At 45.8% G+C, this 288,358-nt stretch overlaps 3 protein-coding genes across 23 annotated transcripts in view; 2 read left to right on the top strand and 1 right to left on the bottom strand.

Moving 5' to 3' along the window:
* The window catches only part of LOC106609835 (ninjurin-2), a 90,199-nt gene extending 70,705 nt beyond the window's left edge, over positions 1 to 19,494 (bottom strand). The window contains exon 1 of the mRNA XM_082964200.1: positions 19,241 to 19,494. Within this exon, the coding sequence (XP_082820326.1) occupies positions 19,241 to 19,276 (36 nt within the window). The 5' untranslated portion in view covers positions 19,277 to 19,494. The remainder of the gene's footprint in view (positions 1 to 19,240) is intronic.
* A 31,639-nt stretch (positions 19,495 to 51,133) lies between these two features.
* On the top strand, positions 51,134 to 224,497 carry LOC106595753 (serine/threonine-protein kinase WNK1). Of its 16 annotated transcripts, none has more exons than XM_082964186.1 (33): positions 51,134 to 51,587; positions 53,680 to 55,151; positions 137,896 to 138,074; positions 142,897 to 143,117; positions 145,061 to 145,218; positions 160,060 to 160,148; positions 165,698 to 165,917; positions 166,099 to 166,378; positions 168,246 to 168,439; positions 172,630 to 172,908; positions 175,018 to 176,439; positions 178,259 to 178,345; positions 178,654 to 178,689; positions 180,887 to 181,018; positions 184,879 to 185,217; positions 185,681 to 185,760; positions 185,921 to 186,068; positions 187,120 to 187,236; positions 187,591 to 187,701; positions 187,864 to 187,930; positions 188,148 to 188,300; positions 188,699 to 189,963; positions 193,387 to 193,476; positions 195,306 to 195,392; positions 195,679 to 195,715; positions 195,848 to 195,918; positions 196,136 to 196,632; positions 200,428 to 200,633; positions 202,198 to 202,413; positions 203,128 to 203,223; positions 212,561 to 212,602; positions 217,851 to 218,086; positions 218,405 to 224,497. In XM_082964186.1, the coding sequence occupies exons 2-33, from the start codon at positions 54,339 to 54,341 to the stop codon at positions 218,786 to 218,788; spliced, it is 8,352 nt and encodes a 2,783-aa protein (XP_082820312.1). In that variant the 5' UTR covers positions 51,134 to 51,587; positions 53,680 to 54,338; the 3' UTR covers positions 218,789 to 224,497. The 16 variants fall into 16 exon arrangements, with proteins under 16 accessions (XP_082820312.1, XP_082820313.1, XP_082820310.1 ...); XM_082964187.1 differs by having other exon boundaries at positions 51,134 to 51,797; positions 203,128 to 203,202; XM_082964184.1 differs by having other exon boundaries at positions 51,134 to 51,797.
* A 45,731-nt stretch (positions 224,498 to 270,228) lies between these two features.
* The window catches only part of LOC106594897 (proline-rich protein 5), a 73,190-nt gene continuing 55,060 nt past the window's right edge, over positions 270,229 to 288,358 (top strand). The window contains exons 1-2 of one of the 6 annotated variants that reach the window (XM_082964169.1): positions 270,229 to 270,384; positions 278,447 to 278,551. In XM_082964169.1, coding sequence (XP_082820295.1) covers positions 278,523 to 278,551 — 29 coding nt within the window. In that variant the 5' untranslated portion in view covers positions 270,229 to 270,384; positions 278,447 to 278,522. Of the gene's footprint in view, positions 270,385 to 270,795; positions 271,295 to 271,349; positions 271,530 to 278,446; positions 278,552 to 278,925; positions 279,022 to 286,993; positions 287,393 to 288,358 lie in introns of those variants that run through there. The other 5 variants (XM_082964168.1, XM_082964170.1, XM_082964172.1 and 2 more) reach the window with 5 other exon arrangements.

Genomic DNA, 288,358 nt, shown 5'->3' with positions numbered 1-288,358 from the left:
GAATGATAGTAGAAGGTACATGTTTGCATTAGGCCCAGACCTGGGTTCAAATACTATAAGAAATCTTTCAAATACTTTAAAGCATTTACTTGAGCCTGCCTGGAGTTGCAGGTGGGCGGGGGGGTTTGCACTTTCGTGACTTTTCTATTGGTTCCATTGCAACAAGCGAGCTCAATCGAGCACAGATAAAGCCTTTGAAATGATTTCAAATAGTGTTTGAACCCATGTGTGGTGCCTTTGGGAAAGGGGGGAGAAATATAAGCAAAATGTTCTCCCCATGAATATTACATTTAACCTCATGCATGGCCTTATAGTTAGAGAGCTCTCTCCTTCACGGCCTTATAGTTAGAGAGCTCTCTCCTTCACGGCCTTATAGTTAGAGAGCTCTCTCCTTCACGGCCTTATAGTTAGAGAGCTCTCTCCTTCACGGCCTTATAGTTAGAGAGCTCTCTCCTTCACGGCCTTATAGTTAGAGAGCTCTCTCCTTCACGGCCTTATAGTTAGAGAGCTCTCTCCTTCACGGCCTTATAGTTAGAGAGCTCTCTCCTTCACGGCCTTATAGTTAGAGAGCTCTCTCCTTCACGGCCTTATAGTTAGAGAGCTCTGTCCTTCACGGCCTTATAGTTAGAGAGCTCTCTCCTTCACGGCCTTATAGTTAGAGAGCTCTGTCCTTCACGGCCTTATAGTTAGAGAGCTCTCTCCTTCACGGCCTTATAGTTAGAGAGCTCTCTCCTTCACGGCCTTATAGTTAGAGAGCTCTCTCCTTCACGGCCTTATAGTTAGAGAGCTCTCTCCTTCACGGCCTTATAGTTAGAGAGCTCTCTCCTTCACGGCCTTATAGTTAGAGAGCTCTCTCCTTCACGGCCTTATAGTTAGAGAGCTCTCTCCTTCACGGCCTTATAGTTAGAGAGCTCTCTCCTTCACGGCCTTATAGTTAGAGAGCTCTCTCCTTCACGGCCTTATAGTTAGAGAGCTCTCTCCTTCACGGCCTTATAGTTAGAGAGCTCTCTCCTTCACGGCCTTATAGTTAGAGAGCTCTCTCCTTCACGGCCTTATAGTTAGAGAGCTCTCTCCTTTATGAACAGTGTAATTGTATACATTTTGTTTTCAGTGAACATCTGGAAGCAGTTACATCCTCAGCCATTTCAACCCCCCTTAGTTTGATGCTAAATATTATTGGCCCTTCCGTACAAACACACACACACCAAACACACACACACACACACACACACACACACACACACACACACACACACACACACACACACACACACACACACACACACACACACACACACACACACACACACACACACAAACACACACACACACACTGTGTTTTTGGGAGATTTCAGCCCGACCTGCAGAACAGCTCCATACAGTACTTCATAGAAATTTCCCCGAAAATGAAATGAAAACAAAGCGTGGCCCCTGGAGCAGCCTGAAACCATAACAACAGAGAACGACAGAACACAACACAGCAGAACCAGAGAAAAAAGACAGCAGGAATGAAGGAAGGAAAGAAGTTCAGATGGCAGCCCGACAGTAAGACATATACAGATGGACAGAAATAAATAAGACAGACAAATGGGTAGACTAGTCCAACTAGACTGGTAAACTGGACCAAATGGGTAGAATAGTCCAACTAGACTGGTAAACTGGACCAAATGGGTAGAATAGTCCAACTAGACTGGTAAACTGGACCAAATGGGTAGAATAGTCCAACTAGACTGGTAAACTGGACCAAATGGACAGAATAGTCCAACTAGACTGGTAAACTCGACCAAATGGACAGAATAGTCCAACTAGACTCGTAAACTGGACCAAATGGACAGAATAGACTAACTAGACTGGTAAACTGGACCAAATGGTCAGAAGAATAGTCTAACTAGACTGGTAAACTGGACCAAATGGGTAGAATAGTCCAACTAGACTGGTAAACTGGACCAAATGGGTAGAATAGTCCAACTAGACTGGTAAACTGGACCAAATGGACAGAAGAATAGTCTAACTAGACTGGTAAACTGGACCAAATGGGTAGAATAGTCCAACTAGACTGGTAAACTGGACCAAATGGACAGAAGAATAGTCTAACTAGACTGGTAAACTGGACCAAATGGGTAGAATAGTCCAACTAGACTGGTAAACTGGACCAAATGGGTAGAATAGTCCAACTAGACTGGTAAACTGGACCAAATGGGTAGAATAGTCCAACTAGACTGGTAAACTGGACCAAATGGACAGAATAGTCCAACTAGACTGGTTAACTGGACCAAATGGGTAGAATAGTCCAACTAGACTGGTAAACTGGACCAAATGGACAGAATAGTCCAACTAGACTGGTAAACTGGACCAAATGGACAGAATAGACTAACTAGACTGGTAAACTGGACCAAATGGTCAGAAGAATAGTCTAACTAGACTGGTAAACTGGACCAAATGGGTAGAATAGTCCAACTAGACTGGTAAACTGGACCAAATGGACAGAATAGTCCAACTAGACTGGTAAACTGGACCAAATGGACAGAATAGTCCAACTAGACTGGTAAACTGGACCAAATGGACAGATTTTTTTTTTTTACATGTATTTATTTATTTTTGTTGTCATTTACTACTGTAAGTCCAGAGCGACTTACAGTAGTGAATGCATACATTTCATAAATGTTTTTTTCTTCCGTACTGGTCCCCCATGGGAATCGAACCCACAACCCTGGCGTTGCAAACACCATGCTCTACCAACTGAGCCACACGGGACCGGTAAAGTGGACCAATTGGGTGGTATAGAACCAGAGACTGGTAAACTGGACCAAATGGGTTGGTATAGAACCAGAGACTGGTAAACTGGACCAAATGGGTTGGTATAGAACCAGAGACTGGTAAACTGGACCAAATGGGTTGTATAGAACCAGAGACTGGTAAACTGGACCAAATGGGTTGGTATAGAACCAGAGACTGGTAAACTGGACCAAATGGGTTGTATAGAACCAGAGACTGGTAAACTGGACCAAATGGGTTGGTATAGAACCAGAGACTGGTAAACTGGACCAAATGGGTTGTATAGAACCAGAGACTGGTAAACTGGACCAAATGGGTTGGTATAGAACCAGAGACTGGTAAACTGGACCAAATGGGTTGGTATAGAACCAGAGACTGGTAAACTGGACCAAATGGGTTGGTATAGAACCAGAGACTTGTTAGGTTAACACCACAGGAGGCTGCTGAAGGGAGGACGGCTCATAATAATGGAATGGCTTGGAAACCATGGAAACCATGTGTTTGATGTATTTGACACCATTCCATTAACTCCACTCCAGCCTTTATCACCAGCCCGTCCTCCCCAGTTAAGGTGTCACCAACCTCCTGTGGATAACACATATTTAGACTAAGTAACATTAGACTGACCACCTGGATCCTGGGTTGATTTCCTAGAATAGAGTGTCTGGCACCACAAGGCTAGATTGATATAGGACAGATCTAGATCATCTGATAGGTAGGATAGTACATCAGCATAGCCTACAACTCACATGTCCTATATTGTTAATGACTAACATTGTAGTAGAGGTATGTGTTCTGCTGTGGCAGGCTTTCCTGCTCAGTGTGTCAGTAGTGGGCCACAGTGGCACTAGACTGCCAGTAGGGTTGGGTCTCGTAGAATACGCTGTCTATCAATGTGAGACTATATTGATCATGGATTGTATAGATTACATAGAACTGTGGACAGTGTATACAATAATACGCATCTCAGATTTCCAGAATTGAGAGTGACGAACATCGTTCGAAGTATCGCAGTGTGTCAGTGCTGGGTCACAGTGTCACCACAGTGCCAGTAGGGCTGGGTCTGAATGGGGACTGGGTGTGTTTGGCCGGGTCGTTCTGAGAAACGCTGAGCATCTCTCTATACTTCCCAGGGACACTCAGAATGTGTCAACTGCCCAGGACAAGCCAGGGGAGGCTAGGAGCTATTTCTGGAGGTGCTAGAAGTAGGGGACGCATGGCAGAGACAAGGGGCAGGGTACTGGTTATGGGGGGACATTAAGACAGAGACAAGGGGCAGGGTACTGGTTATGGGGGGACATTAAGACAGAGACAAGGGGCAGGGTACTGGTTATGGGGGGACATTAAGACAGAGACAAGGGGCAGGGTACTGGTTATGGGGGGACATTAAGACAGAGACAAGGGGCAGGGTACTGGTTATGGGGGGACATTAAGACAGAGACAAGGGGCAGGGTACTGGTTATGGGGGACATTAAGACAGAGACAAGGGGCAGGGTACTGGTTATGGGGGGACATTAAGACAGAGACAAGGGGCAGGGTACTGGTTATGGGGGGACATTAAGACAGAGACAAGGGGCAGGGTACTGGTTATGGGGGACATTAAAACAGAGACAAGGGGCAGGGTACTGGTTATGGGGGACATTAAGACAGAGACAAGGGGCAGGGTACTGGTTATGGGGGGACATTAAGACAGAGACAAGGGGCAGGGTACTGGTTATGGGGGGACATTAAAACAGAGACAAGGGGCAGGGTACTGGTTATGGGGGACATTAAAACAGAGACAAGGGGCAGGGTACTGGTTATGGGGGACATTAAGACAGAGACAAGGGGCAGGGTACTGGTTATGGGGGACATTAAAACAGAGACAAGGGGCAGGGTACTGGTTATGGGGGGACATTCAGACAGAGACAAGGGGCAGGGTACTGGTTATGGGGGGACATTAAGACAGAGATAAGGGGCAGGGTACTGGTTATGGGGGGACATTAAGACAGAGACAAGGGGCAGGGTACTGGTTATGGGGGACATTAAAACAGAGACAAGGGGCAGGGTACTGGTTATGGGGGACATTAAGACAGAGACAAGGGGCAGGGTACTGGTTATGGGGGGACATTAAGACAGAGACAAGGGGCAGGGTACTGGTTATGGGGGGACATTAAGACAGAGACAAGGGGCAGGGTACTGGTTATGGGGGGACATTAAAACAGAGACAAGGGGCAGGGTACTGGTTATGGGGGACATTAAGACAGAGACAAGGGGCAGGGTACTGGTTATGGGGGGACATTAAGACAGAGACAAGGGGCAGGGTACTGGTTATGGGGGACATTAAGACAGAGACAAGGGGCAGGGTACTGGTTATGGGGGGACATTAAGACAGAGACAAGGGGCAGGGTACTGGTTATGGGGGACATTAAGACAGAGACAAGGGGCAGGGTACTGGTTATGGGGGACATTAAGACAGAGACAAGGGGCAGGGTACTGGTTATGGGGGGACATTAAGACAGAGACAAGGGGCAGGGTACTGGTTATGGGGGGACATTAAAACAGAGACAAGGGGCAGGGTACTGGTTATGGGGGGACATTAAGACAGAGACAAGGGGCAGGGTACTGGTTATGGGGGACATTAAGACAGAGACAAGGGGCAGGGTACTGGTTATGGGGGACATTAAGGCAGAGACAAGGGGCAGGGTACTGGTTATGGGGGGACATTAAGACAGAGACAAGGGGCAGGGTACTGGTTATGGGGGACATTAAGACAGAGACAAGGGGCAGGGTACTGGTTATGGGGGGACATTAAGACAGAGACAAGGGGCAGGGTACTGGTTATGGGGGACATTAAGACAGAGACAAGGGGCAGGGTACTGGTTATGGGGGACATTAAGACAGAGACAAGGGGCAGGGTACTGGTTATGGGGGGACATTAAGACAGAGACAAGGGGCAGGGTACTGGTTATGGGGGGACATTAAGGCAGAGACAAGGGGCAGGGTACTGGTTATGGGGGGACATTAAGACAGAGACAAGGGGCAGGGTACTGGTTATGGGGGACATTAAGACAGAGACAAGGGGCAGGGTACTGGTTATGGGGGACATTAAGACAGAGACAAGGGGCAGGGTACTGGTTATGGGGGACATTAAGACAGAGACAAGGGGCAGGGTACTGGTTATGGGGGGACATTAAGACAGAGACAAGGGGCAGGGTACTGGTTATGGGGGGACATTAAAACAGAGACAAGGGGCAGGGTACTGGTTATGGGGGACATTAAGACAGAGACAAGGGGCAGGGTACTGGTTATGGGGGACATTAAGGCAGAGATAAGGGGCAGGGTACTGGTTATGGGGGACATTAAAACAGAGACAAGGGGCAGGGTACTGGTTATGGGGGACATTAAGACAGAGACAAGGGGCAGGGTACTGGTTATGGGGGACATTCAGACAGAGACAAGGGGCAGGGTACTGGTTATGGGGGGACATTCAGACAGAGACAAGGGGCAGGGTACTGGTTATGGGGGACATTCAGACAGAGACAAGGGGCAGGGTACTGGTTATGGGGGACATTAAAACAGAGACAAGGGGCAGGGTACTGGTTATGGGGGACATTAAAACAGAGACAAGGGGCAGGGTACTGGTTATGGGGGACATTAAGACAGAGACAAGGGGCAGGGTACTGGTTATGGGGGACATTAAGACAGAGACAAGGGGCAGGGTACTGGTTATGGGGGACATTAAAACAGAGACAAGGGGCAGGGTACTGGTTATGGGGGACATTAAAACAGAGACAAGGGGCAGGGTACTGGTTATGGGGGACATTAAGACAGAGACAAGGGGCAGGGTACTGGTTATGGGGGACATTAAAACAGAGACAAGGGGCAGGGTACTGGTTATGGGGGACATTAAGACAGAGACAAGGGGCAGGGTACTGGTTATGGGGGACATTAAGACAGAGACAAGGGGCAGGGTACTGGTTATGGGGGACATTCAGACAGAGACAAGGGGCAGGGTACTGGTTATGGTGGGACATTAAAACAGAGACAAGGGGCAGGGTACTGGTTATGGGGGACATTAAGACAGAGACAAGGGGCAGGGTACTGGTTATGGGGGACATTAAGACAGAGACAAGGGGCAGGGTACTGGTTATGGGGGACATTCAGACAGAGACAAGGGGCAGGGTACTGGTTATGGGGGACATTAAGACAGAGACAAGGGGCAGGGTACTGGTTATGGGGGGACATTAAGACAGAGACAAGGGGCAGGGTACTGGTTATGGGGGGACATTCAGACAGAGACAAGGGGCAGGGTACTGGTTATGGGGGACATTAAAACAGAGACAAGGGGCAGGGTACTGGTTATGGGGGACATTAAGACAGAGACAAGGGGCAGGGTACTGGTTATGGGGGACATTAAGACAGAGACAAGGGGCAGGGTACTGGTTATGGGGGACATTAAGACAGAGACAAGGGGCAGGGTACTGGTTATGGGGGACATTAAGACAGAGACAAGGGGCAGGGTACTGGTTATGGGGGACATTAAGACAGAGACAAGGGGCAGGGTACTGGTTATGGGGGACATTAAGACAGAGACAAGGGGCAGGGTACTGGTTATGGGGGGACATTAAGACAGAGACAAGGGGCAGGGTACTGGTTATGGGGGACATTAAGACAGAGACAAGGGGCAGGGTACTGGTTATGGGGGGACATTAAGACAGAGACAAGGGGCAGGGTACTGGTTATGGGGGACATTAAGACAGAGACAAGGGGCAGGGTACTGGTTATGGGGGGACATTAAGACAGAGACAAGGGGCAGGGTACTGGTTATGGGGGACATTAAGACAGAGACAAGGGGCAGGGTACTGGTTATGGGGGGACATTAAGACAGAGACAAGGGGGCAGGGTACTGGTTATGGGGGGACATTAAGACAGAGACAAGGGGCAGGGTACTGGTTATGGGGGGACATTAAGACAGAGACAAGGGGCAGGGTACTGGTTATGGGGGACATTAAGACAGAGACAAGGGGCAGGGTACTGGTTATGGGGGGACATTAAGACAGAGACAAGGGGCAGGGTACTGGTTATGGGGGACATTAAAACAGAGACAAGGGGCAGGGTACTGGTTATGGGGGGACATTAAGACAGAGACAAGGGGCAGGGTACTGGTTATGGGGGGACATTAAGACAGAGACAAGGGGCAGGGTACTGGTTATGGGGGGACATTAAGGCAGAGACAAGGGGCAGGGTACTGGTTATGGGGGACATTAAGACAGAGACAAGGGGCAGGGTACTGGTTATGGGGGGACATTAAGGCAGAGACAAGGGGCAGGGTACTGGTTATGGGGGGACATTCAGACAGAGACAAGGGGCAGGGTACTGGTTATGGGGGACATTAAGACAGAGACAAGGGGCAGGGTACTGGTTATGGGGGACATTAAAACAGAGACAAGGGGCAGGGTACTGGTTATGGGGGACATTAAGACAGAGACAAGGGGCAGGGTACTGGTTATGGGGGGACATTAAGACAGAGACAAGGGGCAGGGTACTGGTTATGGGGGGACATTAAGACAGAGACAAGGGGCAGGGTACTGGTTATGGGGGGACATTAAGACAGAGACAAGGGGCAGGGTACTGGTTATGGGGGGACATTAAGACAGAGACAAGGGGCAGGGTACTGGTTATGGGGGGACATTAAGACAGAGACAAGGGGCAGGGTACTGGTTATGGGGGACATTAAGACAGAGACAAGGGGCAGGGTACTGGTTATGGGGGACATTAAGGCAGAGACAAGGGGCAGGGTACTGGTTATGGGGGGACATTAAGACAGAGACAAGGGGCAGGGTACTGGTTATGGGGGGGACATTAAAACAGAGACAAGGGGCAGGGTACTGGTTATGGGGGACATTAAGGCAGAGACAAGGGGCAGGGTACTGGTTATGGGGGGACATTAAGACAGAGACAAGGGGCAGGGTACTGGTTATGGGGGGACATTAAGACAGAGACAAGGGGCAGGGTACTGGTTATGGGGGGACATTAAGACAGAGACAAGGGGCAGGGTACTGGTTATGGGGGACATTAAAACAGAGACAAGGGGCAGGGTACTGGTTATGGGGGACATTAAGACAGAGACAAGGGGCAGGGTACTGGTTATGGGGGACATTAAGACAGAGACAAGGGGCAGGGTACTGGTTATGGGGGACATTAAGACAGAGACAAGGGGCAGGGTACTGGTTATGGGGGGACATTCAGACAGAGACAAGGGGCAGGGTACTGGTTATGGGGGGACATTCAGACAGAGACAAGGGGCAGGGTACTGGTTATGGGGGGACATTCAGACAGAGACAAGGGGCAGGGTACTGGTTATGGGGGGACATTCAGACAGAGACAAGGGGCAGGGTACTGGTTATGGGGGACATTAAGACAGAGACAAGGGGCAGGGTACTGGTTATGGGGGGACATTAAGACAGAGACAAGGGGCAGGGTACTGGTTATGGGGGACATTAAGACAGAGACAAGGGGCAGGGTACTGGTTATGGGGGGACATTCAGACAGAGACAAGGGGCAGGGTACTGGTTATGGGGGGACATTAAGACAGAGACAAGGGGCAGGGTACTGGTTATGGGGGACATTAAAACAGAGACAAGGGGCAGGGTACTGGTTATGGGGGACATTCAGACAGAGACAAGGGGCAGGGTACTGGTTATGGGGGGACATTAAGACAGAGACAAGGGGCAGGGTACTGGTTATGGGGGGACATTAAGACAGAGACAAGGGGCAGGGTACTGGTTATGGGGGACATTAAGACAGAGACAAGGGGCAGGGTACTGGTTATGGGGGGACATTAAGACAGAGACAAGGGGCAGGGTACTGGTTATGGGGGGACATTACAGACAGAGACTAAGGGGCAGGGTACTGGTTATGGGGGGACATTAAGGCAGAGACAAGGGGCAGGGTACTGGTTATGGGGGGACATTAAGACAGAGACAAGGGGCAGGGTACTGGTTATGGGGGGACATTAAGGCAGAGACAAGGGGCAGGGTACTGGTTATGGGGGGACATTCAGACAGAGACAAGGGGCAGGGTACTGGTTATGGGGGACATTAAGACACTAACAAAAGACGTTTGGCCAAAAGAGCTAATTAACTCAACTCAACCTGAACCTAAACTCAAGCCTTGAATCAGGGACAGTAGGACAGGGGTTAGTGGTCGTGGGGACACCAAGAAAGCAAAACACTAAGTCAACCATTCAGCCTAAACATAAGCCAGTAGTTAGCTACACTCAACCTATCCTGAACTCAACCTATCCTGAACTCAGCCTATCCTGAACTCAACCTATCCTGAACTCAACCTATGCTGAACTCAAACATCAATACAATCAGCCAATCTCTTCTGACAGTTGGTGTCTTCTCTTTTGTTGTCATGGGGAGACACCAAGTCAACCAACACAACTAGTTAGCTACCCTCAACCTAAACTCAACTAAACCCTACAGGAGATATAAACTCAGGCTCAACCCCTGCAGTCTCCTGACAGGTGACAGGATCGTATGACTGGAAGCCGTATATAATGTTACATTATGTACTCAACCTGTTCAGGAACCAACTGAAGAATTACCTCAGGATCAAAGGTCAAAGTTACCTTACAGTAATACTCTGTCAGCGTGAAGAACACAACTTTACTGTCTGTTCAAAATAAACGACCTTAGGGTGACCTTAAAGTCTCCAACTGTTTAAAAACATCTCCTTGTGGATTACTGGTAAATCCCTTAAGGCCCCTCCTGGAATGTCCTGGCCAACAGAATTACACAAGATGACACAGCACATGCTGTCATTTACACTAAACTGTGATTCTCCCGGGTCATCACACAGACTATACTGAGCGGTAATAAGCAGAGGATAATCAAGTTCAGACTTGACACTGTCTCTCAGAGAGACATGACACTAGGCTGGTGGTGCTGAGATGTTCTGGCCTTTCTTCGAATTATAACAGAGTGGTGCTAGCAAATTATCCTGGGCCTGTATTCACGAAGCATCTCAGAGTGGTTCTAGTCCAGGATGGAGCAATGAGAGGGTCTCTGGTTCTAGTCCAGGATGGAGCAACGAGAGGATCTCTGGTTCTAGTCCAGGATGGAGCAACGAGAGGGTCTCTGGTTCTAGTCTAGGATGGAGCAACGAGAGGGACTCTGGTTCTAGTCCAGGATGGAGCAACGAGAGGACCTCTGGTTCTAGTCCAGGATGGAGCAACGAGAGGGTCTCTGGTTCTAGTCCAGGATGGAGCAACGAGAGGACCTCTGGTTCTAGTCCAGGATGGAGCAACGAGAGGACCTCTGGTTCTAGTCCAGGATGGAGCAACGAGAGGACCTCTGGTTCTAGTCCAGGATGGAGCAACGAGAGGATCTCTGGTTCTAGTCTAGGATGGAGCAACGAGAGGGACTCTGGTTCTAGTCCAGGATGGAGCAACGAGAGGACCTCTGGTTCTAGTCCAGGATGGAGCAACGAGAGGACCTCTGGTTCTAGTCCAGGATGGAGCAATGAGAGGATCTCTGGTTCTAGTCCAGGATGGAGCAACGAGAGGACCTCTGGTTCTAGTCCAGGATGGAGCAATGAGAGGATCTCTGGTTCTAGTCTAGGATGGAGCAATGAGAGGATCTCTGGTTCTAGTCCAGGATGGAGCAACGAGATGGTCTCTGGTTCTAGTCCAGGATGGAGCAACGAGATGGACTCTGGTTCTAGTCCAGGATGGAGCAATGAGAGGACCTCTGGTTCTAGTCCAGGATGGAGCAACGAGAGGGTCTCTGGTTCTAGTCCAGGATGGAGCAACGAGAGGACCTCTGGTTCTAGTCCAGGATGGAGCAACGAGAGGATCTCTGGTTCTAGTCTAGGATGGAGCAACGAGAGGGTCTCTGGTTCTAGTCCAGGATGGAGCAACGAGAGGACCTCTGGTTCTAGTCCAGGATGGAGCAACGAGAGGATCTCTGGTTCTAGTCCAGGATGGAGCAACGAGAGGACCTCTGGTTCTAGTCCAGGATGGAGCAACGAGAGGACCTCTGGTTCTAGTCCAGGATGGAGCAACGAGAGGGTCTCTGGTTCTAGTCTAGGATGGAGCAACGAGAGGACCTCTGGTTCTAGTCTAGGATGGAGCAACGAGAGGGTCTCTGGTTCTAGTCCAGGATGGAGCAACGAGAGGACCTCTGGTTCTAGTCCAGGATGGAGCAACGAGAGGACCTCTGGTTGTAGTCTAGGATGGAGCAACGAGAGGACCTCTGGTTCTAGTCCAGGATGGAGCAACGAGAGGACCTCTGGTTCTAGTCCAGGATGGAGCAACGAGAGGGTCTCTGGTTCTAGTCCAGGATGGAGCAACGAGAGGGTCTCTGGTTCTAGTCCAGGATGGAGCAACGAGAGGGTCTCTGGTTCTAGTCTAGGATGGAGCAACGAGAGGACCTCTGGTTCTAGTCTAGGATGGAGCAACGAGAGGACCTCTGGTTCTAGTCTAGGATGGAGCAACGAGAGGGTCTCTGGTTGTAGTCTAGGATGGAGCAACGAGAGGGTCTCTGGTTCTAGTCCAGGATGGAGCAACGAGAGGACCTCTGGTTGTAGTCTAGGATGGAGCAACGAGAGGGTCTCTGGTTCTAGTCCAGGATGGAGCAACGAGAGGGTCTCTGGTTCTAGTCCAGGATGGAGCAACGAGAGGACCTCTGGTTCTAGTCTAGGATGGAGCAACGAGAGGGTCTCTGGTTCTAGTCCAGGATGGAGCAACGAGAGGACCTCTGGTTCTAGTCTAGGATGGAGCAACGAGAGGGTCTCTGGTTGTAGTCTAGGATGGAGCAACGAGAGGACCTCTGGTTCTAGTCCAGGATGGAGCAACGAGAGGACCTCTGGTTCTAGTCCAGGATGGAGCAACGAGAGGACCTCTGGTTCTAGTCTAGGATGGAGCAACGAGAGGACCTCTGGTTCTAGTCCAGGATGGAGCAACGAGAGGATCTCTGGTTCTAGTCCAGGATGGAGCAACGAGAGGACCTCTGGTTCTAGTCTAGGATGGAGCAATGAGAGGACCTCTGGTTCTAGTCCAGGATGGAGCAACGAGAGGACCTCTGGTTCTAGTCCAGGATGGAGCAACGAGAGGACCTCTGGTTCTAGTCCAGGATGGAGCAACGAGAGGGCCTCTGGTTCTAGTCCAGGATGGAGCAATGAGAGGATCTCTGGTTCTAGTCTAGGATGGAGCAATGAGAGGATCTCTGGTTCTAGTCCAGGATGGAGCAACGAGAGGACCTCTGGTTCTAGTCCAGGATGGAGCAACGAGAGGACCTCTGGTTCTAGTCCAGGATGGAGCAACGAGAGGGTCTCTGGTTCTAGTCCAGGATGGAGCAACGAGAGGACCTCTGGTTCTAGTCTAGGATGGAGCAACGAGAGGGTCTCTGGTTGTAGTCCAGGATGGAGCAACGAGAAGACCTCTGGTTCTAGTCTAGGATGGAGCAACGAGAGGACCTCTGGTTCTAGTCCAGGATGGAGCAACGAGAGGACCTCTGGTTCTAGTCTAGGATGGAGCAACGAGAGGGTCTCTGGTTGTAGTCTAGGATGGAGCAATGAGAGGACCTCTGGTTCTAGTCCAGGATGGAGCAACGAGAAGACCTCTGGTTCTAGTCTAGGATGGAGCAACGAGAGGACCTCTGGTTCTAGTCCAGGATGGAGCAACGAGAGGACCTCTGGTTCTAGTCTAGGATGGAGCAACGAGAGGGTCTCTGGTTGTAGTCTAGGATGGAGCAATGAGAGGACCTCTGGTTCTAGTCCAGGATGGAGCAACGAGAGGGTCTCTGGTTCTAGTCCAGGATGGAGCAACGAGAGGACCTCTGGTTCTAGTCCAGGATGGAGCAACGAGAGGACCTCTGGTTCTAGTCCAGGATGGAGCAATGAGAGGACCTCTGGTTCTAGTCCAGGATGGAGCAATGAGAGGATCTCTGGTTCTAGTCTAGGATGGAGCAACGAGATGGTCCCTGGTTCTAGTCCAGGATGGAGCAACGAGATGGTCCCTGGTTCTAGTCCAGGATGGAGCAACGAGAGGACCTCTGGTTCTAGTCCAGGATGGAGCAACGAGAGGGTCTCTGGTTCTAGTCCAGGATGGAGCAACGAGAGGACCTCTGGTTCTAGTCCAGGATGGAGCAACGAGATGGTCCCTGGTTCTAGTCCAGGATGGAGCAACGAGAGGACCTCTGGTTCTAGTCCAGGATGGAGCAACGAGAGGACCTCTGGTTGTAGTCTAGGATGGAGCAACGAGAGGACCTCTGGTTCTAGTCCAGGATGGAGCAACGAGAGGGCCTCTGGTTCTAGTCCAGGATGGAGCAACGAGAGGGTCTCTGGTTGTAGTCTAGGATGGAGCAACGAGAGGGTCTCTGGTTCACCATCCACACTGCACCATAGACAGCTGCACTCCTCCTCAGCCTCCACACTGCACCATAGACAGCTGCACTCCTCCTCAGCCTCCACACTGCACCATAGACAGCTGCACTCCTCCTCAGCCTCCACACTGCACCATAGACAGCTGCACTCCTCCTCAGCCTCCACACTGCACCATAGACAGCTGCACTCCTCCTCAGGCTCCACACTGCACCATAGACAGCTGCACTCCTCCTCAGCCTCCACACTGCACCATAGACAGCTGCACTCCTCCTTCACCCTCCACACTGCACCATAGACAGCTGCACTCCTCCTCAGCCTCCACACTGCACCATAGACAGCTGCACTCCTCCTTCACCCTCCACACTGCACAATAGACAGTTGCACTCCTCCTTCACCCTCCACACTGCACCATAGACAGCTGCACTTCTCCTCAGCCTCCACACTGCACCATAGACAGCTGCACTCCTCCTCAGCCTCCACACTGCACCATAGACAGCTGCACTCCTCCTCAGCCTCCACACTGCACCATAGACAGCTGCACTTCTCCTCAGCCTCCACACTGCACCATAGACAGCTGCACTCCTCCTCACCCTCCACACTGCACCATAGACAGTTGCACTCCTCCTTCACCCTCCACACTGCACCATAGACAGCTGCACTTCTCCTCAGCCTCCACACTGCACCATAGACAGCTGCACTCCTCCTCAGCCTCCACACTGCACCATAGACAGCTGCACTCCTCCTCAGCCTCCACACTGCACCATAGACAGCTGCACTTCTCCTTCAGCCTCCACACTGCACCATAGACAGCTGCACTCCTCCTCACCCTCCACACTGCACCATAGACAGTTGCACTCCTCCTTCACCCTCCACACTGCACCATAGACAGCTGCACTTCTCCTCAGCCTCCACACTGCACCATAGACAGCTGCACTCCTCCTCAGCCTCCACACTGCACCATAGACAGCTGCACTTCTCCTCAGCCTCCACACTGCACCATAGACAGCTGCACTCCTCCTCAGCCTCCACACTGCACCATAGACAGTTGCACTCCTCCTCACCCTCCACACTGCACCATAGACAGCTGCACTCCTCCTCAGCCTCCACACTGCACCATAGACAGCTGCACTCCTCCTCAGCCTCCACACTGCACCATAGACAGCTGCACTCCTCCTCAGCCTCCACACTGCACCATAGACAGCTGCACTCCTCCTCAGCCTCCACACTGCACCATAGACAGCTGCACTCCTCCTCAGCCTCTACACTGCACCATAGACAGTTGCACTCCTCCTCAGCCTCCACACTGCACCATAGACAGCTGCACTCCTCCTCAGCCTCTACACTGCACCATAGACAGTTGCACTCCTCCTCAGCCTCTACACTGCACCATAGACAGCTGCACTCCTCTACACCCCTCTGCACCCCTCTACATTCTGCTAACATAGCTAGGCTAGGCAAGGCTAACAGCTAATCATAGCTAGGGGTCAGAAAGGGCTAACAGCTGATCATAGCTAGGGGTCAGAAAGGGCTAACAGCTAATCATAGCTTGGGGTCAGAAAGGGCTAACAGCTAATCATAGCTAGGGGTCAGAAAGGGCTAACAGCTAATCATAGCTAGGGGTCAGAAAGGGCTAACAGCTGATCATAGCTAGGGGTCAGAAAGGGCTAATGGCTAATTGTTGCTTACTACGCATGTACCGGTCAAATGTTTGCAGATCGCTGTCATCAAGTGATTTGACGAGCTTCAACAAGCCCTTGGACTATCATGACAAATAATGGTTGAATCCCAAATAGCACCTCATCTCCCATAGGGCCCTGGTCTAAAGTAGTGCACTATATAGGGAATAGGGCTCTGGTCTAAAGTAGTGCACTATATAGGGAATAGGGCCCTGGTCAAAGTAGTGCACTATATAGGGAATAGGGCCCTGGTTTATAGTAGTGCACTATATAGGGAATAGGGTGTCATTTGAGATGCAGCCGAGTGTAAAACCAATAATGTCTCCACCAACCAAACCACACATGAAAACCAGATGGTGGCAGAGCATTAAGAAAAGACAGAACGTCAGAGGACCGTGTTGTTGAGATAAATCCCTCTGGAATCTGTCCCCTGCAGAGGAACAGCAGATAACACAGGAAGAACAGCTGCATTGTGGGGTGAGAGAGACGTGTACATTAGATATTAATTATTATATATTTTTATTTATTTAACCAGAACAAGTTCTTATTTACAATGACGGCCTACACCGGCCAAACCCGGACAACGCTGGGCCAATTGTGCGCCGCCCTATGGGACTCCCAATCACGGATGGTTGTGATACAGCCTGGAATCTAGCCAGGGTGTCTGTAGTGACGCCTCTAGCATTGAGATGCAGTGCCTTAGACCGCTGCACCACTTGGGATGTCGAAATATGAAGGCAGGATATAGATAATTACTGTACACTGTAGTGTAGCTCCCACTTGGAGAGAGAGAAAACAATACCATACAAACTGAAACTCCTTAACAAAAGCTCTTTCATTATCTCACGTACGCACACACTTGAGTTTCACACACCCTCCTCTTGAGTTCTGTCCCCGCCTGGCTCAGTCAGCCACGGACTAAATCTGCACCCTATAGTTACATAAAGATAACTGACGCTACCCTGCACCTTAGAGACTGCTGCCCTATGTACATAAAGTCATTAAACACTGGTCACTTTAATCATGTTTACATACTGTTTTACCCACTTTTATATATACACTGCTCAAAAAAATAAAGGGAACACTTAAACAACACATCCTAGATCTCAATGAAATAAATAATCTTATTAAATACTTTTTTCTTTACATAGTTGAATGTGCTGACAACAAAATCACACAAAAATAATCAATGGAAATCCAATTTATCAACCCATGGAGGTCTGGATTTGGAGTCACACTCAAAATTAAAGTGGAAAATCACACTACAGGCTGATCCAACTTTGATGTAATGTCCTTAAAACAAGTCAAAATGAGGCTCAGTAGTGTGTGTGGCCTCCACGTGCCTGTATGACCTCCCTACAACGCCTGGGCATGCTCCTGATGAGGTGGCGGATGGTCTCCTGAGTGATCTCCTCCCAGACCTGGACTAAAGCATCCGCCAACTCCTGGACAGTCTGTGGTGCAACGTGGCGTTGGTGGATGGAGCGAGACATGATGTCCCAGATGTGCTCAATTGGATTCAGGTCTGGGGAACGGGCGGGCCAGTCCATAGCATCAATGCCTTCCTCTTGCAGGAACTGCTGACACACTCCAGCCACATGAGGTCTAGCATTGTCTTGCATTAGGAGGAACCCAGGGCCAACCGCACCAGCATATGGTCTCACAAGGGGTCTGAGGATCTCATCTCGGTACCTAATGGCAGTCAGGCTACCTCTGGCGAGCACATGGAGGGCTGTGCGGCCCCCCAAAGAAATGCCATCCCACACCATGACTGACCCACCACCAAACCGGTCATGCTGGAGGATGTTGCAGGCAGCAGAACATTCTCCACGGCGTCTCCAGACTCTGTCACGTCTGTCACGTGCTCAGTGTGAACCTGCTTTCATCTGTGAAGAGCACAGGGCGCCAGTGGCGAATTTGCCAATCTTGGTGTTCTCTGGCAAATGCCAAACGTCCTGCACGGTGTTGGGCTGTAAGCACAACCCCCACCTGTGGACGTCGGGCCCTCATACCACCCTCATGGAGTCTGTTTCTGACCGTTTGAGCAGACACATGCACATTTGTGGCCTGCTGGAGGTCATTTTGCAGGGCTCTGGCAGTGCTCCTCCTGCTCCTCCTTGCACAAAGGCGGAGGTAACGGTCCTGCTGCTGGGTTGTTGCCCTCCTATGGCCTCCTCCACGTCTCCTGATGTACTGGCCTGTCTCCTGGTAGCGCCTCCATGCTCTGGACACTACGCTGACAGACACAGCAAACCTTCTTGCCACAGCTCGCATTGATGTGCCATCCTGGATGAGCTGCACTACCTGAGCCACTTGTGTGGGTTGTAGACTCCGTCTCATGCTACCACTAGAGTGAAAGCACCGCCAGCATTCAAAAGTGACCAAAACATCAGCCAGGAAGCATAGGAACTGAGAAGTGGTCTGTGGTCACCACCTGCAGAAGCACTCCTTTATTGGGGGTGTCTTGCTAATTGCCTATAATTTCCACCTGTTGTCTATTCCATTTGCACAACAGCATGTGAAATGTATTGTCAATCAGTGTTGCTTCCTAAGTGGACAGTTTGATTTCACAGAAGTGTGATTGACGTGGAGTTACATTGTGTTGTTCAAGTGTTCCCTTTATTTTTTTGAGCAGTATATATATGCTGTATTCTAGTCAAGAGCACAGAGAGAGAGAGGCAGAAGGAGAGGGGGAGAGAAATAGAGATTCAACTTCTCAAGATGTGGAAAGAGAGAAAAAAGACAGAGAGAAAGAAAGAGAAGCAGAAGATAGAAGAGAGAGTGTGAGAAAAGGATAAAGAACTCTCCCTCTCCCCCTCCCTCTCCCTCTCCCCCTCCCTCTCCCTCTCCCCCTCCCTCTCCCCCTCCCTCTCCCTCTCCCCCTCCCTCTCCCCCTCCCTCTCCCTCTCCCCCTCCCTCTCCCCCTCCCTCTCCCTCTCCTGGAGGAATGCTGTGATAATTCCCGGAGTCCCGTCCCAGTGGATTGTTAAGCACAGTCTCTGTTGATCCAGAGGTACATTAAAGCCCCTGCAGCCCTGTCTTAGCAGCCAGGTCCTAATGGATATTTGGTGGATGTCATGACCATGACATGTCACTACCTTAGAGTAGAGAGAGACAGAGAGAGGAAAGGAAACACGCTCTGATCCCTGTCTCTCCCAAATACCTGGAACATACCACACCACTGTGTCACAGCAATGAACAAGAGAGAGAGAGAGAGAGAGAGAGAGAGAGAGAGAGAGAGAGAGAGACAGAGAGAGAGGGAGAGACAGCGAGAGAGAGACAGAGAGAGAGAGAGAGAGAGAGAGAGAGAGAGAGGGGGAGAGACAGCCAGAGAGAGAGAGTATACGGAGGACAGAGAGCTCCTCTGAACTGACCACCATCACATCATTATCAGGCCAGTGAAGTTTAGTACTAACCTGCCGTTCTGCACGTCCTCTTGTTGTTGACATCATGGAAGTCAAGACAGCTGCCAGATCTTTAAGGGCCCTGTGATTGTGGCAAAGAAATCTACCAGTTTAAGTGTCTGACAGCTCTTTTATCCCTTTTTCTATCTCTCTCTGTCTGTGTGCCTTCCCTGTGCCTCCCCTGTGCCTTCCCTGATGGCCAAGCAGAAACTGTGCCTTGTGTGGAACTCAAACTAAAAACGCTGAAAAGCTGGCAGAGCCTTTTGACGAAATTCAGGGCACCAGGCAGGGCAAGGACAGGCAGACAAACAAGTGTGTTATTCAGGGTTTTTTCAGTCAATTCACCCATCCCCCCCCCATCCCACCTCACAACAGTACTGGGAGTGGAATGCGACTGGCAACTGAAAAGGCAACAAAACCCTGTCTCTTTCAGCCAAATGATGGACCAGCCAATAAAACCCTTTTGGGTCTCTAAACCAGAGTAACAAAACCCTGTCTCTTTCAGCCAAATGATGAACCAGTCAATAAAACCCTAGTGGGTCTCTAAACCAGAGTAACAAAACCCTGTCTATTTCAGCCAAATGATGAACCAGCCAATAAAACCCTAGTGGGTCTCTAAACCAGAGTAACAAAACCCTGTCTCTTTCAGCCAAATGATGGACCAGCCAATAAAACCCTAGTGGGTCTCTAAACCAGAGTAACAAAACCCTGTCTCTTTCAGCCAAATGATGGACCAGCCAATAAAACCCTAGTGGGTCTCTAAACCAGAGTAACAAAACCCTGTCTCTTTCAGCCAAATGATGGACCAGCCAATAAAACCCTAGTGGGTCTCTAAACCAGAGTAACAAAACCCTGTCTCTTTCAGCCAAATGATGGACCAGCCAATAAAACCCTAGTGGGTCTCTAAACCAGAGTAACAAAACCCTGTCTCTTTCAGCCAAATGATGAACCAGCCAATAAAACCCTAGTGGGTCTCTAAACCAGAGTAACAAAACCCTGTCTCTTTCAGCCAAATGATGAACCAGCCAATAAAACCCTAGTGGGTCTCTAAACCAGAGTAACAAAACCCTGTCTCTTTCAGCCAAATGATGGACCAGCCAATAAAACCCTAGTGGGTCTCTAAACCAGAGTAACAAAACCCTGTCTCTTTCAGCCAAATGATGAACCAGTCAATAAAACCCTAGTGGGTCTCTAAACCAGAGTAACAAAACCCTGTCTCTTTCAGCCAAATGATGAACCAGCCAATAAAACCCTAGTGGGTCTCTAAACCAGAGTATAGTAGGTACATTATCTCTCCCGCCCAGTCAATATTATTAGGTTGTTGAACCTCTATGGTCTCCCAGTGTTCATTCAACAAACCATCCTCGTGTGGTTTCATGCCGTATTTGCGTCTATTTGGTCAACAAATACAGATCTGCTATTTCAGTGTTTTGTCTACTAAACCACGCTAGGTTAGACAGAAGGCCCACTGTTGTATATAAACAACTAAGGCCACAAACCCAGAATGGAGATTCCTATTGAGATCTACCACAGAAGGATCTTACACTTAGAACAATCTGCTAAGTGAAGGCAATGCTGGTATGTGGTTTATATAGGGTCATGACCATGGGTGGGTTTAGGTTAAATAACTACCTGTTCTCAGAAGGGATTTATGTTCAAAACGTACATAGAACATATACAAACATCAACAACAAACAGCTCTCAGACACAGGATCTGGAATGCTTTCTCACAATTCTTCTCCCTTTACGTTCTAGGAACGTTCTAGGAGTTTTTGGAAACTAACTTTTTGAAACTTAAAATAATGAACATAATGAGTTGTTGGTCAGCTGGACCTTGGCCATCAGTTATCCTGAGGAATCATACAGTAGTCGGGTCACGGTAAGGTCAGCATCGTCAGGTTCTAGTCTGAGAGGTGCTGATAATAGTCAATGATGAATTTATGCATTTCAAAGTTCCATTTCTCCAACCCATCCCTCTGTTTTATACCAAACTAAGTGGCAGGGCTGCTGCTTTGTTTTCTAATGAAGGAGTGGGCCTTTCACCAGTTAGCTCACAGTCAGGTCATAGTCAGGTCATAGACAGGTTATAGGCAGGTCAGGGTCAGGTCATAGACAGGTTATAGGCAGGTCAGGGTCAGGTCATAGACAGGTTATAGGCAGGTCATAGACAGGTTATAGGCAGGTCAGGTCATAGACAGGTTATAGGCAGGTCAGGGTCAGGTCATAGAAAGGTTATCGGCAGGTCAGGGTCAGGTCATAGACAGGTTATAGGCAGGTCATAGACAGGTTATAGGCAGGTCAGGGTCAGGTCATAGACAGGTTATAGGCAGGTCAGGGTCAGGTCATAGACAGGTTATAGGCAGGTCAGGGTCAGGTCATAGACAGGTTATAAGCAGGTCAGGGTCAGGTTATAGACAGGTCATAGACAGGTTATAGGCAGGTCAGGGTCAGGTCAGGGTCAGGTCAGGGTCAGGTCATAGGCAGGTCAGGGTCAGGTCAGGGTCAGGTCAGGGTCAGGTCATAGACAGGTTATAGGCAGGTCAGGGTCAGGTCATAGACAGGTTATAGGCAAGTCATAGACAGGTTATAGGCAGGTCAGGGTCAGGTCATAGACAGGTTATAGGCAGGTCAGGGTCAGGTCATAGACAGGTTATAGGCAGGTCAGGGTCAGGTCATAGACAGGTTATAGGCAGGTCATAGTCAGGACATAGACAGGTTATAAGCAGGTCAGGGTCAGGTCATAGACAGGTCATAGACAGGTTATAGGCAGGTCAGGGTCAGGTCATAGACAGGTTATAGGCAGGTCAGGGTCAGGTCATAGACAGGTTATAGGCAGGTCAGGGTCAGGTCAGGGTCAGGTCATAGACAGGTCATAGACAGGTTATAGGCAGGTCAGGGTCAGGTCATAGACAGGTTATAAGCAGGTCAGGGTCAGGTCATAGACAGGTTATAGGCAGGTCAGGGTCAGGTCATAGTCAGGTCATAGACAGGTTATAGGCAGGTCATAGTCAGGTCATAGACAGGTTATAGGCAGGTCATAGTCAGGTCATAGACAGGTTATAGGCAGGTCATAGTCAGGTCATAGACAGGTTATAGGCAGGTCATAGTCAGGTCATAGACAGGTTATAAGCAGGTCAGGGTCAGGTCATAGACAGGTTATAGGCAGGTCAGTGTCAGGTCATAGTCAGGTCATAGACAGGTTATAGGCAGGTCATAGTCAGGTCATAGACAGGTTATAGGCAGGTCAGGGTCAGAGGCGTTGATAATTGTAGATGATAAATCTGTGTGTTGAAGCTACCTGTTGGAACAGTCACAGGGCTGCCGAACAGACATGGCACCCTATGCCCTGCATAGTGCACTACTTTTGACCAGGGCCCACAGTGCACTATGTAAGGAATAGCATGCCATCTGGAACGTAGGGAGACTGACTTTGAGTTGCCCTGTCAGCCCGAGGGAACATCCAGATATCAACTATTATCAAACAGCGCAAGCCGCAGGGTCAAGGTAGAGGGGCGCCAACCTCGTCCTCGCCTCCGCAATCCTCAAACTGATTGTTACCTCAAAAAAATATTTAAAAAATACGGACTTCACCAAAGTACACATGTGAAGTGAATTTTTGTTAGTTTGTTCCTGTTTTCAATACATAAACACACAGAAGCTCACCCTGAGCCCCTAAGTTATGCAGAAACTAAAAGATACTCGTTTCTTTCATACTCAGCAAAAACAGGAAAACCAACCAGAGCTATAATTATCAGCACTGAGACAGAGACAGAAAAGATTCCCCACAACACAATGGATTAGAATATCTCCAGAGCCTGGTGGAATGTTCCAGTAGTTCTGGAAGGCAGAAGGCAGAGAGGGAACGGGGAGGGCTTCGAGTTGACAGTAAAGGCTTTTCAATAATCAGAGGCCACGACCAACCCAGGTATGCCAAACAACTGTCTGTTTGTACAGGTCTAAAAGCTGTGCTGCAAAGTTAAGCTTCAACAGAGAGCCTCACTACATCCTGCTTTGAAAAACACCAACATTAAGCTTTTTGAGGGAAGAAAAATTATACTCCTTCGCCTTTTCTGGGAAAAGGCAAAGCGGAAAACTTTCCAGGGATCCAGTCAATATGTCTAGTTGTCAAGCCTAATATCCTCGGTGACGGACTGAAAGACTGGGGCTTCTTACAGCTTTATGGGTCTTTGTAGTTCAAATCAAATCACATTCTATTGCTCACATACGCGTGTTTAGCAGATGTTATTGAGAGTGTAGCGGAATGCTTGTTGTAACAGTTATAAAGATAATCTGACTGAAAAAATACTTCTCATGTTTCTTTTGTGTGGAGACAGTAGCATCCCTACTACAGTATTGACCAATTACATGCCAGGGTCATATTCAGTGGGGAATAACGTAGCAAAACAGCACACAAATGTGCATTCTTATTGGACTAGTCCAGATAAAACCTCCCCAGTTTCAAAATGTTCTCCTGTTTTGTGCCTACTGAACACGACCCTGTTTTGTCACGGCCAGGCGTCAGACTCAATCGTTTGACATAGAGAGGTCAAAGGTCGGGTGCTAGTCTGTGCTTGTCTCCCATTCACTCACACACACACACACACACACACACACACACACACACACACACACACACACACACACACACACACACACTCGTCCATAAAGAGCCTTTATATGCCAGCCAGCCGTAGCCAAGGCGACTGGGACCAACCAGGGAGATGAGGGGTTGACTGGGTGCCACTAAGGCTGTACGGTGTGTGTGTGTGTGTGTGTGTGTGTGTGTGTGTGTGTGTGTGTGTGTGTAGTTGTGATGGTGGACACGTGGCATAGTGTGGTGCTGTCTCTCGGTTTACTTCCTGTGTATGGCTACGTCCCAGTTTTCCACCCTTGCACACACCCATCATAGATTTAAAGGGATAGGCCTGGTATACGCATTTGCAGGAGGGAGTTTCCATCGTTGATAAATCCATGCAAGAAAGTGTACAAGTTCACACTTCAGGAGAATGGGGATGTAACCCATGTCTCCTCATCCTGGTACTAAGACCTCACAGCCAGGGAGGTGCTGTCTCCTCATCCTGGTACTAAGACCTCACAGCCAGGGAGGTGCTGTCTCCTCATCCTGGTACTAAGACCTCACAGCCAGGGAGGTGCTTCATGTCTCCTCATCCTGGTACTAAGACCTCACAGCCAGGGAGGTGCTGTCTCCTCATCCTGGTACTAAGACCTCACAGCCAGGGAGGTGCTGTCTCCTCATCCTGGTACTAAGACCTCACAGCCAGGGAGGTGCTTCATGTCTCCTCATCCTGGTACTAAGACCTCACAGCCAGGGAGGTGCTTCATGTCTCCTCATCCTGGTACTAAGACCTCACAGCCAGGGAGGTGCTGTCTCCTCATCCTGGTACTAAGACCTCACAGCCAGGGAGGTGCTTCATGTCTCCTCATCCTGGTACTAAGACCTCACAGCCAGGGAGGTGCTCGTCTCCTCATCCTGGTACTAAGACCTCACAGCCAGGGAGGTGCTGTCTCCTCATCCTGGTACTAAGACCTCACAGCCAGGGAGGTGCTTCATGTCTCCTCATCCTGGTACTAAGACCTCACAGCCAGGGAGGTGCTTCATGTCTCCTCATCCTGGTACTAAGACCTCACAGCCAGGGAGGTGCTGTCTCCTCATCCTGGTACTAAGACCTCACAGCCAGGGAGGTGCTGTCTCCTCATCCTGGTACTAAGACCTCACAGCCAGGGAGGTGCTTCATGTCTCCTCATCCTGGTACTAAGACCTCACAGCCAGGGAGGTGCTTCATGTCTCCTCATCCTGGTACTAAGACCTCACAGCCAGGGAGGTGCTTCATGTCTCCTCATCCTGGTACTAAGACCTCACAGCCAGGGAGGTGCTGTCTCCTCATCCTGGTACTAAGACCTCACAGCCAGGGAGGTGCTTCATGTCTCCTCATCCTGGTACTAAGACCTCACAGCCAGGGAGGTGCTGTCTCCTCATCCTGGTACTAAGACCTCACAGCCAGGGAGGTGCTGTCTCCTCATCCTGGTACTAAGACCTCACAGCCAGGGAGGTGCTTCATGTCTCCTCATCCTGGTACTAAGACCTCACAGCCAGGGAGGTGCTTCATGTCTCCTCATCCTGGTACTAAGACCTCACAGCCAGGGAGGTGCTGTCTCCTCATCCTGGTACTAAGACCTCACAGCCAGGGAGGTGCTTCATGTCTCCTCATCCTGGTACTAAGACCTCACAGCCAGGGAGGTGCTGTCTCCTCATCCTGGTACTAAGACCTCACAGCCAGGGAGGTGCTGTCTCCTCATCCTGGTACTAAGAGTTCAGAGGTCAGATATAGTATATGAGGAGGAAATCCCACTGTAGCTTTGGCAGAATAACATAATGTATATACACACCTTATGTAAAGTGCTTTGTGCACTGGAAAAATATCTATATCAATCCAATCTATTATTATTGTTATTAAACTGTTCAGAGAGAGTATAAGCCTACTGTACTATGGATGATTATATGTCCTGTGTGGCTCTTGGTTATGCTAGGATCAGGAATATATTTTCTATAGACTGACCACCTCCTTTCAGCAAAAATACACACGCTTCAATGGGCTTTAGTGAATTTGTGATGGTAACTGAGGAGCATAAATGTAATTTAGCCAAGACCCCTGTCCTGTGCAGGGAGTGTGTTCATGTTCATCTACCGCATTCGTCTGCTACAGGGCTAACTACAACACAGGTCTGATAGAAGTCTGCTACAGGGCTAACTACAACACAGGTCTGATAGAAGTCTGCTACAGAGCTAACTACAACACAGGTCTGATAGAAGTCTGCTACAGAGCTAACTACAACACAGGTCTGATAGAAGTCTGCTACAGGGCTAACTACAACACAGGTCTGATAGAAGTCTGCTACAGGGCTAACTACAACACAGGTCTGATAGAAGTCTGCTACAGGGCTAACTACAACACAGGTCTGATAGAAGTCTGCTACAGAGCTAACTACAACACAGGTCTGATAGAAGTCTGCTACAGAGCTAACTACAACACAGGTCTGATAGAAGTCTGCTACAGGGCTAACTACAACACAGGTCTGATAGAAGTCTGCTACAGAGCTAACTACAACACAGGTCTGATAGAAGTCTGCTACAGGGCTAACTACAACACAGGTCTGATAAAATTCTGCTACAGGGCTAACTACAACACAGGTCTGATAGAAGGTTCTGTATGTGAAGAAGGACATTGTACGGGCTGTGCGTTTCCTAAATAGCACCCTATTCCCTAGTGCACTACTTTTGACCAGGGCCCCCAAAAGTAGTGCACTATATTAGGGAATAGGGTGCCATTTGTGACATAAGCCATATATCCATTAATGTTCTCTGTTCTGCAGCACACAGACAATAACAACACGTGTGTTAGGGAGGAGAACATCTACTGTTCAGCATCTGTTCTCTCCACAGTTTGCAGCACACAGATAATACAATACATGTGTATGTGTTAGGGAGGGAGGACGACACTGTACTGTATAGCAAATGTTTCATGCGTCCCTGATCTCACAGACAACACATCATAACTAGAATGAACGGTAACCAAATAGTATATCTAACCACACAGCATAACCTGGAAGGTATGTGTGAGGTTAGGTAGAAGAACACTGTACTGTCTGGTGTATGTACTATTCAGGCCCTGGATCTCATAGACAATACCAATCAACTCCAAGACAGATTCTGCATGGAAGGTATGTGTGTGTGAAGGTGTAGGACACTGTTCATATGTTCTCTGTTCTCACAGCATCAAGTACACAGACAATAGAATATAAACACATATGTTCTCTGTTCTCAACCAGACAGTCACGACTCCCGCCGAAGTCAGTCCCTCTCCTTGTTCGGGCGGCGTTCGGCGGTCGACGTCACCGCTCTTCTAGCCATCGCCGCTCAACCTTTTCATTTTCCATTTGTTTTGTCTTGTTTTCCTGCACACCTGGTTTACATCCCCTCATTACTCTACGTGTATATTATCCTCTGTTCCCCCCATGTCTGTGTGTGGTATTGTTCTGTCGTTACGTGTGTGACGCTTTAGGCTGGTTTTGCGTCGGGTATTATTGTAACCTGTGGTTTTGTATTTTGTACCAGTTTGTGTAATTTGTGCGCTATCGCTTTTTCCTTGGGTCGGAGTGTTGTGACGCAGTTACGTCCGGCTGTTTTCCTATGCCTGATTAAAGTGTGCCTGTTCACTCATCTCTGCTCTCCTGCACCTGACTTCTATCGACCAGTTGCGCACACGCTGACACAGACAGACAATACAATATAACCACATGTTCTCTGTTCTCAACCACACAGACAATACAATATAACCACATGTTCTCTGTTCTCAACCACACAGACAATACAATATAACCACATGTTCTCTGTTCTCAACCAGACACACAATACATTATATATTTTTTATTTATTTCACCTTTATTTAACCAGGTAGGCAAGTTGAGAACAAGTTCTCATTTACAATTGCGACCTGGCCAAGATAAAGCAAAGCAGTTTGACACATACAACAACACAGAGTTACACATGGAGTAAAACAAACATATAGTCAATAATACAGTAGAAAAATAAGTCTATATACAAAGTGAGCAAATAAGGTGAGATAAGGGAGGTAAAGGCAAAAAAAGGCCATGATGGCGAAGTACATACAATATAGCAAGTAAAACACTGGAATGGTAGATTTGCAGTGGAAGGAAGTGCAAAGTAGAAATAGAAATAATGGGGTGCAAAGGGGCAAAATAAATAAATAAATAAATACAGTAGGGGAAGAGGTAGTTGTTTGGGCTAAATTATAGATGGGCTATGTACAGGTGCAGTAATCTGTGAGCTGCTCTGACAGCTGGTGCTTAAAGCTAGTGAGGGAGATAAGTGTTTCCAGTTTTAGTGATTTTTGTAGATCGTTCCAGTCATTGGCAGCAGAGAACTGGAAGGAGAGGCGGCCGAAGGAGGAATTGGCTTTGGGGGTGATCAGAGAGATATACCTGCTGGAGCGCGTGCTACAGGTGGGTGCTGCTATGGTGACCAGCGAGCTGAGATAAGGGGGAACTTTACCTAGCAGGGTCTGGTAGATGACCTGGAGCCAGGGGGTTTGGCGACGAGTATGAAGCGAGGGCCAGCCAACGAGAGCGTACAGGTCGCAGTGGTGGGTAGTATATGGGGCTTTGGTGGCAAAACGGATGGCACTGTGATAGACTGCATCCAATTTATTGAGTAGGGTATTGGAGGCTATTTTGTAAATGACATCGCCGAAGTTGAGGATCGGTAGGATGGTCAGTTTTACGAGGGTATGTTTGGCAGCATAAGTGAAAGATGCTTTGTTGCAAAATAGGAAGCCAATTCTAGAATTAACTTTGGATTGGAGATGCTTGATGTGAGTCTGGAAGGAGAGTTTACAGTCTAACCAAACACCTAGGTATTTGTAGTTGTCCACATATTGTAAGTCAGAACCATCCAGAGTAGTGATGCTGGACGGGCGAGCAGGTGCAGGCAGCGATAGGTTGAAGAGCATGCATTTAGTTTTACTTGTATTTAAGAGCAGTTGGAGGCCACGGAAGGAGAGTTGTATGGCATTGAAGCTCGTCTGGAGGGTAGTTAACACAGTGTCCAAAGAAGGGCCAGAAGTATACAGAATGGTGTCATCTGCGTAGAGGTGGATCAGAGAATCACCAGTAGCAAGAGCGACATCATTGATGTATACAGAAAAAAGAGTCGGCCCAAGAATTGAACCCTGTGGCACCCCCATAGAGACTGCCAGAGGCCCGGACAACAGGCCCTCCGATTTGACACACTGAACTCTATCAGAGAAGTAGTTGGTGAACCAGGCGAGGCAATCATTTGAGAAACCAAGGTTGTCGAGTCTGCCAATAAGAATGTGGTGATTGACAGAGTCGAAAGCCTTGGCCAGGTCAATGAATACGGCTGCACAGTATTGTTTCTTATCGATGGCGGTTAAGATATCGTTTAGGACCTTGAGCGTGGCTGAGGTGCACCCATGACCAGCTCTGAAACCAGATTGCATAGCGGAGAAGGTGCGGTGGGATTCGAAATGGTCAGTAAACTGTTTGTTGACTTGGCATTCGAAGACTTTTCGAGAGGCAGGGTAGGATAGATATAGGTCTGTAGCAGTTTGGGTCAAGAGTGTCCCCCCTTTTGAAGAGGGGGATGACCGCAGCTGCTTTCCAATCTTTGGGAATCTCAGACGACACGAAAGAGAGGTTGAACAGCTAGTAATAGGGGTTGCAACAATTACGACAGATAATTTTCGAAAGAAAGGGTCCAGATTGTCTAGCCCGGCTGATTTGTAGGGGTCCAGATTTTACAGCTCTTTCAGAACATCAGCTGACTGGATTTGGGAGAAGGAGAAATGGGGAAGGCTTGGGCGAGCATGCTGTGGGGGGTGCAGTGCTGTTGACCGGGGTAGGGGTAGCCAGGTGGAAAGCATGGCCAGCCTTAGAAAAATGCTTATTGAAATTCTCAATTATAGTGGATTTATCAGTGGTGACAGAGTTTCCTATCCTCAGTGCAGTGGGCAGCTGGGAGGAGGTGCTCTTATTCTCCAAGGACTTTACAGTGTCCCAGAACTTTTTTTGAGTTTGTGTTGCAGGAAGCAAATATCTGCTTGAAAAAGCTAGCCTTGGCTTTTCTAACTGCCTGTGTATATTGGTTTCTAACTTCCCTGAAAAGTTGCATATCACGGGGGCTGTTCGATGCTAATGCAGAACGCCACAGGATGTTTTTGTGTTGGTTAAGGGCAGTCAGGTCTGGAGAGAACCAAGGGCTATATCTGTTCCTGGTTCTAAATTTCTTGAATGGGGCATGCTTATTTAAGATGGTGAGGAAGGCATTTTTTTTAAATAACCAGGCATCCTCTACTGAAGGGATGAGGTCAATATCCTTCCAGGATACCCGGGCCAGGTCGATTAGAAAGGCCTGCTCGCTGAAGTGTTTCAGGGAGCGTTTGACAGTGATGAGTTGAGGTCGTTTGACCGCTGACCCATTACAGATGCAGGCAATGAGGCAGTGATCGCTGAGATCTTGGTTGAAAACAGCAGTGGTGTATTTAGAGGGCAAGTTGGTTAGGATGATATCTATGAGGGTGCCTGTGTTTACGGCTTTGGGGTGCTACCTGGTAGGTTCATTGATAAATTGTGTGAGATTGAGGGCATCAAGTTTAGATTGTAGGAAGGCTGGGGTGTTAAGCATGTCCCAGTTTAGGTCACCTAGCAGCACGAGCTCTGAAGATAGATCAGGGGCAATCAGTTCACATATGGTGTCCAGAGCACAGCTGGGGGCAGAGGGTGGTCTATAGCAGGCGGCAATGGTGAGAGACTTGTTTTTAGAGAGGTGGATTTTTAAAAGTAGAAGTTCAAATTGTTTGGGTACAGACCTGGATAGTAGGACAGAACTCTGCAGGCTATCTCTGCAGTAGATTGCAATACCGCCCCCTTTGGCCGTTCAATCTTGTCTGAAAATGTTGTAGTTAGGGATGGAGATTTCAGAGTTTTTGGTGGTCTTCCTAAGCCAGGATTCAGACACGGCTAGGACATCCGGGTTGGCAGAGTGTGCTAAAGCAGTGAATAAAACTAACTTAGGGAGGAGGCTTCTAATGTTAACATGCATGAAACCAAGGCTATTACTGTTACAGAAGTCATCAAAAGAGAGCGCCTGGGGAATAGGAGTGGAGCTAGGCACTGCAGGGCCTGGATTCACCTCGACATCGCCAGAGGAAAAGAGGAGGAGTAGGATAAGGGTACGGCTAAACGCTATGAGAATTGGTCGTCTAGGACGTCCAGAACAGAGAGTAAAAGGAGCAGGTTTCTGGGGGCGATAAAATAGCTTCAAGGTATAATGTACAGACAAAGGTATGGTATGCTGTGAATACAGTGGAGGTAAACCTAGGCATTGAGTGATGATGAGAGAGGTATCGTCTCTAGAAACATCACTGAAACCAGGTGATGTCATCGCATGTGTGGGTGGTGGAACTGAGAGGTTGGATAAGGTATAATGAGCAGGGCTAGAGGCTGTACAGTGAAATAAGCCAATAAACACTAACCAGAACAGCAATGGACAAGGCATATTGACATTAAGGAGAGGCATGCTTAGCCAAGTGATCAAAAGGGTCCAGTGAGTAGTGAGGTCGGTTGCGGTCACGGCGATTCAGACAGCTAGCCGGGCCATGGGTAGCAAGTTGGCAGAAGATGGTCTGTTTTTAGCCACCTCGTGCGTGTCCGTCGGTAGATTAGTGGGGTTCCGTGTGGTAGGGGGGACCAGTCCAATTGCAAAATAGTTATAGTTATAGTGGCCCAAGAAAATTGGCCGATAGACCTATTCAGATAGCAACCAATAAGACAGCTAACGATGAGCAGGCCGCATATGGGTGATCAGGTTACGTCGCGACGGAGGGGCCAGTTGGATAACTCCCTCGGGCAGATAACATCGGTAGTCCAGTCGTGAAGGCCCGATGGGGCTCCGCATCGGCAGTAAAACGGGTCCGGATAGGTGATTGTAGCCCAGGAGTGGCTGATGGAACTCTTCAGCTGGCTAGCTCCGGAATAATTGATGTTAGCTCCGGGACCGACGTTAGCCAATAGTCACTCAGGTAGCAGCTAGCTAGCTGCAAGATCCAGGTGTAAATGTCCAGAGCTTGCGGTAGAAATCCGGGGATATGGAGAGAAAATAGGTCCGGTATGCTCTGGTCTGAGTCGCGTTGTACAAAACTGGCGATAGCTTTTCGAGCTAAAGGATAGCTGATGACTGCCAACCGTGGTTAGCTGAATACTAACGTTAGCTTGTGAACTGGCTAACTTCTGGCTAACTTCTGGCTAGCTTCTCGAGGTAAATAATACTTTTTTTATTTTTTATTGGTGAGGCGGGTTGCAGGAGTGTTTTGAAGTTGAGTTTTTAGAACAATATATATAAAAAGATATGCCAAGAAAATATGTAAATATATATATACACGGGACACGACAAGGCGAGGACAAAGGACGTCTGACTGCTATGCCATCTTGAATTTGACAATATAACCACATGTTCTCTGTTCCCAACCACACACACAATACAATATAACCACATGTTCTCTGTTCTCAACCACACACACAATACAATATAACCACATGTTCTCTGTTCTCAACCACACACACAATACAATATAACCACATGTTCTCTGTTCTCAACCACACACACAATACAATATAACCACATGTTCTCTGTTCTCAACCACACACACAATACAATATAACCACATGTTCTCTGTTCTCAACCACACACACAGTACAATATAACCACATGTTCTCTGTTCTCAACCACACACACACAATACAATATAACCACATGTTCTCTGTTCTCAACCACACAGACAATACAATACATAGATGGGCCCTGGTCAAAGTAGTGCACTATATAGGTAACAGGGTTCCATTTTGGGATGCAGCCACATCCCCAAGTCTGTTCCCAGGGAGGAGATGAGCTGAACCCCAAGTCTGTTCCCAGGGAGGAGATGAGCTGAACCCCAAGTCTGTTCCCAGGGAGGAGATGAGCTGAACCCCAAGTCTGTTCCCAGGGAGGAGATGAGCTGAACCCCAAGTCTAATCCCAGGGAGGAGATGAGCTGAACCCCAAGTCTGTTCCCAGGGAGGAGATGAGCTGAACCCCAAGTCTGTTCCCAGGGAGGAGATGAGCTGAACCCCAAGTCTGTTCCCAGGGAGGAGATGAGCTGAACCCCAAGTCTGTTCCCAGGGAGGAGATGAGCTGAACCCCAAGTCTGTTCCCAGGGAGGAGATGAGCTGAACCCCAAGTCTGTTCCCAGGGAGGAGATGAGCTGAACCCCAAGTCTGTTCCCAGGGAGGAGATGAGCTGTTTCTTTGTAAAGGTTCTGTACACAACATAATCCCACAGCCCACACTCTAAAGGTGATGTATCTGTCAGTTACTGATAATGACATTAATAGTGCCCATCAATGTGTCAGTACAGTTGCCTTTGAGACGGAGGCGCACACGCACACACACACACACACGCACGCACACACGCACTCACACACACTCACACGCACGCACACACGCACACACACACACGCACACTCAATAGCTTTGATGTGGGGACTTTGTAACAAGTTGCTACACTTCCCTGTTCAACGGATGGGGAACCTCCTTCCCTTGTCAGGCAAACCAAGCTCCCTCTACATTACTGGTAGTTGAGTCTTTCTTTGCACAAATGTTTTGTTTCTGCGTTGTGACAAATGAGCAGTGTGTGTGATAGTGTGTGTGACAGTGTGTGTGACAGTGTGTGTGACAGTGTGTGTGGCAGCGTGTGTGGCAGCGTGTGTGGCAGTGTGTGTGGCAGTGTGTGTGGCAGTGTGTGTGGCAGTGTGTGTGACAGTGTGTGTGGCAGTGTGTGTGGCAGTGTGTGAGACAGTGTGTGTGACAGTGTGTGTGACAGTGTGTGTGGCAGTGTGTGTGGCAGTGTGTGTGGCAGTGTGTGAGACAGTGTGTGTGACAGTGTGTGAGACAGTGTGTGTGACAGTGTGTGAGACAGTGTGTGTGACAGTGTGTGTGACAGTGTGTGTGACAGTGTGTGAGGCAGTGTGTGAGACAGTGTGTGTGACAGTGTGTGTGACAGTGTGTGTGGCAGTGTGTGTGACAGTGTGTGTGGCAGTGTGTGAGACAGTGTGTGTGGCAGTGTGTGTGGCAGTGTGTGTGACAGTGTGTGAGACAGTGTGTGAGACAGTGTGTGTGACAGTGTGTGTGACAGTGTGTGTGGCAGTGTGTGTGACAGTGTGTGTGACAGTGTGTGTGGCAGTGTGTGTGGCAGTGTGTGAGACAGTGTGTGTGGCAGTGTGTGTGACAGTGTGTGTGGCAGTGTGTGTGGCAGTGTGTGTGGCAGTGTGTGTGGCAGTGTGTGAGACAGTGTGTGTGACAGTGTGTGAGACAGTGTGTGAGACAGTGTGTGAGACAGTGTGTGTGGCAGTGTGTGTGGCAGTGTGTGTGGCAGTGTGTGAGACAGTGTGTGTGACAGTGTGTGAGACAGTGTGTGTGACAGTGTGTGAGACAGTGTGTGAGACAGTGTGTGTGGCAGTGTGTGAGACAGTGTGTGAGACAGTGTGTGTGACAGTGTGTGAGACAGTGTGTGAGACAGTGTGTGTGACAGTGTGTGTGACAGTGTGTGAGACAGTGTGTAGGTCCCGTTGATGAATGATGGTAACTGATGAGTTTGAACTAGTGACTCCAACTTGTGGTGCTGTCAGGCCCACTTTCAGGAATAAACATAAACTGAAGTGTATTATCCACAGGGAGCGTAGAGGGAAGGTACAGGTTACATCATGATCACATTGCATATCATAGCAGGCAGTGAGTCACAGGGCTGGATCAGTGTCACTGGGTTTGACTATGACCTGAGGAGCCTGCAGGTCGACAGGAAGACAAACACACACACACACACACACACACACACACACACACACACACACACACACACACACACACACACCACACACACACACACACACACACACACACACACACACACACACACACACACACACACACACACACACACACACACACACACACACACACACACTTCCAGGGAAAATGCAGCATTGTGTTTGGGAGAGAAACCCACAATTACTAAGAAGCTTCAACTATCATGTAAATGTATTGCTCCCAAAGTTAATGCAGAATACTATAAATTACTGTCGTCATTGATGAACTTTTTTTTTAAAGATATTTGTGCAAAACAAAATCAAGGCTATTTAATATTTTCAAAGAGGCCAAATGTAATCCTCTGAATGATGTTGCTGCTCTTCTGGACACCTGCTGAATGTAAAGCCACAGGTGAACCTGCATCCTGTGTGTTGGATCTGTGAGGGCAATTTATAGCAGATGCTGCAACCACACGGCACAAGATAACAGTTGTGGGTCGTGAGAAAATATATATCCTAACGTAAAGATGAGACAACAACCTGGTTTAGATAATATTAGGGTCCCATTGTCCCCCTCAGATATTACATATCTCTTCCATAGCTAATGCAGTCACAGACCTCTCAGTCAGGCATTCCTGACTTGTGCAATTACTGTTTTCAAAGCAATTACCTTTTCAAAGCTACTCCAACCACAGGGAAAACTATAATTTCTTAAAATGTTGCAACCACAGAGAACATGTAGACGTGCAGCTAATTTTCCCCATGCGTTTAAAATAATGGCACCCCGTGGGGGAAACATAAAGCTCAGTGCGTTTTGTCTTTGGACTCTCTTCTGCCCCCAGCTGGTGAGAAGAGTCACTGCAGTCGTTTTAAATAAATATACCATTAACCAGACACTTTTAACCAAAGCAAGTTAGTATTTTGTTAATAGATAGAGTAATAACTAAGACAGTAATACAGATCCAAGCAGCTGACTAAGGATATCTTTAACTTTAACTAAAATTCCTCCGTTACATCCTCATCCTCTCTTGTAATACCACTAACCAAGAGGAAGTGACACGTCCATCACTGCAACATGATCGCTGCAGCAATACATCCTCCTTACACCCACAAGGGAAAGTGAAGTTGATATCATAAGGCTTTACTGAGAATTTTCTTACATCCGTCTGTGTCAACATATCAAACTGCTTATTCGCGATTCTAAATTGTTTCCCGGTTCTCCAAGATGCTGAACAATTTGTTGCATAAGCTTAATGTTCATCACTTCCCTTTCCATCACTTAAATTTAGCCCCCTCATTTCCTGGTATAGCTTGTGGTTTGTAACATACAGTCATCATGTTAGCTACCTATCTCCTTCAACCCAGTCCATACAGAAAAAAATGCAGGGCAAATCAGTTGCCCACAGTAGACAGGAAACAACATGCTGTTGCCCAAAGTAGACAGGAAACAACATGCTGTTGCCCACAGTAGACAGGAAACAACATGCTGTTGCCCAAAGTAGACAGGAAACAACATGCTGTTGCCCACAGTAGACAGGAAACAACATGCTGTTGCCCAAAGTAGACAGGAAACAACATGCTGTTGCCCACAGTAGACAGGAAACAACATGCTGTTGCCCACAGTAGACAGGAAACAACATGCTGTTGCCCACAGTAGACAGGAAACAACATGCTGTTGCCCAAAGTAGACAGGAAACAACATGCTGTTGCCCACAGTAGACAGGAAACAACATGCTGTTGCCCACAGTAGACAGGAAACAACATGCTGTTGCCCACAGTAGACAGGAAACAACATGCTGTTGCCCACAGTAGACAGGAAACAACATGCTGTTGCCCACAGTAGACAGGAAACAACATGCTGTTGCCCACAGTAGACAGGAAACAACATGCTGTTGCCCAAAGTAGACAGGAAACAACATGCTGTTGCCCACAGTAGACAGGAAACAACATGCTGTTGCCCACAGTAGACAGGAAACAACATGCTGTTGCCCAAAGTAGACAGGAAACAACATGCTGTTGCCCACAGTAGACAGGAAACAACATGCTGTTGCCCACAGTAGACAGGAAACAACATGCTGTTGCCCACAGTAGACAGGAAACAACCAAGTCAAAGACATGCACTTAGGAAGGGAACACCACTGAGGTCCTATACCATGTCTGAAACAGACCACTGGGGGGGTCCTATACCATGTCTGAAACAGACCACTGGGGGGGTCCTATACCATGTCTAAAACAGACCACTGGGGGGGTCCTATACCATGTCTGAAACAGACCACTGGGGTCCTATACCATGTCTAAAACAGACCACTGGGGTCCTATACCATGTCTAAAACAGACCACTGGGGTCCTATACCATGTCTGAAACAGACCACTGGGGTCCTATACCATGTCTGAAACAGACCACTGGGGTCCTATACCATGTCTAAGACAGACCACTGGGGGGGTCCTATACCATGTCTGAAACAGACCACTGGGGTCCTATACCATGTCTGAAACAGACCACTGGGGTCCTATACCATGTCTAAGACAGACCACTGGGGGGGTCCTATACCATGTCTGAAACAGACCACTGGGGGGGTCCTATACCATGTCTGAAACAGACCACTGGGGTCCTATACCATGTCTAAGACAGACCACTGGGGGGGTCCTATACCATGTCTAAGACAGACCACTGGGGGGGAAAGGGGGGGGGGGGGTCCTATACCATGTCTGAAACAGACCACTGGGGGGGTCCTATACCATGTCTAAAAACAGATATCCCATGTATTGTCACTTTCCACATCTTCATCATTTGGCAGGGTTAAGGGGGTGCTGGAGGCTTCATAGCCCTCACAATGTGCATAGTGAGAGAAAGACCACAGAACGAACACGTGTGTCACGCATGATAAGAAAGAGAGAACAGGGTGTGAGGAGGAGGGAGGGAGGGAGGGAGGGAGGGAGGGAGGGAGGGAGGGAGGGAGGGAGGGAGGGCATGTGTGAAAGAAAAATAAATGAGGTGGTTACTGTGTTTTATAATGTTTTCAGAGTGTTGCTAACCTCTGTGTGCAGTGAAAATAAAACATGTACAAAACCCCACGTCACCATGGGCACATCCCAAATAGCAGTGAACTACTTTTCACCAGAGCCTTATGGGTCCACATAAGGAATATTCACTACATAAGGAAGAGGGTGACATTTGGGACGCAAACGCCAATAACCACCAACCAGCCCTAATGTATTGACTGACGTGAGAGGCCCTCAAGCACATTCTAAAAGACAAAGAGTCATTGAGAAACAGAGGGGTTGTGAAAAGGAAGGGGAAATGGGTACAAATGACCAGTGACAGTTCATTTACTTAATGCTTTCTGAGTTTTAGTTTAAATGAGTTTCTCATGTCCTCGCAGAATAGGAAAATCATGTGCTGTTTGACTCTGCCTCACCAGAGCTCAGTGCTCAATGCAGCAGCCTTGCCTAGTTCCTCAACTGCAGTGCTGTTCATTATTGCACTTGAAAACAATGGGCATTTAACCATTGCATCACAAAAGGAAATGTACTATGCATTAAAGGAAAATTCCACCCAAAAACTATCTTTTGGTATTTGTTTCATTAGTCCATTGTTGATATGGTCCCAAAAATGTTTTGCATGTCAGCAATTATGTTTTCAAGATATATAACTGTATCTGTCTGGAGCGAGCAGTCGCACTACGCTTCGCTCCACAGGTAATATTACACTTCACTACATTACAACGGTTTGATTTGTTTGATCTGAGCAATTTTTCTTAGCTAGCTACATAGCCGTCTTTGTATCAAAGATAATTGTGTAGTTTAGAGTAATTAGAGTAATTATCGAGGTTAGCTATCTTCGTCCTCCTAACGTAGTCTACACTGCTAGCTAGCTAGTCAACACTGCTAGCTAGCCAACCAGCCAACTTCTACCGACTAGCAGCACTGTAGAAACTATTACATTACAACGGAACGACTTGATTAGTGTAGTGTTAGTGTTAGTTAGCCAGCTACATAGTTGTCTTTGCTGTCCTTGTATCTAAGATAATTGTGTACTTTAGAGTAACTATCGAGGTTAGCTAGCCAGCCGCGACGTTTCCAAACCCAGCCAACTATTACCGACGAGCAGCATTGTAGAAACTAAATACATTACAAAGGAACGTCTTGATTAGTGTTATGTTAGCTAGCTACAAAGTTGCTTTTGTATCATGACAAGGTGTAGTACTGAAACTATCGAGGTTACCTAGCCAGCTACACGTTCAAAGTCAACAACGCAGCCACTGCTAGCTAGCCTACTCCACCAGCCAGCAGTACTGTATCATTTTCGTCATTTTAGTCTATAAGATTTTTGCAACGTAAGCTTAACTTTCTGAACATTCGAGACGTGTAGTCCACTTGTCATTCCAATCTCCTTTGCATTAGCGTAGCCTCTTCTGTAGCTTGTCAACTATGTGTCTGTCTATCCCTGTTCTCTCCCCTCTGCACAGGCCATACAAACGCTTCACACCGCGTGGCCGCTGCCACTCTAACCTGGTGGTCCCAGCGCGCACGACCCACGTGGAGTTCCAGGTCTCCGGCAGCCTCTGGAACTGCCGGTCTGCGGCCAACAAGGCTGAGTTCATCTCAGCCTATGCTACCCTCCAGTCCCTAGACTTCCTGGTGCAGACGGAAACATGGATTACCACAGATAACACTGCTACTCCTACTGCTCTCTCCTCGTCTGCCCACGTGTTTTCGCATACCCCTAGAGCATCGAGCCAGCGGGGTGGTGGCACTGGAATCATCATCTCTCCCAAGTGGACATTCTCTCTTTCTCCCCTGACCCATCTGTCTATCTCCTCATTTGAATTCCATGCTGTCACAGTTACCAGCCCTTTCAAGCTTAACATCCTTATCATTTATCGCCCTCCAGGTTCCCTTGGAGAGTTCATCAATGAGCTTGACGCCTTGATAAGTTCCTTTCCTGAGGATGGCTTACCTCTCACAGTTCTGGGTGACTTTAACCTCCCCACGTCTACCTTTGACTCATTCCTCTCTGCCTCCTTCTTTCCACTCCTCTCCTCTTTTGACCTCACCCTCTCACCTTCCCCCCCTACTCACAAGGCAGGCAATACGCTTGACCTCATCTTTACTAGATGCTGTTCTTCCACTAATCTCATTGCAACTCCCCTCCAAGTCTCCGACCACTACCTTGTATCCTTTTCCCTCTCGCTCTCATCCAACACTTCTCACTCTGCCCCTACTCGGATGGTATTGCGCCGTCCCAACCTTCGCTCTCTCTCTCCCGCTACTCTCTCCTCTTCCATCCTATCATCTCTTCCCTCTGCTCAAACCTTCTCCAACCTATCTCCTGATTCTGCCTCCTCAACCCTCCTCTCCTCCCTCTCTGCATCCTTTAATTTTCTCTGTCCCCTATCCTCCAGGCCGGCTCGGTCCTCCCCTCCTGCTCCGTGGCTCGACGACTCACTGCGAGCTCACAGAACAGGGCTCCGGGCAGCCGAGCGGAAATGGAGGAAAACTCGCCTCCCTGCGGACCTGGCATCCTTTCACTCCCTCCTCTCTACATTTTCCTCTTCTGTCTCTGCTGCTAAAGCCACTTTCTACCACTCTAAATTCCAAGCATCTGCCTCTAACCCTAGGAAGCTCTTTGCTACCTTCTCCTCCCTCCTGAATCCTCCTCCCCCCCCCCCCTCCTCCCTCTCTGAGGATGACTTCGTCAACCATTTTGAAAAGAAGGTTGACGACATCCGATCCTCGTTTGCTAAGTCAAACGACACCGCTGGTCCTGCTCACACTGCCCTACCCTGTGCTTTGACCTCTTTCTCCCCTCTCTCTCCAGATGAAATCTCGCGTCTTGTGACGGCCGGCCGCCCAACAACCTGCCCACTTGACCCTATCCCCTCCTCTCTTCTCCAGACCATTTCCGGAGACCTTCTCCCCTACCTCACCTCGCTCATCAACTCATCCTTGACCGCTGGCTACGTCCCTTCCGTCTTCAAGAGAGCGAGAGTAGCACCCCTTCTGAAAAAACCTACACTCGATCCCTCCGATGTCAACAACTACAGACCAGTATCCCTTCTTTCTTTTCTCTCCAAAACTCTTGAACGTGCCGTCCTTGGCCAGCTCTCTTGCTATCTCTCTCAGAATGACCTTCTTGATCCTAATCAGTCAGGCTTCAAGACTGGGCATTCAACTGAGACTGCTCTTCTCTGTGTCACGGAGGCTCTCCGCACTGCTAAAGCTAACTCTCTCTCCTCTGCTCTCATCCTTCTAGACCTATCTGCTGCCTTTGATACTGTGAACCATCAGATCCTCCTCTCCACCCTCTCCGAGCTGGGCATCTCCGGCGCGGCCCACGCTTGGATTGCGTCCTACCTGACAGGTCGCTCCTACCAGGTGGCGTGGCGAGATAGGTACCACACGGCAAGCGGTACCGGAGCACCAAGTCTAGGACCAAAAGGCTCCTCAACAGCTTCTACCCCAAGCCATTAGACTGCTGAACAATTCATAAAAATCGCCACCGGACAATTTACATTGACCCCCCCTCTTGTACACTGCTGCTACTCGCTGTTTGTGTGTTACCTACGCATAGTCACTTCGCCCCCACGTACATGTACAGATTACCTCAACTAGCCTGTACCCCTGCACACTGACTCGGTACCGGTGCCCCCAGTATATAGCCTCGTTATTGTTATTCTCATTGTGTTACTTTTTATTATTACTTTTTATTTTAGTCTACTTGGTAAATATTTTCTTCTTCTTGAACTGCACTGTTGGTTAAGGGCTTGTTAGTAAGCATTTCACGGTAAAGTCTACACTTGTTGTATTTGACGCATGTGGCAAATAAAGTTTGATTTGATATTTCTATACCAGCTTGCTTCCTGGGCACATGTAGTCGCATATCTACACTGAGTAGACAAAACATTAGGAACACCTGCGCTTTTCGTGATATAGACTGACCAGGTAAATCCAGGTAAAAGCTATGATGGATTTAAGCCTTGAGGCAATTGAGACATGGATTGTGTATGTGTGTCATTCAGAGACTGAATGGGCAAGACAAAAAATGTAAGTGCCTTTGAACGGGGTTTGGTAGTAGTTGTCAGGCGCACCGGTTTGTGTCAAGAACTGCAACGCTGCTGAGTTTTTCACACTCAACAGTTTCCGGTGGTTATCAAGAATGCAACACCACCCAAAGGGCATCCAGCCAACCTAACAACTGTGGGAAGCATTGGAGTCAACATGGGTCAGCATCCCTGTGGAACGCTTTCCACACCTTGTAGAGTCCATGACCTGACGAGTTGAGGCTGTTCTGAGGGCAAAGAGTGCAACTCAATATCAGGAAGGTGTTCTTAATGTTTTGTAGACTCAGTGTCTATTTGACACATTTCTTATCACTGCATTTTCTTCTGCAGAAGCCTTCTGGTTCCCTTTGTTCCCTTGGTCTATTTCAGTGAGTGTGTTATCCTGTGAACAGTTAGGGCTGCACTACAGGCCCTGGTCAAAAGTAGTGCACTATATAGGGAATAGGGCTCTGGTCTAAAGTAGTGCACTATATAGGGAATAGGGCTCTGGTCTAAAGTAGTGCACTATATAGGGAATAGGGCTCTGGTCTAAAGTAGTGCACTATATAGGGAATAGGGCTCTGGTCTAAAGTAGTGCACTATATAGGGAATAGGGCTCTGGTCTAAAGTAGTGCACTATATAGGGAATAGGGCTCTGGTCTAAAGTAGTGCACTATATAGGGAATAGGGCTCTGGTCTAAAGTAGTGCACTATATAGGGAATAGGGCTCTGGTCTAAAGTAGTGCACTATATAGGGAATAGGGCTCTGGTCTAAAGAAGTGCACTATATAGGGAATAGGACTCTGGTCTAAAGTAGTGCACTATATAGGGAATAGGGCTCTGGTCTAAAGTAGTGCACTATATAGGGAATAGGGCTCTGGTCTAAAGTAGTGCACTATATAGGGAATAGGGCTCTGGTCTAAAGTAGTGCACTATATAGGGAATAGGGCTCTGGTCTAAAGTAGTGCATTATATAGGGAATAGGGCTCTGGTCTAAAGTAGTGCACTATATAGGGAATAGGGCTCTGGTCTAAAGTAGTGCACTATATAGGCAATAGGGCTCTGGTCTAAAGTAGTGCACTATATAGGCAATAGGGCTCTGGTCTAAAGTACTGCACTATATAGGGAATAGGGCTCTGGTCTAAAGTAGTGCACTATATAGGCAATAGGTTGCCATTTGGGACGTAACGCGGTGACAGACATAAGACAAAAACACTAGTCGACCCCTGAGCAGAATCGCTCCACAGAGGTAATCAATCTAAAATACATGACAACGCTAACACACTCTATAACATCATCTGTTAAATAAAGGAATAGGGTAATTGGTGTAAGTTTTTAGAAAATTTCAGCAGGAAAATATGTTTGTGTTTATTTCCCAAAGTGTATTGAGACTTGAGAAAAGACTGAATGTACACTATAGAGCTGGGGTGGGCAAGACGCTAGTCATCCCTATTGATGGACAATGTTGGTTTTTCAAACATTATCTGACCTGGTTGCTTGACAGAACACATCTGATATGCAAGGAATCCACACTACACTAATCCTACAATACACTAAACCCACACTACACTAACCATACACTACACTAACCATACACTACACTAATCCTACCATACACTAACCCACACTAAACTAACCATACACTACACTAACCATACACTACACTAAACCCACACTACACTAATCATACACTACACTTAACCCACACTAATCCTACCATACTCTAACCATACACTACACTTAACCCACACTACACTAATCCTACAATACACTAACCATACACTACACTAAACCCACACTACACTAAACCCACACTACACTAAACCCACACTACACTAACCATACATTACACTAAACCCACACTACACTAATCCTACCATACTCTAACCATACACTACACTAAACCCACACTACACTAATCCTACCATACACTACACTAAACCCACACTACACTAATCCTACCATACACTACACTAAACCCACACTACACTACACTAAACCCACACTACACTAAACCCACACTACACTAATCCTACCATACACTAACCATACACTACACTAAACCCACACTACACTAATCCTACCATACTCTAACCATACACTACACTAAACCCACACTACACTAATCCTACCATACACTACACTAAACCCACACTACACTAATCCTACCATACACTATACTAAACCCACACTACACTACACTAAACCCACACTACACTAAACCCACACTACACTAATCCTACCATACACTAACCATACACTACACTAAACCCACACTACACTAAACCCACACTACACTAATCCTACCATACACTAACCATACACTACACTAAACCCACACTACACTAAACCCACACTACACTAACCATACACTACACTAAACCCACACTACACTAAACCCACACTACACTAATCCTACCATACACTACACTTAACCCACATTACACTAAACCCACACTACACTAATTCTACCATACACTAACCATACACTACACTAATCCTACCATACACTACACTAAATACACACTACACTAACCATACACTACACTAAACCCACATTACACTAAACCCACACTACACTAATCCTACCAGACACTAACCATACACTACACTAAACCCACACTACACTAAATCCACACTACACTAAACCCACACTACACTAACCATACACTACACTAAACCCACACTACACTAATCCTACCATACACTACACTAAACATACACTACACTAAACCCACACTACACTAACCATACACTACATTAACCATACACTACACTAAACCCACACTACACTAACTAGGCAAGTCAGTTAAGAACAAATTCTTATTTACAGTGACGGCCTACCCCCGCCAAACCCTAACCCGGACGACGCTGGGCCAATTATGCACCGCCCTATGGGACTCCCAATCATCAATCAATCAAATGTATTTATAAAGCCCTTCTTACATCAGCTGATGTCACAAAGTGCTGTACAGAAACCCAGCCTAAAACCCCAAAAAGCAAGCAATGCAGGTGTAGAAGCACGGTGGCTAGGAAAAACTCCCTAGAAAGGCCAGAACCTAGGAAGAAACATAGAGAGGAACCAGGCTATGAGGGATGGCCAGTCCTCTTCTGGCTGTGCCTGGTGGAGATTATAACAGCACATGGCCAAGATGTTCAAATGTTCATAGATGACTAGCATGGTCAAATAATAATAATCACAGTGGTTGTCGAGGGTGCAACAGGTCAGCACCTCAGGAGTAAATGTCAGTTGGCTTTTCATGGCCGATCATTCAGAGTATCTCTACCGCTCCTGCTGTCTCTAGAGAGTTGAAAACAGCAGGTCTGGGACAGGTAGCACGTCCAGTGAGCAGGTCAGGGTTCCATAGCTGCAGGTAGAACAGTTGAAACTGGAGCAGCAGCACGGCCAGGTGGACTGGGGACAGCAAGGAGTCATCAAGCCAGGTAGTCCTGAGGCATGGTTCTAGGGCTCAGGTCCTCCGAGAGAGAGAAAGAAAGTAAGAAAGAAAGAGAATTAGAGAGAGCATACTTAAATTCACACAGGACACTGGATAAGACAGAAGAAATACTCCAGATATAACAGACTGACCCTAGCCCCCCGACACATTAACTACTGCAGCATAACTACTGGAGGCTGAGACAGGAGGGGTCGGGAGAAACTGTGGCCCCATCCGACGATACCCCCGGACAAGGCCAAACAGGCAGGATATAACCCCACCCACTTTGCTAAAGCACAGGCCCCACACCACTAGAGGGATATCTTCAACCACCAACTTACCATCCTGAGACAAGGCCGAGTATAGCCCACAAAGATCTCCGCCACAGCACAACCTAAGGGGGGGCGCCAACCAGGACAGGAAGACCACGTCAGTGACTCAACCCACTCAAGTGAGGCACCCCTCCTAGGGACGGCATGGAAGAGCACCAGTAAGCCAGTGACTCAGCCCCTGTAATAGGGTTAGACGCAGAAAATCCCAGTGGAGAGAGGGGAACCGGCCAGGTAGAGACAGCAAGGGCGGTTCGTTGCTCCAGTGCCTTTCCGTTCACCTTCACACTCCTGGGCCAGACCACATTCAAACATAGGACCTACTGAAGAGATGAGTCTTCAATAAAGACTTAAAGGTTGAGACCGAGTCTGCGTCTCTCACATGGGTAGGAAGACAATTCCATAAAAATGGAGCACTATAGGAGAAAGCCCTGCCTCCAGCTGTTTGCTTAGAGATTTTAGGGACAATAAGGAGGCCTGCTTCTTGTGACTGTAGCGTACGTGTAGGTATGTACGGCAGGACCAAATCAGAAAGATAGGTAGCAGCAAGCCCATGTCATGCTTTCTAGGTTAAAGGTAAAACCTTGAAATCAGCCCTTGCCTTAACAGGAAGCCAGTGTAGTTGTGATACAGCCTGGAATCAAACCAGGGTCTGTAGTGACGCCTCTTGCACTGAGATGCAGTGCCTTAGACCGCTGCGCCACTACACTACCCATACACTACACTAACCCCACACTACACTAACCTTACACTACCCATACACTACACTAACCCCACACTACACAACCCCACACTACATTAACCTTACACTACACTAACCCCACACAACCCTAACCCCACACTACACTAACCCTACATTACATTAACACCACACTAACCCCACACTCCACTAACCCCACACTACACTAACCCCACACTACACTAACCCTACATTACATTAACACCACACTAACCCCACACTACACTAATCCCACACTACACTAACCCCACACTACACTAACCCTACATTACATTAACACTACACTAACCCCACACTACACTAACCCCACCCTACACTAATCTCACACTACACTAGCCCTACACTACCCACACACAACACTAATCCCACACTACACTCACACTACACTAATCCCACCCTACACTAACACTTCACTAACCCCACACTACACTAACCCCACACTTCACTAACCCCACACTAACCTTACACTTCACTAACCCCACCCTACACTAACCCTTCACTAACCTAATACTAACCCCACAGTTAACCCACTGTTCCCTGGGCGCCGAAGACGTGGATGTTGATTAAGGCAGCCCCCTTCTCTGTTTCAGAGGGGTTGGGTTAAACGCAAAAGACACATTTCAGGCATTCAGTTGTACAACTGACTAGGTATCCCCCTTTCCCACAGTCACTACGCTAATCCTACACTACACTAACCCTACACTTGAAAAAATGATCAAAAGATAGTCACAAATATTGCAGAACATTAGATTGTATTAAAACTGCAGTCCAAAATATTGCGTAACTTTATTGGAATTTACAGTGTTGACTTCAGTGACATTTCTTTTTTGCAACTAGAGTTGGTTTGAGTACAGTATGTGTGTGTGTGTGCATGCATAAATGTGTGTGACTGTATGTGTGTGTGTCTCCCTGTGTGTGTGTACTGTATGTGTGTGCCACCGTTTTGACCTTCAAAGGCTATTGACTTCCTGCTCAACTCTGCACCAACAGGAAATATGTGTTAGGACAAGGGTTTAAATATGACAGGGTTTCTCTATTGAGAAAAACTCCAACATTACCATATCCAGTACATCATCTATTACATCATCTATCTTCTATTAAGGGTTCATCTATGACTTACAACCAAGTTGTTTTCGCCTGAATTAATGCCATGTTTCACACACTTGTCTATTATACATTTAACAGTAATAAAAACAAAAACAATATTTCATTTAAAAAGACAAAGTTCCCTCCTTATAGACAACAATACAGATATTGTTATTACTATATCAACCAAAACATGTTACATTGTTAATTATTGTAGCGATAGCTTCTGTCTTCATATTTCCGACTCCTTCCTGTCTGCGTTAGGAGAGATCCCATTCAGGCAGAGCTTCTATTTCTCAGGCCACTTGGACACCTGTTGGACACTGGAGCCCGGCACCGGAGTCCGGCATCGGAGCCCAGCGTTGGTCAAAGAGCAGGGGAGCCAACTGCACCGTCTGCACCTCTCAGTCAGCAGCACTACCCAGACAAGGTGCTGAGGCTTGGTAAGAGAGCAACTCTGGTCCCAGAGGAATGGCTGCGGAGAGCACACCCACACAGACTGAAGCTACATTCAAAATGACACCCTATTCCCTATATAACCCTATGGGCTCTGGTCAAAAGATGTGCACTATATAGGAAATAGAGTGCAATTTGGCATACACAATGAGGGCTGTCTACATCGATCTACATTGAACTGTCAGCTGAATAGAAGAGCTGCTGAAGAGACTGTGTGAGTGTGAGAGAGAAAGAAAGAAAGAGACTGGTTTGGATCTTACACAGGAAGTTACAAAAGAGGGCTATCCCATTGTTAGAGGCTGCATATGGGACAACATGAAGAGAATAAATCAACCCAGTTGACATGGTAATTTTCTGTTGAGAAGCTACTTTATGGCTGTCTCAGGGAGAAGCTAGAGGCTTTCTCAGGCCAAAGCTGGTTCTCATCATTAAACTCTCATGATCAGGTCTGGAGTTACGACAAATGTCATGTCAGAGTGGTTGTAAATTGTACTGGACTTCTGGTAGTCTATGGAAGTCAGTGTATGTCTTTTAAAACTATGTGAAAAATGCAGGAAATTGTACCACCCTATAAATACACATTTTCAAACTAGCCTACTTCTGAAAGAGGCTGAAAGATTTGCACGTTATTGACAATAGTGATGTAATACAATGATTTTCACAAACAATAAGACAAACATGTAAACGTTTCCAATTGCTTATTCAACCAACAACTTTCAGACAAAGACAATCCATTATAATGAAAGAATGGGGCCAAACGCATTAGGCTGGTTTACACATCATTATCCGATGAAAACTAAAATCCCCTTGTGGATCTCGCGCGGTGTGTCAATGTTGTGCTTGGGAATTGTAGTGCAATACATTTACATTACATTTTTACATTTTAGTCATTTAGCAGACGCTCTTATCCAGAGCGACTTACAATTTGGTGCATTCACCTATAATATCCAGTGGAACAACCACTTTACAATAGTGCATCTAAATCTTTTAAGGGGGGGGTTAGAAGGATTACTTTATCCTATCCCAGGTATTCCTTGAAGAGGTGGGGTTTCAGGTGTCTCCGGAAGGTGGTGATTGACTCCGCTGTCCTGGCGTCGTGAGGGAGCTTGTTCCACCATTGGGGTGCCAGAGCAGCGAACAGTTTTGACTGGGCTGAGCGGGAACTGTGCTTCCTCAGAGGTAGGGAGGCGAGCAGGCCAGAGGTGGATGAACGGAGTGCCCTTGTTTGGGTGTAGGGCCTGATCAGAGCCTGAAGGTACGGAGGTGCCGTTCCCCTCACAGCTCCGTAGGCAAGCACCATGGTCTTGTAGCGGATGCGAGCTTCGACTGGAAGCCAGTGGAGAGAGCGGAGGAGCGGGGTGACGTGAGAGAACTTGGGAAGGTTGAACACCAGACGGGCTGCGGCGTTCTGGATGAGTTGTAGGGGTTTAATGGCACAGGCAGGGAGCCCAGCCAACAGCGAGTTGCAGTAATCCAGACGGGAGATGACAAGTGCCTGGATTAGGACCTGCGCCGCTTCCTGTGTGAGGCAGGGTCGTACTCTGCGAATGTTGTAGAGCATGAACCTACAGGATCGGGTCACCGCCTTGATGTTGGTGGAGAACGACAGGGTGTTGTCCAGGGTCACGCCAAGGCTCTTAGCACTCTGGGAGGAGGACACAAGGGAGTTGTCAACCGTGATGGCGAGATCATGGAACGGGCAGTCCTTCCCCGGGAGGAAGAGCAGCTCCGTCTTGCCGAGGTTCAGCTTGAGGTGGTGATCCGTCATCCACACTGATATGTCTGCCAGACATGCAGAGATGCGATTCGCCACCTGGTTGTCAGAAGGGGGAAAGGAGAAGATTAATTGTGTGTCGTCTGCATAGCAATGATATGAGAGACCATGTGAGGATATGACAGAGCCAAGTGACTTGGTGTATAGCGAGAATAGGAGTGGGCCAAGAACAGAGCCCTGGGGGACACCAGTGGTGAGAGCACGTGGTGCGGAGACAGATTCTCGCCACGCCACCTGGTAGGAGCGACCTGTCAGGTAGGACGCAATCCAAGCGTGCGCGGTGCCGGAGATGCCCAGCTCGGAGAGGGTGGAGAGGAGGATCTGATGGTTCACGGTATCAAAGGCAGCAGATAGGTCTAGAAGGATGAGAGCAGAGGAGAGAGAGTTAGCTTTAGCAGTGCGGAGAGCCTCCGTGACACAGAGAAGAGCAGTCTCAGTTGAATGCCCAGTCTTGAAACCTGACTGATTAGGATCAAGAAGGTCATTCTGAGAGAGATAGCAAGAGAGCTGGCCAAGCACGGCGCGTTCAAGAGTTTTGGAGAGAAAGGAAAGAAGGGATACTGGCCTGTAGTTGTTGACATCGGAGGGATCGAGTGTAGGTTTTTTCAGAAGGGGTGCAACTCTCGCTCTCTTGAAGACGGAAGGGACGTTGCCAGCGGTCAAGGATGCGTTGATGAGCGAGGTGAGGTAGGGGAGAAGGTCTCCGGAAATGGTCTGGAGAAGAGAGGAGGGGATAGGGTCAAGTGGGCAGGTTGTTGGGCGGCCGGCCGTCACAAGACGCGAGAGTTCATCTGGAGAGAGAGGGGAGAAAGAGGTCAAAGCACAGGGTAGGGCAGTGCTTTGACCTCTTTGCAGTGACCAAACGAATAGCTTTTAATGATGAACCTGGACTTTAAATTTGACAGCCACACAACCCGAACAACACACAAGGTAATCTACAGTATATAATTGAAATGGATTTCAAAACATCATGAATGTCAATATACTCGGATTATACTTCCTCCTTCATTGACTACAAATTCGATAAGATCCACTTCTGCGCAGGCTCTCCATCCCAACATCTGGAAACAAGCACTTTTCGCAGGTGCTATATCAGATGTATTTAGTTGTAATGTTATTTCAATAGAAGTACTCTGATTGACATTTACAAATAAGTATATTATTCTCATTAAGAAAAGCTAAAATGAATGGTGTTCATTGTCCACATGAAAAAGTGGTATTTTCAACAAAAAACACACTCACAAAATGATAACGCATCACTGTGAGACAGTACCGTTAAGAGCTCTTCTTAGCCTACTATGTTATAGCTGAATCATTTTAGGGGGCAGGGAAGTTGACAGTCAGTCTACTCTCCCCCGGATAAAAAGTGACATGTCCCCATACTCCATGGTCTTTTTGGACTGTGTATCCGTATAAAATGTTGAATCCAGTCTGCTATCGCTGGCTTCGGTCTCGCCACAGTGTGGAAGCAGGCGCGATCCCCCAGGTCTTTGATTTAAAAAAAGAAAAAAAGCGACTGGCTGACGAGGGCCCCACGTCAACACGCAGTTTGGAAGCTCATAGCTTGGCTAGAGCAGTTAGCAACCAGATACACAGTCGGCGCTCCATCAAACCTTACATGCCTGACATCTGTGAATGAAGCGAACGAAGGGGAAACAGCTGTATGTAGGCTATGTTAGCGACCTGAAACGGCAACATCTGACTGTGGACACGTAGGAGAGAGTCTTTGCCTACATACATTGTGTTGTCATTTTCTGTCTGCTGTTTTGTGGATAACAAAAGCGCATTCGATTCGAACGGAGTCATTGGAACAGACGAGTGAACGAGAATTGAACCGCAGTGGATGTCTTGCTCTTTCTGTGTTCACATCGTAATACAACTGTAGCGGAGTAATCGCATGGAGATGGAGTAAAATTGAGGTCATCTGGAATTGCGGCTGAGAGATGAGGAATTTGTTTTGTCCGCTCTGATCTAATAGGAGGGAGAGAAGAACTGCTGGATACAACCCCGATATGAACGTGGCTTTCTCGCTCTGCTTGAGGTAGCTGCTAAAGCCAATGAAAGACGCGGTCTTGAGAACGCATACGGTCGCTTTGGAATGTAGATATGCGCGTTTATTCTTGCACATTTAACAAAAAAACGAATGTGATCTAATACTAGTAACTCGGACTATCGTTACATATTTTTGTTGTTGTTGAATTACTCAAGTATCAACCAGCCGATCTACGGGAGAATGGCCATGATACAAAAGGTAATGCATTTACCAATCATGTTGTTGATGTAGCTGGAAAGTGCATGCATATTGACACACAGGCTAATGACATCCAGGTATACTAGCTTGATTCTTGGCTGTTTCACTACGAAATAGCTTTTTAGCTAACTTCTACGGCTCGCGAAAGCGCGTGCTGTGGAAAACCTACCGTATCGGCGTTGTGTTGCGTCGGCTGGGTTTGCTTAACATGCCTGGCATTGGACACTTGCAATTACTGCTAGTTTGTTGTAACAACGCTAACTATTTATCTGCATCGTGCGCTCTGTCTGGAAGTCATTTTATGCGCGAGACTATCCATATTCAGCGCGAGCGTAAAGTAACCAGGACTACCTTGCTTCGTTTTCATGTTCCTCACGAGCTTTTTTACTTGACTAAGTTAGCTAGCTAGTTGTCCAAGTTGACGATAAATAACATAAATATTTCGCTGTACACTCGCTTTGGTACAGACCCCTTGACAGTCGATAGATGTGTCTGTTCGTTGTAGAATTCATTATAGCTACGGCAAGACAGCACTGTAGAAGTGTAGCTAGCGAACTATTCCACCATGGTTAGCCAGTTATGCTAGCTAGCTATAAAGACGAGTGGGAAGGGAAAGGCCACAGAGCGTACTCTTCAATAAAGGTAAATGAATAACGTAACATTTATGATCGGAAGAAAATATAATACAAAATCGAGTCACCGTTATCAGATACTATTGACAGCGTCAATGTTTTTCGGTATAAAATAAATAATATTATCTTGCTCACGGTATCGATTCGACCCACGAAGTTAATGAGATCATTCATTCTCAGATTGGCGACCCGTCAATGTCATTCATGTGTGTCTTGTTTAACCAGGTTCAAATGTTTTTTTCTTTGTAATTACATTTCAGTCACTTCGGATTTATCTTCATTTTGGGATTTCTAAGAAAATCTCTCTCAGTTAATAAATTATCTGCGCATGGTCAGGAATCTGGTAAACGAGATTATACATTACCAGTGGAAATTACTCGTGGAAAAATATTAATAGTACAATTATGGGGAATGACTTTTTTTGGTGCTTTAATTAATATTCAGACATGTCCATACATTTCTGAACTAGAGTAATGGAATGGGTAGCGAGCTAATTCGTTTTTAGATGCCACACTGTTTTGCGTCCCAAATTGCACACTTCCATATCAGTGGTTCTCAAACCACTCATCGGGGACACTTCTTCCTTCCACAATGGAAAAGTTTAAACTGAATCCTTGGGACATCTCAACTCTGACGCTACTCCTAAAAGGTTAATGCATGGCTCTCCAACCCTGTTCCTGGAGCGCACCAACCCTAATCTAGCGCACCTGATTCTAATACTTAGCTGGTTGATAAACTGAAGCGGGTTAGTTACAACTGGTGTTGAAACGAAAACCTACAGGAGGTTTAGGGTAGGGATGTCCCAAGGATCCCGGATAGCACTAACCTTTTCATAATTTTTTGTAGCTCTGAACTAGCTCACCTGATTCACCTATTCAAGGGATTGATGATTTGTTGAATCAGGTGTGCTAGTTCTGGAATAGATCAAATACATGGAACGGCTAGGGTTCTCCTGAGGAGAGGTTTGATAACCACTGCCATATAGTAAACTATATGTAGGGAATAGCTCTGGTCAAAAGTAGTGTACTATGTAGGGAATAGAGTGCAATTTGGGATGTGCAAAACCAAGTCTCCTGTTCTGCAGCTGCGGTAGTGCATGCCAAACCAAGCTACTCTCTGAATTGTTTTACGCTGTAACCCTGAGGTCAAGCAGAGTCAGGGTTGAGGTTTACAGTTACTTTAAATTTGGATATGCAATTAAACCAAACTTCTCTGCCTCATTCCTTCACTCTCCCTCTGTTCTCTTTTAGTGAATCTGGACCTGGCTTTGGAGGCAGTGGAGTTACTGGTGTGAGTGAGATTTCTCCCTCCCCCACCATCACTACAGAGACACGCCAGAGGCTGTCCACTGTCCAGGCCCAAGCAGTCAGCCTGAGCCTGCTAGTACAGACTATCTGGCCTCCTCTTCTTGTGGTCCCTTATGCTCAATGAAGGCTATCTCTGGGTCGCTACAGGATGGATGGTGTGGATTTGACGGTCCTTGTGTGTCATCATCAGCGCTTGCTCCTCTGTGACTGTTTCCTGTTCTTTTCCATTTATAAAAGAACGCCCCCTCTTCTGGGCCCAACCACCCCTGAGCGCTGTAAAAGTTATAGTAACTGTTGTTGTTAAGTGACACTTACAGAGGAGGTTAAGTTAACTCTCCCCCCATCCAAACTCCACAGAGGGTTTTCTCCAGAGGTTTTATTTTATATACCCATGTTATATATTTCCCCCCTCTCAGGAGTTTGTTTGGAAGACACACAGGTGTTCGGTTCTTCACAACAAAAGTTTTGGTTTATTGTTGGTTGAGGTTTACAGTTACTTTTTCTCAAGTTTTGGTTCTTCCTTGTAATTTATTTATACTTTATATTTTGGAGTTTTTTTTGTTGCTCATTGCTCACTCACGCCCTGGAATAAAAAAAACAAGATGTCGGAAACAGACAAGTTCCTTGCCCCTTTCCCTCCGCCGCCCAAGAATGTGAATGGTTCCAGCTCGGACACGTACCTTGGTGAGAATTTGGGAACCGACGGTGTCCGCCGACGCCGCCACACCATGGACCGCGACCCCAAACAGGCCGAGCATCGCTTCTTCCGGCGCAGCGTCATCTGTGACTCGAACGCCACCGCATTAGACCTCCCCAGCAAGGCCGTCATCCTCACCTCCCCGCCTGACTGTGAGCCCCCCAGCCTGGGCTGGCTCTCCCTGGCTGTCCCCTCTGTGGTGGTACCTGAGCCGTGTCTGGCGGTGGCCGAGGTGGAGGCAGATGAGGAAGGAGGGGATGGGCCTTGTAGTGCGGTATTAGGGCCCAGTGTTGGTGGTGGTACTAGAGTGGATGGTATGGTAGTGCAGATAAAGCCAAGCACGGCAGTATTGGATGTTTGCGGCGGAGAGAAAGTAAAGAAGCTGTTGTCGTTAGCCGCCGCAGAGGCTCCTGGAATCGAGGAGGTGGTGCCCAGTAAAGCGGGGGAGCCCGCGGAGGAGGAGAGCGGTAGTGTTACAGAGGAGATGCGAGAGGAGAAGGAGAAGGGGGCCGCTAAGGCCCTATTAGAGGAGCAGAAGAGGGAAGCAGAGAAGAAGGTTCAGGACGACATAGAGGAAGTAGAGACCAAGGCCATAGGGACCTCGCTGGATGGACGCTTCCTAAAGTTTGACATCGAGATTGGACGCGGATCCTTCAAGACGGTCTACAAGGGCCTGGATACGGAGACTACAGTGGAGGTGGCGTGGTGCGAACTGCAGGTAAGACACAACCCAATCATTTACTATCCTTCTCTACTTCCTTACTCACTGCTCTGAGTAACATGTTAAGCAATGTTTTATTATACTCTCTCAATTCTTCCTCTGCTGCCTATTGTAGTGGCAAACTAAAGTACCTAAATAGATTGGCGTACACAAAATATCCCAGGTATGAAGATACAGATAAGGTGCAGAAGGAAGGATGTAGCTTGCTATACCTCGTCTGATAAAGATCACACAGGGTTGGTAGATGGATGATGTCAGAGCAGCGCTGAGGTAAAGATGATGCCCAGCAAGGGTGCAACTTGCGGGTGCCGATGCAACAGCCCAGACAGACAGAATGGCACACAGGATGTTGTTGCTAGTTTCTACATTCTTAATCTGTACAAGAAGTTGTTTTTGTGGTCATGATTCCCATAGTGCTTAATGAGGGGGGCTCACGTGGTGGAAGGAGCAGTTGGTTGCTTGGCTCTGTGATACGGTCACTGATAACTAAATCCCTCCACGAAGGAGCCTCAGTTTGGTGTCAGGTAAGCAGGGGCGGAGGTTCGTTTTAAAATAACACCTTGGGGCTAAACAGCTGTAACTCAGGGGGTATGTCTCTAATGGCACCCTATACCCTGTATAATCGACCACTTTGACCAGAGCCTCAGGGGCACAGTAAAGGGAAAAGGGCACCATTTGGAATGCATTACAGGGGGTCCGTGTTAACCATGTTGTTAATGAAACTCAGTAGGTTCTCATTTAGAGAGCGTGGTCGGGTCACTCACTGCAATAAAGCTGTTTTCCTCCTGTGTAGAAGTCACAAGATGCTGTTTCTCCCTCTCTGCTGAAATTCACTTATTCTGCCGCCTTTTCTTTCAAAGAGATGTTTGTGAGTTGTGACTGAGCCCTCGTCCCAGCTCTGTGGACTAGATGGTTCTTCCAACTGTTGTTGTCACTATGACTTATGCTACAATTTGTTAGTCATACAGTCAGTTGGGCTCAGATACTAGAAAACTGTCCAATCACAGTCCACCCTATAATCCACAACCATGGAATTGAATCACATCACTCAGTCGCCTGGTTGCAGCTGATTGCATGTGGACGTGACAATGCCCCTTCAAGCATCATCCAGGCAGCTCATCCAATAGTGAATTCTTAATGTCTATAAAGAGCTCCTGGTCTGTAGATTAAGGTTATGTAAATGTGTGTATCCACTCTAACCACAGGTAGCATAATGTACATTGCATGTAGGGTTAAGACCTCTATTGGCCCTGCTGGCTGGGTAATCCTATGGATGGATGACTGTTTGTCAGACAGTTTTGTAAGACAGACTATGCACTTCTACTGACATGGGATGAAGTAGTGGGAGTGGGGTTACACACACCACACACTCTCACACGCTGCCTGGGTGGGCGTGGCGTCATGAGAGCATCCAATTGGTCGATGACTGTTTGTGACGTGTGTGTGAAGAGTTGTGGGGGGGTGGTGGTGGGCATCCCTCAATAGCTGATCCAAAGCAGTCCCATCCCAGAGGGAATGAAAGAAGGATGGAGGGAATGAAAGAAAGGAGGGAGGGGTAGTGGGGTCGTAGGTCATGAGTAGGCGCAGCCAGGGGTTGGTGACAATGTTTGCTTTTGACAAAGAGAGGGAGCAGAATGAAAAGGGGAAGTGGACACACACACACACACACACACACACACACACACACACACACACACACACACACACACACACACACACACACACACACACACAGAGGAGTGCCTGGCCTTGTATGCTGCAGTGGCCCTCTGTCCTTTTGTAGGCCAGGGCTGAGAGTTGGTTGTTGGGAGTTGGGAACTCTAGAAGGAAACCACATTTTAATTGGTCAATGTTTTCTGGGCTTGAGGGACAGTGGGGGAAAATGAGGAAGAATAATCTAGTATGCGTTCCAAATGGCTCCCTATTTATTGCACTACTGTTGACGAAGTCGGCAAGGCCCATAGGGCTCTGGTCAGAAGTAGTGCACTCTATAGGGAATAGGGTGCCATTTGGGATGTTGCCATTGTCGGCGGTCGTGTTTTAGAAGGAATTTCAAGGTTTTTGAGCACCAAGCCAGGCTAAGTAGAGGGGGAGGGACCGAGCACCTCTGAGTGTTATTCTAATGCCATTCATGCTGGACTTGAGAGACAGAATTTCTGTGGTCTGTTTCTCAATGTAGATTGTCTGTTTGAGGCCAGAATTTTTTAAAATCTATTAATAGTTTTTAAAAAATTGGGGGGGGGGGGGGGGGGGCAAGTTAGTCTTGTCCCATTGCTGCAACTCCCGTACGGACTCGGGTCAAGAGAGCCATGCCTCCTCCGAAACATGACCCCGCCAAGCCGCACTGCTTCTTGACACACAGCTCACTTACCCCAGAAACCAGCCTCACCAATGTGTCGGAGGAAACACTGTACTACTGGCGACCGATGTCAGCGTGCATGAGCCGGCCGCCACAAGGAGTCGCTAGAGCACGATGGGACAAGGCCATCCCATCTGGCCAAACATCCACCTAACCCGGATGACTCTGGGCCAATTGTGCGCCGCCGGCTGCGACACAACCCGGGATCGAACCCGAATCTGCAGTGACGCCTCAAACACTGCAATGCAGTGCCTTAAACCGCTGTTCCACTCGGCAGGTCCGTGTTTGGGGCCAGATTTAACCTAGCGTTACTTTGAAATGTCTTTCTCTTACCTTTAGGTTTTTGTATGACTTTCTATGCTGATAATTTTTTTAAGTGATAGAATCTTAAAGAGCCAATGAACACGCCGATTGATACGTGTGTTTTTCTGTTGCTCATTAGAAAAACTAGATTTCAGTCTTCGAGGTGTGTCTCCTGACCGATTTCCACTTTTTGTTAATGGTGTTTGTCCCTCATGAGACACTGTAGGAAGCCTATTTCACTTCCTCAACGTCCCGAGAAATCTGTAATACATTTTTACATTTTGGCCGAGGATTTTTCAGATGCACAGTTTTTCATCCATCAAAGGTGTTTGATGCAGTGTTTCTCAAGTAAAAAAAAAAAATAGTGCTACGTGTTATCTTCTGTAAACAGTCAGAGCTGCTGGGCAGGTCTGTCTCACTGTCTATGCTATTTGGTAGAGGGCAACCTCCGCAGCTGTTCACCCTATGTTAGTGGGCAAGTGGACACCTCAACCTTCATTTACCCGGTGTGACGCGCAGATGTTCCAAACTCCGTTTTAGACCAGACTGACTTCATCCTATTTACACTTTGTAGTAAATTTGGACACTAGAATAACTGTTTTTGACTCATATCGATTCCACATAGGCTGTTTTCAAAGGGATTTGTTGCTTTTTAAAGGCAGTCACTCTTTTTAATTACTTAGCCTACCCCGCTTTATACTTGACTGATATTTGCAATTTAAATCCTTCGTCGCCGCGGGGACACTTCTTTATTTCATCTTCCTTGTATGGAATTAGGGCACAGGGATATGACTGTGAGCTATGAGACTGCAGTCAGCTAAGCTTTGTGGAACGTTAAGTTATTTATGAGAAGTTCTGGAGATAAGCTAAACTCTGTTTTGTTTCTTTTGTGGGAAGTGAGGGAGAAAGAGAGACTAAGAGGGGGTTTGACTTCAGTACTGCAGCATCACTTGGTCTCCTTCGCAAACTCTCAAACTTAGCGGGATGGTTGACGGGTTCTGAAATTACATCATAATGGTTTGTTTACATTCCTGTTAGTAGTGAGCATTTCTCCTTTGCCTTGATAATCCATCCACCTGACAGTTGTGGCATATCAAGAAGCTGATGAAACAGCATGATCATTACACAGGTGAACTTATGCTGGGGACAATAAAAGGCCACTCTAAAATGTGAAGTTTTGTCACACAAGACAATGCCATAGATGACTCGAGTTTTGAGGGAGTGTGCAATTGACATGCAGACTGAAGGAATGTCCACCAGAGCTGTTGCCAGAGAATTTAATGTTAATTTCTCTACCATAAGCCGCCTCCAACTTCGTTTTAGAGAATTTGGTAGTATGTCCCACCGGCCTCACAATCATAGACCACTTGTATGGCGTCGTGTGGGCGAGCGGTTTGCTTATGTCAATGTTGTGAACAGACGTTGGGGTTATGGTATGGGCAGGCATAAGCTACAGACCCTGAACACAATTACATTTTATTGATGACAATTTCAATGTACAAAAATACAGCAACGAGTTCCTGAGGCCTATTGTGAGGCCATTTTTTTTAAGGTATCTGTTAGTGATGCACCGATATGATACACCTGTAAAAAACGATACCGATATTTACAATTTTAGTGGCCTTTTAAGCATTCTAGTACAGTTAAATAGTTAACACACACACACATGAACGCAGCGGTCTAAGGCACTACTGTCCCTGGTTTGAATCCAGGCTGTATCACATCCAGCCCATAGGGAGTCCCATAGGGCGGCGCACAATTGGCCCAGCATCGTCCGGGTTTGGCCGAGGTAGGCCATCACTGTAAATAAGAATTTGTTCTTAACTGACTTGCCTAGTTAAATAAAGGTTACACACACACCACACTGACCAAAAAGTAATTTTGTTGGCATTTACGTCTGTACCCATTACTCGTAAAACATAATCACAACCTATTTATTTCACTTGCTGTGCTGTTTGGTTGTTCAGTCGTTTCATTCTCAACCTGGATTTCTATGGAACGCCGTTTGGCTGTTTGCGTGTCAAAAAAGATGCACGTCGAATATCACTATTTGACCAATCAGGACCTGAATATAACTGCACGTCACATAATAATTTAACGCGTTCATACATTTTTTTACGTAATTATTACACATTGATTACACTCACACTTATTTCATGTCACAACGATTCATTGATACGTATGCTATGATGCTGGTGAAGTTGTCTCGCGCACCTACAGTGCTGGTCATAAAAAAACACATCAAAATGACAATCTGTTTCAGTAGCTATAGTTAGCTAGCTAACTATATAGCTAGGTGTCATTATCTAAAATAACCCTAATTTATAAGGCAGTTCTTATTTGATTGATGGTGGTCGGACCCATCTATGTGAAGCTAGCCACAATAAGGATTAGCCACAATAGTGGACTTTGTGGTTTGCCTTCAAAATACAAATACTATTTGTATTAATTTGCGTCACTGTCAATGAAATACTTTTATTTTGAAGGCAAACCTCAAATTGCACTATTGTGGCTAATCCTTAGTGTGGCTAGCTTCACAACACATACATAACCCAGTCCGGTCAAGCCTCACTAGTCAGATGAAGCTAACTGGCTGTTTATAATGTTAGCTTTGGACAACAGGGTTAAGTAGCTGGCTAGCTATTTATTTTCATGAACTGAAGTTCAATTTGAATAGGCGAACAACAAATGGCAACCTAGCTAATACTTACTCACAAGGATTCTGAAATCATTGCTAAGAATAATGAAAATAACTGCAGTTTCTACTGGTCATGGTGTTCAGGCTGGTTGTATTGGTGCTAGCTAGGTACCAAGCTAAAGCTAGCTACCCCAGAAGTTGCAGTCGGACAAATGATGCCTTATTACCAACGCGGTATTGTAAACACATTGTTCGTGGCCGGTGTTTGCTTGTTTGCAGACTTTCTTGTACAGCTTTGACAGAGCTACTGTATATTTTTTGACACGCAAAGACCCAAACGGTGTTCCATAGTATGTCGTGAAGCTAATAGCAGTGACGCTATTACTGTGTAACTCCTGTAGGGCAACATTTGAAAAATAGTGCACTTGGTAGTGTGTACCGGTGCTCGACCAGTCGGCGAAAGCCAACATCACCCACGACAGAGAACGGTTGATTGTCAAGGGCAATGAATTCCTTTATCTTGGCTTTAATGGATTTTGCCTTTGAGTTGTCTCGCTGAAATTGTCTTACTCTTTCAAATGACTGCTGGACTTGTTGACTGCTCCCCACAGCAGACAGTGGGCTAGGTTGGGAATGCTGTGTTGCACGTGTAGCGCAACATTTTACGTGGCATCATGTACCTACGTTATATAGGTATGCACGTCAGCTTTGACATCGGTTTTGCACATCGCTGTTAAACTAGACATCGGCCGATACCAATGTTGGCATTTTTAGCTAATATCGTCCGATTCCGATATGTTCCCCGATATATCGTGCATCCCTAGTATCTTTGACCATCTGTATTCCCAGTTGTGAAATCCATAGGTTAGGGCTCAGGACCTCGGTCTGGGGTGAAGGTTCACCTTCCAAGAGGACAACGACCCTAAGCACACAGCCATGACAACGCAGGAGTGGCTTCGGGACAAGTCTCTGAATGTCCTTTAGTGGCCCAGGCAGAGCCGGGACTTGAACCTGATCGAACATCTCTGGAGAGACCTGAAAATAGCTGTGCAGCAACGCTCCCCATCTAACCTGACATAGCTTGAGAGGATCTGCAGAGAAGAGTGGGAGAAACTCCCCAAATTCAGGTGTGCCAAGCTTGTAGCGTCATACCCAAGAAGACTCGAGGCTGTAATCGCTGCCAAAGGTGCTTCAACAAAGTACTTAGTAAAGGGTCTGAATACAGGTAAATGTGATATTTCATTAAAAAAAAAAAGAATTCTGCAAGCATTTCTAAAAACCTGTTTGTTTTGTCATTATGGGGTATTGTGCATAGATTGAGGGGGGGATCTATTGAATCCATTTTAGATTGAGACTGTAACGTACCAAAATGTGGAAAAAGTCAAGGGGTCTGAATACTTTCTGAATGCACTGTTGTATATGCTCTGAGTACTCGCTCTTGTAGCTCTTTTCTTTCAGTGCTTTCTCTCACTTTCACCATGTATCGCATGAGTCTCATTCATATATATATATATATATATATATATATATATATATCTATATATATATATATATATATCTATCTATCTATCGCTCATGTCTCATTCTCGCTTTGGTTTTCCTTTCACAGGAATTATAATGTTGCAAGTAGGCAGAGAAGAGATTGCTGCTAGCTAAAACAGGGCCACTAAAGATTATTCTCTGGGCTTTTTATTCTTTTTGTGCTTTCTCTCGCTTTCACGTCATGAGTCTCATCGCTCTTTCTTTTACCTCATCTCTCTCTCTCTCGTGTCCTAAGATGTCAGAGAGAGGACAAGACAGTGGAAACAAAGCAGTGTTATTGTAACTCAGTGGAGGAGACCTGTAAACTCTCATTTTAGGAGACACGTTCTTCATTCTGCTTTCGCAGAGTGAAAGAAACAGAACCTGACTCAGTTTGCGCAACACCCCATTCCTCTAGCCATCCGTCTCTCTTTTCTCTCTCCCCCTCTCTCCCCCTCGCTGACGTGTTTCCTGTGGTTCCTGTCGGGTCTGTGTGACCTTGTGTTGTAGCGGAGAGTAGACAGCAGAGTTTTGCTGCCCAAACAGCAACCTATTCCCTATATAGTGCACTACTTTTCACCACGTAGACCCAGAGTGCTGCTCTAATGGCCCTTAAACTGGTTGTCATGTAGACTCTTCACTTACACTTGGCTCTCCTTCCTTCTTCCATTATGCTACAGGTCCAGGACCTGCACCAAGGAAAGTCTAGGCCTACACACACACACACACACACACACACACACACACACACACACACACACACACACACACACACACACACACACACACACACGTTTTTTGGGGGGAGAAAACTGCTATAATGAATGTAGAAGATGGAAATTGACACGGTTATTCTATATTACAACACAGTAATGGACTAAGAGGTCATACTGGAGGTCTTTCTCTCCCTCTCTCTCTGCTCTGACGTAATCCTTCAGTCGGCCCTGAGCTCTGGGGCTTATCACAGAGATGTTAGTAATCAGAGTAAAGGAATTTGTGAGGGAGGTGACTCTGCCTTGTCTGCCCTGCAGCTAAGAGAGACACACACACACACTGAGATCTCAGAGGCAATGGCTAAGTGAGCAGGGGAGAGAGCGAGAGCTTGCGTCCCAAATTACACACTATTCCCTATTTAGGCTGGTGCACTGGCTCAAAAGTAGTGCACTATGTAGGGAGTTCTGGGACACAGCCATCGTGTCGTCATCAGTGAATAATGCAGAGGATGTGAACAGGGAGGAGATGAGTGCCAAATGGCAACCTATTCTCTTTATAGTGCACTACTTTTAACCAGAGCCCTGATCAAAGGTAGTGCACTATAAAGGGAATAGGGTGCCATTTTTGACAGCCAGAGAGAGAGGAGGAAGAAACCCAATCGCATGGATCTGAGCCACAGCCATTTCCCTTCTCTTCCCTTGATTCATTGTTGAAGTACTTTGTGTGTGTTGGGTCAGAGGAAGACAGAGCAGAGGCGAAGGGGCTGCTCTTCCTTCATTTACAATCTCTGTCCTCCTTCCTTGTGGTGTGTGTATCTTGAGTGTGTGCGTTTACAGGTTTTGAGTGTGAGCTATAGGAACATAAGTCTGTAATGGAAATCTACTGAGTGTGTTTGCCTTGTCTCTGAAAGATATGATTGACAGTTATATATTTTTTAAATTCTTTCTCATTCGCTCTCTCTTCTGCTTTGCATTTTATCACTCAGCTAGTACATTTGTCTGTCTGGTTTTGTCTTTGGGCTCTGTGTCTGCTGGAAGCATTTGTCTCTCTCTTACCTCCCCCTCTCTGTATCAGAGCCTTGTGGGTGGGATAAGGTTTTTGAGTGGCGCAGTGTGGTGTAGAGGATTTGCGTGGTTTAAGTTGCCGCAGCAGTCAGACTAGGCTACACTAGAGTGACAGTGGGGTTGTTCTGTAACAGGGCCGTGAACAAGGCTGGGGGAATTGGGGACAAGTGAAGCCCCTGTGTGACAGTGGGGTTGTTCTGTAACAGGGCCGTGAACAAGGCTGGGGGAATTGGGGACAAGTGAAGCCCCTGTGTGACAGTGGGGTTGTTCTGTAACAGGGCCGTGAACAAGGCTGGGGGAATTGGGGACAAGTGAAGCCCCTGCATCAGACATGCTGTATGATTTACCTCTGAAGAAGCATGACCCAGCTGAGCTTTCTTGCTCGCTCTCTCTCTGTCTGTGTGTGTGTGTGTGTGTGTGTGTGTGTGTGTGTGTGTGTGTGTGTGTGTGTGTGTGTCGCTCTCTCTGTGTCTGTGTGTGTGTGTGTGTGTGTGTCTCTGTGTGTGTGTGTCTCTGTGTGTGTGTGTCTCTGTGTGTGTGTGTGTGTGTGTGCGTCTCTGTGTGTGTGTGTGTGTGTGTGTGTGTCTCTCTCTCTGTGTCTCTCTTTCCATCTCGCTGTCTTCCTCTCATTTTTAGTTTTTCTGTCTTTCTCGTTTTCGTCAGAGACTCATGTCTGTTCTCAGATCTTAAGCTAACTGTCTGCTCTTTATTTTTACAGCCTGTCTCTCCTCAGTAGCACAGAGCGCTAGGCTAAATGCTAAAAGTCCCAACTGCAGTAGACTAAAAGCTAGATACCCAACAGCAATAGGCTAAATGCTAGGCTAATAGCCTGGCCTGCTCTGAAAGAAAGGGATACCTAGTCAGTTGATACCTAGTCAGTTGCGCAACTGAATGCATTCAACCAAAATGTGTCTTCTGCATGTAACCCAACCCCTCTGAATCAGAGACGTGCGAGGGGCTGCTTTAATCGCCATCGGCACCCGGGGAGCAGTTGTTGTTGGGGGTTAACTGCCTTGTTCAAAGGCAGAACGGCATCTTGCTGGTTCGGGGATTTGAACCAGTGACCGTTCGGTTACTGACCCAACGCTCTTAACGGCTAGGCTACCTAGAGCACTGACTTTGTGATCTCCTGAAGGTTTCAATGCCTGTCTTTTAAAGGGAGCGAAAGAAGGGGAGAGAGATGGTGGCATGCCAAGGCTTGTTCTTTCTCTCCGCTCCTCCTGAGATGGGGATCTAAACTATGTGAAGATGTTTGCTGTAATTCCCCAGATATCCTCAGGGCCAACCAAGACTGAGTTTATGAAGAAAACATTTTTGTCTCTTCCCTTGGGAAGGCAGTGAACTGCTCACGTTTTCACTGCTCACCCCTACACCTTCTGCCTGCTCACCCCTACACCTCCTGCCTGCTCACCCCTACACCTCCTGCCTGCTCACCCCTACACCTCCTGCCTGCTCACCCACTTCCACCTCTGTTTTACCTCCCATTATAAGCAATGCAAGTGACTCGTCATACTTCTGTGTTAACGCCCTTGGTCTTTTGAATGGACTCGATGATTAAATCATCAAATTCATGAAAATGTGGTTACATCAGATATAAAATACTATATTTGTGTGTTTGGATGAATTTACTTCTGCCAGAAGCTTTTCAGTTTTAGCGCTGAAGACCATATTTCGCCAGGTTTTTCCCTATTGAATACCAGCCTACAGAAGATCAAAAATGACGAGGCTACTAGCATAGCGTATTGGCTCCATTACTAACCTCTTCTCTCTGGCCCGTGATCAATTTCTGTCATGCTGATTGTCTCTAAATCATTTTCTGGAAAGAGTTTTTTTTTAAAGCCCATGCTGTTTGTGGAACGACAGACACAAAGACAGTCTGGAGTGAGGGCCCGGCCGAAGTGTGTTTCGGATTTAGAAAATTGAGGGGTTGTTTTTTATGAGCCAGTTAAACAATAGTGACATTGTCAAGATATTTAAACTAATCAGTTCACATTCTTAACTACAAAACCCCATATTGACAGATGGCTGCAAGTATAAAATCAGTGGAGTTGGATTCCTATTTTGTATTCCCTTGAGTGAGTCTCCAATGAACTTTCCCTCCAACTCCCCTGCACCTCCTCTTTCCTGGCCAACTCCCCTGCACCTCCTCTTTCCTGGCCAACTCCCCTGCACCTCCTCTTTCCTGGCCAACTCCCCTGCACCTCCTCTTTCCTGGCCAACTCCCCTGCACCTCCTCTTTCCTGGCCAACTCCCCTGCACCTCCTCTTTCCTGGCCAACTCCCCTGCACCTCCTCTTTCCTGGCCAACTCCCCTGCACCTCCTCTTTCCTGGCCAACTCCCCTGCACCTCCTCTTTCCTGGCCAACTCCCCTGCACCTCCTCTTTCCTGGCCAACTCCCCTGCACCTCCTCTTTCCTGGCCAACTCGCCTGCACCTCCTCTTTCCCGGCCAACTCTCCCTGCACCTCCTCTTTCCCGGCCAACTCTGCAGAAAACAGGCTTGCTGCAATGCGATCTACAGTAGGAACATATGTCTATTCACTAACAATGCGTTACGATGACACAAGTTGGCCTACTTGTGACTTACATATCATGTCCTTAAAGAACTGGTGCTGTGGTTTTGACTTTCAATGGCACTACCCTGCCACAATGAATCCAGAGCGAGAACAAACCTATTGATCAACAGGCCTTATGTGAGCCTCGGTGGCTAAAACTGGGATAAACTAGACTGCTTGTGCACTTCACTGCATCAGCGTAAGCTGAGCTGCACTGCAGTGACTGTGCTGCCTGCTGCGCTGTAATTGTGTTTGTGTGAGAGAGACAGTCTGTTGTGGTTGATGATGGGTTCTCTGTTGTCCACTGCTCCCTGGTTGGTTGGTTTTCTGTTTGCTCTCGCATTCCCTGGATTCTTGTGGCAGGACGTCAGTCATTTGTAAGAGCGGGCAGCTCACTGGACAAAAAAACTGGTTAGGGAGGGGTGTGTGTGACCCACCTCTCCTCTCCTTTCTACACCGTCCCCACTCCATTGTTCCCTTTCAGAATAACCCAAACCAAGCAGAAAGACCCAATCATGAGCATTGTATCCATCTGTCTTGATGCATAGAATTTAGTCAAGCCCTCCATTATGGCTCCTGAGTGGCGCAGTGGTCTAAGGCACTGCATCTCAGTGCAAGAGGCATCACTACAGTCCCTGGTCCGAATCCAGGCTGTATCACATCCGGCCGTGTTTGGGAGTCCCATAGGGGGGCGCACAATTGGCCCAGCGTCGTCCGGGTTTGGCCGGGGTAGGCCGTCATTGTAAATAAGAATTTGTTCATTAACTGACTTACCTAGTTAAATAAAACGTGTATTATCCTTCCTTCAGCCATCCTCTCTAGCCGAGCTCTGCTGTGTCGGGCTCTGCTGTGTCGGGCTGACGTGTGAGCTGTGGCTGTGTGGAGAATTGGGCCTCATCTGCTAACCAACATATTATACCAGTTTCTAAAATTGGAGAGTTCATATTCGTATTTAAAAAAAAAAAATTCAAGTCTAAATCTGTGGTCTAAAAACAAACACATTTTCTCATTTACCGTAAAGGAGGAAGAGCTCATGGTGTCTGTGATCAGAAGGGGAGAGAGAGGCCTACGTTGCAGACTGAGAAGAGAACTGCTGACTCACTGAAGCTTTGGGCTTATTTGACCGTTTTGATTTTAATTTGGTCGTTTTCGCTTCGCCTTCTACAATGCCCCCAGGCTCTGAGAGGCCTTAAGACACTGTGGAGGAACAGGGTCACTCTTCTGTCTTACTTTCTTTTCCCGTCTCTTTCTCTGCCCCTCCAATCTTATCCTTCTCTCTTTATCTGCCCCCTCCCATCTTCTCCTCTCTCCCTCTGCCCCCTCCCATCTTCTCCTCTCTCCCTCTGCCCCCTCCCATCTTCTCCTCTCTCTCTCTGCCCCGTCTCTCTCTTCTCCCTCTCTGCCCACCCTTATTCACCCCTCTCAATTCAAATGGCTTTATTGGTATGGGAAACGTGTTTACATTGCCAAAGCAAGTGAAATAGATAATAAACAAAAGTGAAATAAAAAATGTACAGTAAACATTACACTCACAAAAATGTCAAAATAGAAGTTTCAAATGTCATAGTATGACTATGTTCAGTGTTGTAACAATGTGCAAATAGTAAAGTACAATAGGGGAAATAAATAGACTCTCTCTCTTGCTCCCTCTCCTTCCCTATCAGAGATTGATGGAGGCAAAAGGCTCCACAGTTCTCCACGTGCATGCAGCAGGGCTAAACCATATCACATGGTGTCTGTTGAAAGTGGAGCAAGCTGGGATAGGATGTAGAGGTCTTGGCCTATAGAAGAGGGCTAGACCTGAGCTTTGATCACAGCAATATGAATGGAGTGGTTCCCAAGCAAGAAAACGCAGGAATGTGATGAATGTGACTGCTGCTGTTATAACTGTACTACTATATTGTATGATTTGTCCTAACCCAAGTCAGGCTATCCATTATTCAACTGCTCCACTTGGAAAAACCACTGAACTTGAAGGAATGTCGATTTTTACAGTAGCTTTTGGGTCAAATGTCACGTTTGGTGCGCCTTTCCGCAAACACTATTGGGCTGGAATTCTTACTCTGTCTTTTACTTCTCCTGGAGCGTAGGCCATGAGGAAAAAGGCTGTGAGGGTTGAGGGAAGGTGTTTAACTCTCCAACTCTGAGGCTGCTGTGCTGTCACAGACTATTACATCACATGAAGGTCTGTGTTCACCCCCTACCGCAAGGGGAAAGTAGGGCACCCTGCTTTCTGAAAACAACCTTTTGCAGCCCCAGAAATTGAGTGTGATAATAAAGCAATATAAACGGCCATTTTAAACTCTCAGGGCTTTGCCAGAGGAGTAGTGCCTGTCTTAAGGGTATACGGCTGCTGGCCAGTAACAGATTGGTGTGTTTGTGTGGCTATCGGACCTCACCTCGGTGTCCTCTGTCTCTCTGTGTGTGGATGACGAGGCAGGCTGTATTGTACAGAGAAGGAGAGGGGGAGATTACGACGACGGGGCGATGACTTATCACTTTTTATCGAGACCTTACCAAAACACAAATGCCCTGTGGGAATATTCTAACCCGGCGCAGGGGAGAGAAAGAAAAATATACAAATATTTTTTCCTGCTCTTTTTTTTTTGTTGATCTATAAATAGCAGCACCTCATCTGCCGGGGCTGTTCTGCTGCATGGTCAGAACTGGAGCAGAGCAGCACCTCATCTGCCGGGGCTGTTCTGCTGCATGGTCAGAACTGGAGCAGAGCAGCACCTCATCTGCCGGGGCTGTTCTGCTGCATGGTCAGAACTGGAGCAGAGCAGCACCTCATCTGCCGGGGCTGTTCTGCTGCATGGTCAGAACTGGAGCAGACGCCATCGAGAGCCTAATGACATTTACATTTAAGTCATTTAGCAGATGCTCTTATCCAGAGCGACTTACAAATTGGTGCATTCACCTTATAATATCCAGTGAAACAACCACTTTACAATAGTGCATCTAAATCTTTTAGGGGGGGGTTAGAAGGATAACTTGACATGACACACTCGTGACAAGGATTGGAACAGACTAGAAACTGGGACAGAGACTGAGTTTAGAGTGTAGGGACGGGGACAGAGACTGACAGACGGACAGGGTTAGAGGTGGGGACAGAGACTGAGGGACAGACAGGGTTAGAGATGGGGACAGAGACTGAGGGACAGACAGGGTTAGAGGTGGGGACGGGGACAGAGACTGAGGGACAGGGTTAGAGATGGGGATGGGGACTGAGGGATAGGGTTAGAGACAGTGACTGAGTAGGGATGGGTATGCGTAATCGAATACTCAAACAGAAGTCAAAAGTCGATCTTTAACCAGAGATCACCATTATTTCAAATACAGTTAAACTTTTTGGTGGAATGTGCTTTGTGGCTTGTTGTCTTGATGACCACGTCAATTTCCTTTGACTCTAGTGTTCCATTTGTACATTTGCGGGGCACTATTTGCTTTAAACCAAGGCAAGCATCACACAATTCTAGTCCCTAAATTCCATTTCCCCTCCATGTCTCACTCACTCAATTGCGTTCGGACACAGGCGCCTGTTTAGAAATAAATGCCTTTAAAAACGGTGGGCATAAAAAATGGTTCTGATGGGATACACGCGCTGCATTCCGTGCCAAACGACGACCGTTTTCACATTCAAAATGCACTGGTTGAAATATGTGTCCCGTCTACTTTCCTCTTAGGCTACTTTGCGAACTGCTAGTGCCATTTAGAATTGATTAGCCTAGGCCTGAAAGGCTCTCCCATCTCCACAGAGGAACTCTGGAGCTCTGTCAGAGTGACCAAGGCCCTTCTCCCCCGATTGCTCAGTTTGGCCCGGCGGCCAGCTTTAGGAAGAGTCTTGGTGGTTGCAAACTTCTTCCATTTAAGAATGATGGAGGCCGCTGTGTTCTTGGGGACCTTCAATGCTGCAGACCTTTTGGTACCCTTCCCCAGATCTGTGCCTTGACACAATCCTGTCTCGGAGCTCTACGGACAATTCCTTTGACCTCATTGCTTGGTTTTTGCTCTGACCTTATATAGACGTGTGTGTGTGTGTGTGTGTGTGTGTGTGTGCCTTTCCAAATAATTTCCAATCAATTGAATTGACCACCGGTGGACTCAAGTCAAGTTGAAGAAACAACACAAGGATGATCAATGGAAACAGGATGCACCTGAGCTCAATTTCCAGTCTCATAGCAAAGGGTTTTAATACATTTACAAACATTTCTAAAAACCTGTTTGCTTTCTCATTATGGGGTATTTTGTGTAGTTTGATGAGGAAAAAATTGTATTTACCCCGTTTTAGAATAAGGCTGTAAGGTAACAAAATGTGGACAAAGTCAATACTTTACAAATGCACTCATCTATATTATATATATTTTTCAAAGTACCCCCCCCCCCCCCCCCCCCCCCCCCCCAAAAAAAGCATGCAAGTACTGGAATAGTAAAATGCCCGTCCTCCTGACTGAGGCAGTGCCAGAGACACAGCCCAGTGACAGTGGAAGCACGCTGTGTCCTGTAGCCCATGCCACTGTGCCTGCTGTCACCGCAGTTCAGGTGACCTGTCAATGTCAACACATTCCCATGTCATCTACAGGGCATTGTGTGTGTGTGTGTGTGTGTGTGTGTGTGTGTGTGTGTGTTACAAACCCTCATATGTGGAACTCATAATTGAGCTCATGTTTCTCTGTGGTTATTCCATCATCATGTCACCAGTTGGTGTGCAACTGTCTGCATTTTCCATTATCATCTCTCCCACATTCTCTCTGCACTGGTATGTCATTTCACTTCATTCCCTGTGATGTGTTGGTTGGCTCAGTGCGTACATGTCACCCCTCGCCTTGGAAGTTTGAGAGAGACGGGAGGGAGGGAGGGAATAAAGGTGGGGAAGAGGGATGAGTGTTGGCCTGCCTGCTTGTCAGAGCGAGGTGGGAGAGAAGGGGTGTGTGGGACTGCCTGCTTCAGCTGACTGGTGCTCTCATGTCTCTCCTCTCAGCCTCAGAGCTCCAGATAACTAGTGGAAGAATGTTAATGCCTCTGCTATGTGGTGAACTGAACTCTACAGTGCAAGGCCAGGCCATGACGCAGTGTTCCTGTACTGCTGCCTTTAGAGGTTCCCTTCTCCCTCCCTCTCATGGATTTATCAATGGTGGAAGGTAACGCCCTCCAGCCAATGCTATCACCAATCCAATGCTGTGTGCTATTCTCTCTTTTCAGGTAATTATCTTTAAGTGTCCTAATTATCTTTAAGTGTCCTACAGCTGCTTTCGGTCCCTTTACTACAGCAGGGATGACCAATCCTGAAGAGATATTTGCTATGCACTGCTGGGTTTGTTCCATACCTGCTCTAATAGGGGATCACTACTCTCTAGTGTCAGGAAGGACCAATATGATTGGTTGTCATTCTCTTAGTCAGGAAATGAGCTCCATCACCAGTGTACAGTAGATCTGTTAAGATGACTCCTCCCTCACAAGCCCCGTGTCTTGTTGTCAATAAGCTGACAGTGAGGCTGCTGGGGCTTCTGAGAAACCATAGCTGTGTTTAAATACTCATACTAACCACACTAACTGTACTATTTGTGATGTGAATTGAGTATATAGTATGCTTATTGGTCATAGTGTGGATATAGTTAGTATGCCAAATGTTCCCGGATGTCGTACTAAACTCGCCAAAATATGATGTGTACACTCTCTTTCCGTGCTTTTAGGGCCCATAATGCAATTCTTCAGAAAATGGGCACGGCTTCACAACGTAATTATCTTGTGTTAGGTAACTAGCTAACATTTGTTGGCTGCTAATCCAACTTGCCAGGCAGTATATTAACTAACTACCCAACGTTTATTGACTTGATTATTCACATCATTCTTAGCTAAGTGGTATAGTTGTTGTGCGTTTCAGTGGACATTGGTAATTCTGGCTATCTACTCCAATGTCAGAGAAATCTCATCTGAGTGTGCCAGAGCGCAGAATAGCTGATGAATTTACAAATGCTCAACACCTGTTGAATATGGCCGGTGACGGTAATCGTCTGCAAAAAATATGGATAACATGAAAACAGCCAAACCAGCTCTGCTAGGGTGAGTAAAATGGTTAGAGAGGTGTTCTCTCATTTATGTCTGGAAGTAGCTTGCCAATGTTAGCCAGTTATTTTGGGTCCTTGACTGCCGTTGAACGCTCAAATCAACCCTACTCCTCGGCCAGAGTGTCCAGTGTGCATTCTGAACGAAACGGACAATCTGATAACGCTCTGGATTTACCAACACCCAGAGCGCACTCTGGCACTCCAGATTGAATTTACGAACACACCCGAAATCATAAAATGTCTAGCTAGCCATTTGTTATGCTAGCAAGAGGTTGCATAGCAACAGCATCACCTTCCGGTAGACAGGCGACGCGTACGCTCAATTGAAACGTTACCGTTCATTTACAGTATACTAAAATGAATTTATAGTATATAGTGTGTGTACTCATTAAGTAGGTAGTATACAGTACGTTAGTACGGGTATTCGAACACCGCTCATGACTTTTATATTGGCGGTTGTGTTTAGAAACATGGAACCAAAGGTATGCAAATTATGTCTTGCCATGGCTTGATATGCATGTGTCACTCTCACCCTTCCCTCCCTCCAGCTCTGTTATACAGCTTGTTTTACAGTATGCACCAACCTGCAGTCTGTGTAATGCCATCTCATTCCCTGCCTGGCCCTGCATCAGCCAGACAGCCAGTCACATGGTTTGCAGGCAGGCAGGGATAAATCTGGAGGCTGCAAAGTATTCAGACTGTGTTTGTGTGCACGTGGGTCTGTGGCAGTGCAGGGCTGCAACCGGCCGACTCATCTGTTTTATATGGAGAGTCTCAGGCCGAGTCCTAGACACCATTCCTGCTCTGGCTGCATCTGTTTTATATGGAGAGTCTCAGGCCGGGTCCTAGACACCATTCCTGCTCTGGCTGCATCTGTTTTATATGGAGAGTCTCAGGCCGGGTCCTAGACACCATTCCTGCTCTGGCTGCATCTGTTTTATATGGAGAGTCTCAGGCCGGGTCCTAGACACCATTCCTGCTCTGGCTGCATCTGTTTTATATGGAGAGTCTCAGGCCGGGTCCTAGACAACATTCCTGCTCTGGCTGCATCTGTTTTATATGGAGAGTCTCAGGCCGGGTCCTAGACACCATTCCTGCTCTGGCTGCATCTGTTTTATATGGAGAGTCTCAGGCCGGGTCCTAGACAACATTCCTGCTCTGGCAGCATCTGTTTTATATGGAGAGTCTCAGGCCGGGTCCTAGACACCATTCCTGCTCTGGCTGCATCTGTTTTATATGGAGAGTCTCAGGCCGGGTCCTAGACACCATTCCTGCTCTGGCTGCATCTGTTTTATATGGAGAGTCTCAGGCCGGGTCCTAGACAACATTCCTGCTCTGGCTGCATCTGTTTTATATGGAGAGTCTCAGGCCGGGTCCTAGACACCATTCCTGCTCTGGCTGCATCTGTTTTATATGGAGAGTCTCAGGCCGGGTCCTAGACAACATTCCTGCTCTGGCTGCATCTGTTTTATATGGAGAGTCTCAGGCCGGGTCCTAGACACCATTCCTGCTCTGGCTGCATCTGTTTTATATGGAGAGTCTCAGGCCGGGTCCTAGACAACATTCCTGCTCTGGCTGCGTCTGTTTTATATGGAGAGTCTCAGGCCGGGTCCTAGACAACATTCCTGCTCTGGCTGCATCTGTTTTATATGGAGAGTCTCAGGCCGGGTCCTAGACAACATTCCTGCTCTGGCTGCATCTGTTTTATATGGAGAGTCTCAGGCCGGGTCCTAGACAACATTCCTGCTCTGGCTGCATCTGTTTTATATGGAGAGTCTCAGGCCGGGTCCTAGACAACATTCCTGCTCTGGCTGCATCTGTTTTATATGGAGAGTCTCAGGCCGGGTCCTAGACAACATTCCTGCTCTGGCTGCATCTGTTTTATATGGAGAGTCTCAGGCCGGGTCCTAGACAACATTCCTGCTCTGGCTGCCTCTGTTTTATATGGAGAGTCTCAGGCCGAGTCCTAGACACCATTCCTGCTCTGGCTGCATCTGTTTTATATGGAGAGTCTCAGGCCGGGTCCTAGACACCATTCCTGCTCTGGCTGCATCTGTTTTATATGGAGAGTCTCAGGCCGGGTCCTAGACACCATTCCTGCTCTGGCTGCATCTGTTTTATATGGAGAGTCTCAGGCCGGGTCCTAGACAACATTCCTGCTCTGGCAGCATCTGTTTTATATGGAGAGTCTCAGGCCGGGTCCTAGACAACATTCCTGCTCTGGCAGCATCTGTTTTATATGGAGAGTCTCAGGCCGGGTCCTAGACAACATTCCTGCTCTGGCTGCATCTGTTTTATATGGAGAGTCTCAGGCCGGGTCCTAGACAACATTCCTGCTCTGGCTGCCTCTGTTTTATATGGAGAGTCTCAGGCCGGGTCCTAGACACCATTCCTGCTCTGGCTGCATCTGTTTTATATGGAGAGTCTCAGGCCGGGTCCTAGACACCATTCCTGCTCTGGCTGCATCTGTTTTATATGGAGAGTCTCAGGCCGGGTCCTAGACACCATTCCTGCTCTGGCTGCATCTGTTTTATATGGAGAGTCTCAGGCCGGGTCCTAGACAACATTCCTGCTCTGGCTGCATCTGTTTTATATGGAGAGTCTCAGGCCGGGTCCTAGACACCATTCCTGCTCTGGCTGCTTATTAAATCTTTCTGTGTCCTTATCTCTGAGTCACTGGCTCAGGCTCAAGTCACCAGAACGGACCTTTAGTGCTTATTTCTAGGGGGAACACTGCAGGCTGTCTTGCTTTCCCTCTGCTCCTGCCCAACTAGGTCAGGGATCATCAACTAGATTCAGCCTGCGGGCCGCCAGTTGGGGAGCCCTGCACTAAGCAGTTCTGTGCCTGAATTACTAAACTAGGCTGCCTGTAGCATAATTATTACCCTGCGGCCCTGTTGAGGTAGGATGTGACAAATAAAAGTTGATTTGGGTTTGACCAGACACACCCAAGGGAAGGGGCCGTTAAACAATTGTTACCTGAGCAGCCCTATTGTTCCTCCCTGTTGTAGCGTCTTCTGGCCCAAGTCAATATTTGACCAAGACCCTGGTGGTAGTAGTGAGAGAGCAGTCACAATTGGAAGACGGGTCATTAGGCCTAAAACAGCTTGCGAGGCCACCACACAGCTATTTGTCTTCTTGGAACAGGAAGACAAATATGTTTGTTGTTCTGCTAAAGTTGTACGTTTGTGAGTCGCGACGTACCTCCCTCTCGTGTCTCTGTCGGGTCTCCCTCCGTCTCTCGCTCTCTCTCGCGGTCGGTTACGTTCCCCAGCAAGAAAACCAAATAATGTCGCTCAAACAAGGGGAAACTAACCAAGAGTCACTGACAACCACCAACACGAAACAGGTGGGGTTAGGAGGGCTTCTGAAAGACGCTCATGGGGGTGTCCACTGAAAGTTGACTAGCAACAACAACTGGAACTTAAGACCCCCACCATGAAACCCACTACATTTGCCCCAGAACAGGCAAACAAAATAAAAACCCACACCAAACTTAAAGGTAGGAAGCAAACCAAAAAGTGGAGCAAAACCAAAACAGGAAAGATCAGATAAAGGATTGTTTGTCTGTTCCACGTCTCTCGAGCACTGGGCCAGCCACTCTTAAATAGCACCTGGGCCAGAACAGGTGAAACACCTTCCCACTAATGAGATGGCAACCAGTACAGCTGTAACACATACTGACTAATGAGAAGACACCAATCAGTGTGCCCTACGTGGTAATATTCCATTTTCAAAACATAAATGGAAAAAACAACCTGTAACAGTCTCTGTGTGTCTGGTAACCCACTGCAACTCAGTCCAGTCTGCCAGGGAGGGCAGGTTCTCCTCTATCTCAATCTGTCTGACTCTTGCCAGGGAGCTGGACTGAAACTCCGATCGGACATACGAAATCTAACCTGCATACAGTATAGCACATTACGTGAGTGAGCAAGCAGCAGTGAATGTCCCTGATGACTGGGACTGGTCTGAAAAGCTTCTATCCCCTCTTGGCCCTATAAATATTTGAGAGTAAACTGTCTCGCTCTCTTGTCTGTCAGCTGTGTGTGCAATATGCGTTGGAGCCCTGTTTGTTTGTGTGTGTGTGTGTGTGTGTGTGTGTGTGTGTGTATGGGCTGTGAGATTCCATCCATCAGACAGGAAGTGGTCTGCTGTTGTGTATAAGATGCTGATGGAGACAGACATCCCTGATAAAGGAAGAGGGAAGGGAAGAGAGCAATGCAGAGAGAGGGAGAGAGTTAATGATGCATGAATCCCTAGTGTCTGGCTACAGCACTGTGTGGTCTGGAACATGGGTGAGAGAGACTGGCAGCCCATCCGTAGCCTCTACTTAGCCAGTACCTATCCCAACCCTAGCCCATACCCAGCCTGTACCCGTCACTAGCCTCTACCCAGCCAGTGCCCATACCCAGCTTGTACCCGTCACTAGCCTCTACCCAGACAGTGCCCATACCCAGCTTGTACCCGTCACTGGCCTCTACCCAGCCAGTGCCCATACCCAGCTTGTACCCATCCCTAGCCTCTACCCAGCCAGTCCCCATCCCATACCCAGCCAGTCCCCATCCCATACCCAGCCAGTCCCCATCCCATACCCAGCCAGTCCCCATCCCATGCCCAGCCTGTACCCATCCCTAGCCCATATCCAGCATGTACCCATCCCATGCCCAGCCTGTACCCAGGACCCAGCCTCTACCCTTCCCTAGCCTCTACCCATCCCTTCCCTAGCCCATACCCAGCCTGTTCCCAGACCCCAGTAGCGCATTTACTTCCCTGGCAGACCTTCTCCTCAGGGGTGTTGTTTACTTATCCCTGCCTAGACGGAGGGGATCAGATGGGTCTAGGCAGCACCCTGTACCATGTGCTCCTGGAGCTGCAGGAATCCTGGTGGGCCTGACTAATGCTGTCCTAATCTAGTCTGGGACCATTAGGACATAGATGAAACTTCTATCACAGACACACACCAGCAGCTTCGAGGGTTTGACTCTCAAGCCTCGGGGGGCTTCCCCTCAGGAGCAGATGATCACTGGATGAACGACCGCACTGAACCCAGTGGTAGTAAAGCCTGTTACTTCAACAACCTAAAAACACTCACCTACTCACTCCAAGGCCTGTCATGTCTGCTGTCAGTCTGGCTCTCTGTTTTTCTGAGTGGCTAATGGTGCATGTTGGAGCAGTGTTTTCATGTGTTTGTGACTGTGAGTACAGGTGGTGCTAGCCGTATGTTGGTGTGTTTGTGACTGTGAGTACAGGTGGTGCTAGCCGTATGTCGGTGTGACTGTGAGTACAGGTGGTGCTAGCTGTATGTCGGTGTGACTGTGAGTACAGGTGGTGCTAGCTGTATGTCGGTGTGACTGTGAGTACAGGTGGTGCTAGCTGTATGTCGGTGTGACTGTGAGTACAGGTGGTGCTAGCTGTATGTCGGTGTGTGTTCTCCTCTGTTTGAATAGGAGTCAAACAATAGTGTATGTGTTTTGAGTTGTGGTTGGACCATGTGCGTGCGTGCACATACGGAGTATACCAAACATCAGGAACACCTTCCTAATATTGAGTTGCACCAGCCCCCTTTTTCCCTCAGAACAGTTTCAACTCGTCAGGTCATGAACTCTACAAGGTGTTGAAAGCGTTCCACAGGGATGCTGACCCATGTTGACTCCAATGCTTCCCACAGTTGTTAAGTTGGCTGGATGCCCTTTGGGTGGTGTTGCATTCTTGATACCCACGGGAAACTGTTGAGTGTGGAAAAACCCAGCAGCGTTGCAGTTCTTGACACAAACTGGTGCGCCTGACAACTACTACCAAACCCTGTTCAAAGGCACTTATATATTTTGTGTCAGTTATCACAAGGCTTAAAACTCCCTTCTTTAACCTGTCTCCTTCCCTTCATCTACACTGGTTGAAGTGGATTTAACAAGTGACGTCAATAAGGGATCATATCTTTCACCTGGATTCACATAGTCAGTCTGTTATGGAAAGAGCATTCTCAGTGTATGTGTCATGCCTGAGTAAACAACACGTGTGTGTGTGTGTTTGACACTGTGTGTGAGTGTGCCGTTCAAGCAGGACATGGTATGTTTTCTCTCTCACCCTGCCGTGGATGTGTACACTGCGTCTCTCTGCAAGATTTCAGTTTTGTCAGTGAGCAGTGTGAGTTCTGCAACACCGGTCAAAGCAGGTTATTTATAGACCTGCAGTATTCATTTGAGCAGAGGAGCAACAATTACACCTCGATAGACTGTATGTACATATCGCCATGTTCTCTCTTAAACATACACACACCCCCTCACCCTCTTGCATGCCATCTCTCACATTGCGTGTACATTTTGTGTAAGGGAAGGGGAAATGTATAGTTTCCTGTCAGTGGTTTGGCCTTTAACACAGATAACTATAGTGTGCTACATCCTCTGTGTGCTGCAGCCTCTGTGTGCTACAGTCTCGGTACGCTACAGACTCTACAGCCTCTGTGTGCTACAGCCTCTGTGTGCTACAGCCTCTGTGTGCTACAGCCTCTGTGTGCTACAGCCTCTGTGTGCTACAGCCTCGGTACGCTACAGCCTCGGTACGCTACAGACTCTACAGTCTCTGTGTGCTACAGACTCTACAGCCTCTGTGTGCTACAGCCTCTGTGTGCATGTGTCAGCTCAGTATCATCCTGACACCAGCTAGTAGCCTGCCCTACATGGAGCAGAGTCTCTCTCTGTCTCACCCTCTGTCTCTTTTTTCTAGTAAATATGACCTGTAATACAATAGGTTTAATTATGTTAGGAAGCAGCTTTTCTGTATTTGAATGGTGTGGGCGTATACTGGTCATTAAAGTAGACCGCTGATTGGCCAGCTCGGCCAGAATCCACAGCATTATTTGGGTTAACAGAATATGAACTTTTAAAAGTGAGATTTTCAATAGGAAAGATGCTTTAAATTGGTGCCCTGGAATCCACATGGCTATGCTCCGTTTCACCATAGTAAATCTGTTTGGAGTCGAGGCTATTAAGTTGGAGTCCTATGCTGTGGATAACATCAAAGATCCCAACTCCTTCCATCTCTCATTAGTATGTCAGAGAGACTGGGCAAAGGTCTATTCTTTTTGGGGAAATGGTATTAAAGTATTTGTTAGATTTATGTAAAGATTTAGGCTATAGATTACCACAAAATCTGCCCCAAAAGCATCTTGGTGTAAAATTGTAAGATTATATACTTTCCTCAACAGTCTGGTGAAAAACAATAAAACACAACTTGACATCAGTCTGCGACACAAACCGGCTCCTTTTATACTTAATGTAGTTCTACTTCTATGAAATACACTGTCCATGTAATATCTACTTATATTCTTACAATGATGTTTATTTAAGTGCTTCAAAGAGTCCTGGATGTTGTAATATGTTGCCAATGTAGTTAAGGTGAGAGGTGTGCCAAGGTAGTGACTGAGAGGACCTGTGCCAGGTATTTCAAGTCAGTTTAAACAGAACGAGTTCCATCCCAGCCGTAGTGACTCTGGAGCCTTGCTCATTCCTGTTGATTCAGCAGTGAGTCAGGTTAGATTCAGGTTGGCTGTCTCCTGACTGCCGGAACATTTTAATGTAACTCAGCGGTGTATCGGGTAGGGTCAGGTAAATTCAGGTGAGTTCAGATCGATACCTGACAGCAGTGCATCAGGATCAGGTAGATCCAGAAACATGTCTCAGTCTCTCAGGATGTTGGTGGCATAATGACTTGACTAACTGGGTCCTACAGGTGGTCGTTCACTGAGCAGGTAGATTGAGGTGAGTTCAGTTAAATAGAAACAGACCTGACTCTCTTTTTCTCTCAGGATGTGAGTAGAGATTTAATAATGACTAACAGGGATATACAGGCGTTTGAGTTGGAGGAACCAGAGAATGTTCTAACAGATAAGAGACCAATTCAGCAGTGAGTCAGGCCAGGTACAAGTAGATCTATATGGACCTGACTGTTTCAGGATGTGGGTAGATTGCTTGCATATTGAGTAGACTAAATAGGATCTACAGGTGGTTGAGCACAAAGGACGAGGGATCAGTCACAACAGATAGAAAGGGACAGGTGTGTCAGTGATGCTAGCTGTGAGATAAGGGCTGAAGGTAAGGCTGGATCCTAGGAGTTTGTCTGACTAATCATTCCTCCACATGCTCAGGCCTGAATATGTTTGTGTTGAAAGTAAGGAGTAGGTTATATTGGAACAGTTATTTGGGTCTACAGTGAACAGACTAGCCTAGTGCTGTTTTTCTGCTAAAGAAATGGTTAAAAGGAGCACCAGTGAAAACTCTTTGAATAAGTAAGACACAATTTTGTCTCAAATTAGGGCTGATGAAAACAACCTCTAAACCTGCTATCCATTTAGCCTAACCCAGGGATGTCTTTGTAAAGGTAGTTGTTACCTCTCCGTTCCCGTGTGCCCAATCTCTCACTGGCCTCATTCAGGGCTGTATTAAAACCAAACCATTGTACAGCAGCACAGCATCAGACTGTGTGTGTGTCTACAGTAAATAGGCCACTAAAGTGCAGTTTTCATACAAGGCTGGTCTCCAAGTAGATGAATCACTGTCTCCTCCCTCCCTCCCTCTCACTCATTCTCTCCCTCTCTACTCTGTGCCCATTCTCTGCTCTCATCCCCCTCTTCTCTGAGGCTGAGTTGGTTGAATTAAGGAAACAGATAGAAAGCTCTCTGTCCTCGTCCATGTCTCCCAGTGTCAATTACTGAATTAGCTGCACCGTGTCCCCTCCCCTCTCACTTTCTCTTGGTCTCTCTCTCACTCTTTCCCTCACGCATCTCTCCATTCAGCTGTCTTTCTTGCGCTCTCTCTTCTCTTTCTCGCTCTCTCGCTTAGTCCCTATCTCTCGATCATGCTCTATCCATCTATAAATAGTTCTCATGTGGGATGGAGGTGTTTGCAGCCATCTCGTGATTTACATTTCATTTTCACCTCTGGATTATTTATTTACCTCCCATGAACCCGGCTCCCGCTCTCCTCGCTCTCTTTCTCTGCCCCCTCCGCTCCTCTCTCTCTTTTCTCCAAATAAAGGGGATAAAGAGATGAAGAGGGGCTTAATGAACACACTGGGTGGAGGGGAGTGGAGGGGGCTGGATGGAGGGGGGATGGCTGAATCTGTTAGGGCCTGTGTCATGCTGGGCCATTGTCTGGTTTGAGGATAGTCTGCCTCTTTCTCTCTCTCTGCCACCTTTGCTCACAATTCGGTTGAATTCAGTGTACTTCATTGGCCTTGGGAAGTTTAGGGGCTTACATTGCCAAAGCAGACAGGCCTATAGGAAGGAACATATCATATCAAAGGTGATATGGAAATAATAATAATAATGACAGCTCTCTCTTCTCCCTCTAAATTTCTCTCTCTGGTTCGCTCTGGCCTACGGCCCAAGCACAGGCAGGTTCGCTGTCTCAGGCTGGGCTCTTTAGAGATGCAGCCTATCCACTGGGCACACACTGGTTGAATCAATGTTTCCACATCATTTTAATGAAATTACATTGAACCAACGTGGAATAGATGTTGACGTCTGTGCCCAGTGGGTAGTGCTGACTACCTCGCTTGAGTGCCTCTCAAAGGGGTTAGAACACCCCCCCCCCCCCACACACACACACTCTCATCCTTCCTCTCTAAAATACAATTGGACGTGGCATTTCCCTTGTCTTACCGAGTCCCCTCTCTCTGAAAGGCTAAGCGGAGACGTGGTCTGTTTCCTTAAACGGATGTGAGCTGAGACTAAGAGTGTTAGAATACAGGGGGACAATTCCTCTTATTTTAGTGTTATTAGCTTTGCTACTTTTTTATCACCTTTTTGAGCTTTGTCCAAATGTTTAATTTTATTTTAGTGCTTTAAGGCGAACATGCGTCTTATCCTGTGTTTTGAAAGTTGAGTGGTTTTGTTCTGAGTCACTGGTCGTTAATTGCTGTGTGTGTGTCTGACTGTGACTGACTGTTCACTCATTGTGACACTTGTGCAGCTGGCCTGTCATTATGTGAAACAGGATGTTAGCAGAGAGACACAGTCACAGGACGGTGTAGGTGGTGGCAGGCAGTCACTCTGCACCTCTATTGGTGTGTCTTCTGACTTGTCCTTGAATTTTTCTGACTGTTGCATGAAACAGGATGCTCACAGTGATACAGAGACCCAGTCACAGGATGGTGATGGTGTTGGTGGTCACGAAGCACTCAGCAGCACATCTATTGGTGTGACTTCTGGGTTTGTATTCAAACAGTGTCTTAGAGTGTTAGTGCTGATCTAGGATCAGGTCTCCCTGTCCGTATAATATTATTCATGATCTAAAAGGCAAAACTGAACCTATAGCAGGCACGGCACTGCGGCCCTATAGCAGGCACGGCACTGCGGCCCTATAGCAGGCACGGCACTGCGGCCCTATAGCAGGCACTGCACTGCGGCCCTATAGCAGGCACGGCACTGCCGCCCTATAGCAGGCACGGCACTGCCGCCCTATAGCAGGCACGGCACTGCCGCCCTATAGCAGGCACGGCACTGCCGCCCTATAGCAGGCACGGCACTGCGGCCCTATAGCAGGCACGGCACTGCCGCCCTATAGCAGGCACGGCACTGCCGCCCTATAGCAGGCACGGCACTGCTGCTCTAAGGCTCTTGGTGAATACAGGCCTGGACTTCTTACTAGTGATGGGCCAAACAATCCATACAGTTACATACGTCCATATTATTTTGAATGATGAAATATCAATACTTTGACTCCAAGGAGGGAAACTCTGGTATTTTTCATGCTATAGCTTGTTCTCTATCTTCTTTTATAATAGTGAGCCAAAAGGTTTTCAGTACTTTTATATCCCTGACTGATCAAAACAAATGTTCTCATGCTCTGTCTTCTTTCTGCAGCAGACACACATAGTGAGCAATATGTTTGGAACATCAAATCACAATAAAATCTCAGTATCGTCAATTCATATAGAATCATGAGAATCGCATTACATATCGTATCTCTAAGGTACCTGGTAATTCCCAGCACTACTTCTTACTGTTGAATATGATTATATCCTGAGTGGTGAGTAAGACGGAAAGTGTATTGTCTTGGTGAGATTAGAGATGGAGATGGAGGCTGTTATCTTAGACAAGCACTTTCCTGTAAAATGACTTTGTCACCTGGGTCGGCAGGCTGTGTGGTACCGGTCCTGACCTAGCTGAGGGGAAATTTCACCTGTTTTTAATGTCTGCTTCCCAAATGGCACCCTTGTATTCTCTATATAGTGAACTACTTTTGACCAGGACCCATAGAAACCTCTCAGACAAATACTCTCCTTCCTTGACGCCTCTCAGCTTAGACAGATTAGACTACTGTTTGTCTCCAAGCAAGCATACTTCTGCTCTCTGCGTCAGCCACTCAGCCAGTCACAGACACAGCTTTTTTTAATCATCGCAACTGAATGCACACTCGCAAAACTGAATGCAGTTTCCTTGCTTGCCCTCTATCCATTCATTGGAAACACATTGCCATTTGTCTGTCAGTGGAGAGGTGAGAGGTCAGCCCAGTAACATGATCTCTCCCAGGTCTTATGTTTGACTGGACAGACAGGCGGTCGGACATAGATCATTTATTTAAAGGAATAATATGGTGAAAAATTTGAGAAGGGCAGTAACAGCTGTCAAATCCATGGAGAATGACACTTGACAGAGGGTAGCAGACAGACAGATCATTGATTTAAAGGGAGTGGCTGGTGGCAGCATTGAGAGCCTGTATGTATAGTTGAGGACAGGACCGAGGACTTGGGGCTAAACTGTGACTGGGAAGAGGATCTGTGTGGCCTGGGCAGCTGAAATAGTGTGTGGCAGACACAGCCCTGTTAAACAGTGACACATGCCACCCTGCTGTGCCTAATCACCAGCATGTCCCTAGCTAGGGGCCTTAGTCTGACCCCATTAGAGGTCCTGCCCACATTAGAAGAGGGGAACCCTGAGAACCTGAGTCAGGCCCAGTCATCTCTCTTTCGCTCCCACTCACACTTTCTCCCTTTTTACTCTCTCTCACGCTCCTTACTCTCACTCTCTTTCAATTCAATTTAAGGGCTTTATTGTCATGGGAAACATATGTTAACATTGCCAAAGCAAGTGAAATAGATAATAAACAAAAGTGAAATAAACAATAAAAATGAACAGTAAACATTACACTCACAAAAGTTCCAAAATAATAAAGACATTTCAAATGTCATAGTATGTGTATATATACAGTGTTGTAACGATGTGCAAACGGTTAAAGTACAAAAGGGAAGATGAATAACATAAATATGGGTTGTATTTATAATGGTGTTTGTTCTTCACTGGTTGACCTTTTCTTGTGGAAACAGGTCACAAATCTTTCTACTGTGATGTCACACTGTGGTATTTCACCCAGTAGATATGAGTTTATCAAAATTGGATTTGTTTTGTAATTCTTTGTGGATCTGTGTAATCTGAGGGAAATATGTGTCTCTAATATGGTCATACATTTGGCAGGAGGTTAGGAAGTGCAGCTCAGTTTCCACCTCATTTTGTGGGCAGTGGCAACATAGCCTGTCTTCTCCTGAGAGCCAGGTCTGCCTACGGCGACCTTTCTCAATAGCAAGGCTATGCTCACTGAGTCTGTACATAGTCAAAGCTTTCCTTAAGTTTGGGTCAGTCACAGTGGTCAGGTATTCTGCCACTGTGTACTCTCTGTTTAGGGCCAAATGGCATTCTAGTTTGCTCTGTTTTTTAATTTTTATTCTTTCCAATGTGTCAAGTAATTATCTTTTAGTTTTTCTCGTGATTTGGTTGGGTCTAATTGTGTTGCTGTCCTGGGGCTCTGTGGGGTCTGTTTGTGAACAGAGCCCCAGGACCAGCATGCTTAGGGGACTTTTCTCCAGGTTCATCTCTCTGTAGGTGATGGCTTTATGGAAGGTTTGGGAATCTTTTTCCTTCTCTTTCTGTTTCTCTCTAATGCTAGATGATAGTTTGACGCTAATTTAGGTGGGTTGCATAGTTCTTGCCTTCTTGGTGTGGTCATATGAAAATTCTTGTGGCGTTCATTCCCATCAGCGTAGCCTGCTAATGACTGACTAGCTACCCTGCTGATTAAAATGTGCTGCTCTTGTGTTTCCACCGTGTCCAAGTGCTCCATCCATGTATTTGTCCAATGCCTGATACTGGAACAGCCTCACAAAGGCCCTCGTTGTGTGAATAGGGGAAGCATTTTTTAATTTTTTTTTTAAATACATCTTCTAAAGACAGAAGTAAATGCAATAGAGAAACCAGTGTGCTCTTGCGGGGTCAGTCCAGGCACAGGAAGTGAACAGGAAGTGTCCTGAATTGGCCTTGTTAAGATGTTAGCATGTTTTACTGTAGCCTTCTAATGCATGTTGATCTGATTCTGAAGCACATGACTCTGGACCAAATCAACTGGCCTACATTCAGTTTACATATTGCCTCATCTCCAGGTGTTATGGGGCCATAGAGCTGTTATTTCCTCAAATCACCCACAGTGGCGAGACTGTTAGGCATACAGTGCCTTCATAAAGTATTCACACTCCTCAACTTTTACCTCTCAACTTTTTACACATTTTATTGTTACGAAGTGGAATTAAAATGGATTTAATTGTCATTTTAATGTCAAAGTGGAAGACAAATAAAGAAAAATAACACTATCTTGATTAGATAACTATTCAACCCCCTGAATCAATACATGTTGGAATCACCTTTGGCAGCGACTACAGCTGTGAGTCTTTCTAGATAAGTCTCTAAGAGCTTTGCACACCTGAATTGTGCAACATTTGCTTATTTTATTCTTACAAATTCTTCAAGCTCTTTCAAATTGGTTGTTGACCATTGCTAGACAGCCATTTTCAAGTCTGGTCTTAGATTTTCTAGCTAATTTAAGTCACAACTGTAACTAGGCCACTCAGGAACATTCAATGTCGTCTTGGTAAGCAACTCCAGTGTATATTTGGCCTTGTGTTTTAGGTTATTGTCCTGCTGAAAGGTGAATTTCTCTCCCAGTGTCTGGTGGAAAGGATTTTGTCTTTGCTTGGCTCTATTCTGTTTCTTTTTATCCCCCCAAACTCCCTCGTCCTTACTGTGATGAAAAGCATACCAATAACATGATGCAGCCACCAACATGCTTAAAAAATATGAAGTGATATTTTGTGATGTGTTGTTGGATTTGCCCCAAACGTAACGCTTTGTATTCAGGACACACTTTTTGCAGTATTACTTTTGTGCCTTATTGCAAACAGGAATGCATGTTTTGGAATATTTTTATTCTGTACATGCTTCCTCCTTTATTGTATTGTGGAGTACCTACAATGTTGATCCATTCTCAGTTATCTCCCGAGTGGCACAGCGATCTAAGGCACTGCATCGTAGTGCTAGAGGCGTCACTACAGACACCCTGGTTCGAATCCAGGCTGTATCACAACCGGGCGTGATTTGGAGTGACATAGGGCGGCGCACAATTGGCCCAGCGTCGTCCGGGTTTGGCCGGTGTAGGCCGTCCATTGTAAATAAGAATTTGTTCTTAACCTCTCTTGGGTATGTGGGACGTGACCGTCCCACCTGCGGGACACACTATTCAACAGCCAGTGAAATAGCAGGGCGCCAAATTCAAAACAAAAATCTCATAATTCAAATTTCTCAAACGTACAACTATTATATCCCATTTTAAAGATACACTTCTCCTTAATCCAACTATATTGTCCGATTTCAAAAAGGCTTTACGGCGAAAGCATAGTATTAGATTATGTTAGCACATTACCTTGACAAGAAAAACCACACAGCTATTTTCCAAGCAAGGAGAGGCGTCACAAAAACCAGAAATACAGCTAAAATTAATCACAAACCTTTGATCTTCATCAGATGGCACTCATAGGACTTCATGTTACACAATACATGCATGTTTTGCTCGATAAAGTTCATATTTATATCCAAAAACCCCATTTTTACATTGGCGTGTAATGTTCAGGAATGTTTTGCCTCCCAAAACTTCCGGTGAATGAGCACATCAATTTACAGAAATACTCATCATAAACGTTGATAAAATATTAAACTGTCATTCAAAGAATTATAGATACACCTCTCCTTAATGCAACTGCTGTGTCAGATTTCAAAAAAACATTACAGCGAAGGCACACTTTGCAATAATCTGAGTACAGCGTTCAGACACGAAACCAAACCCGCCATTTTGTGGAGTCAATAAAACTCAGAAATAATATTATAAATATTCACTTACCTTTGATCTTCATCAGAATGCACTCCCAGGAATCCCAGGTCCACAATAAATGTTTGTTTTGTTCGATAAAGTCCATTTATGTCCAAATTTTTTGTTCGCGTGTTCAGTCCACTACTCCAAATGCAGGAAGCGTGCAAAAATGTCACGACGAAAAGTCAAAAAAAGTTATATTTATGTTCGTAGAAATATGTCAAACGATGTATAGCATCAATCTTTAGGATGTTTTTAACATAAATCTTCAGTAATATTCCAACAGGACAATTCCAATGTCTTCAGAAAAGAAAAGGAACACAGCTCACACTCACGTGAGCGCGTGCCTCTGAGCTCATGTCATTTCCTCACTCATCTGACTCCAGGCCCTCTTGTTCGCTTAAAATACACAGTAGAAGCCTGAAACAACGTTCTAAAGACTGTTGACATCTAGTGGAAGCCTTAGGAAGTGCAAAATGAACCCTAAGTCACTGTGTAGGCAATAGGCAATCACTTAAACTACAACCCTCAGATTTCCCACTTCCGGGTTGGATTTTTCTCAGGTTTTTGCCTGCCATATGAGTTCTGTTATACTCACGGACATCATTCAAACAGTTTTAGAAACTTCAGAGTGTTTTCTATCCAAATCTACTAATAATATGCATATCCTACCTTCTGAGTAGCAGGCAGTTTAATTTGGGCACGCCTTTCATCCGGACGTCAAAATACTGCCCCCTACCCTAGAGAAGTTAACTGACTTGCCCAGTATAAAGGTTAAATAACAATTTAGAAATAAATACATCTATCACAGGAATTATAGTCTGTTTTAAAATCACCATTAGCCTCATGGTGAAATCCCTGAGTGGTTTCCTTCCTCTCCGTCAACTGAGTTAGGAAGGATGCCTGTGTCTTTGTAGTTACTGGGTGTATTGATACACCATCCAAAGTGTAATTAATAACTGCACCATGCTTAAAGGAATATTCAATGTCTGCTTTAAAAAAAAAAAAAAAAAATGTATCTACCTATAAGTACCCTTTGCGAACCATTGGAAAATCTCCCTGGTCTTTGTGGTCGAATCTGTGTTTTGAAATTCACTGCTCGGCTGAGGGATAATTGTATGTGTGGGGTACAGAGATGAGGTAGTCATTTAAAAATCATGTTAAACACTATTATTGCACAGAGTGAGTGCATGCAATTTATGTGACTTGTTAAGCACATTTTTACTCCTGAACTTATTTTGGTTTGCCATAACAAAACTACTCATAGTCATGTCTATGGACCTCCTCCATTACATCTTATAGGGAACCCCGCTACTCTTAGCCCTGTCTGTGGACCTCCTCCATTACATCTTATAGGGAACCCAGCTACTCTTAGCCCTGTCTGTGGACCTCCTCCATTACATCTTATAGGGAACCCAGCTACTCTTAGCCCTGTCTGTGGACCTCCTCCATTACATCTTATAGGGAACCCAGCTACTCTTAGCCCTGTCTGTGGACCTCCTCCATTACATCTTATAGGGAACCCAGCTACTCTTAGCCCTGTCTGTGGACCTCCTCCATTACATCTTATAGGCAACCCAGCTACTCTTAGCCCTGTCTGTGGACCTCCTCCATTACATCTTATAGGGAACCCAGCTACTCTTAGCCCTGTCTGTGGACCTCCTCCATTACATCTTATAGGGAACCCAGCTACTCTTAGCCCTGTCTGTGGACCTCCTCCATTACATCTTATAGGGAACCCAGCTACTCTTAGCCCTGTCTGTGGACCTCCTCCATTACATCTTATAGGGAACCCAGCTACTCTTAGCCCTGTCTGTGGACCTCCTCCATTACATCTTATAGGGAACCCAGCTACTCTTAGCCCTGTCTGTGGACCTCCTCCATTACATCTTATAGGCAACCCAGCTACTCTTAGCCCTGTCTGTGGACCTCCTCCCTTCTCTATGTCATATAACACAACCTTGCCAACATCCCTCCCTCTTTCTTTTCTGTGTCTTATAGGAAACCCTCAACGCCCAGCTTTCTTACAGTTAACCCTTGCCACTCATCTTTCCCTCCCCATCTCTATATATCTTATAACATCAGCGAGCCTTTCGCTGCGCATGTGTCTTGGGAGTGAAGGGGTTAATGGAATGCAGGTCATATGGAGACAGGAGGGGGAGGCTGGCTGGGTCGAGTTGTGAAATATTGCAATGGAAACCCTATAGGGGCCTTTCTGTTCTATAGGCTAGGAGCCAGCAGCCTGCCTTGTCCCATACCTGCTCTAGTAACTGAGACTGAGCCGTGTGTGTGTGTGTGTGTGTGTGTGTGTGTTAGTTATAAGCACTGCTCAGGGTAATGCATCATAGAGGAACATAATTGCTCTTAATGTTTTAAGTGGTCTCCTTCCTCCTGTAGGGCTGCCAGCCTGTCACATTCATAGTAGAAAAGTAACTGCAGACTTGATCCACCTCAGCCCCTTTCTCCTTCTTGTACCTCTCCCTCTGCTGGGGGTCTATTCCATATCCCTGGCCCCTTCTTGTCCCTCTCCCTCTGCTGGGGGTCTATTCCATATCCCTGGCCCCTTCTTGTCCCTCTCTCTCTGCTGGGGGTCTATTCCATAGCCCTGGCCCCTTCTTGTCCCTCTGCTGGGGGTCTATTCCATAGCCCTGGCCCCTTCTTGTCCCTCTCTCTCTGCTGGGGGTCTATTCCATAGCCCTGGCCCCTTCTTGTCCCTCTCTCTCTGCTGGGGGTCTATTCCATATCCCTGGCCCCTTCTTGTCCCTCTCCCTCTGCTGGGGGTCTATTCCATATCCCTGGCCCCTTCTTGTCCCTCTCTCTCTGCTGGGGGTCTATTCCATAGCCCTGGCCCCTTCTTGTCCCTCTCTCTCTGCTGGGGGTCTATTCCATATCCCTGGCCCCTTCTTGTCCCTCTCCCTCTGCTGGGGGTCTATTCCATAGCCCTGGCCCCTTCTTGTCCCTCTCCCTCTGCTGGGGGTCTATTCCATAGCCCTGGCCCCTTCTTGTCCCTCTCTCTCTGCTGGGGGTCTATTCCATAGCCCTGGCCCCTTCTTGTCCCTCTCTCTCTGCTGGGGGTCTATTCCATAGCCCTGGCCCCTTCTTGTCCCTCTCTCTCTGCTGGGGGTCTATTCCATAGCCCTGGCCCCTTCTTGTCCCTCTCTCTCTGCTGGGGGTCTATTCCATATCCCTGGCCCCTTCTTGTCCCTCTGCTGGGGGTCTATTCCATAGCCCTGGCCCCTTCTTGTCCCTCTCTCTCTGCTGGGGGTCTATTCCATAGCCCTGGCCCCTTCTTGTCCCTCTGCTGGGGGTCTATTCCATAGCCCTGGCCCCTTCTTGTCCCTCTCCCTCTGCTGGGGGTCTATTCCATAGCCCTGGCCCCTTCTTGTCCCTCTGCTGGGGGTCTATTCCCTGGCCCCTTGTCCCTCTGCTGGGGGTCTATTCCCTGGCCCCTTGTCCCTCTGCTGGGGGTCTATTCCCAGCACCGTGTGTGTGCGTGCATATGGTGGGGGTGCTGGGGAGTGATGGCAGTGTAGGATGGGGGTGCTGGGGAATGATGGCAGTGTAGGATGGGGGTGCTGGGGAGTGATGGCAGTGTAGGATGGGGGTGCTGGGGAGTGATGGCAGTGTAGGATGGGGGTGCTGGGGAGTGATGGCAGTGTAGGATGGGGGTGCTGGGGAGTGATGGCAGTGTAGGATGGGGGTGCTGGGGAATGATGGCAGTGTAGGATGGGGGTGCTGGGGAATGATGGGAGGGGGAGGTCAAGGTTGCCAGCCCTGTCAGCTATCCCAGTTCTGCCTCTGTTCCAAAGGAGTTTGACTTGGAGAGATCCAGAGGCCAGGCGAGTTCGATCCAGGGGCCAGGCCTGGGAGTCAGAGAGCGGTTATACCCTGGGCAGAGTGCTCAGACCCTGGGGGGGAATTCTCTCGGAGTCTTCTGATCCTGCCTGTACAATACAACCTGCCTGGAATGTTTTCGAGAAGCTCTACTCAGTTTACTTCTGTTCCCCTCCCCCGTTTGAGAGAGAGACTTCCCTCTGCTAAGTCTGCTAGGTTAGAGACAATTCTGAAGTCTGAGACTGCATCCCAAATGGCACCCTGTAGTATGTGCACTACTTTTGAGCAGGGCCCGTAGGGTTAATGATATCAGTAGGCCTGTGTATGACGCATGTGAAGGATTGACAACCTACGTTTTATAGGTTAACTCCCCAACGGTCTGGGGAGAGGCAAAGGTCGGGTCATGCGTCCTCCGAAAACAACATGACCTGCCAAACCACGCTTCATAACACCCGCTCACTTAACCCGGAAGCCAGCTGCACCAACGTGTCGGAGGAAACACCGTTCAACTGACGATCGACGTCAGCCTGCAGGCGCCTGGCCCACCACAAGGGGTCGCGAGTGCGCGATGAGCCAAGTAAAGTCCCCCCTGGCCAAACCCTCCCATAACCCGGACAATTGTGCGCCGCCCTATGGGACTCCCGGTCACGGCCGGCAGTGACACAGCCCAGGATTGAACCAGGGTCTGTAGTGACGCCTCATGCTTTGACAGCTGTGCCACTCGGGAGGCCCACATTATAGGCTTCTGTGTACGCGTCCTCAGGAGAATATGTAGAGAAAGTATAGACTGAGCATTCCAGAAAGTAGGCGGGCCACATTTACAGTGTCTGCGTCATCCTTCTAAGAAGTTGTTGTTGTTATTTTATTCAAAGGGCTAGTATTTGCATATAAGAAGATGGCTGTATTATGTAATGTGGAGGGAGGGAGAGAGGGAGAGAGGGAGAGAGATCTGGTCAAAAGTAACATACTCCGTAGGGAATAGAGTGCCATTTATGCAGTGTATTCAATAGGGAAGAGTACTAGAGAAGGGGAGAAGATTCTCACAGTGAAACTGCAAACACAGAACATTCAGGCAGGAAGAATTCATTTTCCTCTGTTTCTTAACTCAATTTACTGTCGTTGTATTTTTAGATATCCAGAACAGCGGTATCCAAGCAAACAATTTGCCTGTTAGAGACGAGGGGAAGTGATTTTGGGTGAAATAAAACAGCGTCCCAGAAACCCATCAGCTGGTCTTTTTAATGTGGTTATCCATGTAATGCAGTTGATGCTTTTAGCGGTGGTGTTAAAGCAGTACAGGGACATACTCTCATATACCCTCATACAACAGAAAGGATGTTGGTTCAGTATTTTTCCATCTAAGGCCCATATGTTTTGTCAAATTCTCTCTGAGAGGATTCCTGTTTTTCCTGTCGGTTGGTGATATCATCTCCTCAGAGGAGTCCTACTTTACAGCGCTCGTCCTCTCTCCTATCCCCCTCCCTTTCTCTCTTTTTTTCTATTTCTCTCACTCATCACTCTGAGACAGTCTGGCTAAGGGGGTGAGGAGGGCGACACTCCCATCTCAGAGAGCATTGAGTCATCATGCTTTATGGCAGATGAAGTGGGTTTTAACCTCCCCCTTCCTCTCTGGCGCTTTTTCCTCTGATGCCTTCCCTCATGTAGGGCAGGCAGGGGTCAGGGTCAGGTTAAAGGGTGGAGCGGGGGTCTCCTTTCCATCCAAATGATAGTGACTGGCCCCTCCAGCTTCTCCCTCCTTTTCCTCCTCAGACCCTGCTTTATAGTCTGTGTCTATAGCTTCCTCCAGTGGAAATGTGTGTAATTTAGCCCTAACTGTTGCCCTGCTATTCTCTTTGAGTTTCATGCTTCACAGCAGAAGAGCTGTCAGCGAGAGAATCGAAAGTTGTGTCCCAAAAGGCACCCTATTCCCTAAGAGCCTATAGGGCTCAGGTCAAAAGTAGTGCACTACATAGGGAATAGGTTTTTATCCCAAAAGGCACCCTAACTGCCATTTGCAGCGCGAGCTGTTGGTCCTCTCAAACCCCACAGGAATGCAACAATGTTTTATTGAATGAATTTGCATCCGTGGTGGCAGCAGAATGAATCAGGCAGGATTCTGTGGCGTGAACTCCGACTAGATGTATTTGAGAAATAACAACCGGATGTGAGAAAGGGGACAACCTTAGATGGACGGGTCACTTTATATACGTCATCATGAGTCGCATCTCACCCGTGTCACTTCCTGTGGAATGGCATCAGATCAGATGTTCTTCCATTCCATAGGAAGTGACACAGGGTTAGTTAAAGCTATCTATGGGATGGTTATCAGTGCTGCTTCTTCCCTGTGACTGACAGTCAGTGAAAGGACAACTGTGGAATGAATCACTGAGTCATTAATCCCACAGTGGTTTGATTGACAACTTGCTGACCTGAATAAGTCCACCTCTAACTCCAACACTTGACTTACAGTGCATTCAGAAAGTATTCTGACCCCTTGACTTTTTCCACACTTTAAGTTACAGCCTTATTCTAAAATGTATGAAATGTTTTTTTCCCCTCAATCTACACACAATACCCCATAATGACAAAGCAGAAACAAGTTTTTGCAAATGTATTAAAAAAGCTGATATCACATTTACATAAGTATTCAAAAACTTTATGCCAGAATCACCAGCTAGCTGGGCAGCAAACACCTTTATATCACCAGCTAGCTGGGCAGCAGACACCTTTATATCACCAGCTAGCTGGGCAGCAGACACCTTTATATCACCAGCTAGCTGGGCAGCAGACACCTTTATATCACCAGCTAGCTGGGCAGCAGACACCTTTATATCACCAGCTAGCTGGGCAGCAGACACCTTTATATCACCAGCTAGCTGGGCAGCAGACACCTTTATATCACCAGCTAGCTGGGCAGCAGACACCTTTATATCACCAGCTAGCTGGGCAGCAGACACCTTTATATCACCAGCTAGCTGGGCAGCAGACACCTTTATATCACCAGCTAGCTGGGCAGCAGACACCTTTATATCACCAGCTAGCTGGGCAGCAGACACCTTTATATTGGACAATGTACAGTAAGAGGAGCATGGATATGCCTGGCTGTTCTCCTCTCAGCCAGCTGGCATCCTAGTTATTCCCCCTTGGTGGGTTTCATTGAAATAGTCTGTGTATTCTCTCTCTCGCTCTGTCAATTCAATTTGCTTTATTGGGATGATGTAACATTTTGCCAAAGTGTACTTTGGAGATGAAGTGATACATTTACAATATTAACAGAATTTAAATAATCAATATTGTCAATGGAACAATGGGTAGCAACAATAATTAAGGGTTAAAATAACCATACAATAGCATGTGCAGGTTGGTTGGTCTGTCAGACACTGTCCCTCATCTTATGGCAGGCAGCAATGTAGTGCGCTGCCAACGCAGAGCTCTCTGCGTCCTCCCCCAACAGGACAGGTAGCCTATTCTCACCAGAGAGGTCTTTGAAACCTTGAATAAGTGTTTCAAATTTGGGGAAATGACACTCTATAATTATTTTAAATTGTTGACATTTTGTCAGGAAATGCAGCTCTGTCTCGGGTTCTGCTGTGGTGCAGTGGTTGCACAGCCTTTCCTCTACAGGGAGCCAGGTTTTCCTCTGTCTACCCTTCTCAATGGCAAGGCTGTGCTCACTGAGCCTGTACTTTGTCAAGGTTTTTGTACGTTTTGCATCAGTAACCATGGTCAAATAGTTTGCCATGGTGTACTGTTGATTTGGGGCCAGAAAGCACTATATTTTGTGCTTGTGTTTCCCAGTAGGTAATGTAGTTCTGTTTTGACTGTTGTAATTTGGTTTATTCTGATTGATTGGATGTTCTGGTCCTGAGGCTTCAGTGTGTTAGTAGAACAGGTTTGTGAACTCAGCCCCAGGACCAGCTGGATGAGGGGACTATTTTCTTTGCTCAGCTCTTGGCATTGCAGGGCTTGGTAATGATATGAGAGGGGTCACTGTATTTTAGATGTTTCCAAAACTTAATTGCAATTAAAAAATATATATATTATTAGTGGATATTGGCCTAAATCTGCCCGGCATGCATTGTTTGTAGTTTTCCTCTGGACATGTAGGATAATCTTACAGAATTCTACATGCAGGATTTCAATGGGGTGTTTGTCCCATTGGTTGAATTCTTGTTTTGCAAGTTGACTCCACACCTCACTGTCATTAAGTGCAATTGGTTCAATGACACATTCAATTAGTTTTCCCCACATTTTTTTTATAGGTATTTCAATTTGAATTAGTTTTTTAATGGCGTAGAATGCCCTGCATGCATTCTCTCTCTGTTCATTCACTGCCTCATTTAGGTGTCCAGTTGAGCTTGTTTTTAAACCTCAGTAATTGTAGTGTGTGCAGTACTCTATATATTTTTTTTGTACCAATTGAGAACTTTGGTCTAATTCCCTGAGATCTGGAAAATCATTTTTTTTTTTTACTATTCTCTCTTTGTCTCAATTAAATTTCAATTTAAGGGGGCTTGATTGGCATGGGAAAACATTACACTCACAAAAGTTCCAAAAGAATATAAATATTTTAAATGTCATATGTCTGTATACAGTGTTGTAAAGATGTACAAAAGGGAAAATAAATAAACATAAATATGGGTTGTATTTACAATGGTGTTTGTTCTTCACTGGTTGACCTTTTCTTGTGGCAACAGGTCACACATCTTGCTGCTGTGATGTCACACTGTGGTGTTTCATCCAGTAGATATGGGAGTTTACTAAAATCGGGTTTGTTTTCAAAGTCTTTGTGGATCTGTGTAATCTGAGGGAAATGTGTGTCTCTAATATGGTCATACATTTGGCAGGAGATTAGGAAGTGCAGCTCAGTTTTTCCTCATTTTGTGGGCAGTGTGCACATAGCCTGTCTTCTCTTGAGAGCCAGGTCTGCCTATGGTGGCCTTTCTCAATAGCAAGGCTCTGCTCACTGAGTTTGTACATAGTCAAAGCTTTCCTTAAGTTTGGGTCAGTAACAGTGGTCAGGTATTCTGCCACTGTGTACTCTCTGTTTAGGGCCAACTTGCTTAGGGGACTTTTCTCTGGGTTCATTTCTCTGTAGGTGATGGATTTGTTATTGTTGGTTTTGGAATCGCTTCCTTAGTCTCCGTCTCTTTCACAGTCTCTCTCTCTCTCTGCTCGCCCGCTCTCTGCTCGCCTGCTCTCTGCTTCTTGCTAAGGTGTGTGTTCCGTATCCATGGACAAAGCAGGTGGGACACACAGGCACAAAGTTATGACGGTTCTTTACAATGTATTGTCTCTTTGTACCAGGGGAACTTGTTACATGACCTGGTTAAGTAAAGGTTAGTTAAATACAAATTGAGTAGCTCTTACCCAACCCAAGGTGATGCAGCAACAGACATGACTTTGATGAGCATATTAGAGAGAGAACTTTGTGGTTCCACCAAAAACAAGAGTCTATGGCAGTTCCTGTTCCATCTCTGAGATTAAAGACGACCAATAACAAACTAAATCCACCATAGTGCCATAATGAATGACACGGCTTATCCCCCCTTGAGTTACACGGCTTATCCCCTCTTGAGTTACGGGGCTTATCCCCCCTTGAGTTACGGGGCTTATCCCCCCTTGAGTTACGGGGCTTATCCCCCCTTGAGTTACGGGGCTTATCCCCCCTTGAGTTACGGGGCTTATCCCCCCTTGAGTTACGGGGCTTATCCCCCCTTGAGTTACGGGGCTTATCCCCTCTTGAGTTACGGGGCTTATCCCCTCTTGAGTTACGGGGCTTATCCCCTCTTGAGTTACGGGGCTTATCCCCTCTTGAGTTACGGGGCTTATCCCCTCTTGAGTTACGGGGCTTATCCCCTCTTGAGTTACGGGGCTTATCCCCTCTTGAGTTACGGGGCTTATCCCCTCTTGAGTTACGGGGCGGGGCTTATCCCCTCTTGAGTTACGGGGCGGGGCTTATCCCCTCTTGAGTTATGTTTTTCTTTTTATGAAACAGAATAAAGTGTTTTACATTACATGTGGTGATATGACATTTCTGGCAAGGTAGGTATTCTGGAATCAGTTCAAAGTCACATTTTTGCCATGTGATTTGTTGCCCTGGAGTTGTTTGAACATAGACATACGCCTACTGTACTCTAATTTATTATCAATTTAAACATCTGCGTCTTGGCACGAAATATGCAATATGTTCCACAGTGGATTGAACTCTGAAATATGTACAGATGCCAATAGCGGGCGGTTTTAGTATCAGATCTGTCTCCAACATGACACAGTACTGTGGTATGCAGGCTCACCTATGTTACCCTGCAGGTATAGAACCAAATATCATCTCTGCCCGGCCTGTGTTTCCCTGCAGTAGGGATGGGCATGAGTAATGGAATAATGGAGTACTCCAACTGACGGCAAAACTCATACTTTAACCAGAGATCATATTTTTTTCAAATACTGTAAAAGTATTTGGTGGAATTTGTCTGGATGACAACTTCAATTTGCTTTGACTCTAGTGTTCCATTTGTACATATGCGGGACACAACAAATTTACCAAGCCAAATATCACACAGGTCTGCTCCCTTTTTCCCTCCATGTCTCACTCACTCAGTGGCTTTCAGACCGCTCCCTCTACACACACATGCTGTATGTGCCTACAGAAATAAATGCCAATGCAAAACATATCTAACTGATGGCATACACAGGCTCCATTCCTTACCAAGTCATGACCGTTTTATCACCATTTTTTAATGAGCTGCAGTTTTGGAATGATTGCATAAAAATGAATCGGTTGCTTGTTGGTCTTTAATTTAAGGTTAGGCATAAGGTTAACAGTGTGGTTAAGGGTTAGGTTTATAATCTGATTTTAAGAAGTAAAATTGTAGAAACAGGCAGGGTTGATGACTTTGTGGATGTTGTGACTAGCTTCAGTGATGACCCTACTTTGAACTGCTAGTGGCATTTGGAATGGGTTAGCCCAGGCTAATATTACCTCCTAAACAGACAGGATCCACACTGAAAATATGCAAAAACATTTGATAAAGACAGAGCGTATTTTCATCAGAATCATTCATCTTAGGCCTCCTCACCAAAACGATGTCCTGACTGTAATTCATCCCCATGCAGGGTTCAATGTAGAGTTGTTAATCCATGTAGAAAATTCCATGTAGAAAATTCAGAGGAACAGACATAATAAACCGGGGCGGCAGAGTAGCCTAGTGGTTAGAGCGTTGGACGAGTAAACGAAAGGTTGCAAGATCAAATCCCCGAGCTGACAAGGTACAAATCTGTCATTCTGCCCCTGAATAAGGCAGTTAACCCACTGTTCCTAGGCCGTCATTGAAAAAAAGAATTTGTTCTTAACTGACTTGCCTAGTTAAAGGTAAAATAAAAAATACCGCTCAGGAAGGAGACGCTTTCTGTCTCCTAGAGATGAACGTACTTTGGTGCGTAAAATGCAAATCAATCCCAGAACAACAGCAAAGGACCTTGTGAAGATGCTGGAGGAAACAGTACAAAAGTATCTATGTCCACAGTAAAATGAGTCCTATATCGACATAACCTGAAAGGCCACTCAGCAAAGAAGAAGCCACTGCTCCAAAACCGCCATAAAAAAGCCAGACTACGGTTTCCAACTGCACATGGAGACAAAGATCGGACTTTTTGAAGAAATGTCCTCTCGTCTGATGAAACAAAAATAGAACTGTTTGACCATCATTATGGAAGCATGGGGGTGGCAGCAGCATGTTGTGAGGGTGCTTTGCTGCAGGAGGAAAATAGATGTGCACTTCACAAAATGGATGTCATCATGAGGATGGAAAATTGTGGATATATTGAAGCAACATCTCAAGACATCAGTCAGGAAGTTAAATCTTGGTCGCAAATGGGTCTTCCAAATGGACAATGACCCCAAGCATACTTCCAAAGTTGTGGCAAAATGGCTTAAGGACAACAAAGTCAAGGTATTGGAGTGGCCATCACAAAGCCCTGACCTCAATCCCATAGAACATTTGTGGGCAGAACTGTAAAAGCGTGTGCGAGCAAGGAGGCCTACAAACCTGACTCAGTTACACCAGCTCTGTCAGGAGGAATGGGCCAAAATTCACCCAACCTATTGTGGGAAGCTTGTGGAAGGCTACCCAAAACGTTTGACCCAAGTTAAACAATTTAAAGGCAATGCTACCAAATACTAATTGAGTGTATGTAAACTTCTGACCCACTAGGAATATATATATATATATATATATATATATATATATATATATATATATATATATATATATATATATATATATACATACATACATACATACATACATACATACATACATACATACATACATACATACATACATACATACATACATACATACATACATACATACATACATACATACATACATACATACATACATACATACATACATACATACATACATACATACATACATACATACATACATACATACATACATACATACATACATACATACATACATACATACATACATACATACACACACACACACACACACACACACACACACACACACAGTGCCTTCGGAAAGTATTCAGAACCCTTGACTTTTTCCACACTTTGTTGATTTACAGTCTTATTCTAAAATGGATTACATTTCCTCAGCAATCTACACACAATACCCCATAATGACACAGGGAAGACGGTGTCATTCTGACCCGTTGCTATGAGACTGGAAATTGCGCTCCGGTGTATTCTGTTTCCAATGATCTTCCTTAATAAGATTCTACAACTTGATTGGAGTCCACCTGTCCAATCAATTGAATTTACAACATGATTTGGAAAGGCTAATCACCTGTTTATATAAGGTCCCACAGTTGACAGTGCATGTCAGAGCAAAAACCAAGCCATGAGGTCGAAGGAATTGTCTGTAGAGCTCCGTAACAGGATTGTGTGAAGACACAGATCTAGTGAATGGTACCAAAAAATGTCTGCAGGTCCCCAAGAACACAGTGGCCTCCATCATTATTAAATGGAAGATGTTTGGAACCACCAAGATTCTTCTTAAAGCTGAACAAACTGAACAATCATGAGAGAAGGGCCTTGGTCATGGAGGTGACCTAGAACCCGGTGGTCACTTTAACAGAGCTCCAGAGTTCCTCTGTGGAGAAGGGAGAACCTTCCACAAGAACAACCATCTCTGCAGAACTCCACCAATCAGGCCTTTATGGTAGAGTGGATAGATGGAAGCCCCTCTTCAGTAAAAAGCACATGACAGCCTGCTTGGGGTTTGCTGAAAGGCACCTAAAGGTCTCTGACCATGAGAAACAAGATTCTCATGTCTGATGAAACCAAGGCCTGAATGCCAAGCATCACGTCTGGAGGAAACCTGGCGCCATCCCTACGGTGAAGCGTGGTGGCAGCATCATTTTCTGGGGATGTTTTTCAGCGGCAGGGACGGGGAGACTAGTCAGGAACGAAGCAAAGGACAAAGATCCTTGATGAAAGCCTGCTCCAGAGCGCTCATGACGTCAGACTGGGGCCAAGGTTCACCTTCCAACAGGACAACGACCCTAAGCACACAGCCAAGAACACAGGAGTGTCTGAATGCTTTCCGAATACACTGTGCATTGTAGCTATGCAGGCCCTGGTCAAAAGCAATGCACTACATAAGAAATGGATGCCATTTCAGACACACTAGTCTTTACAATACATCTGAAACATTCTTCAGCTGAACAATCCAGACGTGCTGCTGGCAGAGACTACTCAGAGGCTCTCAGACCAGGCCAGTAGAATATTCTATTGGCTGCTTCAGTTGGGCCCACTGAGGGCTGCATCTGGTTTTAGCATGGGGGCCTGGCCTGTCTGTTATTATCTGTCAGCTAGGGTCGCTCCAGTTACACACCTCATTTTACAGTGGCTGGGCTGAAGGTAAATAAAGGTGATATACTCTTGAAACTCTCTCTAGGCTGAAACTAGGCTGTAACTTGTTTGACTCGTTGTGGACACTGCTTTTAAACAGACGTTTCCTTTGTGTGCCCATATAAAAATCAACTTTCTAAATAGCCTAACCCAGCTTTTAGAAAACATCAGATTTCTTCATAGATTGTCCTGCTGCGTTAGGGTTTAGTCTTGGGGCACTAGTGGGTACTAGTCTGAACTTTGCATATACATAGATTTAGCCTAGCAAAACAAATCATACCCCCCCCAAATAGCCCAACCACATGGATCAGTACATGTGCTCTACACAGTGATGTTAAGGTCCTAAAACTGAAGAAAACAACCCTCTCCCCTCATACTCAGTCTTCTACTCATTCTGCCCCACACCACTCTAGCTTTCTTCATTTCACTCTTTTCACTCTCTTCTTTCTCTGTGTGTGTTTTCCTGAACTCTTGTATACCCCTGACAGTGAGTCTGATGTAATCTGTGTGTTGCTGAACGCAGCACTGGGGCAGTGAACAGGGCTAACACTGTTTGTTTATTTGTTATTCAGCGTCTGTAAAGAGAGGCTGTATGCTACAGTATGTATTCACTAGTGGGCTTATAGGACTATCTGGTCCACTGTAACACAGTGGTTCCCAACCTGTTACTGTACCACCAGCTAAATGTTGCTCTGCCCGCAGCACCCCTGAAGTACCCCCTCGTGGATTTTACCAGTAGACCTATGGTGTCATGAATCTTCTCAAGTACCCCCTGTGGATAGTCCAAGTGCCCCCAGGGTCCTAGTAGCCCTGGTTGGGAATCACTGCTGTACCACAGGATGGCGTCATGGAGTGTTCCTCGTCTCCTCACCTTTTCCCATCATCCCTCACACTGCCAGGATGTAAATGGTCTATGGATTTAGGCTTAATAGTCATAGTTAACTTCAAAACATGGCTAACTCCGGCATCTTTACAGTGCATTCGGAAAGTATTCAGACCCCTTCCCCTTTTCCACATTTTGTTAACTTACAGCCTTATTCTAAAATGGATTAAATACATGTTTTACCTCATCAATCTACACACAATACCCCATAATGAAAAAGCGAAAACAGGTTTTATACATTTTTGCAAATGTATTAAAAATAATAAACCAACACCTTATTTACATAAGTATTCAGACCCTTTGCTATGAGACTCAAAATTATGCTCCGGTGCATCCTGTTCCCATCGATCATCCTTAATGCTTCTACAACTTGATTGGAGTCCACCTGTGGTACATTCAATTGATTGGACATGATTTGAAAAGGCACACACCTGTCTGTATAAGGTCCCACAGTTGACAGTGCATGTCAGAGCAAAAACCAAGCCATGAGGTTGAAGGAATTGTCTGTAGAGCTCTGAGACAGGATTGTGTCGTTCCAAAACATTTCTGCAGCATTGAAGGCCCCCAAGAACACAGTGGCCTCCATCATTCTTAAATGGAAGAAGTTTGGAACCACCAAGACTCTTCCTAGAGCTGGCTGCCCAGCCAAACTGAGCAATCGGGGGAGAAGGGCCTTGGTCACTCTGACAGAGCTCCAGAGTTCCTCTGTGGCGATGAGAGAACCTTCCACAAGAAAAAACATCTCTGCAGCACTCCACCAATCAGACCTTTATGGTAGAGGGGCCAGACGGAAGCCACTCCTCAGTAAAAGGCACATGACAGCCTGCTTGGAGTTTGTCAAACGGCACCTAAAGGACTCTGACCACGAGAAACAAGATTCTCTGGTCTGATGAAACCAAGAGTGGCCTGAATGCCAAGCGTCACGTCTGGAGGAAACCTGGCGCCATCCCTACGGTGAAGCATGGTGGTGGCAGCAGCATGTTGTGGAGATGTTTTTCAGCGGCAGGGCTGGGAGACTAGTCAGAATCGAGGGATAGATGAATGGAGAAAAGTACGGAGAGGTCCTTGATGAAAACCTTCTCCAGAGCGCTCAGGACCTCAGACTGGGGTGATGGTTCACTTTCCAACAGGACAACAACCCTAAGTACGCAGCCAAGACAACACAGGAGTGGCTTCTGGACAAGTCTCAATGTCCTTGAGTGGCCCAGCCAGGGCCCGGACTTGAACCCGATCTAACATCTTTGGAGAGACCTGAAAATAGCTGTTCAGCGAAGCTCCCCGTCGAACCTGACAGAGCTTGAGAGGATCTGCAGGGAAGGATGCGAGAAACTCCCCAAATACAGGTGTGCCGAACTTGTAGCGTCATACCCAAGACAACTCAAGGCTGTAATTGCTGCCAAAGGTGCTTCTACAAAGGTGCTTTGTCATTATGGGGGGGGAGGGTGTGTGTGTGTGTGTGTGTGTGTGTGTGTGGGGGGGGGGGGGGACTATTTAATCAATTTTAGAATAAGGCTGTAACGTAAAAAAATATGGAAAAATTCAAGGGCTCTGAATACTTTCCAAATGCACTGTACATTGATGCGTAAACTGAAATGATTTTAGGTGCACTGTCCCAGTCAAACTGACAGTGTAAATCTCTGGTCTGTGCTTAGTTGGAAGAGGCTCCCTGCTAGAATCCGTTTAGACTAGATTCCACCATGCCAACTCTTGTTTATGAAATTGTCCTCTCTCTGACATGTGCCTCAGATTTACTGACTGACTGTCACTTGGAAACTATGTTGCTGAGCTGATCACACTGTGTGTTGCCACCCGTTGTTATAATAACATGTGGTGTGGCCCCTCCCCTCCTCACCCCTCCTCTCCCTTCCTCACCCCTTCTCAACCCACGCACCAAGTGTGTGATTGTTTTGTGACAATTCGCAATTCAATGCATGCTGTATAGAACACCAATACAGAGCAACATAGAAGTCAAAGGTCACCAGCAGTTAGGTAGGTGTGCATGCAATTGGCTCTGAAGTACAAGTCAGTACAAAGTAATCCTCCCTGTTAACAGGTTTGACATCTTTACTCTGCTACTCAATAGGCACACTCTGCGTTGTGGTGCAGCTATGCTATCTGCTGTGATATTCATTGTATAAACAGTCTCAGCGATAATTGCTCCCAGATGATACTGTATGATAATTGTACAGGTTTCACTTTTCCTAAAGAATGGATGTTAAACAGTGAATCATTGAGTCAGTGTAAGAGATCCGCTGAAGGCGTTTATTACTCGACACACTTTATCTGTCAGACTATAGTATTATTATGTCCCGGAATGATCTCCATTCTTCCTTTATCTTTCATTATCATAATGTTAGCAGAGCTGGTCTCTCTTTTGTTTCAAACCACGTACTTCTTTCTCCCTGTTTCTCTCTCTCTCTCTGTTTCTCTCTCTCTCGGTCTCTCTGGCGCTCTCTCGGTCTCTCGCTCTCTCTCTCTCTCTCGGTGTGTGTCTCTCGCTCTCTCTCTCTCTCTCTCTCTCTCTCGGTGTGTCTCCTCTCTCTCTCTCTCTCGGTGTGTCTCCTCTCTCTCTCTCTCTCGGTGTGTGTCTCTCTCTCTCTCTCTCTCTCTCTCTCTCGGTGTGTGTGTCTCTCTCTCTCTCTCTCTCTCTCTCTCTCGGTGTGTGTGTCTCTCTCTCTCTCTCTCTCTCTCTCTCGGTGTGTGTCTCTCTGTCTCTCTCTCTCTCTCTCGGTGTGTGTGTCTCTCTCTCTCTCGGTGTGTGTGTGTGTCTCTCTCTCTCTCTCTCTCTCTCTCTCTCGGTGTGTGTCTCTCTCTCTCTCTCTCTCTCTCTCTCTCTCGGTGTGTGTCTCTCTCTCTCTCTCTCTCTCTCTCTCTCTCTCTCTCTCTCTCTCTCTCTCTCTCTCTCTCTCGGTGTGTGTGTCTCTCTCTCTGTCTCTCTCTCTGTCTCTCTCTCTGTCTCTCTCTCTGTCTCTCTCTCTGTCTCTCTGTCTCTCTCTCTGTCTCTCTCTCTGTCTCTCTCTCTGTCTCTCTCTCTGTCTCTCTCTCTGTCTCTCTCTCTGTCTCTGTCTCTGTGTCTCTGTCTCTGTCTCTCTCTCTCTGTCTCTCTGTCTCTGTCTCTGTCGGTCTCTCGGTCTCTGTGTCGTGTGTGTGTGTGTCTCTCTCTCTCGGTCTCTGTGTCGTGTGTGTGTGTGTATATATATTCATATCCCTGTAGTTAAAAGTAAATCCTTTGAACGCTCCCCTTTACCCCCTTAATCTCTCTCACACACATGTGAACCAGTTGATTAGATCCAGGTGGTGTGTTCCCAGGGTTCACATAGAGGTGATCAGGAGCTCAACGGGACAGATCACATCCTCCCAGGTGCCCCACAGTAGAGAGAGAAGTAAAGATATCATCTTTCATGTCCATCACTTAAGTGAGTTATGACTGTTTATGTCCTTTGAGAAGGATGGCGTAGGGTTTCGTTATTGTCAACTTTGCTTTAACTGTGATGCTACCCGAGCTGTGAGCTGTGAGCTGTGAGCCGATGCCACTGAGAATGATGACAGATCTAAAAAGAGAGGGTAAAAGCCTGTTGATTTATTGGTTCCAACACTAACAAAGTGTTTTCTGTCTTCCATGTGCTGTTGCTGTTTCTATCCTACCAGGTAAGCACATGCATCTATATTTTGTGTGTGTGTGTGTGTGGTGTGTGTGTGTGTGTGTGTGTGTGTGTGTGTGTGTGTGTGTGTGTGTGTGTGTGTGTGTGTGTGTGTGTGTGTGTGTGTGTGTGTGTGTGTGTGTGTGTGTGTGTGTGTGTGTGTGTGTGTGTGTGTGTGTGTGTGTGTGTGTGTGTGTTTCAGCCAGTGTGGTTGTGTGACCATAACAACTTGGGTGTTTACTGTCAGGAGGGAGATGCAGTGCTGCCAAGCTCTTTATTTTAGGGCTTCAGTAGGAGAGAGAAGCTCTGTTTGGTGTGTGTGTGTAAACTCTGCACAGCACGTCTGCAGCCCTCACAGGGACTGTACAAGTACGGTAGGATGCCGCATGGCTTCTGCCAGGATTTCCTATTTCCTTCCATTTGGTTTTGCTGAAGTTCTTCCTCGCTGATTTAGCCTATTGTCTTTGTCCACTAACCGTGTTAAATTGAACCAGCAAGCCTGGGTTTTGACTGCTGAGTGAGTTTGATATGTTCACACCAACTGGTATGTGGCAACGCCATAGTCTGTGACAGAAACAAACACTCTTACACAGTAACAGTACCCCACCTGTGCTGCTAATCTCCCTCCTCCCCGTAGCCCGCGGCGGCAGAGTGACTCCTCCCCGTAGCCCGCGGCGGCAGAGTGACTCCTCCCCGTAGCCCGCGGCGGCAGAGTGACTCCTCCCCGTAGCCCGCGGCGGCAGAGTGATTCCTCCCCGTAGCCCGCGGCGGCAGAGTGACTCCTCCCCGTAGCCCGCGGCGGCAGCTGCCTGCCTGGCATTCCAGATATTTTCAGATGTTCTCTGAACCTGGTTCTCAAATGGTACCCTGTTCCCTATGTAGGGCACTACTGAACCTGTTGGGGCTACAGGTTAGCAATGAACCCCGAGTCGGGATTGCTAACAAGGCTGGAAATTCAAAACATCAAAAATCTAATAATTTCAATTTCTCAAACCATCAACTATTTTACACAATTTAAATGATAAACATCTCCTTAATCTAACCACATTGTTCGATTTTCAAAGAGGCTTTACGGCAAAAGCATAAAGTTAGATTATGTTAGGACAGTACATAGCCACAAAAGTACAAACATCCATTTTCAATTCAAGGTCAGGCGTCACCAAAAGCAGAAACCAGCTAGAATTATGCACTAACCTTTGTCAATCTCCATCAGATGACTCTCCTAGGACATTATGTTATACAATACATGCATTTTTTGTTCCATCAAGTTCATATTTATATCCAAAAACAGCATTTTACAGTAGCGTGAAATTCAGATTTTTTTCTTCTCTGAAATGCTTCCGGTGAACATAACAAAATTACTATTCGACAACATTGGTAAATTATAATATTGTCATTCAAAGAATAATATATTATCATCTCGTAATTGCTACCGAATGGCCAGATCTCAAAATAACTTTACTGGGAAATCACATTTTGCAATAAACGGGGTGCTATGCTAAGAACAACAGGCTATGCTATACAGTTAGCATCATCTAAAATCGATAATAACATTGTAAATACCCCCTTACCTTTGATTATCTCCATCAGAAGGCAGGATCCCAGGTCCGGAAGGCATTCCAGGTCCGGAACAAATGTGGTTTCTTTTGACAAAGTTCATAATTTATGTCCAAATAACACCAAGTACTTAGCGTTCATTATGCTCCCACAAAACGTGGTTGGGGGGCTGGTAAAATCACGCCGAAAAGCTAAAAAAACCTAGTAAATAATCTATTTATGTTCGTTCAAACATGTCAAATGTTGTTTAGCATTAATCTTTTGGTCCATTTTTAACGTTAAACATCAGTAATATTTTCACACAACCTATCCTATGTCTAGATAAAAAATGATGACAAACTCACGTTTCTCAGATTTATGCGCAGGCGCAAAAAAATGAAGTGATGACATGTCAACTTCCTTGGATTCTAATTTGCTCTCTGTTTATCATAGACGCTTCAAACAACTTTATAAAGATAGTTGACATCTAGTGGAAGCCGTAGGTGTTGCGAAATGAATCCTTTCTCACTATGGTATCTATAAAACAATGACACTAAATAGTACAGTCACAAAATTCACTTTTTTTATCTATTTTTCACAGGTTTTTGCCTGCAATATGAGTTTTGTTATACTTACAGACACCATTCAAACTGTTTTAGAAAATTCAGAGTGTTTTCTATCCGAATGTGTTAATAATATGCATATCCTAGCCTCTGAGTTGGTGTAGGAGGCAGTTAAAAATGGGCACATATTTTTTTCAAAATGTCTCAATACTGCCCCCGAGCCCCAACAGGTTAACCAGGGCCCACAGGGCTTTGGTCAGAATTAAAGCATTACAGTGAGGGGAAAAATGTATTTGATCCCCTGCTGATTTGGTACGTTTGCCCACTGACAAAGAAATGTATTTATTTATTTATTTATATTTCACCATTATTTAACCAGGTAGGCAAGTTGAGAACAAGTTCTCATTTACAATTGCGACCTGCCAAGATAAAGCAAAGCAGTTCGACAACATACAACAACAGAGTTACACATGGAGTAAAATAAATATACAGTCAATAATACAGTAGAAAAATTAGTCTGTGATCAGTCTATAATTTTAATGGTAGGTTTATTTGAACAGTGAGAGACAGAATAACAACAAAAAAATCCAGAAAAACGCATGTCAAAAATGTTATAAAATGCTTTGCATTTTCATGAGGGAAATAAGTATTTGACCCCTCTGCAAAACATGACTTAGTACTTGGTGGCAAAACCCTTGTTGGCAATCACAGAGGTCAGACGTTTCTTGTAGTTGGCCACCAGGTTTGCACACATCTCAGGAGGGATTTTGTCCCACTCCTCTTTGCAGATCTTCTCCAAGTCATTAAGGTTTCGAGGCTGACGTTTGGCAACTTGAACCTTCAGCTCCCTCCACAGATTTTCTATGGGATTAAGGTCTGGAGACTGGTTAGGCCACTCCAGGACCTTAATGTGCTTCTTCTTTAGCCACTCCTTTGTTGCCTTGGCCGTGTGTTTTGGGTCATTGTCATGTTGGAATACCCATCCACGACCCATTTTCAATGCCCTGGCTGAGGGAATGAGGTTCTCACCCAAGATTTGACGGTACTTGTACCCGTCCATCGTCCCTTTGATGCGGTGAAGTTGTCCTGTCCCCTTAGCAGAAAAACACCCCCAAAGCATAATGTTTCCACCTCCATGTTTGACGGTGGGGATGGTAATCTTGGGGTCATAGGCAGCAGTCCTCCTCCAAACACGGCGAGTTGAGTTGATGCCAAAGAGCTCCATTTTGGCTCATCTGACCACAACACTTTCACCCAGTTGTCCTCTGAGTCATTCAGATGTTCACTGGCAAACTTCAGACGGGTATGTATATGTGCTTTCTTGAGCAGGGGGACCTTGCGGGCGCTGCAGGATTTCAGTCCTTCACGGCGTAGTGTGTTACCAATTGTGGTGACTATGGTCCCAGCTGCCTTGAGATCATTGACAAGATCCTCCCGTGTAGTTCTGGGCTGTTTCCTCACCGTTCTCATGATCATTGTAACTCCACGAGGTGAGATCTTGCATGGAGCCCCAGGCCGAGGGAGATTGACAGTTCTTTTGTGTTTCTTCCATTTGCGAATAATCACACCAAATGTTGTCACCTTCTCACCAAGCTGCTTGGCGATGGTCTTGTAGCCCATTCCAGCCTTGTGTAGGTCTACAATCTTGTCCCTGACATCCTTGGAGAGCTCTTTGGTCTTGGCCATGGTGGAGAGTTTGGAATCTGATTGATTGATTGCTTCTGTGGACAGGTGTCTTTTATACAGGTAACGAGCTGAGATTAGGATCACTCCCTTTAAGAGTGTGCTCCTAATCTCAGCTCGTTACCTGTATAAAAGACACCTGGGAGCCAGAAATCTTTCTGATTGAGAGGGGGTCAAATACTTATTTCCCTCATTAAAATGCAAATCAATTTATAACATTTTTGACATGTGTTTTTCTGGATTTTTTTGTTATTCTGTCTCTCACTGTTCAAATAAACCTACCATTAAAATTATAGACTGATAATTTCTTTGTCAGTGGGCAAACGTACAAAATCAGCAGGGGATCAAGTACTTTTTTCCCTCACTGTATCTCGGTGATAGGCTACATCCAAAATGGCACCCTATGTGCTTTGCCTCTATAGGGTGATCTGGGGATGCAGGAAGAAAAGATGGAGATAAGTAGGTCTCTAGATTGTAATTGGTTGACAGGTCTCCACTCTCCAGGGCTATTTTCTGCTATCTCTGTAATTGTTGCACTATCTGATGTGTGTTTTGGGGGAGGGGTAGATGGGCGCCTTGGGGGGGGGGATTGTTGAGCCATGCACATTCCTTTCCTCCAAGGTGTTATCTGTAGGAATTCACACCCAGGCTTTATGACAGGGATTATGACCATAATGATTGCGGTACAGCCATATAATTAGAGTATGACCGACGTTATCGGCCGATTTTATTAGGCTTTTACAGATGTATTTGTATCGTTGCTTAATCCATTGGAAAGGACCAATGCATAAGATGTGGAGAACACGCTGTGCCATTGGCACATTTTGTGATTGATGCTTTTCCTCTTACGTGACAACCACCAGAATTCAGTGGCTACAACGTACAATCGATGAAAACAGGACGCATTTTCAATGTATTGGTATTTAGCTGTGTCATTGTTTTCCTGCTGGTTAGCATGAGGCAGATCAGTCTTCAGCGCGTTGGCACATTTGTTTTTCAGCAGTCAGTGCAGTCGGTCATGTTATATATATCTCTCTGTCAGTCGTATGTATGTGTATATATGTGTGTGTATCAGTCGGTCGTGTTATATATTGCTGGAAAGAAAATCTGCCAACGCACTGAAGACTGATAATAATAAGTGTGTGTGTGTGTGTGTGGTGTAACGTGTTGGTGCATATGAGATTTGTTCTTGCATTTAAAAGGCCCACTTGTGACTCCAACTGATATGTATAAAGGAAAGTTTAAACTTTAGTGCTAAGGTGTTTTATAAACCACCACTTCTATCTATCAGTCTGGGTGTTTTATAAACCACCACTTCTATCTATCAGTGTGGGTGTTTTATAAACCACCACTTCTATCTATCAGTCTGGGTGTTTTATAAACCACCACTTCTATCTATCAGTCTGGGTGTTTTATAAACCACCACTTCTATCTATCAGTCTGGGTGTTTTATAAACCACCACTTCTATCTATCAGTCTGGGTGTTTTATAAACCACCACTTCTATCTATCAGTCTGGGTGTTTTATAAACCACCACTTCTATCTATCAGTCTGGGTGTTTATAAACCACCACTTCTATCTATCAGTCTGGGTGTTTATAAACCACCACTTCTATCTATCAGTCTGGGTGTTTCATAAACCACCACTTCTATCTATCAGTCTGGGTGTTTATAAACCACCACTTCTATCTATCAGTCTGGGTGTTTTATAAACCACCACTTCTATCTATCAGTCTGGGTGTTTTATAAACCACCACTTCTATCTATCAGTCTGGGTATTTATAAACCACCACTTCTATCTATCAGTCTGGGTGTTTTATAAACCACCACTTCTATCTATCAGTCTGGGTGTTTTATAAACCACCACTTCTATCTATCAGTCTGGGTATTTATAAACCACCACTTCTATCTATCAGTCTGGGTGTTTTATAAACCACCACTTCTATCTATCAGTCTGGGTGTTTATAAACCACCACTTCTATCTATCAGTCTGGGTGTTTTATAAACCACCACTTCTATCACGTCTAAATTAATACGTCTAGTATAGGTATATTTCCTTTTTTTCTCAAACCACAAGTTTCCGGCACATAAATTCTATGGTTTTCTTTTCCCGGCGGTCATGTGGTCATTGGTTGCGGTGAAAGACATTGTTTTACAGTTAGTGTCATCAACAGTAACTCTTGACAAGCCAGATCCTGTGTTCCTGTGGCTTGTTGTTTCCACTTAACATTTTGGTAAAGGCAGTGAAATGAGCAGCCTAGTTTATGAGGATAACTCCCCTTGTCTCCCTGTATAGCCTAGCGGTGCCTGGAGACAGAGAGTAAAGTGCTGTATAATTTCCTAGCTGTGCTGTGTCCTTGTGTGGTTTCAGCCTGAATAAGTAATAAAGGAATATTATAGGGATCAGTTCAGATTCCCAGTTTGACTAGTCAAGATGCGTCCCAAATGGCATCATTTTTCTTTAAAGTGCACTGCTTTTGACCAGGGACCATAGTGCTCTATATAGGGAATAGGCTTCCGTTTGGGACACATCCTAGAGCTCAGGATCTGGATCCCATTTGAAGGAAACTAAGAAAAGTCAAACCATGGCCTCCTGATAATTGTTTACATGCCTGTAGTGCTTGTATCTGAGATCTGAGATCACAGTAAGTGGACATGGGCCTAATGCCGGTTTTGTGTTGAACCAGCTTCACTCACGCCTTTTGTCTTTTGAAAGTACTCAGGAACATTTTTAAGGATTTCAATGTGTTGTTTTACAAGATTTGGGTGGAGAGTAAATGGGTACATGAAAGACAGATGTTGCGAAAGCTGTGTGTGTGTGTGTGTGTGTGTGTGTGTGTGTGTGTGTGTGTGTGTGTGTGTGTGTGTGTGTGTGTGTGTGGTGTGTGTGTGTGTGTGTGTGTGTGTGTGTGTGTGTGTGTGTGTGTGTGTGTGTGTGTGTGTGTGTGTGTGTGTGTGTGTGGAGAGAAGTTATGATGGTGGTGTGGTCCTAGTTTTTTTTTCATCAGTTAAAACCTCTCACTTTCACACATTCACAAACTCATACACTGAGTGTTCAAAACATTAAGGACACCTGCTCTTTCCATGATATAGACTATCCAGCTGAAAGATATGATCCCTTATTGATGTCACTTGTTTAATTCACTTCAGTCAGTGTAGATGAAGGTAAGGAGACCGGTTAAAGAAGGATTTTTAAGCCTTGTGACAGCTGAGATGTGGATTGTGTATGTGTGCCATTCAGAGTGTGAATTGGCAAGACAAAAGATTTGAGTGCCTTTGAACGGGTTATTGTAGTAGGTGCCAGGTGCACTGGTTTGTGCCAAGAACTGCAACGCTGCTGGGTTTTTCATTCTCAACAGTTTACCGTGGGTATCAAGATTGATCCACCACCCAAAGGACATTCAGCCAGCTTGACACAACTGTGGGAAGCATTGGAGTCAACATGCTTTCGACACCTTGTAGAGTCCATGCCCGGACGAATTGAGGCTGTTCTTAGGACAGAAGGAGGGGGGGGGGGACTCAATATTAGGAAGGTGTCTTTAATGTTTTATACACTGTGTATGTACCCTGTTACAGCACTCTGTCATGCTCAGTGCTTCAGTCACACATGTTCAACTTCATCAACTCCACGACACGTCTCTTCTTTCCCCATAAAATATAATCCACACACATCTAGAAACCCGAAAAAGGAAACTCCAATGACTACTACAGTCCACACCCCTTTGACCTACAGCACCAGTCAAAAGGTTGGACACACCTACTCATTCCAGGGTTTTTCTTTATTTTTACTATTTTCTACATTGTAGAATAATAGTGAAGACATAACTATGAAATAACACATATGGAATCATGTATGGAATCAGTCTGTCACTGGGGGGTGGAGGTACAGGAACAGTCCTGACCAGATCTCATGTCAGTCTGTCTCTGAGGGGTGGAGGTACAGGAACAGTCCTGACCAGATCTCATGTCAGTCTGTCTCTGAGGGGTGGAGGTACAGGAACAGTCCTGACCAGATCTCATGTCAGTCTGTCACTGGGGGGTGGAGGTACAGGAACAGTCCTGACCAGATCTCATGTCAGTCTGTCTGTCACTGGGGGGTGGAGGTACAGGAACAGTCCTGACCAGATCTCATGTCAGTCTACTCTGTTATATCTGCAGCGAGGCCTAACACTCATTAGGCAGTAGACTATAATATCCTCCTCCTCTTTCCCCCTCAGGACCTCTCAGCTACTCAGATACACCAGATACCAAACACAGCCAGAACTGGATACCAACCAAACATATGTGACTTTCTATTCAGATTTCTGCCACCCTACATCATGGATGTGACCATGGTGTTCCCAAGCTTGGCCTGGCTCTTTGCTCAAATCATTTTTTTACATAGGGAGGCTGGGCCCCCTTAAGGACAGGACAGGAAATAAGTCAGAGAGAAAGCACTGACAGCACAGTCATTATGTAGCCCACACTGCTGGGTGGTGGGACCTCATGGTGGCTTTCTGCTGTCTCTGTCAGTGGTTATGGGAAGGGCCTTGAGTTTTCACAACCACATAACCTCACCCACCAAGAGTCTTAACTAGTTCCATGGCTTTAACTAACTATAACTCCAGGGCCTAACTAGTGGCTTTAACTAGGGGAGTATTTCAGCTACTCCTAACTAAGGGGAGATGTTTAGATGGCTGCCCCGTCACAGGCTGTGGGTCCTGGGTGGCAGCTGGGGCCACAGCCACCATGTGACACAGAGGCACTATGTCAACTCTCCAGCTCACTGCCCCTCAGCAGCTGTTCTCTCACTATGGCCATGGTCAGAGTTGGCCTGGGAGTGGACCACAGCTGAATACTGCCCCTTTCCTGTAGTTTTACACACTCATACACCAACTCTCTCTCTCTCTCTCTCCTCTCTCTCCTCTCTCTCCTCTCTCTCCTCTCTCTCTCTTCCCGAGACACACACATGTTCCAGAGGTGATCAGTGTCTGGGTGGCAAGGCTGGTCTCAGTCAGTGAACTTGACCTCCACACACTGCCAAGTACTAACACTCTCCAACCTCTACCATATGGCACCAGATTTACCATTCCTACTCTACACTGGTCTTTAATGGTGTGTGTGTCATGAGTTTAACGATAGTCTGTCATCGATGGAGAAAGTAAACACATCTCGGTGAACCTCGTGTTGCGTTCCTTCACATTGTTTAAGTTTCTGATGTTTGTCAGTCACAATTAGCTTAATTCATTTATTTTTGTTGTCGTTGCTGAGCCTGACACACACTCTCGTTCCCCCTTGCACTGTGTTTGAGGGGCTGCCATGGAAACCTGGTAAACTGTCTTAATGAGTCCATTTGGCACTGATGGATGTTAATGTGGAAGCGTTTTAAAGGTGTTTTATTTCTTAAAACCAAATATTAATTGGATGTTATAGAAAACACCCAAATATGTCCTTTTAGAAACGACAAAGCTCTGTTTTGCGATGCAGATCTTTAGATGTTGTACACATGAAATGGTGTCATTCCAAACCGCAGTGTTATATCTCCTTTTGCGCGACTAAAGCCGTTTCCCCAGCTGTTCTATTCTCCATGTAACCTGCTGCTGTAGGTAACTGCCAAAATAAAGGGAACACCAACCAATGCGTTTTGTCATTGATTCTACAAGTGTGTGAAACTTCCTTTGGTAAGCACACCATGCTTTCAATATACTTTGTATCCCTCATTTACTCAAGTGTTTCCTTTATTTTGGCAGTTACCTGTAGAATGGACAGAGGTATTGCTCGAGTGCCAGCAAAATGCAATATAAAGTTGCGTAAAAAGTAATGAATGACACAATTTCATGTGTACAACATCTAAAGACCGACCTCTCGGAACAACAAGCAGAACGGCATCTCGGAGCGCACAACTCGTCAATCGTTGTCTCGGGCTATTGCAGCAACCACACTGAGTTCCACTCCTATCAACTAAAAACAACAAGAAGCGGCTCCAGGGGTCATGCTTTCTCCAACACTGGACAATTGAGGAGTGGTAACATTGCCTGGAACATGACAGTGAGTTCAGTTTACTTGAGTGGCCTGGTCAGTCCCCAGACCTGGTCAGTCCCCAGACCTGGTCAGTCCCCAGACCTGGTCAGTCCCCAGACCTCAACCCAATAGAACATGTTTGGGATGAGATGGAACGGGCTGTTGGCAGCATGAATGTACCGCCGTCCAATCTGCAGCAACTGTGTGACGCCATCGCATCAGCATGGTCCAACAACCCTGACACTTTGTAGAATTCCCCGAAGAATTTGGGCTGTTCTGGAGGCAAAGGGGGGTTCGACCCAGTACTAGATATCTGTACCTAATAAACTGGCCAGTGAGTTTTATATTCTCTCGTTTCCCCCCAACAAACTTTTAAAAATTAAGTTCCTGGTTGCTTTCCCACATTTGTCAGATCTCAAATAAACTTTGAAGGATTTGTAGGTCAAAGCAAAAAAGGGCTAAGGAAACAAAAGACAGAAAAATAGTTCTCAACTTTCCAGTTGGATGTCTCTACTCGTTGCTTGTCTTTTGAATGTTTTCTTTTCTTTGGCAGGCTAAATCTCTCTCTCTCTAAAGCCTCTATACACTTGAACCAGGTCTTTGTGCTGTGATGAGTTAATCCCTGTATTATCTTAGAAGGGCTGTGAGCTCAGTGTGTTTAGCTGCTGTACAGTGTGAAGGGGTCCAGTGGTAGGCTGGTAGCATAATGGGGAGGCCCTGTATCAACTCCTCCGCTACCCCTCCAGAACTAATGTGACATTACCAGTAGTCTCTGAGGCCATTGGTGCCTATTCACAAAGCGTCTCAGAATAGGAGTGCTGATTTAGGATCAGTATTTCCTATAAGACCATAATGATTAAATGGACAGGGAGGGCCTGATGCAAGGTCAGCACTCCTACTCTCTGAAAAACTTTGTGGAGATGACCAGTAGGCTCTGAGGACCTGCCGGGGGAACAGCTGTGGGAGTGTGGGTTAATCACTACCAACACTAGTCTGTACCGTGAAGGGGCACAGCCCAGTACTACAGATGAAAGCTAACCTAACCACAGCCCAGTACTACAGATGAAAGGTAACCTAACCACAGCCCAGTACTACAGATGAAAGGTAACCTAACCACAGCCCAGTACTACAGATGAAAGGTAACCTAACCACAGCCCAGTACTACAGATGAAAGCTAACCTAACCACAGCCCAGTACTACAGATGAAAGCTAACCTAACCACAGCCCAGTACTACAGATGAAAGGTAACCTAACCACAGCCCAGTACTACAGATGAAAGGTAACCTAACCACAGCCCAGTACTACAGATGAAAGGTAACCTAACCACAGCCCAGTACTACAGATGAAAGGTAACCTAACCACAGCCCAGTACTACAGATGAAAGGTAACCTAACCACAGCCCAGTACTACAGATGAAAGGTAACCTAACCACAGCCCAGTACTACAGATGAAAGCTAACCTAACCACAGCCCAGTACTACAGATGAAAGGTAACCTAACCACAGCCCAGTACTACAGATGAAAGGTAACCTAACCACAGCCCAGTACTACAGATGAAAGGTAACCTAACCACAGCCCAGTACTACAGATGAAAGGTAACCTAACCACTACATACAGCTGTTCTGATTAGAGATCTGAAGATGAAGATGTTGTCTTCAAAGCCAGTTGTTTTGAAGGTGTGTTTTTGTGAGGGTCCCCATTACTTTGCTCAAGTCAAGTGTTTTTTGGCACTATTGTCTCATCTAACAATTGAAAAGAGAATAGAGAAAATGTGGTCGCGCTTGGATTGGCTGACCAGTTACTGTAGTTACCAGTGACGTGCAGCCAACCGGATACAGTTATAGTTACCCACATGTATAGAAATTCAGTGGGCTCTCAACAGCAACTGGTGGTGCCATTTTGGGTCGTTGTGCATGTGATCCCTTGTCTTGCTCAGCGGTTTATAAAACGTCTGGAAGGTCTGACGCAAGGGGAACTGTCATCCAGCGCTCTCTTTGATCTCTGATCTGGTATTTTAAAGCTGAGGATTGGAATGGCCGGATATAGAGCCTCGAAAGACTCCTGACTGACCATTATGCATTGAAATTGTGGGCTACACGTCAAGTGAGTCCTCTCATTGCTCGCCTTTCAAGTTTGTCAAGTTCAAAAGCTTCCATTGTCCATTTAAGGTCAAATTGAAATGTCTGCCCTTCATTACACAGCTCAGGAAAATTAAAGGGTCATTCCAAAATAATATCCGTCTTAATCGTTAAATCTTTGAATTACTCTGTGATTTGGACACAAAGCGAGATATTGTTGGAACTAAGCTGTTACTATCAAGGCCACATTAGGATCTCCAGGCGTCTTGTCAAGTTTTGCAGAACAACAATGTTCTAACATGGAAGTGGGCCGTAATAATGAGCTTTAAGTGGAAGTGATTTTCAGATTTTCTCGTGCAAATGACAGATTAACCATTGCTTCCACTCATTGTTGGGTTACGAATTCAGAGGAGAGCCCAGCTTTATTCTGGAAAGTTCTCATTACTAAGATTCACCTGTCAGGTGATGGCTTTACTGCTAACAGGATGCTTGAGGGACTTAGACCATGGGCAGCTTTAGGGCTCACAGTAGCCACCTTTTCAATGAAGGATACAGTTGTCCTTCAAATGAAATGATGAACTGTCATGGAGACATGGTCTCCCTTCAAAATGAGGATCACTGTCTGAATTCACAGGGAGAGTTATTATTATTAGATTTTATCACTTGAGTTCAGTGTCCCTGTTGGTGGGGAGTTGATTAAACCCTGCTTGATTCATAGATGCTGTCAGTCATAGGCAAAGACTAATCTCTGGCTGCTGAATACTGAGTCAGTCCATATGCTGCTTCATCTATCCCAGGACAGTCACTTATGTCAGTTATATCTCCTCTTTCTCCTCTTGATGAGTGGAGAAGCGGAGAGGGAGTGGAGAAGCGGAGAGGGAGTGGAGAAGCGGAGAGGGAGTGGAGAAGCGGAGAGGGAGTGGAGAAGCGGAGTGGAGAGGGAGACAGTCTTTTTTTTACTGCTTTCTGATGAGGGACGGACTGACAGATGGAGGAGAGAAGAGGCAGAGTGGAGTGGAGACACCGGTCCTTCATTCCAGTCAGCCAGGCCGGTCTTGGGGAACAATTGAGTCTGTCTCTGGGTGACACTGGTTCGCCTCAGCTCCAGGGAACAGCTCATCCGTCAGACCTCCTGACCCCCAGGATGGTGCCCCGCGGCAGGCAGGAACATGCACTGAGGATGCCTTGTTGTTGGCTACATTCTGAATGGCACCCTATTCTCTATGAAGTGCACTACTATGCCCACAGGACTCTAGAAGTGCACTATAAAGGGAATAGGGATCTATTTGGAATGCATTCACACTGAGGACGCCTTGTTTATGCCCTGACCCAGATACACTCAGACCCTGCAACACACTGGCTTGTGTCCCAAATGGCTCTGTATTTCCTACTTAGTACACTACTTTAGATCAGAGCCCTATGGGCCCTGGTCAAAAGTAGTGCACTATGTAGGGACTAGTGTCATTCGGGACGTATCCAGTGTCTCTGTCACACACCATAGATCATGTTCAAAGCACAACGTTAAAAATGGGCCTTATTGTGGCTGAGGCTGCCTTTTTAGAATTCTTTACCCCTTCGCCTCTTATTTTCAGGGAAGTTATTTCTAGCCCTATAGTGCTATCTTTGCACTCTAGCAAGTAGTATTTATTTATTTACTTATTTTAAAGAGGATTGCCAAGGATGCTTTGCACTGGTAACATGGAAACCACTCTTTGGTTAAGTTGCAGCGGACTAGGATTTGCAAACATGTGCGGTGCCTGGATATGAGGGCAGATACTCAAGACAGTCATAAAACGGGAGGCTGTAGTAATCCTGATGGTTTTCAGCTTCTGGGTGAGTCTCTGTCTGCGTCCAAAATGGCACCCTAGTTCCTATATAGTGCACTACATAGGACATAGTGAGCCATTTGGGACTGAGTCTGAGCTAAAGCTCATTACCATGGCAACTCTGTTGACTTTGTTGTATGGAGATGAGCAGGCGATGGAAACCCTCTGTCTCTAATTGATGCAAATAGCTTCTGAGGATGGAGGCACTTTGAAACTGTAAACACTGGTGATATCAGTTCTCTGACCCAAATGCAGCTCTATTCCCCATAAAATGCACTTCTTTTGATTAGAGCTCTCTGGGCCCTGGGCAAAGGTAGTGCACTAAATAGGGAAGATAGGGTGCCATTTGGGACGATATCCGGGGCTGAAGTGCTTTGTTGAATTATGCTAAGGGTTAGTGGATAGCTCCAGAGTTCTGGGCGGACGTTACGTGGCCTCAATCGGGCTGTGGCGGTCTGGTCTACCCAGGAGGAGGAGGGAGGGAGGATAAGTCCCAAATGGCACCCTATTCCCTATATTGGGAACTACTTTGTCTAGAACCTTCTGGTTCCCTGGTCAGATGTAGTGCACTATAAAGGGTTTAGAACACCTCCCAGAGACATCCCAGGTCTAACAGTAGTGTGTGTGTGTGTGGTGTGTGTGTGTGTGTGTGTGTGTGTGTGTGTGTGTGTGTGTGTGTGCGTGTGCGTGTGCGTGTGCGTGGCGTGTGCGTGTGCGTGTGCAGTCTGTCAGAAAAATGGCAAGTCAGTCGTGACTCCTCTGTTATGGAGGCTCTGAATAAATTCATCACATTTTCTCTCTGATTTAGCAGCTGCAAGCTTACTCAATATTTGTATTATTTTATTTTGTATGGATTTGTATTCTGCTGTTGCTACTCAGGCTGTTGCTAGACCCTAATTAACTGATTTAAAGCTGGGACGATACACAGAAAATGATCAACACTGACCACTTATCACAGGCGTTTTGCTGATGGTGTTCATTACGATAAGTAGCCTATACTAGAGGAATGTGTAGTTCGAAGTGAAATACGTTTGCTAATATGGGTGATTGTTGTTAATCAAACTAATAGTTTAAAGGCTAATGAAAAACAACTGTGGTGCAAATTAGCGTTTTTGCATCAATTCAGGCAATTTATCCCGGTATGGATTTTTGTCCATATCGCCCAGCTCTACCCTGAACCCATCTCTCCAATCAGCACTGAGTGACTTGAGACGGGGATATGTCAGGGCCAGAGCAGCTGCACAGTGAGCCACTCTGTTCCCTGACATCCCCCTTCATCAATCACAGCTTATTTTATTTAACCCATATTTAACTAGGCAAGTCAGTTAAGAACAAATTCTTATTTACAATGACGGCCTACCCCGGCCAAACCCGGACGACACTGGGCCAATTGTGCACCGCCCAATGGGACTCCCAATCAGGGCTGGTTGTGATACAGCTTGGAATCAAACCATGGTCTGTAGTGACTCCTCTAGCACTGAGATGCAGTGTCTTAGACCGCTGTGCCACTCGGGAGTTGCCTCTAATCCCAGCCAGCTTCTCTGAAAAGGCTTTAAAAACAACACCAAGGTGGAGATGATCCGTCCTACTCCTGAAATACATGGGCTGTGTTCCACATGGTGCACTAATCCCTGCATAGTGCACAACCTTCCCCATGTGGTGCCGTTTAGGAAGTATACGTTACGTAACCGGTTGGTAGGCAAGAGGCACCACATTGGGCACCCCCCTAGGGGCAGGATGACTGAATTGCAACCACATGTAGTTTGGGGTTTGGGACCCACATGACCTTAGTTACGGCAATCTGTGAAGTGCTGATTGACGGGAAACCAAAAACCTTGAGCCCCTGCAGAAAGAAAAGGAAAAAGACGAGACCCCAAGTTTCCTTCCCTAATTGGAAGCCACTGTTGAAGTGTCTGTTTATAGAGTTATAAGAATCCCTTTTTGAAAGTTACAGTCGGTTCTATGTCCGCTTTGCGTTTACTAGCTCTTCTAAAGTGACTCTTATTCAAAGCAGATGTCCTGCTGCTGCTGCTGCTTGTTCTGCTTGCAAATTCTCCTTCTTTCATTTCCTCTGTTTTCTCTTCTCGTTTCAAACCCTCTCGAGATCCTCAACCGTGACTGGCTGATCTGAGAGGTTGGAGGTTTGTGAGCTCTGCAGGAGAGCACCAACCAGAGAGATCCAGATCTGAAGACAGCACTATACACACAAACTGTGTGTTCCAAATTGCACCCTATTCCCTACGTAGTGCACTACTTTGGACCTGGGCCCATATTTAACCTTTTATTTTAACAAGGAGTCCCATTTTGAGACCAAGTTATTTTGCAAGGGAGCCCTGCATAGGGCTAGAGTCAATAAATAGTAGTGCACTATATAGGGAGCCATTTGGGACATATCCCTACACAGTGGACCTTTTCACTTGGCTTGTAACTGTAGACCGCTGGGCACCAACTTTCACTGACCCAATGTCACAACTTTTTAGGACTTAAGTCCACATTAACTGACAAAAAGACTGAAGGGGAAGTAGGCTAACTCGTATGACTTGGCAGTTGACCAAGTTTGAACTGACTAAGATAGTTTTGTCATAGTCGGTCATTTGAAAAGGTCGTCAGCCCTCCTTTGGTAAGTAACAAACTAGGTCTATAAGGAGTTATTTGAGCCAATGATCTGAACTTTAGGCCACTTGGAACACAGCCCTGCTGTTTCCATCATTGTTGCCTAGTTCCAGAAATAGCCGAGACAGACATAGAACTGTCACTGCTGCTAGAACGGATTTTAGTCTATTTGAACTGCCCTGAAAACGGAACAGAGGAAAATTATTTTTTTTTTTTTTAAGTTGACGAGTCTCTTATGATGTCTGCAGCAGATGCAATGGAGAGGGAGTCTAGCCTCATAACCCAACCAGTCACGAAAACCAGCGTTGTCTCAATCTCCCCATTTCATGTCTCCACACTCAAACAAACACGCGAGAGCCTACAAATGCAATATCTTTCTACCCAGAGGGAGGGTGAAGGGTTAATACTTGTTTTGATGGTACAGGGGAATTGGTCGGGGCGCGGGGGGGGGGGCATTGCATTACTACAGTAAGTGCTGCTGGGAAATAGAGTGGTGGCTTTCAGTCAGCTAGTCACATGACCAACCCTGAGCCTGTCTTCCTGTCCATCAGGGGGAAAACACAACACACACACACATTTATTCATCATCATCAGTGGAGCCAGATAAGCTGATAAACCAGCCTGCCTCTCCTCAGTACAGTTAATGTGGGCTGAGTGATATAACCATCAACAGTCCTGGTAGTACAGGTTCCCAGGCAACTTTCAGGATGTCGGAATGGCACCGTGTTCCTATATCGTGCACTGCTTTTGACTCGACTAGTGCTGAGTGATTAACCAAAATCTAGTTTTTAAACAACTCATTTACCACCAGTTCAATTATTTGAATTCCATTTGGGGTTTTTTCTTCTGTGAGCTCAATGCACACATTGCGCTGCAGTTTGTGTAGAGATTTTTTTTTTTTTTTGTCATTTTAGTCATTTAGCAGACGCTCTTATCCAGAGAGATAAATGATCAAGGACCAACATGTTCATTTCCCAACCTGCGTAGGGAGTTGTAGTTTCCAACAGGCTAATATTCTACATAGTTTAGCGCAGAAAATGGGATAATTAACTATCATGACCATAATTCATTGCATGGCTACTTTTCTGGTTTCTTTTACGCCTGCTATGTAAGAGACAGAAGAATGAGCGATCAGGAGAGGATCCATAGAGGGCAGTTTCTTTGAGGTATTGGTATTTGTTTTTTTTTGCCCTCGCTGAGTCAAATAATCAACTAATCATCCAGCTGTGTAGTGTGAGGGCAAATAACAAAACGTGCACCTCTTGGGTCCCCAGGAAACCCTGCTTTATTTACATTGAACTACTAATAGTGATTTAGTTAGACAGCGGCTCTATAGAGATGGTTTAGTTAGACTGGAGCTCTATAGAGGTGGTTTAGTCAGACTGGAGCTCTGTAAAGGTGGTTTAGTTAGACTGGAGCTCTATAGAGATGGTTTAGTTAGACTGGAGCTCTATAGAGATGGTTTAGTTAGACTGGAGCTCTATAGAGGTGGTTTAGTTAGACTGGAGCTCTATAGAGATGGTTTAGTTAGACTGGAGCTCTGTAGAGATGGTTTAGTTAGACTGGAGCTCTGTAGAGGTGGTTTAGTCAGACTGGAGCTCTGTAAAGGTGGTTTAGTTAGACTGGAGCTCTATAGAGATGGTTTAGTTAGACTGGAGCTCTATAGAGATGGTTTAGTTAGACTGGAGCTCTATAGAGGTGGTTTAGTCAGACTGGAGCTCTGTAAAGGTGGTTTAGTTAGACTGGAGCTCTATAGAGATGGTTTAGTTAGACTGGAGCTCTATAGAGATGGTTTAGTTAGACTGGAGCTCTATAGAGGTGGTTTAGTCAGACTGGAGCTCTATAGAGATGGTTTAGTTAGACTGGAACTCTATAGAGATGGTTTAGTTAGACTGGAGCTCTATAGAGATGGTTTAGTTAGACTGGAGCTCTATAGAGATGGTTTAGTTAGACTGGAGCTCTATAGAGATGGTTTAGTTAGACTGGAGCTCTGTAGAGGTGGTTTAGTCAGACTGGAGCTCTGTAGAGGTGGTTTAGTCAGACTGGAGCTCTGTAGAGGTGGTTTAGTCAGACTGGAGCTCTGTAGAGGTGGTTTAGTTAGACTGGAGCTCTATAGAGTTGGTTTAGTTAGACTGGAGCTCTGTAGAGGTGGTTTAGTCAGACTGGAGCTCTGTAGAGGTGGTGACTTGGAATTAAATAATAGTCATCAAATAAAACGTATTTAATTAAATCCAATTTTATTTAGCAGATGTTCTTGCAGGTGTTGAAATGCTTGTGCTTCTAGTTCTGACAGTGCAGTAATATCTAACAAGTAATCTAACAATTCCACAACAACTACGTAATACACACAAATCTAAGTAAAGGAATGGAATTAGGAATATATAAATATATGGATGAGCAATGTCAGAGTGGCGCAGACTGAGCTACAGTAGATAGTTTAGAGAACAGTAAATACATATGAGATGAGTAATGCAAGATATATGTATTCAACCCACATAATGCATAGTGCATTTAATGTTAACAAAAAAATATCGAAACCAAAAATCTTGATTATTTTTAAACAAACTTATTTTTTAACCAAGCCAAGTAGTGCACTATATAGGGAAAAGTGCTCTGGTCTAAAGTAGTGCACTAAATAGGGAATAGGGCCCTGGTCTAAAGTAGTGCACTATATAGAGCTCTGGTCTAAAGTAGTGCACTATATAGGGAATAGGTTGCAATTTGGAACATGACTTTCTGTCATTGCCTGCTTCCTCTGAGGATTGCTTAATTTGTCTGCAGTATTCTCCACTCCACTCTTCGAGGCATGGCTGTTTCCATTGAGGCCCCATTTCATGTGTGTGTGTGTGAGACTAATAAAACTCAAAACTTCCAAACATGGTTGTTTCTTCACACTCTAGGCTAAATCAAGTAGTCAAGGCAACCATGAGTGACATTCATATTTAACAGTGGTGAGGGGTTTTGACAGACAGGTAGTTGTCAGCTAGAGACAGTAATACAGGTTCAGTTCCTCTTGTTTTGGTTCAACAGGAACAGAGAGTGGAAAAGGAAACACTCTGTCCACAAACTGTGGGAGATTTTATGTAGTGATTCACGTGTGTGTGTGTTGCACTTTTTGCGAGTTTCTCTGTGTATTTTTAGAAACAACCCTATGTATCAGACTTAGACTTGTGTCCCTTTTTGCATTTTTGTGAAATATGAATCTTAGTTGGGCCACTGGTGTGAATGGTATTCCTAGTGGGCTCTCTGTCTCTCAACACACACACACTATTCAAATGCCTGCACCCTCTGCTGTGCCGGCGGGATAAACCCTTCCCTGTGATGAAGATATGGGCTCATTGACAGGATTTTACCTTTTCAAAATGTGTGAACGTTTGTAGAGAATGCATTGTCACACACACTGGATGGATAGTCTGTTCCTGGAAACCCATGGCCTCCTGCCAGCTCTAGGCCTGGGGTTTTACCCTGCAGCTTTAGCTGGCTGTGTGTGTGTGTCCGCACAGCCCTGCACAGATGTGAAGGCATTACCACAGAGGCCTAGCAGGCAGAAACTAACTCTCTCTGTACTGTGGCTGTGCTCTTCACAAGGCCCTCTCTATATAGGCCTACTGCTAAATGGATACAGTCAGTTCTGCATTTGCTGCTGTATTAGTTCCAGCTGGGCCTCTGTAAGTAGCGTCGACTGTTTGGGGAAGTTCCCCTGTGTAGAGGCAGGCAGACACACACACTAACCTCCTCTCCTGCTGCGCTCCCCTCTCATACACTATGTCTCTAGAGATCATTTGCCCTATATGGGGAGTTTGGTTTCCTTCAGACGTTGACGAGTGGGATGTTAGCTTGACGGACTGTCGACGTTGACGAGTGGGATGTTAGCTTGACGGACTGTCGACGTTGACGAGTGGGATGTTAGCTTGACGGACTGTCGACGTTGACGAGTGGGATGTTAGCTTGACGGACTGTCGACGTTGAAGATTGTATTGTTAGTTTGACGGACTGTCGACGTTGACGAGTGGGATGTTAGCTTGACGGACTGTGTCGACGTTGACGAGTGGGATGTTAGCTTGACGGACTGTCGACGTTGACGAGTGGGATGTTAGCTTGACGGACTGTCGACGTTGACGAGTGGGATGTTAGCTTGACGGACTGTCGACGTTGACGAGTGGGATGTTCGCTTGACGGACTGTGTCGACGTTGACGAGTGGGATGTTAGCTTGACGGACTGTGTCGACGTTGACGAGTGGGATGTTAGCTTGACGGACTGTCGACGTTGACGAGTGGGATGTTAGCTTGACGGACTGTGTCGACGTTGACGAGTGGGATGTTAGCTTGACGGACTGTGTCGACGTTGACGAGTGGGATGTTAGCTTGACGGACTGTGTCGACGTTGACGAATGGGATGTTAGCTTGACGGACTGTGTCGACGTTGACGAGTGGGATGTTAGCTTGACGGACTGTCGACGTTGACGAGTGGGATGTTAGCTTGACGGACTGTCGACGTTGACGAGTGGAATGTTAGCTTGACGGACTGTCGACGTTGACGAGTGGGATGTTAGCTTGACGGACTGTGTCGACGTTGACGAGTGGGATGTTAGCTTGACGGACTGTCGACGTTGACGAGAGGGATGTTAGCTTGACGGACTGTCGATGTTGACGAGTGGGAGGTTCGCTTGACGGACTGTGTCGACGTTGACGAGTGGGATGTTAGCTTGACGGACTGTGTCGACGTTGACGAGTGGGATGTTAGCTTGACGGACTGTCGACTTTGACGAGTGGGATGTTAGCTTGACGGACTGTGTCGACGTTGACGAGTGGGATGTTAGCTTGACGGACTGTGTCGACGTTGACGAGTGGGATGTTAGCTTGACGGACTGTGTCGACGTTGACGAGTGGGATGTTAGCTTGACGGACTGTGTCGACGTTGACGAGTGGGATGTTAGCTTGACGGACTGTGTCGACGTTGACGAGTGGGATGTTAGCTTGACGGACTGTCGACGTTGACGAGTGGGATGTTAGCTTGACGGACTGTCGACGTTGACGAGTGGGATGTTAGCTTGACGGACTGTGTCGACGTTGACGAGTGGGATGTTAGCTTGACGGACTGTCGACGTTGACGAGAGGGATGTTAGCTTGACGGACTGTCGATGTTGACGAGTGGGAGGTTCGCTTGACGGACTGTGTCGACGTTGACGAGTGGGATGTTAGCTTGACGGACTGTCGACTTTGACGAGTGGGATGTTAGCTTGACGGACTGTGTCGACGTTGACGAGTGGGATGTTAGCTTGACGGACTGTGTCGACGTTGACGAGTGGGATGTTAGCTTGACGGACTGTGTCGACGTTGACGAGTGGGATGTTAGCTTGACGGACTGTGTCGACGTTGACGAGTGGGATGTTAGCTTGACGGACTGTGTCGACGTTGACGAGTGGGATGTTAGCTTGACGGACTGTGTCGACGTTGACGAGTGGGATGTTAGCTTGACGGACTGTGTCGACGTTGACGAGTGGGATGTTAGCTTGACGGACTGTGTCGACGTTGACGAGTGGGATGTTAGCTTGACGGACTGTGTCGACGTTGACGAGTGGGATGTTAGCTTGACGGACTGTCGACGTTGACGAGTGGGATGTTAGCTTGACGGACTGTCCATATATTGTGGCTCTCATCTCGGGGGGTTCATCTTGGCTCATTTTAAACTGAAAGCAGAAGTACAGAGATGGTTGGTTCGACCTCTTCTCAGAAATAGAAGTAGGTGAAATGTTGTATTCTCTAGTATTTTGGGCTACTTCTCCAAGGCACAGTCTGTCAGTCCTTTAAGCCAGCCAGGCTTCCTTTATCTCTTAATGATAGCCGTCTGTCTGTCTGGCAGCTCTGGGCTGTGTGTGTGTGGATATACACACAGCCTGTTACTGTCTGTAGTACTACAGTAGAGAGAGATACACACAGCCTGTTACTGTCTGTAGTACTACAGTAGAGAGATACACACACACAGCCAGCCAGCCAGTTCCCACATCCCTACCTATCTGTTAGTGTGCTGGGAGAAACTCCATTGGATTAGAGTGAGGTCTGTTCTAATCCGTGAGAACTCTCCTCCTCACACCCTGGATAGTAGGCTCTCCCACACTGAGGCCCAAATGGCACCCTATTCCCTACATAGTGTAGTGTGCTTATTTTGATCAGGGCCCTACGGGCTCACTATGTAGGTAATAGGGTGCCATTTGGGACTCAGACTGAGACCAGACTGCATTGCACTGCCAGTCCAGAGTAATCGCTCTTAACTTAACCCACCCTTCGGCATGTCTCGGAACGGTACGAATCTTCCCCTGGCAAAGATACAACTCAGTTGATTCAGTCCACATAAATCAGCCCACTCACAACAGTCCTATTCTCTTTCTAGTGCATTATCTTTATGTCCTATTTAGGGTTGCACATTTTGGGGAATATTCAGAGGTGGGAACTTTCCGTGGGAATATATGGGAATTAACAGGGAATATATGCAAATTATTATTAATACCATTTAAATGTAGATGTTTTTTGTATTGGATATATTTACCATATCATATGGAGACAGAAACATAAACCTTTTACCTTATCATAAGTAGACATAATTCAAATGATTAAATCCTTCCAATAGAAATAAAAAAAAACGATTTAGTTATGAATTGAACTTTAATTAAATGAGTTGACTCTTCACATGGGATGATTTCACTGAACAACAAAAGAAAGGGAATATTGAATGATCCCCAATGATTCATCGCATCTCCCAAAAACGTTTTCAACATACATCTGTAAAATGACAGTCTAGAAACTAAAGCTTTGGTTGTCTTCCTCTCAGGCTTCCATGTCTTCTCCCTGGACCTCCTCAATGTCCACCTCTTGAACATCAGACTCTGAGGCCTCATCTTCACTGTCACTTTCCAACCTTGTTGAGGATGGCTCGTTGTCAGGCTCAAAAGCCTCAAATTTGCCCGGATGGCCACCAATTTTTCAACCCTTGTATTGGTCAACCTGTTGCGTGCTTTGGTGTGTGTGTTCCCAAACAAGGACCAGTTGCGCTCTGAGGCAGCTGATGTTGGTGGGATTTGGAGGATGATGGAGGCAACAGGGGAAAGAGCCTGAGATCCACAAAGTCCTTTCCATCAGGTGGCTGATGAGATGTTGGCACAACTGCCATATTGCATCTCCATCCAAAGCCCTTGCTTGGAAGTGTACTCCGCCAGACTGCCAAGAACCTTGCCCTCATCCAGGCCAAGGTGGCGAGACACGGTAGTGATGACACCATAGGCCTTGTTGATCTCTGCACCAGACAGGATTCTCTTACCAGCATACTTGGGGTCCAACATGTACGCTGCAGCGTGTATGGGCTTCAGGCAGAAGTCTTCACGCTTTTTGATGTATTTCAGAACTGCAGTTTCCTCTGCTTGGAGCAACAGTGAAGTGGGCAGGGCAGTACGGATTTCTTCTCTTACATCTGCAAGCAGAGTCTGAACATCAGACAGGATGGCATTGTCTCCCTCAATCCGTGCAATGGCTACTGCTATAGGTTTCAGGAGTTTCAGGCTGCTTACCACTCTCTCCCAAAATACATCATCCAGGAGGATCCTCTTGACGGGGCTGTCCATATCGGCAGACTGTGATATGGCCATTTCTTGGAGAGACTCCTTCCCCTCCAGGAGACTGTCAAACATGATGACGACACCACCCCAACGGTTGTTGCTGGGCAGCTTCAATGTGGTGCTCTTATTCTTCTCACTTTGCTTGGTGAGGTAGATTGCTGATGAGCCTTCACATACCTAACCATTTCCTTGGCTCTCTTGAAGAGTGTATCCATTGTTTTCAGTGCCATGATGTCCTTGAAGAGCCGATTCAATGCATGAGCAGCACAGTCAATGGGTGTGATGTGAGGGTCGGACTCCTCCACTTTAGACCAAGCAGTCTTCATGTTCGCAGCATTGTCTGTCACCAGTGCAAATACCTTCTGTGGTCCAAGGTCATTGATGACTGCCATCAGCTCATCTGCAATGTAGAGACCGGTGTGTCTGTTGTCCCTTGTGTCTGTGCTCCTGTAGAATACTGGTTGAGGGGTGGAGATGATGTAGTTAATTATTCCTTGCCCACGAACATTTAACCACCTATCAGAGATGACTGCAATACAGTCTGCTTTCTCTATGATTTGCTTGACCTTCACTTGAACTCTGTTGAACTCTGCATCCAGCAAATGAGTAGATAAAGCATGTCTGGTTGGAGGGGTGTATGCTGGGCGAAGAACATTCAGAAATCTCTTCCAATACACATTGCCTGTGAGCATCAGAGGTGAACCAGTTGCATACACAGCTCGAGCAAGACATTCATCAGCATTTCTCTGACTGCGTTCCTCCATTGAGTCAAAAAAACATCTGATTCCAGGAGGACCATGAGCTGTTGCTGTCGATAAGGTGTCTGATTACTTCTATTCGAGGTGAAAATGATGAGAGAGACTTTTGTCAGAGGTTGCTTGTTGTGAGTGCTGACGGAACTTTATGCACTTGGCCAGATGATTCTGCATCTTTGTTGCATTCTTCACATATGATTTGGCGCAGTATTTGCAAATGTACACAGATTTTCCATCTACATTAGCTGCAGTGAAATGACTCCACACATGAGATAGTGCCCGTGGAATTTTCCTGTATAGATGAGAAAAGAATGAGTAAAAAAACAACCAAATACAATTCCATGTACAGATAAATAGTTAAGCAGTTAGATTAAAGAACTCCTTTGTCAGATAAATGTTTTAAAATGAAACATGTATGGAAACAGGTGAATTAACACTCCTCAGTTAGCAGGCTCAAGAAAGATAAAACCCACATGGTATCAAAAACTAACTAGCAGAAATTGTTAAGTTAGAAATGATTTAAACACACTTTGCTGTAGGCTACTATTTACTAGTTAACAAAAAAATTATGTATGTCATATAAAATATATTCACCCCACCCAGTATTGTAGTCAAAACTTACCAGAAAGAATGTAGTCCTTGGCTCAGACAGTGTAGTAGTGTGGGCTCAATAGCATCTCATTAGTGTCTTGAGAATCAGCTGTACATGTGATGGAAGAATGCACTGTGGTTCCATTGAATTGGGGATAGTTTAACCAAAATATGCCACAAGACCTAGAATTGCCTTATGTGTATCCCACAAAAAAGGTTCACTGTTATAAGCTACATTTTTTTGATACGTTTAAGCAAAATTCCCTAACTTCCCGGGCTTAATTTCCCATGGAAAATTTCACGAAAAATTCTGGAAATTTACCAGAACATTTTCGACCCTTTGCAACCCTAGTCATATTCCCTTTCTAGTGCACTTCTAGTGCATGTTTAGTCAGAGCCTCTGAGACTTATCTGAAGCAGAATAGTATTGGGTCATCTCACAGTGATCTGGGTGGCCCTAGGTCGATGTCCACCAGGACTGGGTCATCTCACAGTGATCTGGGTGGCTCCAGGTTTATGTACACCAGGAGTGGGTCATCTCACAGTGGTCTGGGTGGCTCCAGGTTTATGTACACCAGGACTGGGTCATCTCACAGTGGTCTGGGTGGCTCCAGGTTTATGTACACCAGGACTGGGTCATCTCACAGTGATCTGGGTGGCTCCAGGTTTATGTCCACCAGGACTGGGTCAGCTCACAGTGATCTGGGTGGCTCCAGGTTTATGTACACCAGGAGTGGGTCATCTCACAGTGGTCTGGGTGGCTCCAGGTTTATGTCCACCAGGACTGGGTCATCTCACAGTGGTCTGGGTGGCTCCAGGTTTATGTACACCAGCACTCGGTCATCTTTAGGGTCCAAGTGGTGCTCAGGTATGGGTGTTACAGATCGTGTACTGTACGCTGAGTAGCTGCCTGTAGCCTAAGCTAGCTAGCCACCTTCCTTAGGTGTTGTGCTATTGTTAGAGAATGGGGATGAGTGCTAGTGCTCTTTCAGATACTGGTTCAAAAGACACGCACACACGCACATGCTCCGTGAGCCTGATATGGTCTCCTTATCAGTGTGTCTTTGATCTTTCCAGTGGCGTTGGAAACCTGCTGCCAGAATACTAAGTCACTCACTGCAGCTCTGCTTTCATTTGACTGTTACATATCTTTGTGTGCATAACTACAAGTCACCAAGGGATTTGTCATCCGAGTGACTCGTATAACAGTGACTGCTTTGCTCTTGTCTATTCTACTATTGTCCCGTATTGTTTCGTTTGATAAGACTCTATGTGACCGGTCTGGTGGGTGAGCTTTGATGGCCTCACCCGTCCTGTTTTCGCCTCAATCTGTCATCTCACTGTCAGTCATATAATGGATATAGTGCTCTGAATTGATTGAACAATGTTTCTTGGTTGAACCCATTAACCCATTGCCTTCTGAGAGTGCTTTCTCCCTATGCGGCCACCATAACCTTGACTGGGAGTGGGCGTACTGTACATAGCCATAGAAATGGACTTAGTACAACAGACATTCCTATTCCAGTCAAATATCCGTGGTCTGGAGAGGCTCTGACCATTCTACTAATTCTATTTCTAGGCGTTGACCATTCTACTAATTCTATTTCTAGGCGTTGACCATTCAACTAATTATATTTCTAGGCTTTGACCATTCTACTAATTATATTTCTAGGCTTTGACCATTCTACTAATTATATTTATATGGTCCATACAGCACCACGCACTGCCTGCCCTGCCAGTAATTCTGACCACCACAAATCCTTGGAAATGGTGACTAGGCACTCTGATCCCAGCCTTCCAGCCATTTCCCCATCTGTATTAATATTTGATATGTGGAAATGGAAAAGGAATTTATCAATGCCCAGCTCTGGCTCTAGCCAGTAATACCACACACCCCTCTGTTCTCATATCCTGGCACACACACGAGCATGCACATTCCACACACACACGAGCATGCACATTCCACACACACACACACACACACACACACACACACACACACACACACACACACACACTAACTGAAAACAACTGGGCCCAGATTACTGCACTGATGCTTGGCTTGGTGACATCCCTAAGGACTGATGCTTGGCTTGGTGACATCCCTAAGGACTGATGATTGGCTTGGAGATGTCCCTAAGAACTGGGAATAACATTGGATCATTTTCTACAGAGAAAGGAGAGAGAGAAATACAAAGCATTTTGGATTTGGCTGATCCGCCTCTCCATACACACACACATACGTACACACTGGAGGGCTTGTTTTCATTGGAGGTTGATTCAGTATGTACGAGGGGGTGAGTTTAGCTGTTAGTCTGAGCCAGTGGTGAGGCAGGGATCAGGTCCTCTGTTGTATCTGGCTCCCTCTGAGCTGGAGAGGGCATGTTTTCTGGATGGAGAGCCTGGCCAACTGCTTGTTTATCTCCATGCCCAGACCAGGAGGAGGGAGTAGGAGGATAGCCAGGGGTTTGGAACGCAAACGTTCTATGTGGAGGAGGAGGAAGGAAAGAGGAGGAGGACAAAGTACAGATAGCAAGACGTGAGGATGAGTGGGAGGAGAGCCAGGGTTTTGCGATTGCAACACAAACTTTGAATGTGGAAAATGAACCGGGTCCAGGGGATAAGCGTCTGATTGTTTGACTGAGAGAGCATCTGGCTGAGTGCAGGGTCAGGGGTGATGTGGAGGGCAGCTGAAGGTGTAACAGTCCAGCTGAAGCCTGACCTGCCTGGCTGTTGGTGTGTATTACACAGATGAAAGAGCTTCCACGCTGAGCTCCACGTGCCACAGAGAACCACAGGATTTATCCTGCTCCAGATCTGTTTGGACTGCAGGGCCTATAGCCATTAGCCAATGACCACATGAGTTGGCAAGACAGCACAAAACAGTTCTGGGACCAGGCAAGTAGGATTTATCTTGGAATCATGTAGAGCACCACCGTTTGGCTCCATGTTTCCTTTCCTTGTTGAAGGAAGGAACCTGTCTGACTTGCTGCTCTGTGTGCTGTGGTCTTATGTTGTTCAACTTAGCCCTTGTGGTCACTGGTCAAACCTGAAGTAGTACACCTTGTGACTTGGCGAGCAGGGAAGAACTGGTTTGCTACCACTAAGTCTCTCTCTCTCTCGTTGAATTTAACACGGGAGAGGCCAGTGACCCGGCCGATGACGCACTCCTATAGCTAACCATTCTGCATGTGTTAGTGATGTCATTAAAGAGTTAATGCATTCTGAGCTATTTTGCCCATGCGCTTAATCTAGTCCACATTCAGGTCACATGTCGTGGTTTGCAACGCACAAACAAACACCTGTGTTGTATTCTAAGCAGCAGTGCACTAAATGTGTCTTTTGTGGTTAGCCACCGTGGTGGAAGAAGACGAGGCATACAGTACAGAGGTGGCAGAGACGAACATGACAAGCCTGGATGGTACATTTCTTGCTGGTTTTTGTAATGTTTTTGTTCCATGTTTTATTTGGAATTCAGCAATAATGGCACAGAAGCCAGCACCACCCCATGTCCATCTCCAGCACCACCCCAACATCAACATATGTGAAAATGAGTGATGCACCGATATGACATTTTCGGCCGATACCGATTTCCAAAAATGTCTTGCTAGGGAAAAAAACGATAATGATAACCGATATTTACAATTTTAGAGCCTTTTAGGCATTCTACTACAGTTAAATAGTTAACACACACACATGGACACAACGGTCTAAGGCACTGCATCTCAGTGCAAGAGGCGTCACTACAGTCCCTGGTTCGAATCCAGGCTGTATCACATCCTTATTTTGAAGGAAAACCGCAGATTCCACTCTTGTGCCTAATCCTTATTGTGGCTAGCTTCACAACACAACCCGGTCAGGTCGAGCCTCACTAGCCAGATGAAGCTAGCTGGCTGCTTATAACGTTAGCTTTGGGCAATAGGGTTAAGTAGCTGGCTCGCTATTTATTTTCATGAACTGAAGTTCAATTTCAATAGGTGAACAACAACAAGTGGCAACTTAGCTAATACTTAAAGGATTCCTAAATCATTGCTAAGAATAATGAAAATGACTGCAGTTTCTTTTGGTCATTGTTTTCAGGCTGGTTGTATTGGTGCTAGCTAGGTACCAAGCTAAAGCTAGCTACCCCAGAAGTTGCGGTCAAACAAATTATGCTTTATTACCAACGCGGTATTGTAAACACATCGTTCGTGGCCGGTGTTTGCTTGTTTGCAGACTTTCTTGTCCAGCTTTGACAGTGCTACTGTATCGTTCTTGTCCAGCTTTGACCCAAACGTTGTTCCATAGTATGTCGTGAAGCTAATAGCAGTGACGCCTTTACTGTGTAACTCCTGTAGGGCAACGTCTGAAATTGGCACACTTGGTAGTGTGTACCGGTGCTCCACCAGTCGGCGAAAGCCAACATCACCCACAACAGAGAACGGTTGATTGTCAAGGGCAATGAATTCCTTTATCTTGGCTTTAATGTATTTTGCCTTTGAGATGTCTCGCTGAAATTGTCTTACTCTTTCAAATGACTGCTGGACTTGTTGACTGCTCCCCACAGCAGACAGTGGGCTAGGTTAGGAATGCTGTGTTTCACGTGTAGCGCAACATTTTACGTGGCGTCATTACGTCATGTACATACATTATATAGGTATGCACGTCAGCTTTACATCAGTTTTGCACATCGCTGTTAAACTAGACATCGGCCGATACCGATATGTTCACCGATATATCGTGCATCCCTAGTGAAAATTTTGTGTTTCTATGTTTTGTAGTTAAACAGACAGGGGAAGATAAGTGTTTCTAATTACATCATCGTGTGATTTTCTTTTTTTTACCAATTATGAGGCATTTGCATCTTCCATCTTTTTTACTACAAAACAAAGAAACGTGCCATTTTCAGATTGATGTTGGGGTGGTGCTGGAGATGATGAATATGAAGCTGATCAGTTTTGAAATGTCCCTTTAACAATATGGATAGTATGCAGGTGGAAAATATATTTCCAACTCCATCTTTCCGAAGTTAATGTGCATATGGCCCTGGGACCCCTGATCCTCGTTAGCTGCTGCTTAATGTCTAATGGCCTCATCCTGGCTGAGTGTGTTCTCAGACCCACCTTCCCTGCTGTGTTTCCATACACAGAACCTGATAATGGCTTGGCTTAATGACTTGCATCTGTGCTTTGGTGACATCGAGGGTCCTCCTGCTGGTGTTAGATGGATTTATGTGGCTGGAACTGACGTGGGCTTTATGGCTACACAGGTGAAAGACGCACACAGACAGATACTGACACAGATACACTTAGTTTCTTCTTCTGTAGAGGTGACTGTGATGCTGACAGATTCTCTAGAGACCCAGGCTAGTAATGCCTGCCTCTGCCAGCTAAAAGGACAAAATCACTGCTAATGCCAAAACTAAAATCCCCGGAAATACAATTGCTTTAGTGCTTTCACCAGGCATTGTTCTAATCCATCCTCATGTAATGCCCCAGGTGCAGATTTCAGAGCAACCCCATCCTAACCCCCATCAGTGGATTAAAGCTATAATATCCTCAACGGAAGTAGACTTTTGGTTTTTCTGGGCTGGAAAATAAGGTCATAATGAAACAAATAAATGTCTCTGACCTTTTTTGTGAAACTGAAGGCTGAACCCTGTCTGCTTTTGATATAATCCGTCTGACCAGGAAGGAATGAGGATGATTAATGACTAGGTTTGTGGACCGATAGGGCCTCCTCCCACCCTATATCTCTCTATCTCTCTCTCTGCCTGCCTGTGTATGTGGAAAAGAAAAGAGATGACGCAATGTTGTGCCAAGCCGATCTGGCCAGTGGGAGGTGACTGTGGGTGACTCACCTCTATAGGGCAGGGCCACACGGGGGGATTCTCCACTGGCCTTCTAACACCCATCCCCCCTCCCCCTCCACCTCCCTAACCTAACCTTTTTCTTTCTCCCCTCTGTCTTGCTTTTATGTGAATCCAGTCTGTGATTTAACACAAAGCTCATTTACAGACCATTTATAGGGAGACTTGTGGTTTTACTATGCAATGATGAACTCTGACCTTAAAAGGGATACTTTGGGGTGTCCCCCAGAGTCAGATGAACTCGTGGATACCATTTTTATGTGTCTGCGTGCGGTTTGAAGGAAATTGCTAACTAGCGTTAGCGCAATTGCTAACTCGCGGGCTAGCAGATACCCATAGACTTTGTCATTGTACTAACACTTGTTAGCATTGGCTCGCGAAACTACTAACTTCCTTCATACTGGACACAGACATAAAATGGTATCAACTAGTTCATCTGATTCTGGGGAAGTTGTTAAAGGGCCTCATTGCCGAAATCCCCAAGTATCCCTTTAACAGCACCAACCCTCTCAGCCACTAAAATATTTCTAAACCACAAACATGGAATCTCCATGAAACAAGTCAAACCCCTCAAACTCACCCTTTTTAAATGTACAACAATGTTTGTTAGTGTTTCCCTGACCGCAATGTCCGATGTATATATGGTTTATGGTGCAGGCCAGCACTGAACTGGTATTCCCATTAAGTTAGAGGGACCCAGGCTGTTAAAATAGGACAACTGAGAAGTATGTGGGTTCGCTAGCTAGTCTGTTTTTGTTTTCTCAGTTCTTCCTGTGTGCTTCATGGCTTGACTAGGCAGGGTTACTGTGAAACACTGTCTTTGTGACAACTGCTGATGTAAAAAGGACTTTATGAACACTTGATTGATTGAGCGATTGGTTTATTGATTGATTGGGTCCTGTCGTATACTTTAGGCTGGGTTATTGTAAAGCATTATGTGTCAAGACAACTGTAACTGGAATGTTTCTTCTGCTCTCTCCTACAGGATCGTAAGCTGTCTAAGACGGAGCGTCAGAGGTTCAAGGAGGAGGCTGAGATGTTGAAGGGTCTGCAGCACCATAACATTGTACGCTTCTACGACTCCTGGGAGTCTCCCTCCAAAGGAAAGAACTCCAAGTGCATCGTGCTGGTCACAGAGCTTATGACATCAGGCACCCTCAAAACGTGAGTAGTACTGACAAGCTCGTACGCTTTTATACACACACACACTAAACATTTTGGTGAACGTCTACCTCTCCAGTCGTCAACCTCTGCCGTCTCATCCTCCCTACTGTTGTTCTCTGCCACCAACGGAGATATGGAAATGTCAAAGGAAATGTCTTAGTGTTATTTGTCCTTCTACTAAACCTTTTCCTTGTTCCATAACCTTCATATTATGCGTAGGCACATCTGCTAGTCAAATAGGGCTTTCTGAGTGTTCCATAATAAGCACTTCACAGCTGTGTGTGAGCCCTGAGATCAGAGTGGTACCTCTTAACAGGATGCTGTTGTGTTGTCTCACCATGCCCAGGACGCATGTCCATCTCCCTACCTCCCTGCTGCTAGCTAGTCTACACTCACTCTGGCACACTAGAGACAGACACAGACACACATGACAAAACCCCTGACAATGTAGAGAGAACAGAAGCGGACAGGACAGGGGGGCAGCAGGCCAGTCAGGGTTGGGTCTGGCCCAGTGTTATTTGTGGTAACAATAACACCTGAATGTAGAGCAGACAGCTACAGTAGAAATGGGCAATGGACTGCGTGCCGCCCACCACCCCACCTTCCATGGGACTGATGCATTGTGGTAGAGCTGGGAGAGCTGCCCACCTGCCAGCTGCTTCTGCTGCAGATTCCTCACATTCTTGATAGAGAGGGGGAGGGAGACTGAGGTAGAGCGAGAGAGACAGACAGACAGACAGACAGACAGACAGACAAAGTGAGGGGGAGGGGGGGAGACTGAGGTAGAGTGAGAGAGACAGACAAAGTGAGGGGGAGGGGAGAGAGTGAGACAGACAGTAAAGATGGAGAGGGAGAGAGAACAAGAGAGAGCGACAGACAGGCATTCAAAGACAAAAAGAGAGGGTGTCAGTGTGGCTGCCTGTCCAATCTGCTGTGGTGTGGTACCTGTACTGACCATGTGGTGCTAGTCTGTCTGGGCCCACAACAGGACAGACAGTGCAGCTCAGGACTCTGGACCAGACCAGCAGCTCCCTCCTGTGGAAGAGTCAGTGTGCTGTGTCCCAAACTACTGTACCTTCACTACGGGGACGGTAACACTGTCACGGCCTAGATTATCCACTTCCTGTAACACCGTCACGGCCTAGATTATCCACTTCCTGTAACACTGTCACGGCCTAGATTATCCACTTCCTGTAACACTGTCACGGCCTAGATTATCCACTTCCTGTAACACTGTCACGGCCTAGATTATCCACTTCCTGTAACACCGTCACGGCCTAGATTATCCACTTCCTGTAACACTGTCACGGCCTAGATTATCCACTTCCTGTAACACTGTCACGGCCTAGATTATCCACTTCCTGTAACACTGTCACGGCCTAGATTATCCACTTCCTGTAACACTGTCACGGCCTAGATTATCCACTTCCTGTAACACTGTCACGGCCTAGATTATCCACTTCCTGTAACACTGTCACGGCCTAGATTATCCACTTCCTGTAACACTGTCACGGCCTAGATTATCCACTTCCTGTAACACTGTCACGGCCTAGATTATCCACTTCCTGTAACACCGTCACGGCCTAGATTATCCACTTCCTGTAACACTGTCACGGCCTAGATTATCCACTTCCTGTAACACCGTCACGGCCTAGATTATCCACTTCCTGTAACACTGTCACGGCCTAGATTATCCACTTCCTGTAACACCGTCACGGCCTAGATTATCCACTTCCTGTAACACTGTCACGGCCTAGATTATCCACTTCCTGTAACACTGTCACGGCCTAGATTATCCACTTCCTGTAACACTGTCACGGCCTAGATTATCCACTTCCTGTAACACCGTCACGGCCTAGATTATCCACTTCCTGTAACACTGTCACGGCCTAGATTATCCACTTCCTGTAACACTCATGGCCTACATTATCCACTGCTTGTAATATTGTCATGGCCTAGATTATCCACTTCCTGTAAGACTGTCTCTGTTATGGAAGTAAGACTTGTATATGGGTATGAATTAAATGTGTGGAAAAACAGAAACAATCTTTAAAGCTGATGGAAGAAAAAGATGAACTGATGGAAGGAAAAGTCCCATGTGAGGATTGTGTGGATGTTCGTCTCCATGTGGTACAGTATATTGCCCCAGGACTTGGTTTCGTTGGCAGCATCTTTAATACAGCCCTCTCTCCTAGCAGCCGTACAGGCCTGGGCCAAGACCAGGGAGACACAAACAACTAAGTCCCCTGTCTGGGCCTGCCTGGCTGTTAGTCACACTACTGTACCAGGAGCTGTGCCATACTCTCAGGAGGACCAGTGCCAGAGAGCCTGGCACATGGCTGGGTAGGGTGGCAGGCTGGTTGATCTGGTGCCAGCCTGGTCTGGTGGTCTGGTCCACGTGGTTATCATCAACACCCACACAGCCATGGGGGGGGTTCAACATGGGAGCCTGAGCCCAGTGCCGAAAGACAAGACACCGAGGTCAGGCACTGTAACACTCAGGGTACTGATCCAGATACACACATGTAGTCTAAACACTGGTGCACTTATACACACCAGGGATTTGTCTGCCATTTAAATCCTTGGGCGGGCCGCCTAAGTGTTTGTTCGGACCTGCTAAGTCCAAACAGGGTTTTTAGAAATACATTTCTGGATGGACGTTTTCAGTGTAAAATTAAACAACTAAAACCAGATATAGTATAAAGTATGTGGAAAATATTATGTATGTTATATTATGTATGTGTTATATGTATGTTATATTATGTATGTGTTATTTATATATATATATATATATATATATATATCTATCTATCTATCTATATCTCAGCAACAACAAAAAACGCAAATTTTTCAATACCCTGTCTTTCAAAGATAATTTGTAAAAATCCAAATAACTTCACAGATCTTCATTGTAAAGGGTTTAAACACTGTTTCCCATGCTTGTTCAATGAACCATAAACAATTAATGAACATGCACCTGTGGAACGGTCGCTAAGACACTAACAGCTTACAGACGGTAGGCAATTAAGGTCACAGTTATTAAAACTTAGGACACTAAAGAGGCCTTTCTACTGACTCTGGGAAAAACACCAAAAGAAAGATGCCCAGGGTCCCTGCTCATCTGTGTGAACATGCCTTAGGCATGCTGCAAGGAGGCATGAAGACTGCAGATGTGGCCAGGGCAATAAATTGCAATGTCCGTACTGTCAGATGCCTAAGACAGCGCTACAGGGAGACAGGACGGACAGCTAATCGTCCTCACAGTGGCAGACCACGTGTAACAACACCTGCACAGGATCGGTACATCCGAACATCACAGCTGCGGGACAGGTACAGGATGGCAACAACAACTGCCTGAGTTACACCGGGAACGCACAATCCCTCCATCAGTGCTCAGACTGTCCTCAATAGGCTGAGAGAGGCTGGATTGAGGGCTTGTAGGCCTGTTGTAAGGCAGGTCCTCACCAGGCATCAACGGGCACAAACCCACCTTCGCTGGACCAGAGAGGACTGGTAAAAAGTGCTCTTCACTGATGAGTCGCGGTTTTGTCTCACCAGGGGTGATAGTCGGATTGGAGTTTATCGTCGAAGGAATGAGCGTTACACCGAGGCCTGTACTCTGGAGCGGGATCGATTTGGAGGTGGAGGGTCCGTCATGGTCTGGGGCGGTGTGTCAGAGCATCATCGGACTGAGCTTGTTATCATTGCAGGCAATCTCAACGCTGTGCGTTACAAGGAAGACCTCCTCCCTCATGTGGTACCCTTCCTGCAGGCTCATCCTGACATGACCCTCCAGCATGACAATGCCACCAGCCATACTGCTCGTTCTGTTTGTCATTTCCTGCAAGACAGGAATGTCAGTGTTCTGCCATGGCCAGCGAAGAGCCCGGATCTCAATCCCATTGAGCACGTCTGGGACCTGTTGGATCGGAGGGTGAGGGCTAGGGCCATTACCCCCAGAAATGTCCTGGAAGGTCAGTCAATCTGGAAAATCTCAAGAACTTTCAAAGTTTCTTCAAGTGCAGTCGTAAAAACCATCAAGCGCTATGATGAAACTGTCTCTCATGAGGACCGCCACAGGAAGACCCAGAGTTACCTCGGCTGCAGAGGATAAGTTCATTAGAGTTACCAACCTCAGAAATTGCAGCCCAAATAATTGCTTCACAGGAAGCAGGAGACTGCGTAAATCAGGCCTTCATGGTCGAATTGCTGCAAAGAAATCACTACTAAAGTCCTTTGGTTTGAGTCCGAATTTGAGATTTTTGGTTCCAACCGCTGTGTCTTTGTGGTTGAGAGAATGCGAAGGCTGGCTACCTTGAAGAATCTCAAATATAAAATGTTTTTTGATTTGTGTAATACTTTTTTGGTTACTACATGATTCCATATATTTTATTTCATAGTTTTGATATCTTTCTTATTCTACAATGTAGAAATTAGTAAAAATAAAGAAAAACCCTTGAATGAGTGTGTGCCAAACTTTTGACTGTTGCTGTACATGAAACCAGTGATCACTCATCATCAGTGATGGGTTACTTTGATAATCATTAATCACCTATATCTAAACAACTCTTGATAGAAATGTGTTACACCTCATCTCACCACTGCTTGTTTTGTTATTGTAAAAGCTCATTTGTTCTCAACGCTTTACCACGCATTTATAATGACAACTTTTACTGGCTAAATGAATATTTAAAATGTGTTGTAGGTACAGTATCTGAAGAGGTTCAAGGTGCTGAAGATAATGGTTCATCAGCTATATCAAAACAACACTGGTTAGAAACGTCCCACCGTCTCATCACGGTTTGTTGTTATTGTGTTCTAGGTATCTGAAGCGGTTCAAGGTGATGAAGATCAAGGTTCTGCGTAGCTGGTGTCGTCAGATCCTGAAGGGGCTCCACTTCCTCCACACCCGGGCCCCTCCCATCATTCACAGGGACCTGAAGTGTGACAACATCTTCATCACCGGCCCCACTGGCTCCGTCAAGATAGGAGACCTGGGATTGGCTACGCTCAAACGGGCCTCCTTCGCCAAGAGTGTCATAGGTACGACCCCATAGGCTGATTTACTGACCTTTTGACCTTTCACCTTCCACTCCAATACCCGTGTCAAAGCCAGATCCCTTCCCCCGTCCCTTCCGACCTCCCCACAGTTGGTTGAATTTAAAATATATTAACAATATATATATTCGGTTTTAAATTGACACCTTCTGGAATGGAATGTGAGGGTTTCGGGTGGACGGGTTAGGGCGGGGTTGGAAGGACTGGATAAAAGTCAAATATATTTTAAATTCACTCCTGACTTGTTTTTTAAAAGTGTTTAAGATTCCAACCACTGTTTGTCGTGAGCCGACCACAGGTTTTCAGCGCCTGGCTCTCCCTGACCGCAGTACTCCGTGGGCCTCCAGTTTCCTCCAGGGCTGGTTGTGTTTGACTGGTCTCGGGGTGAAACTGGGGAGCCACCCCGGCGCCAGCCAGTTCCCTGTTTTAACAAGGGGAAAACACCTTTTGGTCTCTCTTCCCCATCTGAAAACTATCAGTTACACCAGAAAAAGCTCATTGAAATTCATATTAAGCAGGTGAAAGCACTCTAACTTTCCATAAACTGTGGTGTGTTGGAGCTTGTAAATTGCCCTAATGACAGCAGGTCTTTAGCCACATCGTGAAATCACACAAATGTTGACAATAAATGTGGAGTTTTCCTCTTTTGTGGGTAAAAAACATATTTTCTCTTTGGGTTTGGGTGGAGACCTGTGGTTTGTTTACTTTAAGACTGATTTAAAGTCTAAGATACACATGCTGTCAATGATGATGAATGTGCCTGAAATGGCCCCCTGTTCACTATATAGTGCACTACTTTTGAACAGGGCCCATAGGGCTCCCATAGGGCTCTGTGTAGGGAATAGGGGGCCATTTGTAATATCTCTCTCTCTAAAACGTTTTCCTCCTGGGTTTTGTGTTCTCCCCCTCAGCGTGTTAAGATCACCTGATACGGCCATCTCTATCTGCTCATCTAGCTTTTTCCCCTTAATCAACCTGTTTTCTTTTTTGTCTATCTATGCTCTTGAGTATTTAAAACATGTAGGCTCTCCCTCATTCTGCAGTACTGGATAATAATATCATATGTACTGCAGTCACAGTAAGTGGTTCTGGTAAGTGAAAATAAACATTGAATAAACATTTCCCAAATTCTAAATACTAGTTCTTCTGTGTAAGACCTTTGCTTCATACCAGTGTCACAAGGTGCACGGAACAGAGCTGTTTAGTTCAGTCACTAGCTATGGGATAGGCTTATCTCAGTCCTAACCAACCTACTCTAACCTTTGCTTCCAACAGGTCAACTAACAGGTACGTGACACTAAGACGTGTCCTGTTTCTCTGTGGAATGTGAGGTTTTGATACAAGTTAGTTCCATAGCTACGTTGATAACCGCACCAGTAGGACAAATGTAGTAATAAAGGCCCTCGATTGGCTATTTCAGACTCACCTGTTACAAAGCTATCCAATCAGTCTGAATGGGGAGGGGATTGACCTTACATTTACCTGTCTGTCTGGCTAACAACCTGTCGTCCTCTCAACCCCTCTCCTGTTTGAGTCTTCTCTGACCAGACTGCTCCCAATTGCTTGATTATAAAGTATCAGCACAAGGGCCAATCAGCATGTTCTGTGCACCTGTCCCCCTTCTCTCTCTCAGCCCCAATAAAAGGCCTTACAGAGAAAAACTTGTGCTTGTTTCAATTCCGACTAAACTGAAGCCAGCTTCCCCCTTCTCTTTTTTATTTATTTTCTTTCTTTATTTTGCTCCCACCATTCCCCCTCTCCGCTCTCTCTTCTCTCTCTCCTCGCAGGGGGTACGTCGGCGGCCTGTCCCGTGGCTTCGTTCTTTCCTCCTCTCCCCTCTGGCCCTCCTGGGTGAGTTGGGCCGGAGGAGACACAGCAGTGTGAGGCACAGAGAGTTCTGAACCCGTTCCGTTTTGATCCGTTTCAAGGTACCCCAGAGTTCATGGCCCCTGAGATGTATGAGGAGAAGTATGACGAGTCAGTGGATGTGTATGCCTTTGGGATGTGCATGCTGGAGATGGCCACCTCAGAGTACCCCTACTCCGAGTGCCAGAACGCTGCACAGATCTACCGCCGAGTCACCAGCGTAAGTGTCCTCCATCTTAAAACGCCTTGGTCCAGCCCCTCCCCCCTCCATCCTCTTCCCTTCTGGATGTCACTGCCAATTACTGTTATTCTGTCTTCTTCTACCTGCCGTTCCTCTCTTCCTCTCCTCTTTTCCACCCTCTCTAGTTCTTTCTTGTTCTTTCTTGTTCTATCTCTCTCTGTGTCTCTCATTCCTCTGGGTTGCAGTCAGTCTCACATACACTAGGCCTGTCTGTCTGTGTGGTTTGTTCTTTATGGTCTCAGTCGATCATAAAGCTCATGTTTGATCACTAGGGAGGAGGACTCCACGTCCTCATCCACCTCCCCCTGGGGGCAGAGAGTTTAACACCACCGCCAGGTATTCTCCATTCCCTATAGTCACCCAGCCAACCCCAGTAAGCAGCATATCGTTTACCATGTTGAGATTGGGGAAACATTCGCCTCCGCAGTTTGGCAATGACTTCCACCATTCAGATGTCTGCCATAGCTGTTGAACTAGGACTCTGACACTGGGAGGAGCGTCTAGCTATGATATGGTCAGGTTTTTACAAGGGTTCAACTGTCAAAACTCTGAATGTGATTAATAACTGATAATAATGATGTAGATCTGTTATCTGACTTTTACTGTTGCTAGTCTGGTTGCCAGGGAACGAGCGCTTCACTCCACTACAGAATCCAGGCCTGTATTCACATACAGCACACATTTTATTTGTTGTAATTGAGATGTTTACAATAGGTCCCCTAATGTGCTGGTCTAGCCCGTGTGCTGATTTGGTAAACATATTGTATTACTATTACCAAGCACTGAGAATGAGGAAGGCCTTCCTGAGTGCAGAGAGGACATTTGAGTGCTGTTACTCCTCATCATCAGTGGCTGTGTGACGAGGCATGGCCTTCCTGTGCTAACCTGTTCCCAGATCTGTTGGTGCTGACTACACAAACAGATCTGGGACCAGGCTAGTCCTGTGCTTACTGCCTCTCCTCTGTATAATCGCCCTAGGTTCCCCCGCCTCCGCCACCCCACATCTCTTTATCTCATCTCTTATTAACTGAGGACCTTTCATTTTCTATTTTCTCTCTCCTCAGATTGGGTTGTTTACTCTCCTCTCCGGCCTGGTAAAATAGAAGCAGTCATGAGCTCTGTCTGGTTTAGATGGAGCCGTGGCCACGGTCACATGATGCTACTGCTATAGATGGAAAAAGAGGAAGGCTTTCTGACTGTCCCAAACTGCACCCTATGTCCTATATACAGTAGTGCACTACTTTTCACCAGGGCCCATGGCACCCTAGGGGACAAACCCAGAGGCTCAGTGAGGGGTTCTGTGAAGGTCACCAGTAGGGGGAGATGGTGGGTCTACTGTGCTGAGAGAAGTAGAGGGCAAACCTGTCTGCATTCCATGCTTCCTCAGACGGTTCTGTGATTCATCCAGACAGCCTTTTCTGACCTTAAGTGTAGGAATTCCTCAGTCAACCAATAAAGCCAGTATAGGTAGGCTAACCCCCACACTGGTGAAATCATTCTGCAGGAAGAGCAATCCTGAAATACTCCAAATACCATAGAGGTTTTGTGTTAGGTTCTCTTCCGAATCACATTTCTTCAAGGCTGGCTGAGTTGTTAATCTAAGTTATTTCCTGTCACTGAGCTTTTTACCTAAAACATAAACTCAGTCCTCCAGTTGTCCTCAGTGTCAGCAAGGCTCTCTCTGTCATGTCTTCAACACACAGACAGGCCCCATCTCCCACTGTCACTCACTGACTTCCCCTCCTCGGCTCCTCCCTCCTCTGTACCGGCTCCCCTCCCTCCTCTGTACCGGCTCCCCTCCCTCCTCTGTACCGGCTCCCCCCCCTCCTCTGTACCGGCTCCCCCCCCTCCTCTGTACCGGCTCCCCTCCCTCCTCTGTACCGGCTCCCCCCCCCTCCTCTGTACCGGCTCCCCTCCCTCCTCTGTACCGGCTCCCCTCCCTCCTCTGTACCGGCTCCCCTCCCTCCCTCCTCTGTACCGGCTCCCTCCTCCTCTGTACCGGCTCCCCTCCTCCTCTGTACCGGCTCCCCTCCCTCCTCTGTACCGGCTCCCCTCCCTCCTCTGTACCGGCTCCCCTCCTTCCTCTGTACCGGCTCCCCTCCCTCCTCTGTACCGGCTCCCCCCCCTCCTCTGTACCGGCTCCCCCCCCTCCTCTGTACCGGCTCCCCTCCCTCCTCTGTACCGGCTCCCCCCCTCCTCTGTACCGGCTCCCCCCCCTCCTCTGTACCGGCTCCCCCTCTCCTCTGTACCGGCTCCCCCCCTCCTCTGTACCGGCTCCCCCCCTCCTCTGTACCGGCTCCCCTCCCTCCTCTGTACCGGCTCCCCCCCTCCTCTGTACCGGCTCCCCCCCTCCTCTGTACCGGCTCCCCCCCTCCTCTGTACCGGCTCCCCCCCTCCTCTGTACCGGCTCCCCCCCTCCTCTGTACCGGCTCCCCCCCTCCTCTGTACCGGCTCCCCCTCTCCTCTGTACCGGCTCCCCCCCTCCTCTGTACCGGCTCCCCCCCTCCTCTGTACCGGCTCCCCTCCCTCCTCTGTACCGGCTCCCCCCCTCCTCTGTACCGGCTCCCCCCCTCCTCTGTACCGGCTCCCCCCCTCCTCTGTACCGGCTCCCCCCCTCCTCTGTACCGGCTCCCCCCCTCCTCTGTACCGGCTCCCCCCCTCCTCTGTACCGGCTCCCCCCCTCCTCTGTACCGGCTCCCCCCCTCCTCTGTACCGGCTCCCCCCCTCCTCTGTACCGGCTCCCCTCCCTCCTCTGTACCGGCTCCCCCCCCTCCTCTGTACCGGCTCCCCTCCCTCCTCTGTACCGGCTCCCCTCCCCCCCTCCTCTGTACCGGCTCCCCTCCCCCCCTCCTCTGTACCGGCTCCCCTCCCCCCCTCCTCTGTACCGGCTCCCCTCCCCCCCTCCTCTGTACCGGCTCCCCTCCCCCCCTCCTCTGTACCGGCTCCCCTCCCCCCCTCCTCTGTACCGGCTCCCCTCCCCCCCTCCTCTGTACCGGCTCCCCCCCCTCCTCTGTACCGGCTCCCCTCCCCTCCTCTGTACCGGCTCCCCCCCCTCCTCTGTACCGGCTCCCCTCCCCCCCTCCTCTGTACCGGCTCCCCTCCCCCCCTCCTCTGTACCGGCTCCCCCCCCTCCTCTGTACCGGCTCCCCTCCCTCCTCTGTACCGGCTCCCCTCCCTCCTCTGTACCGGCTCCCCTCCCTCCTCTGTACCGGCTCCCCTCCCTCCTCTGTACCGGCTCCCTCCTCCTCTGTACCGGCTCCCCTCCCTCCTCTGTACCGGCTCCCCCCCCCTCCTCTGTACCGGCTCCCTCCTCCTCTGTACCGGCTCCCCCCCTCCTCTGTACCGGCTCCCTCCTCCTCTGTACCGGCTCCCCCCCTCCTCTGTACCGGCTCCCCCCCTCCTCTGTACCGGCTCCCCCCCCTCCTCTGTACCGGCTCCCCCCCTCCTCTGTACCGGCTCCCCCCCTCCCTCCTCTGTACCGGCTCCCCCCCTCCTCTGTACCGGCTCCCCCCCTCCTCTGTACCGGCTCCCCCCCCTCCTCTGTACCGGCTCCCCTCCCTCCTCTGTACCGGCTCCCCCCCCTCCTCTGTACCGGCTCCCCTCCCTCCTCTGTACCGGCTCCCTCCTCCTCTGTACCGGCTCCCCTCCTCCTCTGTACCGGCTCCCCCCCTCCTCTGTACCGGCTCCCTCCTCCTCTGTACCGGCTCCCCCCCCTCCTCTGTACCGGCTCCCCCCCCTCCTCTGTACCGGCTCCCCCCCTCCTCTGTACCGGCTCCCCCCTCCTCTGTACCGGCTCCCCTCCCTCCTCTGTACCGGCTCCCCCCCTCCTCTGTACCGGCTCCCCTCCCTCCTCTGTACCGGCTCCCTCCTCCTCTGTACCGGCTCCCCTCCTCCTCTGTACCGGCTCCCCCCCTCCTCTGTACCGGCTCCCTCCCTCCTCTGTACCGGCTCCCCTCCCTCCTCTGTACCGGCTCCCCTCCCTCCTCTGTACCGGCTCCCCCCCTCCTCTGTACCGGCTCCCCTCCCTCCTCTGTACCGGCTCCCCCCCCTCCTCTGTACCGGCTCCCCCCCTCCTCTGTACCGGCTCCCTCCTCCTCTGTACCGGCTCCCCCCCTCCTCTGTACCGGCTCCCCCCCCTCCTCTGTACCGGCTCCCTCCCTCCTCTGTACCGGCTCCCCTCCCTCCTCTGTACCGGCTCCCCTCCCTCCTCTGTACCGGCTCCCTCCTCCTCTGTACCGGCTCCCTCCTCCTCTGTACCGGCTCCCCCCCCTCCTCTGTACCGGCTCCCCCCCCCTCCTCTGTACCGGCTCCCCTCCCCTCCTCTGTACCGGCTCCCCTCCCCCCTCCTCTGTACCGGCTCCCCTCCCCCCCCCTCCTCTGTACCGGCTCCCCTCCTCCTGTACCCCCCCCCCCCCAAGGGGCCACAGAATCCCAGGGAGGGAGAGAAGGAGAGAGGAATGACACAGCCCTCATGTTAGCTGTGAATGGCTTCCATAATGGCCTGTTGGAAAGGGGACTGTGGAGAGTTGTAGACAGCAGCTAAAGGATGCCACCTCCTCTAGTGCTTGGCATTCTAGTGGACAGGGGAAGGCTGGAAGACGTTCTCTGAGGGGAGACAGGACTATGTTTTGGGGGCTGCCCTCCCCTTTACACCAGTTCATCTGTAAAGCGTTGATCCCTCCTTATAGTCTTGGAGGTGTTTTAATCAGCTGAAATCCAATCACACGACACAACACAGCTCTGAAACCAGAAACAATTGTAGGGATGGCCGGGTGGGTGGATGGCCGGGTGGATGGGTGGATGGCCGGGTGGATGGCCGGGTGGGTGGATGGCCGGGTGGGTGGGTGGATGGCGGGTGGGTGGGTGGATGGCCGGGTGGGTGGCTGGGTGGATGGGAATTGTAATCAATGTGTTTTTGAGCTGAGTGTTACTGCCATGAGATGATCTCATCATGCAGACAGATGTGACAGTCTTTTTTCTTCTCTTTAACAGATCTCTTCATTGTGATATAATGTTTACATAGCCCTGCGGGTCAAAACCAAGCTCCTATGTACTCAAAATTACTCCATGTAATCAGTGTAAGTCTAAAGTAAGCTTTTTAGGAAATCCCAATGATTTTTAAGTACAGGACAGACAGACGGCTAGTCAGTGAGGAACCCTGCACCGTGCTTATTGACCGTCATGGCTGGTTGCGGCGGTGGGTGACCTCAGCTTTAGGGGTCACCACACAGGGTTGTCTGGGAGACGTAAATCCTGTGTTATGATAATGACAGAGCAGCTTCTCTGGACCCCCCCTCCCCCCCAGTCACTGTGACTCTGCATGCCATTCTCCTGTGGGATCAGAGATCAGAGTAGGGATTTGTCATGGGAATACAGGACTATTAATACTTTAACCGTCTATCAGATTGGTATGGATTTTAGCTGCTGGGAACTAACGTGTAACCGATGGCATTTCCTTGGATGTGGTTAAGAGGAAGCAATGTGTGCTGAAGTAACCAAGAGAGGTCTGTTGACCAATTGGGAATCAATCCCGTAACTCCAACTCAGTGATCCATCACATTACTTCTTGGAAGTATTTTGCCTTAGGAAAGTTGTGTGGATACATCATGTCAGGTTAGAAATTGGCTTCATGTGAAGTACTGAAGTTAAAAATGAAGTTCTTTGACTCTTAGACAGACTGTGTCGGTGACTGTAGAGCTGCAACCCAAGAAAATAATGTCTTGTCATGTTACTTTCACACACACACACACACACACACACAATCCAGACAGTGTCTAGATGACGCTGATGGTATATAATGACCCAGCATGCTCCCGTCTCTCTCCCCTGTCTCTCTGTTCTCCCAGCTCTGTAGACGACGCTTATTACAGCCTCCTGCCTCAGACTGTTACCCTCAGTGACAGTTCCACTGGCTGCGTCACAAACGCCACCCTAATACCTAAATAGTGCACTACAATTTGACCAGGGCTCATCTAGAAAATAGGGTGCCATTTGGTACACAGCTGCTTGCTCCCAGTCCAGTCATTTGTATATAATGTCCGGGGTATTTTCATCCCTTCGTTTGTTTTCTGGAGAGCTGGACTATATAAATCTGCCAGACCGGATGGACGGATTCTTAAGAGCAATTAAAAAACTGACGTTTATATATGAATTGTACTCTGAATTATAAAAGCAACACACAGCTTTGAGAACTGATGTTAACACTCCAATTATAAAGAGCTGGAAAGTCAAGTCAACGGCCAAGTGCAGTCAAAACATTAGGTTGGAGTAATACTGTGACATTTACAACATAATGATCATGCCCCTTTAGGGTAAGAGCTGTTTGGAAAATTAACAGCTGTTTTGACATTTCTGCATGTTTTGTTGGGATGGAGTTTTGGCCTTCCATGGTGACATCACCATGCGGTAAATGAGTTAATAGACCAATAAGAAAGCGTTCCAAACCTCTCTTGCTTTAGAAATGTCTCTTTGCTAAGAGGCTATATTTTTGCTTCTTTGTTTGAAGTCACCCTAAGGCACTTAATTGTTACCCAGAAATGATTTGGTATTGAGATAAAAACTGCTGCGTTGGACCTTTTTAAAGATCATAATTAGTCCTTTTCTCTTTACACAATGGGGCGAATCACTATTGGCTAAGTGACCATTTGACTTAATTGGAAGACAGGATTCACCCCCACATACCTAGCTAGTCCACCCACACCGTCCTCACATCAACTCTCTCCAGCCTCCCTCTGCCTCTGGTCCTTTGTTAAACATTTTAAATGTACCTTTTCATTTCTCTCTCCATTGTTGGCTGTTCTGTGAGGGGCAGAAAGGAACCAGCATGTAACCGGCTTAAAGGACCTCTATTCGCTGTGAGAGTTTCACCCGTAATGAGGCCTTTTTAATCACCCTGTTATTGGAATACCGGTCCTCCTTAATTCCATTACCTCTTCCGCTGTCATCCCTTACTTTGTTTGGCCCAGGAATCTCTAGGAGGTGTGTGTGTGTGTGATGTTATATAAGGACAGAGGTTCTAGATTGGAGGGACAGGGGGGGTTTGTAAAGACTGAGAAGCCACTGTGTTGGGAACTGTAAAGGACAGAGCCTGCAGAACTCAATGTACCAGGTTACATCAGTTTAGTGAGTCCAACTCTCTCTGTCTGTTGGACCTGTCTCTCACTCTCACATCCCGGTAAGTCTCTTTCTCAATCTCTTTTTCTCTCTTTCTGTCTCTACCTTTCTCTGGAACTTTTTCTTCTCTACTGTTTTGACAGTTTTCTTTTTATAAGACTTTCTGATGGGGGGGGTGTGTGGGGGGGGGGGGTTCTGCAGAGAAGAGACTGAGGTAGTAAGAGGAAGGGTTTGGTTCGTTGAGTTATTTTTTAAAATCGTTTCCGTGTTTGAGTCTGTGTTCCTGGCTCCTATTCCCATCAATGTTTCTGGGTTCAGGTTATATTGATCAGCTTGGTATCAGGAGGATGACTTGCCTTGGGTTCAGGTTATATTGATCAGCTTGGTATCAGGAGGATGACTTGCCTTGGGTTCAGGTTATATTGATCAGCTTGGTATCAGGAGGATGACTTGCCTTGGGTTCAGGTTATATGGATCAGCTTGGTATCAGGAGGATGACTTGCCTTGGGTTCAGGTTATATTGATCAGCTTGGTATCAGGAGGATGACTTGCCTTGGGTTCAGGTTATATGGATCAGCTTGGTATCAGGAGGATGACTTGCCTTGGGTTCAGGTTATATTGATCAGCTTGGTATCAGGAGGATGACTTGCCTTGGGTTCAGGTTATATGGATCAGCTTGGTATCAGGAGGATGACTTGCCTTGGGTTCAGGTTATATGGATCAGCTTGGTATCAGGAGGATGACTTGCCTTGGGTTCAGGTTATATTGATCAGCTTGGTATCAGGAGGATGACTTGCCTTGGGTTCAGGTTATATGGATCAGCTTGGTATCAGGAGGATGACTTGCCTTGGGTTCAGGTTATATGGATCAGCTTGGTATCAGGAGGATGACTTGCCTTGGGTTCAGGTTATATGGATCAGCTTGGTATCAGGAGGATGACTTGCCTTGGGTTCAGGTTATATTGATCAGCTTGGTATCAGGAGGATGACTTGCCTTGGGTTCAGGTTATATGGATCAGCTTGGTATCAGGAGGATGACTTGCCTTGGGTTCAGGTTATATGGATCAGCTTGGTATCAGGAGGATGACTTGCCTTGGGTTCAGGTTATATTGATCAGCTTGGTATCAGGAGGATGACTTGCCTTGGGTTCAGGTTATATTGATCAGCTTGGTATCAGGAGGATGACTTGCCTTGGGTTCAGGTTATATTGATCAGCTTGGTATCAGGAGGATGACTTGCCTTGGGTTCAGGTTATATTGATCAGCTTGGTATCAGGAGGATGACTTGCCTTGGGTTCAGGTTATATGGATCAGCTTGGTATCAGGAGGATGACTTGCCTTGGGTTCAGGTTATATTGATCAGCTTGGTATCAGGAGGATGACTTGCCTTGGGTTCAGGTTATATGGATCAGCTTGGTATCAGGAGGATGACTTGCCTTGGGTTCAGGTTATATTGATCAGCTTGGTATCAGGAGGATGACTTGCCTTGGGTTCAGGTTATATTGATCAGCTTGGTATCAGGAGGATGACTTGCCTTGGGTTCAGGTTATATTGATCAGCTTGGTATCAGGAGGATGACTTGCCTTGGGTTCAGGTTATATTGATCAGCTTGGTATCAGGAGGATGACTTGCCTTGGGTTCAGGTTATATTGATCAGCTTGGTATCAGGAGGATGACTTGCCTTGGGTTCAGGTTATATGGATCAGCTTGGTATCAGGAGGATGACTTGCCTTGGGTTCAGGTTATATTGATCAGCTTGGTATCAGGAGGATGACTTGCCTTGGGTTCAGGTTATATGGATCAGCTTGGTATCAGGAGGATGACTTGCCTTGGGTTCAGGTTATATTGATCAGCTTGGTATCAGGAGGATGACTTGCCTTGGGTTCAGGTTATATGGATCAGCTTGGTATCAGGAGGATGACTTGCCTTGGGTTCAGGTTATATTGATCAGCTTGGTATCAGGAGGATGACTTGCCTTGGGTTCAGGTTATATTGATCAGCTTGGTATCAGGAGGATGACTTGCCTTGGGTTCAGGTTATATTGATCAGCTTGGTATCAGGAGGATGACTTGCCTTGGGTTCAGGTTATATGGATCAGCTTGGTATCAGGAGGATGACTTGCCTTGGGTTCAGGTTATATTGATCAGCTTGGTATCAGGAGGATGACTTGCCTTGGGTTCAGGTTATATTGATCAGCTTGGTATCAGGAGGATGACTTGCCTTGGGTTCAGGTTATATGGATCAGCTTGGTATCAGGAGGATGACTTGCCTTGGGTTCAGGTTATATTGATCAGCTTGGTATCAGGAGGATGACTTGCCTTGGGTTCAGGTTATATTGATCAGCTTGGTATCAGGAGGATGACTTGCCTTGGGTTCAGGTTATATTGATCAGCTTGGTATCAGGAGGATGACTTGCCTTGGGTTCAGGTTATATTGATCAGCTTGGTATCAGGAGGATGACTTGCCTTGGGTTCAGGTTATATGGATCAGCTTGGTATCAGGAGGATGACTTGCCTTGGGTTCAGGTTATATGGATCAGCTTGGTATCAGGAGGATGACTTGCCTTGGGTTCAGGTTATATTGATCAGCTTGGTATCAGGAGGATGACTTGCCTTGGGTTCAGGTTATATTGATCAGCTTGGTATCAGGAGGATGACTTGCCTTGGGTTCAGGTTATATGGATCAGCTTGGTATCAGGAGGATGACTTGCCTTGGGTTCAGGTTATATTGATCAGCTTGGTATCAGGAGGATGACTTGCCTTGGGTTCAGGTTATATTGATCAGCTTGGTATCAGGAGGATGACTTGCCTTGGGTTCAGGTTATATGGATCAGCTTGGTATCAGGAGGATGACTTGCCTTGGGTTCAGGTTATATGGATCAGCTTGGTATCAGGAGGATGACTTGCCTTGGGTTCAGGTTATATTGATCAGCTTGGTATCAGGAGGATGACTTGCCTTGGGTTCAGGTTATATGGATCAGCTTGGTATCAGGGGGATGACTTGCCTTGGGTTCAGGTTATATTGATCAGCTTGGTATCAGGAGGATGACTTGCCTTGGGTTCAGGTTATATTGATCAGCTTGGTATCAGGAGGATGACTTGCCTTGGGTTCAGGTTATATTGATCAGCTTGGTATCAGGAGGATGACTTGCCTTGGGTTCAGGTTATATTGATCAGCTTGGTATCAGGAGGATGACTTGCCTTGGGTTCAGGTTATATTGATCAGCTTGGTATCAGGAGGATGACTTGCCTTGGGTTCAGGTTATATTGATCAGCTTGGTATCAGGAGGATGACTTGCCTTGGGTTCAGGTTATATTGATCAGCTTGGTATCAGGAGGATGACTTGCCTTGGGTTCAGGTTATATGGATCAGCTTGGTATCAGGAGGATGACTTGCCTTGGGTTCAGGTTATATTGATCAGCTTGGTATCAGGAGGATGACTTGCCTTGGGTTCAGGTTATATTGATCAGCTTGGTATCAGGAGGATGACTTGCCTTGGGTTCAGGTTATATGGATCAGCTTGGTATCAGGAGGATGACTTGCCTTGGGTTCAGGTTATATTGATCAGCTTGGTATCAGGAGGATGACTTGCCTTGGGTTCAGGTTATATTGATCAGCTTGGTATCAGGGGATGACTTGCCTTGGGTTCAGGTTATATTGATCAGCTTGGTATCAGGAGGATGACTTGCCTTGGGTTCAGGTTATATTGATCAGCTTGGTATCAGGAGGATGACTTGCCTTGGGTTCAGGTTATATTGATCAGCTTGGTATCAGGAGGATGACTTGCCTTGGGTTCAGGTTATATTGATCAGCTTGGTATCAGGAGGATGACTTGCCTTGGGTTCAGGTTATATTGATCAGCTTGGTATCAGGGGATGACTTGCCTTGGGTTCAGGTTATATTGATCAGCTTGGTATCAGGAGGATGACTTGCCTTGGGTTCAGGTTATATTGATCAGCTTGGTATCAGGAGGATGACTTGCCTTGGGTTCAGGTTATATGGATCAGCTTGGTATCAGGAGGATGACTTGCCTTGGGTTCAGGTTATATGGATCAGCTTGGTATCAGGAGGATGACTTGCCTTGGGTTCAGGTTATATGGATCAGCTTGGTATCAGGAGGATGACTTGCCTTGGGTTCAGGTTATATTGATCAGCTTGGTATCAGGAGGATGACTTGCCTTGGGTTCAGGTTATATGGATCAGCTTGGTATCAGGAGGATGACTTGCCTTGGGTTCAGGTTATATTGATCAGCTTGGTATCAGGAGGATGACTTGCCTTGGGTTCAGGTTATATTGATCAGCTTGGTATCAGGAGGATGACTTGCCTTGGGTTCAGGTTATATTGATCAGCTTGGTATCAGGAGGATGACTTGCCTTGGGTTCAGGTTATATTGATCAGCTTGGTATCAGGAGGATGACTTGCCTTGGGTTCAGGTTATATTGATCAGCTTGGTATCAGGAGGATGACTTGCCTTGGGTTCAGGTTATATTGATCAGCTTGGTATCAGGAGGATGACTTGCCTTGGGTTCAGGTTATATGGATCAGCTTGGTATCAGGAGGATGACTTGCCTTGGGTTCAGGTTATATTGATCAGCTTGGTATCAGGAGGATGACTTGCCTTGGGTTCAGGTTATATTGATCAGCTTGGTATCAGGAGGATGACTTGCCTTGGGTTCAGGTTATATGGATCAGCTTGGTATCAGGAGGATGACTTGCCTTGGGTTCAGGTTATATGGATCAGCTTGGTATCAGGGGGATGACTTGCCTTGGGTTCAGGTTATATTGATCAGCTTGGTATCAGGGGGATGACTTGCCTTGGGTTCAGGTTATATTGATCAGCTTGGTATCAGGAGGATGACTTGCCTTGGGTTCAGGTTATATTGATCAGCTTGGTATCAGGAGGATGACTTGCCTTGGGTTCAGGTTATATTGATCAGCTTGGTATCAGGAGGATGACTTGCCTTGGGTTCAGGTTATATTGATCAGCTTGGTATCAGGAGGATGACTTGCCTTGGGTTCAGGTTATATTGATCAGCTTGGTATCAGGAGGATGACTTGCCTTGGGTTCAGGTTATATGGATCAGCTTGGTATCAGGAGGATGACTTGCCTTGGGTTCAGGTTATATTGATCAGCTTGGTATCAGGAGGATGACTTGCCTTGGGTTCAGGTTATATTGATCAGCTTGGTATCAGGAGGATGACTTGCCTTGGGTTCAGGTTATATTGATCAGCTTGGTATCAGGAGGATGACTTGCCTTGGGTTCAGGTTATATGGATCAGCTTGGTATCAGGAGGATGACTTGCCTTGGGTTCAGGTTATATTGATCAGCTTGGTATCAGGAGGATGACTTGCCTTGGGTTCAGGTTATATTGATCAGCTTGGTATCAGGGGGATGACTTGCCTTGGGTTCAGGTTATATTGATCAGCTTGGTATCAGGAGGATGACTTGCCTTGGGTTCAGGTTATATTGATCAGCTTGGTATCAGGAGGATGACTTGCCTTGGGTTCAGGTTATATGGATCAGCTTGGTATCAGGAGGATGACTTGCCTTGGGTTCAGGTTATATTGATCAGCTTGGTATCAGGAGGATGACTTGCCTTGGGTTCAGGTTATATTGATCAGCTTGGTATCAGGAGGATGACTTGCCTTGGGTTCAGGTTATATTGATCAGCTTGGTATCAGGGGATGACTTGCCTTGGGTTCAGGTTATATTGATCAGCTTGGTATCAGGAGGATGACTTGCCTTGGGTTCAGGTTATATTGATCAGCTTGGTATCAGGAGGATGACTTGCCTTGGGTTCAGGTTATATGGATCAGCTTGGTATCAGGAGGATGACTTGCCTTGGGTTCAGGTTATATTGATCAGCTTGGTATCAGGAGGATGACTTGCCTTGGGTTCAGGTTATATTGATCAGCTTGGTATCAGGGGGATGACTTGCCTTGGGTTCAGGTTATATGGATCAGCTTGGTATCAGGAGGATGACTTGCCTTGGGTTCAGGTTATATTGATCAGCTTGGTATCAGGAGGATGACTTGCCTTGGGTTCAGGTTATATTGATCAGCTTGGTATCAGGAGGATGACTTGCCTTGGGTTCAGGTTATATTGATCAGCTTGGTATCAGGAGGATGACTTGCCTTGGGTTCAGGTTATATTGATCAGCTTGGTATCAGGAGGATGACTTGCCTTGGGTTCAGGTTATATTGATCAGCTTGGTATCAGGAGGATGACTTGCCTTGGGTTCAGGTTATATTGATCAGCTTGGTATCAGGAGGATGACTTGCCTTGGGTTCAGGTTATATTGATCAGCTTGGTATCAGGAGGATGACTTGCCTTGGGTTCAGGTTATATGGATCAGCTTGGTATCAGGAGGATGACTTGCCTTGGGTTCAGGTTATATTGATCAGCTTGGTATCAGGGGGATGACTTGCCTTGGGTTCAGGTTATATTGATCAGCTTGGTATCAGGAGGATGACTTGCCTTGGGTTCAGGTTATATTGATCAGCTTGGTATCAGGAGGATGACTTGCCTTGGGTTCAGGTTATATGGATCAGCTTGGTATCAGGAGGATGACTTGCCTTGGGTTCAGGTTATATGGATCAGCTTGGTATCAGGAGGATGACTTGCCTTGGGTTCAGGTTATATTGATCAGCTTGGTATCAGGGGGATGACTTGCCTTGGGTTCAGGTTATATGGATCAGCTTGGTATCAGGAGGATGACTTGCCTTGGGTTCAGGTTATATTGATCAGCTTGGTATCAGGAGGATGACTTGCTCTTGATTCTCACTGCCCTGATGTTGGGCTGGACTTATTCATCTCAACAACTAAATCCTCTTGATGTGGACTTTATTAAAGTCCTGCGCTTCAAGACACTCTCTTAGAACCATTTGTCCTCCCTGACCAGGACCTTTTTGGTAAAGGTTGTGCATCTGATAAAATGCTGAATGGTGGAAATACAGTATTTATTTGGCCTGATTTCGATCAAATGAGCTGGTCATCTATTTTCTATAGATGCTGCTTCCATCTGCGTCTGAAAGTATTGGTGTGTGTTCTAATGGTGTCTGAAAATAGACTTGTCACCAAGTTGTGAGAGACGGGTTGTTTACATGTTTATCTCAGGGGAAAGACACCCAGCTGTTCCTGATTTGATCAATGCTGTCCAGTAAAACATGTTTGTATGGTCGGCTAATGGGGCTCACATGTTGTGTTCACACGTATGTTTCTATGTTGATCCCGTTATGCTTGGGGCCCAGGTTTACTGGAGCGTCTCGAGCCAGACTTGGGCTACATTGGGCTGAGCCAGTGACAGACTTCCAAGTCTGTCTCAGCTAGAGATTCATGCCTGCCACACCACACACTCCCTGAGTTAAATCAACACGGCTGGCTACCCTGGCTGTTTAGAGCTCACTGGGGCCCACAAAACACACAACACACACCCTTTTATGGTCCCTGTCGTAAGGAAAATGACCCACTGCTACGCTCAACCAGAATTGAAAGCTAACTGGATCAGAAGTAGTTTTGTAACTGAGGCCTCCTCTCTTTTTCTCTCTCGCTCACTTTGTTGCTGTTTCTCTCTCTTGATTCCTTGGCCTTGATCTTTCCACTGGACGCCCCCCTGCTCCATAATGAGGTGAAGTGGGGGTCTCTGTCGGCCTCATGCTTCAGCTGGCACATTGATTTAATGTTCTCCTGTGTTTCTGCCCCCACAGGGAGTCAAACCGGCCAGCTTTGACAAGGTAGCCATACCAGAAGTGAAGGAAATCATCGAGGGATGCATCCGCCAGAACAAAGATGAGAGGTGAGCTAGTGTGTGTGTGTGTGTATTCTGTACACAAACACACACACCTTGGGGTGCTGTTTGTCCTTTCATCTGTCATTCACACACATGATGTTCAGAGTCTGAGGGTGGCCTGAAGGCCTTGGTCAGCCTGCTGCTTAGTTCTACAAACAGGCCCAGCACCAAGGCACACACACACACACACACACACACACACACACACACACACACACACACACACACACACACACACACATGATGTTCAGAGTCTGAGGGTGGCCTGAAGGCCTTGGTCAGCCTGCTGCTTAGTTCTACAAACAGGCCCAGCACCAAGGCACGCACACACACACACACACACACACACACCACACGTGAATCACTACATAAATCTCCCACAGTTTGTGGACAGAGTGTTTCCTTTTCCACTCTCTGTTCCTGTTGAACCAAAACAAGAGGAACTGAACCTGTATTACTGTCTCTAGCTGACAACTACCTGTCTGTCAAAACCCCTCACCACTGTTAAATATGAATGTCACTCATGGTTGCCTTGACTACGTGTCAGTTTTTGGATGATTTAGTCTAGAGCAGTATTCTTCAAAGTCGGGGTCGCGACACTGAAGTGCGGTCGCCAAAATACAATACAAATTAACAGTAGCAAATATTTTATGGGACAATATCCAAAGCTTTTTGGAGAAAGATCATTTGAAAGATACAATTGTATTGAATAAATATATTTTGGTTTATTTTCATTTTGATAAGAGAGTCTTGACCTCCACAAACAAAACCAGCTTCATTTGACGATCTCCTTTTCATTGCTTTTTGATTTCTTTAACTTGTTTTCTGTGTTTTTATTTTTAAGCAAATCAATTAAACGCAGCACATTCTGGGATACGAAACACTCAAAGTGACCTAAAACATCACAACACACAGAAGGAGGCGTACAGATTTAAAATGCTCCCTTGACAAATTGCATTGAATTGAAGGTTATTTGTTGAGTGTAAGGTTGTCATTAGATTTGTGGTGAGGTCGCAAGATATTAATGGGAAAATAATAGGGTCCCCTGATTCTACCGTAAAAAATGGGGTCCCTGCTGAAAAAGCTTGAATCCACCTGGCCTAGTCGGGGAACAAACTGACTTGTTTTGAAGGACACTTTTTTTTGTAATGTATTTTTGTTGAAATGGTCATCAGTCATGTTTTACTACAGTCACTCTCAGGAAGATTTACAGCCTTCATGTTTAACTACATGTAAATCCTGTCAAAGAAGGCTTTGTTGATGAGTTTTTCTGAGATGTTTTACTACACCTCAGTATTTGAAAGGTATATACTGGGTGTCTTTTTAAAGTTTGCATTTGAAGGTCAAATTTACTCAGTGAGGCCAGTTGAGTAGTGAATGAATTTGTCATTGAGAGAGAGAGCTGGAAAGACTGCTCTCTCACACACAGCTAAGAAATCAATATATCACTCTGCTATACTGCATTGTGTTTGCACTGTGCAGGCTGTTCAGGCCTTGAACCAAGGGCAACAATTTTGCATTAGTGCATTGAAATATGAAATGTGGGGAGGAATGCAAGCATCAATATTTGGTAATTTGTTGTAAGATGAAACCCCGGTATGATGTTTCACTGATGAAGCAGTGGAAAGGTTGATGGTGACATGGCTGTCTACCTCGGGTGCTAGCTGTTTAACAATGCATGAACACTGGGAGATCATCAAATCCCCAGCAGTTTAAATGTGGTTTCAGTAGCCAAGCCGCCAGTTGGATTAATACATCTATGCTGTCTCCTACTAGTAGGCTTCATCTCTCTTTTATTGTCATTCTAATAAAAGTCTGTGTTTGTATTATAGACATATCATACAACACCATGCAACACCATGCAACAAAAACTAACTCCACCCTTGAGAAAAGAAAAGTGCAGTAAAGCTTTTAATATGTGGCTAGGATGTTACTGCCACTAGTCTAAGTATAATCAAGCAATGTTTTTTCCTCGCTCTGGGTCCTTAATGATGCATGCTTGAGGTTTTAGACAGAACAATGGATAAAAAGACCGACTTAAACTATGTTGTCTAACAACATCATTTGTATGTTTACTATTTAAACTAAAGCCTTGGGTTTTTCCCCACTTTGTCATTCTCCTGGTACTTGAAACTAATGTTGCATGGTTGAGGTTTGTTAACTCAACGATGCATGGAAAGGCTGGCTATACTGTGCAGACATTCTCACTGTGTTTGATATCATGACTATAGCCTTGTTTTTTCACACTGATTTATATACAGCTCTGTCTAAAGTACCAGAAGAATGACAGGTTAATGATTGAGGTTAACTTAACGATGCATGAAATGTATGACTTAACTATGCGGTCGGTCTCAACAATAATAGTATGTTTGCTATTTAAACTAGACTCACTAGTGCAGGGCTCTGCAACCCTGTTCCTGGAGAGCTTTTTACCTTGTCAGCTCCGGGATTCGATCTTGCAATCTTTCGGTTACTATTCCAACGCTCTAACCTCTAGGCTACCCGCCGCCCCACATACGCCGCTGCAACTGTTTATTATCTATCCTGTTGCCTAGTCACTTTATCCCTACCTATATGTACATAGCTACCTCAGTTACCTCGTACCCTGCACATCAACTCATTGTTACTCATTGTGTATTTATTCCTGGTGTTATTATCTTTCTATTTTTCTCTACGTTGTTGGGAAGACCCGTCAGTCAGCATTTCACGGTTAGTCTACACCCTGTTTACCATGCGACAAATAACATTTGATTTGATTAGGTTTGTTGGTGCCTAGTCGGCCTACATTGATGATCCATCACCTTACTGGAGGTGTAAACACTGCATTCATCCATAAACTGACATGTTTTTGTGTGTGAGTGTGAGCTCACCCTGTGCTTCACCCTGTGCTGCACCCTGTGCTGCACATGTATTCTGCTCAGTCATGCATTAAACATCACTGTAATATAATAATGAACTTAGCAGACATGCACATTTATCCAAAGACACTTACCAGCTGAGCCTCACATGATGATAAGATGTCCTGAGAGGTAACATTGTGCCTTCAATAATGCCCGTTGTCCGAGTCATGGATAGTAAATATACATACTTATTATAGGATATAATTTATGGATAGTAAATATACATAGTTATTATAGGATATAATTTATGGATAGTAAATATACATGGTTATTATAGGATAGTAAATATACATAGTTATTATAGAATATAATTTATTGATAGTAAATATACATAGTTATTATAGGATATAATTTATGGATAGTAAATATACATGGTTATTATAGGATAGTAAATATACATAGTTATTATAGGATATAATTTATGGATAGTAAATATACATGGTTATTATAGGATAGTAAATATACATAGTTATTATAGGATATAATTTATGGATAGTAAATATACATAGTTATTATAGAATATAATTTATTGATTGTAAATTACATGGTTATTATAGGATATCATTTATGGATAGTAAATATACATGGTTATTATAGGATAGTAAATATACATAGTTATTATAGGATATCATTTATGGATAGTAAATATACATGGTTAATATGGGATATAATTTCTGGATAGTAAATATACAGTCGTGGCCAAAAGTTTTGAGAATGACACCAATATTAGTTTTCACAAAGTCTGCTGCCTCAGTTTGTATGATGGCAATTTGCATATGCACCAGAATGTTATGAAGAGTGATCAGATGAATTGCAAAGTCCCTCTTTGCCATGCAAATGAACTGAATCCCAAAAGGACCAGCTGACATCATGTCAGTGATTCTTTCGTTAACACAGGTGTGAGTGTTGACGAGGACAAGGCTGGAGATCACTCTGTCATGCTGATTGAGTTCGAATAACAGACTGGAAGCTTCAAAAGGAGGGTGGTGCTTGGAATCGTTGTTCTTCCTCTGTCAGCCATGGTTACCTGCAAGGAAACACATGCAGTCTTCATTGCTTTGCACAAAAAGGGCTTCACAGGCAAGGATATTGCTGCCAGTAAGATTGCACTTATATCAACCATTTATCGGATCATCAAGAACTTCAAGGAGAGCGGTTCAATTGTTGTGAAGAAGGCTTCAGGGTACCCAAGAAAGTCCAGCAAGCGCCAGGACCGTCTCCTAAAGTTGATTCAGCTGCGGTATCGGGGCACCACCAGTACAGAGCTTGCTCAGGAATAGCAGCAGGCAGGTGTGAGTGCATCTGCACGCACAGTGAGGCGAAGACTTTTGGAGGATGGCCTGGTGTCAAGAAGGGCAGCAAAGAAGCCACTTCTCTCCAGGAAAAACATCAGGGACAGACTGATATTCTACAAAAGGTACAGGGATTGGACTGCTGAGGACTGGGGTAAAGTCATTTTCTCTGATGAATCCCCTTTATGATTGTTTGGGGCATCGGGAAAAAAGCTTGTCCGGAGAAGACAAGGTGAGCGCTACCATCAGTCCTGTGTCATGCCAACAGAAAAGCATCCTGAGACCATTCATGTGTGTGGGGTTGCTTCTCAGCCAAGGGAGTGGGCTCACTCACAATTTTGCCTAAGAATACAGCCATGAATAAAGAATGGTACCAACACATCCTCCGAGAGCAACTTCTCCCAACCATCCAGGAACAGTTTGGTGATGAACAATGCCTTTTCCAGCATGATGGAGCACCTTGCCATAAGGCAAAAGTGATAACTAAGTGGCTCGGGGAACAAAACATCTATTTTGGGTCCATGGCCAGGAAACTCCCCAGACCTTAATCCCATTGAGAACTCGTGGTCAATCCTCAAGCGGTGGGTGGACAAACAAAAACCCACAAATTCTGACAAACTCCAAGCATTGATTATGCAAGAACGGGCTGCCATCAGTCAGGATGTGGCCCAGAAGTTAATTGACAGCATGCCAGGGCGGATTGCAGAGGTCTTGAAAAAGAAGGGTCAACACTGCAAATATTGTCTCTTTGCATCAACTTCATGTAATTGTCAATAAAAGCCTTTGACACTTATGAAATGCTTGTAATTATACTTCAGTATTCCATAGTAACATCTGACGAAAATATCTAAAGACACTGAAGCAGCAAACTTTGTGAAAATTAATATTTGTGTCATTCTCAAAACTTTTGGCCACGACTGTACATAGTTAATATGGGATGTAATTTATGGATAGTAAATATACATAGTTAATATGGGATATAATTTGTGGATAGTAAATATACATAGCGTTTATGATAATTTATGGATAGTAAATATACATAGTGATTGATAATTTATGGATAGTAAATATACATAGTTATTCTAGGATATCAATAAGCCATAGTACTAGATGTCAGCACACAGCTCTATTGCAGTCCTTTAGGCCAGCCCACACAGAGTTGTGTAATGTCCTCTGTAAATGGGCTAATAGATTAATCATGCACCATGCCGAACTTATTGAATGTAATAAAACCTGTTTTGACCTTGTTTGTTTGTTCATGCTAAACTCTTTCATCAATCTCCCCCTCTCTATTTTCCCCCTCTCTCTTCCCCTCTCTCTATTTTCCCCCTCTCTCTTCCCCATCCCTCCTCCACTGCCACAGATATGTCATTAAGATCCTGCTGAGCCATGCGTTCTTCCAGGAGGAGACTGGTGTCCGTGTGGAGCTGGCCGAGGAGGACGATGGGGAGATGATCGCTATCAAACTGTGGCTGAGGATAGAAGACGTTAAGAAGCTGAAGGGAAAGTACAAGGACAACGAAGCCATCGAGTTCTCCTTCGACCTCAATAAGGACTTCCCCGAAGATGTGGCACAGGAAATGGTACGGTTTATTGTTGGTTGGTTGATCGATTGATACCGTGTGTTTTTGTTATAACAAAACCACAACATCAATGAAAAAGGTGGCTGGATAGAGGTGTAGAAGCTCATCACTGAGAGAGATCTTGTGGTGACTGTTAAAACAGATTGACTAGTCATGGTTGTTCCTTCTCCTGTCCCAACAGGTTGAGTCTGGCTATGTGTGCGAGGGAGACCACAAGACGATGGCCAAGGCCATCAAAGACCGAGTGTCTCTGATCCAAAAGAAGAGAGAACAGAGGCAGCTGGTCAGAGAGGAGTTGGAGAAGAGGAATCAGAAGCAGCAGCAGCCCCTACAGGCAGCAGAGGCCCTCAGATCCCCCCAGCAGAGTCAGTCACCCCCCCAGCCCCCCATAGCCCGGACTGAGAAGGAGGACCCAGAGATGGACCAGCAGCAGTACCAACAGGCCAACACCTCCATGACATGTATGTGGACTAGGCACAGCGTCTCACTCAGGGATGTGATTTATTTACCGTGCATTCAGAAAAGTATTCAGACCCCTTCACTTTTTCCACATTTTGTTACGTTACAGCCTTATTCAAAAATGTATTAAATAAATAAAAAATTGCGTCAATCTGCCCGCAATACCCCATAATGACAAAGTAAAAGAGGATTTTATACATTTTTGCTAACTTATTTAAAAAATGTAAACAAAATCTTATTTACATAAGTATTCAGACCCGTTATGAGACTCGAAATTGAGCTCAGGTGCATCCTGTTTGAATTGATCATCCTTGAGATGTTTCTACAACTTGATTGGAGTCCACCGGTGGTAAATTCAATTGATTGGATATGATTTGGAAAGGCGCACACCTGTCTATATAAGGTCCCACAGTTGACAGTGCATGTCAGAGAAAAAAACAAGCCATAAGGTTGAAGGAATTGTCCATAGAGCTCCGAGACAGGATTGTGTCAGCACAGATCTGGGGAAGGGTACCAAAAAATATCTGTAGCATTGAAGGTCCCCAAGAACACAGTGGCGTCCATCATTCTTAAATGGAAGAAGTTTGGAACCGCCAATCTGACCAATCAGGGGAGAAGGACCTTGGTCAGGGAGGTGACCAAGAACCCGATGGTCACTCTTGACAGAGCTCCAGAGTTCCTCTGTGGAGAGGGGAGAACCTTCCAGAAGGACAACCATCTCTGCAGCACTTCACCAATCAGGCCTTTATGGTAGTGGCCAGACGGAAGCCACTCCTCAGCAAAAGGCACATGACAGCCCGCTTGGAGTTTGCCAAAAAGGCACCTAAAGGACTCTCAGACCATGAGAAACAAGAGTCTCTGGTCTAATGAAACCAAGATTGAACTCTTTGGCCTGAATTCCAAGCGTCAGGTCTGGAGGAAACCAGGCACTGCTCATCACCTGGCCAATACCATCCCTGCGGTGAAGCATGGTGGTGGCAGCATCATGCTGTGAGGATGTTTTTCAGCGGTAGGGACTGGGAGACTAGTCTGGATCAAAGGAAAGATGAACGGAGCAAAGTACAGAGAGATCCTTGATGAAAACCTGCTCCGGAGTGCTCAAGACCTCAGACTGAGGTGAAGGTTCACCTTCCAACAGGACAAAGACCCTAAGCACACAGACAACACAGGAGTGGCTTCGGGACAAGTCTCAATGTCATTGAGTGGCCCAGCCAGGGCCCGGACTTGAACCCGATCGAACATCTCTGGAGAAACCTGAAAATAGCTGTGCAGTGACGCTCCCCATCTAACCTGACATAGCTTGAGAGGATCTGCAGAGAAGAATGGGAGAAACTCCCCAAATACAGGTGTGCCAATAATGTAGCGTCATACCCAAGAAGACCTGAGGCTGTAATCGCTGCCAAAGGGTCTGAATACTTATGTAAATGTGATATTTCAGTCTTTAAAAAAATACAATACAAAATTGCAAATATTTCTAAAAACCTGTTTTTGCTTTGTCACTATGGGGTATTGTGTGTAGATTGAGGGGGACAAAACGATTTACTCAATTTTAAAATAAGGCTGTAATGTAAAAAAATAAAAAAGTGGAAAAAGTCAAAGGGTCTGAATACTTTCTGAATGCACTGTATATTCTATGATTATCGAGAATGCGCCAGGAAATCAGGAAGACAATGTAGTTGATATCATATATCTCTCAATGGCTCTCTTGATCTGGATTTCTCTCTCGCTCTCATATATATATAATCTCTCACACACACACACACACACACACGGTGGTAGTGTGTGTGTGTTTCCACCTCTCTCTCTCCCTCCCTCTCCCCTCCTTTCTCATCTGGTCACTGTGTGTGTTCTTGTCCCCTCCACCTACAGCTGACGGCGCGGTGGACAACGGCCAGGGTTCGTCCCTGTTCTCTGAGTCCCATCTGGGCCAGCTGACCATGTCCTATAGCAACATCCCTGCCACCCAGCAGCAGCAGGGCCAAACCCAGGCCCCCTACCCCTCCCCTTCCCCCCAGCAGCAACAACAGCAGCAGCAGCTCAATGCCTACCAACAGCAGAACATGGTAAGTGACGAGTCGGAGGGATTTTGTATATTTATTTTGTAGTTCTTAGGAAGATAGAAGTGAAGTGAATTGCAGTGGAGTTTGTAGTTGTAATATGCATGAGAGTGATGTCTGAAGAGTGGATTTGGAGCCAGTTCCCTTTGAGATGAAGAGGTTCTCAATCTTTGAAATGGAGACATCTTTTTCCTTCCCGGCTGCCCTCTCAGGTTTGTCCTGTAGTCCTTTATAATCCCACATCTGTTTGTGCTGTCTTGCCAACTCCTATGGTCATTGTTACACTAATCATGACAATTATAAGAGGAGTTTCCAATACAGCAGAGACATGTCTGACATCAGGCTACTGTAGTCCCACGAGTTCTTCAATTTCACATTTCACTCTTCTTGGAAGCGCGGTGGTGGACCAGCAGCTGCCTTCTAACCCACTTATTCAGTAATGAATAAATGACAAGCTCAGTGGCAATTTTCAGAGAGAACCAGAGGTCAGGTTTTACAGTTCTTCTTTCAACAGTAACGCTGATGGTCTTGCTGTTTGCCAAGAGACTCCAAAACCAATGTCTGGAACAGTATTCTTCAGTGTATTGGGAGGAATAGGGCCTTTATAGAATATTAAACTGGCTGTTAATTCGGTGTTTTAATATGCTCTCATATTTCCCCTCAAGCTAATACAAGGAACAGGACAGGAACAGGTATAGCTTTTAGTCATACAACAATACCAGAGCATTTTTAGATTGAAAGTTGAAACCGAAGACCCAGAAAAACGAACAAATTTAAGGAATCCCAAACACAGTCACACAAGACAACGGTTGATCTTCGCCCAAAACACACAAATAAAGGAATTTCAAACAAATATGTTAATCTACACCCAAAATATATAGCCTAGTCACAAATGAGCTGCCCTTCCTGCTCCGTAGGTACCCGTCTGTCTCCACTAACAGGGCTTAACCCCACGGTCACCCCTAAAGGTCAAAAGTTCAAAACCTATTTTCTAGAACACATGTGGGTTTAGAAAGATGTATAATTAACGCCATCCTAAAGGGTTTAGACAGATGTCTAATTAACACCATCCTAAAGGGTTTAGACAGATGTCTAATTAACACCATCCTAAAGGGTTTAGACAGATGTCTAATTGACACCATCCTAAAGGGTTTAGACAGATGTCTAATTGACACCATCCTAAAGGGTTTAGACAGATGTCTAATTAACACCATCCTAAAGGGTTTAGACAGATGTCTAATTAACACCATCCTAAAGGGTTTAGACAGATGTCTAATTAACACCATCCTAAAGGGTTTAGACAGATGTCTAATTGACACCATCCTAAAGGGTTTAGACAGATGTCTAATTAACACCATCCTAAAGGGTTTAGACATGTCTAATTGACACCATCCTAAAGGGTTTAGACAGATGTCTAATTAACACCATCCTAAAGGGTTTAGACAGATGTCTAATTAACACCATCCTAAAGGGTTTAGACAGATGTCTAATTAACACCATCCTAAAGGGTTTAGACAGATGTCTAATTGACACCATCCTAAAGGGTTTAGACAGATGTCCAGTATATGAAGACCATCCCATAGGTTAGCAGCCCCAGTCATGCTCTTGGGTCTTCAGTCACAGTGACTTACAGGTAAGTACCAGAATTAACTAGCCTTTGATCTGCCAAAAGTGAGAACAGCTGCAAGTTTGTGAAATCAGTTACTTTGTGTGTTTTAGTTCCTGGAGTACAGTTTGGTCAGTTGTCTTCTACATCTTTTGTTTTAATGAATTGAACTGTTGTTTTGCCCCATGTCAGTTGGTTTGATTAGCATTTCTGAACAGAAGGATGCATGTTGGAGAAACCAGAGTCACTCAGAAGTAAACAAACTCCACGCTTAGAGTTTGATTCCTTTTTCCCCTCATACCTTCCACATTGCGCTGCATCCTCAGTTATACCATGCATCTCGTTCTAGTACAGTAGCCTGCCCCCCCCCAATCCCAACCAATCATTTCTGGTACATATTATTAATAGTTCTCATGTTGGTATTTCTCATTATTTGTGTTGTTTGTATAGATATTAGTTAGCTGTGCAAGCTGTCAGGGCCTCCATCAATCCCATACTGTTTATTTTAGAGGTGCCATGCTGGTGTTTTTAGGCTCTCTGTCTGGCACACTGGGCAGTCACCTCAGCCAGCCATCACTCATCAGTGTGAGACGCATTGAATCACAAGCCTTGTTACTGGAGCCAACTCAGTCATCTCCATAGTGTCAGTGAATTATAGCTCACTAGACCTTCCTAAAGCTATGGAGCTGTCACCACAAACCATACACCTGATGCCATATGTTACACTGAGATTTCCAAGCTGTTCAAGCTTATCAAGTATTGTTTGCATTCAACCTGGATTCCACATTAATTCCACCGTGTGTGTGTGTGTAGTCTTTGGTAAGCTTGAACAAAAATGTATTGGGCATGACAACCACAGCCACTTTTAAATTCTGCAATCATTTGACCATTGTTAGGTTTTATTTGACCATCAGGTGCCATTACTTTACAGTGAATCAATCTGCTGAATGATAGTGGTAGAAGTGTTTAACTGATATTGCCATTAGTCCTAAATGACATATTTGACCTTGAAACAATGCCTAGCTCCTGCTATTATTACATCTGAATAAGCAAAAACACAGCTGTATATCAATCAAATCCAACCTGAAAAAGGCTTGTGGACTTCATATTTTGCGGTCCATTCTTACGCGTTGTGTTTTTCATACTGAAAGATGGGATTGATTGGTGTGTCTATGCAGTCTGCTGCACTACTTTTTGGTTCTAAGTTTTGTGTCATTTGAGATTATTTTATGTCTTCCTCTTTGTCAATTTATTTATTGTGTGTTATGATCAAATGTTATGGTTCCCTGTGTGAAATAAATCACATCACTTCTTTTCAGTAAATCCCTTTTAACCGCTGTACTATGTTGACCTGTTAAACATCTCATTGGATGTAAACAATGTTTTCACGAGTTCTACCAGCTGTTCCTGGGCTGCAACAGAATTCACTTCTGGAAGGTTCCATCAACAAAGCTGTGATTTACTTTGAGAATGAGTTCATAGCCCTTCATCTCTTGAAAGCCCACACTGTGCTGGGCCTTGCCTTTTAGTAGTATCCTCTGCTATCTTATAGCCAGTGGCACAGTAACCAGTAGGCTTCACTAGACTATAACCAGTAACCAGTAGGCTTCACTAGACTGTAACCAGTAGGCTTCACTAGACTATAACCAGTAACCAGTAGGCTTCACTAGACTATATAAACAGAAGAATTGACTAGGCACAGTGTGGATGAATAAGGAATAGCGTCATCAACCCTCAAATCAACTGTTCCCTGACCACTCTTGGTGGAACATTGATTTCTTTTTAGGCCATTGTGTAGAATCAGCAAGGTGAATGTGTCTGTGAATCATTGTACAGACAGAGCAGACTGTGCCTCTGGTACACTGGCATTGCCAAGTCCCCTGCCAGGCAGCTGGCTAACTAGCTATATTTAGTTTCCTGCAGCAGAGCAGTACACAGTCTGTGGCTGTGATTTTCCTTTCAGCCTCACTATGATTTAGAACACTGTCTGCGTCTGAAATGGCACCCTATTCCCTATATAGCGCACTACGTCTGACCAGGAGCTTAGATCTCTATAGGGAATAGGGTGCCGTTTTGGACACGGACACTGGGATTGGTCTGAGGGTAGAATATCTTCTTAAATGCCCTAGATAGTGGTGCAATACCACTACATTGAATGGTTCTTATTCAGGTAGTTTCATTTAGAACAAAGCCGCAAGAAATAGATTAGAGCTTCTTTAGTTTTATTTTAGTCATCCTAGCTTGTTAATAAACACTTTAGATGACCTAGAAATGGCTCTAGTTCGCACATCTAGAACTTGAGATTGTAGATTACTTTTCCTTTTAATCAGTTTTACTTACCTCTTATCTAACCTCTTTCTGTTTCCAATATGCTCTTGCCTGATTTTTTGAAACCTCTTTCTAACTTTCATACTCCCTTCTTCTAATGCCATGTGTCTCGTCTTTATTCCATAGTGTTTATCGTGTCCCGTGTTATCAGATCTTTAGATCTTTCAGCTCTGTTTGTCACCTCTGTTCACCTGTGTTTAGTTCACCAGTGTTCCATACATTCTATGGTTAATTGTCCTTCCCTCCTTCCTTCCGCCTGCAGCCTCTCTCACCACCTCCCCGCCACCGCGGCCGTAGCATGTCCGTTTGCGTCCCCTACTTTTCCTCCACCCCTCCTGCTCTGTCCTGCCTTCCCAACCGGCCCTCCACCCCTCCTCCGGTGCTCTCCGCCCCCCACTCCCCCTGCCGGGGGTCGGACGACGGCGACACGTTTGCGGGCCGGCTCTCCAAGGCCCTGGAGAGTGTCCTGCCCCTGCATTCCACCCCGCCTCGCCCACGGCAACAACGCCGAGCCAGCCTCCCGGCGGTGTTTGTCAGCCCTGTATGTTAGAGCATCTCTGGCCACAGAGTGGTGTGAACCAGGGTGTAGTCTGGTGGAGCTGGGACCGGAGCTCAGTAGGGCTATCTATGGGTATCTGAAACAAGGAGAAGGAGAGACGAGGGACAAAACAGTAGAGACATATAGAGAGACATAACAAATAGAGAACAGAAAATCTGATTATTGTGTATTCAAATTAATATTTAATCCACTTTCAGATACCTGTGAGTGAACCCTGCTGTTCTTTGCTTCGGGCCTCTCACCAGGCGCCCTGTGCTCGCATTAAATACAGACTGCCTGGCACTTCCCTTACTCTCCTAGTGAGACTGGTCAGACTGCTGCTACAGTACACTTCCCTACCCTCCTAGTGAGACTGGTCAGACTGCTGCTACACTACACTTCCCTCCTAGTGAGACTGGTCAGACTGCTAGCTACACTTCCCTTCCCTCCTAGTGAGACTGGTGCTACACTACACTTCCCTCCTAGTGAGACTGGTCAGACTGCTAGCTACTCTTCCCTTCCCTCCTAGTGAGACTGGTCAGACTGCTAGCTACACTACATTTCCCTTACCCTCCTAGTGAGACTGGTCAGACTGCTAGCTACACTTTCCTTCCCTCCTAGTGAGACTGCTAGCTACACTTCCCTTCCCTCCTAGTGAGACTGGTCAGACTGCTAGCTACACTACATTTCCCTTACCCTCCTAGTGAGACTGGTCAGACTGCTAGCTACACTTTCCTTCCCTCCTAGTGAGACTGCTAGCTACACTTCCCTTCCCTCCTAGTGAGACTGGTCAGACTGCTAGCTACACTACATTTCCCTTACCCTGCTAGTGAGACTGGTCAGACTGCTAGCTACACTTTCCTTCCCTCCTAGTGAGACTGCTAGCTACACTTCCCTTCCCTCCTAGTGAGACTGGTCAGGCTGCTAGCTACACTACACTTCCCTTCCCTCCTAGTGAGACTGATCAGACTGCTAGCTACACTACACTTCCCTCCTAGTGAGACTGATCAGACTGCTAGCTACACTACACTTCCCTCATAGTGAGACTGGTCAGACTGCTAGCTACACTTCCCTCCCCTCCTAGTGAGACTGGTCAGACTGCTAGCTACACTACACTTCCCTTACCCTCCTAGTGAGACTGGTCAGACTGCTAGCTACACTTTCCTTCCCTCCTAGTGAGACTGGTCAGACTGCTAGCTACACTTCCCTTCCCTCCTAGTGAGACTGGTCAGACTGCTAGCTACACTTCTCTCCCCTCCTAGTGAGACTGGTCAGACTGCTAGCTACACTACACTTCCCTTACCCTCCTAGTGAGACTGGTCAGACTGCTAGCTACACTTCCCTTCCCTCCTAGTGAGACTGGTCAGACTGCTAGCTACACTTCCCTTCCCTCCTAGTGGAGACTGGTCAGACTGCTAGCTACGCTACACTTCCCCAATATGAACAACAACTCAAACAACACTTTAGTTTGTCATCTCAGCCCATTTTACTGGAGTCACAAGACACAATATGAGATGTAGATTGAACTATTGAGTAGAGTACATTCAGTCAGATCTATGTACAGTAGTTGGTGTGGTCACCTGTTTTATCCAGGAATCCACTAAAGTCTTCATTAAGCAGCAGGTACAATTTCAATTAGCATGAACATCATTCACTGTCAGCTTCAAAGGTTTAAACCCCCCAAAATACACATCATGTAATATAATGTAATGACTTACATCATCATCATGCTAGATAGTTTTGTATATAAGGTGCAGTTTATAGTTAACCATTTAATGTCACAGTAGCAGCAGTCTGTTGACCTTAAAGGAAGCCATCTTTGCCACATCTGCATTTAATTTCATACCTAGAAGCTATTATACTGTCTGTCTGTACCCTCATCTTTTGGTTAAGTTCTTCATTGGTTTCTTTGCTAGATTCTTGACTTTCTTTATCCGTTGCAGGGATTAATGCATTAGCAGAAATGTATAGCACTGCTATCTCTCTTGTTCTCTTTTGATATACCTCTTCACCCTCTTCTCTCTTTGTATCTCTCTGAATACTACAGTATATAACGGTGCTTCTCTCTCTCATGAAGATGATGCATCTATCTATAATCTTATGTCACTTCAGCCGCAGTCTGTGACTCACCAGTACAGCAGTGGAGGAGGAGTCTGGGCCTCAGCAGGCCTTCCGGACCCCACGCCGCCTCTCTTTCTCCCCTCCATCCTGGAGCGCCCCGTCTCCTTCTCACCGCCGCCTGCCTGCCCTCCCTCCAAGGCCTACAACGCCCAACGCCGCAAGAGCACGTCTATCTTGGAGGCCCATACACGCCACTTCCAGCCTGCCTACCCCCGCTACGCCAGCAGTCTGCACCCCTACCACCCAGGGATGGAGGGGCTGGGCATGGGTGGAGGAGGAGGAGTGGATGGGCACCTGGGAGTGGATCCCTCGTCCCTCTTCATGGTGCCCGGCTACGGTGCTCCGAGGCTGGGGTCATTAGGAGAGCCCATGCACCAGCACCTCCAAGGGCAGTCCCTCCAGGACCCTCTGTACGGGTACAAGGACGTGAGGGCAGAGCAGCAGCAGGAGGAGGTGGTGGAGGCTGTGCGGAGACTGAGTCTGAACCAGGCAGCGTTGCTGGATCACTTCGAGGCCATGGCCTATGGGGGCTACCCCATGACTGCTCACCAGATCAACCAGATCAGCTTCCACCAGCAGATGCAGGCCGCGGCAGCCGCCAGCCTGGCCGTGTACGACCCTCCACAGCCGGCCTACGCCCAGACCTACCACCCCCACATGCAGAGTCACATGCGCCACAGCCCCATCCCTCAGCTGCCACCCATGAGCACCTTGAGCCCGCAGGCCTCGGGTACTACCGATGGGTACCAGCTGCAGCACTCCGCCTCCTTCCCCCAGTCCGCTCCCCCAGTCATGGAGCCCCCGCAAGGCAGCGTGTTCGAGTTCCACGTCCAAAACATGGCTACTGCAGCGGCCGCCGCTGGGGCCGACTCTGGCGTGCTGGCCTCTAGACTGTACAGGGCTCGCCGCGGCTCCATGGACCTCAACCTGGAGGAGCAGGGGGGACCAGGAGGACAGTCAGGGGGGTCTGGGACCTACAGCCGCCTGCAGCCAGTCACTGAGGAACTCTACAGTTACGTCAGCCCTGAGATGCCTCTCCCTCCCGGGAGCCTGCTACTGCACCAGGGCCAGAAGGACTGCAGCCCGGAACCTTCCAGTGACTCCATGGCCTCCTCTGACTGTGGAGATTTCCACTCTCCTCCGCCCCAGTTCGGGGCCGCCTCGGCCGCCCAGTCCATCCCACACACCTTCTACGGGGCGGAGGCTGGGGGGAGGGACGCCACTGCAGAGGGCCATGGAGTGGGCCACCCCCCCAGCCAGCAGACCTTTCTGTTTGTGCCTCCCTCCGAGACCCCTGGGCGTCAGTCCTCTCACGTTAACGTACTACACACCACCTGGGCCCGACAGACGAACGTCCAACCCGACCTCTCGTACCACGAGTTTCCTCTGGCCATGCAGGGAAACCCTGGGCTGGTACTTAGACCATCTCTCTCTTATTGGATAGCAACCCTCAGCCGTCTACCCTCCACACCAACCCTGTCTTTATCACTTACATGATTCATTTTGTTTCATGGTTGTGGTTTTAACCCTTTCCAGCCATGACTGCCTACACTCAAGGGTCCTTTTTAGGAGGTGCTACTCTTCAGGAAACACTTAGAAACCTGCTGTTTAAATCCCCTAGTTCTGTTGATGGTATGTTCTCTTATCACCTATGGAATTATATGTATTGGTCTCTTAGAGTAAGTAAGATTTTGTATGTATGTTCATATATGTAATTATATGGATAAATGTGTGTTTGTATTGGTATACAGTGAGGTAGAACTGCATATTGTACATACGAATCCAAAGTCGAATTGGGCCTTATTTAATATTCAAAAACACCAATTTGTCAAGACACTACTGTATGGGAATGGGGTCATTCTTGTTGTGAGTAATAATCACACACTTGTTGCCACATGGCTTTGAGGATTTGTATGATCCAACACACAGAAACATACAACAAACAGGGGGTTTAGACCAGTTTAACTGTTCACTTGAAGCTTACATTATTTACATCATAAAAATGTTTCTTTAATTTTTCAACTATATTTTCAAATTATTTAATTACATTTTAACAGTTTGTACAGTAGCACTGTCTAGTTGGCTGGAAATGGTTAAAACGGTATTTCTATCATTTATTATCTGTTGCCAAGGACACCAATCCCAGTAACAGTTCTATTGGAGGTGTTGCAGCACGTCATGTGCCATATAATCAGCTAGTGACCAATAGGAAGACTTTACACTCAAGGGTCAGAATTCATCCATTAACCCTTAGAATGCTGACATTATCAGCCATCCCGCAGCCTCATCTTTTGCTCTGAGCAGCGCTCTTTTTTTCTCGCTTCTTTTTATTGATTTTATTTTGCAATTTTATTGATTGTTTTATTTTCATCTGTACTTCTTCCTACGTAATGCTTTCTGCTCCTAAAGCCTCTTGTTTTCAGTGGTAATGTCCTGAGAACAGGGGATGGCAAGGTAGGTGGTCAGCCTGGTGCAACTATACTTGTGTGAGCTCACTCTCTAGTGAGTGGTTGAGCTGAGCTTGGGAACAAGTATACTTGTCTGCAGCCTTCTAAGGGTACTTCTTAGGGTTGGTTCAGAAGCTAAATGCAATCATTACATGGAATGTAAAAGGTTTCAATCAACCAGCAACAACAACAAAAAACTGGTTTTTCTAAATATATTTAAAGGACACAACCTGTTTCTTCTATGTGCTCTGTTGAGCAATAACATTCACAATGTAATGAATCATCTATTAGCCCTACCTCGTGCATGAAGCCTACTCACTCCCCCCAACTGACCCAGCAGTGGATTTTGTTACCTGTTATGTACACCTGTGGATGTGAGTTGCACATGCATACACAAGGAGTCTTGGAGATTCTCTGGAGAGTCAGAGAGGGGACACTTTATGTATGTATGTATGTATGTATGTATGTATGTATGTATGTATGTATGTATGTACTGTATGTAGTGTATGCCTATGCTCAGGCTATGAATACATGTACTGTACAGTGAGCCAAAGCTCAGGCTAGAATACAGTACTGTGCTGTACAGTGAGCCAAAGCTCAGGCTACAATACAGTACTGTGCTGTACAGTGAGCCAAAGCTCAGGCTACAATACAGTACTGTGCAGTATGTCCAAAAGTCACAAATAGATCTTAATTTACGTTTTGTTTTCTCTCTTGTGTCCATATTTCTATCTCCCTCCATATTGTCTCTCCATCTCTTCACCTATCTCTCTATCCTATTGAAGCAGGTGCAACAGATCCCAACCTCCCAGCCCAACACTGGACACCCTCTGGCCCCCAACTCCCAGCCAGTCCCCGTCGCCCACCAACAGGTAAGGCCCCCTCACTCCTCAGGCCTCCGGTAAGGGATTGGGACATCCTCATAGAGGGGAACATTGAGACATTGCCAGTGTAGAAAAGGGCCAACTTGTACACATCCTCCACACCAATCCTCCCTCTCCTGTGTGTTCAGAGTACAGATGCATCGTCATGGCAGCCAGACGGTGTTTTTGTTTTGATTGGTCTGTCTGTTTTTAATCTTGAGAACAGTATTCTCTCCTGTGTGGTGTGAAAGCTGTGGCGTGGCCCGGCCCCTGTGGTGCCTCTTTCTCTCTCACACTGTGTTGTCTGTCTCTTTTAGCATGGAGGTTACTACGTCACAGCGCTCCCTCCGCAGGTAGACAAACAACACATTCAACTTTGATATGAGCACCTCTCTCGCACACGCACTGTCTGCTTTATCTCTTGGGTCTTGTGGCTTTTCCCTTTTCTCCAATCCAACATTTAATTTCCTGCTGTCTCACGAACAAACAGAACTGTAAGTGAAATGGCTGTGATGTGTATTTGCCTACAGTATAGCAGGGGTGAAAGTAATGTAATGTCTTCCTGGTACAGAGGCCTCCTGTGTGTGGGTACGCACTTGTTTTTTATGGGACTAATCATAGAAGGACATATTGCATCTCTATGGGCCTAATCATAGAAGGACATATTGCATCTCTATGGGCCTAATCATAGAAGGACATATAGCATCTCTATGGGACTAATCATAGAAGGACATATAGCATCTCTATGGGCTTAATCATAGAAGGACATATAGCATCTCTATGGGCCTAATCATAGAAGGACATATTGCATCTCTATGGGCCTAATCATAGAAGGACATATAGCATCTCTATGGGCCTAATCATAGAAGGACATATAGCATCTCTATGGGCCTAATCATAGAAGGACATATAGCATCTCTATGGGCCTAATAGTATTGATTTGTCATTTAACTTTTAAAATGTATTAGCCTGCCTTTTTGGCTGTGTTAATGCCACATTAGTCATGATGTTTTCATCTGATTGTCAAACAGTTACTTGAAAAGGCTAATTTAGGCTATGTTACTCAGGGGGAAAAAATAGTTAGACCTCATTTACATATTTTCTGCTTATAATTTCGGACATTTGGTAGGTTATTTGTTAGTCAACTTGTGTCTGTAATTAGATACATGCAGCTTCTCTTGTGTCATTACTTGATGCTCGTCCAGAATATGAAATAAAGCCACGCTCACCAGAATATTACAATACAGCGATAGAATGATCAATGCATCATCAACAATCTACAGTAGTTGACATCGGTAAAGTTGTTCCTTTTATTTCCGCTACTCACGCGCAGCGAGGACATTTAGGGACCAACGGAGATTTCCAAATGACATCAGTTTGACCGGTTTCTAAAGAAATTAGAAGCTGTGAAAAAGAGCCAACATGTTTCTGATAGTATTTCAGTTTGTCTTGGATGGGTATTTTATGTGGTTGAAAATGAAATACTGTCAGCTTTTATGTCGCTGAAAGAAATTGTACGTTTAGGCTAAACAACAGTTCCCTAAGCATCACTCCTCTTCCTGAAACAAAATTAACATTTGGTTGAAATTTTACTCAGAGGAACACTTAATTCTACATTCAGTGTCCATACTTTAGTTGCTCTTCTAACTATCAGGCTACTCCACTCTAAGATCATTCCGGCATGCATACCGTTTGATAAAAGCAAAGAGACTTACCAAAAAGTGTTATGAATGACATTCGGTGATTGATTGTCATAATTTGGCCAACAAAAGTCTTGTAGCCTGAATTTGATGCTTACTCTGCTGTCCATCCGCGTCGTGGTCTCGGCCACTCATCTCTGCCTTATTAAAATGTCAGTGTTATCCTCGAACCACTCCACATTTTGGAGTCTATCGGCTCATTTCTAATGTGACTGACATGATGGATAGATTCCAAGAAAACTGTAGGGTTATCACACTATGTTTTTTAACTGTTGTGTTAGACTCACGTTTTAACGGTATGGCGTACCCCAACTTTCTTTTGCCGGTACTCTGTACTGGACCGTTCCGGCTTCCCTTCACCCTTGCCTATAGAATATGTTAAAAAGATGAGCTGTAGGTTAAGCCTGTGCAGTACGTGTGTCATTGCTTTTCATCAAGTCACAAGGTAAGATGGCCGAACGCCAGAGAAATGTTTTTGAATCGATGGGAATGTTTGCCCCCAAGGCAAATTGTAGCATCAAATTGTAGCATAACTAGATTTGATTGATAGGTTCAACTGTTTAATTACAGTGAGATAATGGGGGTGTTTTTTGCTATGAAGCTCTACTGATATGTGTCAAGTACGCATATGGTCTTAAAGAGACAGTTCACTCAAAGTTTGCAGATATTTTTATTTTAAATTATTGTGCTTATCTTTTCCATCCGTGGGATTGAGGCTGGTGTGGGGCATAGACTCATCTCAACATTAGACTTTTGAGGTCAAAAACATCTGACAAACTTAGTGAACTGTCCCTTTTAACTTTTCTATGTACGTCTAGTCATGAGTTGACTGTTTCTGTCTCTCCTCCAGACCCCCCTGCAGGCCTCTCTCCCCCCCACCTCCCAGCCCATGGTCTCTCAGCCCCAGCAGCAGCAGGCAGGCAGCACTGTGGTACAGAGCCCCTCTCAGACCCAGCTACCCCCTGGACCACAGCCCACACAGGTAAGGGACCAACACACACATACATACACAAAGAGTGCACATGCAAATACTGGCACTTAACCACACGCTGTGCACACATTTCATATCACACACACACACACACACACACACACACACACACACACCTTAATCAAGTTAGAGTGAGGGTCCCCAAAAACAAACAGGTAACAGACTCATGTATTCATATTCTGTCAGATACTGTATGCATTCATACAGACACATTTTACACAAGCCCACATATAAACTCAGCAAAAAAAAGAAACGTCCCTTTTTCAGGACCCTGTTTTTCAAAGATAATTTGTAAAAATCCAAATAACTTCACAGATCTTCATTGTAAAGGGTTTCAACACTGTTTCCCATGCTTGTTCAATGAACCTACAGATGGTAGGCAGTTAATGAACCTACAGACTGTAAAAGCCTACAGACGGTAGACAGTTAAGGTCACAGTTATAAGAACTTAGAACACTAAAGAGGCCTTTCTACTGACTGAAAAACACCAAACGAAAGATGCCCAGGGTCCCTGCTCATCTGCATGAATGTGCCTTAGGCATTCTGTAAGGAGGAATGAGGACTGCAGATGTGGCTGGGGAAATAAATTGCAATGTCCGTACTGTGAGATGCCTAAGACAGCGCTACAGGGAGACAGGACGGACAGCTGATCGTCCTCGCAGTGGCAGACCATGTGTAACAACACCTGCACAGGGTCGGTACATCCGAACATTACACCTGCGGGACAGGTACAGGATGGCAACAACAACTGCCCGAGTTACACCAGGAACGCACAATCCCTCCATCAGTGCTCAGACTGTCCGCATTAGGCTGAGAGAGGCTGGACTGAGGGCTTGTAGGCCTGTTGTAGTCGCAGTTTTGTCTCACCAGGGGTGATGGTCGGATTTGCATTTATCGTCGAAGGAATGAGCGTTACACTGAGGCCTGTATTCTGGAGCGGGATCGATTTGGAGGTGGAGGGTCCATCATGGTCTGGGGCGGTGTGTCAGAGCATCATCGGACTGAGCTTGTTATCATTGCAGGCAATCTCAACGCTGTGCGTTACAAGGAAGACCTCCACCCTCATGTGGTACCCTTCCTGCAGGCTCATCCTGACATGACCCTCCAGCATGACAATGCCACCAGCCATACTGCTCGTTCTGTTTGTGATTTCCTGCAAGACAGGAATGTCAGTGGATCTCAAGCCCATTGAGCACGTCTGGGACCTGTTGGATCGGAGGGTGAGGGTTAGGGCCATTCCCCCCAGAAATGTCCGGGAACTTGCAGGTGCCTTGGTGGAAGAGTGGGTTAACATCTCACAGCAAGAACTGCCAAATCTGGTGCAGTCCATGAGGAGGAGATGCACTGCAGTACTTAATGCAGCTGGTGGCCACAACAGATACTGACTGTTACTTTTCATTTTGACCCCCCTTTGTTCAGGGACACATTACTCAATTTCTGTTAGTCAGGAGTCTGTGGAACTTGTTCAGTTTAGGTCTCAGTTGTTGAATCTTTTTATGTTCATACAAATATTTACACGTTAAGTTTTCTGAAAATAAACTCAGTTGACAGGACATTTCTTTTTTGCTGAGTTTAGCACAGCCCCCTGAGCCAGTGTGTTTACCTAAACCCATGGATGGGTCCACTGAAGGCCAGTGTGTTTACCTAAACCCATGGATGGGTCCACTGAAGGCCTGTCAGAGTTGGTCTGATCCAAGTCAGTAACACAAACCCAAACCTCCATCAATAATTCAGCAATCGATGGAAAACCTTCAGGGCCATTGGTTACGTGATTAGGAGTTTACTTTTCTCAGTCATAGGCATATGAATAGAGGTATTAGTTATAGTGATGCTTTACTACATTAGGGGTACAAACATGAACTTCCATCGCCTTCAAAGTCCAACAACTTTGCCAAAAAAACCAAACACTCACAAAAGCCAATGTTAAAATAAACCAAACCCTTATGAAACCGATTCAGTAAGTACTACAACATCTTTGACTAACTCATGTCCACTGTGGTAAGTATTACACAACCATCTCTTAAATAATACTGATATTCTCTTTCTATGGAGTATAATCTGTTTTGTTTCTTGTTAATGCTTTTTAACATTCACATTTCTCACTTCAGTTTTCCATCCTTGCTTTCTTTCTGTTTTTATTCCATTGACTTTCTCACTCTTTCATTCACTCACTACACTTCTATGACATGCTGCTTGGCCTGCCTGCCCTGGCCTGGCCTACCTGCCTGCCCTGGCCTGGCCTACCTGCCTGCCCTGGCCTGCCTTCCCTGGTCTGTCTGGTCTGCCTGGTCTGTCTGTATGCATGGTTGGTGGTCTTCAGCTGTGTGCTAGTGAGCTGGGCGCTTCTCTTATGTCCCCTTCACCCAGCTTAGAACAGCTCTACTATCTCTACCAGGCACACCAGCTAGCTCTGGTCCAGGTACCACTCACTATGCTGTTATTATAGCTAGCTCTGGTCCAGGTACCACTCACTGTGCTGTTGTTATAGCTAGCTCTGGTCCAGGTACCACTCACTGTGCTGTTGTTATAGCTAGCTCTGGTCCAGGTACCACTCACTATGCTGTTATTATAGCTAGCTCTGGTCCAGGTACCACTCACTGGGCTGTTGTTATAGCTAGCTCTGGTCCAGGTACCACTCACTGTGCTGTTGTTATAGCTAGCTCTGGTCCAGGTACCACTCACTGTGCTGTTGTTATAGCTAGCTCTGGTCCAGGTACCACTCACTATGCTGTTGTTATAGCTAGCTCTGGTCCAGGTACCACTCACTGGGCTGTTGTTATAGCTAGCTCTGGTCCAGGTACCACTCACTGGGCTTTTGTTATAGCTAGCTCTGGTCCAGGTACCACTCACTGTGCTGTTATTATAGCTAGCTCTGGTCCAGGTACCACTCACTGGGCTGTTGTTATAGCTAGCTCTGGTCCAGGTACCACTCACTATGCTGTTGTTATAGCTAGCTCTGGTCCAGGTACCACTCACTGGGCTGTTGTTATAGCTAGCTCTGGTCCAGGTACCACTCACTGGGCTGTTGTTATAGCTAGCTCTGGTCCAGGTACCACTCACTGGGCTGTTGTTATAGCTAGCTCTGGTCCAGGTACCACTCACTGGGCTGTTGTTATAGCTAGCTCTGGTCCAGGTACCACTCTCTGCTGTTGTTATAGCTTGCTCTTGCTGGTCCCCACTAGGGTGGTAGAACGTGTTTGTGTGTGAATATATGTGTGTCCATTTCCATTAGTATCAGCTGTCCTCACTCAGTATCGCTTGTGGTGTTGTTGTTTGGGCCCCAGTAGAAAAGTATCTGTCCTTCAGTGTCGTCTGTGTTTGTTGATAAATGTGAATTGAGGTCTAATGGATGACCATGGCTGTTCCATTAGAGTCCGTTAGTGACCAACAGCATGATGTCACCGCAGGCGTGTTGTACCACTGAGTGGAGAGGGCCTCATAAGGTGTCCTGTCCACACCTTAACACTGCTTTGTTCTCACAGTGCAGTTGAACCAGTTGAACCTTCGGTTTGACATATGACATCCAGTTTCATGCCATTTGTGAGAAACATGGTGTTTGGTCGCATGTTGTTGTGGTGCGTGGCTTTGTGTGTTGACTTTGTTTGTTTAGTGGTTGTATACACAGTGTTCAATTCTGTCACACCCACCATACACACTCTTATCCCCTTGAGTTTTGTTCCTTCAGTCACCCTTTAGTCAACCACCAACATAATATCCATCCCATAGAAGTAGACTTACTATTTCTATCATCCATAATCCGCCCACTCCAACCTAGTTCCCATGACCCTTCGTTACCCTAGCCAGTCCTAACCTGACCTGACCCGCCCTTGCTCTCCTCCTCCCGCCCCCAGCCTTGCAGTATGGCTCCACCTCCCTCCTCAGTGGGGCTTGTCTCTGTGGCACAGATGGCCTTCAATCAGCCCTCGGTCCCGGTTACTGCAGCTGCAGCCCAAGGGGCCCTGGTGTCCCCACAGAGCCCTATAGCAGCTGCAGCCTTACCTCTGCCTCCTGGGGCTCATCCTCTACCTGGTTCTGTATCTGTACCCACTCTGGTGACTCATCCACCGCCGGCACCATCGGCCTCCCCTATGCCGCCCCAAATGATGCCTACTCAGCCGCTGGTCGTTGTGGTGCCCGTCATCAGCGTAGCCAGCACCTCCCCAGAGCCGCCAGGAGATGCCCAGCCCCAGGTACCTGTGGTCAGCCAAATCCCCTTCGTCATGTCCCCCCTGCCTGGTCGTATGGATGATGGAGAGTAGTTCTTTGACCATAGCTGGTTTGCGTGTTTCCTTGACTGTATGTTTGGTATTTAAATGAGTCCTGAGTTGGTTGTGTGACGTTGTGGATGTGTCTAGTCATATATTTTATGGTTACAAGTAGCTAGATGTGGATGAAACATTCTGGACATAGATGCTGTCAAACATTTTGTTATGGTGGGGTTAGTACTTTCACACCTACAAGGGAGCCGACTCATATTTCTTTATACTGCTACTCTCACATGCTTTTAAGTCTCATATTCTGCCTCTCTTTTTAACCTCAATACCTTCTGAAGCCTTTCATCTCCAAAGACCACACTACTTTGCACTCTCTTTATTGTAAAACATGTTTCACACAGTTCTCTGACCCTTTGTTCTCCTGTACTGTGTGTTCCAGCCCTCTCAGACTGCTCCTCAGCCTTTGTCATTGGAACAGTCACAGTTACAACCACCACAAGTGCCCTTGTCCATGGAGAGGTAAGATACATGTTTAACTGATGGTAAAGATATACAAATCGAGATTTAGAAGAGATGGGAAAGATATCTCTAATTTTATAATTAGTCATGGTTGTTGGGCATATGGTCTCGCTCTCATTCTTCAGATCATGAATTTTAACGGTGTTTGTGTCCCACTCAGCGGTCACTCTGACGTGGCGTCCGGTCTGAGCGATGGAAATGATGGAGGCAGACAAGAGGGGCGCTCCATCAAGCGACACCAGCGGCGCTCCATACGGAGTCGCTCTCGCACCGACAAGATTGGCAAAGCAAAGTTGAATGTACTAAATGTAAGAGTCAGCCCAGGGGAAATGACCGATATATACTACATGAAACATTATTTTTCATTCGTGTGTTTAGCACCTGTAATAAGCCTGTTATTTTTGTTTATATATTATAGGCCTACCTATTATAAACTTTGATTTACATAACCTTTTAATTGCCCAAGCCGTTGCATTGTGCTCGGTGCTCTTGTCTCCCACCAGCTGAGATTGTTTTTCATTCAGTTCAATAAGCTTTATTTTCTTGGAAAGTGTTCTCTAATTGGAGCATACAGCATGTGATGAATGTCTGTCTCTGGTGTGTAACTCCCTGTACTGATACCTGCCTGTTTGAGTTCCCTGACACAGCATCGTTTAGGCCCTACTGATTAGACAGACTGTTTGAGTTCCCTGACACAGCATCGTTTAGGCCCTACTGATTAGACAGACTGTTTGAGTTCCCTGACACAGCATCGTTTAGGCCCTACTGATTAGACAGACTGTTTGAGTTCCCTGACACAGCATCGTTTAGGCCCTACTGATTAGACAGACTGTTTGAGTTCCCTGACACAGCATCGTTTAGGCCCTACTGATTAGACAGACTGTTTGAGTTCCCTGACACAGCATCGTTTAGGCCCTACTGATTAGACAGACTGTTTGAGTTCCCTGACACAGCATCGTTTAGGCCCTACTGATTAGACAGACTGTTTGAGTTCCCTGACACAGCATCGTTTAGGCCCTACTGATTAGACAGACTGTTTGAGTTCCCTGACACAGCATCGTTTAGGCCCTACTGATTAGACAGACTGTTTGAGTTCCCTGACACAGCATCGTTTAGGCCCTACTGATTAGACAGACTGTTTGAGTTCCCTGACACAGCATCGTTTAGGCCCTACTGATTAGACAGACTGTTTGAGTTCCCTGACACAGCATCGTTTAGGCCCTACTGATTAGACAGACCGACACAGAGCCATTCAAACAGGCTGTGGGATTTCTGTCGATGAATCTGAAGAGCTGCTCTCTTTCATCTTTTCATTTCATCCACATCTTATTCTGGCCTCTGTTCCTTTGTTTGTTCCAGATATCCAACATGGGTGACAGGGTAGCTGAGTGCCAGTTGGAAACGCACAACAGAAAGATGGTGACTTTTAAGTTTGATCTGGACGGAGATAACCCAGAGGAAATAGCACAGATTATGGTAACTACAGAAAAGATTACGAGCACACTCCCTCCCTCCTCTTTTCTCTCTCTCTCTCTCGCGGTCTCCCTCCCTCCCACCTCTATCTCTCTCTCATTATTGAGCCATCTCCCCTCTTTGATTGCAGTAGCCCAGAATCCCAACCTTGTTGTGATGTTCCCTGATGGTATTTGTCTCAGGCATGTCCAGAGAGTTTATCTGATAGTAATGAAAAGGCTTTATTTCACCAGATTTTCCGGGTGTTTTGACTTTGATTAATCCATTCTGAAATGATGAATCAATCCAACCATCAGATGCTGAGAAGAATGAGGACTGTGATTGAGAGGGCTGTTCTTTCCTGGTGTGTGACTACAGGTCACCAGTCTTTTTATACTGGAGAGCGAGAGGGAGTCGTTCATCGAGCAGGTCCGTGAGGTCATCGAGATGGCGGACGAGAAGGGTCTGGAGAAAGATGGAAACACCCAGGTAGACTGACATCTCCATTCATTTTCCCTCCATGTTGTTGCTGTGAAAGAGCATCATTGTTATCCCTTCTATACCAGGTACATTGGCTTAAGTAACTTCATCATGGATCATTGTAATAGGGTGTTGTACTGTATCAGACTCTGACTGCATCTTGTGTCACAGATTGTTTCCCAGATAGTTAGTGACCTCCAGCTGCAACAGATCCCTGCTACATCTGACCCGTTGCCAGGTAAAACAACCAACACAATGTCCACACAGGGAATTGGTGCCCTACAAAAAAATGACAGACATGTTTTGCATGAGATTTTTCCATCTGTAGTCCAATTTGTTGTACCATGAATTATAGAACTTTCCCTCGCTGAGAAATGCAAATGTATTGAATTCAATAGAGGCACCCATTTTGCATTAACCCTATGTGTGACCCTACCATTTCTGTCTATCTCCAGGTATCCCTTCCTGTGCAGCCCAGGTGGTCCACTCTGCAGGCAGGAGGTTTATAGTCAGCCCCGTGCCTGAGTCCAGACTCAAGGACCAGTTCTTTGCTGACTCAGCGGCTACAGGCTCTGCCCTACTGAGACAAGATTCACAGTCCTTTAATGGTGAGTTTAGCATGCGCACACACACACACACACCCACGAATGCACACACACGCACAGTGACAGCCTACCAATAAGTTATCTTATTAGTCAACAAGTTAATGCATTCAGCATCCAAATGTAATAACATTTTCATGTTTCTGAAAACCGGGATCATCTGATCTTGTGACTGACTAAATGTTGATGTATTGTAAAGTTAATAATAAAAACATCACATGTTTATGAATGTCTAGTTGCTATGTAACAGTAGTTCAGTTACAGTGTCCCATCTGTGGTGTATGGCCTGATTTAAAGGTGATGGCTAACATCACTGTTTTACTTAGTGATGGGGTTTGGTGTTGACATCTCTTTCTATCACTCTGTTTCCTTGCCCATCTCTCCCTCATTTTCTCTCTCCCCAGCCGCCCGTGCTGGAGCTGCAGGTCAGGGTCTGTCCCAGTCGGCCTCAGCGGTCAGCCTGCAGCAGGCCTTTTCAGAGATGAGACAGAATCAGGGCCAGTACGACCCAGGACCCAGCACCGCTCCTCCCTCCATCCACATAGCCTCCCTGGCTGTCCTGGTCCCTGCTGCAGCCACCACCATCCCAGTCTTCTCCACTGCTCCTATAGCCTCTGCTCATCTCCCCCATGCTCAGCTTCCGTCTGAGGCCTCTGTGACCTCCCCTCCCCCCTCAGTCTCCATCTCCCCTCCAGCCTCCACCTCCACCTCTCCACCTGCAACCATCCACCAGGCCACCGCCCCCATCCCCACCCAGCTCCAGTCTGTTGCTACCCAGCCTCTCCTTTCCCAGGCCCCTCTCACCCTGCCGGTGACCCAACCCGTGGTCTCCTCCGTACCTAGTGTTACAGCCCCAATCCCTGCCCCAGCCACCTCTGTGTCTCCCCCAGCCCCTGCTGTCCTTCCCACCCTCCCCACCTCAGCCTCCTTCCCCCAGACCTCTGGCCCAGGCTCCATCCCTGGTGGTCCCACCACCTCCATACCCACGACAGTCCTTTGTCATTCCGCCACGGCCCCCCTGGTCAGCAGCTGTAGCAGTGGTAGCGGAGGTGGAGGAAGCTCAGAGCAGCTCCCTGTCCCTTCCACTGCTATCCCCCAGCTCACCGCTACCGTAGTCCCCACCACAGCTATCCAAGGCCCCCTGCTAGCCCCCTCCGTTGCTAACCCCAGTGCAGAGCTCCCTTCTTCCTCCTCGCCTGTAGCTTCTCTAGCCCCAGGGGCCACGGTCCCTACCTTACAGCCCGTCACCACCACCATCCCCGTGGTCCAGCCCACCCTGGTGCACACCCATCCCCAGCCCGCTACAATGCCCAACCAGACCCACGCCCAGTGTGGGGAGTGTGAGGCGGCCCTGGGCATTGATGACATCCACACGCTGGATAAGAAGCTTCGCTCCCTCTTCATGGACTTGGGTGGCGGTGGAACCACCCAGGCCGATGGCTCTGTCGACCCAGCCGGAGGCACTGGTGTCCCGGGAACCTCTTCCCCAACCGGCCCCTCATCCACCCCCAGCTCCACAGGCACCCCCCTGCCCCCCTCCAGCCTCCCCCTGGCCTCCTCAGGACCAGGGCATGTCTCTGGGACCCCCCTCACCACCCCGGGACAGGCTGGGACCCCTTCCACCTACACCCAGACTACCCCCGCCAAAGCACCTCTGTCTAGGTTACCGGTGAGTCAGTCAGCATGGATGTGGAGGCTAGCTTATTAGATGTGGCTTGAAGAGCACTGTTTATAACACATACAGTATGTTAACAACCATTTAAGATTTTTATGACACCTCTGTGTAAGGTAAGTTTGTGTAATTTTGTATTTGTAATCTTTTGGAGAATTATACATCATTATTACATAGTTGACATACACAGTTATTGCCTAGTTAAATAAAGGTTAAATAAATCAAATCAAATGATTGACATGTGATTGTGCCAACTCCACCTTTAACAGCCTGTTAACCTCCTTGATCAACTGCTTTTGTCTCCTAACATTTTGTTGAATGAACATTTGCTGTGCTTTTTGTTGCATGCCAACAACTCTATTCTACGCTGTGTCCATCCCCCCTAGATATCAGGTAGCACACCATATAGTTGATAAAACCCTCCACTGTAGTTATGGTGTCAAACACTGCTTCTAGATGGGATATGTTAATGGTTAACAGCTTCTAGATGAGATATGTTAATGGTTAACAGCTTCTAGATGAGATATGTTAATAGTTAACAGCTTCTAGATGGGATATGTTAATGGTTAACAGCTTCTAGATGAGATATGTTAATGGTTAACAGCTTCTAGATGAGATATGTTAATAGTTAACAGCTTCTAGATGGGATATGTTAATGGTTAACAGCTTCTAGATGGGATATGTTAATGGTTAACAGCTTCTAGATGAGATATGTTAATGGTTAACAGCTTCTAGATGAGATATGTTAATAGTTAACAGCTTCTAGATGGGATATGTTAATGGTTAACAGCTTCTAGATGAGATATGTTAATAGTTAACAGCTTCTAGATGAGATATGTTAATAGTTAACAGCTTCTAGATGGGATATGTTAATAGTTAACAGCTTCTAGATGGGATATGTTAATGGTTAACAGCTTCTAGATGAGATATGTTAATGGTTAACAGCTTCTAGATGAGATATGTTAATGGTTAACAGCTTCTAGATGAGATATGTTAATGGTTAACAGCTTCTAGATGGGATATGTTAATGGTTAACAGCTTCTAGATGAGATATGTTAATGGTTAACAGCTTCTAGATGAGATATGTTAATGGTTAACAGCTTCTAGATGAGATATGTTAATGGTTAACAGCTTCTAGATGAGATATGTTAATAGTTAACAGCTTCTAGATGGGATATGTTAATAGTTAACAGCTTCTAGATGGGATATGTTAATAGTTAACAGCTTCTAGATGGGATATGTTAATGGTTAACAGCTTCTAGATGGGATATGTTAATAGTTAACAGCTTCTAGATGGGATATGTTAATGGTTAACAGCTTCTAGATGGGATATGTTAATGGTTAACAGCTTCTAGATGAGATATGTTAATAGTTAACAGCTTCTAGATGGGATATGTTAATGGTTAACAGCTTCTAGATGAGATATGTTAATAGTTAACAGCTTCTAGATGGGATATGTTAATAGTTAACAGCTTCTAGATGGGATATGTTAATGGTTAACAGCTTCTAGATGGGATATGTTAATAGTTAACAGCTTCTAGATGGGATATGTTAATGGTTAACAGCTTCTAGATGGGATATGTTAATGGTTAACAGCTTCTAGATGAGATATGTTAATAGTTAACAGCTTCTAGATGGGATATGTTAATGGTTAACAGCTTCTAGATGAGATATGTTAATAGTTAACAGCTTCTAGATGGGATATGTTAATGGTTAACAGCTTCTAGATGAGATATGTTAATGGTTAACAGCTTCTAGATGGGATATGTTAATGGTTAACAGCTTCTAGATGGGATATGTTAATGGTTAACAGCTTCTAGATGGGATATGTTAATAGTTAATGGCTTCTAGATGGGATAAGTTAATGGTTAACAGCTTCTAGATGAGATATGTTAATGGTTAACAGCTTCTAGATGGGATATGTTAATAGTTAACAGCTTCTAGATGGGATATGTTAATAGTTAATGGCTTCTAGATGGGATATGTTAATGGTTAACAGCTTCTAGATGGGATATGTTAATGGTTAATGGCTTCTAGATGGGATATGTTAATGGATACTACAAAGTAATACACGACTACCGCATCTGGCATTTTATCTACTTTGCAAGTAGATGTCTGACCTTGAGTAATGGTAGATGTCTGACCTTGAGTACTGGTAGATGTCTGACCTTGAGTACTGGTAGATGTCTGACCTTGAGTACTGGTAGATGTCTGACCTTGAGTACTGGTAGATGTCTGGCCTGGGGTTCCTGAGTGATGCAGCGGTCTAAGTCACTGCATCTCAGTGCCTGAGGCGTCACTACAGACACCCTGGTTAGAATCCAGGCTGTATCACGACCGGACTCCCATAGGGCGGTGCACAGCGGGTTTGACCGGTGTAGGCAGTCATTGTAAATAAGAATTTGCTCTTAACTGACTTGCCTAGTTAAATAAAGGTACAACAACAAAAAATCGAGAAGCCATATTATGAACCGGGTAATTTGGCTCCTGGATGCTGATTGGCCTAAAGTTGTGGTATACCAGACAATGTACAGTACCACAGGTATGATGCAATACTACTTGTTTACTGTTATATTTATGTTGGTAACCAGTTTATAATAGCAATAAGGCACGAGGGGGTGTGGTATATGGCCAATAAATATACCACAGCTAAGGGCTGTTCTTAGGCACAGCGCCACTCACAGTAGCTGGACACAGCCCTTAGCCGTCATAACCCCCGGGGTGCCTTATTGCTATTATAAACCACTTACCAACGGAATTAGAGGAGTGAAAAGAAATGTTTTGTCATACCCGTGGTATACAGTCTGATATACCATGGCAGTCAGCCAATCAGCATTCAGGGCTCGACCCACCCAGTTTATAATAGCAGTTAGGCACCCCGGAGGTTCGTGGTATAGTAGTATTTATTGAACCTTTTCATTCTTATTTACAATGACGGCCTACACCGGCCAGACCGGGACCACGCTGGGCCAATTGTGCACCACCCTATGAGACTCCCAATCACGACCAGTTGTGGTACAGCCTGGAATCGAACCAGGGTGTCTGTAGTGACGCCTCAAGCACTGAGAGGCAGTGCCTTAAACCGCTGCACCACTCAGGAGCCCAAAGGTGCTATATAGCCAATATACCACGGCTAACGGCTGTATCCAGGCACTCCACATTGTGTCATGCTTAAGAATAGTCCTTAGGCTTGGTATATTGGCCATATACCACACCTCCTCGGACCTTATTGTTTAAGTAACACTACAGTCTTTGTTTATTGTCTAATGTCCATAGTCCCAGTCAGTGTTAGAGCTGCAGGTAGAATCCCCTGGCCTTCCAGCTGCATGTGGCTGCAGTGCATTATGTTTTCCTATCTCTCATCTATGATAAAGTGCCTTCTCTCTGTTTCATCCCTCTCTTCATCCCTCTGTTTATTAGGTGTTGCCTGTGGGCTCAGATCAGGCTCAGGCTGGCCCCCCTCCTCCCTCAGACCACATGGCACCCTTCCCAGGACCCTGTCTAACTCAGGTGCCTTTCCCTCTTTCTCCTGACTGCCATTTTGATCCTCCATCCATCCCTCTATCTGCACCCCCCCGTCTCTCTCTTTCTCCCCTAAGTGATGTTAAGATCCCTCCATCCATCTGTACTTCTCTCTCTCTCTTTCATCCCTTCATCTCCCTCCTCCCATCTTTATTTGTCTTCTGTGTAAAAAGTAGCGAAGCATGAAGATCAGATCAGGCTCAATCTGTTCAGTGTCTGAAGAAGACATCTCTGTGTTGGAGGAGCAGCATGATGACCTGTGACTCTCATTATTCTCCTCTGTTTTATCTGATTCTCTCTCTCGCTCTGTCGAAGTATGTGTCTCTTGTCTCTCTCTTTCTCCTGCACCTCTATCCCATTCTTTCTTTGACTCTCTCTCACCCCCCCTCTCTTTCTCCTTCCTCTCTCTCCCTGTCTTTCTCATTCCTCTCTCTCCTCCCTCTGTCTTTCTGCTTTCTCTCTCTCTCTCTCCTCCCTCTGTCTTTCTGCTTTCTCTCTCTCTCTCTCCTCCCTCTGTCTTTCTGCTTTCTCTCTCTCTCTCTCTCCTCCCTCTGTCTTTCTGCTTTCTCTCTCTCTCTCTCTCTCCTCCCTCTGTCTTTCTGCTTCCTCTCTCTCTCTCTCCTCCCTCTGTCTTTCTGCTTCCTCTCTCTCTCTCCTCCCTCTGTCTTTCTGCTTCCTCTCTCTCTCTCTCTCTCCTCCCTCTGTCTTTCTGCTTCCTCTCTCTCTCTCTTCCCCCTCTCTTCCCTCTCTCCCTCTGTCTTTCTCCAGACAGACCCGTTAGGGAGGCTGGGGTGGATCAACATCACTCATCTTCATTTGTCATAGTGGTTTTTGTCAGCACAATATTTTAATAGTTTTCTTCCACGAAGAAAGAGAAGACTTGCCAAGCAAAGTATTCCATCCAGACAGAGTGTTTCTCTCCCACAGCGCATTCTTTCATAAACTAAATCAACTAGGGAATAAATAGGAAAGACGAGAAGACAGGCTCCCCAGGCTAGTGGAGATTACAGTTTAGTTTATAGCCAGTCAGACAGTGTTGTCCACAGCGTGAACGTTCACATCTAAAAATAGAACAAACCAAGCAAACCAGAGCATTGTTCTTTGTAAGGAAGAGGGTTCATTATTTTCTTTCATCTGTAAGGATGATGTGTAATTTTCCGTTCAAAGCTCTCTGCTCTGGTCTGGGTGATTTGATCTTGAGAAAGCGACTGCATCTGCCTCCTGTGGCTCTAATGATTCTGATGTGAAATTCTTTAAAGGGATATTTGTAACATTTTCAGCTTTATATTCATCATCTCCAGCACCACCCCAACATCAACATATGTAAAAATGTCACGTTTCTATTTTTTGTAGGAAGATAAATGTTTCCAGTGACATCATTGGTGTGCATCCTGTGATTTTTAACCAATTATGAGGAAGTATTGCCAATTAATTGTGTGTACTAATTGGTTGATGTCACTGGAAACGATCTTTCTGACTCCAGAAATGTGCCATGTTGGGGTGGTGCTGGAGATGAGGAATATGAAGTTGAGAAAGGAAATGTCCCTTTAATATATTGATTTTGAACTTCACCTGGAAGCCAGTTTTTGACTAAATAAAACCCAGTCAAGGATTTTACCTAAATCTTTCTGTCTTTCAAATGTAAGATACACTTTTGCTGTGATTCACAGAAATCATAACAATTTGCCAGATGAAATTCAACACTAATTCATGTCTAGTGACCAATTAGTTTGATGTGTTCTGAGTGTGTTACCGTGTTAGGATGTGTTGCTGTCTGTTTGACTAACATCTATAAACGGCTTGTTGTTGCCCACTAGTCCCAGCAGCCTCTGGAAGACCTGGATGCCCAGCTGAGGAGGGCCCTGAGCCCAGAGACTGTCTCTGTCAGCTGTGTCACCACACAGGTACCATAACCACACACACACATGCCCCTTCAGGCCTGGAGGAATTACAATGTATTTATTAGTTGTTGAAATGTCAGATTAAGTTTTACGTTTTTGACCTTGAAAAAGTAAATGAATACTATTTCTTCTAATCTGTGTTTTGTAGTCGTTATTGTTATTATTCTGCTCTGTCTAATACTGCTATAACTGTCATGCTCCTGTACAGCTCATGTGGTGGTATGTGGAATGTTTGTTGGTGTGACTCTAGACAGGACAGTCACACTGTGTTCTCCCCCCTGTACCATAGTCCTCCCTCACTGGGATGCCTGCAGGTGGCCAGCCAGGTGTGTACTTCAACATCTATCCGTACTCCATTTTGAAATGGTCGTACTACCTGTTAGTGTGTCTCCTTTTCTTTTAGGATGTTTTGCCGACTGTTGCATTGTAACGTGATGATGTCTCATTGGTCGTTTCAGTGCCTTTCTCGCTGGAAGGGGAACCAATCACGACGCCTATTGCTGGAGGATTCCAACTGGGACGATTCCAGGTATGGAATTCTACCTGTACCTTTTCCAGCTCTATTTACCTGATTTGGAATATTCCAGCGCTGTCTGCATGGTGGTCATAGTCTGCAGTCTCTCTATTTCTTCATCCATCTCTCTTCAGAATAGTTTTCTATGATTGTAGTGATGGTCCTTATGGCTGATCTGGGCCTTTTTAAATTCTGTCTTTTCATAATCTCTATCACTTGTCCCCCTCCCAAGGTCTCTGTGGCTGCAGACCAGGGTCCCCACAAAATCGAGGGAGGGAGCCCCACAAAATCCTCCTCCACCTCCTCTTCCTCCTCCTCTCTCTCCAGCCCGGAGAACACACTGCACAATATCTCCTCCCCTCTGCGTGGCGGTAAGACTGGTGGGGGAGATGTTGTGGACGGCCTGCCCTCCCTCCCCCACCGGACCGCCTCCCCTCAGCCCACCACCGTTGGCCGCTTCCAGGTCACCACCAACGCACCGGATGCCAGGGTGGGCCGCTTCTCAGTGAGCCGAGCCCAGGATGAGGCAGCCGAGGCTGTGTTCGAGCAGCCACCCGCTTCCCAGGCTAACGGGCCTAGTACTGATCCTGGCTCGGCCACCATGCTCTTCAGCCCAGAGGACAAACAGAGCTCCCTGCCCAGCCTCAACAACTCCTACATGAGCTCTGATAACGACTCGGAGTTTGAGGACGAGGACTTGAAGAGGGAGGTCAACCGGTTACGGGAAAAGTAGGTTTACCCTGTTTCTCTCTCCTCTCCGCTTTAGTAGGTTTACCCTGTTTCTCTCTCCTCTCTTCTGCTTTAGTAGGTTTACCCTGTTTCTCTCTCCTCTCTTCTGCTTTAGTAGGTTTACCCTGTTTCTCTCTCCTCTCTTCTGCTTTAGTAGGTTTACCCTGTTTCTCTCTTCTGCTTTAGTAGGTTTACCCTGTTTCTCTCTCTTCTGCTTTAGTAGGTTTACCCTGTTTCTCTCTCCTCTCTTCTGCTTTAGTAGGTTTACCCTGTTTCTCTCTCCTCTCTTCTGCTTTAGTAGGTTTACCCTGTTTCTCTCTCTTCTGCTTTAGTAGGTTTACCCTGTTTCTCTCTCTTCTGCTTTAGTAGGTTTACCCTGTTTCTCTCTCTTCGTGCTTTAGTAGGTTTACCCTGTTTCTCTCTCTTCTGCTTTAGTAGGTTTACCCTGTTTCTCTCTCTTCTGCTTTAGTAGGTTTACCCTGTTTCTCTCTCCTCTCTCGCTTTAGTAGGTTTACCCTGTTTCTCTCTCTTCTGCTTTAGTAGGTTTACCCTGTTTCTCTCTCCTCTGCTTTAGTAGGTTTACCCTGTTTCTCTCTCCTCTGCTTTAGTAGGTTTACCCTGTTTCTCTCTCCTCTGCTTTAGTAGGTTTACCCTGTTTCTCTCTCCTCTCCGCTTTAGTAGGTTTACCCTGTTTCTCTCTCTTCTGCTTTAGTAGGTTTACCCTGTTTCTCTCTCCTCTGCTTTAGTAGGTTTACCCTGTTTCTCTCTCTTCTGCTTTAGTAGGTTAACCCTGTTTCTCTCTCCTCTCTTCTGCTTTAGTAGGTTTACCCTGTTTCTCTCTCCTCTCTTCTGCTTTAGTAGGTTTACCCTGTTTCTCTCTCTTCTGCTTTAGTAGGTTTACCCTGTTTCTCTCTCCTCTGCTTTAGTAGGTTTACCCTGTTTCTCTCTCTTCTGCTTTAGTAGGTTTACCCTGTTTCTCTCTCCTCTGCTTTAGTAGGTTTACCCTGTTTCTCTCTCCTCTGCTTTAGTAGGTTTGCCCTGTTTCTCTCTCTTCTGCTTTAGTAGGTTTACCCTGTTTCTCTCTCTTCTGCTTTAGTAGGTTTACCCTGTTTCTCTCTCTTCTGCTTTAGTAGGTTTACCCTGTTTCTCTCTCTTCTGCTTTAGTAGGTTTACCCTGTTTCTCTCTCTTCTGCTTTAGTAGGTTTACCCTGTTTCTCTCTCCTCTCTCGCTTTAGTAGGTTTACCCTGTTTCTCTCTCCTCTCTCGCTTTAGTAGGTTTACCCTGTTTCTCTCTCTTCTGCTTTAGTAGGTTTACCCTGTTTCTCTCTCCTCTCTTCTGCTTTAGTAGGTTATACCCTGTTTCTCTCTCCTCTCTTCTGCTTTAGTAGGTTTACCCTGTTTCTCTCTCCTCTCTTCTGCTTTAGTAGGTTTACCCTGTTTCTCTCTCTTCTGCTTTAGTAGGTTTACCCTGTTTCTCTCTCTTCTGCTTTAGTAGGTTTACCCTGTTTCTCTCTCCTCTCTCGCTTTAGTAGGTTTACCCTGTTTCTCTCTCCTCTCTTCTGCTTTAGTAGGTTTACCCTGTTTCTCTCTCCTCTGCTTTAGTAGGTTTACCCTGTTTCTCTCTCCTCTCTCTGCTTTAGTAGGTTTACCCTGTTTCTCTCTCTTCTGCTTTAGTAGGTTTACCCTGTTTCTCTCTCTTCTGCTTTAGTAGGTTTACCCTGTTTCTCTCTCTTCTGCTTTAGTAGGTTTACCCTGTTTCTCTCTCTTCGGCTTTAGTAGGTTTACCCTGTTTCTCTCTCTTCTGCTTTAGTAGGTTTACCCTGTTTCTCTCTCTTCTGCTTTAGTAGGTTTACCCTGTTTCTCTCTCTTCTGCTTTAGTAGGTTTACCCTGTTTCTCTCTCTTCTGCTTTAGTAGGTTTACCCTGTTTCTCTCTCTTCTGCTTTAGTAGGTTTACCCTGTTTCTCTCTCCTCTGCTTTAGTAGGTTTACCCTGTTTCTCTCTCCTTCTGCTTTAGTAGGTTTACCCTGTTTCTCTCTCCTCTCTTCTGCTTTAGTAGGTTTACCCTGTTTCTCTCTCCTCTCTTCTGCTTTAGTAGGTTTACCCTGTTTCTCTCTCTTCTGCTTTAGTAGGTTTACCCTGTTTCTCTCTCCTCTCTTCTGCTTTAGTAGGTTTACCCTGTTTCTCTCTCTTCTGCTTTAGTAGGTTTACCCTGTTTCTCTCTCCTCTGCTTTAGTAGGTTTACCCTGTTTCTCTCTCCTCTGCTTTAGTAGGTTTACCCTGTTTCTCTCTCTTCTGCTTTAGTAGGTTTACCCTGTTTCTCTCTCTTCTGCTTTAGTAGGTTTACCCTGTTTCTCTCTCTTCTGCTTTAGTAGGTTTACCCTGTTTCTCTCTCTTCTGCTTTAGTAGGTTTACCCTGTTTCTCTCTCCTCTCTTCTGCTTTAGTAGGTTTACCCTGTTTCTCTCTCTTCTGCTTTAGTAGGTTTACCCTGTTTCTCTCTCCTCTCTCGCTTTAGTAGGTTTACCCTGTTTCTCTCTCTTCTGCTTTAGTAGGTTTACCCTGTTTCTCTCTCCTCTCTTCTGCTTTAGTAGGTTAACCCTGTTTCTCTCTCCTCTCCTCTGCTGGGCCCTGTTCCCCCCCCGCAGTAGGTTTACCCTGTTTCTCTCTCCTCTCTTCTGCTTTAGTAGGTTTACCCTGTTTCTCTCTCGCTGGGCCCTGCTCTCTCCCCCCGCTTTAGTAGGTTTACCCTGTTTCTCTCTCCTCTCTCGCTTTGAGGTACCCGCCCCCGCTTAGTAGGCCCTGTTTCTCTCTCCTCTCTCTGCTGGGCCCTGTTCCCCCGCAGTAGGTTTACCCTGTTTCTCTCTCCTCTCTTCTGCTTTAGTAGGTTTACCCTGTTTCTCTCTCTTCTGCTTTAGTAGGTTTACCCTGTTTCTCTCTCTTCTGCTTTAGTAGGTTTACCCTGTTTCTCTCTCTTCTGCTTTAGTAGGTTTACCCTGTTTCTCTCTCTTCTGCTTTAGTAGGTTTACCCTGTTTCTCTCTCCTCTCTTCTGCTTTAGTAGGTTAACCCTGTTTCTCTCTCCTCTCTTCTGCTTTAGTAGGTTTACCCTGTTTCTCTCTCCTCTCTTCTGCTTTAGTAGGTTTACCCTGTTTCTCTCTCTTCTGCTTTAGTAGGTTTACCCTGTTTCTCTCTCCTCTGCTTTAGTAGGTTTACCCTGTTTCTCTCTCCTCTCTTCTGCTTTAGTAGGTTAACCCTGTTTCTCTCTCCTCTGCTTTAGTAGGTTTACCCTGTTTCTCTCTCCTCTGCTTTAGTAGGTTTACCCTGTTTCTCTAACCTCTGCTTTAGTAGGTTTACCCTGTTTCTCTCTCCTCTGCTTTAGTAGGTTTACCCTGTTTCTCTCCTCTCTCTGCTTTAGTAGGTTTACCCTGTTTCTCTCTCTTCTGCTTTAGTAGGTTTACCCTGTTTCTCTCCCTCTCTTCTGCTTTAGTAGGTTTACCCTGTTTCTCTCTCTTCTGCTTTAGTAGGTTTACCCTGTTTCTCTCTCCTCTCTTCTGCTTTAGTAGGTTTACCCTGTTTCTCTCTCCTCTCTTCTGCTCGACTGACATGTTCCTGTTTGCTGTTCCAAAAAAATCCCTTCTTGAATTGTCACATTTAAGTGCATATGTTTCCATTCCTAAAACCCCCAGATGTCTATCTTCACCTGAAATGTTCCTGTGATATTAGACTGATTGGATTTGGAGAATATTTTTGGTTGATATGCTGTCTATTCAGCTCCCTCTCATCTCCTCTCCTCTCCAGGCACATGAAGGAGATCCAGGCCCTGCACACCAAGCAGAAGGATGAGATTGACTCCCTGTTCGCCAGGCTGGGCAAGGTGCCTCCAGCCGTGGTGGTCCCTCCAGCTGTAGCCCTGGCCGGTCGCAGGAGACGACCCACCAAAAGCAAGAGCAGCAAGTCCAGCCGCTGTAGCTCCTCCCAGGGCAGCAAGAGCCCCCTGCAGCCAGGTACTACTAACCCCTGACCTCTGTCTGAACTGGTCATATCAGCAAGAGCCCCCTGCAGCCAGGTACTACTAACCCCTGACCTCTGTCTGAACTGGTCATATCAGCAAGAGCCCCCTGCAGCCAGGTGCTACTAACCCCTGACCTCTGTCTGAACTGGTCTTATCAGCAAGAGCCCCCTGCAGCCAGGTGCTACTAACCCCTGACCTCTGTCTGAACTGGTCATATCAGCAAGAGCCCCCTGCAGCCAGGTACTACTAACCCCTGACCTCTGTCTGAACTGGTCATATCAGCAAGAGCCCCCTGCAGCCAGGTGCTACTAACCCCTGACCTCTGTCTGAACTGGTCTTATCAGCAAGAGCCCCCTGCAGCCAGGTACTACTAACCCCTGACCTCTGTCTGAACTGGTCATATCAGCAAGAGCCCCTGCAGCCAGGTACTACTAACCCCTGACCTCTGTCTGAACTGGTCATATCAGCAAGAGCCCCCTGCAGCCAGGTACTACTAACCCCTGACCTCTGTCTGAACTGGTCATATCAGCAAGAGCCCCCTGCAGCCAGGTGCTACTAACCCCTGACCTCTGTCTGAACTGGTCATATCAGCAAGAGCCCCCTGCAGCCAGGTGCTACTAACCCCTGACCTCTGTCTGAACTGGTCATATCAGCAAGAGCCCCCTGCAGCCAGGTGCTACTAACCCCTGACCTCTGTCTGAACTGGTCATATCAGCAAGAGCCCCCTGCAGCCAGGTGCTACTAACCCCTGACCTCTGTCTGAACTGGTCATATCAGCAAGAGCCCCCTGCAGCCAGGTGCTACTAACCCCTGACCTCTGTCTGAACTGGTCATATCAGCAAGAGCCCCCTGCAGCCAGGTGCTACTAACCCCTGACCTCTGTCTGAACTGGTCATATCAGCAAGAGCCCCCTGCAGCCAGGTACTACTAATCCCTGACCTCTGTCTGAACTGGTCATATCAGCAAGAGCCCCCTGCAGCCCTTGACCTCTAACCTCTTGACCTTAAGTGTGTTAGAGCCAGAGATGGAAAAGGAAGTGAGACACCCCACTCTCGTTTTTTTTCTGGTTCAATTGAAGTCAACTTAGTAGACCAGACCCAACTGCTATCGCATTGGTGTCTATGGGAGATATATATTTTCTTTCAATGGTAAACGGACGGAATAAGCGATCTTCATTTATCCACGATCTTTGTTAGAGCCACTATAGACAGGTCCTGACCTCTAACCTGTGGTCCTCCTCAGTAGAGGGTATTGGCAGAGCCAGTGTGTTACAGTAGGGACTTTGTTACTGTACTCGCTTTCTCTTCTTCACAGGACTACTTGTGGCAAACCAATCTTCTCTTCTCTCCTTCCTTCACTTTTAAACCATACAGTGAACTAGCTGTATTGTTTATGATGTAACCCAGCACTCTGCACCCTACCTACCTACCTACCACCTATGTGTGAGAGTCACTGTATGCGTGTCTGCACTTTTGGAGGCTGTTCCCCTGACCTGTCGTCCTCCCTCCCCTGTTCTCCTCCTCTGTGTGTATGGTGTCTGTGTGTGTCAACTTCAGGCAGCACTTTATCTGCACAGAGCGCCCCCTCAGTGTACCCACCCTACCAGGCTCTCCTCCTGGCCCCTGTGGGCCTCCCCGACCCCAACCTCCACCCTGCCTCAGGGAGCCGACCCCGGCCCCTCAAGCATCTCGGCCCCTCCAGTGAGAACCTGTGCTCTGCCTACACCAGCGAAGCTACGCTGTCCGTGCCCAGTCTCTGTGCCCCCACCCAAGGTAGGCCCCACACGGCGCCCAGCTGCCTAGGCCTTGGCTCTCATCCCTCCGTCCCATTCGTCCTTCCATCTGCCTCCAGTAGGCCTCATTTGCCTGTTGAGGAAAAGTTAATCTTCCACTAACACCCCATACCACCACCACCCCTCCCCCACCCCATACCACCACCCCCCAATACCACCACCCCCCAATACCACCACCCCCCAATACCACCACCCCCCAATACCACCACCCCCCAATACCACCACCCCCCAATACCACCACCACCCCATACCACCACCCCATACCACCCCCACCCCATACCACCACCCCCACCCCATACCACCACCCCCACCCCATACCACCACCCCACCCCATACCACCACCCCATACCACCACCCCATACCACCACCCCATACCCCCACCCCATACCACCACCCTCCCCCACCCCACCACCACACTCAGTGGAAGCTCCATTTCTGTCTTGGTGGGGCCACTCCTATTCCTCCCACGCTACAGGGGGTGCTATTGCTCCCAGTGCAGCTCTATCCTCTCCTCCATCCCTCTCCATTCTCTCCATCTCCCTCTCTGTTCCTCAGTGTACTTACTGTTCCATTCTTACTGTGTGTATGTGTACCTCTTTTTCTCTCTCCCTCTCTCCTCTTTCTATCTCGATATACCCGTCCTCTCTCTCTTTCTCCCTCTCTCTTTCTCTCCCCCTCTCTTTTTGTACCACAGGCTGTGTAACGTTCAGCTGTGGGTCGGAGAGAGTGACCATCAAACCAGGTGGTGGCAGAAGGACCCGTTTTCTGAGTACGCCCTGCTTGGCTCTTTGTGTGTAACGCTTCTTCCTCTTCCTTTGTCTTCTTTCTCCTTCACTTCCTACTTCCTGTCATGTGATTTATCTCTTGTCTTCCGATTGGGAGCCTTTTCTCCTCTCTGGCATTTTAGCCTTTTTAAAAAATTGGCCTCATTTATAGATAATTGTAGATCAATGACTCAATGACCACTGATGAGGCATCATCACATAGATGAATGGATACATGTATCTAATGGCATTCTCTACAGTCGTGGCCAAAAGTTTTGAGAATGACACCAATATTAATTTTCACAAAGTCTGCTGCCTCAGTTTGTATGATGGAAATTTGCATATACTCCAGAATGTTATGAAGAGTTATCAGATGAATTGCAATTAATTACAAAGTCCCTCTTTGCCATGCAAATGAACTGAATCCCCCAAAAAACATGTCCACTGCATTTCAGCCCTGCCACAAAAGGACCAGCTGACATGTCAGTGATTCTCTCGTTAACACAGGTGTGAGTGTTGACGAGGTCAAGGCTGGAGATCACTCTGTCATGCTGATTTGAGTTCGAATAACAGACTGGAAGCTTCAAAAGGAGGGTGGTGCTTGGAATCATTGTTCTTCCTCTGTCAAACATGGTTACCTGCAAGGAAACGCGTGCAGTCTTCATTGCTTTGCACAAAAAGGGCTTCACAGGCAAGGATATTGCTGCCAGTAAGATTGCACCTAAATCAACCATTTATGGGATCATCAAGAACTTCAAGGAGAGCGGTACAATTGTTGTGAAGAAAGCTTCAGGGCGACCAAGAAAGTCCAGCAAGCGCCAGGACCGTCTCCTAAAGTTGATTCAGCTGCAGGATCGGGGCACCACCAGTACAGAGCTTGCTCAGGAATGGCAGCAGGCATGTGTGAGTGCATCTGCACGCACAGTGAGGCGAAGACTTTTGGAGGATGGCCTGGTGTCAAGAAGGGCAGCAAAGAAGCCACTTCTCTCCAGGAAAAACATCAGGGACAGACTGATATTCTACAAAAGGTACAGGGATTGGACTGCTGAGGACTGGGGTAAAGTCATTTTCTCTGAATCCCCTTTATGATTGTTTGGGGCATCGGGAAAAAAGCTTGTCCGGAGAAGACAGGGTGAGCGCTACCATCAGTCCTTTGTCATGCCAACAGTAAAGCCTCCTGAGACCAATTCATGTGTGGGGTTGCTTCTCAGCCAAGGGAGTGGGCTCACTCACAATTTTGCCTAAGAACACAGCCATGAATAAAGAATGGTACCAACACATCCTCCGAGAGCAACTTCTCCCAACCATCCAGGAACAGTTTGGTGATGAACAATGCCTTTTCCAGCATGATGGAGCACCTTGCCATAAGGCAAAAGTGATAACTAAGTGGCTCGGGGAACAAAACATCGATATTTTGGGTCCATGGCCAGGAAACTCCCCAAACCTTAATCCCATTGAGAAGTTGTGGTCAATTCTCAAGAAGGGGGTGGGCAAACAAAAACCCACAAATTCTGACAAACTCCAAGCATTGATTATGCAAGAATGGGCTGCCATTAGTCAGGATGTGGCCCAGAAGTTAATTGACAGCATGCCAGGGCAGATTGCAGAGGTCTTGAAAAAGAAGGGTCAACACTGTAAATATTGACTCTTTGCATCAACTTCATGTAATTGTCAATAAAAGCCTTTGACACTTATGAAATGCTTGTAATTATACTTCAGTATTCCATAGTAACATCTGACAAAAATATCTAAAGACACTGAAGCAGCAAACTTTGTGGAAATTAATATTTGTGTCATTCTTAAAACTTTTGGCCACGACTGTACATTCCCATCCTCGTGCATTAAAGTCATGTAGTTTATAACCACAGACATACAGTGTGGAGGCAGAGCCTTAAACATCTGACCCAGTCTATAAACCATGTTGATTATTATCACCTATAGCAACAGTAATGGCTCCGTAAAGCATGTTGAGCTATAAGACCGGTACAGTCTAGAACAGGGCTCTCCGACCCTGTTCCTGAGTTTTCGCCCCAATCCCACTTGGAACTAACCCGATGCATCTTCTCAACCAGCTAATTGTTAGAATCAGATGTTAGATTATGGTTGGAGTGAAAACCTACAGGAGAGTAGCTCTCTAGGAACAGGGCTGGAGAGAACTGTTCTACAATGTGATAGATATTTATGTATAATACCAAGGTGAAATATTTGCCACTTGGTCCTCCACACTGATCCATTTCCACTACGGTCCCATACTCTCCACTCAGGTCAACATCTAATCATAATATTATCATGTCTAACGTTTCTTCATCCAGCTAATAATCACCCTGATTTAAACGGTTCAGGCTATACTTTTGAAGTTCTTGAATGATTGGAATGTTAATCTGGTCTGTACTACAGTACTACCCTTTAGTAATAGTTATGGTCTGTACTACTACCCTTTAGTAATAGTTATGGTCTGTACTACTACCCTTTAGTAATAGTTATGCTCTGTACTACTACCCTTTAGTAATAGTTATGGTCTGTACTACACTATTACCCTTTAGTAATAGTTGTGGTCTGTACTACTACCCTGTAGTTATAGTTATGGTCTGTACTACTACCCTTTAGTAATAGTTATGGTCTGTACTACAGTACTACCCTTTAGTTATGGTCTGTACTACTACCTTTTAGTAGTAGTTATGGTCTGTACTACAGTATTACCCTTTAGTAATAGTTATGGTCTGTACTACAGTACTACCCTTTACTAATAGTTGTGATCTGTACTACATTATTACCCTTTAGTAATAGTTGTGGTCTGTACTACTACCCTTTAGTAATAGTTATGGTCTGTACTACAGTATTACCCTTTAGTATTAGTTATGGTCTGTACTACAATACTACCCTTTAGTTATGGTCTGTACTACAGTACTACCCTTTAGTAATAGTTATGGTCTGTACTACTACCCTTTAGTAATAGTTATGGTCTGTACTACAGTACTACCCTTTAGTAATAGTTGTGGTCTGTACTACTACCCTGTAGTTATAGTTATGGTCTGTACTACTACCCTTTAGTAATAGTTATGGTCTGTACTACAGTACTACCCTTTAGTTATGGTCTGTACTACAGTACTACCCTTTAGTAATAGTTATGGTCTGTACTACTACCCTTTAGTTATGGTCTGTACTACAGTACTACCCTTTAGTAATAGTTATGGTCTGTACTACAGTACTACCCTTTAGTTATGGTCTGTACCACTACCCTTTAGTAATAGTTATGGTCTGTACGACAGTATTTCCCTTTAGTTATGGTCTGTACGACAGTATTTACCTTTAGTTATGGTCTGTACTACAGTACTACCCTTTAGTAATAGTTATGGTCTGTACTACTAACCTTTAATTATAGTTATGGTCTGTACTACAGTACTACCCTTTAGTAATAGTTATGGTCTGTACTACAGTACTACCCTTTAGTAATAGTTATGGTCTGTACTACAGTACTACCTTTTAGTAATAGTTATGGTCTGTACTACAGTACTACCCTGTAGTTATAGTTATGGTCTGTACTACTACCCTTTAGTAATAGTTATGGTCTGTACTACAGTACTACCCTTTAGTTATGGTCTGTACTACAGTACTACCCTTTAGTAATAGTTATGGTCTGTACTACTACCCTTTAGTTATGGTCTGTACTACAGTACTACCCTTTAGTAATAGTTATGGTCTGTACTACAGTACCTCCCTTTAGTTATGGTCTGTACCACTACCCTTTAGTAATAGTTATGGTCTGTACGACAGTATTTCCCTTTAGTTATGGTCTGTACGACAGTATTTACCTTTAGTTATGGTCTGTACTACAGTACTACCCTTTAGTAATAGTTATGGTCTGTACTACTACCCTTTAGTTATGGTCTGTACTACAGTACTACCCTTTAGTAATAGTTATGGTCTGTACTACAGTACCTCCCTTTAGTTATGGTCTGTACCACTACCCTTTAGTAATAGTTATGGTCTGTACTACAGTACTGCCCTTTAGTAATAGTTATGGTCTGTACTGCAGTACTACCCTTTAGTAATAGTTATGGTCTGTACTACAGTACTGCCCTTTAGTTATAGTTATGGTCTGTACTACAGTACTACCCTTTAGTAATAGTTATGGTCTGTACTGCAGTACTACCCTTTAGTAATAGTTATGGTGTGTACTACAGTACTACCCTTTAGTTATGGTCTGTACTACAGTACTACCCTTTAGTAATAGTTGTGGTCTGTACTACTACCCTGTAGTTATAGTTATGGTCTGTACTACTACCCTTTAGTAATAGTTATGGTCTGTACTACAGTACTACCCTTTAGTTATGGTCTGTACTACAGTACTACCCTTTAGTAATAGTTATGGTCTGTACTACTACCCTTTAGTTATGGTCTGTACTACAGTACTACCCTTTAGTAATAGTTATGGTCTGTACTACAGTACCTCCCTTTAGTTATGGTCTGTACCACTACCCTTTAGTAATAGTTATGGTCTGTACGACAGTATTTCCCTTTAGTTATGGTCTGTACGACAGTATTTACCTTTAGTTATGGTCTGTACTACAGTACTACCCTTTAGTAATAGTTATGGTCTGTACTACTAACCTTTAATTATAGTTATGGTCTGTACTACAGTACTACCCTTTAGTAATAGTTATGGTCTGTACTACAGTACTACCCTTTAGTAATAGTTATGGTCTGTACTACAGTACTACCTTTTAGTAATAGTTATGGTCTGTACTACAGTACTACCCTGTAGTTATAGTTATGGTCTGTACTACTACCCTTTAGTAATAGTTATGGTCTGTACTACAGTACTACCCTTTAGTTATGGTCTGTACTACAGTACTACCCTTTAGTAATAGTTATGGTCTGTACTACTACCCTTTAGTTATGGTCTGTACTACAGTACTACCCTTTAGTAATAGTTATGGTCTGTACTACAGTACCTCCCTTTAGTTATGGTCTGTACCACTACCCTTTAGTAATAGTTATGGTCTGTACGACAGTATTTCCCTTTAGTTATGGTCTGTACGACAGTATTTACCTTTAGTTATGGTCTGTACTACAGTACTACCCTTTAGTAATAGTTATGGTCTGTACTACTAACCTTTAATTATAGTTATGGTCTGTACTACAGTACTACCCTTTAGTAATAGTTATGGTCTGTACTACAGTACTACCCTTTAGTAATAGTTATGGTCTGTACTACAGTACTACCTTTTAGTAATAGTTATGGTCTGTACTACAGTACTACCCTTTAGTTATAGTTATGGTCTGTACTACAGTACTGCCCTTTAGTAATAGTTATGGTCTGTACTACAGTAATACCCTTTAGTAAAAGTTATGGTCTGTACTACAGTACTCCCCTTTAGTAATAGTTATGGTCTGTACTACAGTACTACCCTTTAGTTATGGTCTGTACTACAGTACTACCCTTTAGTTATAGTTATGGTCTGTACTACAGTACTACCCTTTAGTAATAGTTATGGTCTGTACTACAGTACTACCCTTTAGTTATGGTCTGTACTACAGTACTACCCTTTAGTAATAGTTATGGTCTGTACTGCAGTACTACCCTTTAGTAATAGTTATGGTCTGTACTGCAGTACTACCCTTTAGTAATAGTTATGGTCTGTACTGCAGTACTACCCTTTAGTAATAGTTATGGTCTGTACTACAGTACTACCCTTTAGTTATGGTCTGTACTACAGTACTACCCTTTAGTATTAGTTATGGTCTGTACTACCCTTTAGTTATAGTTATGGTCTGTACTACAGTACTACCCTTTAGTAATAGTTATGGTCTGTACTACAGTACTACCCTTTAGTAATAGTTATGGTCTGTACTACAGTACTACCCTTTAGTAATAGTTATGGTCTGTACTGCAGTACTACCCTTTAGTTATGGTCTGTACTACAGTACTACCCTTTAGTAATAGTTATGGTCTGTACTACAGTACTACCCTTTAGTAATGGTCTGTACTACAGTACTACCCTTTAGTAATGGTCTGTACTACAGTACTACCCTTTAGTAATAGTTATGGTCTGTACTACAGTACTACCCTTTAGTTATGGTCTGTACTACAGTACTACCCTTTAGTAATAATTATGGTCTGTACTACAGTACTACCCTTTAGTAATAGTTATGGTCTGTACTACAGTACTACCCTTTAGTAATAGTTATGGTCTGTACTACAGTACTACCCTTTAGTAATAATTATGGTCTGTACTACAGTACTACCCTTTAGTTATGGTCTGTACTACAGTACTACCCTTTAGTAATAATTATGGTCTGTACTACAGTACTACCCTTTAGTTATGGTCTGTACTACAGTACTACCCTTTAGTACTAGTTATGGTCTGTACTACAGTACTACCCTTTAGTAATAGTTATGGTCTGTACTGCAGTACTACCCTTTAGTAATAGTTATGGTCTGTACTGCAGTACTACCCTTTAGTAATAGTTATGGTCTGTACTGCAGTACTACCCTTTAGTAATAGTTATGGTCTGTACTACAGTACTACCCTTTAGTTATGGTCTGTACTACAGTACTACCCTTTAGTATTAGTTATGGTCTGTACTACCCTTTAGTTATAGTTATGGTCTGTACTACAGTACTACCCTTTAGTAATAGTTATGGTCTGTACTACAGTACTACCCTTTAGTAATAGTTATGGTCTGTACTGCAGTACTACCCTTTAGTTATGGTCTGTACTACAGTACTACCCTTTAGTAATAGTTATGGTCTGTACTGCAGTACTACCCTTTAGTTATGGTCTATACTACAGTACTACCCTTTAGTTATGGTCTGTACTACAGTACTACCCTTTAGTAATGGTCTGTACTACAGTACTACCCTTTAGTAATGGTCTGTACTACAGTACTACCCTTTAGTAATGGTCTGTACTACAGTACTACCCTTTAGTAATAGTTATGGTCTGTACTACAGTACTACCCTTTAGTAATAGTTATGGTCTGTACTACAGTACTACCCTTTAGTTATGGTCTGTACTACAGTACTACCCTTTAGTAATAATTATGGTCTGTACTACAGTACTACCCTTTAGTAATAGTTATGGTCTGTACTACAGTACTACCCTTTAGTAATAGTTATGGTCTGTACTACAGTACTACCCTTTAGTAATAGTTATGGTCTGTACTGCAGTACTACCCTTTAGTAATAATTATGGTCTGTACTACAGTACTACCCTTTAGTAATAGTTATGGTCTGTACTACTACACTTTAGTAATAGTTATGGTCTGTACTACAGTACTACCCTTTAGTAATAGTTATGGTCTGTACTACAGTACTACCCTTTAGTAATAGTTATGGTCTGTACTACAGTACTACCCTTTAGTAATAGTTATGGTCTGTACTACAGTACTACCCTTTAGTAATAGTTATGGTCTGTACTACAGTACTACCCTTTAGTAATAGTTATGGTCTGTACTACAGTACTACCCTTTAGTAATAGTTATGGTCTGTACTACAGTACTACCCTTTAGTAATAGTTATGGTCTGTACTGCAGTACTACCCTTTAGTAATAGTTATGGTCTGTACTGCAGTACTACCCTTTAGTAATAGTTATGGTCTGTACTACAGTACTACCCTCTAGTAATAGTTATGGTCTGTACTACAGTACTACCCTTTAGTAATAGTTATGGTCTGTACTACAGTACTACCCTTTAGTAATAGTTATGGTCTGTACTACAGTACTACCCTTTAGTAATAGTTATGGTCTGTACTACAGTACTACCCTTTAGTAATAGTTATGGTCTGTACTACAGTACTACCCTTTAGTAATAGTTATGGTCTGTACTACTACCCTTTAGTAATAGTTATGGTCTGTACTACAGTACTACCCTTTAGTAATAGTTATGGTCTGTACTACTACGCTTTAGTAATAGTTATGGTCTGTACTACAGTACTACCCTTTAGTAATAGTTATGGTCTGTACTACAGTACTACCCTTTAGTAATAGTTATGGTCTGTACTACAGTACTACCCTTTAGTAATAGTTATGGTCTGTACTACAGTACTACCCTTTAGTAATAGTTATGGTCTGTACTACAGTACTACCCTTTAGTAATAGTTATGGTCTGTACTACAGTACTACCCTTTAGTAATAGTTATGGTCTGTACTACAGTACTACCCTTTAGTAATAGTTATGGTCTGTACTACAGTACTACCCTTTAGTAATAGTTATGGTCTGTACTACAGTACTACCCTCTAGTAATAGTTATGGTCTGTACTACAGTACTACCCTTTAGTAATAGTTATGGTCTGTACTACAGTACTACCCTTTAGTAATAGTTATGGTCTGTACTACAGTACTACCCTTTAGTAATAGTTATGGTCTGTACTACAGTAATACCCTTTAGTAAAAGTTATGGTCTGTACTACAGTACTACCCTTTAGTTATGGTCTGTACTACAGTACTACCCTTTAGTAATAGTTATGGTCTGTACTACAGTACTACCCTTTAGTAATAGTTATGGTCTGTACTACAGTACTACCCTTTAGTAATAGTTATGGTAGGTACTACAGTACTACCCTTTAGTAATAGTTATGGTCTGTACTACAGTACTACCCTTTAGTAATAGTTATGGTCTGTACTACAGTACTACCCTTTAGTAATAGTTATGGTCTGTACTACAGTACTACCCTTTAGTTATGGTCTGTACTCCCTACTGCAGCCAGCAGGCGGTCTTTTCTTCTTTCTTGTGTTTGCCCCATTGATATAGTTAATGCGGAGAACCTTAGCAAACTTCACATCCAGAAACCCCACCTTTCTCCAACTTACCATGTGCTGTACTCAGCCTCATCACATCCCATCATCTCACCATTGAGCTAACTGATAGGAGAGATCCCACCCAGCCAACCAGATCCATGTCTTCCATTGCAAAGCAGACAAAAAGGAAAGACAAGCAATTGTTTCTTACCTGTTGAGTTGATGTAACTTATTCTGACTGGGTTTGACTCAATGAAAGGAGTTTTTACGTTCATTGATGGATGTTAAGTTTGTATGAATGCCTTAATGATCCCTCTGCAGCTTACACTCCAGCCAACCTCTGCTCTCCACCCCTCCACTCCTATTCCCTGCTCCCTAAACCCTACAACTACACCCCTATCCCCAGCACCCTACACCCTGTCTCATTAGCCAAGGGGAATGAGCTGTAGAGAGGATCCGGATTTACCTCAGGAGGAGTGCTTGTTTGTGTTTTAATTGAAAACACTCAGTATGCTGTAGTCTGTTGTAGAAGGGTGAATGATTAACACACACTTTCTCCTCCAATCCTCACGCTCTCTCCGTCCGTCCTACGCTTCACATTTTCTCCGTCCACTCTTCAGGGAAGATGGTGAAAAAAGTCTGCCCCTGCAACCAACTCTGTAGTAATTATCTATTTTATGACCTTTGCCCCTCACCCCCTACTGCCTCGTCCACCACCCTCACTCTCTGCACCCCCCTGTTAGGGTTGCAAAGTTAAAGAATCTTTCCCAAATGTCCCAGGTCTTCCAGAAATCCCAGTTGGAGGGTTCCCTCCCTGCTTATTCTCTTTCTGGAAAACCTGGGAATTTTGGAAAGGTTACTGGAATTTCGCAATCCTACCCCCTGTTGCTCTCTGCTTTGAGTGTCTGTGCACTGACTGCCCTGTGGATGCCAGCTGTGGCTTTGGTCATGTGTCGGGGTCCACAAGGCTCTCCTCTCACAGGCTGACTTGAGCATTTCTCTGTTGTGACGATGACCCCATTCACATGATCTATTACAGCGGTTCTCAAAGTGGGTTCCGTGGCCAGATGTATAACAATGTCTTCTAAATGTCCTTTTTTAACTGATTTACAAAAAAATTGTCCATGGGATCCATGGAATACGTTTTGAGGGTGTAATACAATGTCATATTATTCATTTTCCATGTCTGTTCTTAACCCTGGGTGACATGGGCCTGCAGAGGCTCACAGGGATATTGGTATCCACAGTACTCAACCAATTATACATTTTTCAAGTCAATACATCTTGTATTCCTCAAAAATGTTTGGGCAACATAAATAAACAACTGAGCAAGTGAGCGTGAGGAAAAGTACATTAGTGTCTAGTTTGAGAAACAGAAGCCTCACAAGTCCTCAACTGGCAGCTTCATTAAACAGCACCCGCAAAACACCAGTCTCAACGTCAACAGTGTCAACAACGTCCCGACTCCGGGATGCTGGAGTTGCAAAGAAAAAGCCATATCTCAGACTGGCCAATAAAAATAAAATAATAAAATGGGCAAAAGAACACAGACACTGGACAGAGGAACTCTGCCTAGAAGGCCAGCATCCCGGAGTCGCCTCTTCACTGTTGACGTTGAGACCGGTGTTTTTTGCGGGTGCTATTTAATGAAACTGTGAGTTGAGGACTTGTGAGGTATCTGTTTCTCAAACAAGACACTAATGTACTTGTCCTCTTGCTCAGTTGTGCACCAGGGCCTCCCACTCCTCTTTCTATTCTGGTTAGAATCAGTTTGCGCTGTTCTGTGAAGGGAGTAGTACACAGCGTTTTATGAGGTCTTCCGTTTCTTGGCAGTTTCTCGCATGGAATAGCCTTCATTTCTCAGAACAAGAATAGACTGACGAGTTTCAGAAGAAAGTTCTTTGTTTCTGGCCATTTTGAGCATGTAATCAAACCCACAAATGCTGAGGCTCCAGATACTCAACTAGTCTAAAGAAGCCCAGTTTTATTGCTTCTTTAATCAGACACAACAGTTTTCAGCTGTGCTAACATAATTGCAAAATGGTTTTCTAATGATCAATTGGCCTTTTAAAATGATAAACTTGGATTAGCTAACACAACGTGCCATTCGAACACAAGAGTGATGGTTGCTGATAACGGGCCTCTGTACGCCTATGTAGATATTCCATACAAAATCAGCCGTTTCCAGCTACAATAGTCATTTACAACATTAATTTACAGCAATGTCTACACTGTATTTCTGATCAATTTGATGTTATTTTAATGGACAAAAAAATTGATTTTCTTTCAAAAACAAGGACATTTCTAAGTGACCCCAAACTTTTGAACGGTAGTGTACAGTCGTGGCCAGAAGTTGAGAATGACACAAGTATTAATTTTCACAAAGTCTGCTGCCTCAGTTTGTATGATGGCAATTTGCATATACTCCAGAATGTTATGAAGAGTGATCAGATGAATTGCAATTAATTGCAAAGTCCGTCTTTGCCATGCAAATGAACTGAATCCCCCAAAAAACATTTCCACTGCATTTCAGCCCTGCCACAAAAGGACCAGCTGACATGTCAGTGATTCTCTCGTTAACACAGGTGTGAGTGTTGACGAGGACAAGGCTGGAGATCACTCTGTCATGCTGATTTGAGTTCGAATAACAGACTGGAAGCTTCAAAAGGAGGGTGGTGCTTGGAATCATTGTTCTTCCTCTGTCAGCCATGGTTACCTGCAAGGAAACACATGCCGTCATCATTGCTTTGCACAAAAAGGGCTTCACAGGCAAGGATATTGCTGCCAGTAAGATTGCACCTAAATCAACCATTTATGGGATCATCAAGAACTTTAAGGAGAGCGGTTCAATTGTTGTGAAGAAAGCTTCAGGGCGACCAAGAAAGTCCAGCAAGCGCCAGGATCGTCTCCTAAAGTTGATTCAGCTGCAGGATCGGGGCACCACCAGTACAGAGCTTGCTCAGGAATGGCAGCAGGCATGTGTGAGTGCATCTGCACGCACAGTGAGGCGAAGACTTTTGGAGGATGGCCTGGTGTCAAGAAGGGCATCAAAGAAGCCACTTCTCTCCAGGAAAAACATCAGGGACAGACTGATATTCTACAAAAGGTACAGGGATTGGACTGCTGAGGACTGGGGTAAGTAATTTTCTCTGATGAATCCCCTTTATGATTGTTTGGGGCATCGGGAAAAAAGCTTGTCCGGAGAAGACGAGGTGAGCGCTACCATCAGTCCTGTGTCATGCCAACAGTAAAGCCTCCTGAGACCATTCATGTGTGGGGTTGCTTCTCAGCCAAGGGAGTGGGCTCACTCACAATTTTGCCTAAGAACACAGCCATGAATAAAGAATGGTACCAACACATCCTCCGAGAGCAACTTCTCCCAACCATCCAGGAACAGTTTGGTGATGAACAATGCCTTTTCCAGCATGATGGAGCACCTTGCCATAAGGCAAAAGTGATAACTAAGTGGCTCGGGGAACAAAACATTGATATTTTGGGTCCATGGCCAGGAAACTCCCCAGACCTTAATCCCATTGAGAAGTTGTGGTCAATTCTCAAGAGGGGGGTGGGCAAACAAAAACCCACAAATTCTGACAAACTCCAAGCATTGATTATGCAAGAATGGGCTGCCATCAGTCAGGATGTGGCCCAGAAGTTAATTGACAGCATGCCAGGGCGGATTGCAGAGGTCTTGGAAAAAGAAGGGTCAACACTGCAGATGTTGACTCTTTGCATCAACTTCATGTAATTGTCAATAAAAGCCTTTGACACGTATGAAATGCTTGTAATTATACTTCAGTATTCCATAGTAACATTTGACAAAAATATCTAAAGACACTGAAGCAGCAAACTTTGTGGAAATTAATATTTAAAACTTTTGGCCACGACTATGTATATATTTTTTTTAAATCATCCCTTTTATGCCCAAATTTTGTGGTTTCCATTTGGTAGTTAGTCTTGTCCCATCACTGCAACTCCCGTACGGACTCGGGAGAGGCGAAGGTCGAGAGCCGTGCGTCTTCCGAAACACGACCCAACCAAGCTGCGCTGCTTCTTGACACAATGCCCGCTTAACCCGGAAGCCAGCCGCACCAATGTGTCGGAGGAAATGCCGTACACCTGGCGACCATGTCAGGAGTCGCCACAGGAGTCGCTAGAGCGGGATGGTAAAGGACATCCCAGCCGGCCAAACCCTCCCCTAACCCGGACAACGCTGGGCCAATTGTGCGCCGCCCCATGGGTTTCCCGGTCGCAGCCGGCTGCGACAGAGCCTGGACTCAAACCAGGATCTCTAATGGCGCTCTGATGCAGTGCCTTAGACCACTGCGCCACACGGGAAGCCTTACAATTATAGTTTTAACAATGTTTTGAGGTTATATAGTGTTTGTTCCTTTGTTTACAAACATTGGAGTAAAACAAGGTTATATTTTGGGTTCTGATGGGATACGACAATTGAACTAAGCACATGAGGCATTTATAAGTTCGATTTTTCAAGAATAATTGGGTACATATCAAGAATGTATAAGTCAGAAAATTTATGTAGCAAGTGCTGATTGCCTCTTTAAACATAAGGTATTTACGTTATTGGCCAACCTAAAAAAGATTTAATCTCAGAGTCGTTGCAAAGTGAATGGGAGTCATCCAGACCACTAAATGCTGAAGTCATTTTGTGATTCAGCTGCCCCCCTCCTCCTTCCCCCATCTCTTCTAGTCTAGAGCATGGCTTGTCCTGTGGACTCCACTACCCAGAGTTCCACTGGTGCTGCAGTCATGACTCAGTGTATTGCTGCTTTTACGTCATGGCTTTTCCCCCCACTAATTTTCAATTTTTCCTTTTTTTATAAAATGTTTTTTAACCTGACTCAGTAGTTTGTCAGAAATGCCAAAGGTTATGCCTCTTCAATGATTGAACTTAGTGTATCTATCAAACAGCAATTACATTTTAGGAGTTTGTTTTTCTATCATATCTTAATTTATTGTTTGCAAAGGAAATGCATCAGGTCCTTGAGTTCCTATTGCAGCCAGCTACTGCATGGCTACTGCATGTATGTGATTGTTGTTGCCTTCGATTGTTGAGATATTGCAGTAGGCGACTGTGAAAAAGGAGCTGATGTATTTTCCCATACTCACTCTCACCTCTGGTGTATTTTGGGTTCTGGCTCTGCTTCCAGGAAGAGAGGCACTAAACAGCTAACCTTTTAAAGCTTGTTTGCAGCTCAATTCATCTGTTCTCATGTAATGCTTGCTGTAATATAATGCCTGTTAGTGTTCAGGAAGGCTGCTGATACGGAATGACTGTAGACAACATTAGATAACATGTTGTTTTGAAATACAATTCATTAAGTCTCCAAACGTAAACCACCATGATCTTAGGTCTTGGCCCAAATTAAATCCCCAAAATGTATCTTGTGAGAGATGGGTCATTTTAGCTGTAAGTCTAAGCTAGTCATTGTTGATCTATTGAACATTTTATCTGCAGACAGTGAATGTGTTTTAAAATGGAGAATGTTCTGGTTCATTCACGGTGATGGACTAGACTAGTGTTACAGCTCCCTCTGCTGTTCATATGCAGAACACATTTGTCAGATTAGATGAGATATTTTCATCCTGCTAAATGTTGGCCTAGTTTATCAGATGGAGGCTGAAATACATGCCTCAGAGTGGATCATAATGTGTCATAGGATCCTGTCCTGACACGTTGACATAGCTAGAGTATGTCATTAACCAACGCAAACACATTGACACCCACACAACTACCTACTCTACATATCCCATAACCCTCCTCTCTCTCTCGCTCCCTTTCGCTCTCTCTCGCTCCCTCTCTCTCGCTCCCCCTCACTCTCTCCCCCTCTCTCTCTCCCTCCCTGTCTCCCTCTCCCCCTTTCTCTCTGTCTCTCCCCGTCTCTCCAGGGACCAGCAGCACCAACACAGTGAGTGGTCCAGGAGGCCAGGGTCCAGGACCAGGTTCAGGGGGTCAGAACCAGGGCCAGCCTTCTCCCAACCCCCCTCAACAGGGCCGGAAGGGCACGTTCACCGACGACCTGCACAAGCTGGTTGACAACTGGGCCCGCGACGCCATCAGTCTGTCCCAGGGCAAGAGTCGCTCCAAACACCAACAGCAACCCTCACAGGGACACAGCTACCAGGTGAGTAAAGACACTCTTTCTAGTATAGTAACAAAAATAACATTCTCAAAAGGTCTTATTCATCAAAATAATGGGATGCTCAATCCTTACCAATATAGTCCATGTTTGATTGTGTTGCTTATTTGAAATATAGATTACTGGAAGTGAATGTTATGGTGTTTGTAAGCTGGAACATGAGTTGTAGATATGGGTCCTGGTCCAACCTCCACGTAGCATAGCTGAGATAGCTCTGGCCATGTAATGTAGGTGGTATGCTAGTATGGATATTGGAGAGCAGCCATGCAGTATCTCACCCTGGTGTCTCTTCTCCGTCTCCAGGCGACCCCGTCGACCAATAAGGGCCGTAAGTTCTCCGCCCCGAGTCAGCTGTGCCCCAGCAACGCCTCTTCCACCCCCGCTACCTCTCTGGGAGGCCGCAAGGGCTCCTTGTGTCCCCCTCCCCAGTACGGCGGGGTCGGGGCATGCTACCCCTCCTCTACTGCACCTTACAGCAGCGCCCAGTGGGTGGGATCCACGGGGTCCACAGGGCCGGGACAGGGTCAGGCCGGTATGTTAGCCTCCTCTCAGCCCCTGGTTGCCTCCTCCTCGCAGTACCCCTCCTCTGCCACTGGGGGGCAGGGCTCCCTGCAGGGCTTCCACCACATCAGCACTTTGCAGAAATCCGTCAGCAACCCTGGAGGCCCCAACCTGAGGACCACGTAGTGTCCATGAGGGGATGTTAGCCATGCCGGGCTGAGGGACTGACAGACTGAGGGAGAGAGAAATGAGGAGAGAAGGGTGTCTGTGTTACAAGGGGGAGAGGGGCTTGTGTGTTACAAGCAACATCATGGTTGGTGGGACTGTATTGAATGTGAATGAGCTGGCTGTGAAGAGGAGGAGCAGGAGAGAGAAGAGTCAGCTGCTGTGTGAAATGGTTCACCACACTGCCCTCTTCTGTTTCCCTGAAGGATGACAGGAGAGGGACACACTCCCCCTCTCTCCCCCCACCCCGAGGTCAACTGTAGGCCTTGGGGGTCGAAGAAATACGCAAAACGCGACAAGGAATACCAATGGACACGAGTGCAATGTTAAGTGGCCAAAGAGGGTTAATGTGACAATTACTATTGTAAAATGTGTGTGTGTGGTGATGGGCTTTGTTCCTTCACTGACTGGCTTTTACATGTACTCTATAGTAGAGACCAGAGCCTTGTACTGATCTCAGAGAGGAGGGATGGAGGATAGTAACAGACCTTTCCCCTCTTACCTATCTGAGCCCCCCTGCCTGTTCAGCTCCTCCTGCTGGTAACTGACCTCCAGAACAGAGCTTTAAGTGACCGTACAGTACTATACAGCTCCTCCTGCTGGTAACTGACCTCCAGAACAGAGCTTTAAGTGACCGTACAGTACTATACAGCTCCTCCTGCTGGTAACTGACCTCCAGAACAGAGCTTTAAGTGACCGTACAGTACTATACAGCTCCTCCTGCTGGTAACTGACCTCCAGAACAGAGCTTTAAGTGACCGTACAGAACTATACAGCTCCTCCTGCTGGTAACTGACCTCCAGAACAGAGCTTTAAGTGACCGTACAGTACTATACAGCTCCTCCTGCTGGTAACTGACCTCCAGAACAGAGCTTTAAGTGACCGTACAGTACTATACAGCTCCTCCTGCTGGTAACTGACCTCCAGAACAGAGCTTTAAGTGACCGTACAGTACTATACAGCTCCAGTAGAAGTCCATTATGGTAGAGTTGTGTAGCATGTTGAGGAGATGTGAGGAAGGTTATGGGGTGAAGGAATGAGCTTGTGAGGCCGAGGTGTGGGACTGGTGCCATGTATGTAGCTGGTCAGGCAGTGTTGACATCCGGAACCACATGTACTGCTATTCCTATATATCATTTAGGATGTACATTGGTGTGTGTAGGTGGAGAATCAGTAGAAAAGGCCTGGGGGTCATACTCTACTCTACCCCTCCTGTTGCCATGGGATGCAATAAGAACACAATAGAAACCTCCTCCTAAATATAATAAAAACACATAGTGACCTTCATTAGGAAACAAAACAATCCATGACCAGATTCAGAATGTCTTTTTTTTAAGAGTTTGGGTTTATGATGATTCCATGTTTAATTAGTGTTTTATTTTTTTCCTCTGTCCCCATTGAACTGAGGAGACCCTTCTGTAGCATGATGAAAGGGTTTACGCTAGGGTTGACCCTCCTATCCAGGAACTCTCAGTATAGGGCCTTTAAAGAAACTACATCTCCCAGTATAGGACCTTTAAAGAAACTACAACTCCCATCTCCATGCTAACCATCTCTTCACCTGATTGGAGAGGAGTACTGTGTGAGAGACCCATCTATCCCAGTCTTAACTTCAGGCTTATAGTTACTCCATTCTAAAATGTGCTGTATCTGGGAGGCCAATGAGATCCCAATCCTGAAGCCTAAAGTCTGTATAAGCTGGCTGGTAGTTTCCATGGTTCTCATCTACATATCCCTAATGAGAGATCTCCCCTGAACTAACACAGACAGGACTGAAGTAGATTCTCTCAGACAGGACTTGTTGACTGAAGTAGACCCTCTCAGACTCAATATCCTTCTTTTTCACAGGTGGTTTAGCTCTGAGAGGGAGTGCAGGGCGAACGGAGGGAGGTATGTCCTGTTGGCTCTGTGTCACACATGAGATTGTTTTCACGGTTGTGAGGTGGGTTGGTGTTGGTCCTGCGTGGACCCAGAGAAGGAGAGGTCTCGGTGGGGCAGGGGGAGGACTGGACGTGGGCTGGGCTGGAGGCAGGCTGCATGGGGGATGGTATGATGGTTGTAAGTAAAGCCTTGGATCTCCAGCAACACAACGCTGTCTGTCCTGAGGAGGGCTTGTGAAGCTTTCAAACCTATGATCTAATAGTAACATAACAGCTTTTATAATCATGATGTTGACAGCATTAGGGGCCTCGATCTCTCTACTTCTGAGTCTTTTCAATAGTGTGATTGAAAACAAAAATGTACATTATTATTATTCTATTTAAAAAAAGAAGACAAGATGTGTTCTGTATGGACCTGTATTTACCCATCAGTTTTTGATGTTGAAACACTGTGATTATTCTAAATGTTGTTGGACAACATGAGTTTAAGAAGAAAAAAAGATAGTTGGAGGAAACGTTATGGTGGATTGGTAATACTTAGGCTGAAAAAATACAAAGTAAAAGGCTAGCTATTTTCCTTATCCAGTACTTATCCAAGTCACTTTAACCTTTCTTCTCTTTCTACTTTCTTTATATTAGATAAATGTGAATGTTAAATGGACTCAATTAACGTACTTGAATAGTAACTTGGGGTTGAGTCCCAAATAACACCCTATCCCCTACATGGTGTACAACTTTTCACCAGGGGCCGATGGACCTCGACCAGGGCCCATGGGGCTCTGGTCAAAAGTAGTGCACTATATAGGGAATAAGGTGCAATGTAGGACTTGCCCTTGGTCTTTTCTGTCTCCTTTCGCCCCCCAGTACTCCAGTGAGAGCTCTGCTGGAGTTTCTAGTGCCTTCCATTATTTATTTTGCTTTTTTTTTAACAGTTTTTTTGACATGATGGAGTAACGGAAGTGCTGTTGATTTGTGCTTCGTTGAAGTGCTTTACTGGCTCTGTGGGTACAAAGGTCAAAGGTACACTGGGAAGGGGGGAAGGTGGGCTAGGGTAACTCGTTTCCTTTTTCTTTGTGCCATTTATTTTTTTAGTATTCGGGTTAAATACATTTGATTTGGGGGGGGGGGACAGACAAACTTAGTCGTAGACTGCAGAGAGTAGGAATGGACCTGATGGTTAATAAAAAGTTGTTGAAGCTTGGACAACTCTGTATTTGAAAGGAACAAATGAACGCAGACAACAGAACAGAGTGAGGCTGAACCTAACATTTCAAATAAAGGGTCTGTTAAGAACGGAATGCTTGACTGTTCCGTTAGCCGTTCTGTTTGTTCTAGTGTTCTGGGGACACGTTTCAGATACTAGAACCAGTCAGTCAGTATGCCAGAGCTCTCTAGCTAGCACTGAGCCTATCATTAGACCCACTACAACAGTCAGGCTATCTTTATTGATGGCCTGTCCACGAAGCCTTGTGTGTGTCCGACACCAGGCAGCACGGTATACAAGCCTCGTGTTGGTGGTGAGAGAGGGGAGAAAGAGGTAGAAGGATAGGAATGGAGAAGAGAAAGTTAGTCAGTGAGAAACGGTATTTGTGTGAATTTCTCAAGAGTTAAAACCAGATTGTGGTGTTGTATAGTTACTAACCAGGCATAATGTGTGTCTACTGTCAGTGGGGCAGTCTTAGGCTGTGTCCCCCAAATGGCACCATATTCCCTATATAGTGCACTACGTTTGACCAGAGCCCTATGGACCCTGGTCAAAAGTAGTGCACTAAATAGGGAATAGGGCGCCATTTGAGACGTAGTAGGTGTGACTTAGCCCAATGCCATTTAAGGTGGGTAAAGTGAAAGTGGAGTTGAGGTAGAAGCCAGAGCTAGTGGAGGCAGAAGAGGAGAGGTCAGGGGAATCTCTATCTCCAACACATGGCGGTAGTACTGTACACTGTGCTACTGGGTTTGACCAACAAGTGACTTCCTCATCGCCAATGCAATGCTGGGGGTTCAAGCCCAGTTATTTCATCATCTGCTTAATGCTGCCCCAGTCTCTAATGAAACCACCTGTGGCTTTTAGTGCAGGTTCGTAGCTTATTGTAAAGTAGCAGACAGTCTCACCACTCACAATGCAAAGAAATGAATGGTTGGTTCCATCATTATTACAGTTTTATGACATGGATATTTTAGTTTTTGGTCGATGTCCTTCTGGTCTTTTTGGAAACCTTACAAAATGTTGTAATGATGAACAGTGTTTCTTTCTGGTTACCTGACAGTGTTGTAGACAGTAAAACTGGTCCAATCTGTGGACACCAGAATAGTTCATTAAGCCCCACATCCTTCTCAAAGCAGCTGTACAAACCATTACCTGGGGTCAAACATGTTTAAAAGTGAATACCGTAGAAAAGTTATTTCTAATAAACACTCGTCACCTTAACTACTGATTAGCTTACAAGGACTGCTAGATCTATCGCCTTCTGCTTACCGCTTCAGTCTCTACTCACTGTAAACATGTCCGCTACGGGAAATCACTTGAAAAGATATGGTAGATTCTCAACCATTTAAAACCCTTAAAAACAGTTGGGGGGTCCTTTGTAAAACGTTGCTTTTGCCTGTTTTGTGGATTGAACTTTTCGTACTTACCGGAGGCCCTCAGTACAGTACTTAGCAAGTTTGGTTGAAGCTGTGAACGTGACAAAAATACACTTTGCTTAGTTATTTTGTTGATGATGGATACTTTTGAAAAACAAATAAAACCTTTCCAATGCCACTGCCTCAGTGCCATTACCATGCAGTAATGACTTTAGCTACATGAACATCTGCTCACTCTAAAGAATACTGAGCAATATTTACAATGTTTACTTCCTCTTAACTAAGTGTCATACTGTATGATACAGTGGCTGCAATGCATAACATGCAATGGTGAACAGGTTATGGTGAGGTTACAGTGGTGAACAGGTTATGGTGAGGTTACAGTGGTGAACAGGTTATGGTGAGGTTACAGTGGTGAAACTGAAGACCTCCTCTGATGAACACATTTACACTAGCTCTGGTCCAGCTCTGTGCTCCAAAGGATCATTGTCGTGAGAGAGTAGCCGAACCACGCCCTGGACCAGAGCTACATTTACATAGTTTGAGAGGAGGGAAGTTACAGATTTTACAAAGTGTAATAATATTAATTTTAGCATCATTCAGAATACCGATCGATTCTGCTACTTCTCCTGTTCTTTTCCTTGTTACTGTTACAATACAACTCCTCCTTTGCCTTCTTGTAACCGATTTATGTCCTGCAAAGTGCACATAAAATGTTGGAATGTCATTCAATTCACCATTCGTCTGACTGACACAGAAGTGGTTGAATAAAGAGCTTGTTTCTCTAGATAACATCTGGCATGTTACCTTTTCATCACCGCTTATTATACTGTAAAGTTATTACCACAAAACAACTCAAAACGTGTACACAGCCACCCTCACAAAAACAAAACAATTCAAGGTGATTTAAAGTATTTTGTTTTGTACTACTTATCAGACATTTTTTGTTTTGCAATTTTATGTCTCAAGAAACATCTAGTGACTTAATGAATTGGTTTTTCCTCATGCTGTTTAACATTGTACAGAATGTTTTAGAATAATACTAAAATGGAAAACCAAGCGCAACCTGTTAGGAATCATTGGCAGCGGTTAACTGTTCTGCATTAAGTAGAGGCTGTTCAAGCTTCAAATAAAACTGCGCTTTGCGCTCCAATAAAATATATTTGTTACTTTATTTGTAAACTTAATAAATAAAAGTAATTTAAATGAATCAAGTTATTGGTCTTTTAATCTTGTCTTAAATGTTTGTTTTTATCCACATGTTTTAGTACCATCCACTACCACATGGTGGCAGTATATGGCATATACTGTACAATGCATTCGGATTTTGTTACATTACAGCCTTATTCTAAAATGGATTAAATAAATAAATATCATCATCAATCTACACACAATACCCCATAATGACAAAGCAAAAACAGATTTTGACATTTTTGCAGATTTATAAGAAATAAGTATTCAGACCCTTTGCTATTATCTATGCATAGTCACTTTAATAACTCTACCTACATGTACATACTACCTTGACACCGGTGCCCCGCACATTCACTCTGTACTGGTACCCCCCTGTATATAGCCTCCACATTCACTCTGTACTGGTACCCCCTGTATATAACCTCCACATTGACTCTGTACCGGTACCCCCTGTATATAGCCTCCACATTCACTCTGTACTGGTACCCCCTGTATATAGCTTCCACATTGACTCTGTACCGGTACCCCCTGTATATAGCCTCCACATTGACTCTGTACCGGTACCCCCTGTATATAGCCTCCACATTGACTCTGTACCGGTACCCCCTGTATATAGCCTCCACATTGACTCTGTACTGGTACCCCCTGTATATAGCCTCCACATTGACTCTGTACCGGTACCCCCTGTATATAGCCTCCACATTGACTCTGTACCGGTACCCCCCTGTATATAGCCTCCACATTGACTCTGTACCGGTACCCCCTGTATATAGCCTCCACATTGACTCTGTACCGGTACCCCCTGTATATAGCCTCCACATTGACTCTGTACCGGTACCCCCTGTATATAGCCTCCACATTGACTCTGTACCGGTACCCCCTGTATATAGCCTCCACATTCACTCTGTACTGGTACCCCCTGTATATAACCTCCACATTCACTCTGTACTGGTACCCCCTGTATATAGCCTCCACATTGACTCTGTACCGGTACCCCCTGTATATAGCCTCCACATTGACTCTGTACTGGTACCCCCTGTATATAACCTCCACATTCACTCTGTACTGGTACCCCCTGTATATAGCCTCCACATTGACTCTGTACCGGTACCCCCTGTATATAGCCTCCACATTGACTCTGTACCGGTACCCCCTGTATATAGCCTCCACATTGACTCTGTACCGGTACCCCCTGTATATAGCCTCCACATTGACTCTGTACTGGTACCCCCTGTATATAACCTCCACATTCACTCTGTACTGGTACCCCCTGTATATAGCCTCCACATTGACTCTGTACCGGTACCCCCTGTATATAACCTCCACATTGACTCTGTACTGGTACCCCCTGTATATAACCTCCACATTCACTCTGTACTGGTACCCCCTGTATATAGCCTCCACATTGACTCTGTACCGGTACCCCCTGTATATAGCCCCGCTGTTGTTATTTACTGCTGCTCTTTAATTATTTATTATTATCTCTTACTTTTTTTTTTAGGTATTTTCTTAAAACTGCATTGTTGGTTAATGGCTTGTAAGCATTTCACTGTAAGGTCTACACTTGTTGCATTCGGCGCATGTGACAAATAAAATTTGATTTGATACTAGAAATTGAGCTCAGGTGCATCCTGTTTCCATTGATCATCCTTGAGATGTTTATACTACTTGATTGGAGTCCACCTGTGTTAAATTCAATTGATTGGACATGATTTGGAAAGGCACACACCTGTCTATATAAAGGTCCCAAAGTTGAAAGCGCATGTCATAGCAAAAACCAAGCCATGAGGCTGAAGGAGTTGTCCGTAGAGCTCCGAGACAGGATTGTGTCGAGGCACAGATCTGGGGAAGGGTACCAAAAAATTTCTGCAGCATTTAAGGTCCCCAAGAACACAGTGGCCTCCATCATTCTTAAATGGAAGAAGTTTGGAACCACCAAGACTGTTCCTAGAGCTGGCTTCCCAGCCAAACTGAGCAATCGGGGGAGAAGGGCCTTGGTCAAGGAGGTGACCAAGAACCCAATGGTCAGTCTGACAGAGCTCTAGAGTGCCTGTGGAGATTGGAGAACCTTCCAGAAGGACAACCATCTCTGCAGCAATTCACCAATCAGGCCTTTATGGTAGAGTGGCCAGATGGAAGCCACTCCTCAGTAAAAGGCACGACAGCCCTCTTGGAGTTTGTCAAAAGGCACCTAAAGGTCTCAGACCATGAGAAACAAGATTCTCTGGTCTGATGAAACCAAGGTTGAACTCTTTGGCCTGAATGCTAAGCATCACGTCTGGAGCGACGCTCCCCATCCAACCTGAAAGAGCTTGAGAGGATCTGCAGAGAAGAATGGGAGAAACTCCCCAAATACTGGTGTGCCAAGCTTGAAGTGTCACCCAATATGACTCAAGGCTGTAAATCGCTGCCAAAGGTCCTTCAACAAAGTACTGAGTAAAGGGTCTGAATACTTACGTAAATGTGAGTTTTTTTTATTTTGAATAAATTTGAAAAAAGAAACTGTTCTTTGTCGTTATGTGGTATTGTATGTAGATTGAGGGAAAACTATTTAATTAATTTTAGAATAAGGCTGTAACGTCACAAATTGTGGAAAAAGTCAAGGTCTGAATACTTTCCGAATGCACTGTAGTTCTCCCAGGCTTAAGAGAAAAACTCAGAGTAGACTTATGCATCTCATATTCTCTCTCTCTCTCTCTCTCTCTCTCTCTCTCTCTCTCTCTCTCTCTCTCTCTCTCTCTCTCTCTCTCTCTCTCTCTCATATATACACACTGCTCAAAAAAATAAAGGGAACACTTAAACAACACAATGTAACTCCAAGTCAATCACACTTCTGTGAAATCAAACTGTCCACTTAGGAAGCAACACTGATTGACAATAAATTTCACATGCTGTTGTGCAAATGGAATAGACAACAGGTGGAAATTATAGGCAATTAGCAAGACACCCCCAGTAAAGGAGTGCTTCTGCAGGTGGTGACCACAGACCACTTCTCAGTTCCTATGCTTCCTGGCTGATGTTTTGGTCACTTTTGAATGCTGGCGGTGCTTTCACTCTAGTGGTAGCATGAGACGGAGTCTACAACCCACACAAGTGGTTCAGGTAGTGCAGCTCATCCAGGATGGCACATCCATGCGAGCTGTGACAAGAAGGTTTGCTGTGTCTGTCAGCGTAGTGTCCAGAGCATGGAGGCGCTACCAGGAGACAGGCCAGTACATCAGGAGACGTGGAGGAGGCCGTAGGAGGGCAACCACCCAGCAGCAGGACCGCTACCTCCACCTTTGTGCAAGGAGGAGCAGGAGGAGCACTGCCAGAGCCCTGCAAAATGACCTCCAGCAGGCCACAAATGTGCATGTGTCTGCTCAAACAGTCAGAAACAGACTCCATGAGGGTGGTATGAGGGCCCGACGTCCACAGGTGGGGGTTGTGCTTACAGCCCAACACCGTGCAGGACGTTTGGCATTTGCCAGAGAACACCAAGATTGGCAAATTCGCCACTGGCGCCCTGTGCTCTTCACAGATGAAAGCAGGTTCACACTGAGCACATGTGACAGACGTGACAGAGTCTGGAGACGCCGTGGAGAACGTTCTGCTGCCTGCAACATCCTCCAGCATGACCGGTTTGGCGGTGGGTCAGTCATGGTGTGGGGTTGCATTTCTCTGGGGGGCCGCACAGCCCTCCATGTGCTCGCCAGAGGTAGCCTGACTGCCATTAGGTACCGAGATGAGATCCTCAGACCCCTTGTGAGACCATATGCTGGTGCGGTTGGCCCTGGGTTCATTTACATTTTACATTTACATTTAAGTCATTTAGCAGACGCTCTTATCCAGAGCGACTTACAAATTGGTGCATTCACCTTATGATATCCAGTGGAACAACCACTTTACAATACTGCATCTAAATCTTTTTTTGGGGGGGGGTTAGAAGGATTACTTTATCCTATCCTAGGTATTCCTAAAAGAGGTGGGCTTTCAGGTGTCTCCGGAAGGTGGTGATTGACTCCGCTGTCCTGGCGTCGTGAGGGAGCTTGTTCCACCATTGGGGTGCCAGAGCAGCGAACAGTTTTGACTGGGCTGAGCGGGAACTGTGCTTCCTCAGAGGTAGGGAGGCGAGCAGGCCAGAGGTGGATGAACGCAGTGCCCTTGTTTGGGTGTAGGGCCTGATCAGAGCCTGAAGGTACGGAGGTGCCGTTCCCCTCACAGCTCCGTAGGCAAGCACCATGGTCTTGTAGCGGATGCGAGCTTCAACTGGAAGCCAGTGGAGAGAGTGGAGGAGCGGGGTGACGTGAGAGAACTTGGGAAGGTTGAACACCAGACGGGCTGCGGCGTTCTGGATGAGTTGTAGGGGTTTAATGGCACAGGCAGGGAGCCCAGCCAACAGCGAGTTGCAGTAATCCAGACGGGAGATGACAAGTGCCTGGATTAGGACCTGCGCCGCTTCCTGTGTGAGGCAGGGTCGTACTCTGCGAATGTTGTAGAGCATGAACCTACAGGATCGGGTCACCGCCTTGATGTTAGTGGAGAACGACAGGGTGTTGTCCAGGGTCACACCAAGGTTCTTAGTACTCTGGGAGGAGGACACAAGGGAGTTGTCAACCGTGATGGCGAGATCATGGAACGGGCAGTCCTTCCCCGGGAGGAAGAGCAGCTCCGTCTTGCTGAGGTTCAGCTTGAGGTGGTGATCCGTCATCCACACTGATATGTCTGCCAGACATGCAGAGATGCGATTCGCCACCTGGTTATCAGAAGGGGGAAAGGAGAAGATTAATTGTGTGTCGTCTGCATAGCAATGATAGGAGAGACCATGTGAGGATATGACAGAGCCAAGTGACTTGGTGAGAATAGGAGAGGGCCTAGAACAGAGCCCTGGGGGACACCAGTGGTGAGAGCACGTGGTGCGGAGACAAATTCTCGCCACGCCACCTGGTAGGAGCGACCTGTCAGGTAGGACGCAATCCAAGCGTGGGCCGCGCCGGAGATGCTGGTTCACAGTATCAAAGGCAGCAGATAGGTCTAGAAGGATGAGAGCAGAGGAGAGAGAGTTAGCTTTAGCAGTGCGTAGAGCCTCCGTGACACAGAGAAGAGCAGTCTCAGTTGAATGACCAGTCTTGAAACCTGACTGATTTGGATCAAGAAGGTCATTCTGAGAGAGATGGCAGGAGAACTGGCCAAGGACGGCACGTTCAAGAGTTTTGGAGAGAAAAGAAAGAAGGGATACTGGTCTGTAGTTGTTGACATCGGAGGGATCGAGTGTAGGTTTTTTCAGAAGGGGTGCAACTCTCGCTCTCTTGAAGACGGAAGGGACGTAGCCAGCGGTCAAGGATGAGTTGATGAGCAAGGTGAGGTAAGGGAGAGGTCTCCGGAAATGGTCTGGAGAAGAGAGGAGGGGATAGGGTCAAGCGGGCAGGTTGTTGGGCGGCCGGCCGTCACAAGACGCGAGATTTCATCTGGAGAGAGAGGGGAGAAAGAGGTCAAAGCACAGGGTAGGGCAGTGTGAGCAGGACCAGCGGTGTCGTTTGACTTAGCAAACGAGGATCGGATGTCATCGACCTTCTTTTCAAAATGGTTGACGAAGTCATCCGCAGAGAGGGAGGGGGGGAGGATTCAGGAGGGAGGAGAAGGTGGCAAAGAGCTTCCTAGGGTTAGAGGCAGATGCTTGGAATTTAGAGTGGTAGAAAGTGGTTTTAGCAGCAGAGACAGAAGAGGAAAATGTAGAGAGGAGGGAGTGAAAGGATGCCAGGTCCGCAGGGAGGCGAGTTTTCCTCCATTTCCGCTCGGCTGCCCGGAGCCCTGTTCTGTGAGCTCGCAGTGAGTCGTCGAGCCACGGAGCAGGAGGGGAGGACCGAGCCGGCCTGGAGGATAGGGGACATAGAGAATCAAAGGATGCAGAAAGGGAGGAGAGGAGGGTTGAGGAGGCAGAATCAGGAGATAGGTTGGAGAAGGTTTAAGCAGAGGGAAGAGATGATAGGATGGAAGAGGGGAGAGTAGCAGGAGAGAGAGCGAAGGTTGGGACGGCGCAATACCATCCGAGTAGGGGCAGAGTGAGAAGTGTTGGATGAGAGCGAGAGGGAAAAGGATACAAGGTAGTGGTCGGAGACTTGGAGGGGAGTTGCAATGAGATTAGTGGAAGAACAGCATCTAGTAAAGATGAGGTCAAGCGTATTGCCTGCCTTGTGAGTAGGGGGGGGGAAGGTGAGAGGGTGAGGTCAAAAGAGGAGAGGAGTGGAAAGAAGGAGGCAGAGAGGAATGAGTCAAAGGTAGACGTGGGGAGGTTAAAGTCACCCAGAACTGTGAGAGGTGAGCCATCCTCAGGAAAGGAACTTATCAAGGCGTCAAGCTTATTGATGAACTCTCCAAGGGAACCTGGAGGGCGATAAATGATAAGGATGTTAAGCTTGAAAGGGCTGGTAACTGTGACAGCATGGAATTCAAATGAGGAGATAGACAGATGGGTCAGGGGAGAAAGAGAGAATGTCCACTTGGGAGAGATGAGGATTCCAGTGCCACCACCCCGCTGGCCAGATGCTCTCGGGGTATGCGAGAACACGTGGGCAGACGAGGAGAGAGCAGTAGGAGTAGCAGTGTTATCTGTGGTAATCCATGTTTCCGTCAGCGCCAAGAAGTCGAGGGACTGGAGGGTAGCATAGGCTGAGATGAACTCTGCCTTGTTGGCCGCAGACCGGCAGTTCCAGAGGCTGCCGGAGACCTGGAACTCCACGTGGGTCGTGCGTGCTGGGACCACCAGGTTAGAGTGGCAGCGGCCACGCGGTGTGAAGCGTTTGTATGGCCTGTGCAGAGGGGAGAGAACAGGGATAGACAGACACATAGTTGACAGGCTACAGAAGAGGCTACGCTAATGCAAAGGAGATTGGAATGACAAGTGGACTACATGTCTCGAATGTTCAAAAAGTTAAGCTTACGTTGCAAAAATCTTATTGACTAAAATGACGAAAATGATACAGTACTGCTGGCTGGTGGAGTAGGCTAGCTAGCAGTGGCTGCGTTGTTGACTTTGTTTGAACGTGTAGCTGGTTAGGTAACCTCGATAGTTTCAGTACTACACCTTATCATGATACAAAAGCAACTATGTAGCTGGCTAACATAGCACTAATCAAGACGTTCCTTTGTAATGTATTTAGTTTCTACAATGCTGCTCGTCAGTAATAGTTGGCTAGGTTTGGAAAAATGGCGTCGCGGGGGACGAAAATAGCTGGCTAGCTAACCTCGATAATTACTCTAAACTACACAATTATCAAACTATGACAAAGACAACTATGTAGATAGCTAACACTGCAATAGTCAAATCGTTCCGTTGTAATGTATTAGTTTCTACAGTGCTGCTAGTCGGTAAAGGTTGGCTAGCTAGCAGTGGGTTTGATGATGACTAGGTGTGTTGACTAAGTCTGGAGTCTGGACAACGGCGTCGCGTCGCGGCTGGCTAGCTAACCTCGATAATTACTCTAAACTACACAATTATCTTAGATACAAAGACAGCAAAGACAACTATGTACTAGCTAACACTACACTAATCAAGTTGTTCCATTGTAATGTTGTAATGTAATAGTTTCTACAGTGCTGCTAGTCGGTAGAAGTTGGCTAATTGGCTAGCTAGCAGTGTTGACTACGTTAGGAGGACGAAAATAGCTGGCTAGCTAACCTCGATAATTACTCTAATTACTCTAAACTACACAATTATCTTTGATACAAAGACGGCTATGTAGCTTGCTAAGAAAAATTGCTCAGATCAAACAAATCAAACCGTTGTAATGTAATGAAATGTAATATTACCTGTGGAGCGGAGCGAAGTGCGACTACTCGCTCCAAACCCGGGTTCCTCCTAATGCAAGACAATGCTAGACCTCATGTGGCTGGAGTGTGTCAGCAGTTCCTGCAAGAGGAAGGCATTGATGCTATGGACTGGCCCGCCCGTTCCCCAGACCTGAATCCAATTGAGCACATCTGGGACATCATGTCTCGCTCCATCCACCAACGCCACGTTGCACCACAGACTGTCCAGGAGTTGGCGGATGCTTTAGTCCAGGTCTGGGAGGAGATCCCTCAGGAGACCATCCGCCACCTCATCAGGAGCATGCCCAGGCTTTATAGGGAGGCCACACACGCTACTGAGCTTCATTTTGACTTGTTTTAAGGACATTACATCAAAGTTGGATCAGCCTGTAGTGTGGTTTTCCACTTTAATTTTGAGTGTGACTCCAAATCCAGACCTCCATGGGTTGATAAATTGGATTTCCATTGATTATTTTTGTGTGATTTTGTTGTCAGCACATTCAACTATGTAAAGAAAAAAGTATTTTAATTCATTCAGATCTAGGATGTGTTATTTTAGTGTTCCCTTAATTTTTTTGAGCGGTGTGTGTGTATGTATGTATATATATATATTCAGCAAAAAAAGTAACATCCCTTTTTCAGGACCCTGTCTTTCAAAGATAATTTGTAAAAATCCAAATAACTTCACAGATCTTCATTGTAAAGGGTTTCAACACTGTTTCCCATGCTTGTTCGATGAACCATAAACAATTAATGAACATGCACTTGTGGAACGGTCATTAGGACACTAACAGCTTACAGACAGTAGGCAATTAAGGTCACCGTTCAGAAAACTTAGGACACTAAAGAGGCCTTTCTACTGACTCTGGAAAAACACCAAAAGAAAGATGCTCAGGGTCCCTGCTCATCGGCGTGAATGTGCCTTAGACATTCTGCAAGGAGGCATGAGGACTGCAGATGTGGCCAGGGAAATAAATTGCAATGTCCGTCCTGTGAGACGCCTAAGATAGAGCTACAGGACAGACAGCTGATCGTCCTCTCAAAGGCAGACCACGTGTAACAACACCTGCACAGGATCAGTACAGCCGAACATCACACCTGCGGGACAGGTACAGGATGGCAACAACAACTGCCCGAGTTACACCAGGAACGCACAATCCCTCCATCAGTGCTCAGACTGTCCGCAATAGGCTGAGAGAGGCTGGACTGAGGGCTTTTAGGCCTGTTGTAAGGCAGGTCCTCACCAGACATCACCGGCAACAACGTCGCCTACGGGCACAAACCCACCGGCGCTGGACCAGACAGGACTGGCAAAAAGTGCTCTTCGCTGACGAGTCGCGGTTTTGTCTCACCAGGGGTGATGGTCGGATTCGCGTTTATCGACAAAGGAATGAGTGTTACACCGAGGCCTGTACTCTGGAGCGGGATCGATTTGGAGGTGGAGGGTCCGTCATGGTCTGGGGCGGTGTGTCACAGCATCATCGGACTGAGCTTGTTGTCATTGCAGGCAATCTCAACGCTGTGCGTTACAGGGAAGACCTCCTCCCTCATGTGGTACCCTTCCTGCAGGCTCATCCTGACATGACCCTCCAGCATGACAATGCCACCAGCCATACTGCTCGTTCTGTTTGTGATTTCCTGCAAGACAGGAATGTCAGTGTTCTGCCATGGCCAGCAAAGAGCCCGGATCTCAATCCCATTGAGCACGTCTGGGACCTGTTTGATCGGAGGGTAAGGGTTAGGGCCATTCCCCCCAGAAATGTCCGGGAACTTGCAGGTGCCTTGGTGGAAGAGTAGGGTAACATCTCACAGCAAGAACTGGCAAATCTGCTGCAGTCCATGAGGAGATGCACTGCAGTACTTAATGCAGCTGGTGGCCACAACAGATACTGACTGTTACTTTTCATTTTGACCCCCCACTTTGTTTAGGGACACATTATTCCATTTCTGTTAGTCACATGTCTGTGGAACTTATTCAGTTTATGTCTCAGTTGTTGAATCTTGTTACGTTCATACAAATATTTACACGTTAAGTTTGCTGAAAATAAACGCAGTTGACAGTGAGAGCATGTTCCTTTTTTTGCTGAGTTTATATACAGTTGAAGTCGTAAGTTTACATACACTTAGGATGGAGTCATTTAAAACTTGTTTTTCAACCACTCCACAAATTTCTTGTTAACAAACTATAGTTTTGGCAAGTTGGTTAGGACATCTACTTTGTGCATGACAGAAGTAATTTTTCCAACTATTGTTTACAGACAGATTATTTCACTTATAATTCACTGTATCACAATTCCAGTGGGTCAGAAGTTTACATACACTAAGTTGACTGTGCCTTTAAACAGCTTGGAAAATTCCAGAAAATGATGTCATGGCTTTAGAAGCTTCTGATAGGCTTATTGACATCATTTGAGTCAATTGGAGGTGTACCTGTGGATGTATTTCTAGGCCTAACTTCAAACTCAATGCCTCTTTGCGAGACATCATGGGAAAATCAAAAAAGTCAGCCAATTGTGTAGAAAAAAAATTGTAGACCTCAACAAGTCTGGTTCATCCTTGTGAGCAAGTTCCAAACACCTGAAGGCACCACGTTCATCTGTACAAACAATAGTACGCAAGTATAAACACCAGACATCATACCGCTCAGGAAGGAGACGCGTTCTGTCTCCTAGAGATGAACGTACTTTGGTGACAAAAGTGCAAATAAATCCCAGAACAACAGCAAAGGACCTTGTGAAGATACTGGAGGAAACAGGCACAAAAGTATCTATATCCACAGTTAAACAAGTCCTTATATCGACATAACCTGAAAGGCCGCTCAGCAAGGAAGAAGTCACTGCTCCAAAACCGCCATAAAAAAAAGACAGACTACGGTTTGCAACTGCACATGGGGACAAAGATCGTACTTTTTGCAGAAATGTCCTCTGGTCTGATGAAACAAAAATATAACTGTTTGGCCATAATGACCATCGTTATGTTTGGAGGAAAAAGGGGGACGCTTGTAAGCCGAAGAACACCATCCCAACCGTGAAGCAAGGGAGTGGCAGCATCATGTTGTGGGGTGCTTTGCTGCAGGAGGGACTGGTGCACTTCACAAAATAGATGTCAGTATGTGGAAGGAAAATTATGTGGATATATTGAAGCAACATCTCAAGACATCAGTCAGGAAGTTAAATCTTGGTCGCAAATGGGTCTTCCAAATGGACAATGACCCCAAGCATACTTCCAAAGTTGTGGCAAAATGGCTTAAGGACAACAACGTCAAGGTATTGGAGTGGCCATCACAAAGCCCTGACCTCAATCCCATAGAACATTTGTGGGCAGAACTGAGAAAGTGTGTGTGAGCAAGTTGACCTACAAACCTGACTCAGTTACACCAGCTCTGTCAGGAGGAATGGGACAAAATTTACCCAACTTATTGTGGGAAGCTTGTGGAAGGCTACCCGAAACGTTTGACCCAAGTTAAACAATCTAAAGGCAATGCTACCAAATACTAATTGAGTGTATGTAAACGTCTGACCCACTGGGAATGTGATGAAAGAAATAAAAGCTGAAATGAATTATTCTCTCTACTATTATTCTGACATTTCACATTCTTAAAATAAAGTGGTGATCCAAACTGACCTAAGACAGGGAATTTTTACTAGGATTAAATGTCAGGAATTGTGATAAACTGAGTTGGCTAAGGTGTATGTAAACTTCCGACTTCAACTGTATAAAGGTATCTCATATATAACTGATTTGGGATCAGTTTAGCTGTTTAGATCACAATATATAACATTAAATGGACAGAAGGGACCTGATCCTAGATCAGCACATTTGCCCTGAGACGCTTTATACTGGACATAAGACCTCTGGTCTCTCTGTTTCTATAAACTGTTGGCTGGGCAGTACTGAAACATACTATCTGATAGTGTTACAGGTTGCACAATACATTATTATAGACAGACTGAATGACTTACGCTTGTGACTGAGAGCCAATTGGGAAGCAGGCTGATGGGATGCTGGGAAACTGGTGTTTGTCAGTAGTCATGGATTCTGTGGAAATAATGAAGTCAATGGGAAGCAGGGAAGGAAAAGGGAATTACGTTAGGAACAATATTCCACAACAGGGCTGCACTACCCTGATATAAATCACAGAGGAATAAGGCTCCCTCCCAAATGGCACACCATTCTTTATGTAGTGCACTACTTTTAATCAGGTCCATGTACAAAAGTAGTGCACTACGTAGGGAATAGGGTGCCATTTGGGACACATTCACGAGCTTCTCTCCATTCACTCACCACTAGTGGCTAATCAAGTAACCATTCACGTCTAAGACAAATAGAAAGCCGTCAAGTGAAGGAAATGCATTGTTTCTTCAGGTGATTGAGTGTTTTTATTCGTCATTAAAATAATTTGTGATTGTATGAAATCAGGGTGGCCATCTTAACAGTACCTCCTTATCTGATGAAAATGAAAAATGGATTTGCTTAATTTATTTTCTTATCCAGAAATGTCCTACAAGAACACACACTGCATAGGACTCCGTGTGTGTGTGTGTGTGTGTGTGTGTGTGTGTGTGTGTGTGTGCCGCCTCAGCTCAACTGATTGACACAGTCATGTCTGTCCCATGTTTGCTGAAGTAGGCAATGGGCATTCCTCTGATTCTCTTGTGTTTGTGCTGAGTAGACGCTCCCCAGCCCCCCTACCATAGGAAGGGGGAACTTGGCAGTCCTCCCCCTGTTTCATGACAGACAGCATTTGCCCCTCGCTGTGCTTTTGTTGCCAAATGATGAACCGTGTTGGGCTGGACTGAGATCCTGTAGAGGCTGGCACCCTCATCACACCAGATAGGTGCAGTGAAATGTGTTGTTTTACAGGGTCAGCCATAGTAGTATGGCTCCCCTGGAGCAAGTTAGGGTGAAGTGCTTTGCTCAAGGGCACATCGGCAGATTTGTTTTACCTTGTCGGCTTGGGGATTCAAACCTTCTCAGTTACTTGCTAAACTCGATCCTCTAGGCAACCTGCCCCCAAGGGTAGGAGTGCTGTTCTGGGATCAGGTTCACCCCGATTCATACAATCATATTCACGAGGATATAGAAGACATCCTAGATCATCACTCTGAGATGTTGAGTCCCTCATCAGTCCAGACCTGAGGAAAGAACCAACCTGTGGTGGAAAAAGCTCTCTGAGAATCACCAGGTAGACCGTCACTTCCTGCTAACTGACGGAAATGTAAAATGTTGACTTATGTTCTCTCCTTCAATCTGTAGAGGTTTGTTACACCTGGTGGGATGATACAAGGAGGTCTCCTGTCACCTCTAGGTTTCAATCTGCCGTTAGAACCTTAGGCGTCAGTCTTTATAAAGACCTTTTAACGACATCTTCCTGTTTCATGATATTTGCACGGGAACGTTATCCCAGTGAGTATTTTATATGGACAAACTCACTGCCCTCATTCTGGGTAAAGCAGAGGGCTTTCTTTCTTGTCGTGAGGCTTGGGAGATGGTACGGGGCAAGCCGAGCACCTCTGACCCCTATATGAAGAACCAGGGCACAAATATAGACTAGACTAGATTGTACTCAAACGTCCATTTGAGGAATTGAGAAAATGTTCTAGCCATCTCCTAAAAATAAATAGCTGTCGAAGTAAATTAAGCCTCATTATTCTAAAGACGAGAAATGACCCTGCTTCAAAACAATAGCCGAACAGTAGGGTGTCAAATCAAAAACGCAGATTTTTACCAATACTGTAGGTCAAATATGTTAATTGCGTAGATACTTCGCTAAGAAAAGCAACGGTCCAAACCTCATGTCTCTATCATAATCTGTTCAGAAGTTATTGGAGTTGTTACCGTTGTAGGATGATGGCCAGAGTTAGGGGGACTAAATCAATGGAGGCCAGATGGAAAAGTTGCATCAGGGCTAGGCAGGATTCTGTGTGAGAATGAAGGCTACTGGCTTCCTGACAGGATCACTGTCCCGTTGATCTTGTCAGCTTTCTACTCGAATCCCCAGGACATAAAACAATATTACAGGTGAGATGGATATAGAGTTTTCCATATTTTTAATAAGCTTTTCATATTAATTTGACATTTCTGTTCTTCCCTTTTCACCAAAACAAGTGTATCTCTGTGAAATGTCAATGGAGCGCTGAGCAAGTAACTGTTACCCAGCTGTTTATTCTCAGAGCTTTTTACATTTCATTCAGCTGGTGTCAGGCTCATTTAGCTTCCTGCCACCCACTGAAACAACTTTGAAGACGATGACCACAACATGTAAAATCCTCAAAAGTTATTAGGAAAAACCTGCCCCACTCTGTCAACAGAGCTCTGTGTTTATTATGGGATGTAATGGGTTAGGAGAAACCTGGACCACTCTGTCAACAGAGCTCTGTGTTTATTATGGGATGTAATAGGTTAGGAGAAACCTGCCCCACTCTGTCAACAGAGCTCTGTGTTTATTATGGGATGTAATGGGTTAGGAGAAACCTGGACCACTCTGTCAACAGAGCTCTGTGTTTATTATGGGATGTAATGGGTTAGGAGAAACCTGCCCCACTCTGTCAACAGAGCTCTGTGTTTATTATGGGATGTAATGGGTTAGGAGAAACCTGGACCACTCTGTCAACAGAGCTCTGTGTTTATTATGGGATGTAATGGGTTAGGAGAAACCTGGACCACTCTGTCAACAGAGCTCTGTGTTTATTATGGGATGTAATGGGTTAGGAGAAACCTGGACCACTCTGTCAACAGAGCTCTGTGTTTATTATGGGATGTAATGGGTTAGGAGAAACCTGGACCACTCTGTCAACAGAGCTCTGTGTTTATTATGGGATGTAATGGGTTAGGAGAAACCTGCCCCACTCTGTCAACAGAGCTCTGTGTTTATTATGGGATGTAATAGGTTAGGAGAAACCTGGACCACTCTGTCAACAGAGCTCTGTGTTTATTATGGGATGTAATGGGTTAGGAGAAACCTGGACCACTCTGTCAACAGAGCTCTGTGTTTATTATGGGATGTAATAGGTTAGGAGAAACCTGGACCACTCTGTCAACAGAGCTCTGTGTTTATTATGGGATGTAATGGGTTAGGAGAAACCTGGACCACTCTGTCAACAGAGCTCTGTGTTTATTATGGGATGTAATGGGTTAGGAGAAACCTGGACCACTCTGTCAACAGAGCTCTGTGTTTATTATGGGATGTAATAGGTTAGGAGAAACCTGGACCACTCTGTCAACAGAGCTCTGTGTTTATTATGGGATGTAATGGGTTAGGAGAAACCTGGACCACTCTGTCAACAGAGCTCTGTGTTTATTATGGGATGTAATAGGTTAGGAGAAACCTGGACCACTCTGTCAACAGAGCTCTGTGTTTATTATGGGATGTAATGGGTTAGGAGAAACCTGGACCACTCTGTCAACAGAGCTCTGTGTTTATTATGGGATGTAATGGGTTAGGAGAAACCTGGACCACTCTGTCAACAGAGCTCTGTGTTTATTATGGGATGTAATAGGTTAGGAGAAACCTGGACCACTCTGTCAACAGAGCTCTGTGTTTATTATGGGATGTAATGGGTTAGGAGAAACCTGCCCCACTCTGTCAACAGAGCTCTGTGTTTATTATGGGATGTAATAGGTTAGGAGAAACCTGGACCACTCTGTCAACAGAGCTCTGTGTTTATTATGGGATGTAATGGGTTAGGAGAAACCTGGACCACTCTGTCAACAGAGCTCTGTGTTTATTATGGGATGTAATGGGTTAGGAGAAACCTGGACCACTCTGTCAACAGAGCTCTGTGTTTATTATGGGATGTAATAGGTTAGGAGAAACCTGCCCCACTCTGTCAACAGAGCTCTGTGTTTATTATGGGATGTAATGGGTTAGGAGAAACCTGGACCACTCTGTCAACAGAGCTCTGTGTTTATTATGGGATGTAATGGGTTAGGAGAAACCTGGACCACTCTGTCAACAGAGCTCTGTGTTTATTATGGGATGTAATGGGTTAGGAGAAACCTGCCCCACTCTGTCAACAGAGCTCTGTGTTTATTATGGGATGTAATGGGTTAGGAGAAACCTGGACCACTCTGTCAACAGAGCTCTGTGTTTATTATGGGATGTAATGGGTTAGGAGAAACCTGGACCACTCTGTCAACAGAGCTCTGTGTTTATTATGGGATGTAATGGGTTAGGAGAAACCTGGACCACTCTGTCAACAGAGCTCTGTGTTTATTATGGGATGTAATGGGTTAGGAGAAACCTGCCCCACTCTGTCAACAGAGCTCTGTGTTTATTATGGGATGTAATGGGTTAGGAGAAACCTGGACCACTCTGTCAACAGAGCTCTGTGTTTATTATGGGATGTAATGGGTTAGGAGAAACCTGGACCACTCTGTCAACAGAGCTCTGTGTTTATTATGGGATGTAATAGGTTAGGAGAAACCTGGACCACTCTGTCAACAGAGCTCTGTGTTTATTATGGGATGTAATGGGTTAGGAGAAACCTGCCCCACTCTGTCAACAGAGCTCTGTGTTTATTATGGGATGTAATAGGTTAGGAGAAACCTGCCCCACTCTGTCAACAGAGCTCTGTGTTTATTATGGGATGTAATGGGTTAGGAGAAACCTGGACCACTCTGTCAACAGAGCTCTGTGTTTATTATGGGATGTAATAGGTTAGGAGAAACCTGCCCCACTCTGTCAACAGAGCTCTGTGTTTATTATGGGATGTAATGGGTTAGGAGAAACCTGGACCACTCTGTCAACAGAGCTCTGTGTTTATTATGGGATGTAATAGGTTAGGAGAAACCTGGACCACTCTGTCAACAGAGCTCTGTGTTTATTATGGGATGTAATAGGTTAGGAGAAACCTGGACCACTCTGTCAACAGAGCTCTGTGTTTATTATGGGATGTAATGGGTTAGGAGAAACCTGGACCACTCTGTCAACAGAGCTCTGTGTTTATTATGGGATGTAATGGGTTAGGAGAAACCTGGACCACTCTGTCAACAGAGCTCTGTGTTTATTATGGGATGTAATAGGTTAGGAGAAACCTGGACCACTCTGTCAACAGAGCTCTGTGTTTATTATGGGATGTAATAGGTTAGGAGAAACCTGCCCCACTCTGTCAACAGAGCTCTGTGTTTATTATGGGATGTAATGGGTTAGGAGAAACCTGCCCCACTCTGTCAACAGAGCTCTGTGTTTATTATGGGATGTAATGGGTTAGGAGAAACCTGCCCCACTCTGTCAACAGAGCTCTGTGTTTATTATGGGATGTAATGGGTTAGGAGAAACCTGGACCACTCTGTCAACAGAGCTCTGTGTTTATTATGGGATGTAATGGGTTAGGAGAAACCTGCCCCACTCTGTCAACAGAGCTCTGTGTTTATTATGGGATGTAATGGGTTAGGAGAAACCTGCCCCACTCTGTCAACAGAGCTCTGTGTTTATTATGGGATGTATAAAGGGAAAGGTACTGTTAATGAGATGTTAGAGAAAGACCCCAATGAAGGATTCAGAACATGAATAATGATATTTATCTTGGTAAAATGTATCTTCTAATAACATAAGGAAGTGAAATGTAATCACCAAAGCACCATACAAACAGGGACTTTGTGTGGGCTCTCTGTCTCTGTCTCGCTCTGTCTCTGTTCGTGAACAATTAGCTGTGTTAAATGGAGGTGTCCTTTTCACTGACAGGCTGACTGGCTTGTCTTCTCTCTCTCTCCTCTTCTCTCTGCTGATGAGACAGAGAGCTGATCAGGTAAACAACAGCCCACTCAACCATGTCCTGTTGTCATGGGAACCTCCTACTAATCTGACCTTGTACAATACAATGCTGTGACAATAGTAGTGGCTAGTTCATCAGCATTGTATTCTGATGCTAAGCCCGTTGCTTACTTTTAACAGCTGTAAATAGTCTTCATAACACCCACATAAACATGAACTCTCACGACTGGAAATGTTAGGCGATGATTTGGGGGTTGTTTTTGAGAGTAAAACATGAGTCACTACAAGCGTTCCTACTTTACTTCAACCCCCCCTGTGGAGACCTACTGTTCCCCTCCCTGTGGAGACCTACTGTTCCCCTCCCTGTGGAGACCTACTGTTCCCCTCCCTGTTCCCCTCCCTGTGGAGACCTACTGTTCCCCTCCCTGTGGAGACCTACTGTTCCCCTCCCTGTTCCCCTCCCTGTGGAGACCTACTGTTCCCCTCCCTGTGGAGACCTACTGTTCTCCTCCCTGTGGAGACATACTGTTCCCCTCCCTGTGGAGACATACTGTTCCCCTCCCTGTTCCCCTCCCTGTGGAGACCTACTGTTTCCCTCCCTGTGGAGACATACTGTTCCCCTCCCTGTTCCCCTCCCTGTGGAGACCTACTGTTCCCCTCCCTGTGGAGACCTACTGTTCCCCTCCCTGTGGAGACCTACTGTTCCCCTCCCTGTGGAGACCTCCTGTTCCCCTCCCTGTGGAGACCTACTGTTCCCCTCCCTGTGGAGACCTACTGTTCCCCTCCCTGTGGAGACCTACTGTCCCCCTCCCTGTGGAGACCTACTGTTCCCCTCCCTGTGGAGACCTACTGTTCCCCTCCCTGTCACCCCATCCCCCTCCCTGTGGAGACCTCCTGTTCCCCTCTCTGTGGAGACCTACTGTTCCCCTCCCTGTGGAGACCTCCTGTTCCCCTCCCTGTGGAGACCTCCTGTTCCCCTCCCTGTGGAGACATACTGTTCCCCTCCCTGTGGAGACCTACTGTTCCCCTCCCTGTGGAGACCTACTGTTCCCCTCCCTGTGGAGACCTACTGTTCCCCTCCCTGTGGAGACATACTGTTCCCCTCCCTGTGGAGACCTACTGTTCCCCTCCCTGTGGAGACATACTGTTCCCCTCCCTGTGGAGACCTACTGTTCCCCTCCCTGTGGAGACCTACTGTTCCCCTCCCTGTGGAGACCTACTGTTCCCCTCCCTGTCACCCCATCCCCCTCCCTGTGGAGACCTCCTGTTCCCCTCCCTGTGGAGACCTACTGTTCCCCTCCCTGTGGAGACCTCCTGTTCCCCTCCCTGTGGAGACCTCCTGTTCCCCTCCCTGTGGAGACCTCCTGTTCCCCTCCCTGTGGAGACATACTGTTCCCCTTCCTGTGGAGACCTACTGTTCCCCTCCCTGTGGAGACCTACTGTTCCCCTCCCTGTGGAGACCTACTGTTCCCCTCCCTGTGGAGACATACTGTTCCCCTCCCTGTGGAGACCAACTGTTCCCCTCCCTGTGGAGACATACTGTTCCCCTCCCTGTGGAGACCTACTGTTCCCCTCCCTGTGGAGACATACTGTTCCCCTCCCTGTTCCCCTCTCTGTCACCCCATCCCCCTCCCTGTGGAGACATACTGTTCCCCTCCCTGTGGAGACCTACTGTTCCCCTCCCTGTGGAGACATACTGTTCCCCTCCCTGTTCCCCTCTCTGTCACCCCATCCCCCTCCCTGTGGAGACCTACTGTTCCCCTCCCTGTTCCCCTCCCTGTGGAGACCTACTGTTCCCCTCCCTGTGGAGACATACTGTTCCCCTCCCTGTGGAGACCTACTGTTCCCCTCCCTGTGGAGACCTACTGTTCCCCTCCCTGTGGAGACATACTGTTCCCCTCCCTGTGGAGACCTACTGTTCCCCTCCCTGTGGAGACCTACTGTTCCCCTCCCTGTTCCCCTCCCTGTGGAGACCTACTGTTCCCCTCCCTGTGGAGACATACTGTTCCCCTCCCTGTGGAGACCTACTGTTCCCCTCCCTGTGGAGACCTACTGTTCCCCTCCCTGTGGAGACATACTGTTCCCCTCCCTGTGGAGACCTACTGTTCCCCTCCCTGTGGAGACCTACTGTTCCCCTCCCTGTGGAGACATACTGTTCCCCTCCCTGTTCCCCTCTCTGTCACCCCATCCCCCTCCCTGTGGAGACCTACTGTTCCCCTCCCTGTTCCCCTCCCTGTGGAGACCTACTGTTCCCCTCCCTGTGGAGACCTACTGTTCCCCTCCCTGTGGAGACCTACTGTTCCCCTCCCTGTGGAGACCTACTGTTCCCCTCCCTGTGGAGACCTACTGTTCCCCTCCCTGTGGAGACCTACTGTTCCCCTCCCTGTGGAGACCTACTGTTCCCCTCCCTGTTCCCCTCCCTGTGGAGACCTACTGTTCCCCTCCCTGTGGAGACATACTGTTCCCCTCCCTGTGGAGACCTACTGTTCCCCTCCCTGTGGAGACCTACTGTTCCCCTCCCTGTGGAGACATACTGTTCCCCTCCCTGTGGAGACCTACTGTTCCCCTCCCTGTGGAGACCTACTGTTCCCCTCCCTGTGGAGACCTCCTGTTCTCCTCCCTGTCACTCCATTCCCCCTCTCTGTCACTCCATTCCCCCTCTCTGTCACTCCATTCCCCCTCTCTGTCACTCCATTCCCCCTCTCTGTCACTCCATCCCCTCCTCTTTCCCTAACAAGCTTCTATTGGATCCTCCCTACATGCTCCTGGGCCAAACTGACAGGGCTGCCCTCTCACCCTGCCTGCTGAAAAATGGACGTGCTGTGAGCTCACAGCTACCACTCACACTCCCTGCCAGCCTCCGACTAACCCTCTGAACTCTTTCTCACGCTTCTCCAATCCCACCATGAAGCTTGTCTTTTGAAAGAGGATCTCCTGGAATGGAATCAGCACACCATGTGTTGTTGCCTCTGAACAAAGAAACATGGTTTTGGAAGAAACAACGGGGCAAGTAGAAGTTGGAGCAGAGGGCTCCCTTCGTCAAAGCCCTCGGTTAGACATTGTGGTCTGTGAAAATATGCAACACTCTCTTTCTCACTGGTAGAGGAAGGTGACTGGATTTAGTTAAGCAGCCAGTTCAAAGCCAGTTTAAAACCAGTTGAAAGCCAGTGTGAGGCTGTGGGAAAGTGGTTTGTGGGAGAGAGAGTTTAGCTAAGGACAACATGAGACTGCGAGACAGCTGTCCACACGACTTCAGTCACTGTTAAGAACACACACATACAGTACACGCACACACAGTCTTTTCTCTCTCTCACACACACACACTCCGACACACTGAGGTAGAGTGTGTTTTATAGTGCATGAAGAACCACGTATGATTTTCCCCTCACTAGGGGACTAAGGAAACTTTTGTCAAGGTGACACCACCAGGGTCATCCTCCCTCCAGCCACTCTCCTTACCTGTTCATTCTGCCCCAGTAGCAGTGAAGGTTATCAGGCAGGAAGAGGCTGTTACTGACCCTGCTGTGGATGGGGGTTGTTTAGGTTTGTTTTGTATACAGAGAAAAGTCAGTCACCCTAACAGAGGACACTGTCCCGTACACCTACTGATGTACAAGAGATTAGACTGGGAATCTGCCTGTACCATCTGCCTAAGCTTTACCATCTCTCTAAGTCTTACCATCTCTCTAAGCCTTACCATCTCTCTAAGTTACACCGTCTCTCTAAGTTACACCATCTCTCTAAGCCTTACCATCTCTCTAAGTTACACCATCTCTCTAAGTTACACCATCTCTCTAAGTTACACCATCTCTCTAAGTTACACCATCTCTCTAAGTCTTACCATCTCTCTAAGCCTTACCATCTCTCTAAGCCTTACCATCTCTCTAAGTCTTACCATCTCTCTAAGTTACACCATCTCTCTAAGCCTTACCATCTCTCTAAGCCTTACCATCTCTCTAAGCCTTACCATCTCTCTAAGTTACACCATCTCTCTAAGCCTTACCATCTCTCTAAGCCTTACCATCTCTCTAAGCCTTACCATCTCTCTAAGCCTTACCATCTCTCTAAGCCTTACCATCTCTCTAAGCCTTACCATCTCTCTAAGTCTTACCATCTCTCTAAGCCTTACCATCTCTCTAAGTTACACCATCTCTCTAAGCCTTACCATCTCTCTAAGCCTTACCATCTCTCTAAGTTACACCATCTCTCTAAGCCTTACCATCTCTCTAAGCCTTACCATCTCTCTAAGTTACATCATCTCTCTAAGCCTTACCATCTCTCTAAGCCTTACCATCTCTCTAAGCCTTACCATCTCTCTAAGCCTTACCATCTCTCTAAGTCTTACCATCTCTCTAAGTTACACCATCTCTCTAAGTTACACCATCTCTCTAAGTTACACCATCTCTCTAAGCCTTACCGTCTCTCTAAGCCTTACCATCTCTCTAAGCCTTACCATCTCTCTAAGCCTTACCATCTCTCTGAGTTACACCATCTCTCTAAGCCTTACCGTCTCTCTAAGCCTTACCATCTCTCTAAGCCTTACCATCTCTCTAAGCCTTACCAACTCTCTAAGCCTTACCATCTCTCTAAGCCTTACCATCTCTCTAAGTCTTACCATCTCTCTAAGCCTTACCATCTCTCTAAGTTACACCATCTCTCTAAGCCTTACCGTCTCTCTAAGCCTTACCATCTCTCTAAGTTACATCATCTCTCTAAGTTACATCATCTCTCTAAGCCTTACCATCTCTCTAAGCCTTACCATCTCTCTAAGCCTTACCATCTCTCTGAGTTACACCATCTCTCTGAGTTACACCATCTCTCTGAGTTACACCATCTCTCTAAGCCTTACCATCTCTCTAAGCTTGCTGTACGTACATCTCTCTTTCTCTGTCTCTCACACACCCTGAAGGTGTCGGTTAAGTCAAAAACTTGACCAGGGTTTCCTACCCCTGATCTAATGATAGAGCATCCAGGACCAGGGTTTCCTATCTCTGATCTAATGATAGAGCATCCAGGACCAGGGTTTCCTACCCCTGATCTAATGATAGAGCATCCAGGACCAGGGTTTCCTATCCCTGATCTAATGATAGAGCATCCAGGACCAGGGTTTCCTACCCCTGATCTAATAATAGAGCATCCAGGACCAGGGTTTCCTATCTCTGATCTAATAATAGAGCATCCAGGACCAGGGTTTCCTATCCCTGATCTAATAATAGAGCATCCAGGACCAGGGTTTCCTATCCCTGATCTAATGATAGAGCATCCAGGACCAGGGTTTCCTATCGCTGATCTAATAATAGAGCATCCAGGACCAGGGTTTCCTACCGCTGATCTAATAATAGAGCATCCAGGACCAGGGTTTCCTATCCCTGATCTAATGATAGAGCATCCAGGACCAGGGTTTCCTATCCCTGATCTAATGATAGAGCATCCAGGACCAGGGTTTCCTACCCCTGATCTAATAATAGAGCATCCAGGACCAGGGTTTCCTACCCCTGATCTAATGATAGAGCATCCAGGACCAGGGTTTCCTACCCCTGATCTAATGATAGAGCATCCAGGACCAGGGTTTCCTACCCCTGATCTAACGATAGAGCATCCAGGACCAGGGTTTCCTACCCCTGATCTAATGATAGAGCATCCAGGACCAGGGTTTCCTATCCCTGATCTAATGATAGAGCATCCAGGACCAGGGTTTCCTACCCCTGATCTAATGATAGAGCATCCAGGACCAGGGTTTCCTACCCCTGATCTAACGATAGAGCATCCAGTACCAGGGTTTCCTACCCCTGATCTAATGATAGAGCATCCAGGACCAGGGTTTCCTATCTCTGATCTAATGATAGAGCATCCAGGACCAGGGTTTCCTACCCCTGATCTAATGATAGAGCATCCAGGACCAGGGTTTCCTATCCCTGATCTAATGATAGAGCATCCAGGACCAGGGTTTCCTACCCCTGATCTAATAATAGAGCATCCAGGACCAGGGTTTCCTATCTCTGATCTAATAATAGAGCATCCAGGACCAGGGTTTCCTATCCCTGATCTAATGATAGAGCATCCAGGACCAGGGTTTCCTATCGCTGATCTAATAATAGAGCATCCAGGACCAGGGTTTCCTACCGCTGATCTAATAATAGAGCATCCAGGACCAGGGTTTCCTATCCCTGATCTAATGATAGAGCATCCAGGACCAGGGTTTCCTATCCCTGATCTAATGATAGAGCATCCAGGACCAGGGTTTCCTACCCCTGATCTAATAATAGAGCATCCAGGACCAGGGTTTCCTACCCCTGATCTAATGATAGAGCATCCAGGACCAGGGTTTCCTACCCCTGATCTAATGATAGAGCATCCAGGACCAGGGTTTCCTACCCCTGATCTAACGATAGAGCATCCAGGACCAGGGTTTCCTACCCCTGATCTAATGATAGAGCATCCAGGACCAGGGTTTCCTATCCCTGATCTAATGATAGAGCATCCAGGACCAGGGTTTCCTACCCCTGATCTAATGATAGAGCATCCAGGACCAGGGTTTCCTACCCCTGATCTAACAATAGAGCATCCAGTACCAGGGTTTCCTACCCCTGATCTAATGATAGAGCATCCAGGACCAGGGTTTCCTACCTCTGATCTAATGATAGAGCATCCAGGACCAGGGTTTCCTATCTCTGATCTAATGATAGAGCATCCAGGACCAGGGTTTCCTACCCCTGATCTAATGATAGAGCATCCAGGACCAGGGTTTCCTACCCCTGATCTAATGATAGAGCATCCAGGACCAGGGTTTCCTACCCCTGATCTAATGATAGAGCATCCAGGACCAGGGTTTCCTACCTCTGATCTAATGATAGAGCATCCAGGACCAGGGTTTCCTACCCCTGATCTAATGATAGAGCATCCAGGACCAGGGTTTCCTATCCCTGATCTAATGATAGAGCATCCAGGACCAGGGTTTCCTACCCCTGATCTAATAATAGAGCATCCAGGACCAGGGTTTCCTATCTCTGATCTAATAATAGAGCATCCAGGACCAGGGTTTCCTATCCCTGATCTAATAATAGAGCATCCAGGACCAGGGTTTCCTATCCCTGATCTAATGATAGAGCATCCAGGACCAGGGTTTCCTATCGCTGATCTAATAATAGAGCATCCAGGACCAGGGTTTCCTACCGCTGATCTAATAATAGAGCATCCAGGACCAGGGTTTCCTATCCCTGATCTAATGATAGAGCATCCAGGACCAGGGTTTCCTATCCCTGATCTAATGATAGAGCATCCAGGACCAGGGTTTCCTACCCCTGATCTAATAATAGAGCATCCAGGACCAGGGTTTCCTACCCCTGATCTAATGATAGAGCATCCAGGACCAGGGTTTCCTACCCCTGATCTAATGATAGAGCATCCAGGACCAGGGTTTCCTACCCCTGATCTAACGATAGAGCATCCAGGACCAGGGTTTCCTACCCCTGATCTAATGATAGAGCATCCAGGACCAGGGTTTCCTATCCCTGATCTAATAATAGAGCATCCAGGACCAGGGTTTCCTACCCCTGATCTAATGATAGAGCATCCAGGACCAGGGTTTCCTACCCCTGATCTAATGATAGAGCATCCAGGACCAGGGTTTCCTACCCCTGATCTAACGATAGAGCATCCAGGACCAGGGTTTCCTACCCCTGATCTAACGATAGAGCATCCAGGACCAGGGTTTCCTATCCCTGATCTAATGATAGAGCATCCAGGACCAGGGTTTCCTACCCCTGATCTAATGATAGAGCATCCAGGACCAGGGTTTCCTACCCCTGATCTAACGATAGAGCATCCAGGACCAGGGTTTCCTACCCCTGATCTAATGATAGAGCATCCAGGACCAGGGTTTCCTACCTCTGATCTAATGATAGAGCATCCAGGACCAGGGTTTCCTATCTCTGATCTAATGATAGAGCATCCAGGACCAGGGTTTCCTACCCCTGATCTAATGATAGAGCATCCAGGACCAGGGTTTCCTACCCCTGATCTAATGATAGAGCATCCAGGACCAGGGTTTCCTACCCCTGATCTAATGATAGAGCATCCAGGACCAGGGTTTCCTACCCCTGATCTAACGATAGAGCATCCAGGACCAGGGTTTCCTATCCCTGATCTAATGATAGAGCATCCAGGACCAGGGTTTCCTACCCCTGATCTAATAATAGAGCATCCAGGACCAGGGTTTCCTACCCCTGATCTAATGATAGAGCATCCAGGACCAGGGTTTCCTACCCCTGATCTAATGATAGAGCATCCAGGACCAGGGTTTCCTACCCCTGATCTAACGATAGAGCATCCAGGACCAGGGTTTCCTACCCCTGATCTAATGATAGAGCATCCAGGACCAGGGTTTCCTATCCCTGATCTAATGATAGAGCATCCAGGACCAGGGTTTCCTACCCCTGATCTAATGATAGAGCATCCAGGACCAGGGTTTCCTACCCCTGATCTAACGATAGAGCATCCAGTACCAGGGTTTCCTACCCCTGATCTAATGATAGAGCATCCAGGACCAGGGTTTCCTACCTCTGATCTAATGATAGAGCATCCAGGACCAGGGTTTCCTATCTCTGATCTAATGATAGAGCATCCAGGACCAGGGTTTCCTACCCCTGATCTAATGATAGAGCATCCAGGACCAGGGTTTCCTATCCCAGATCTAATGATAGAGCATCCAGGACCAGGGTTTCCTACCCCTGATCTAATGATAGAGCATCCAGGACCAGGGTTTCCTACCCCTTATCTAATGATAGAGCATCCAGGACCAGGGTTTCCTACCCCTGATCTAATGATAGAGCATCCAGGACCAGGGTTTCCTACCCCTGATCTAATGATAGAGCATCCAGGACCAGGGTTTCCTACCCCTGATCTAATGATAGAGCATCCAGGACCAGGGTTTCCTACCCCTGATCTAACGATAGAGCATCCAGGACCAGGGTTTCCTACCCCTGATCTAATGATAGAGCATCCAGGACCAGGGTTTCCTATCCCTGATCTAATGATAGAGCATCCAGGACCAGGGTTTCCTACCCCTGATCTAATGATAGAGCATCCAGGACCAGGGTTTCCTATCCCAGATCTAATGATAGAGCATCCAGGACCAGGGTTTCCTATCCCTGATCTAATGATAGAGCATCCAGGACCAGGGTTTCCTATCCCTGATCTAATGATAGAGCATCCAGGACCAGGGTTTCCTATCTCTGATCTAATGATAGAGCATCCAGTACCAGGGTTTCCTACCCCTGATCTAATGATAGAGCATCCAGGACCAGGGTTTCCTACCCCTGATCTAATGATAGAGCATCCAGGACCAGGGTTTCCTACCCCTGATCTAATGATAGAGCATCCAGGACCAGGGTTTCCTATCGCTGATCTAATAATAGAGCATCCAGGACCAGGGTTTCCTATCCCTGATCTAATGATAGAGCATCCAGGACCAGGGTTTCCTACCCCTGATCTAACGATAGAGCATCCAGGACCAGGGTTTCCTACCCCTGATCTAATGATAGAGCATCCAGGACCAGGGTTTCCTACCCCTGATCTAATGATAGAGCATCCAGGACCAGGGTTTCCTATCCCAGATCTAATGATAGAGCACTATAGGAACCCTGTTAGGTGGAACGTTTCTCTGATACTTCATCAACTGATATAGGATCAGTTTTCCATTATGCTGTTCTGATCTAAACCATGTGGGCTACATAATGAGACTGGTCTTGGAATGCTTTGTAAACATATATACACACTGACTTCCTCTCAGGGACCTACCCCACTGTGTTTAGCTGACATATCAGTATTCTACCAACCCCACTGTGTTTAACTGGCTCTATAGCAGTATTCTACCAACCCCACTGTGTTTAACTGGCTCTATATCAGTATTCTACCAACCCCACTGTGTTTAGCTGGCTCTATATCAGTATTCTACCAACCCCACTGTGTTTAACTGGCTCTATAGCAGTATTCTACCAACCCCACTGTGTTTAGCTGGCTCTATATCAGTATTCTACCAACCCCACTGTGTTTAACTGGCTCTATAGCAGTATTCTACCAACCCCATTGTGTTTAGCTGGCTCTATAGCAGTATTCTACCAACCCCACTGTGTTTAACTGGCTCTATAGCAGTATTCTACCAACCCCACTGTGTTTAGCTGGCTCTATATCAGTATTCTACCAACCCCACTGTGTTTAGCTGGCTCTATATCAGTATTCTACCAACCCCACTGTGTTTAGCTGGCTCTATAGCAGTATTCTACCAACCCCACTGTGTTTAGCTGGCTCTATATCAGTATTCTACCAACCACACTGTGTTTAGCTGGCTCTATATCAGTATTCTACCAACCCCACTGTGTTTAGCTGGCTCCATATCAGTATTCTACCAACCCCACTGTGTTTAGCTGGCTCTATATCAGTATTCTACCAACCCCACTGTGTTTAACTGGCTCTATATCAGTATTCTACCAACCCCACTGTGTTTAACTGGCTCTATAGCAGTATTCTACCAACCCCACTGTGTTTAACTGGCTCTATATCAGTATTCTACCAACCCCACTGTGTTTAACTGGCTCTATATCAGTATTCTACCAACCCCACTGTGTTTAACTGGCTCTATAGCAGTATTCTACCAACCCCACTGTGTTTAACTGGCTCTATATCAGTATTCTACCAACCCCACTGTGTTTAACTGGCTCTATATCAGTATTCTACCAACCCCACTGTGTTTAACTGGCTCTATATCAGTATTCTACCAACCCCACTGTGTTTAGCTGGCTCTATATCAGTATTCTACCAACCCCACTGTGTTTAACTGGCTCTATAGCAGTATTCTACCAACCCCACTGTGTTTTACTGGCTCTATAGCAGTATTCTACCAACCCCACTGTGTTTAGCTGGCTCTATATCAGTATTCTACCAACCCCACTGTGTTTAACTGGCTCTATAGCAGTATTCTACCAACCCCACTGTGTTTAGCTGGCTCTATATCAGTATTCTACCAACCCCACTGTGTTTAACTGGCTCTATATCAGTATTCTACCAACCCCACTGTGTTTAACTGGCTCTATAGCAGTATTCTACCAACCCCACTGTGTTTAGCTGGCTCTATATCAGTATTCTACCAACCCCACTGTGTTTAACTGGCTCTATATCAGTATTCTACCAACCCCACTGTGTTTAACTGGCTCTATATCAGTATTCTACCAACCCCACTGTGTTTAGCTGGCTCTATAGCAGTATTCTACCAACCCCACTGTGTTTAACTGGCTCTATAGCAGTATTCTACCAACCCCACTGTGTTTAACTGGCTCTATAGCAGTATTCTACCAACCCCACTGTGTTTAGCTGACATATCAGTATTCTACCAACCCCACTGTGTTTAGCTGGCTCTATAGCAGTATTCTACCAACCCCACTGTGTTTAGCTGGCTCTATATCAGTATTCTACCAACCCCACTGTGTTTAGCTGGCTCTATATCAGTATTCTACCAACCCCACTGTGTTTAACTGGCTCTATAGCAGTATTCTACCAACCCCACTGTGTTTAGCTGACATATCAGTATTCTACCAACCCCACTGTGTTTAACTGGCTCTATAGCAGTATTCTACCAACCCCACTGTGGTTAACTGGCTCTATAGCAGTATTCTACCAACCCCACTGTGTTTAACTGGCTCTATAGCAGTATTCTACCAACCCCACTGTGTTTAACTGTCTCTATAGCAGTATTCTACCAACCCCACTGTGTTTAACTGGCTCTATATCAGTATTCTACCAACCCCACTGTGTTTAGCTGGCTCTATAGCAGTATTCTACCAACCCCACTGTGTTTAACTGGCTCTATAGCAGTATTCTACCAACCCCACTGTGTTTAGCTGGCTCTATATCAGTATTCTACCAACCCCACTGTGTTTAACTGGCTCTATATCAGTATTCTACCAACCCCACTGTGTTTAGCTGACATATCAGTATTCTACCAACCCCACTGTGTTTAACTGGCTCTATAGCAGTATTCTACCAACCCCACTGTGGTTAACTGGCTCTATAGCAGTATTCTACCAACCCCACAGTGTTTAACTGGCTCTATAGCAGTATTCTACCAACCCCACTGTGTTTAACTGGCTCTATAGCAGTATTCTACCAACCCCACTGTGTTTAACTGGCTCTATAGCAGTATTCTACCAACCCCACTGTGTTTAACTGGCTCTATATCAGTATTCTACCAACCCCACTGTGTTTAGCTGGCTCTATAGCAGTATTCTACCAACCCCACTGTGTTTAACTGGCTCTATAGCAGTATTCTACCAACCCCACTGTGTTTAGCTGGCTCTATATCAGTATTCTACCAACCCCACTGTGTTTAACTGGCTCTATATCAGTATTCTACCAACCCCACTGTGTTTAACTGGCTCTATATCAGTATTCTACCAACCCCACTGTGTTTAGCTGGCTCTATATCAGTATTCTACCAACCCCACTGTGTTTAGCTGGCTCTATATCAGTATTCTACCAACCCCACTGTGTTTAGCTGGCTCTATAGTAGTATTCTACCAACCCCACTGTGTTTAACTGGCTCTATATCAGTATTCTACCAACCCCACTGTGTTTAACTGGCTCTATATCAGTATTCTAACAACCCCACTGTGTTTAACTGGCTCTATAGCAGTATTCTACCAACCCCACTGTGTTTAACTGGCTCTATAGCAGTATTCTACCAACCCCACTGTGTTTAGCTGGCTCTATATCAGTATTCTACCAACCCCACTGTGTTTAGCTGGCTCTATAGCAGTATTCTACCAACCCCACTGTGTTTAGCTGGCTCTATAGCAGTATTCTACCAACCCCACTGTGTTTAACTGGCTCTATAGCAGTATTCTACCAACCCCACTGTGTTTAGCTGGCTCTATATCAGTATTCTACCAACCCCACTGTGTTTAACTGGCTCTATAGCAGTATTCTACCAACCCCACTGTGTTTAGCTGGCTCTATATCAGTATTCTACCAACCCCACTGTGTTTAACTGGCTCTATAGCAGTATTCTACCAACCCCACTGTGTTTAGCTGGCTCTATAGCAGTATTCTACCAACCCCACTGTGTTTAACTGGCTCTATAGCAGTATTCTACCAACCCCACTGTGTTTAACTGGCTCTATATCAGTATTCTACCAACCCCACTGTGTTTAGCTGGCTCTATATCAGTATTCTACCAACCCCACTGTGTTTAGCTGGCTCTATATCAGTATTCTACCAACCCCACTGTGTTTAGCTGGCTCTATATCAGTATTCTACCAACCCCACTGTGTTTAGCTGGCTCTATATCAGTATTCTACCAACCCCACTGTGTTTAGCTGGCTCTATAGCAGTATTCTACCAACCCCACTGTGTTTAACTGGCTCTATAGCAGTATTCTACCAACCCCACTGTGTTTAGCTGGCTCTATATCAGTATTCTACCAACCCCACTGTGTTTAGCTGGCTCTATATCAGTATTCTACCAACCCCACTGTGTTTAGCTGGCTCTATATCAGTATTCTACCAACCCCACTGTGTTTAGCTGGCTCTATATCAGTATTCTACCAACCCCACTGTGTTTAGCTGGCTCTATATCAGTATTCTACCAACCCCACTGTGTTTAACTGGCTCTATATCAGTATTCTACCAACCCCACTGTGTTTAGCTGGCTCTATATCAGTATTCTACCAACCCCACTGTGTTTAGCTGGCTCTATAGCAGTATTCTACCAACCCCACTGTGTTTAACTGGCTCTATATCAGTATTCTACCAACCCCACTGTGTTTAGCTGGCTCTATATCAGTATTCTACCAACCCCACTGTGTTTAGCTGGCTCTATATCAGCATCTGAATAAGAACTGTGAAAGGACTAATTGTCATTTAGTGAGGGAGAGAGGGCAGGGGGAGAGCTAACAGAGCCAGCTGAACCATGGCCAGAGGAGTGACACACACACAGGTATGCAGGTCTAGACTCAAACAGACATTTTGGATCTATGGTTGCACTGTAGCAGGTGTGTTAGTGATTAACCTGCAAGTCACTGTGGCTCTGTGAGACAGGAAACGGAGGAATCCCAGAGAGAGTGAACTCCCTGACCTCTTTTCATCCAGTAGGTACATAGTTGAAAGTCTGAGGACAGGATGGGTGAGAAACTCACTGTTACCTCAGTGCATATAGTTAGAATTCCTTGAAGAACACATAGTTAGAATACCCTCAGAGAGAATGGAGTTGGGATTCCCCTCGGAGAGAATGGAGTTGGCATTCCCCTCGGAGAGAATGGAGTTGGCATTCCCCTCGGAGAGAATGGAGTTGGCATTCCCCTCGGAGAGAATGGAGTTGGCATTCCCCTCGGAGAGAATGGAGTTGGCATTCCCCTCGGAGAGAATGGAGTTGGCATTCCCCTCGGAGAGAATGGAGTTGACATTCCCCTCAGAGAGAATGGAGTTGGCATTCCCCTCAGAGAATGGAGTTGGAATGGGAATGCCTCAGTGGAGTTTGTCATTCTGGATCCACTAGACTCTGCCTTAGAGCTGTATTTAACTCTCCCCAAATGGCCCTCTATTCCCTATGGACTCTGGTCGAAAGTAGTGCACTATAAAGGGAATAGGGTGCCATTTGGAATGCAACTTATAAGCTTTATGTAGTGTATCTCTATGGGCTACAAAGACCCTGTTCCCTACAGGAGCCAGCCAGGGAGGATCATATTATATCACACAGAAGGAGCTGTCAGCGTGGACTCTGTCCTACTTGTAGTAGAAGATTGGACACACACACACTGAACATGGGGTGTGCACAGCAGTAGGGGAGGAAAATGAAACCTATGGGGCCAGAATGGAATGAAAAACCTTCTCTACCCAAGTGCACACACACACACACACACACACATACACACATACACACACACACACTGCTTTGTTCACACATCAGGAACTGGAGGTGAGCCAGACTGCAGCATGTACAGTACAGGTACAGTGCATTCAGAAAGTATTCAGAACCCTTGACTTTTCCCACATTTTGTTACGTTACAACCTTATTCTAAAATTGATTAAATAGATGTTTTTCTTCATCACTCGACACACAGTACCCCATAGTGACATCACAGTACCCCATAGTGACATCACAGTACCCCATAGTGACATCACAGTACCCCATAGTAACAAATTGCTAATTTATTACAACAAAAAAACTGAAAAATCACATTTACGTAAGTATTCAGACCCTTTACTCAGTACTTTGTTGAAGCACCTTTGGCAGTGATTACAGCCTCAAGTTTTCTTGGGGTATGACACTACAGGCTTTGCACACCTGTATTTGGGGAGTTTCTCCCATTCTTCTCTGCAGATCCTCTCAAGCTCTGTCAGGTTGGATGGGGAGCGTCGCTGCACAGCTATTTTCAGATCTCTCCAGAGATGGTCGATCGGGTTCAAGTCCCAGCTCTGGCTGAGCCACTCAAAGACATTCAGAGACTTGTCCCGAAGCCACTCCTGCGTTGTCATGGCTGTGTGCTTAGGGTCGTTGTCCTGTTGGAAGGTGAACCTTCGCCCCAGTCTGAGGTCCTTTTTTTGAAACCTTTATTTATACAGGTTTTTCTCATTGAGATAACATCTCTTTTCCAAGAGAGACCTCATCCAATAGCAGCAGAGGGAACAAAGTTTCAGACAAAACAACTTACTAACACAACATTAAACAAAACTATAAACACACATACAGTACAACAAAAACATTTTACATTAAAAACACAAAAGTCTTGATTAAAAACAGCTGGCCTAAAAACAATTACACTCTATGATATATACATCGATCAAGTGTTTAAACTCTACCAACGAAACTAGATCATCACATTTTAAAATGTTCAGGAGAGAATTCCAGGACCACGGAGCTGAGTAACTAAAACTATTTCTACCATGACATGTTGTAATTTTTGGTACTGTTAGAAGCAAATCAGAATGGGACCCAAATTGATATTTATTTACCGACCTGACTAAAAAAGAACAGCGATAAAATGTCATTTTACCCAATATGGCCTTATAAATCAGTGTATACCCGTGTTTAAGCCCTCGCAAGGTTAATGACGACCAGCCAACAGCGCTGTAGAGATCACAATGATGTGTTAGACGTTTCTGATCTGTAATGAACCTGAGGGCTGCATGATACACTGAATCAAGTACTCTCAGGGTAGTGGTTGAGGCCTGCATACATATAACATCACTAAAATCTAAAACCGACAGTAATGTACATCGTACCAGCTCCTTCCTGGCCTCAAAAGAAAAACAAGCCTTATGTCGGTAATGAAACCTATTTTCAGCTTGAGCTTCCTTATCAAGTTCTCTACATGCACAGTGAAGCTCAGCATATCATCAACCCACACACCCAAATATTTGTACACTTTGACTTGCTCTATAGTATGTCCAGCCAATGTAGGAATGACATGATTAGTAACATGCCATTTGAAAATACCATGCATTTTGTTTCACCCGAATTTAGAACCAGCTTTAAATCATACAGATTCTGTTGTATGATGTTAAATGCTCTTTGGGCATTTTCAAAAGCTAAAGATAAACTACTACCACCACTTGAATAAAGAACAGTATCATCTGCATAAAAATGAACATCCGCTGTCTCAATAAGATCCCCAATGTTGTTGATATACAAAATGAACAACAGTGGGCCTAAAATAGAACCTTGCGGAACACCTGAGTACACCTCTATGGACTCAGATTTACAACTATCCGCCATTACACGTTCTGTACGATTTGATAGGTAATTTATAAACCAATCTAGAGCGTGACCAGTAATTCCACAACATTTGAACCTTTGCACTAACACAGCATGGTCCACGGTGTCAAACGCCTTCGACAAATCAATAAAAACAGACACAATGTAACTTCCCATCAAGAGCAGTGGATGTCATTTAAAACCTTCAATGTTGCTGAAACAGTGCTGTGGCCAGATCTAAAACCTGATCGCATTCCATTTAAGATGTTGTTTTCTTGGAAGTAGGCCTTCAGCTGCCTACTAACTAAGGACTCCAGTACCTTTGACAGTACAGACAATTTTGATATGGGTCGATAGTTGTCAAGTAGCGAAGGATCTCCACCTTTCAGGAGAGGCAGTACAAAAGCAGATTTCCATAACTTGGGGATTTCCTTAACATCAAGCGTGAGGTTAAAAATACATGTTAAGGGGGAGCAATGATGTCAGCGGCTAGGTGTAGGAGGCGGGGGTCCAGTTCATCAGGGCCAGGGGATTTTTTCCCATCAATTTCTTTCAGGGCTTTACGCACTTCTGAAACAGAGAAGGGCGAAAAGGAGAACCTGGTGAAGGAGTGCACAGGGGTGTCAGGTACATTCATAAGAGGCTCAATTATACCTTTGACATGGAGGTTCTCTCAGTTACAATCTGTGTGTCAACCAACAATTGTTTAGGAAGCTGTGTATCCAAACCCTTCACAACTTGCCAAAATTTGGATGGATTTTTTAAATTATGTGAAGTAGTTTTCAGGTAGTGGTCTGCTTTCAATTTACGGATCATAGCCACACCCATATTTCGAAGATGTTTAAAAGCCATCCAATCATTTGCCAAATCAGTCCCTCTTGCTTTAGCCCACATAGCATTTCGTTCCCTTGTGATTTTTGTAAATTCCTTAGTAAACCAAGAGTTCTCGCTGCCCTAAATCCTGAATTTTTTAAAAGGGGCATGCTTATTGCATACATCCTGCAATGTGTTGTGGAAGTAAGAAAAGGCTAGTTTAACATCAGGGATTAATTCCATTATATTCCATTCAATGCTAGATACATCATGTAAAAAACCTTGAATATCAAACCGCTTCCAGTTTCTTTTCGAAATGACACGTGGAGATTTCTTATGAATTATACCATCTCTCACACAGGCAATAGCACAGTGATCACTTATGTCATTTGCAAAAATACCAGAAGCATTAAAATGATGATGAGTATTGGTTAAGATCAAATCAATCAAAGAAGATTTCAGAGGATATTTTGTATTCAACCTCATTACACTGTTGACAATCTGAGTGAGATTATAGGTATTGCATAGAATTTTTTGTTTTTGAGTCCTGAGCACGCTTGAGCAGGTTTTCATCAAGGATCTCTCTGTACTTTGCTCTGTTCATCTTTCCCTTGGTCCAGACTAGTCTCCCCGTCCCTGCCGCTGAAAAACATCCCCACAGCATGATGCTGCCACCACCATGCTTCACCGTAGGGATGGTGCCAGGTTTCCTGCAGACGTGACGCTTGGCATTCAGGCGAAAGAGTTCACTCTTGGTTTCATCAGACCAGAGAATCTTGTTTCTCATGGTCTGAGAGACCTTTAGGTTCCTTTTGGCAAACTCCAAGTGGGTTGTCATGTGCCTTTCACTGAGGAGTGGCTTCCATCTGGCCACTCGATCATAAAGAACTGATTGGTGGAGTGCTGCAGAGTTGGTTGTCCTTCTGGAAGGTTCTCCCATCTCCACAGAGAATCTCTGGAGCTCTGTCAGAGTGACCAAGGCCCTTCTCTGACATGCACTGTCAACTGTGGGACCTTATATAGACAGGTGTGTGCCTTTCCAAATCATGTCCAATCAATTGACTTTATCACAGGTGGACTCCACTCAAGTTGTAGAAACATGTCAAGGATGATCAATGGAAACAGGATGCAACTGAGCTCAATATCGAGTCTCATAGCAAAGGGTCTGAATACTTATGTATATTGATTTTTGTTTATTTGAAAAAATTATCTAAAAACCTGTTCACTTTGTCATTATGGGGTATTGTGATGTCATTATGGGGTATTGTGCGTAGATTGATGAGAATTTAATTTTGTTTTTAATCCATTTTAGATTGAGGCTGTAACGTAACAAAATGTGGAAAAAGTCAAGGGGTCTGAATACTTCCAGAATGCACTGTATGTATGACAGTCTAATGACAGGTGTGTATGACAGTCTAATGACAGTCTAATGACAGGTGTGTATGACAGTCTAATGACAGGTGTGTATGACAGTCTAATAACAGGTGTGTTTGACAGTCTAATGACAGGTGTGTATGACAGTCTAATGACAGGTGTGTATGACAGTCTAATGACAGGTGTGTGTGACAGTCTAATGACAGGTCTGTATGACAGTCTAATGACAGGTGTGTATGACAGTCTAATGACAGATCTGTATGACAGTCTAATGACAGGTGTGTATGACAGTCTAATGACAGGTGTGTATGACAGTCTAATGTATGACAGTCTAATGACAGGTGTGTATGACAGTCTAATGACAGGTCTGTATGACAGTCTAATGACAGGTGTGTATGACAGTCTAATGACAGGTGTGTATGACAGTCTAATGACAGGTGTGTATGACAGTCTAATGACAGGTGTGTATGACAGTCTAATGACAGGTGTGTATGACAGTCTAATGACAGGTGTGTGTGACAGTCTAATGACAGGTCTGTATGACAGTCTAATGACAGGTGTGTATGACAGTCTAATGACAGGTCTGTATGACAGTCTAATGACAGGTGTGTATGACAGTCTAATGACAGGTGTGTATGACAGTCTAATGACAGGTGTGTATGACAGTCTAATGTATAACAGTCTAATGACAGGTGTGTATGACAGTCTAATGACAGGTCTGTATGACAGTCTAATGACAGGTGTGTATGACAGTCTAATGACAGGTGTGTATGACAGTCTAATGACAGGTGTGTATGACAGTCTAATGTATGACAGTCTAATGACAGGTGTGTATGACAGTCTAATGACAGGTCTGTATGACAGTCTAATGACAGGTGTGTATGACAGTCTAATGACAGGTGTGTATGACAGTCTAATGACAGGTCTGTATGACAGTCTAATGACAGGTGTGTATGACAGTCTAATGACAGGTGTGTATGACAGTCTAATGACAGGTCTGTATGACAGTCTAATGACAGGTGTGTATGACAGTCTAATGACAGGTGTGTATGACAGTCTAATGACAGGTGGGTATGACAGTCTAATGTATGACAGTCTAATGACAGGTGTGTATGACAGTCTAATGACAGGTGTGTATGACAGTCTAATGGTTCAGTTGGCACATGTACTGTACATTCTATGGGGAATAGGGAGAACCTTAAACCTTGTTTTAATTATAGTTCACGTCACAACTATTTTCTATGTAGCATTGTTTCATAGCTTATAATGAGCACATATTTACTTGTCAGTTTAAGAGAATAGACTTTTTTAGAGTTCATTTATTTCCTCAAAGCTTGTGCCAAGACTAAACATAGACATGACTCACTGTGGTTGTCAATATACTGAGAAATATTTTACCACACACACACACACACACACACGACTCATCTGATTTCGGAACAATAAAGCAGTCCTTGATTGTCTCCATGAGTCAATCTGTTTTATTGCGAAATCTTCCCCCAGCATGTGAGACGCTTTTAAAAATGGCTTTAAAACCCTGGACTGTTTTCTTTGGAAACACAGCAGACTTCCTCTCTCCTGCACACCACACACACACACACAGCAGACTTTCTCCTGTTTTTGTTAGCCAGTGATGGTTAACTTGGGAGGACATTTTTTCACAGTTGGTCCAACTGGGCTTGTGGTTGCCGTGGACACCTAAATAGAACACAGGAGGTGAATCGTAGACGTTTGCACGCACGCTGTGGTTTCCTACCCAGACTGGATTTACTTTACAGCCATTGGAAACCTGTCTGAGAGAGAGGAGGATCTCCCTCAGACCTGGACCAGACCAGACCTGGACCAGACCAGACCAGACCTGGGGTACTTTTAAACACCACTGAAATAGACTGTGGGACCAACACTAGATCTGGGGGCAACAGACACACACTGGGCTCGACCGAGGGGCAGCAGCTACCCATAACCCTTGTCCCTGACACTGGAGCTGCTTAATGTGACTAGGTCCCACCACAGTGTTTTTACTGTGGGATCTCATTATGAGTGTGCTGTGGTCGTCTGTGGAACTCTGGAACCCACATAGAGAACCCTCTCCTTTCCCTCTTCTCTGCACATCTTCCCAGGTCGTAGCTGGAAAATACAATGTACTTTCTATTTCGGTCTCTCTCTCTCTCTCTCTCTCTCTCTCTCTCTCTCTCTCCTAACCTGCTAAAAAGATTGATAATAACAATAGTATCATTAGTTCATGCTGTTTCACACTGCTGGTGCTGTGAGCTTATGGATGTTTAGTTTACCCACCTGCCCTTCAAACTAGTACTCAAATATGTCATGACGTGGCCCTCTTTGGGTATAGCGAGTGCCTTCCCCCGCTCTCCCTCTTACACCCAGGTTCTGTTATCTCAGGTCGTACATTTCTGGAGGAGACTCTCTCCCTCATGCAGTATAGAGAGGGTTCACAGTAGAACAAAGGAACTTCTTCTACATCACAGAACTTGAGAACTGAACAATGTCAATGTTTTGGAGAATGTGTAAACAGTCGGTGGAGAATCCAGCTACGACCCGGTCCATTTTGTTTTATGATTGTGACCTCATGAAAGACAATACAGCCACATTACCATAACTCTGTTTACACAGGAGCCTCCGTTATGAGGTTTGCATCTAATTATTGTATAAAATGAATGAGTAAAGATGAAACTATTTGTGAAATTGTGTAATGTGAGAGAATTGTATTTCTGTTTAAAGTTTCACTAAGTCATTGGCCCGCCCCCATGAGCACAGACATCGATCTGGCATCATGGGACAGCCCTTTCTACTGTTAGGAATATAACCCCCACCTGGAGGAATTCCCTTTAGACCAGCGTACCTCTATTACCGAGAGGTCTAAGGTTTGAGTAGAGACCATGCGTACCTTCAGTATAAGGTTGTAATGGTTGTTAAACTCCTATCGATATCGACAGAATAAGAGCAAATCTTCGATACTAATTACTAGTCTGCAGCTAGAAATTATGTCGACTGAATGCGAAGACCGACAACCGCCGAAACATCTAATCTATAAGAACATTTCTGAATGGGACTCTGAAGTATCCATTCTAACAACGAAAGACTTCATAGGAGAGAGAAGTTCAGATGAACTTTCCAACAGACATCATGACGACACACTGAGCGTAAATATATATATTGATTGCAATTATTCCCGAATGAGTGAATGTTGATGTGCAAAGGATTAGCATTTCAATTGTTATAATTATCAACTTTGTAGTGTCTTATTTTTCGCGCCCTTCTCAGTCCCTTTGTCTACCAAGCCGTCATACCGCTTTAGCCCTCTAGGGCACATCCCCTATCATTTCCTTGTAACCACATATATTGTTGTTTGTTTATGCATTTCTGTGATTATTTAATTAGTTAGTAAATAAATGATTAAGACAATTGATGTATGGATGATTTGTAGTAAAGGCTGGGTTCGTGCAGATAGCCAACAACTTTCGACAGACTAACGTGAGGTAAAGAATGATTCATCAATTAGAAGACTAATTGGTCAGATATTAAAATATCTGAAAAGTTATATTAGGAAAATTATAACTTTGTAATCTGAAGATTTTCCTTGGTGCCCCGACTTCCTAGTTAATTACATTTACATGATTAGTTTAATCATGTAATAATAATTACAGAGAATTGATTTGATAAAATAACAGTCTTCACTTTAATGATGCCAAAGACACGACATATAGCATGGTGCAGTGTGGCTGAACCACAAATTAACCCTTCCCTGGTAACATACTTTTGGGTCAGAAAACGCACACATGCGAACACATGCGAACACAAACACACACACACATTCAACTTCTAGATCTAGAATGCTATAAATGAATGAACCACTCTTCACCTCCCTTCCCATGGCAACGGTAACTTGTCAGAGAAGCCTGCTCCTGAGCTCTGGGTTTTAAGCCTAAATGAAAATAAGAAATAACTAGTTGCTTAATTTATACAATGCAAACATAAACTCCTAGCTCTTCCAGATAAAGTGCCAACTATGTTTTCATTCAGTTGAAAAGCGTTTTTATCTGAGAGAATTTAGTTTGGAAGTTCTCAGAAGAACCTCTTTAGTATTAAAATAAATGGAATTTCATTCTGAACCGACCTACTTTGCCTGATAGTGATCAAAGACGTGACAAATGAGTTAAAGCATTTCATGTCTCATATCGTTATGTTGAAATACACTATATATACAAAAGTATGTAAACACCCCTTGAAATTAGTGGATTCTGCTATTTCAGCCACACCTGCTGCTGACAGGTGTATAAAATCGAGCACACAGTCATGCAATCTCCATAAACAAACATTGGCAGTAGAATGACCTTACTGAAGAGCTCAGTGACTTTCAACATGGCACCGTCATAGGATGCCACCTTTCCAAAAAGTCAGTTTGTCAAATTGCTGGCCTGCTAGAGCTGCCCCGGTCAACTGTAAGTGCTGTTGTGAAGTGGAAACGAGCTTCATGAAATGGGTTTCCATGGCTAAGCAGCCACACACAAGCCTAAAATCACCATGCGCAATTCCAAGCGTTGGCTGGAGTGGTGTAAAGCTCGCCACCATTGGACTCTGGAGCAGTGGAAATGTGTTCTCTGGAGATGAATCACGCTTCACCATCTGGTAGTCTGACGGACTAATCTGTGTTTGGCGGATGCCAGGAGAAGGCTACCTGCCCGAAAGCATAGTGCCAACTGTAAAGTTTGGTGGAGGAGGAATAATGGTCTGGGGTTGTTTTTCATGGGTCGGGCTAGGCCCCTTAGTTCCAGTGAAGGGAAACCTTAACACTACTGCATACATTGACATTCTAGATGATTCTGTGCTTCCAACTTTGTGGCAAGTTTGGAGAAGGCCCTTTCCTGTTTCAGCATGACAATGCCCCTGTGCACAAAGCGAGGTCCATACAGAAATGGTTTGTCGAGATCGATGTGGAAGAACTTGACTGGCCTTCCCAGAAGTGTAGAGGCTGTTATAGCAGCAAAGGGGGGACCAACTCCATATTAATGCCCATGATTTTGGAATGAGAACAGGTGTCCACATACTTTTGGTCATGTAGTGTACCATAAGCATAATGCCTCAACTCCCAAAACATAAAAAGATGTTCCCTATCCTGGCACACACCACATTTAACATTCAAATCTGACCAATCCTCTTTTAAGGAACAGGCTTCTGAAGGGACATTTGCTGACAGTTTTCATGTACGGATAGTCTGGAATTGCAAAAAGATTGAGGCAAACTTTGTTCTTTACTTTGAAGTCCCCAGTCCAGTTAATGATTGTGCTTAATGGGAATATGGCCCAGTCACACATACCAAACAGGCAGGGTTAATGGGAATATGGCCCAGTCACACATACCAAACAGGCAGGGTTAATGGGAATATGGCCCAGTCACACATACCAAACAGGCAGGGGGAGGATGATTGTGCAAGGTTAATGGGAATATGGCCCAGTCACACATACCAAACAGGCAGGGGGAGGATGATTGTGCAAGGTTAATGGGAATATGGCCCAGTCACACATACCAAACAGGCAGGGGGAGGATGATTGTGCAAGGTTAATGGGAATATGGCCCAGTCACACATACCAAACAGGCAGGGGGAGGATGATTGTGCAAGGTTAATGGGAATATGGCCCAGTCACACATACCAAACAGGCAGGGGGAGGATGATTGTGCAAGGTTAATGGGAATATGGCCCAGTCACACATACCAAACAGGCAGGGGGAGGATGATTGTGCAAGGTTAATGGGAATATGGCCCAGTCACACATACCAAACAGGCAGGGGGAGGATGATTGTGCAAGGTTAATGGGAATATGGCCCAGTCACACATACCAAACAGGCAGGGGGAGGATGATAGTGCAAGGTTAATGGGAATATGGCCCAGTCACACATACCAAACAGGCAGGGGGAGGATGATTGTGCAAGGTTAATGGGAATATGGCCCAGTCACACATACCAAACAGGCAGGGGGAGGATGATAGTGCAAGGTTAATGGGAATATGGCCCAGTCACACATACCAAACAGGCAGGGGGAGGATGATTGTGCAAGGTTAATGGGAATATGGCCCAGTCACACATACCAAACAGGCAGGGGGAGGATGATTGTGCAAGGTTAATGGGAATATGGCCCAGTCACACATACCAAACAGGCAGGGGGAGGATGATTGTGCAAGGTTAATGGGAATATGGCCCAGTCACACATACCAAACAGGCAGGGGGAGGATGATTGTGCAAGGTTAATGGGAATATGGCCCAGTCACACATACCAAACAGGCAGGGGGAGGATGATTGTGCAAGGTTAATGGGAATATGGCCCAGTCACACATACCAAACAGGCAGGGGGAGGATGATTGTGCAAGGTTAATGGGAATATGGCCCAGTCACACATACCAAACAGGCAGGGGGAGGATGATAGTGCAAGGTTAATGGGAATATGGCCCAGTCACACATACCAAACAGGCAGGGGGAGGATGATTGTGCAAGGTTAATGGGAATATGGCCCAGTCACACATACCAAACAGGCAGGGGGAGGATGATTGTGCAAGGTTAATGGGAATATGGCCCAGTCACACATACCAAACAGGCAGGGGGAGGATGATTGTGCAAGGTTAATGGGAATATGGCCCAGTCACACATACCAAACAGGCAGGGGGAGGATGATTGTGCAAGGTTAATGGGAATATGGCCCAGTCACACATACCAAACAGGCAGGGGGAGGATGATTGTGCAAGGTTAATGGGAATATGGCCCAGTCACACATACCAAACAGGCAGGGGGAGGATGATTGTGCAAGGTTAATGGGAATATGGCCCAGTCACACATACCAAACAGGCAGGGGGAGGATGATTGTGCAAGGTTAATGGGAATATGGCCCAGTCACACATACCAAACAGGCAGGGGGAGGATGATTGTGCAAGGTTAATGGGAATATGGCCCAGTCACACATACCAAACAGGCAGGGGGAGGATGATTGTGCAAGGTTAATGGGAATATGGCCCAGTCACACATACCAAACAGGCAGGGGGAGGATGATTGTGCAAGGTTAATGGGAATATGGCCCAGTCACACATACCAAACAGGCAGGGGGAGGATGATTGTGCAAGGTTAATGGGAATATGGCCCAGTCACACATACCAAACAGGCAGGGGGAGGATGATTGTGCAAGGTTAATGGGAATATGGCCCAGTCACACATACCAAACAGGCAGGGGGAGGATGATTGTGCAAGGTTAATGGGAATATGGCCCAGTCACACATACCAAACAGGCAGGGGGAGGATGATTGTGCAAGGTTAATGGGAATATGGCCCAGTCACACATACCAAACAGGCAGGGGGAGGATGATTGTGCAAGGTTAATGGGAATATGGCCCAGTCACACATACCAAACAGGCAGGGGGAGGATGATTGTGCAAGGTTAATGGGAATATGGCCCAGTCACACATACCAAACAGGCAGGGGGAGGATGATTGTGCAAGGTTAATGGGAATATGGCCCAGTCACACATACCAAACAGGCAGGGGGAGGATGATTGTGCAAGGTTAATGGGAATATGGCCCAGTCACACATACCAAACAGGCAGGGGGAGGATGATTGTGCAAGGTTAATGGGAATATGGCCCAGTCACACATACCAAACAGGCAGGGGGAGGATGATTGTGCAAGGTTAATGGGAATATGGCCCAGTCACACATACCAAACAGGCAGGGGGAGGATGATTGTGCAAGGTTAATGGGAATATGGCCCAGTCACACATACCAAACAGGCAGGGGGAGGATGATAGTGCAAGGTTAATGGGAATATGGCCCAGTCACACATACCAAACAGGCAGGGGGAGGATGATTGTGCAAGGTTAATGGGAATATGGCCCAGTCACACATACCAAACAGGCAGGGGGAGGATGATTGTGCAAGGTTAATGGGAATATGGCCCAGTCACACATACCAAACAGGCAGGGGGAGGATGATTGTGCAAGGTTAATGGGAATATGGCCCAGTCACACATACCAAACAGGCAGGGGGAGGATGATTGTGCAAGGTTAATGGGAATATGGCCCAGTCACACATACCAAACAGGCAGGGGGAGGATGATTGTGCAAGGTTAATGGGAATATGGCCCAGTCACACATACCAAACAGGCAGGGGGAGGATGATTGTGCAAGGTTAATGGGAATATGGCCCAGTCACACATACCAAACAGGCAGGGGGAGGATGATTGTGCAAGGTTAATGGGAATATGGCCCAGTCACACATACCAAACAGGCAGGGGGAGGATGATTGTGCAAGGTTAATGGGAATATGGCCCAGTCACACATACCAAACAGGCAGGGGGAGGATGATTGTGCAAGGTTAATGGGAATATGGCCCAGTCACACATACCAAACAGGCAGGGGGAGGATGATTGTGCAAGGTTAATGGGAATATGGCCCAGTCACACATACCAAACAGGCAGGGGGAGGATTTCACCAGGACTTTTATCATGTTAATGATATCTCAGTGAGAGGGACTAACAAAATCTAAATTGGGGCCGCTGGAGGTCAGGGCCCCTGGACACATGCCCTACGTGCCCAGTTGGTATTTGGCCATGATTACTACAAGTTTAGATAGCTGGCTAGACTAACTACCAATCTAAACATGGTTAACTAACGTGGATAAATGAGTGACTATCAGTGGCTGACATAACAAGAGAGAAACTGTTGATGCACAACCAAATGTAGAAATTGCACCCTGTGTATTCTGCTATTCTAACTGTCAACAGGAAGTTGAGAGCCGACTGAGTTTTAAAAACAATTCAATCCACTCTGGTCAGGTTATGTATGTGTCTTATGCCTGGAGCCGGCTCTGGCTGGATCATAAGGGTGAAACATAAAATAAAGTACTTGGCATGAAGAGGCAAAGTGTGGTTAAATATTCCTACCTTCCCCAACACACTGCATGCTGGTGTTCCATGCACAAGGCCAGGAGTTTAGCTCTAGTCAGGAAAAGCTCCTGTCCCTAATGATGAAATGCTATATAAACCAGTATAAACCAGTAAAATAGTAATTGTGTACTTTTAGAATGAACCTTTCTGGACTGTATAGTATTGTTTTCTCCATGGTTGAATGATGGTGTGTTTAGACACATGCCATTCTCTAGGCCTTAATGTTAGTTCCATGACCCTAAACAAACATTCTCTCACCACAGCATCAGGCATTTATGACTCTGGCTACTCAACAAGCTACACATTAAACCAGAGAGAGAACTTTCTCATGCTCTAGTTCCCCAGGTACCTTACTGTTATTCTTTTATGGCCCCAGCATTGTAAAGGCAGATATTCCTGACCTTGGGAGTTGGACTTTGCCATGTGACATTCTCAAAACACTTGGTACTATAGAAGTGAAACAGAACAGCAGGTTGCTGATCATCATCGTAGTATCTCAGATATCTTCCAGAAGGATGATGGAACATCAAAGGTTGGTTGATTCTCTGATATGGTTTCTTCTTCTTAGATGTTTATTTTGGGAGATCTTCCAATAACTCTTCATGCAGCCTCTTCACAAACTTCAAGCAACAGTGGTACTGAAATGTATGTCCAATATGTAGGTTATGTGAAGATCCTCAGTGGTGAGCTTTGACAAATCCATTAATGTTGAATTAGGTGGGGATTGGATCGTGGATCTGAAAACTTGCTGATCACCAGCATTTTGCCAAGAGAGTGCACAGCTGAATCACAGCTTTCTCTTTTATGAGCACTTAGTATAATGTACAGGGTTGTGTTTATAGCTTTATGAGGATCATTAGGCTGAATGCTTTGGTTTTAAATGAATGAAACATTATACATTGTTGTTAGGAGGCCGGTAGTCTACTAACTCATCTTGGCACTGGCACTCCTCCAGGACTCACAGCGTGGGACAGTCACTCATTTAGCAGTTTCTCCACGCACTCTCAGCACAGACAGACCGGTGGATATACTACGGTGCGCGCACACAAACATTCTGGTCTACACACATTCCACACACACACTTGCAGACGCTCGTGTCACGCGGACTCGACTAGATACAGTAGCAGCTGGCGCTGCTAACTCAAGTCAACAAGAGGAAACATCCACGAGTCGTGACATCCCCGGAGTCGGCTCCGTTTACACATCCGTACTCCACTCGCATACTCAGACAGACACGGACACTGTCGGGACAGCTTCAGTTTTAGTGGCTACCTTTGCCATCTTTCTACAAACCAAGAAGAATTGAAACAAAGATTTTGCTAGTATTTTTCAGTGCGTGTTGGAGCGCCTATATATTATCTCTGTGGCGTGTTGGAGCGCCTATATATTATCTCTGTGGCGTGTTGGAGCGCACCACCAGAGGAAGACAGCGACCATACACGGTGGGTACCTTTATAAACGTCCGCTGTGTAGCTTATGAACTTGATTTGCCTGACGTTAGTGGTGGCTGTCAACTCCGTCGTAGCCATGATATAAAGTTGTCGGATGATACCGTGCTTTGTTATAAATATTTAGAATATATGCCGAAATGGAGATGTAACACCAGAGCAGTAGCATAGGCTGTCCAGACTGTCTCCGGGATTGTTTTTAGGAGTGCGTCCTCAGCTTTCCGGAGAGGTGAGACGTTGGCGGGTTCAGGGACGCGGGCAACCCCGTATGTCCATAGACCTTGTCCTTTGTATCTTTTAGAGGGGACATATTGATAGACTGTTTTGTTGTTGTTGTTGACAATCTAAACGTGTTGGATGACAGAAACTAATGGAGTAGGGAGACAGTTGAACTCTGGGACTGTATGGTGAAGGTCAGGTTTGGCAAGGTAACGGTTCAAGGGTGATGGAGTTCTCATTTTTTCTACTTCAACTAGATTTGATTAAAACAAACTTTAATGGATAAAAAAATGTAAAGAAGTAAAAGTAAAAAAATGTCAAATAAAATAGAGGGATTGGGTAGAGGATATGAACCTGGTTTAAGGGGAAGGGTTGTGTAGAGGATATGAACCTGGTTTAAGGGGAAGGGTTGTGTAGAGGATATGAACCTGGTTTAAGGGGAAGGGTTGTGTAGAGGATATGAACCTGGTTTAAGGGGAAGGGTTGTGTAGAGGATATGAACCTGGTTTAAGGGGAAGGGTTGTGTAGAGGATATGAACCTGGTTTAAGGGGAAGGGTTGTGTAGAGGATATGAACCTGGTTTAAGGGGAATGGTTGTGTAGAGGATATGAACCTGGTTTAAGGGGAAGGGTTGTGTAGAGGATATGAACCTGGTTTAAGGGGAAGGGTTGTGTAGAGGATATGAACCTGGTTTAAGGAGAATGGTTGGGTAGAGGACATGAACCTGGTTTAAGGGGAAGGGTTGTGTAGAGGATATGAACCTGGTTTAAGGGGAATGGTTGTGTAGAGGATATGAACCTGGTTTAAGGGGAATGGTTGTGTAGAGGATATGAACCTGGTTTAAGGGGAATGGTTGTGTAGAGGATATGAACCTGGTTTAAGGGGAAGGGTTGTGTAGAGGATATGAACCTGGTTTAAGGGGAATGGTTGTGTAGAGGATATGAACCTGGTTTAAGGGGAATGGTTGTGTAGAGGATATGAACCTGGTTTAAGGGGAAGGGTTGTGTAGAGGATATGAACCTGGTTTAAGGGGAAGGGTTGTGTAGAGGACATGAACCTGGTTTAAGGGGAAGGGTTGTGTAGAGGATATGAACCTGGTTTAAGGGGAAGGGTTGTGTAGAGGATATGAACCTGGTTTAAGGGGAAGGGTTGTGTAGAGGATATGAACCTGGTTTAAGGAGAATGGTTGGGTAGAGGATATGAACCTGGTTTAGGTTTAAGGGGAAGGGTTGGGTAGAGGATATGAACCTGGTTTAAGGGGAAGGGTTGTGTAGAGGATATGAACCTGGTTTAGGTTTAAGGGGAAGGGTTGTGTAGAGGATATGAACCTGGTTTAGGTTTAAGGGGAAGGGTTGTGTAGAGGATATGAACCTGGTTTAGGTTTAAGGGGAAGGGTTGTGTAGAGGATATGAACCTGGTTTAGGTTTAAGGGGAAGGGTTGTGTAGAGGATATGAACCTGGTTTAAGGGGAAGGGTTGTGTAGAGGATATGAACCTGGTTTAGGTTTAAGGGGAAGGGTTGGGTAGAGGATATGAACCTGGTTTAAGGGGAAGGGTTGTGTAGAGGATATGAACCTGGTTTAGGTTTAAGGGGAAGGGTTGGGTAGAGGATATGAACCTGGTTTAGGTTTAAGGGGAAGGGTTGTGTAGAGGATACCAACTACCAACCCGGTTTATGGTAAGGGTCCTTGGGAAAGAGGTCAATAAATTGATTAAAAATAGAAAGTAGGGGATGGAAACTGATTCTTCAGGATACTGGAAGGGGAGTGGTGGTTTGTGATTTTTGAGTGGTGGGATGAATGTTTGTGGTTATTGTTGATTTTGTTTGGGAGACAGTCAAGAGGGACAGTACCTTTTTATATAGGGAAACGGGTAGATCTCCGGTCCAGATTGATCAATACTCGACTGAATAACACTACTGTCCTGTACTGTACTGCATTGTACTGTACACTACTGTGTTCTACTGTGCCGTACTGTACTGTGATGTTCAAACTTGTGAAACAGCCTAGACGTCTATGATTCGTTCAGATTTTGATCTGATCCGCACAGAACAAATTTGTACTTGTTTGGGGCGGAGCTCATTAGAATAATATCCAGCATGCTTTGCAAGGGTTTTTGTTTTTACATTTTACATTTTGGTCATTCAGCAGACGCTCTTATCCAGAGGAACTTGCTGCATGTGATAAGTATTTTGTTGCGATCTACAATTGATTCCTCTTTCCTATTAAAACCTGTCTAAGGCAGGGGGGTGGGGGTTCTACTAAGCTATATGGTTTTGTTTTAAGAAGGTCATACCAAGGATCATTTAGCTGTTTGATTTTGAATTATAAAAAGTATAAAGTATATGAAGTATAAAAAAACACAAGAAAAAAAATGATTGGATAATTTTTGGGGGACCTTACTGCTATTAGCCTATTCAAATGCATTGAATAACAGATTCACTACATGGAACAACAGATAGTCCCAAAAAATTATCAAAAATAAGTTTGTTCTGAAGTGTCTGAGCGATATATGAAAGATCAGGATTTTTAATATATTTTTTACATGTATTTAACACCTTATTTTTTGCACTAAACAGTCTCCATACCTCCATTAATTTTTTCACCTGGTACCATGGGACTTTCAGACATGTCTTGTGATGCCTGTAATATAATGCTTACTTATTATAATAGAGAATGTATAGCAGTTGAAATTTGGCCATGGAATCAATGACCGAAAAATACGTATTTTTAAATGCACCTGATTTCATGTCCAGAAAATAGGTATTTTCAATATCCGGAAAATACATATTTTCATCTTTCATTCATCACCTAAAATGTACCTGGTGTCAACGTCTGGAAAATAGTTGTAAAATATGTATTTTCAACGGCCTTTTGCTTATTGGGATATGGTTGTCCTCTTTAATGTGAGTTTGGTAGGTTTATAGAAGTTAGCATCCTTCCTCCTGACCTGATTTATGTTGATTTATGCATTGCCTGTCCCCCTAGTGCTGCAGTGGCACACTGTAACCAGAAGGTGGAGACAAAGTTCAGGAACTCTGATGGAATTAGAATTGTCACTTTTTCTTCTACTATTTCAAACATACTGTTTTACCTGCAGGCTGCAAGCTTGGTTGGAAATAACACAGTTCAATACTTAGAAACACTGCACACTCCTTTTCAACTGGTACCTTCTGCCTGAAATTACCAATACCAGTATACAGCACTAACACTAAGAATTTGTTCTTAACTGACTTGCCCAGTTAAATAAAGGTAAAATAAATCCGTACCACTAGCTCATTATTATTCTATTGGGTGCTGTTGGTGGTAATGGTCAGGACTGAGTGTTGAGTGCTGCCCTAGGTGCCAGTCAGTGGGACTGGGATGAGTGAGTTAGTGTTGGGTTTCCTCCTGCATCATCTTGGATCAGGGTTCGTTTTCACTTGGGGAACTTCCTGGTATCTGTTTACACAGTGGTGATGGCAGGGAGCCCACTCATGTTACTGCTAGAGACCAGATGGAGGGGGGGGGGGGGGGTATAGAGCGAGATGAGAGAGGGAAAGAAGTCAAGAGGCAGAGAATCCTAGAGCAGGGCCAGAGATGAGAGGGAGCAGCCGCAGCCCAGACAACATCTCCATACCAAGGTTTGTTCCTAGTTCCTGGCACCAGAGAGGATGGATGGAGACCTGTGGAATTGCAGACTAGAGCAGCAGACTTTAAGCAGGGCTGTGAAGGCTGTAAAGCTGCTATGTGCCTGTCGGCTGTTCTGTCAGCTGTGACTATGTGATGTGGTGTCCAGGACTAGAGCCTGGGACCGCGGCCAAGCCTGACTTCTGACTGGCCATTGGCCCAGAGTGGCAGGTGGAGCAGGGGCTGTAGCCAGACAGGTGACAGGTGACAGGAGAGAGGCCAGGAACATCAGAACACTCCCTGGAGCAGGGTTGAGTCATAGCCGAGTCATCGTAGTGACTGGGGCAATGCAATCATATTTAATTAAGTTCTACATAAATTATTTACTATACATTGCCTGTATTTTTAGCCCAGAACATTGTGAACAAATGAACAGCATATGTAGTTGGGCCCCTCCCTAGAGTTACACTAGAGATACCGTCTTCTGTTTTAGACTCTGTTGAAACATTCTCTCACTTATTCTGATGGTTCAGTTCATTGGGTATGATTACTGTCTGAAATATGAATGGTTGAGAATATAGAAACATCAAGCACGTGTGATGTTTTGAGGTTTGAGTCGGGCACATCCTCGGCTACCTTCTGAAGCACACTCGTTCATTAGGACCCGTCGTTTGTTTTATGCGGAAGATCTCAGCACCTCTAGGGAGTTTCATGGAAGAGGATCAAGTGTCTCACTACAGTGTGTGTGGTGACTACACCCCTATTCATTTAATTATAATTTTTGATTGGGTAGGAGTGCTGAGCTGACACCTCTCTGGCATCCGTCAGAAGGTACCCAGGATGCACCCTGTCCCCCCTCTCTCTGTCTGCCTTGGAATATATTGATGTCTCTGGTTTGATGTCCAAACATTTTGGTTAGCCCCGCATTCCAGGTTCTCTACGACCTCCACGGTGATGAGAAACAGGCGGATGGTCAACTAGAAGACTGTATTTAAGTCTATTATGTAAAACGCCTGATGCCTCTGAAAGGAAGTGTAGCTAATATTGTAGTGTCAGACACTAGCTTTGAGTCTCTGAGAATGTAAAGTCCAAATCTCTAAGTAAACCGCTACTTAAACATGTTTCCGTGTGCCATCTGCCGTGGTAGAATGGCCCCTTTATTTCAATGAACTTGTTGACCTCAGTTCTTTGATCTAGTCGACGGAGTCACACGCTACTCTGGTCTCACAGTGGGGTATCAATCATTCTGCATCATAGCCTTTTGAACCCAGTTCAGTCTGTGTGGGGGGCTGTGTTGGGGGACTGGGCACAGCAACCCAAAACACACACAGTCACGGAACACAGATTACAACTGAGGAGAAACAAAGAGGAGAGGAGGAGAGCGTCGCACGCTAACCAACTGTTGGATCTCTGAGAGCGTCGCACGCTAACCAACTGTTGGATATCTGAGAGCGTCGCACGCTAACCAACTGTTGGATATCTGAGAGCGTCGCACACTAACCAACTGTTGGATATCTGAGAGCGTCGCACACTAACCAACTGTTGGATCTCTGAGAGCGTCGCACGCTAACCAACTGTTGGATACTCTGAGAGCAGTCGCACGCTAACCAACTGTTGAATCTCTGAGAGCGTCGCACGCTAACCAACTGTTGGATATCTGAGAGCGTCGCACGCTAACCAACTGTTGGATCTCTGAGAGCGTCGCACGCTAACCAACTGTTGGATCTCTGAGAGCGTCGCACGCTAACCAACTGTTGGATATCTGAGAGCGTCGCACGCTAACCAACTGTTGGATCTCTGAGAGCGTCGCACGCTAACCAACTGTTGGATCTCTGAGAGCGTCGCACGCTAACCAACTGTTGGATCTCTGAGAGCGTCGCACGCTAACCAACTGTTGGATCTCTGAGAGCGTCGCACGCTAACCAACTGTTGGATCTCTGAGAGCGTCGCACGCTAACCAACTGTTGGATCTCTGAGAGCGTCGCACGCTAACCAACTGTTGGATCTCTGAGAGCGTCGCACGCTAACCAACTGTTGGATATCTGAGAGCGTCGCACGCTAACCAACTGTTGGATCTCTGAGAGCGTCGCACGCTAACCAACTGTTGGATATCTGAGAGCGTCGCACGCTAACCAACTGTTGGATCTCTGAGAGCGTCGCACGCTAACCAACTGTTGGATATCTGAGAGCGTCGCACGCTAACCAACTGTTGGATCTCTGAGAGCGTCGCACGCTAACCAACTGTTGGATCTCTGAGAGCGTCGCACGCTAACCAACTGTTGGATCTCTGAGAGCGTCGCACGCTAACCAACTGTTGGATCTCTGAGAGCGTCGCACGCTAACCAACTGTTGGATCTCTGAGAGCGTCGCACGCTAACCAACTGTTGGATCTCTGAGAGCGTCGCACGCTAACCAACTGTTGGATCTCTGAGAGCGTCGCACGCTAACCAACTGTTGGATCTCTGAGAGCGTCGCACGCTAACCAACTGTTGGATCTCTGAGAGCGTCGCACGCTAACCAACTGTTGGTTCTCTGAGAGTGTTGCACGCTAACCAACTGTTGGATATCTGAGATCGTCGCACGCTAACCAACTGTTGGATCCCTACTGAGACATGGTAGTTTGTTTTTCCTCTTGCAGTGCTAGGTGAATGGTAGTGCAACAGGGGAAGAGGCCTTGGTACATGTATGCCCCCTGTGGGTTATTGTGTTATGAAGTCATAATGTATATACAAGTCTGAAGTGTATGAATTGGAGTTGAGATGAGGCGACTATGGAAAGGCAATAATAGTAAAGGTTTAATACAATGCGTGAAAAAGCAGAATAATTTTGGATTGCAATAAGAGTTGATGTAATGAAATGCATTGCAGACTGAGATGGAACCATAGAGATGGAAAGACGTCTCACCTTCGTGTCTGTGCCATTATGGCATCTGACAGCATGGGCCATCTCCATTTTAAAGTTGTACATTTTCTTCTTCTTTTGTGTTTGAAAAAAGTGAAAAGCTAATATTGGTGATTTACCGCCACCTGCAGTGCTGGATCCTGAACCAAATCCTGGGTGTCATTCATTTATTTTGGCCACTAGATGGTGGTGATACAGCTTCAGCCATTTGTAAACCATAACACCCAATTTGAAGAAGATGACAATGCTCTGATAATTGGCTGATCGCTCCCAACCCATAGGAATCCCTATGGATCCCTAAGCCCTCAGTGGCAATGTCCATGCTAAAACAGGTTATATCCAAGTTGAGTCCTTTAACTATCCCTATGGATAGAGCATGTTCTGAACTGTGATGTGTGTTTTCTTGTTGTTTGTGAAAGATGCTGCCTGGACACCGGTCCCTAGGTCAAGTTCAGTCTCTGACCCCCACCCCTCACCTTTGACCCCTCACCTCGGATGGAAGAACGCACCCATTCCTTTAGGAGGTGAGAGACCACAGGTCACTGCCCCTCTCTCCGTGCACACACAGACACACACACACACACACACACAATTTAGATACACAATTGTTCCAGTAGGGGAGGGTGGGGTCAGTGTCCTAACTACGTATGAGGACACTGAGGTCCAGATCTCTGGAATTTCTTCTAATGAGATTTTTAGTTATTATAAAAAGATATATTTTGTTCATAATAAAGAAAATGAATTACAGGTCAACATGTAAATATTGCTCCCAGCTCAGAATGCTTATATTGTTGATCGGACTGAGTTGTAATCTCGCCTGCCTCTTTGAGAACGAGCGGAATCATAAACAGTGCTTTGTTCGTTATGTTCTCCTGCCTCCTCCTGATTGGTTCCCCAGAGTCAAACGGCTGACTCCGCCCTCCACAGGCCGACGGATTGAGACGTGAAATGAACTACGGAAGCTTCCAGTCGGCTCTACTACGCAACTACAGAGGTTTCTGACAGTGTGTCTGCGAGATGCCAGACAAAAGGCCATTTTAAAACTGTGACTCCTTCCGTGTCTACAGACACCCACCCAAACAAAAACCCACTCATGAGTGCACAATTGGTACATAGTCACTAATAGATATGTCAGTCAGTCAGGTGGCTAGCTGCCGGCAGAGACTTCTAGTGTAGTAATGTTGAAGGGCTCTGGTTAGTATTACTGAGCCAGCAAGAAGGATGAAGAAGCTAACGTTAAACAGAGCAGAAAAAGACTTGCTTTACAGAGAGTAGGCTACTGAGACAGATAGTGATGTGGTGCTCAGTGGTGAGGCTGCACGGCATGCAGGAGGAAGCAGAGGAGACAGAGAGGAAGCAAACAGATAGATAGGGGGGTTAGGTCTGTGGTTACCAAACTTGGGGTCGGGGCCCCATGTAGGCTCCCCTGAGAAAATCTGTACGAATTTCGTCAAACAAGTTAGGAACTTAAAAAAAAAATACATGTTTCAATATGAATATCTCATGGCCTATCTCCCCAATAAGGCCTACATTAAAATGATATCAACATGGCCTATCTCCCCAATAAGGCCTACATTAAAATGATATCAACATGGCCTATCTCCCCAATAAGGCCTACATTAAAATGATATCAACATGGCCTATCTCCCCAATAAGGCCTACATTAAAATGATATCAACATGGCCTATCTCCCCAATAAGGCCTACATTAAAATGATATCAACATGGCCTATCTCCCCAATAAGGCCTACATTAAAATGATATCAACATGACCTATCTCCCCAATAAGGCCTACATTAAAATGATATCAACATGACCTATCTCCCCAATAAGGCCTACATTAAAATGATATCAACATGACCTATCTCCCCAATAAGGCCTACATTAAAATGATATCAACATGGCCTATCTCCCCAATAAGGCCTACATTAAAATGATATCAACATGACCTATCTCCCCAATAAGGCCTACATTAAAATGATATCAACATGGCCTATCTCCCCAATAAGGCCTACATTAAAATGATATCAACATGGCCTATCTCCCCAATAAGGCCTACATTAAAATGATATCAACATGGCCTATCTCCCCAATAAGGCCTACATTAAAATGATATCAACATGGCCTATCTCCCCAATAAGGCCTACATTAAAATGATATCAACATGGCCTATCTCCCCAATAAGGCCTACATTAAAATGATATCAACATGGCCTATCTCCCCAATAAGGCCTACATTAAAATGATATCAACATGACCTATCTCCCCAATAAGGCCTACATTAAAATGATATCAACATGACCTATCTCCCCAATAAGGCCTACATTAAAATGATATCAACATGACCTATCTCCCCAATAAGGCCTACATTAAAATGATATCAACATGGCCTATCTCCCCAATAAGGCCTACATTAAAATGATATCAACATGGCCTATCTCCCCAATAAGGCCTACATTAAAATGATATCAACATGGCCTATCTCCCCAATAAGGCCTACATTAAAATGATATCAACATGGCCTATCTCCCCAATAAGGCCTACATTAAAATGATATCAACATGGCCTATCTCCCCAATAAGGCCTACATTAAAATGATATCAACATGGCCTATCTCCCCAATAAGGCCTACATTAAAATGATATCAACATGCAAACAGTACAGTTCTAAAAAATGTCCTAAGTTTCATTTTGTCTCTGATGTTACGTGTCAGTATTTCCCTCCTTTCAGGGGTGTAGTATTACAACTGTAAAGCAGCCCACCGCACCTCTCTGATTCAGAGGGGTTGGGTTAAATGCAGAAGACTTTATAAATAATCCTGGGGGACGACGACAATTCCACCGTTTGTTACCTCGTATCCCAGCGATAATGCCTTGCATTACGATTGGGAAGAAAACACTTCAATTTGCGTAACTTGCCATTGCCTTAACCATTTTCTCAACTTACCCCATGGCCATTGGCTCAATTTACCCCAAGGCAAACATATTGATAATATTAGCCCACACAGCTATAATGATGTACTTTCATGTTAGGTTTTGGTCCTCATATTAAAGCTTATAGAGACCCCAACTGATGTACAGAACAACCTTAAAATGATCTACTTTGGTTTAGATTATGAACCCTCGAACACAATGCGTTAATTGGACTTTATGAAAACAGTTTTTTGGACCTAACTTGCTTACCACTTTTTCCATGTGGTTTCTTCCTTCAGACTCAATGAAATGATGACCTCCTTCCTAAATATTTGGTCAAATAATCCATTTTGTGTCTGGATTCCTAGAAACAAGGGTGGCTCAATGTACCCCTTTTTTGCTCAACTTACACCATTCTCCCCTATGTGTTTCTATCATCAAGAGAGATCTGATACAGATTCGACTAACATCCACTTCAACTCTTAACTCAACACATGTGTCCTCCAGATCCTCTCACAGGGAGCAGGGAACACTTTGAAGTTTCTCCCCCAGTGGCTGTTTCTATTCAGTTTATTAGGGATTCTGGACCCCCCATAGGTTCATAGAGTGGCCTCTGTCCTCCTCCGTCCTTCTCCCCCAGTGGCTGTTTCTATTCAGTTTATTAGGGATTCTGGACCCCCCATAGGTTCATAGAGTGGCCTCTGTCCTCCTTTAGAATCTAACACACGTGGGCTATTTAAATGTGGTTGTTGTTAGATATATTAACAATGTCATTTATAAATGATTAAAAACAGTTAGAATTCATTGGTTTAATAGTATAGTACACCACCCCAGTTGTCCTTCTCCTACCGATCTCCTGTACAAACCTTCTCCTACCGATCTCCCGTACAAACCTTCTCCTACCGAACTCCCGTACAAACCTTCTCCTACCGATCTCCCGTACAAACCTTCTCCTACCTATCTCCCGTACAAACCTTCTCCTACCTATCTCCCGTACAAACCTTCTCCTACCTATCTCCCGTACAAACCTTCTCCTACCTATCTCCCATACAAACTTTCTCCTACCTTTCTCCCGGATAAACCTTCTCCTACCTCCCTCCCGTACAAACCTTCTCCTACCTACCTCCCGTACAAACCTTCTCCTACCTATCTCCCGTACAAACCTTCTCCTACCTATCTCCCGTACAAACTTTCTCCTACCTATCTCCCGTACAAACTTTCTCCTACAAACCTTCTCCTACCTATCTCCCATACAAACCTTCTCCTACCTAGGGCTGTGGCGGTCACAAAATTTCGCCAGCCGGTGATTGTCAAGCAAATAACAGTCTCACGGTAATTGATCGTTAATTAACATAAACACATTTAGCATCTGCTGGTTTCCACACACAGCCTACAAGCCACTGATGCAGACCTTTGGAACATTTACATTTAAAAAGTCTAATAAATCCATGTAATATAGCCTACACCTTCACAATAAATCATTATTTATTTTAGACAGGTCTAAAGAAGCATGATATGAAGAAAATGTATTTCAGAAGAACAGAATAGCATACTCTTGTTGTCCTTATGTTAGGTCCTGATCTGGCTAAGCCAAATGGCTTTGGGCTACACTAGTTCATTTAGCAGACAAGATTTGCTGCGCACGTCCTTATCCAATTCCGAGGTGCAAATTGATGATATTGGAAGAACTGTCCACATTTAGTTTTCGTCAGCCAACGAGATGAGTAGGCCTAACGAACAGCAAAAGCACTAGCCTGTGTCAATCTAATATCCCCCATAGTACTAAAGTCGACCTGTTCTATTCTGTGTGAGAAATCAATATTCCAAACATAGTCTGGGACAGTTGTGGGATGCAATAGATCCCACATTAATACAACCACTAGCATCACAACCACTAGCATCCCAAATTAATACAACCACTAGCATCCCAAAATTAATACAACCACTAGCATCACAAATTAATATAACCACTAGCATCCCAACCACTAGCATCCCAAATTAATACAACCACTAGCATCCCAAATTAATACAACCACTAGCATCCTAAATTAATACAACCACTAGCATCACAACCACTAGCATCCCAAATTAATACAACCACTAGCATCACAACCACTAGCATCCCAAATTAATACAACCACTAGCATCACAAATTAATACAACCACTAGCATCCCAAATTAATATAACCACTAGCATCCCAAATTAATATAACCACTAGCATCCCAAATTAATATAACCACTAGCATCCCAAATTAATATAACCACTAGCATCACAACCACTAGCATCCCAAATTAATACAACCACTAGCATCCCAAATTAATACAACCACTAGCATCCCAAATTAATATAACCACTAGCATCCCAAATTAATACAACCACTAGCATCACAACCACTAGCATCCCAAATTAATACAACCACTAGCATCCCAAATTAATATAACCACTAGCATCACAACCACTAGCATCACAACCACTAGCATCACAAATTAATACAACCACTAGCATCACAACCACTAGCATCCCAAATTAATATAACCACTAGCATCCCAAATTAATATAACCACTAACATCACAACCACTAGCATCACAACCACTAGCATCACAAATTAATACAACCACTAGCATCCCAAATTAATATAACCACTAGCATCACAACCACTAGCATCCCAAATTAATATAACCACTAGCATCACAACCACTAGCATCCCAAATTAATACAACCACTAGCATCCCAAATTAATATAACCACTAGCATCCCAAATTAATATAACCACTAGCATCCCAAATTAATATAACCACTAGCATTACAACCACTAGCATCCCAAATTAATATAACCACTAGCATCACAACCACTAGCATCCCAAATTAATACAACCACTAGCATCCCAAATTAATACAACCACTAGCATCCCAAATTAATATAACCACTAGCATCACAACCACTAGCATCCCAAATTAATACAACCACTAGCATCCCAAATTAATACAACCACTAGCATCACAAATTAATATAACCACTAGCATCCCAAATTAATATAACCACTAGCATCCCAAATTAATACAACCACTAGCATCCCAAATTAGTATAACCACTAGCATCACAACCACTAGCATCCCAAATTAATATAACCACTAGCATCACAACTACTAGCATCCCAAATTAATATAACCACTAGCATCCCAAATTAATACAACCACTAGCATCCCAAATTAATACAACCACTAGCATCCCAAATTAATATAACCACTAGCATCCCAAATTAATATAACCACCAGCATCCCAAATTAATACAACCACTAGCATCACAACCACTAGCATCGCAAATTAATATAACCACTAGCATCACAACCACTAGCATCCCAAATTAATATAACCACTAGCATCACAACCACTAGCATCACAACCACTAGCATCCCAAATTAATATAACCACTAGCATCACAACCACTAGCATCCCAAATTAATACAACCACTAGCATCACAACTACTAGCATCCCAAATTAATATAACCACTAGCATCACAACCACTAGCATCCCAAATTAATATAACTACTAGCATCACAACCACTAGCATCACAACCACTAGCATCCCAAATTAATATAACCACTAGCATCCCAAATTAATATAACCACTAGCATCCCAAATTAATATAACCACTAGAATCACAACCACTAGCATCCCAAATTAATATAACCACTAGCATCCCAACCACTAGCATCCCAAATTTATATAACCACTAGCATCCCAAATTAATACAACCACTAGCATCCCAAATTAATATAACCACTAGCATCACAACCACTAGCATCCCACATTAATACAACCACTAGCATCCCAAATTAATACAACCACTAGCATCCCAAATTAATATAACCACTAGCATCACAACCACTAGCATCACAACCACTAGCATCCCAAATTAATACAACCACTAGCATCACAACCACTAGCATCCCAAATTAATACAACCACTAGCATCACAACCACTAGCATCCCAAATTAATATAACCACTAGCATCCCAAATTAATATAACCACTAGCATCACAACCACTAGCATCACAACCACTAGCATCCCAAATTAATACAACTACTAGCATCCCAAATTAATACAAACACTAGCATCACAACCACTAGCATCCCAAATTAATATAACCACTAGCATCCCAAATTAATACAACTACTAGCATCCCAAATTAATACAACCACTAGCATCACAACCACTAGCATCCCAAATTAATACAACCACTAGCATCACAACCACTAGCATCCCAAATTAATATAACCACTAGCATCCCAAATTAATACAACTACTAGCATCCCAAATTAATACAACCACTAGCATCACAACCACTAGCATCCCAAATTAATACAACCACTAGCATCACAACCACTAGCATCCCAAATTAATACAACCACTAGCATCACAACCACTAGCATCCCAAATTAATACAACCACTAGCATCCCAAATTAATACAACCACTAGCATCCCAAATTAATATAACCACTAGCATCACAACCACTAGCATCCCAAATTAATACAACCACTAGCATCCCAAATTAATATAACCACTAGCATCCCAAATTAATACAACCACTAGCATCCCAACCACTAGCATCCCAAATTAATATAACCACTAGCATCCCAAATTAATACAACCACTAGCATCACAACCACTAGCATCCCAAATTAATATAACCACTAGCATCACAACCACTAGCATCCCAAATTAATATAACCACTGGCATCACAACCACTAGCATCCCAAATTAATACAACCACTAGCATCACAACCACTAGCATCCCAAATTAATACAACCACTAGCATCCCAAATTAATATAACCACTAGCATCCCAACCACTAGCATCCCAAATTAATATAACCACTAGCATCCCAAATTAATACAACCACTAGCATCACAACCACTAGCATCCCAAATTAATACAACCACTAGCATCCCAAATTAATATAACCACTAGCATCCCAAATTAATATAACCACTAGCATCCCAAATTAATACAACCACTAGCATCCCAAATTAATACAACCACTAGCATCCCAAATTAATATAACCACTAGCATCCCAACCACTAGCATCCCAAATTTATATAACCACTAGCATCCCAAATTAATACAACCACTAGCATCCCAAATTAATATAACCACTAGCATCCCAACCACTAGCATCCCAAATTAATATAACCACTAGCATCCCAAATTAATACAACCGCTAGCATCCCAAATTAATATAACCACTAGCATCCCAAATTAATATAACCACTAGCATCCCAACCACTAGCATCCCAAATTAATATAACCACTAGCATCCCAACCACTAGCATCCCAAATTAATATAACCACTAGCATCCCAAATGAATACAACCACTAGCATCACAAATTAATATAACCACTAGCATCCCAAATTAATACAACCACTAGCATCCCAAATTAATATAACCACTAGCATCACAACCACTAGCATCCCAAATTAATACAACCACTAGCATCACAACCACTAGCATCACAAAAATGTATTTTTTGCAATGTGGCTGACGGACCAGATCAGAATGTTTAGCTGAAGATATTGGGCTAACATCTGTTGGGCTAACATCTGTTGGGCTAACATCTGTTGGGCTAACTGGGCTAACATCTGTTGGACTAACATCTGTTGGGCTAACATCTGTTGGGCTAACATCTGTTGGGCTAACATGTGTTGGACTAACATCTGTTGGGCTAATCTGTTGGGCTAACATCTGTTGGGCTAACATCTGTTGGGCTAACGTTTAGGCTATTTCTTCACATTATAAGTGCAGCAACACACACACGGCAGTAGGCTGTAAGCGTGTATGTTCCATTACTGCAAATGCAATTATGAATGTAATGCTTTTATTATAAAGGTGCATTTTTATGGTGAAAATCTTCCCAAACATGAAACTCACGCTCTGCTTATGTATGTCAGTTAGGCTCTACACCCGCTTCATTTTAACAAGTTATTTGGCCACTTTAGTTGTGATATAAACCTTATTAAACATATAGGCCTATGGGCTAGGCTACATGAGGTGTGATACTAACCTTATTAAACATATAGGCCTATGGGCTAGGCTACATGAGGTGTGATACTAACCTTATTAAAACATATAGGCCTATGGGCTAGGCTACACGAGGTGTGAGACTGATTCAAAAAAGTCGCAAAAAAAGGCATTGTTTATCAATTAATAATATATATATATCATTCACATGTGATATGCTAATATTGTCACCCATCAGACTATAATTGATTTCATCTTGTCTTTACGTATATTAAATAATATATGTGGGACATTTGTTTTGATTTAGAATGGACCATTATAATCACCTGTCTGGAAACAGGAGCAGCGGGAAAATACATCTAATTTATGCACTTAAATAGCGAATGGAGGATGCTTTTCCTATGGTTCATTTTCATTCCAGGTAGGCTATACTCCAGGTACTGTTCTATTCTGACCCAGGTACTGTTCTATTCTGACCCAGGTACGGATCTATTCTGGCCCAGGTACTGTTCTATTCTGGCCCAGGTACTGTTCTATTCTGGCCCAGGTACTGTTCTATTCTGGCCCAGATACTGTTCTATTCTGGCCCAGGTACTGTTCTATTCTGGCCCAGGAACGGATCTATTCTGGCCCAGGTACTGTTCTATTCTGACCCAGGTACGGATCTATTCTGACCCAGGTACTGTTCTATTCTGACCCAGGTACGGATCTATTCTGACCCAGGTATGGATCTATTCTGGCCCAGGTACTGTTCTATTCTGACCCAGGTACGGATCTATTCTGGCCCAGGTACTGTTCTATTCTGGCCCAGGTACGGATCTATTCTGGCCCAGGTACGGATCTATTCTGGCCCAGGTACTGTTCTATTCTGACCCAGGTACGGATCTATTCTGGCCCAGGTACTGTTCTATTCTGGCCCAGGTACGGTTCTATTCTGGCCCAGGTACGGATCTATTCTGGCCCAGGTACTGTTCTATTCTGACCCAGGTACTGTTCTATTCTGACCCAGGTACTGTTCTATTCTGACCCAGGTACGGATCTATTCTGGCCCAGGTACTGTTCTATTCTGGCCCAGGTACTGTTCTATTCTGACCCAGGAACGGATCTATTCTGGCCCAGGTACTGTTCTATTCTGACCCAGGTACGGATCTATTCTGACCCAGGTACTGTTCTATTCTGGCCCAGGTACTGTTCTATTCTGGCCCAGGTACTGTTCTATTCTGGCCCAGATACTGTTCTATTCTGGCCCAGGTACTGTTCTATTCTGGCCCAGGAACGGATCTATTCTGGCCCAGGTACTGTTCTATTCTGACCCAGGTACGGATCTATTCTGACCCAGGTACTGTTCTATTCTGGCCCAGGTACTGTTCTATTCTGACCCAGGTAC

Source organism: Salmo salar, chromosome 17 (assembly GCF_965601325.2).
Source record: "Salmo salar chromosome 17, fSalSal1, whole genome shotgun sequence".
Lineage (NCBI taxonomy): Eukaryota > Metazoa > Chordata > Actinopteri > Salmoniformes > Salmonidae > Salmo > Salmo salar.
Note: the sequence above shows the minus strand (reverse complement) of the source record. Positions and strands in the feature narration are given on the sequence as shown.

Bases quoted from the DNA above. Each gene is read 5' to 3' on its own strand.
- LOC106595753 (XM_082964186.1), top strand. From the start codon at position 54,339: ATGTCGGAAACAGACAAGTTCCTTGCCCCTTTCCCTCCGCCGCCCAAG. The intron at 55,152-137,895 runs GTAAGACACAAC...TCTCTCCTACAG, and splicing joins TGGCGTGGTGCGAACTGCAG to GATCGTAAGCTGTCTAAGAC. The intron at 178,346-178,653 runs GTAAGGCCCCCT...TGTCTCTTTTAG, and splicing joins TCCCCGTCGCCCACCAACAG to CATGGAGGTTACTACGTCAC.